The following is a 249,515-nucleotide window of genomic DNA, read 5'->3' as shown; positions in this document are numbered from 1 at the left end:
CTTGGCTTATTGTGCCTGAGAGGCAGCCTTCTTGTGTCAAGATGGCTTAAGGTCAGCTGCCTCAACAGGGGTCTGCTTGTCTTGTAAGAATGTGTATCCTTGCCCTCCCAGTGCTGAGGCTGTTTCTTAGGTGATTCATTGCAAGTCCCTCTTGACCATTTTGTTTTCACTCTGCTCAAATACTCCCAGATGGCACATCAGTCCATGGTATAAGTAGACATTCAGTAGAATAAAATGAGTTTCTTAATCTCTGTAATTGACTTTTTTCTGCAGATAACATTACTCGGATTAGGAGAGGTAGATTCAGTCCATAACATTCTCACCCATTACTCACTTCTCCCAGGTCAGTCATCTTCTGTGTATATATTTTGAAGGCTGTGGATGAGAGTTCTGCTACCAGCTTCTCAATGAGTCCTGCAGAGGTTCGCTAGGTGGGTTTGTAGAATATAGAGGCATTTAGTACCTGTTGTTTTCAGCATTGGGGCTATAGCCTCATTCTAGGGAAAATCTTCTTCTACCTCTGGTTTAGTATGAAGCGACTAAAGGAACCCACTAGTTATGCCACTTTTCTCTATATCCCAAAGACAAAATTATTTGTTGTGCTTGAACTAGATTTTAAACTTAAAAAAAAAAAAGCTTTCATCTATTAGTAAAATAGAGAGCTTCTGAGTATTTGGTCTAGGTGGTGGTCAATGCGGAAGAAAGCAGCTCTGGAGGAGCCCAGACTAACCTTGGTGATCTAGCCATCTCACCACCTCTAATCTCTATCTTCATTGCATTGGGCTTTGTGTAGCAAATACAGGAAGAGTGCATGATGATAGTAAATGTTTTACATTAAAAACTCAACTCTGCAATTTGTCAGTAGAATGTATAGCTCATTACCTTTCAGAGTTTTAAATTTTCTCAGTTTAAGCCAGAACAAACTAGTTACACTGTTGTCTACCTTTTGCTATGTAAAATGAAAGGGTAAATCTGACATGCTTTTCTTTGCCATCTACTCTGGGGGTCCTGGGAGACGAAATGTGGCTTAAGTTCTTTAGGGTATGTGGTGATTAGAGCTGCCATTTATTGAGCATTCAATGGTACTAGACATGTTCTAAGTTCTTTATCAGTATTCACTCACTGAGCCCCCTATAAATCCTTTACTGTGGGTTTGGTTGCTATTCTTATTTTACAGATGAGGTAACTGATGCACTAAGAGGTTAGGACACCTGTCTAAGGTCATATAACTTGGAAGGAGCAGATATAGGAATTGATCTTAGGCAGTCTGGCTCCAGAGCCTGAACTCTTAACCACTGTTACATTGCCATGGGAATATGTGAGCAGTAGTCTCTTGAACAGACATGTTTGTCATAACCTCTTTATGAAGAATTAAGTATTCCCTTAGCCTCTCAAGTTACTAAAAAGTAGAATAAAATTTAAAAAATTTAAATCTTCAAATTTTAAAACCTCCTAGCTTTTACTTTGTGAATGATTTATTTTTGTTATGAAGTAACTTTTGCTCCCCATCCAAACAGTGAAGAAAAACTAAGGCATCTACTGTAATCACGTTAGTGAGTAGGCTTTTATATTTCCTAGTCCATGGGTGAAGAAAGACAAATCAAAGAGATGGCATTCCACACAGGTAGCTAGTTGCAGAGCTTTACTAAGCTTTCAGAACTGTTTCCACTGTTGGCTGCTTAAGAGTGCCATTTCCATTTATTCAAAACGTTTTATTGTTTACTATGTGCTAGGCTCTATATTAGGAGCTTGGGACACAGACATATATTAGACTAAAGAAGTTCAGTCTAGTTGGGGCCATCTGTAGAATGAAGTAATTGCAAAAACTACATGGTAGTAAGCATTAGAATATTGGTGCCATGTGAGATGTAGATGACATGCTCAACTTGACACGTGGGATAAGACAGGAAATGCTTCACAGAGGAAATGACTGAGCTGGATTTTGAAGAATGAATAGTCCAGGCTGGAAAAAGGGAAAGGAATATTCAGAAGGGCTAGCAAGTACAAAACATGGAGCTCATTTGGGCAGTTGCCAGCTCAGCAGAAGTGAAGAGGGTCTGGAGTGGGAGATGAATAGAAAGAGGAATGCAGACAAGGAATCCCTACCATAGAAAGTCATCAGGAGTTTTACATTGGTGTAACACTGGATTTGAATTTCAGAAACTTCATTGTGTCTTGCACTAGAGCCATAGAGGTCAATTACAGGCTATTTAAAATTCTAGGGCAGTCAAAATTCAGACCCAAAAGAGGGTGGTGACAGTAAGGATGAAAAAGAAGCAAAAATAGGTAGTTAAGAATACTGCCCAGATTCCCTTGAAAAAAATCAAACAAAAGAGGGACATGAAAGAAAGCCATGCAAATTAAGTTTCCCTTAGTTTACTGCCTGATTATTATTTGATGTGGCAATTCCTGTTAGACACACCCTAATTTCTCTGGGCATCTTCATGGATATTAGCATCTCTGACCTCCAGCAAGTGATTTCTAATCCTATGGTTCCTAGGATCTGAGAGTGACTGGCATGGTCCTTCACCTTCAGACATCAGTATACCCTCCTTAGTCTCTTCTGTGTTCCGTAGGCCCTACTACTTCTCACCGTTGCCTAAATAAGTGTTTTATCATGTGTGCTGTTCCTGTTTGAAAAGCTTTATCTCCAGAGTTCTTTCTTAACAGCAAAAACCTTGATTCTCTTTCAGGCTGACAAAATGCTACTCAGCCTTATCATTTGTCTAGCTTACCAGAAGGAACGCATCATACCCTGCTTTACTTTCAGTCCTAGAAGAGGCATGTGGTTGTTGAAAGGATTAAATGCTTTATTTATTTTCTTTGTTTTGGTCTCTCTCCCTCCCACCCTCCCTATCCCACCCCTCTAGGTGGTCACAAAGCATTAAATGCTTTGATACTAAGTTCCCTGCATATGTTAAGGGCCCAGTATAGTTCTTCAGCACTTACCATAAGCACATAATGCCAGTACAATGTGATAACTTATGCACAGTATTTATTGTATTGGAATTACGTGCTTGTATCTTCCATTTAATTGTGTGTGCTTTGAAGCACTACTATGCATGAGATTTTGCATGTACCAATGATTTTTAAAACATTCTGCTATGGTTCCTGATATAAAAGCACTTATTAACATGGTTTATCGCAACTGTTCTCTCCCTAATATGTACTGGCCAGTAACAAATGATTAGAAAAATCAAGAACTTAAAGAATAAATTTTACTGTTGGTTAAGAATGAACAATTATATGGTATGTCATCAGAAGACTGTCAGCCTTTCCCAGATATGATATTTCTTACTCAGAACCTTAATATAACTTTGACTTTCAGTTCTAAGACATGGGAGTAGCTTATCTATGTGAAATATCTTTAAATGATATGGTTTTGGTATTTAATAACTAAATCATCTGGGATGGGTACTTTGTACCACTTTGGCCGGTTAGCCCTTAAGTCAAATGTCTTTTGCTTAACACGATGAAAAAGAATACAACATAGAAGTGCTGTGAAAGAAATGTTTGCATTCATTTGAAAAATAAAATACCAACTCTGCTTTTGTTAACATTCATTTTATAAAATACCTTAAAAGAACAGATAAAGTACTGGCGTTTACATAATAACCAGAATTGAAAAAGGATGAATAAAATATAAATTAATTGAACACATAACTATTTTGCCATATTAGACAAGTTTTAAAAAGGCATTAAAAAAATAAAATAGTAAATTGGGAAGAAAACCCTTCACTCAACTGCTGTCATTTTCTGGAAACTTTTCCTAGAAGCATTAAAATTCCAGGTCAACAGGCAGTACCTGTATTGTTGAAAACATACTGTAATTTGCTTCCAAATCTGTCAGCATAAGAGAAAAGATTAAATTTTAACCAGGTTAGATAATTCAGTGCAAATCAAAGCTTCAAGTTGAAGATCCAAGAGGAAAAATAATGTCCAAACCGTAGGAAATGCTTCTGGAACTGAAAGAGAAAAAATTCACATTACGAAGAAATCAATGCAAGTGTTCTTGTGTGTGAAATACTGAGTTAACCAATGGGCCCTTTGAAGTTGCAGTTAGGGCTCTATTACTATTTGCAATATAGGCAAGGGAATATGGATGGGGAGGGGCTAAAGGTCATCTTTGTGGAAGGAAGTTCAAGATCACCATAAGCACTGCTGATTCAATTCTAGAAAATTTCGCCAGGATAGATATTATAGACATCAAGGGGAAAAAGAGATTGTGGAGATTAATTTACTGGACTATCTTTGAGGATAAGTATTTCTACCCCCAGAATATGTTGGGAGACCGGGGAGAGCAGGTTAATGTTGGCCACAATCTGTTTTAATTATATGAATTATATGTCATACTGGCTTTAAAAATAATATTACCAAGTCTTGAGACATGGGAGGAATGTCAAACTTTTTGGATCACAGTGAAACCAAACCTGGTTCATTTCCAACCATTAATGGCTAGTCACTTTTATAATTCAAAAATGTATTTTGGTTTAATTATTTCCTAAAAAAAAAACTTATGAGTTTGATAAGTCATAGGTAATAGGTAGCAATAGGTTTTTCATGATAACGTTTGACAGAGAGTTTTGCTCTTTCCATTCCATACAAAATTTTGATTCGTTCTTTTTAATGATAAAAAACTAATTGTTGCTGTTGAGTGCTAGATACAGAGAGATTTTGGTGGAGGCTAGTAAGTTTTCTTTGCAAAATAGATTTTTAAAAATTCAGGCCTAAATTTTCTATATTGTCACCAGTCTTTTTCTAATCCTCACTGGAAATTTTCACATTTTTGAAAATTGTTTGAATGAGAATATACTATACTTCCTAACATTCATATTTTACATCCTTCCCTAATCTATTAAGAATGTTATAATAATGTTATCACAATGAAGTGGCAACTTTTGGCTTTTAGACTGTACCTAAGATCAGCAAGTCATTAAAAAAACCACAGTGCTATTCCAACGTGACATCAGAAACTAATAAATGAAAAATCATGATGACATAACATGGAGTTCATAAAGCAATGGAGAATTAGCCAATGCAGTTTTTAAAAGGGTAAAAAACTGCCCTCATATACCTACTTACAGGAAGAACATCTAAAGCAAATTAAAAATTCTCTTCCAGGGACATGAACCAGCTCAGAATCAGCTGAAGAAATTAAAATATGAGCACAAACTATCCAAGGCCTGTGACTCCTCATGTCAGGAGATCAAACTGTCAAGTAAGGGCACATGTCAGCTCACAAAGGAATGCATTAGTTCCCTCCCCAGGTCAACGCAATGACTACACAAGTCTTGACTGTTAATTTCCTTTGGCTCTGCCACGTTTGGTTACATGCTTTCAAATCCTGAAGAAAGGCTCACTATCAGATGCATCTTTTTACATCACACTGTGTGAAGTTAAAGGAGTGGCAGAAACGTGCACAAACCTGCAATCAGTCCATGTTTAGGAAACCTTCTGTGGGTTCAAGCATTTAACACAGACCTGGTTTTGTCTAATTTCTTCACTAACTTAATAAGAAAAAAAAAAAAAGCAGATTGCCTGAAAATTCTAAAGCACTGGTGGAACCCTTCCAGGCTTTGTCCAGCAGAGACACTTTCACCACCAAAAGTGCAGATAAAGGATAACAGAATATTACAATGGAATCAGTTTGTGACGGTTTGTGCTTTAAGAACACAGTGCCTGACAGCGTGGAGCACATCATAGATGCCCAATAAATATTTGTAGGTTTATTAAAAGTAATAACACGGTTTCTGAAGAACCAACCTCCATTTTGCAAAAAAGGCAAAACTATATAAATGTCTTATACCTGACTGGATGGAGCAAAGAGGAGCAATGAATGAGAGAATCAAAAAATTAAATACGAACTCTAATTTGATGGGAGAGAGAAAATTACTAAGAATTTTGCAAAAGAAAAATAAACATCGCCACAGTAGCATTAGCACTTAACAGTGCGTCAAAGATGTAACGTTTCCACTGCAATATGAACTGGTTCCTACACTTTTTAGGTACCAGAGTGTAATCACTCAAACAGGAAATGAACTCTATTCCACTTTGGAAAGGTATGGTCATAGTTTTATCTGAAAATCATTAATGTATTTCTGGGAGACGGTCCTCTTACTCAGCATGCCTCAAAGTAATGCGGCATAAATATCAGGGGGCCTCATTATATAACTTCAATACAGCATTGTCATGTGCAAGCGTATTCTCCCACCTCTGCGGTAGTTGCTTTCTAATATTTTAGGTTTTTTTTTTTTTTAGAGTCGTGACACCCCTGGGATGACAAAGATGAGAGTGTGGAAGATCACAAAACTTACACAAAAAGGGAAGCTCTTCTATATTATATGAAAACCCCTTATAAAAGGCATTCATTGACCAAAAAATGCTTTATACATTCAGATTTTCCCCATCTCTCAACAGTGATGGTTTCCAAAGAAAAGACTCAGTAGTGAAGGCCATACACTTTTTTTGCATTAATTTGATACGTTGAAAATCAGAACCTTTAAAGCATCTTGTAAATGGGAGAAATGGAACTGGACCTGGGTTTGGGGGGGTGGGATGGGAACGATCACAATGAATATGTGACCTAGCTGTTGACGCAGACAGCAAGGGAGTTGGTAGAAAATGTTACAGCAGACCTGACCACTGTACAGAGGGTCTATCAAGAACACAGTACAGGTATCAAAAAAGTCCCCAAACAAAACTAAAAAACAAACTGCAACTTTGCCAACTTGTAAACAAGGAAAAGCATTTCACAGATTCAAAGTTCAAGGGAAGTAAACGTCTTTAAATTATTTTTGTCAGTTCAACCCTGATTTAAAAGTATGGCTAGCAAAAATAAGGAAGCCGTGGCCGTTGGCATCCTGAGCAAGAAGCTGTCTTCTGAGAAGCAGCACTTCCGAGCCTTTCTCTTCTCAAGATGCCACGTGAGGAGGAGATGTTCTCTCTTGAATTCCATCTCACTTTTCTCCTTTCCACACATCTGGAATATTCAGCAATTGCTTTGTGTTCTGGTGTTTACAGTCCTGGCTGCTATAGATTTAGACGTGGGGAGACGGGAGGGGGGAAGGCAAATTCTCGGAGGATGCTACGGGCCACTTCGACATTATTCTGGGCTATCTCTAAGGCTCTCTTAACTTCTTCAAAGGCATAACCCTCTCCCATGAGTTTTGCAATTTTTGCATCGACATTTTCCAATGCTGCGTCAGGCCCGTGGGGTTTTCTGTGGTGAATTTCTGGTGCAGTCCTGCGGGGTCGTGGTTTAGGAGGTCTGGCTGGTGCTTGTGAACCATCTGCATAGATTTTTAAAGAGATATCATTTAAATAATGAGATAAAAATAGACATTATACATTAGTATGATCTCATTATTTTATATGAAAACAGGTTTTCATTGTTTCTACAAAAAATATTTTCCATTTTTATATACTACGGTTGGATAGGTTATATTGTCCTCATTTTGAACGTCAAGAAAACTAAGGTAGGGTGTGCTGGAAATTTATCTGAGAAATTAACACACATTTTTTCCCCAATTCTACATATTGTTCTTTAAACCATATGAAATAAAAGATACAGAAGGAAAAAAACAAAAATAACTGAAAAAGAAAAGCTTTCACTTTGGCAATACAGCTCACTCTTCTCTACTATGGTGGAGGCACTTGCTTGGGAAGTTTCTACTAGAGGAAACTGTTACAAGCTCGTGGATACTCCTGGCAGAACATCCCCACCAAGTCCTACACCCCACCCATGTCAGAGCAAAACTCCTGAGAAATATGCTTTGTAGCATATTTTTCAAGTTAATAATGCTGTAAAGTGATACCTTGCTGATGCTAGGGGGGAAATAATGAAATAGTAGATGCTTTGAGTCTGCTATTAGTCAATAGGTTGGACAGAAGTAAACTCAGTGCTTTGCTGAAATACTTTTTCCAGATTCCAATGTAGAACGCTTAGCCTGAGAAAAAGCAAAGCCAGCAGAAACATTAGTGGAGAACTCGGTTCCAGATCAGTCCCCTGATAATAGTTTCTCAAAGTTAAACCAAATGACATTGGTATCCATGAATGGAAAGTAATCTTATTAGGAGAAAAGAAAGTTAGTTAATAGACCACCATCCCATACAGATCACCAGGACATGGGCTAGTAACTTGAGGTGGCACTTTTATCATGGATTTCCATTTATCTGTATCTGGTACTTAATATCAAAAGCCTAGATTTTTTAAAAAGGTTAAAAAAAGTTGTCAAATTTATTCCATGAAACATTTATGGGTTTAAGATACAGGAGACACCAACAGTTATTTAATGTTTTTCTTCTTAGACCACTGACAGGTGCCAAATTCAAGGACACAAATAAATGAAGAAGTGAGGCTAGAACCCTCTTGACTCCTATCCTCATCCTGTCCCTCTTGGTCTCTGCTCCCTTGCCAACTTTCCTCATGGCCTATGGAAATACTATAAGGTGATACTTTCAATAATAATCAAATGTAAATCATAAAGAATTATCTGATACATTATTTCATATTTTTCTCATAAGTATGATATTTTTCTCTGAGAAGGTAACTTGTAAAAAAAAATATCATCCTGTTTGCAATTCTAGCAGTATCAATATAACATACACAAAACAAAAGCCTCCAGGATGAAAATATTTTAGTTCTACACAAAATTGGATGATAGTCTTATTTTTAATTGTTCCTTTCTTACAGAATGATATCCAGTTTGAAAAAAATATTATAGCTGTAGATAAAGCTTACTCTGGTCATAAATAAGAACACACATTAGTTTCTGGTTCTTGCTAAAGTCTATACTGTTTTGTATATCTGTAACTAAATATCTCAAACTATTATGGTCTAGTAAATTGCATTTCTTACTGTTTTGAGGTTTCATTTATTTTTCTATTAAGTATTTCCATTATGTCATGCAGAGAGGGATAATAAATTATGCTTTGCTTCTAATTACTTCCAAAAACTATTAGAGATTCTAGCAAGCTTTCCTTTAATCAGTTACCACAGAACTTATACATTGAAATATTGTCTGTTCTGACTTACTTTTAGGTGAGAAAAGGATCTAGAATTAAACACAAGTTTAAGTTCCTCGTATTCTACTGGTAATTTTTGAAGAATTTTTCTAATATTGTTATTTTGTTTCTGTCTAAATACTGAGAAGGGCAGATGAATATCAAGCATCTCTGAAAAGTACAGCTATGAATACTACTAAACTGGGAAAGATGCTATGGCAGCGAGAGACCCATCTAATAGTATAATTGGAAATTAAGTCTTAAGATTTAGAACTTCTAGATGTAGTAAACATGTGTCTTTGATCTTGGTAGATGGCACCTATCACCAGGAAAACCCCCCAAGAAATCTATCCACTCTGTGAGGCTGCTATAATTAATACTGGCCAAATGCAATGGAATTTGCAGATGATAAATTTTATTTGAGAAAGCTATTCTTTTCTTGAAAAAAAAATAAGTACTAAACATAATTCAGGAAGGCTAAGTTAGGTTAAACCAAATGTTAGGGAACACACACACACACACACACACAAAATGATTAAATCAAAACTATCTAGCTAGAGGAGTGAAGGTCTCTCTGATCTATTTGAAATACCAACTAGAGGAAATGATTCAAACCATCTCTGGAAGGAATCACAATAGATATAAAAGATATTTTCAGTAAAAAAAGAAAAAAACTTGCAAGCAAAGATTAATTTTTCCAAAAGACAGATTTTGTTTTCCTTTTAAATACAAAACTCATATATCCCAACTCATTTAATCCTAGTCCTCATTGCCCTAACTCAAAATCTGTTTCCCCAAAACAGTGCTGACATCTCTTTGGAATCTTACAAATGCCCAGAGTTGAACTGTATCATGTATTAGAGCCCACAAATGGAAGTAACGTGGAAGCTTTGTTGCAACTTTTTGCCACCTGTTATATACATTTCTATTTATTGCTGAATATTTATTCAATTTGGAATGTTTTAATTTTTTGTTTGTTTCAATTGGATAGTGTAGCTCTGCACCAGGTAACTGATGAGGATGTCGGTGAGGAGCACCGAGGTTGGTTAGATGCACCTCAGTTTGGCCACTAAGATTTTGAGTGACTTTGAGGTAAGCAGTTTACTTTCATAATTCTCACTCTCCAAATCTACTAAGTATCATTTGTAAAGATAACCACTACACTACAGTGCTATAGAACAGCAGTTACTGTGAATTAATAGGAATTCAAATGTGAAAGAGGACAAAAACCTGGAATTTGTAGTGAGTGCCTAGTTCTATATGAAACTTTTAAGCAAGATATTAACAAGAAAGATCTGTTACAACCTGAACTAATAGTAAAAGCCATTTAAAAAAAAAAAAAGACAAACAGGCAATTTTCATGCTGATGGTTACAGCAAAGCACTTCCCTCTTCCCTCAAAGCCAATCCCTCTTTCTAGACACCTATTCTTAAAACTCATGGACAGCCTTCACTGTCTCCACTTCTGCTTTCTCACAATGTCTAAAAGAGGAGATACCAGGTCCTTATTCACTTTGGAATGTGTAGATGATGCAAAGGAGCAATGAAACAGCAGATGAACCTCTCTCAGAGTTCTCCCAAAGCTGCTATGTTGTAGTTTTGGAGTACACTGGAATGACTATGAATTTTACCAGTGCTATGGGGATTTCTCCTGAATACATGTCATCCTTAGAAATGTGATTGGAAGGACATGTTTTATTCTGGTGCTGCTGTCTGTGCTCATGGTATTTTTGAACTCCTACGAGCAAGGGCAACAACATCCAAATAAGTGCAAGAAGGTGTGGAGCCATAGGCTATAAACAGTACATCTTCCTGGAGCGCTAATTTTACTCAAGGATATGAGAGAGTTAATATTTTTAAATATGAAAATAAATGCAGATATACCAAGTAAATGCAAAATTTCTATAAATTGTTGAAATAACACAGACTTTGAAGCAATTTCCTGCGTGTGATTGTCCACTTTTAGTTAAATCCCTAGTCCCCATTGTCATTTGGCGTTAGCTCTTTGGTGGGGAGAAAGATTTGAGAAGCAATAGTTTGACAGCATATAAAAATGGACTATCATACAATAATTTAAAGTGACGTTAAACAAAATTTAATGATGTGGTAAGAAACTTATGATACTATGTTGTACTGTGGAGTATGATCTCCACTGTGTGAACATGTGTATGGACAGATCATTAGAAAGAAGGACTCCAAAATGGCAATAATGTTCCTTACTGATGACAGGGTTCTAGGTGACTTTTTAAATTCTACTTACTTTATTCTCTAATGTGCATGTACCACTTTCATAATTAAAAAAAAAAGCCTCAGATCCCATCTGTTGGTTTTTACAGTTCTGAGCTGCTCAAGAATCTAAGACAGAGATTGATTTTGCTGGTATAAAAAGTACAGAAGGTACGTAGTGGGTTCCTAAAGTCATGTGAAAAATGATCACAATCCAGGCTTTGAAATCTCTACTACAATTTTAGAATTCTTAGTACCCTCTTCTATCACTACTATTCCTTTGCTACTGTCTTCATTTGATTTTATGATTGGCTATCTCCAAGCTCAGCTTAGCAATGTGTGAGTTAAGTTTTTAAACCTAATTTTTGGCCTGACTACTGGTGGGATAACAACATAAACTTGGCTAACAACAACATAAATGGGTGCACAGCCTACTGATTCAAATCCTATCAATCATTTACTAGCTGTGAGACCTTGGGTAAATTACTATCTATATTTAAAACTGTATGTAATATTTTTTAAAATCTGAGACAATCTCAAATTATTTAGTAATTCAATAATGATACTTGGGATGGACATCAAGACTCTTAGACTACAGATATTTTCAAGTATAACAATATCAGAATTAAAAGAAAAAATATTAGAAGAATCAATGTTGTCAAAATGACCATACTACCCAAGGCAATCTACAGATTCAATGCAATCCCTATCAAATTACCAACAGCATTTTTCACAGAACTAGAAGAAAAACATCTTAAAATTTGTATGGAGACACAAAAGACCCCAAATAGCCAAAGCAATCTTGGGAAAGAAGAACAGAGCTGGAGGAATCAGGCTCCCTGACTTCAGACTATACTACGAAGCTACAGTAATCAAGACTCTTCAATAAGCGGTGCTGGGAAAACTGGACAGCTACATGTAAAAGAATGAAATTAGAACACTCCCTAACACAAAAATCAACTCAAAATGGATTAGAGACCTAAATGTAAGGCTAGACACTATAAAACTCTTACAGTGTTCTGCCTATATTTTCCTCTATGACATAAATCACAGCAAGATCCTTTTTGACCCACCTCCTAGAGAAATGGAAATAAAAACAAAAATAAACAAATAGGACCTAATGAAACTTCAAAGCTTTTGCACAGCAAAGGAAAATATAAACAAAATGAAAAGACAACCCTCAGAATGGGAGAAAATACTTGCAAACAATGTGACTGACAAGGGATTAATCTCCAAAATTTACAAAGAGCTCATGCAGCTCAATATCCAAAAAACAACCCAATCAAAAAATGGGCAGAAGACCTAAATAGACATTTCTCCAAAGAAAACATACAGATGCCAAGAGGCATATGAAAAGATGCTTAACATCACTAATTATTAGAGAAATGCTAATCAAAACTACAATGAGATATCACCTCACACCCGTCAGAATGGCCATCATGAAAAAGTCTACAAACAATAAATGCTGGAGAGAGTGTGGAGAAAAGGGAACCCTCCTACACTGTTGGTGGGAACGTGAATGGTTACAGCCACTATGGAGAACAGTATGGAGGTTCCTTAAAAAGTTAAAAATAGGGCTACCATATGACCCTGCAATCCCACTCCTGGGCATATATCCAGAGAAAAACATGATCCAAAAAGATATATGCACCCCAGTGTTCCTTGCAGCACTGTTAACAATAGCCAGACATGGAAGCAACCTACATGTCCATCGAAAGGTGGTACATATATACAATGGAATATTACTCAGTCATAAAAAAAGAATGGAATAATGCCATTTGCAGCAACATGGATGGACCTGGAGATTATCATACTAACTGAAGTAAGTCAGACAAAGACAAATATCATATGATATCACTTATATGTGGAATCTAAAAAAAATGATACAAATGAACTTGTTTACAAAACAGAAACAGACTCAGAGAGAAAAAACTTATGGTTACCAGAGGGGAAGGGTTGGGGGAGAGGGATAGATTGGGAGTTTGGGATTGACATGTACACTCTGCTATATTTAAAATAGATAATCAACAAGGACCTACTGTATAGCACAGGGAACTCTGCTCAATACTCTGTAATAACCTAAATGGGAAAAGAATTTGAAAAAGAATAGATACATGTATATGTATAACTGAATCACTTCACTGTACACCTGAAACTAACACAACATTGTTAATCAATTATACTCCAATATAAAATAAAAAGTAAAAAAATTTTTTTACTAGACCTGTATCTTACAGTAAATTTACATTTAAACTACTCAAAACATTAATATACAATATAGAAACTATTATATAAAATATATTTTACATGTGCAACTATAAATATAATAATATATGTTATGTATTAAATTATCTGTTATCTGTATTTAAAATACTTAGCATAACATTTGTCCCGTCGTAAGTGCTTAACAAATTTTAAAAATGATTACTACATACAATCTGAGACATAATCTCTAAAATTATTTAGTAATTCATTGACCATACTTGGGATGGACATCAAGACTCTTAGACTACAGATTTTTTCAAGTATAACAATATCTGAGAATTAAAAGAAAAATACATAAATTAACTTATCAAGGCATAAAAGAAATCTCAAACACATCATCATTATGACTTTGTTACTCTCCTGTAAATTGGAACAATTATTTCTGGAACTCATTTATGTAAACCTGAATTGCTTCCACTACAGATATACTATTTAATTTTAGAAGGACATGTTTTAATACACAGCATTCACTAAATTACAAATAAAATATCTTCACATACACTAAGGTAGGTAATTATGATTGTAAGGGCCAAGGTTATAACATAACTTTTTTAATACATCCAGAAAATGGTTATAAAAGAACTACATTAGTATTAGATTTGTAAGAAAAATGACCCCATGTTCAGTGGTTTTAAAAGTGAAGCTGTATGTAAGGAAAAACATTTTAGGTAGTTGAACTATGGTAAAACTCTGCAATGCAGCAATTTCCTTTGTTGAAACACAAAACAAAACCTTAAAAAGACAGTTTATCTTAAAACATCACTTATAACAAGACACAATTCCCACTCTTATGTGAAATGAAGCAGTGATTTCCAAGTTGAGGTCTTAATATAAAATTCATTCAACATCTGGGCACTTTTCCTTTAAGCTAGTAAAGGAAAAGTAGTATTGCAATTAATTCCTTTTATGAGACCTCCTTTATTTTGTAGGTATACTTGGCAATAATATCTGTTACCAGTTACAAACACATTTAATACAAGTCATATTCTGAAATTCTAGTGCTATTTTTAAGTATTACCTTGAACGTCCTTTTAAATACTATTAAAAAAAATCTCAAGAGCGCAGCTGCACTTCACCAGCATGAGCACAAACACATCATCATTACGACTTTGTATTCTAATATAAGTTTGATTCCCTGGGTTTTTAAAGAATGGTATTCAAACTGTAGCACATTATATCTTACCACAAGAGAAAAGCAAACTTAAAAATGTCTAAAAACTCATGCATAGCTAGTACAGACATGAACCCTATGTGAAGAAATAAGCAGACTATTAGCAAAAACATTTGGCCCATATAAGGTATATGTAAGTTTAACACAAGCTGGTAAAATCCACTTATTCTGATTATCATTATGACATATTCATATCATTAAATACTGTTACATCTACAAACTTCAGAAAATTATAAACTTTTATGGGGGGAGGAATAAAACATTTGGAAGGCACTTTGTATATGTAGACATACATTTACATGCACACATACTTTTTAGAAAAAGGAAAATATTTTTAAATCAATTAAATTTTTTGGGTTAGAAATATTCTTTTCATAGAAAGCTTATATACATAAGTAAGTCACCATCAATTACTTACATCACCATAAAAAATAGGAGAAATGGAATTTATAAGATGCAGCAGTTATACCAGAATCCTCAACGATCATCTTAAAAAGGCCTTAATATCAATAAAAACGTTACTGCAAAATAAGCACTATTAGTATCCCAAAGGTACACTGCATAGTCTTAAGTTTCTGATGGAAAGATCTAATCCAGAAGGCAAGCTGAGTCCCTCTCCTGATGTGAAATAAACTAGTGGACAGCTTGGTAGCCCTGTGAAGCAGCATGTGAGCAAATATCTTGTTGGAAAAAAGTTATCTTATTTTCTGTGGTTTGACTGTGTTTGTAAAGAGAGTTCAGGGAGTAGGCTGAAATAGTTGATGTTACATGTAGCTGAGGCCCTCAGAGTAACAATCAGGACTATTTTATCACTCAGGTAAAGCCAGTTTAGGCTTCTGGTAAATGCCTATTTGGGGATGTTTCAACAGGGTTTGTGACTTAAAGTTCTTCCTTGAAATTTCTAGTGTAATGTTAACTGGAATTCCTACCAGTTGAAATCATATATGTGAATGATGTTCCTCTGGGCTCAACAATACCTGCATGTTATGGTGCAAATTGTAAAGAAGCTGTGAAAATAGAGCATTTAGGCCACAACTCTTCTCATAACTTGAGTATATGTTTCTGTTAATCCAGAGCTGGTGGTACTGAATGTTATTTTAAATCAGTCATGGCACTCTTCTCAAAGTTGTATTTTAACATTATTTCCTTAAGGGATTTGCTTCCTTCTCCTATATATATTTTCAGATACTGTCTCTCCTTCTTCTTGACTTTCACATTTTTTCATCATTCTGGAAATCTACCCTTTCAAGTGGAAATACAGTATTTCAGTGGGTACCTATGGATATATCTGAAATACTGGAATGATTAGAAGTAAATTGGTAAAAAACAGCACAGACCAAAATTTGAAATGGTTAATAAAATTTTCTGTTTTTCTGAGTTATAGTCAAGTGTAAAAACTTACAAAACTGCAGAGGGATTTTTGCATCTCCCATGCATGTCATCAAGTACAGAACTACTGTGCTGATAATTCTCAAAGCAGCTAAATAATTATCTTGATTCGGAAGTTACAGAATGGACAGCTCTCACTATTAACAAATCTGTGAACTGAGGTTTGAGCTTAAAAGCAAACCAAATCCAGCAATACATAAAAAGGATCATACACCATGATCAAGTGGGATTTATCCCAGGGTTGCAAGGATTTTTCAATATCCATAAATCAATCAATGTGATACACCATATTAAACTGAAGACTAAAAACCATACGATCATCTTAATAGATGAAAAAAAGCTTTTGATAAAATTCAACATCATTTATGATAAAAACTATCCAGAAAGTGGGCATATAGGGAACATAACCTAAACACAGTAAAGACCATATAGGGCAAACCCACAACTAACATCATACTCAATGATGAAAAGTTGAAAGCATTCTCTCTAAGATCAGGAACAAGACAAGGATGCCACTCTCACCACTGTTATTCCACATAGTTTTGGAAGTCCTAGCCATGGCAATCAGAGAAGAAAAAAATAAAAAGAATCCAGATTGGAAAGGAAGAAGTAAAACTGTCACTGTTTGCAGACCACTTGATACTATACACAGAAAATCCTAAAGATGCCACCAGCAAACTACTAGAGCTCATCAATGAATTCTGTAAAGTTGCAGGATACAAAATTAATATACAGAAATCTGTCTTATTTCTATACATTAACAATGAAATATCAGAGAAATTAAGGAAACAATCTCATTTATCATCACATCAAAAAGAATACAATACCTAGGAATAAACCTACCTAAGGAGGCAAAAGACCTGTACTCTGAAAATTACAAGACACTGATGAAGGAAACTGAAGATGACACTAACAAATGGAAACCATGTTCTTAGATTGGAAGAATCAATATTGTTAAAATGACCATACTACCCAAGGCAATCTACAGATTCAGTGCAACCCCTATCAAATTACCAATGGCATTTTTCACAGAACAAATAATTTTAAAATTTGTATTGAAACACAAAAGACCTTGAATAGTCGAAACAGAGAAAGAAGAACAGAGCTGGAGGAATCATGCTCCCTGACTTCAGACTGTACTACAAAGCTACAGTAATCAAAATAGTATGGTACTGGCACAAAAATAGAAACATACATCAATGAACAGAATAGAAAGCCCAGAAATATACCCACACACTTACGGTCAATTAATATATTGGGCTGGCCAAAAAGTTCGTTCCGATTTTTCTGTAAGATGTTATGGAAAAACCCTGAACAAACTTTCCAATATAACAAAGGAGGCAAGAATATACGATGGAGAAAAGACAGTCTCTTCAATAAGTGGCGCTGGGAAAACTGGACAGCTATATATAAAAGAATGAAATTAGAACATTCTCTAACACCATATACAAAAATAAACTCAAAATGGATTTAAAAACGTAAATGTTTTTAAATGTTTTATTTTAAAACATAAAAAATGTTTTAAAACGTAAATGTAAGATCAGATACTATAAAACTCCTAGAGGAAAACCTAGGCAGAACGCTCTTTGACATAAACCACAGCAATATTTTTTGGATCCATCTCCTAGAGTAATGGATATAAGAGCAAAAAACCAAATGGGACCTAATTCCTGTGGTTTGTTTTTTTTTTTGGCTGCACCACATGGCATGTGGAACTTCCCCAACCAGGGATCGAACCATGCCCCCTGCAGTGGAAGCACAGAATCTTAATCAGTGGACCACCAGGGAAGTCCAAATGGGGCCTAATTAAGCTTAAAAGATTCTGCACAGCACAGGAAATTATAAACAAAACAAAAAGACAACCTACAGAAGGGGAGAAAATCTTTGCAAATGATGTTACCAAAAAGGGATTAACTTCCAAAATATACAAACAACTCATACAGCTCAATATCAAAAATAAACCCAATCAAAAAATGGGCAGAAGACCTAAATAGACATTTCTCCAAAGATGACATACAGATGGCCAAGAGGCACATGGAAAGATGCTCAACACTGCTAATTATTAGAGAAATGCAAATGAAAACTACAATGTGGTATCACCTCACACCAGTCAGAATGGCCATCACCAAAATGTCTACAAATAATAAATGTTGGAGAGAGTGTGGAGAAAAGGGGACCCTCCTACACTGTTGGTGGGAATGTAAATTGGTGCAGTCATTATGGAGAACAGTATGAAGGTTCCTTAAAAAACTAAAAATTGAGTTACCATTATGATCCAGCAATCCCATTCCTGGGCATATATCTGGAAAAGACAAACTAATTCGAAAAGACAGATGTACCTCAGTGTTCATAGCAGCACTGTTTACAACAGCCAAGACGTGGAAGCAACCTAGGTGTTCATCGACAGAAGAATGGATAAAGAAGATGTGATATATATGCACAACGGAATATTACTCAGCCATAAAAGCAAATGAAATAATGCCATTTGCAGCAACATGGATGGACCTAGAGATTATCATACTAAGTGAAGTAAATCAAAGACAAGTATCATATGCTATCACTTATATGTGGACTCTAAAAAAATGATACAAAGTTATTTACAAAACAGAAACAGACTCACAGACATAGAAAACAAACTTATAGTTACCAAAGGGGAAAGGAGGAGGGAGGGATAAATTAGGAGGTTGGGATTAGCAGATACACACTACTATATATAAAATAGATAAACAACAAGGACCTACTGTATAGCACAGGGAACTATATTCAATATCTTGTAATAACCTATAATGGAAAAGAATCTGAAGACGAATATACATATATATTCAGTTATATATATACATATATATATATTCAGTTATATAACAATCACTTGGCTGTACCGCTGAAACTAAAACATCATTGTAAATCAACTATACTTCAAAAAAAGTCAAAATACAGTTAATGAAAAAAATACTGATATAGGACAAAAATCTACATAGGAAAAACTTCTGATGTTCATAATTATGAGACAAATATATTGTTTCAATTGCTCAAAATATGTGTATGTTCACCATAACACAGATATCGGCGACTCTTCCCTCCTCCCTTCTATCCATCCACTCATCCAAGAAATATGTGCTAGGCACTCTTCTGGTCACCTGGGGATAAAGCAGTGAACCAAACCACGTGTGTATATTCAAAGCAGTACTCTAGCAGATGAGATAAGCAAATAAATGAATGAAAGGTGCTATGAAGAAACATAAAGCAAAAGAAGGGGATAGAAAGTGACTGTGTAAAGTAGGGGGAGCTATTTTAGATATGGTGGTCGAGGAAGACCTCCCAAAGAAGCAAAGCAGCAACATTCCATTAATAATGGTTATGAGTATGACTTGTATTTACTAAAATGGTACAAGCTTCTACTTAATGACTGGCAGTAGAGCACTGCATGATAGCCCTAAATAAGCTATGAAAATGAATAGTTTGGTGCTAATACTAATTCTAAAGAGATTTCTTCCTTTAATGGAGAAATAAGAGAATGCAGCAGTTCAGTATATAAAGACCTCAATCCCATTTCTCATATCTGATAAAGCAAAACAAAAGTTAGAGAATGAATAGATTTTGAATCACAGAACATGCTTTACTGACATATCAAAGTTAATATTAAGGCTTAATGTTTTCTTTTCCGTGAGACAATTTTGTAGGCATTCTTCTCATAATACATGCTTTATAAGCAAATGCAAAGGTGATAAAAACACTCTCTTAGGCTGGCGGTGCTCAATTATACACTGAATAAAAAGGTGCTCCAAAAAGCACTGTACAAACATAAGGTATTATTATTACTATTATTAGCCAACTCACCTGAAGATGAAGGAAGCTGATCATAGTCCTGTGATGTTCTGTTGGATTTGACATTTTCACCTGGTAGTCTCCTAGCAGGAGGCAAAGGAACCTGGCCACTTGCTGGATCAAAGAAGGGATCTGAAAAATAAAGATAATTTTCAGATTAAACCTATTATCTCTGCTAACTGGCTAAAGAAAAAAATTAGAAATTCTCTATAAAGATCAATTTTTGAAAATAAAACATTTCATGATTGATAGTAACCATATTCTAATTTGCATATTTTCTAATTTATTCATCACTTGCTCAAATATGCTTTCCCATTTATTCCTAATTAATACATACTACTAACTTTGTAGTTTTCAGATCTCTTACTTGATGGTAAAATTGTTGATGGTAAAAACTGCTTCTAATTTTAATTTTCTGTCCCAGTCTGTCCTGTACAATGAATAGAAACTGTTGTAAAGTCAAAGAAAAAAATGGGTTTTGAATTTTGCCTGTAAGAATATTATATCAGTTAATCTGTCTAAGCATTAGGCAGACATAATCTGTAAAATGGACCTGACATTTGGGATTTGTGAGGATTAAATGAATTCATGTCTATGAAATCTCCTGTACATATAATGTGCCTTTTAAAATGCTACATTGGGCATCCTATGCAAAAAATTGTTAGTTGGCTCACTGAACAATAAATTCAATTATTAAAAATTATGCTGTTATTAACATTAAGGTTTGTATAAGTAGCAAAATGTGTTTTTTTTTTACCACCTTGACAGAGAGGGGGAATCTGAAATAGTGAAAAATATGAATTGCAGACAAATTAAAAATTATTATACTTCTTCTTAATTATATTTATTAAAAACAGAATAATGGCAGAAGCGAATGGCAGAGCTAATGGCAGAAAAAGATTGTATCAGTGCTACTATATTAAATCATTAGGACCATAAACCTACCTGGTTTAAAATTAGTAGTATATGAGTTTAAATCCATAGAACTGATTCATTTTCTGAGTAGATGAACATCACCTCTGCAACCTTTGGTTCACTAATAATTTATCATCTGCCACCATTGCCATCTCGGGCTCCTCTGTTTTCCTCTCTCATAACACTTTCTTTTATGTCTGCCAGTATCTCCAAAGGTACTCTAAGTTCTTTTCAGGGCAGGGACCTTATCTTACTCAATTGTGTTTGAATTATATCTCCTAATAGAAACACAGTACCAAGCATACGGCTTGGCAAATAGCCTGCACTTCACAAATATTTACCTTTAACTACCAAAATTAACTCAGATTTAGATTTTTCATAAATTCAAATTCTGTGAAATCTGCATTGCTAACATAAGGCTAAAATTATAACTATTAAAGAAGACCTGATAAATATTTCATTGTTTTAACTTCCATTTGAGTTTGATATTAAAAATATGTAATGATTTGATTATTTGAGAAGGAAATACATGCCTATTTATATTAATTTTGACTAGTTGAAGTCATTATTTCCTTCCCCCTATTTGCATACAATAATTATCTCCAGCTTTACTGGAGACTTTTTTTTTTTAACCTAAGCAAGGCTACTTAATTTGCTTTCATTAATTTTGAGATTAAAATAAGTCTTAGATTCTGAGTTTTCAATAATTGAAAAGTCAATGGTTCAGCCTCATTAATTTTGCTGAAACATTTTAGGAAGGAATAAGAAGATAAATCAAATTCCATGCAACAAATGTTAGTCTTTTGATTTGGAAGGCTAACCAAAGGTACCAAATGTGGTGATTTCTGCATAAATTTAGAAATTTCCCAAAGATTTACAGCTATTCAATAAAATTTACTTTCAATTCTTGTTCATTCTAAAACATCACTGATATAATATTAGGTCAGAGAAAAGACTGTCTTTTATAATTACACTTTTTTATTTCCTTGGGGTAAATTTATAGGTTTGTTAGATATACTTATGCTATTTCTAATCATCTATTTATTTAAGACTAAACCTTAGATTCTGGATACATTATTGAGTCATAAATAGAGTACAAAATATACAGTAGTATGATATTGCACCTAAAAGGTCACTACGTATGCTAAAAATACTACCAAAAATAGCATGAAATACTTAGTTCAGTTCTGAACCACTACAATGCTTCATGTTAAGTTTGGCTACTGGTCAGGTATAGGGTAAACTGGGCTTCTGTAGCAAGTTATAAAGTTGGAAGCATTCCTGCTTCGATGGGAAAAGATATATATAATACAATTACTACAGAGAGTACAATAATTACCAAATTTTAAAATCAATAAAGTTTTTAAAAGTAAATTCTTCAAAAATTCATTAAAGTAAAATTTTATATCCACACTTAGGATTAAAACATACAAATTGAAAATACCATAGCCAATGTACCATTTATATAGTAATACATGTTTGAGAAATGAATGAATGAATAACCTATCAAGTGGTTATCTCTGGGAGGAGGTATTATGGAATTTTTTTCTTAATTCTTTTTTTCCCCCCACTATCTGAAACACTTCCAATTTTTTACTCAAGCATAGGAAAAGAGGCAAGTAAAACTGAACAGTTAAAACAATGGCATCTTTCCTCTGGGGCTGTCCAAAAGCCATCTGAAAGATTTATCAGTTATTCTGAAAATTTTAAAAGAATATCAATGCTAGATCTAATTGATAGAAGAGGATTTGAAGACCTATTTAGGTGCAACAAAGCACCTCACTCTTTAACTCACATTCATAAAACCCCCAAATGTAGTGATCTGGCCACTGATCAAGTCCTCAAGTGTTAGAGAACTCACTACCCCTCTGAGATATAAGAAGTATTAATAATCCAGGAAGCTTCTTAACAGGAATGAAATTTCCACCCCTAATTCTTCTCACTGGTCAGTCCTTGTCTCAGGAGACATGGAAGAAATCTAATCATTCTTTTACAAATACTGTGGTTGAAAGCAACTTTAATACATACTCGAGATCTTCTCTTCTGTCGGTTAAACATCCTCAGTTCCTTTAATCTACCGTAGTTTACATGGTGTGATTTTACTTCCCTTTCCCATCCTGGCTGCAGTCCTCCAGATATAGCCTAACACTGGGTTTCTCCAACTTGAGCATGCATCAGAATCACCCCCAAAGGCTTATGAAAACACAGATTGCTGGGTCCTACTCCCAGAGTTTCTGATTTAGTAAGTCTTGGGTAGGTGTAAAGAATTGGCATTTTAAACAAATTTCTAGGTAGTGTTAATGCTGCTGGTCTCAAGACCACAATTTGAGAACCACGGCTCTACCCATCAATCCTTCAACACCTGCATACAGTAGTCTCCACACTGGCTGAGCCTGGGGGAGGACCCTGCCTCACTCGATCTCTGATTTGAACTCTGTGAGTGCAACCCTCAGAGGGCGTGAGAGTCCCTGGTAACTACGTCATGAGTGTGCTTCATAAAGGTCACAGTCAACCAAACCCCTAAAAACCCTTTCCAATAACTGTTGCTAATGATCCAAGTTTTCTTTGTATTTTACTTAGGCAATTGCATTTCTGGATCCTGTGAAAAACCTTCCTTCATCTCTAATAAAGTCAATTTGGCTAGCTTTTAGAGTTGAATTGTGACTTTAAGATTGGATAAGGACTTCAAAAGAGATTCCAGGTTAGAAATACAGTGAGGTAAATGTTCACTAAGGGCTGCCAAATACGTTGTGTATTTTGTGCACTGCACAAAGACATGCAGTAATGGGACTGAGCAGACTTAAATACAGCCTTGGCTTTGTTCCTGGAACACTGGCCCTGGCACAAAGCAGAAGGAGGGGTGCCTATTTCAACCCACCAACACAAAAGAAATGCCTTTTTGTAATTCGGACAAAAGCACATATATGCTAGCAGTAGCCCTGGGTTTGGAGACAGTAAAGTGTAAAGCTTTTTTTGAGGACTCCTCAGGTTTTGTTAAGATATGACTGGCCTGTCCAGAGTAGATGGCTCATGTACAGCAGTGGGCATTACTATTTTGCCAAAAGAAATCTTGCATGAAGGCCTAAAATAGAAAACAGATAAAAGCAGCATCAGAGCCCCTGCTTTGCTTCCCCCACTTGATCATACAGGAGTCCTAAGGCTCCTTTGCAGAAACACAGGACCCTGTAGTTTGAAAACCACTACTATAGAGCAGCCACTGGGCTATAAGGCTGGAAAGGTGGACCCGACTCAGGTGTGCAGGGCCCTGAATGCTGGAATAAAGAGGTAGGTTTGAGTAGGTATTTAATACAACATCATGGGGATATCCAACCTTTGTCTTTAATTAGGGATAATGATTTCCTCAAGGAAACCAAATCTTCATAATGCCAGAAAAGGCTTATCATTACACTGGACTAAAATTTTACAGATTAAACTACAGTGAAAATAATAGCAGTAAAGTGCTCATATTGTCCATTTAAATTTAGCAATCACCGTTGTTTACCTTGTATGGTTCTACAGCTATTAAGTTAAACTTTTGTTTAGCATTTATAGAGTATTCTTTCATGAAGTTCAGTTCAGCATGAAGAACTGCTTTTGTGAATTTTCTATTACACTTCTTTAGACAGCGTAATGTGTTGAATACTTTGCAAAATGATATAGTCAAGTGCTTATTTAAAGCTGAAAGAAACTTTCATGTTCTATGATATCATTATGTTAAGAAGAATTAAAATATTTCTTATGAAAAAGATGTGGTCTATAAATGTGGCTTAAAATTGAATAAAAACAGTTGACTCATTGGATCTCATAAAGGATCTGACAACAGACTAGAAATTTGTCCAGTTAATTATATGAGACTGGAAAGGGGGGAAAATGTTGCCATCTTTTTCTCAGAAGATGAGAAATTATCGAGGGATATCAACATTACTTGAATGGAATTAGAATACTTCCATGCATAAAAGGAGTTCAAGAGAGAGTCAACAGGTTCAAATGACCCTACTCTGGTCCCATGTTAGCCTCACACCACAGGTTAAGGATAACTGCTACTGAGACTACCTGGCAGCCAAGCAAAGCTATATATGAAATAAAACAGTTTATACAACTTTCATTCTAATAAAAGGGGGCCTTTTTATTTTGAAGTGATTTTTTTAGTAATCTTGAGAAAAAAAGTTTTGAAGATGTTTACAAAAGCAATATGAACAATGAAATTATGATAAAGAACTGAAATATTTTACAATTAATTCTTTTGCTAAAAACAGGTTAAAGTGTGTGTTTGTGTAAAAAAGTGTAAGAATTAAGTCAAGCCTGGAAAGCTTGACTTAATTTTAAAAGAAGGCACTACATTTAACTTTCATTTAATGGGGCTTAAATTACATATATAAAAGGTGATAGGTACCTTATAGGAATCTGGCTAGAAATTATCCAGAAGTTTGCCTTGGGAAAGGTTAAGTTTACTAAGATTTAGAGATATTCATTTTTTAAAAAAATGTTATTGGAGTATAGTTGCTTTACAATGTTGTGTTAGTTTCTGCTGTATATATTCATTTTTAAATGTTAAATTCCATGTATAAAACAAAGATTTGAATAAGTATAAGTGAAAAACATAGCAAAATGTTAGCGTGTATATGTAGCTATATGAATAAGAGCCTAATAGTTATCCATGCTTTCTGCTTGGATTAGAAGGGTTATGAACCTTGCTCTTTGATTGGTAGCATTCAGTGAACTAATCTGATCCATGAGGGCAGGGAGGCATCTCAGAGTGGGTGACACAGAGGACAATTCAATATTTACTGATGAAAAATTATTCCTTGAAAATAAACTACGTTTAGAAACTGAAGCTATATATTCCAAGTTATATGTCTATAATTTTGTGGGTCATATCTACAAACTGCCTCAAACTTCTAAATTATCAAACCAAATGGAAAAAAAAATGAGAAAAATGTTAAAGGTGAATGATAATGGTTAAGATTCCCAAGTTTTCAAAGAAGCATGTAGGTGGCCAAAGGACAAAGTGAGCACTCTTAGAAGGCTTTCATGATTTATCTCATACACAAATGTAAAGCAGTTGTTAAAAAAAGAAAATCTTTACCCTATGTTTAACCAAACCAATTCGAGGAGGCAGACATTTCAGAGTACAGATCACAGTATCACCAATAGGACTGATGGGAACAATTAGTATGAGCAGATTCAACATAACTGAATTTTTTTCCTGATAATTCTGACTAGTGGAGTGGATGGTTTATTAAGTCTTTTTATTTCTACTCCTCACTTGAGTTTTTTTTTTAAAAACTATGTATTAATTTTTCCTTGAAGACCAATAATTTTAGTAGATACATTGAGGCATTAAAAATAAAAACAGTAACAAAACAATAAAATGCAGATATTTCAGAAAAACATATCTATTAATGTTACAATATAATTTACCAAGATATTATGTTTTTGAATAAAATTATGACCCTAAAGCATATTTAGTAAAGATTTTTAAACACATTGTTTGAAAAAAAATATTGCACTCAGAATTAGGAGAAAGTCTAAATTTTGTCCCCATCACTTTTAGCCCAAACACAACGCACTTCTGGTTCTCACCTTTTGTAACATACAGGTGTTATTTGGACCTGATAATCTCTTCAGTGCCATTTCTGAATTCTATGATTCCTTGTTGCTTTTGCCATTTTTGTAATCCTTTTGGCATTAAACCAAACAATTGACAGACAAACCTATCCAACTGCTGTTTTCCCCACCCAGGGATTTTTCAGCTTGGGAGCTAGAAACCAATGAATCATTAATGCTTATTTGACAGTATCATCTTAGAAATATTTTTGCTTTCAGTGAAAAGGTTTGCTTGGTTTTTCCCTCCTACCTGAAGGAAGGAGGAAAAGGTCCTGTCCTGAGGATGGTCGGCTACTGGAGCCAGGAGGTTTTGAATGTTCGATGAGACTATGCCTTGCGGGAGGTGGGGGAGGTGGGAGGGACGGGGGGAGGGCATCAAAAGCATCTTCACCTGCATTGAAAGAAAGGTCAGTATCAACAGCAGAATTTCATTAATCAAAACACAGTATCAGGCAAAAACAATGATTTTGCTGTTTATAAACAACTTCACCTGTAGTGTTTACCCAGCAGTTCACTGACTTTGTTAATGGGAGCTGATTATTTTGTAGGAGGTGTTTGGAGAGAAACACACACAAACACACATGTGTGCATACAGACGTTTTCGATCTCTCAGCCCTTTCTATTAAAAAGCAGTATTTCAGGTTATGAAACAGCTTATTATTCACTTGTAACCTTTATAATATTAAGACACTGGAGATTTGAACTAAATATATTACAGATCACATCATCAAAACAGAATTTTTGTGTAACAATAAGAGTTCACAGCCTCTAATTAGAAAATCACACTATGCACAAAAATTTAATGTCACAGAATAGTTTAGATTATCTTTTAAAAGCTTGTTCTATGGCATTTTAATTCATTTAAACTAATGCTCCATATATTTGTCAAAATATACAGAAAATGCACCTGCAGTAGAGGAATATGATCTTTTTCTACTTATCAGGTATCTCTAGGGAGAAACAGTTAAATATATCAATAGAACTACCTCTTATGGTGGTCCCAAAGCTAGTTACTTATATTTGTATAGTTCCCAACTTTAGTAACTGTAGAATACTGCAGTATGCTTTTATGTCTACTTGTGTTTCCCCTGACACGTCTTACTAGCCTATTCATATTTTCCCTCATCTTGATTCTTTAAAAAATAAAATTGCAGTGTATGTATTTTTGTAAGCAATCACAAATACTTTGTGAATGAAACAGGGTATAAATACCTACACCTTCTAGTAATAAAAATTCTCATGGATTTAAATACATTGACTTAAATATAAAGGTATATTTAAATATAAACAGTTTCACCACTCATCCAGCTTGCCTTGCAAAAAGTATTCAAAATTTTTTCTCTAATGATCATATTTTTCTAATGTAAAATATATGAAGGTATAGGAGAGAGAAAGAAAGAGCTTTGTTATCATTCCAACCTTCAGCTATTTCCTACATTATCTCATTTATTCAAATCCTTTATCAGCCCCTAAATGTCAGGCACCCTGCTAGGCACACGGGTAATGTGAAGATCAAAATCATAAGTCCTCGACCCCGAGGAGCTTGGATTCCACAATGAGATCTAAGAAAAGTTCACAAAAGACTCACAGGTGAATAGGTCCCAGAGGGAGAGACAGATGCATTGTAAGAGGGAAGAGGAATGCAGAAAGTGGCACTCAGCAAGGTGTTACCAAGAACAGGAAGGCCTGGGATATCAGGGCCTCAAAAACATTTGTTCATCAAATACAGGGATGGTGTCTACTAGGCAGAGTGAATAGCATAAATAAAATATGAGATGTACATGAAGAGCCAAAGGAAGGATTAGTTAAAAAGGTTGGAACATTTATGTGCATTGTCCAATATGGTAGTAACTATCCACATATAGCTATTCAGTTTAAATTTAAATTAACTAAAATTCAGTTCTACAGTCACACATATAGATCTTTTATGTCACCACATAAAGTTCTATTGGACAGTGCTGATCTAGTCATAAAGACTTGGGTAATAGGTCAAAAACAGCATACAGGAAGAAGTGGAAGAGAAAAAGACTACAGGTAAAGAAGGAAGTTGGGAGGTGCTTGTAATCCACGTAGGTGAGAGTAAAGCACTGAGCTGCAGAAAAAACAGGAGCAAGACATTCAACTGTATAACTGGAAACACCAGTTGATGGCGTTTTTGAGAAAACAAATGGAGAGGTTCATTTCTAGTAGCCTAATGATTCAGATAAGCTTATAAATGAACCTTCATTATACATTATTTTATACTATGGTGACTCATTATTGTGAAGCCTTAACTTGTGAAGGTTCCTTAATTGTCCTCCTCTAAAAATAGGGTGAGAAGCTTCCTACCTAGAATTAATGAAATAAACAGACACCTGCACTGGCCAATTTTAACATAAATACACACCTGTGTGTACCTTCACACATGTACACACACACACATTAAGTGTACTTCATGGTAAAATTTGAAACAAAGAAATTGAGATTCTTTGGATGTGTTCTAGTTGCAGTGATTATAAGACAGAATTTATTTTCAGCTCTCTACAATAAAGTATATAATTTCCCATAATGTAATTAGCTAAGTGGAAGTGGGTCATTTTATATTGAAAGAAAAAGTAAGTATGCATTCATTAAGAATTATACTTAAAGAAAATCTCAGATGAATACTCCAAATCTACTAGAACACACGCACCTGGGGGAATGAACAATGCCCTCATAAGATTTTGTAGACTGCATTTAGTACATGAAGAGACAACTTGATAAAACCCTAACTGATGCCAGCTATTTACACCACTGCTTCAGTCATCTAAATGGAATAATGGTCACATGAACCGAGAGCCACTGTCACCTGGAGATTCCATTCTAATTCAGACAAATTCATAACCTAGTGAGTCTACATTGCACTGAACTAAGAATTCTGATAATTCAGGTATTAATTGAAAGAGGTGGCAGGGAGGCTTGCTTGAAATTGTTTTAAAGGTTTCAACCTAATGGAGGGATGAGAAGATCATAATCAGAGGGCGTCCTGTTGAGTGAAGAACCATGCTTTGGATTGTCCCGAGTTGGAGGCCTGGCAGGTGGTAATGGCACTGGATCAGAGGCTGAGTCAAAAACATCTCCTAGAGGATAACACAAAATCTTAATGTATTTTCAGTACAACAATGGCATGGAATTTTGCCTTTAAATTCTGACCATTAAGACATAGACTACAAAGAGAATATGTCTTATACATACCCTTTAAATATATGCCTAACTCAGGGATGTTTGATTTCTTCATCTCTGAAGACGTACCGTGTGTTCCATTCAATATACAGTGACCATTATCACAAGACCTAAAGCAGAAATCAAAGGACAAAAATCGTAAGGATAATTACTTTCCATTTAAAAGTCATTTGGGGGTGGGGAGATGATGGGAACTAGCAACGCTGCTCATGTAATAAACTTAGGATACAAATATAATTAATTTCCTTTTCTGGAGAAAGTAAAGTAATATTATCTAGATACTTGAATACTTTTACAAAGCAGAAGTAAATATTCCATGGAAGACAAAGGTTTTTTTTTTTTAAGTGAAACTAAGAATTATAAGGGCCACAAAATTGCTGATACCCTAAACACACCTGTGGAATTAACATATTTTGGAAGATTTCAATATTACCCTATCAAGGTTTTGAAGAAGAAAATGTAATATGCAGGCAAAAAATATGTAAAAGTCCCAATGACATCATTACTGGTTAACGGTACTTAACAGTATATTTTTATTTCTGTAAGTTAAGCTTTCTTTATTATAAACTAGAGGCTGTCAAGGAAGGAGAATTATTAAATATTCAGAAAGTCCATTAAAATTCAGATAGGCATATTCAAAGACCTAGAGTCTGGAGTATAATTTCACCACTGCCATGAACAAAACTGGCACTTCTGACAACTGTAGAAAAATGACTTTAGCAAAGGCCTTGGGTACACAACAAATATTTTAATCTGGGTGTCTGTAAAAGGATAATACTAAAAAAACTGTTGTTTTTTTTAGCGGTACACGGGCCTCTCACTGTGTGGCCTCTCCCGTTACAGAGCACAGGCTCCGGACGCGCAGGCTCAGCGGCCATGGCTCACGGGCCCAGCCGCTCCGCGGCATGTGGGATCTTCCTGGACCGGGGCACGAACCCATGTCCCCTGCATCAGCAGGCGGACTCTCAACCACTGCGCCACCAGGGAAGCCCTAAAATAAGTGTTTTTATTATTGGTATTAATGCTTTCGAATCATACTATGAATGCAATGCACAAATCCGGGGCATAGGAAGGTAGCAGCAGGAAGAGAAGGCACGGAGCGTATTTTGTCTTCAGAATATAGCTGTGTAGCAACTGACTATCTGCTCACCAAGTTACTGTGCTCACAAAGAGCTATAGAAGGCAGAGTTTATATTTTACTTTCCCCTGACTTACTCTGAATTCTTGGGGCAAAGTAAAAGTACATACATAATGGAGGAAATATTGGACATTTGAATAGTTATTGCAAAGTGCTTCATCTGAAATTCATTTCCATTCTCTCTGGTGGCCACATCTCTTTAAGGGGCCAGAGATGGTTCATTTAAAAATAGTTATCATGTATTGAATTTTCATAGTAATGATGGATTTTTACTGAAATGGAATTATTCATCTATGAATAATATGGTTTAACTTTTTCCGTATACTGACAATTTAGTTCTCCTGATGTTCCAAAGAGAGGAAAAACATAGAAGGAAAGGATGTGTCTAAGTTTAAAGAGTGCTTTGTACAGGACCTAAGAAGATACTTCATCCATTGACTTTCAAGAACAAATTAGACAGAAAATTCACTCCAATTAAGATTAGGGATTATCAACATTTATTACTTCTCTGTAATTGTAGAAAGATGGTAATGGTGGTCATAAATCAAATTTATTTTCAGGATTTGGGAGGCCTGCCACCAAAAATCTCATCCAGTATGATGTGACAATTAAAATTTTAAGTATTAAAATTATACCACTCACTTATCCAGTGATGAAAAATAATGAGATCCCAAGGAGACCAAAAAAGCTCATCTTACTTCAGTTTTTAAAAATTACTACACATTTGTAAGAGCCAAGGGAACTGAAAATTGTAAAAATTTATACTTGATGTAAAGGAATAACTTTTTTCTCTAATAAGAATAGTAGACATTTGGTTCTTCTAAGATAACAAATTATCTCTCAGTTATTTCTCTGTCTTCTCAATGTTACCAACAAATGTCCTAAAGACCAGCAATCAGCAAAGGAAGGTTTGGTTCTTGCTTTGAAATATGAAGCCCTGGACAGCAAAGTGTTAATAACCATGGTTAATAATTCTGCATAGTGTTGATAATTCTAACCTTGTAACTCACTAAGGCAGATCTCTGGTTTAAATGGAGTTTTGCTTCTCTTTTCCAAGTACTGCAATACAATACTTGAAGAAAGGCATTAAAACATTTTTTAGACTTTTCATCTGAAAAGAAAGGAACACTCCACTCATAAAATGCTTTCTGTTGATTGACTTGACCTCAAAAGGAAATGGCACACTAAGTAAAGATGACATAGATGACTGAAGTGTTAAACAGCTCTCCTATTCCTCAGTCAGTAAAGAGATACTGAAAGGCAAGAAAGCTGGGCCACCAGCAGTAGCTGAGCCCTCTTCTGTATGTGCCAAGCAGAGCTCCAGGGATGTAATTAGACAAAGAAAACTGGAGCTCAGAAAATCAGTTTGAAACTGAGATTTGACTTACTGAGTACTTCATATATGTCAATTAGATTTAAAAATCAGAAAAATAATATTAGATTATGATTTACTAATTCAATTATATAAACACAGAATTGTCCTTCTACTTAAAGACAAACTAATATTTCAATACACACCACCCGTTTTTAATAACTCCTATACCTCCATGGGGCTGCCACTTCAAAGACCAAGGATGTCTCCATAACAGTGAGAATAAACAAATGACGAGAAGAAAACAGAACACAATTCCTCACATTCTTGTTTGATCCAAGGAAAAGTAAAATAGTACCTGATAAAAATAGCTAAGGGAAATAATTTTTTTCAATTCTTCGAGATCTGAATATAAGTAGGTAGCACATCAAGAAAGAAAATCAATATAGATTATACTAGTCCTTCATAAAGAACAATTCTAAGGAAGGTTGGTATAACACCTTATTTTCTAAGCACTAATTTTTCTTCATGAGATATGTGCTTAGAACTGATAAAATGCATTGAAAATAGCTTATTGAAAATTTATGAGTTAAACACCACTATATGTAACCTACAGCAAAGTTTTACTACAGTACAATTTGTTTTTTGGGGAGAGGCAACAAATTATCCCATTAGACTTACTAGTCAACTAATTTAGTCAAAGGACTTCCTAGTTAAGAGAAATCTACATCTTTTCATTTTCTCTGAAAGGTCATGGAGAAAAATAGTATTATAGGTAGAGGAGGCTTTGAGCAAGAAATCAAGGGTTTTTATTAAACAGATGTGATTCAGTTGTTTAAAAACAAATGCCATAAATGATAATGCTTACTGCAGACATGAGGTGATGATAAATGGCCCATATTCTTACCTAGGAGGAGGTTTTACATTATGACAATGAGATGGTTGTGAATTCAGGGAAACAGGATGGGATGAAGGAATCTTGTATTCATCGTCATCTTCCTCTGCTGGGTCTCTTGTTTTCTCTGAAAGGGAATTTGCTAATGGACCAGTACACCTACCAGAGAGAAAAAAAATCCAGTCTAGTTTTAGCATAATAATTCAGGACAGGCAGGTCTGATGTGACATATTCAAATCAAAGAAACTACTTTTGTCACTTGTGTTCATTTTTCAATTACAGGGTAACATCAGAAGGTCTGTTCTTATACTAAATACAAATGAAAAGGATTTTTAAAACTCTTGATGAAATAAGAGTTTTCATACTTATAATTTGAAAATGGCACAATAAGAGAAACTAGTAACCTGTCAAATAAAATAAAAAGGTCCTGGAGTTGTAAGTGAGTGCATAAAATTATTTACACCAAAGCTATTAAAATATTAACATTTTGTTCCTATTTAACTTAAATTGGTAAATTAAGATGATATATATGCAAGGTTATTTTATATATTAATTAAGTATTTATAGAAAGTTCAACTGTCTCTTGTGAATATTACTTATAGTTGAAAAAATCCAGTTTAATTAAGTGAAACAATTCTTTCTCCTGTGAAGTTTCAATTCAGATAGTTGTTTTTGGGACAAAAATTAACAAAGATCTAAAAATGACTGGAATAATCAGAAGTAGATAGTAAGAGAACTTTATAAGTCTTTAAGGTAGAGGCCATTATTTTTATGGCTTAAATTCCCTGGCTAAGTAAAAAAGAATGCAAATATGTAAAACAATTACCTAATATCAAAAGAAATTCCCAAGCATTTTACTCATCCATTGAGTAAACAGACAAGGCCAATTAATAACAAAACAACAAAAACTTACTTTTTTTTTTTTAACAGTTGTTGCTAATGGAGTTTATCCTAAGCTGATGCCAGTGAGAAACACCAAAGTAGAAACACACAAACCTACCCTGACCAACTTTAGAACAACCTACCTGTTTGCAGGACACTGGAGGTACATATGGATCCAAACCTTTTCTTAAATCATGAACCTCAAGACAAATCTGTTTCGTTAAATTTTTTTTTTTAACCTTTGTGGCTGCAATTTTGAAGCACCTTCTGTAGAGGGAGCAAGAGGCCTTTGGTATATGAACCATCAAGACTGAAAAAACTTTTTCATTTTTATTTCTCCTAACTAGTTCAAATGAAAACAACTTTAAGGGCTTTTCTCTGTGCCCACTGCAAGAAGACATTTTGAAAAACCTAAAGGTTTTCAAATTTCAACTATATATCTGAGTCTCCAGGGAGTTCAGAGATGAAAGAAAAAATCTCTCCTAAGATTTTTCAAGAGTGTGTTTTTATCTGTCTTTGAGGACTTTTTCAATACCGATTTTTGAATTCTTGTTTGTTTGAGCGACCTTGGAATTCAAATGACAGTTTATGGTGAAATGAAAGCACAATGATACAGTGACAGGAAGTCCACTGTCACCACCCAGAGCACAAGCTAATAACCTTATTAATAACTTAAGGGTTACACCTACCATGGTGTAACCTTGGAAGATGTACATCCCAAATGAAGGCCAGTGAGTACATGGACTGCAAAATGGTGATTTGATGGGAATTAGAGCAGTGATTTCAAACATTACCTTTTCATAAATTCTTATAAACATGGATATAAATTTAGCTAACTCAAGGACCAGAGTGGGTTCTGTTAGCAAAAGAAATGAGAAAAATACACATCCTTTCTACGTCCTACTATATTGTCATGTACAAGGAATTTTTTTGCCTTTGCAATTTAAGCATATACTGTATAAAAGAAAAAGACTTACTGACCAAATATTTAACAACCACATCAATGTCAGGAATGTTCTATCTGCCTGTTGCAGCTTAGTTCCAAAGATTTAAGAGTTTTTAAAGAAGCACTGCACTATGACACAAGAATGGATGATTTTTGAAATCACATTTGTTCTGGCTGATTCTATATTTTATCTTCAATGATAAAGAATTTAATCAGGGTAATTTCTCCCTACTCTTTAGCTTTGCTGCAAATCAACAGATGGAGTATCCTGAAGAAAATGAAAAGCAAAGCTTATCTAATATTTTATGGAATTATAGGGGCTTACTGCTAAAACTTACTAGTCGCAGATAATTAGCTTACATGGATTTTAGTGAATTATAATAGAAGTGCAGAAAGTCTCCGAGTGGTGTTTGTTGCGTATCTAAATCTGAAAAAAAAATGCCTAGATATCTTATCACCATTTTAATAAAGTTCTAAAGAGTCATATTTTATCTTATTATATTTTTAATGCAAACTTTTTATATTAGTATAATATTCTAGTTAAAAATAAGCCAATTTATAAGAATATCATTCCAGTGTACTTTATTCAATATTATATAAATTTTTATACAAAATTGATCTTATTCAATTCTGAAGGGAAAAATAAAAGCAATTTCTATCATGTAAAAAAGGGAATGTAAACTATGAACTTTGGGTGGTTATGTATAAATGTAGGTTCATCGTTTTCAACAAATGTACCACTATGGTGGAGGATGGTGAAAATGAGGAAAGCTAGGCATGTGTGGGAGCTGGGGGTATATGGGAAATATCTGTACCTTCTCCTCAATATTGCTATGAATCTAAAATGGCTCTAAAAAAAAAGTCTTAATTAAAAGAAAATAAATGAGGAAGGTACAAACAGATGAAGAATTTGTATATAAAATACCAAAGGAGAAATCTCAATTTATGTAAATAATTACATTATTTGTTAATTACATGCGGGTTTTTTTTTTTTCCTTCACAAACTCATTCAAAAAGTAGGTTCAGTTTTACTTGCAACTAGATAAGTGGTAAAAATAAAGAATTTTCATTAGCAATCATGTAAGTTTACTTTTGGTAATGGAGAAAATATCTCACTGCACATAGGAAAATGTTCAGTCACTGATTTAGCTCATGGGAAATTTTTAGGATACCAGAGGAATAAAATAGATCAGTTTTATTTGGCTGGTTCCATGTTAAAACTGCCAAGTAAACCATCCCACCATTTACACCAGTACTTCATTCCCTTTATATTATCATCAGACATTCACAGAGTGTTCTGCACTGCGGCTGTCATTCCTGAATTAATACACTGGTAATGCACAAGGACACATAGTCTTAAAGATACACAGCCACCCTCCCCACAGCCTTCGCCTCTTGTTAAATTCAATGTGTGTTATTTAAACTTTAATGAGGAATACATCCACTGTCTGCATGTGCACACTTGAAACAAACCAAGAATATATTTTCTAATGCTCTTCTTAATTAGTGATTTTTGCATTTTGAAGCTGAAGGCTCACAGATACAATCCTCTACAGCCTTCTACATTCCTGGTGTGAGAGGCATATCGTCAGAGGGGTGATCTTCTGCATATCCCACTGGCTTTTCCTACATAACATACCTCAAACATCACCCTTACCAAGTACTTTTCTTTCCTTCATTTGAGCAGTTCCTGATACCTTGATTAGTTCAACTTTTCCAGAAATAAAGCAAAGTAGAAATATCCATCTTTACTGTCTACAGATGAACCTCCTGTGACATCCCACAAAACAGTAATTTTCTTTGAACTTTAATCTTTTATATGTATTTGGTAAGTGTTCATACATTGACATTGTGTTTTCTATATATTCATCTATGTCTTTCTTCTGTCTAATTGCAAAATGCTAAAGGGCAGACCCTGAGTCAACCAAGGCCTGGCATGGTGTGTGTACCACGAAGAACTCACAGCTTTTAGACAAAAAGAACAAGAGGCTATTAGAGAAATACGTGACCAAACTGTTACGGGAAAGAAAATCATTTTTAGGATACTTTCATAATGTAGAAAAATATTTAAAATATATTATTTTGCTTGCCTTCTACATGTAAAATCTTATTTAATAATCTCTGAAAGCAAGGCTTTGAAAAATATCTTTATTAAAACCGAATCTTCAGAGCCTGCCATATACATTAGTCCATATTTCTTGTACTAACTATCCTAACAGGCAAAACACCGAACTTCGAGAAATCATAGCCCAGAGATGTGGTAACACAAAATCTAGCTGTATTTGAAATGAGGATTGCCCATGTGCCACCTGTAAGCCATTTCCCCAGCACCTCAAGAGTGGGTTTTATGCATATACATACTAATTTTGAGGATTCTTTCATGACATCCAGAAGAATCAGTGTGCTTTATTATTAGGCTGAATATAAGCTTTAATTTTAAGTTTTCACTTATAGTTTAAGTATAGTTTATACTTTAAGTATAGTTTTCACTGACTTGTTTTTAAGCTGGAGAAATAAGTTTGAAGTTCATTTTTAAGTTAACTTATTCAAGGGCAATATTCATTTCTAACACTTTTAGGGGACTGCTTTAGAAATCAAAAAGATGTTGAGGAAATACATTTTTTTTTGAGAATCTAATTTTCCAATACATGTTGAACATTAAAGACTTCACGGTGATATTAAATGTGGCAGTACTTATAATCACCAATAACTGGACACAACCCAAATGTCCCTTAGTAGAGGGATGGGTAAACAAACCACAGTGTGTTTTACAATGGAATACATACTCAGAGCAATAAAAAAGGAACAAACTACTGATACTCTTGACAACCTGGATGAATCTCAAATTCATTGTGCTAATAGAAAGAACCCAAACTCAAAAGGCTCTATACTATATGATTCTATTTATATGACCTTTGGGAAAAAGCAAAATTATATAGACACAAATCAGATTGATAATTTCCAACGGTTTAGGGTAACGGGAGAAGTTGACACACGCCGGGGGGTGTTTTTGGAGTGAAGGAACTGTTCTGTATCTTGACAGTGGTAGTGAATACATGACTGTGTGTTTGCCAAAACTCACAAAACTGTACATTAATAAAGCAGGGTGAATTTTACTGTATGAAAATTATACTTTAACAACTGGAAAATTTTCATTTTAAGGTTAAAAATTCATTTTAACTCATTTAAGATACTGCAGATTAGCATCTTTCACAAACAAATATGCTTAATATCCCTAGTGGCCTTCAAATCACTTATCTGATTCTATGTGAGCCTACAGAGAAATGTGGACAGAAACAAGGAATCCTTGAGTATGGTGGAATATGTCAAGATGCTCTCACTTAATGTGAAAATAGAATCTCATTCTAACCCTACACATTTTCTATGAACAGATCAATATGTTCATGGAGAAGTGGAGAATATATGACAAATTATGCCTCTATGGGACAAAAAAGAGACAGTATAAGGAATATAATTTAGATTGCATATTTAAATAGAATCCAATGGCTCACAATTCTGTGTAAGGCTACCTAATTATTTGTGATCATAAATCAGTTGTATGATAAATTACAAGTAACAGATCTGTCAGACTACTGGGATTAGTGTTAATATCAGTATTCATCTTAGATTTTAGTCAGAGAAAATGAAAGATTAGTGGAATTAGTTGCATTCCTGCACCCAGATTATAGCCATCCGCCAAATGCCATTTTCCCACAAATGATGAGAGAGGGATTACAATTCTATCTGAATTTAGAAATTATAATACTAAAATAAAAAGGAGAAAAATAATACCCATAGTATTTATTTTGTACCCTTTCCACACACTATTTCTCTTTCTGTTGAGACTAGTTTAAAATGATATGCTTGCAGCCTTCAATTCTTGTCATCAGTGTGTCAACAAGCAGGTTCTAGGGATTTACCACAAAACATTAGAAAACCTACGTTAGGATGGTCAAGCTGCTTCACGGGAGATGTGAACAAAATTTATAAATCAATAAGAATATGCAGAAAAAATAAAGTCTGAGTTTCAAATACTGAGTCACATCAATAGGTCAAAACCAAATGCACAAACATTTCTACATGATACATGAGAGAAGAATGCCATAGTGATCATAATGAATAAATTGAAAAGATGGACCCATCCCACACTATCCCATATACATCATGTCAATTGTAACTTACAAAGGACTGCCATCTTCAATATTAGTTCACCTTTCTATCTACCCAAGGTAAAACAAACAAAACTAGTGCAACATCTTGACAAATCTTGAAAATATTTTCAGGTATTTGAGTGAAAGCTGGTTCAAAAATTAACAAAAGAGCAACACTGTTCATTCACTAGGGTTAAGAAAAGAGTAGCTCTTAATTACAGCTTGATCTTCCATTTAAAGTTCTCTACCATATTTTCTTTAAATCAATGAAATTAATTTCTTATCATTGAACATAAACAGGATTAATGTAAAACTGAAGTGTGTATTGTCTATACAAATCCTCAGGTGAACAATAAAAGAACATGTTTCCCTGATCTTTTGCCATTAAGCATAAACAATGAAGCCCGGTATGCACAGTATATAAGATGAAAAATTTCCATCAAGCTTCTTTCTCTTAAGTTTTTAAAAATTACAATGTGATGTTTGCTTTAATAGCTCCTGTGGCATAGTGCTTTTATCTCTTCTTTCTGTTTTTCACTCCCCAGTCAAAAACAAAGCAAAACAAAACAAAACTTCCCTTCTCCCATGAATTTGACCACCATTTCAGTCAAATTGGTCTAGCTTTGTCTTTTGCACTTTTCTATCTACAGACCATTTTGGCCACTATTTATTTAAAAACAACCACTCTCACATACACGCGGGCACAGATGCTGATGCTGTTTGGCGGTGTGGACCTCTTAGATCACTCACTGGAAGGTGGCTGTAGTTGAGGCTGCATTCACAAATCCACATTTCTACTTTGTTTTAGATTATGATAATAATAGATAACGTTTATTATAATTTTTACCACACAGAAATGTTCTAAATACGTTTTCTACAATATCAACATTTCAGGGGTAAATGATAATCATTTTTTAAGGTGATATTGTCATATGTAAGTTCCTATATTAGAAAAAAACTTCTAGGATTACATTTATATGTCTAAGAGTTTAACAAATCTAATTAAATTTGGGCACTGGTCATGTAGAAATGATTTTATCAGCTTTAGATAGTACCTACTGAAGTATTTACTTGAATATAATATAAAGGTGAAAGCTTAGATGGTATGTCCGACTGTCCCCTCAACATCACTATTTGGATGTGTGTGTAATCGGCACCGAAACTCAACAGATCCTTAAGTCTTAATTTTACCACCCCTGCCCCCTTTCCACACCTGCCCTTCTCCAATTTCCCTCCCTCTGGTAAATGGCACCAAGCCATTCACCCAGTTTCTTCAAGCAAAAACCTATATAAGAATCAATCATCCCTGATTTATTGTACCTCACAGACATCTGATTTATTAACAGGTACTGTTGGATCAAAATACAACCCAAAGTGGACTGTGTAACTCCATCGCCATCACCCCAAAGCCCTGACCATCTCTTACTGGTTCACCACATCAGACGACTACACTCTCCGTTGGTCTCACTTCAGTCGTCCTAAAGACAATTCACGTAGCAGCCAGTGACCCTCTTTAAAAACACAAACCAGCATCATGTCATCATGTTGATCAAAACCTTCGATGGCTCCTAAAACTAACCAAACCAAAGTTCTTATCACGGCCTTAAAGGCAATATATGATTTAGCTCCTATATACCTTATTCAACCCCAGCCCTACTGTCCCTCTTGCTGTTCTCCAGATATACCAAAGGGATTCACTTGCCTCACTGGCTAGCTTTTATGCTCTTCATCTAGGCAGTCTCATGGCTTGCTCCCTTCGTTCAGGTTTCTGTTCAATATTACCTTTCCTAATGACCTCATCTAAAGTATAAACCTCCCTATCACTGTTTATCCCTTTCCCTGCTTTATTTTTCCTTCTAGCACTTACCACTACCTGACAATATACTACGGTTATTTGTTTACTTGCTGTTCTTCTTAACTAGAGCACAAATTCCAATGAGGATGGGATTTTATCTTGTTCACTCTGACTCTCCAGTCAGTATGCAACTGAATGAAAACAGGATAGTTAGGCAAAACCTGGATAGTCTATTCACTGAGCTTAAACTATTAGCACCTTATCTGTTTAGAAAAAATCTATAACAACGATCAACACCACCACCTCCAACAACAAAACATCCTTTTTACAAAAATATTAATACTGATTGACATGTATTTGAAGGTTTAAGATTAATATGTCAAAAGTACAAAAGGTCCATTTCTAAAATACAAGGAACAAGAAAATATTCTTCTAAAAAATGACTTTCCTCAACATTCCAGAACATTATCTTACCTGAAGTAATTATTCCATTATTATAGTAATTCCTTTGCTTATTGGCCAACATCTTGTGTTAAGTAAAATAAATATTTTTAACTGTTTCAGGTTTCATTTAATTTTGAAAAATCAAATTATTTCAAGATAAATATAATTTAGTAAAAATTGACACTACAATAAAAATAATCCACATAGATTTTTTCATTCTTCCCCTAAAAAAATTATGATTACCCATATTTCAAGCTTCTAAGAATTTATATTTATAGCTAAGTGTCAATCATCTTAAGTAGAAACCATTTAGGAAAAAAAATAAGTAAACCTATATGCACTAGTACAGTTTCAGCTTACTTTTATGACAGAATATATTTTAAAAATAAATTCTATATTCTTCTAGGTCTCCAGATAAATTACACAATAAAAGTCATATAACTGCAGTCATACTGTTTTACAAGAAAGAAAACACTATCACAGAGTAGCCTCTTCCATCAATTTAATGGGAATCAGAGTAACATCAAATAATTTAACAATTACACTTCAGTAAATATTAATAACAACACAGTATAGCTTTAAAAGTAAATATTAGCTTTGACATTACTGAATTCAACACTGGGGGGCTCAACATTTGTGAGAACTATCAAAGTCTATGTTGGGTAGCAATCTGTTATTTTGCTTTGGCCTAATTTTGAAACATGTACTAAGACGCTGACACGGAAACGATACACTTGAACCTCCAACATCCCTATGTCCCTGAGTGAGATTTTGCTAAGACCTGTATTCTATGCCCCTCCAGAGCTGAAGGTCTATTCTCATTGTACTCTGGTTATACAGTCTAATGAAGCTGAAGTAGACAAAGCAAAAAAACAAAACAAACAAAAAACCCAGAGCAGTAATCCAAGTTATATTGGCTTCAAAAATGGGATGCAACCAACCAATTACAAATGAGCATTCAAGTTGCCAAGTATTCATATGTAATTAATACTACAGATGAGTACCCCTTAAAAAAAAGTTGCATGGAACCTAAAAGGTTGAAGCTCAAAAGGATTTTAGAGATCATTTAAGATAAACAGATCCCTTCATTTATCAGATGGAGAAAGTGAGGCCCAGAGAAGTTACCTTGTTCAAAGACAGACAAATATTAATATTGGAGTCACGTCTGGGACCAAGTCTGATTTTATTTTAATGGTCACTTCAGAATTCCATGCTGGTTCCATGATAAATATAGTACAGCATAAATGATTAAGAAAAATGCTTATTCAAATATTAAGTGACAAAGGAGAGCATGAAATTATCTCTACAATGTAATCTAAATCATGTAAAAACAAAAGTCTAAAAAGAAAAAAATGTCAGAATGTTAAAACTCTGGGGGAAAACTGGACAGCTACATGTAAAAGAATGGAATCAGAACACTCCCTAACACCATCCACAAAAATAAACTCAAAATGGATTAGAGACCTAAATGTAAGACCAGACACTATAAAACTCTTGGAGGAAAACATAGGAAGAACACTCTTTGACATAAATCACAGCAATATCTTTTTTGATCCACCTCCTAGAGTAATGGAAATAAAAACAAAAATAAACAAATGGGACCTAATGAAACTTAAAAGCTTTTCCACAGCAAAGGAAACCATAAACAAGACGAAAAGACAACCCTGAGAATGGGAGAAAATATTTGCAAACGAATCAACGGACAAAGGATTAATCTCCAAAATATATAAACAGCTCATGTGGCTCAATATTAAAAAAACAACCCAATCCAAAAATGGGCAGAAGATCTAAATAGACATTTCTCCAAAGAAGACATACAGATGGCCAAGAAGCATATGAAAAGCTGCTCAACCTCACTAATTATTAGAGAAATGTAAATCAAAACTACAGTGAGTTATCACCTTACACCTGTTAGAATGGACATCATCAGAAAATCTACAAACAAATGCTGGAGAGGGTGTGGAGAAAAGGGAACCCTCTTGCACTGTTGGTGGGAATGTAAATTGATACAGACACTACGGAGAACAGTATGGAGGTTCCTTAAAAAACTAAAAATTGAATTACCATATGACCCAGCAATTCCACTACTGGGCATATACCCAGAGAAAACCATAATTCAAAAAGATACATGCACCCCAATGTTCACTGCGGCACTATTTACAATAGCCAGGTCATGGAAGCAACCTAAATGCCTGTCGACAGACGGATGGATAAAGATGATGTTGTACATATATACAATGGGATATTACTCAGCCATAAAAAGGAACGAAATTGGGTCATTTGTAGAGACGTGGATGGATCTAGAGACTGTCATACAGAGTGAAGTAAGTCAGAAAGAGAAAAACAAATATCGTATATTAACTCATATATGTGGAACCTAGAATAATGGTATAGATGAACCGGTTTGAAAGGGCGGAAATAGAGACACAGATGTAGAGAACAAACATATGGACACCAAGGGGGGAAAGCCGTGGGGGGGTGGGGATGGTGGTGTGCTGAATTGGGCAATTGGGATTGACATGTATACACTGATGTGTGTAAAATGGATGACTAAGAAGAACCTGCTGTATAAAAAAATAAAATAAAATTCAAAAATTCAAGAAAAACAAAACAAAAAAACCCCTCTGGGCATTGATATTTGGGATATGTAAATGCTTATATTTATGTATTTGTTTAATTTTTTTCTTTTATATATTTTCCATATTTTCTACAATGAACAACTGCTACCTATATGTCAGAATAAAAAACAAAATGGAGAGAGAAACATGCCATTAAAAGCCAGCACTTGTAATTTTAACTATGGTTAATTTGCAGCATGCAAAATAGAAAACTAATTTGCTGTTAAGGACACATTGTTAAAGTATTTCTCTGGTTAAGTAAAGCAACTGCATTGTTTGAGGGAAAAAAATCAAGAGTAAATGGGGTGAAAGTATATCCAGGTACACATACAAACTGAAGTGTTAGAAAAATATCAATAAAAGGCATTTTACTATGAATTTGTTGTTCTTTATTTATAGAAAAACAAGCACTTAATACTAAATACAGATGAAGCAAATGGTAACCTCTGCCTTTTATCCCACTTGCCAATATGAATTTAATAAACAGAATGTAAAATTTTAATCTCTAATTAGCAAGATTTCATGTACTTCATTTTTTGATGTTCTCTGAATTAGAGGTAATTGAGCTTAGATGTTTTAATTACATATACAAATATCCAGAGTTCATTTGGTGCTACAATATCATATGTTATTACTGATGTACAACCTACTACACAGAATATATATATTTGCTTCTAACTTCTATGTCTGCTACATATCTGCCAGCTCCGAGAAAAGTGGCCACTAAAGAATGGTCCAATGCTTAGTTTCCCACTGCCCCCTAAATGATGTCAAATTTCACACTCATGCTTTTTCTCATGCACACCCCTTCCCAATTGTGCCCATCCTCCATGACTCAGGAAATTTCCATCCTCTCTATAAGACATCCTTGACTTACAAAGTCTATAACAGTCTATTCTCCAAGCTTATATAAAAACTAACAAGTTAGATGCATACAGTCTAGTGCAATCTTGTGATTTCATGTACGTTAACTTTATTTTAAAGTAGATGGTAAATTTCTTGGGAGCTGGTATCTAGCTTATCGTTCTTTTGCACCCAGTGACCAGCAGAGGAAGGAGCGAAGATGCTCTAAGACTTTCAGTTAGAAATGAGGATCTTAGCAGATGATAAAGTCAATCCACCAAGCAACCAAGTACTATCAGTATACTCATTAAACAGCAAACAGTAAGGTGTTAAGGGAGAAGGAGAGATTACGAGAAAAGGTTTTTGCCCTTAAAACCTTATAATCTTTTTAATGTGGAGAGGCGCTTTAGTATTAGAAAACAGTAGAGTAAAGTACATAATTAAATGTGTAGAAAATAAACTCTAGAAGGAGGAATGAGAATCAGTCTTGTTACCATCATTATGACTGAAGTCACAGAAGTTTTCATACAGAAATAGAGTCTGAGACATGGATCTTCAGAATAAAGATTCTGAAAACTTGGTGCACAGGAGGGAACAGCATGAAAGACTCATAAAACCAGGGGAAAAAATCAAGACAAGATTAGAGGGCAAGCATTAGAATTCCTGAAGGATATTTTAATTGGGTAAAATTCTGTGGATCTTACTGATAGCAGGAGAGCATAGAATTAATTTAGAAGGAAAGAAAGAACAATGTTGGGCTTTGAGTAGGAAAGTGATCTGGGGAAAGCAGAATTTAAATTAAATCAGCTACCTGAATAAAATATACTGGAGGAAAGACAGGCAGCCTGATTTAATATAGAGTAAGAAAATGGCCATCAGGAGACTTGGTTTTATCCAGGTTAGATTTGGATAGACACTATCCCTTAACTGTCTGATATGCTTCTTGTGTCCCCATTTTTTCAAATAAGACACCTAGTTTAACTCATTTTTCTAGCTTTAAAATCCATTGATATTCCATTCTGAGATCATATCATATGATCAGGTAGAAGGCTCTTTCAGTTGTCCCGTTATAAGCCAGAACTAGGGCGATGGGAAGATTAGCTGAATATGAAAAACTTTAAAAGAACAATCAACAGGACTTAGTGGCAGAATGGATTTGAAAAATGAGAAAACTGGAGGAACCAAAGATTATTTTATCATGTCAAACTGGGTAGTGGGATAAATGTGATACCTCTAAGGAAGAGACATGAATTGGAAAGGAGAGCTCATTGTGCTACTTGAGCCTCTTCTTGGATGCAGGGAAGACTTAGCTTTTTCTCTGTTGCTTTATGTGTAATCTCAGAGTGTAGGTAAGTCTCAAAAATGTTGTAGTTATCAGCAAAGAATCAGAAAGGATCTCAATTTCTGGTACTTTAGTTTAAAAATCCAGCTGGTTCATTTTTATTGATGCATATTCACCCCTGTACTTTCTGTACTAAGAACCTCAAAACCACTCTTTATAACAACTTTACGCATGGACAGTTGATCTCCAAATTCAGTAAAACTCACCTGATGCTGGGGAGAACGGTGGCAGCTGGAGGGGGAGGAGAAAGCCGGGGAGGAACATCATATTCTTCACTTCCCAGGTGACCATTGGAAAAGACCTGAAAGGAAATCAAAGGGTTAGTTTAGAATTTAACTTCTGGAGGACCTTAAAACAACAGCAGTTCTTAGACAATCTATAATTTTGAAGAGAATATATAATTTCAGTTTATTTGAACAAGTGAGATATCATATAATTTACTTAGGAGTTAGGAGCACCATAGTGATTATTTACCACCACCTGAAAGTAGCACCATTTTTTATGTGAAAAAATAAAATACAACCTGATTCTTAAACATATTGAAAGGAGATGCTATAATTTCTATAAATCATATAGATAGCTAGATAAATAGTAAAAGTCCCCAAACATGATCAGTTTTTACTGAAAAGTTAGCATTCTCTGTAAGGATTCAATAAAGAAAAAAGGAGCACTGGTGCAATTCTTATTTCAATTCCTCCCAAATAAAAGTGTTCTAAATTATATCTCTCTGGGGTTGACAGAACATTTCTAAACTTCTTGTTAAAACAATACATGAGGGCTTCCCTGGTGGCGCAGTGGTTCAGAGTCCGCCTGCCGATGCAGGGGACACAGGTTCGGGCCCCGGTCCGGGAAGATCCCACATGCCACGGAGTGGCTGGGCCCGTGAGCCATGGCTGCTGAGCCTGTGTGTCCGGAGCCTGTGCTCCGCAACGGGAGAGGCCACAACAGGGAGAGGCCCACGTACCGCAAAAAAAAAAAAAAAAAAAACAATACATGAGTATAATCAGAAATGCCTTTGTTCTTTCAAGGCTGAAGCTTTAGCACTACTGGTAACTAGAGACCTGGTCTGGCCTTCAGAGTGCAAGCAATTTTAAATATAATTTTTGGTGTGTGAACAACACAAACCAAAATTGTTACCTTGCTCCTAAGGTACCATAGAGAGCCAGTGTTTACTCAGAACTCGGAAATTCTGGTTTCCAGATTGCTCAGTTACATATGGGACCTGTCTGAACAACTGCTCTTAACTAATCCAACAACTTGAAATGAAAGCAACTTAAAAGAAAAAAAGAGTAACTTTGCAAGGACAGATTAAACATATTTTAAGACCTTTAATCATTAGGGTTTTATCATGAAGCTCTTTCCCAAACTCTTTACTAGTTCATATTTAAAAGGTGTTGGCTGATTTGTGGCAAAAAGAATGTGATGTAACTTGAATAGTTCTAGATAACCCAGCCAATGACCTACCAATTTCTCTTTTCGCCCCTCAGTTCTAAAATGGTGTTAAAGCTTTAGAGTGCAAAATGGAAAAGGCCATATCCTTCCCTACCAACTTAAGAAAAGGAACATGTTTAAAGAATCCATTTGAAATATATCAATGTTTGCAATTTAAAGCTACACAATATAAATTTTATAGCATTAAGGTATCACTCTAAAAATAAGTCCTGTGCTACAGCTTTGATTTGTCATTAGATTCAATACACTAGAGATACACTATGACAAAAATATCTCTTAGGGTTTCTGACTACGGACCAAATAACAGAACAAGGCAGAGTTTTTTCGATTTTGCTAGAGAAATGTCTCAATAGATATTATTGTACAGTTCAATGAAAACCTCTAATATAAAAAAATCCCTTTTAACCAACAAATACATGTGTCAAATCACAAGTGCTCATTGTATAATAGGCATATAAAGTCATCCTTAATTTGAGTCCTGTGCAATTGTTGCCAGAATGGATACAATGTATGATTTCTGCAATCAAATCTCCTTGACGCTTCTGTCATAAACACATTTAAAATTCATTCTGGGAAATGTAATATGGGTTTATATGCAATTATTTGTTTTAATAGGAGCAAGTATTTAATGTACTGTTGATACCTAGTAAAATTTCAGCAATTATAAAATAAAAGGGAGCTATGGGAATAAATTTCTGTTGTATTAGTTCTACACGAATCTTTTTCAGGACAAAGACTCTGATTTCCTCATTTTATAGGACATTCCTTCAATGCTTTACACACAGTAGGGCTCAAATGAACACTGACTGCTGACTGACTTACATTATACTATATATGTGCATACATACATGTTTGTAAAGGACCTAAAAATGCAGGTACTAAAATGATGTTCATGTTTCTGTTCATCTAAAGCGGCTGGATGACAAGATTTACGATTATTTCATTCTGAACTCCATGTTCCCACCTGCAACCGTTTCATTAGACAAAATCATTTTATCTAAAACTACTTTAGAGACTGCAGTAAGTCACAACTTTTTGAGCCAAAAATAAATATTTTACGTCCTCTGGAAATCTGCAAAGCCTTTTGCAAACAGGAGAAAACAGTAGTTCCTCAAATGTGTAGATGGATAGTATCAACTGAAGCAGTTCACACTGAAATCTCACTGATTCAGGCCTTCTTAAACTCTCAACTAAGGAAACATCTTTTTCTTCTGCCTTCCTAGTTCACTGTTGCAAATTTACCACAATCCCATTGGACATGCTACCAACTTAAATATTCTGATCCTATCATTCCTCTGCCAAAAAAGTTTTCAAAGCTCTTTTTGGTCTACCAAGTTAAAGATAACTTAGTATAGAATAGGAGACACTCCACTCCGTAACCGCTTTCAGTTTATATTGCCGTAATTTTACCTACCGTACTTACTCTCTCTGTATGCCCTAGAGTCTGTCCAAAATTGACTTCCTGCACTGGGCTTATCTTCCCACCTCCATGCTATTCCTTCCTGTCATGTCTACAACACCACCACCTACTGATCTTTTAATGTCTACAGATCCCTCTTGCATGAAGCTTTCTTTATTCCTTCTTTTACCCTGCATCTCAATTGGAATGTTTCTTCCCCTAGGGCATCCCGCATTATATATTCTGGATGCTTCTCCTATGCCTCATCCCTTAATTATATACCTGTCTCATCCTCACTAGACTGTGCTTGATTCATTTTGTATTCGCCACAGTGTCTTGAACATCCTACTCATTTAACTGAAAGAGGCTGAAGGAATAAGAATACATTAAGGGGAATTTATACTACCTGTGGAAGAAGTATAATCTGAGCTATCACAAAATTTATTATAAACTCTAGGTTACTCTAGGTTACCCTGTATTAATATTTTTCACATGCCTCAAGATAACATTTCATCCTAATTTTTAAGTTTGAAATATCTCCCTATGATTCAGATATTGTCTAAGAATTAATGTTAAAGCATTTGGGACCCTTGAGATGTAGGGAAAACAAACACAACTGTGATAATCTTAGCACAATTAAGAAAAACCTTTTTAATTACAAACCCCCAAACACAACCCCCTTCCCCCATCCCACACATGTAAGCCCACACATACACTACACCAAAAATATCACTATAATTTATCCTTCAGAAACATTAGATTAAAAATGAAACCTGTGTACACAGAGGACTTATTTTCTGAAAGACAACACCTGAGATTCATAGATAAGTTTAAGTTCATTCTTATAAACATGTGCCTCTCCACCAAAATAGCAAAAGCCACAATCTCAAAAAGAGGAATCATTCTATGTATTCATCTAGCAACATCTCAACAGATTATTGTACACAAGGTCATTTTAGAATAATGTCACTTGAAGTAACATAAGTCAGAGATCGTTTTTATCACATAAGAAACAGTAGCATTCTTAATCTTTTAAGAGGAACAAATAAAGATAGTTGAACACAGTGTTAGTATCTAGATATAAGGAGATACATTTCAAGTCTCCAATGATATTTTAAAACATTTTCGTGCAATAAAGTAATTAAAACAAACAAACCAACAACAATAAATAAATATCTAGCCAACAAAGTATTAATTAAGGAACAGGTTTATAACGTGGCTAGAATTTGAGGGAATGGAAACAGTCCTATAGGAAAGAAATCTCTTATCAATAAAATAAAATAAGGTAAATAAACCTAACAACTCTTAGCTTTCAGGTTCATGTTAAAAAGTAAAGTATTACCTTAGCTAACTTGATTATGCTAGGTGGGAGGGAGAAGAGAAATGGGAGTAAATGAAAGTCACAAAAAATTCTTACACTTCATTTTAATGATGAATTAGAGGGCTTTATTCCTTAGAGCTCTTTACAGTTAGCAAATAGAGTAATTAGAATTTAATTTATCCTTGCTTCCCTTACCATTTATCTAGGAAAGATGCAAATAAAAAGGGCAAATGGTTCTAACGGACGATGGGAACTGGCACACTGACAGAGGACACACAACAAAGGGGAGCAAGTCCTCACTCTACAGAATGTTTAGTTTCATGAATTCCCCTTATGGTATTACATATGTACACTTAATGTTAAACTTTTAGTACTCATCTAAGTTTTCTTATCTTTAAAATGGGCAGATGATATTTAATTTGAGATATTTCCTTGAATGAAAACAAGTCTGAACGATAGTTGTTACTATTTGACACAGCAATGTATTTACTTACACTTGGAGAGACTGACGGGTTATGTGAAGACAACACATCAGACTCCAAGTATCTAAATCCCTATACCCTTTATTCCCATGATAACATTAAAAAAAATTTTTTTTAGAGACTGCACACTAGGTATGGAGGGTGAGAATATATTGTAACACTTACCATTTTCATTAATATACAAGTCTTTTTAAATCAAAATCATTTCCCCTTTTTCTTCAACCCTTCTCCCTTGTTTCCCTCTTATTTTGAATACGTGATCGATCTATAGAAAATGACTACTTTTCTAAAAGAGTAAAAAATCCTATTTTAAACAAGAAAGTTACATTTTACCTTTGGCTGAAGGCGAGTGCTGGAAAAATACATTAAAAAAACTGTCTACGCTCCTAGTGTACCACACACATCTTCTTCCTCCAAGCCCTTTCCTGCCCTACCCCTGCCCACCTCCAACCCCAGCACGCATATCCTCTTTCCCCTCTGTCATCAACCTAACTGTAATAACTCAGCAACCCAGTTATTGAGTGTTTGCTGAGTATTCATTAGGCACTATGTTAAATAAAAGCAGAGGAAGGGGAGAAAGAGATAATGATTTTGGTTTTAAATTAAAAAAAATAAGGACAACTATTTTAAATGAAAATGAACTGTTACAACTTATACTAAGACTCCACATCTAGTTTGGTTTTATTCCATAACCAAGGGGTATGGGGGCTTAGATATTTGGAGGGTAACTATTCTCCTAGAAACTAGGTCCTATTATTATTTCATTTCATAAAGTAAGGGAAATAAGTGGAATTGGGGGCATAGATGTAGTAAGTTGCTTGCATCCACAAAGCCAGTGAATTCTAGAGCAGGAAGTAAAACTCAGGTCTGATTCCAGACTGGTGGATCTATGTTGATCAGATTTTTAGTTTTGTTAAAATGCAGCTATCAGGTTTGCCTTATCATTTTTACTTCTGCCTAAAGGAGTTAAACAGTTCCTCTTCTATAAAAACATTTTGTTAAATTTGAAAGGGGAGAGAACACTGGGATTCTGGTTATCCTGAACACTAGGAGAACACCTGTATGTAGGAAGTGCTTACAAATATGTAATTAAATCAATCTGGATTGAGGAACTACAGAGACGTTAAGTTAAGAAACAAACTCCAGGGCTTCCCTGGTGGCGCAGTGGTTGAGAGTCCGCCTGCCGATGCAGGGGACATGGGTTTGTGCCCCGGTCGGGGAGGATCCCACATGCCGCGGAGCGGCTGGGCCCGTGAGCCATGGCCGCTGAGCCTGCATGTCCGGAGCCTGTGCTCTGCAACGGGAGAGGCCACAATAGTGAGAGGCCCACGTACCGCAAAAAAAAAAAAAAAAAAGAAACAAACAAACTCCAACCCAGGATCATGCAGAGACTGAGAATTACAGGATCCTAGATGGACGCAGTCTTCCATCGGTTGAAGCTAGCCTCTAAGTCTCCCAACAGTGAAATAAGAAGAGGAATTGGGCTTTTTCTGCTTTATGTCAGTTGTGATATACCTTGTGGTCTACTGAAGTGGACCCATTTTTCCTTCAAAAGATAATAAAAGAGGAGAATAAGGGGAGACATGGTCTGTTTTATAGCATTTAACACATTATGTATAAATCCTTCTTTATAATCTGCCTTAAAAGTCAAACAACTATACTGAAATGAGAAATCTTAGATGTCTAATTTTGGTAAAAATGTTCATCTAGTTGTAACTTGAAAGTAACTTTGAGAATATAAGCATTGCAATGCTAATACATACAACATATGAGATTAGACCTTCATGAATTTTAATGAGCCTAATTTAGATAGAACTAAACAAATTCAGCTTTTAATAAGACAAATTTTGCACTTTACTCAATGTTCTCTGGGATATTAACATGTATCAATGATCAGGACATGAAAGTTCACATAGAAAACATGTAAAGGAATCTTTATAACTGAAATTACTACTAATACTTCATACCTATAGTTAATATAATAAAAATAAAATTTCATGCCTATAACCTAAGAAATTATAACCCCAATTTAAAACAACCACCATCCATACAAAAATTAATAGCCTGTATTCTAGGGCTTACAAGGGCAGGTTTATTTAGTGCTAAGACTGTATAACATATTATCTAAGAAGAACCCTGAAACCAGTGAATTGCCCAAGATAATTATTATATTTTAAGTATTTCTGAAGTCCATTCAGGAAGTAAATTGTAATATGTTGCTAAGATATAACCATTCATGTCGGAGCTCTTCTGAACACTCTCCTTAAGGCAAGTGTGATCATGTATGAATGAAAAGTAATAGAGACTAAAGGGAAGAAAAAAATCACTGGAAAAAAAAAAGACAGGTCCTTCTGATCAAGATTCTAGGTTGTAGAAACATACTTTTGAAGATAAGCTCTCCATTTTCAGAGAACATTATAAAAATGCTTTTATAAGTGCCTGCTCTTCCATTTACATCACCTTTGCATGACCTTGAAGAAAACCTTTACAGATTTTCATATTTATAATAGATGAAAGCCCGCAGGTACCAACAAGGCACTAACAAAGAGTTACGGCAAACCACCACCACTCTTCCCCTGTGTTTTGAGTGCCTGAGTAGACAATTTTGACTCTTGCTATCCTGGCTACCCTAGAATATCACTAATAATTAAATCTTATACAGAGTTTTCCTTCACACATGTGCATGTGCACGCATGTGTGTACACACATACAGGAATTTAGTACATGTCATTCTTCACACTTCTTTGTTTCTTGATTAACTCACTAACTACAAACTATTATTTTGAAGGAATAGTCTACTCCCCTAAAATAACAACTTAAGATCAAAAGAGATGGGAACACTTAAATATTACAGTCTTCAAAAGAGGCAAAGCCTCCTTCAGCTGAAGGAAGATGGTGACGATCTGACCTGAGTCAAAAATATCATGGACACAAATACCAGAAAACATTACAGGACAGCTCTGCCAGGGGCCCACTGAGGGTTCGAAACTCAATGATTTCTGCTGCTGCCTCTTCGGTTCCCTGAATGCTTAAATTCTTTTCTGTACATATAAATGACAGTGGTAATATCCTTTAATGTTAGAACTCAACATGTGTGACAGTCTTTCAGTTTTATAGAGAAAGACCTTGCTTTCCAACAATGAACTGGACCTGGTGTTTTTATGTATGTGAGAAGTTCATTCTACCTGGCTGCCTAAGGTGTGCTGTCCCAGGCAACAATAACTCCAATGACTGATTGATGATATGCTATAATCATACAACTTTTTTTTCAAGTTAGATAGAAGTAGGAGAGTTAAATAAAAAAGACTGCTGATTCTCCCACTGACAACATTAATAGGAAAAAATTTTGCAGATGAAATAAGGGAAGGTGAACTAAACCTCTGGCAAATTGTCTGGTGCCTTCATATGAAAATTAAATCATTATTTAGAACCTCCTTCCTGACTTCTGTTAGGTTCAAGTTTTAATGAGCTTCTGATTATTTATAATTTGCAGATAATTAAAGACCTGCAGGGAAGTGTCACACTAGGCGAAAAAAACACCACTCCACCTTTTATACTACCTCTTATCAGAAGACTATAAGCAGATTATTTAGCTTCAGCTTTGAGTATTTACCTTGGCTCCTTCTAAAGGCAAATCATGGCGTCTGTGTTTCCGCATAAGCACTGGGTCAGAGCCCATTCTACTGTGCCTTCCATTTACATTTGAACTCGCTGTGATTCCAGGCTTTGGAGAGGCATCCCCTAGGAGGCGACATCCCACTGACTGATTAGTCCCAAGCACATCCCGAGGGCACCAGGCTTCCAGAGGCATCGGCTGGTCTCTGGAAGGCACACTTTCCATGTGAAGGAAGTGACGACTCAGTCTATTGTCAGGGGGGATTGGGGGAGGTCTCTCAGGTGGAGGAGGAGGAGGGTCTCTTAAGGGAGGTGGTGGTGCTGGGAGTGGTTTGTCTTGTTTTCTCACCATGCAAGGAGAAGACTAAAGAAACACAAGAGGAAAAAGAAATTAAAAGAGGTTCCATGCACTGAAATGACTTCCAGACTAGTATACTATTGCTTTTGTTTTCTAAGCCATAGTAGGGCTTTATTAGATTCCTGTGCTATCTTTTAATGAGTTTCTTTTATCACCAAGTAATGAAAGTTTAAAAAATTAATGAAAAACTCAAATATATTTCATTAAGATTTCTTTGTAGAAAATGAATATGTAAACTCAAATGTTAGGATTATAAGGACTACCGGAAAACGTAGCAGAACATCAAAATTATATGGTGATTTTGAGTGGTTGACATTAAAATAATAATGTCATTAATTATTTTATTTGCATGTTTCTGTGATTTAGGAGAGACAGCAGAAACTATCAAAGTTGTTGTTGTTTTACTTTTTAAAAGAGAACCTTGGGCTTCCCTGGTGGCGCAGTGGTTGAGAGTCCGCCTGCCGATGCAGGGGACATGGATTCGTGCCCCGGTCCGGGAAGATCCCACATGCCGTGGAGCGGCTGGGCCCGTGAGCCATGGCCGCTGAGCCTGTGCATCCGGAGCCTGTGCTCCGCAATGGGAGAGGCCACAACAGTGAGAGGCCCGCGTACCACAAAAGAAAAAAAAAGAGCACCTTGATTTGTAATATCTTTGGAAGACTGCAAATGTTGGTTTTGTTATTTTTGTGTTCACCTCTATAATACAGAGTAAGTGACAAGGGGGAAATGTGCTCTGGTTCTTTAACAGTTATTACCAGAATAGTGAAAATTCACAAATAAAAGAGCAGCATTATTTACAGACCTTACTTGAGTTTTATGGATCTTAAAAAAAAAAAAATCAGTCTGATTCTTATGTGGAATATGAAGGTATAAGCTCCTGAATTGAATCTATATGACTTTCACAGTTTTTATTTTCATTTACATAGTTCATCTGATGAATGATTTGTGCTTTTATTGTTTGAAAATATTAGCGAAGAAATGTGTGTTTACATAATTCTAACTAAATAATATCCTAAAAAGTCTTAATATGATCTTAAAACCATGTTTATTATAATGTAGAAAAGTCCAATACTATTAAAATACTGTGCTGCCAAATAGTTTTAGACCATAACGCATATTACCGAATGGGATTAATATTTAAAGTCTTATATTTAATAAAGCAAAATATTCCCTTTTCAAATTTGGAAAAAAATCTGCACAGAACTAAAACTGTGGGCTTAGATGTACAGATAGAATTATGTCTTTAATATTAAACAGTAATGCAATTACTTTGCAAATACTGTAATTCTTTGTAATTAATTCCTTCAGGTATAAAAGGTACATATAATTCCCTCTTTGGAGTCACCCTGAAACATGGGTGATATCTATCACATCTTAAGCCCTATGCAAATATACTCCCATAACATTTTTCTTGTCAAGACACTATGAAAATGAGTGTAAAATATCATTTAATAAGAGCATGCAATTTATTTTAATACATGTAATGACCTTTTAAATCCATTTTACAGAATAACTATACTTACTCTGCTGTTTATTTTAGCAAATCAGGGGGCTGTTACAGACATGTGCCTTCTCTGAATAATTATGTAACTTTTATAGCAATAAAGCAAGGAATATGATAGTGGACTCACTATAAACAAAATGAGAGACCCATCAAAGTTGTTCACAAACAAGAGCATAAGAAATATGAGTAACGGAATTTTAAAAACCTGAGCAATCAATAATCATCACATAAAATTATTATCTATGTTTCTAATAAAATTGATTTACCTTTGGTGAACCAGTTGGGCTGCCACAGGGAGACCGAACTACGCCTTTCTGAATTAGATCCAGGCGAGGAGGCACTGGTGGCAGGCTTAAATGTGGGATCTGGAGAGGGTCTGGATGTGGCTTTCTTCGCTGTGCAAGGGGAGAGGATCCCGGTGATGTGACTGGGGAATTCTGCCTGTCAGTGCACTAGAATATAAAAAGAGAACGATGTTTATTTGATGTGTAAAGTACATACCTTTCAGTTCTTAAGACATCTGGTTTTGAGAATGTATCTGCCATTGCACATCTGTTAAAATAAACTCGCTTAGTTTACTCTGATTAATAGATGGAAGGAGCTCACATTGTCCCTCAAGAGCAGTATTATGTAAAGAATAAATGGATTAGTTTCTCCTACATATTGTAGAAAGGGCCTAGGAAAAAAACAGCAAAAGGGTAGTTTAAAAACAATCAAGGGCTTCCCTGGTGGCACAGTGGTTGACAGTCTGCCTGCCGATGCAGGGGACGCGGGTTTGTGCCCCGGTCCGGGAAGATCCCACATGCTGTGGAGTGGCTGGGCCCGTGAGCCATGGCCGCTGAGCCTGCGCATCCAGAGCCTGTGCTCCACAACGGGAGAGGCCACAGCAGTGAGAAGCCCGCAAAATCAAATGCAGGCATTCTACTAGAAACCTGTCTACATTTTATGAGAAACATGCAATGCAGTAATGCACATTGCTCTTGGTTATCTGTATTATAGAATTTTCTTAGGTCCTTGCGTTTTTAGTACATTCTAGAACTTAGAAATCATTTTGTTCCATATAAAATATGGAACCAGTGCATAATCTACTTTCCTACAAACCAATTAAATCAGACAAGGATTTTTAAAAATTTGTGTATTTAAAATAAACAGGTTTAAGACCAGGTATTTTCCCCCAAGCCTTCACATGGAAAATAAATCCTCAAGTTAAATGTTCTTCTTTAAAAACAATTAAATCTAGGAAAGTCTGTACTTCTAAAACTCTGATAGATTTCTATGCTATTACAGGGTTTCCATGTTATCTGGTAGATAAAAGAGCACCAAAAAGCCATCAACAAGTACTTTGATTTGTATGTATGTATGTAACCCTTATCTGTTTCAGAAGTGTGTGTGTGTGTGTGTGTGTGTGTGTGTGTGTTTGACATAACCTGATTCCTATTTGATACAAAAGCCATCCTAATTAACCAGATAGCCTCACTAGGATAACAATATTCTGTTCTGAAATATCAAGCAGTTTCCTTTTCAAGGCTAAGTTACTACCTACCTCTTTGGAGACCTAGGCTTAATTTTTATACCTACTACATTAATCTAGCATGCTTTGATATTCATCTGTTTCCTAGTGCTAGTATTTATAAGGAGTTTTAAGCTTGTTTCTAAGCCATTTCCCCCTAACATTACTTAACCTTTGTGAGAGTAATCAATGTCAACTGACAATTTAATTTCAATTCTAGCAATAGTGAGAAAGATTTAGCCATTCTGTCCTTAACTGAGATGTGATCATAAATTTGTGTTCATGTCCACACTTAGTTACATCATGGAAGGTCATTTTTTTCTAATTTACTAAAATTGTGGTTTGTCTGATGTTTTTCTCATGATTAGACTAGCATTATGTGTTTTTGGAAGGAAGGCCATGTTGGTAAAGTAACACTTTAACCACATCACATCAAGGGTCTACACTATCAATGTGATTCATCACTGTTGATGTTGACCTTGATTACCTGGCTGAGGTACTGACTGTCAAGGCTTCTACACTATAAAGCTACTTACTTTTTCTCCCATTTTCCTTACTGTACTCTTTGCCTGGAAGTTACCATGTGCAGCCCACACTGAAGGAGTGGGGACTTATGCTTCCCCTGGTAAAGGCTTTTTAAAAATAAATTTGAGTGTCTACGCAGAAGCTTCTAGACCATACTTCAGGGATACTTGAATATTGCCATGACATTGCTAGACTGTTGATTCTTTGTCTCTCTCAATAGATGCCAAATAACTTAAAATAGGTCAATAAATTCAGATGCATTTTCACATGTAAATTTTAAGACCCCTTTCTTATTAATTTCGTGATTCTTTTTTATATCTCTTACCTACTTAATTGAAGGAGAAAAAGCAGAAACTGTAGAGTCATAAGCTGATTTTCATGCAGCCAGTATTCTTAATTAAAAAAACATGACTTTTACCCCAAAAGTCATGGAGCCTCACGTGGTCATGAATTTGAACCTTACAGAGTAATACCAATCCAAAAATGATCACGGACAGAATAGAAAAAAACTCCTTGTGTCAAACTAAGTGCATCACAGTTCGTAGCAATCAGATCAGGAGATGTCACAGGACATCTAATTCTCCAAATTCCCATTAAGGGAAAAGTACATCCTCTGAGAACTAGAAAAAATATTACCTGATAAAAATCCATTATTGATCTGGTTATTATTCTTTACAAAAAAAAAGACTCAAGAAGCAAAGCTATCCACATGGTTCCTATCCTGTAAAGAAATAATTTTTACATAGATATACAGAGAATACATAGCACTTCATTGTTTCAGTTACTTGCAGAGAAATTTTTCACTGCTTGTTGCATTTACTGCAAAGACCTATGCTCCTCCAAGCACTTTTCTTCCACAACTACCTGCCTGCTTCCCTAATGACCTGGAACAGGAAGGAGAATCCTGACAGAGCCAGCAGCCCACCATCATCATTAGAACTTGACTTCTGGTTTAACTACTAATTTAATATTTAAGCAGTTACCATATTCCTAGTGTGTTTAAATAATGGGATGGACTTGATTTGAAGTGGGTGAACTGTTAAGATATTGAAAGGGTATATTGAAAATCTTTGGACAGACATCCAAACAACTGTGTGTGCTGCAGAAGTAACCCTGAACTTCTAGTTACCTCCAGACAAGCATACTCTCTACAGCTTTGTGAATGTAATCTGAAGCAGAACTTGCTTAAGAAAATTCATAATCCGCCTGCCAATGCAGGGGACACGGGTTCGAGCCCTGGTCCGGGAAGATCCCACATGCCACAGAGCTATAAGCCCATGCGCCACAACTACTGAGCCTGCGCTCTAGAGCCCGTGAGCCACAACTACTGAAGCCCGTGCGCCTAGAGCCCGTGCTCCGAAACAAGAGAAGCCACGGCAATGAGAAGCCTGCACACCACAACAGAGTAGCTCTGCTTGCCGCAACTAGAGAAAGCCCATGTGCAGCAACGAAGACCCAATGCAGCCAAAAATAAAATAAATAAAAATTAAAAATAAAAGAACAATTCATATTGTATTCTCAAGGTGATTTTATACTGCCCTCCCAAACGACTAATTCATTTTGAAGCATTACAGTAACTATAAGTTGGCTTAGTCAGAAGGATTTTATGGAGAATAGGTGAAGAGTATGTGAAAAAACAAAAAATATTTTATCTTTATTATGTGGTCTAAATTCACCATAGCTTATTCATTTTCCAGAGTTCTCCTAAATTATAGTAAAATCCCCATGTAAGAGTAGATAATTTAACAGTGCCCTTTAGATAATAATGCATTTTTCCTTGCTGAAGCCTTTTGCTGAACAATTCTGCAACTAGAATATTGAAACTTTGCATTAACTTTCATTGCTGGTAAAATTCAAATGCTAACTGTGAACATTTGTAAACATTTTTAGTAGATGGTCACATTAAAGGTCACTTTTAATTTATTTGAATAATCATCAATTATATTTTTCCCTTCCTATTTGAAAGTCTAAGGAGAAGAGAAGTCTCACACAATGCTTCACATGCCCACTCATGTTATGTTCTTTGTCCCATTATCTACCATATTCTTTTATTTACCCCTCATTGATTTGAAAGGGCTCTTTATATATTATGATAGTGAACCCCTATCTTTTTCAATTGTGGGGAATAATTTTTTCTCAGTTTGTCTTCACTACTGCTCTTCTGGTTTTAATCTTCTAGAGAATAAATACAATTAATTAGTATAGTAAAAAGGCATATTAATCAAGGGATTCTTAAAAGGATCATACCCTTTTTGCCACTGCATTACATGAAATCCTTTCTTTGTCACTCCTTCATCTCTGTCTGTCCACTCTATTAGATTAGGACAAGGAAATGGAAAGCTAAGAAAAGATTAACTAGGAAAGCATAGGAAGCAGAAACTAGGATGTGGACACAGAAGTAACTTTACAGAATTTATTGCACAATATAAAGAAAATCATTTATATAGAGGTAACTGCAAGAACTGGGAAGGATAGAATCATAGTTTCAAGTTATAGGATAGCTGACTTGAATAGTTCCTTTATCTTGATTTTAGGTAATTCTCACTTTTTTCTAGTATTACACTTGCTCTCAGAACCTCAGAATATATGATCTTTTTTCGTTTCCGCACCTTTCAAAATACAAAAGCTGGGTGCCTTTATTCCTGCCTGTATTATCATCACACCAGCTTATTTGTCTAACTAACAATTTCTCTTAAGTTTTTTAATGCTGGTTGTTGATAAGTAAGTTCAACAAGCTGAAATCCTGGTGCTCTAGAGATTTAAAGACCACATTTGATTCTTTTATATCTACATATTCACCAATTTTTCCAAACCCTTTGCTTCATGAAATGAATAAATGCTATTCTTTATTTTTTATGACAAAATTTACAGAATTCTTTAGCACTTAGAATAGGAGGCGAATGACTACCATAAGGAATAGAGAAATCTGAATTTGCAATTTTAACAGAAAATCCTGAGAGAAAAGGCCCAAGAAGTAAGTAGTCAAAAGCCCATCTCAGCATGCTCCGCAATTACCAATAATAATCAGGGACTCATTCTATTTTAGTCACTCTTCATTTTATCCATAGCTTTTAAAGAGCAATTTTATAACAGCCTTAATAGGATCCATTATTATGGAAATGGCAAAACATTTGGTAAGAAACTTCAAACCCTGCCATGCTATTATTAAAAATAGGACAAGAGAAAACCTCTCCAATTACTAATAAGATGAGAGTTCTGACAATCCCAGAGATAATCAAAGTCAATTTTATAATATTTCTAAGAAGATTTTTACTTTATGAATTTTCATATCTGAACAAGGTAGATACATGTATTATAAGGATGATGAAAAGGACGACATTTCTCTAAATGGGTGAAAATTAATGAAGGACATTGATAAAACTTTTATCACATAAAATATATTCTAAGTAAAACATTCTAATAAAATAGAATTAAAATAAAATATTCTAATATTTTCCTGCTACTAACTATCCTCTTGGTTCTTCTTCTGCTCATATTCATTTGTGAACATAACAAAATCAAAAGACTTTAAAATAATAGCCTATGCAGAATATTATTCAGAAGGTATCCATTACAGAACCATTTACATGTACACATATTCATGTGTAATTTGTAATATAAGTATAAATGACTTATGTTGTCTATTTTGGAGTACTGTACCATTGTTCCCTTTTAGATAACAAATGCTTATATGAGGAACATGGTGTAAGAGTAGTACAATCATTTCATACTTATCCACAGTCACACTTCAAAGTCTCAATATGTAGGAATTTAGGGAGAAACTTGGAGTGAAAAAGAAAAGTTCTCCCAACTTAATCTATAGATTGGATGCAATCCCAATTAAAATCCCAGCAAGTTATTTTTCAGATATGGTCAAACTGATTCTACAGTTTAGATGGAGACAAAAGACCCAGAATAGCCAACAGGATAGTTAAGGAGAAGAACAAAGTTGGAAGACGGACACTACTTGACTTCAAGACCTACTATAAAGCTACACTAATCAAGATTCTGTGCTTTTGGCAGAATAGACATATAATACATCAGTGGGACAGAAACAGTCAACTGATCTTTGACAAAGGAGCAAAGGTACACAATGTAGTAAAGACAGTCTTCTCAACAAATGGTGCTGAAGAACTGGACATCCACATGCAAAAAAAAAAATCTAGACATACACGTTATACCCTTCACAAAATTAACTCAAAATGGACCACAAACCTAAATGTAAAATGCAAAATTATAAAATGCCTAGAAGATAATATAGGAGAAATCTAAAAAGTGACCACCAAATACAAGATCATCTAGATACAACACCAAAGGTGCCATCCATAAAAGAAATAATGGGCAAGCTGGACATCATTAAAATGAGAAATTTCTGTTCTGTGAAAGAAACTATCAAGAGAATAACAAAAATACAAGCCACAGACTAGAAGAAAACCTTTGGAAAATACACATCTGAGAAAGGACTGTTCTCTAAAATATAAAAAGAACTCTTAAAATTCAACAATAAGAAAACTAACAATCAGATTTTAAAATGAGCCGAAGACCTTATCAGATACCTCACCAAAGATATACAGATGGAAAATCAATATGTGAAAAGATGCTGCATATCATATGTCATCAAGGAAATGTAAATTAAAACGAGATACCATTACACACCTTTTTGAATGGCCAAAATCCAGATCACTGACAACATCAAATGCTGATGAGAATGTGGAACAACAGAAACACTTATTCATTGCTGGTGGGAATTCAAAATGCTACTGCCACTTTGGAAGAGTTTGGTGGTTTCTTACAAAACTAAACATACTCTTAACATACAATACAGCAATCATGCTCTTTGGTGTTTACCTAAAGGAGCTGAAAACTTATGTTCACACAAAAAACTGCATACAGATGTTTATAACTGTTTTATTCATAACTGCCAAAACTTGTAAGCAACGAAGATGTCCTTCAGTAGGTGAATGGCTAATAAATAAACTGTGGCATATCCAGACAATGGAATATTATTAGTGCTAAAAAGAAATGAGCTATCAAGTCAAGAAAAGACATGGAGGAACCTGAATGCATATTCCTAAGTGAAATGAGCCAATCTTAGAAGGCTTCATACTGTATGATTCCAACTATAGGACATTCTGGAAAAGGCAAAACTATGGAGACAGTAAGAAGATCAATGGTTGCTGGGGGTTTTGGTGGGGGAGATGAATAGGTAGAACACAGAGGATGTTTAGGGCGGTGAAAATACTCTGCATGATACTATACATGTCACTATACATTTGTGCAAACCCACGAATGTACCACACCAAAAGTGAACCCTACTGTAAACGATGGACTTTAGACAATAATGATGTGTCAATGTAGGTTCATCAGTTATGACAAATGTATCAGTCTGGTGGGGGATGTTGATGATGGGGAGGCTACACATGTGTGGAGGCAGGGGGTGCATGAGAAATCTCTGTACATTCCCCTCAATTTTTTCTGTGAACCTAAAACTGCTCTAACAGTCTTAGAAAACAAAAACAAAAACCAACCAACCAAAAAGAAAAAAAGAAAAGTCACCTCAATGGAAAAACTCTGCTGTATTTCTCCCTCTAGGAACAGTAACAAGGAATAAGCACCTTGCTAGCTTACTAAGAATATGGATATTAAATTTGTGTGTAAACTGAGGTTCACTATTTTAAATTATTATTATTGTTGACATTCCACTAATAACTTTGGTAAAAATTTTAGATACGACAAGTTCGAAGCAATGAAGAGAAGGAAAATGGTTAGAAACTTACATACAGAGTAAGAGCTGACTGGAGTAAGAGCTCTCTTTGAGGTTTGACAGGGAGGTGGTCAATAAAACTGCAGTAGGGTCTACTTTAAAGAACTGCAAACAGCCTCGTAAGTGGAATAACCCCAAGGGCCCTCTCCATTAAAATGTTAAACGTTATTAGCTACACAGAGCTATACTGCCTTTCCCTGAAGTACCTTTTATAAGAGCGACATAATCTCCTAGCCTGTGACCAGCCTCTATAACCCTGAAATTTCTTTTGAAGTTTCATATTTTACTTTAAACATTTATATGAGTTTTGCATTCTAATCCAAATATATACGTGATTTTAATTCAAAGTTATGTTTCCCCTGTCTGCATGCAACCTCCCCTTAAATCTTGTAGCAAAACGTAAACCTGAAGAAGTATGTCATGTTGATTATAGTGGCTTCTTATGCCCTTTGGTTCATTCAGCCGCATAACCAATTTTGAAAAGTCAGGGAAGAGTGACATATAATTTAGAAATATTTCCATAAAAATGGCTGAGAAACAAGAACATCCTGGGAATTAAGGGAATTAACTTTAGCCACTGAAAAATGCCCTCATGTGAAAGCCCTGTTGCTGGCAAAATACCAGTTAACAGTTGCTTTGAACAATAAGCAATGGTTATTTAGTTACTTAAGTTCTTCACCCTACTTTAGAGAATATATACTTAATCATTTTTTTAAATTAATTTTTATTGGAGTATAGTTGATATACATATATCCACTCTGTTTTAGATTCTTCTCCCATATAGGTCATTTACAGAGTATTGATTAGAGTTCCCTGTACTTAATCATTTTAATTTACTTATGTAGAAAATAAGACTATTGTAAGCTTATCTAAATTACATAGTCCTTAAAATAATATGTCAGCAGACATGTTGGCAATGTTGCATTTTCTCTGAGTTTTAAATCTATAAGATAGCTGTACAGTAAATTTAATGTGGTCATGTAATATAATCATAATTATGTATACATTAATACAGTAAAGAAATACAACCAATTCTTGCCAAACCAATCCGGTTGTGGTGTCTATTTCTTCCTAAACAATGACAGGTAATAGTATCTAAAAGAAAAAATACTTCCATAGACATCTCAAAAATACTGATATTTAATTCTCAGAAGCACAGCAATATTGTAGGAGTCTTAAATAACACTATATAAAAAATAATGCTAATAACAACTAATACTTAACATTTACTATGTACCAGCACTGTTCCAATGGCTTTACATTTATTAACTCGTTTAACCTCAACTCTCAGAGGTAGGGTTTCACAGACAAGGTCACTGAGGCACAGGGAGTTAAATAACCAATGCAGGCACATAGATACTAAGTTGCAAAACTAGAACATGAACTCAGGCTGCTGGACTCCAGGGACCATAGCTCTCTGAAGAACAGTACAGTTAAGAACAGTGTCACCACTGATCATTCAATGAAAAAAAAGAAAAACAAAACTTTCTCAACTGCATATAACATAGGTCAGGCACTATGCAAGTCTCTGAGAATGAAAAGAAGAGCAAGGCACGGCCTCTGCCCACCATGACCTCACAGTCTACACCCCAGGAGGCCAACCCAAAACTAAGTACAAGAGTTCAAGTGCTAGCTTCTCCTAAACTACTACATATTCAAACTATTTTTGAGGAATATGTGACAGTGTCTTCAAGGTCCCCTATATCAGGGGTCCCCAACCCCTCGGCCGTGGACCGGTACCAGTCCGTGGCCTGTTAGGAACCGGACCCCACAGCAGGACGTGAGCAGTGGGCGAGCGAGTGAAGTTTCATCAGCCGCTCCCCATCGCTCGCATTACCAGCTTAACCATGACCGCCCCTGGCCCCGGTCCGTGGAAAAATTGTCTTCCACGAAACTGGTCCCTGGTGCCAAAAAGGTTGGGGACCACTACCCTATATCATCACATTGAACTTGGACAAGGTTAGTCTTTTTCTTTGATATTCACATACTAATATAGAAAATGCTACTATTCTGCATGGAGAACTTTAAGAAAATCAGTAAACAAAATGCAATTAAATGGCAAACAATGAACCTGTGACTTTGGATTGCTCACTGTCATCCATGACTCTGCCCGTGTTGCACAGCGGGAGAGGTGAGGACCATTGGCATGTGGTCTGAATAATTCTTCTTAGGTGGGACTGTCCCACGGTTGCAGGATGTTTTGCATCTCTGACCCCATCCATTAAATATCAGTGGTTCCCTCGACCTTTCAGTCATTGTGACAACAAAATATGTCCCCACATATTTCTGAATACCCTCAGGAGGTAGAACTGTCCATACTTGAGAACCATGTTCTACATTTCAAATGCCTTGTTATTTCTGAACTTCACTTTTGTTGTAGATTTTGTCCTTACTGCTCCAGCATGTACTTGAGCCCTGTGGTTGGAATCTAAGTCACATTAAAGAGGTAACAGTCGCCTAAGAACATTGCAAAAACACTGTGATCTATACACATGAATTCTTTCCTCAGGATCAGGAGTACTATGGATACTTTCTTCCCACATTATTAGGAAAAGCAAGAATTAGATGATATATTAAGTTATCAATTAGCAATATGTATTTTAATTGGTGATGGCAGCATTAGGAGAATGTATAAAAAAAGATAAAGGAAAGGGTTTCTATGGTGGCGCAGTGGTTGAGAGTCTGCCTGCCGATGCAGGGGACACGGGTTCGTGCCCCAGTCCGGGAAGATCCCACATGCCGCGGAGTGGCCAGGCCCATGAGCCATGGCCGCTGAGCCTGCACGTCCGGAGCCTGTGCTCCGCAACAGGAGAGGCCACGACAGTGAGAGGCACGCGTACCACAAAAAAAAAAAAAAAAAAAAAAATACAGAAAGAATAGTTCCTTTGACCTCTGGTCACACCTGTTTTTCCTCTTGTATGATCATTCATTAAAATTTTAAATATTGTTTTAAGAAAATATAATGTTTAAGAGGAAAGGAATTAATCTCAGTTCATACATTAGGTCAGCATGTCAACATATCTTGTACCAAATCTTCATTTGTTTGTAATTTATGTGTTTCATGAATAACATTTTCTATCAAAGAAATTGCTAAGGAACTGCTGAGATTCTGTACACCTTTGGCAAAATGAAACAAAATTCTGAATAGCAATAGAAATGTTTTCTTAGCTTTGATCTGACTGAAGTCAAAGAGAAGGATGTGATCTTATCAATCACACCCTGGACTTCCTCTAAGGGCTCACTCAGATCCAATTATCCTAGAAATTCTGACAGCTTGAGAACTCAGGCAATGGTACAATTTCAAGCAAAACCTGCAACATCTTCTAGTGAAACTCATAAAATAGCCTATATCTAGAAAGGCAACCAATACACTGTATTATAGATTTATAGGTTCTATTTGCTTCTGTACGATTAGCATTACTAAATAAACTTATAAAACAAACAATAAAACTACATTCTATACGTTCAGTATGCTACTATTTATAAACTCCAGCTGCAGGACATCACTATGGCAACAGGAATATACAAACAGCTCAGTTCTCTACACTATGATGGAAGCATTACTAATTTAAAGAATGCAATATGCTTAAGACAGACAGAAACAATTTCACAATATAGTCATCAACCTGCTCATAAAAGAGGAGAAAGATAGAGATGAGTATTTGAAATGGCAGATAAAAGAAAACTGATTCCTTTTGCTGGACCATGACTGACAGTCACTCGTGGAGTTGAGAGAATGAAATGTTTTTAAAATGAATGAATGAATGAGGCAACAGAATGACTGAAAAAAACAGAATGGAAGAAAATCAGGTAGAAGAGCTACTGTGTCAAAGTGATCTGTGATATTTGTTCATAGCCTCATCTATAAGACAGAACTGAATAGAATCTATAATTTGGTATTTTGTACAGATATACTCAGTCTTCAGATTGGAATGAAAAAGATGCACAAAATCAGGCCACTGCCCTCACAGACCATGTGAACATGCATGTGCATTTGTTATTTCACTTAATAAATGCTAGGTACCAAGAAACACAAAGATAAATAAGATATTGGCACTGGCCGTAAGAATTAATAGTCTAATGGAGAAGACAGTCCTCTAAATAAAACATAACAATTTAGTGTAACTCCTGAAGTAGAAGTACCTATAAAGTATTATGAGAGCATAATACCATAGCCATGTTTTTTCCAATTATTCAGAAAGAATTGATGCTTGTATCTACAGTAAAATTTAGGTTTTATTGAAAATTAAGTGGCAGTGATTTACGAAGTATTATAAAATTCACAATCTGTTTAAAATTGACTAGAGGCAGATCAGTGCACATAAATACATTTAATTGAAATATGATTCCTCAACTTAAACGATTACAGGTTCTTTAAATTTCTCCAATCTCTAACTGTCATAAGAAAGTATAGAAATGACACTGACTCGAGTGAAAGCTTTGTTAAATGACACTGCTGACTGCTGGGACAATAATGTCTGAGAGCAGCACCAGCCTTCTCTTTTTTGGGTAAACTAAAGAGAAGATCATTGTCAAAACCTCTCAGCTCCCTCAAAAAAAAGCTCACCAGTGTGCCAGAGGGAACACAACATGCATGGTTTGAGAGTGTGTGAAAGATCAGGGAAAACCACCAGTCACCTTTGAATGTCCTGTGCTCATTTTATGTTACCAGTGATTCCCTTCAATTGTCAGTGCTACTACTGAAGCAAAGCTCAAGCTTCAACTTAATTCAGTGGAAATCAGGCTGAAACTGCAACCTTTCCCAAACTCATACAGGGTAAACTCCATTTTCCCCAAAGCAGTAAGGTGTACCAAGTTCTTGAAAGAATTACTCTTAAGGCCCGGCTCCCCGTCCCCTGACAGCAATCACTGAAGGAAGAAAGCCCATTTAGTAAAGAAAATTGAAATGCCTTTTTCCTAGCTATAAAACACTACCACCTTATTCACTGGAACTACCTGAGCTGTTGTATGTTTCTCAGATACTTTTCTGTCATTCCCTATTATCCATGCATTCAATAAACATTCTTTAAATGCTTTAGGTGCCCTAGACCTGAGGACTGGAATGTTTTTCTTAAAGGGCCAGATAGTAAATATTTAAGGCTTTGCAAGCCAAGATGCAAAATCAAGGAAATTATGTAGGTACTTAAAAAATCATTTAAATATATAACCATTTAAAATGTAAAATTATCATTAGCTCACAGAAAAACAAAAACAGGGCACAGATTGGTGATTTTAGTGCTAGATCACAGTCAAATATTCAGACCAAGCTAAGACCATTAGGTTACTAAATTAAAAGAATAGGTCTTTTGCAACAAGACCTAGCTGCTTCTAATAAGAACCTGCAGGAATGATCTAATAAAGCTCTGTCCAATATAATTATCTACTGGATATTAGCTATTTCTATTAATATCTATCTATACTAGACATTTCAATACCTACAGAAAATGTTCCACATCTGTACAGTTCAACAGGGTAGCCACTAGACACAAGGGGCTGTTGAACCTTTCAACTATGTTGAATAGACTAAAGAACAAAATTTTAAAATTTTATTAAATCTTAATTATTTAAAATTTACATTTAAATAGCCACATACAGCTAGTATATGGAAAAACAGCTGTAATAGTTTTTTATATATCAATTAGCAGGGCCTAATTGAATTTGCTTGGGTTTTTGGTCACCAATTAGGGCATAAATATCTTTACAGGTTAATACCAACAGATCACAGTTCAAATTATTCTTAACTTCTGGTTAACATTTCATTGGGAGTTGGTAACTACTCGTGATGTACATTATATTATAGAACTGAAAAGACCTTCAGAGAGCAGAGACTTGTACTCTATGAAGTACAATGTGTGCAGCATGTTCCAAGGAGGGGAAAAGAGGTGTATTGCATGACGGCTCATAACTACAGTTTTGAAGTTAGGAAAAAAGCACCAGTTCTGCTTTGGAGTAGTACTGGGGTCTTAGGCAAGTTATTTTACCTCTTTCTTCTTCAATTTCCTCCATTGTAAAACAGGACAGTAACAGTAGCTTCTCTACTGGATTGGTGTCATGAGTAAATGAGATCAAGGATTTAAGAACACAGAACAGTGCCAGCTCATTGAAATCATAAATGTTACTACTTTATTAAAATAATGTTATATGACAAATATTTTAGGATACAGTCCACAATCTGACTTGGTAGAAACCATTTCATCACTCAGCATGTAAGGAAGCTACATATGGAGTGTTGGATATATCACTGTATTTTTATCCAGCAGACACAACTGAATTCTGGCTTTACAACCTCCTAATGTAGCCATGTCACATGACTAGTCTGAGCCTCATTTCCTTATCTGAAAATGAGAAGAATATTTACCTCTTCAAGTTGAGAGAATAAAATGTGAAAAAGTTTTGCTCATATACATATTAATGTTGGTTACTGATTGAGCTCATCTTAAAATCAAGTCTCAATTCCCTGTTTCAATCTGAGATTTTTTTTTCTTGTTCATCCTTTAGGGTGACTGAGGAATAACTACTTCCTTTCTTCCATCTCTTGGGCCAAAGGGATCACAAACTTCAAAAGCAAAAACTGAATGTAGCTGTCAGCATTAGAAGACAGAATCAAGAGTAGTTTCTCTTGAGAGAAACTACGACTATGAGAGTTAAATTATGACATTTATGAAAAACCAATGAGGTGAATAATAAAAATCACCCCAGACCAAAGTAGAATTTGAGAATAGCCATGTTGATGGTATTAATATATCTCCATATGCAGAAATTTGTTATTTAAAAATCCTAAGGATAAGTACCTGGTGAGCATGGAACACTGGAACACAGAAGATGCAAGAGGCCAAGAAGTAAATTTTGACACAGCCGTAAAGAACGGATAACCCCCAAAACACCTCATCTGTTTCCTGCACCAAGTGTTTCCCTACCACAGAGACGGATGCATATGGCAAATACAATCTGCTGCCATTATACTTTATCATCGTTCCACCTAGATGGCAAATAGGCTGCATGTTACCTGCCAAATCCTAATGAATTGCAGTGGAGGTTCTACAAGGCTGTGCAGGCCAAGTGTGAACTCAGCAGGAATGAGAACCATGATTGATTAGCCACGCCTGCCGTCAGAAGGAAGGGGGGCACCTTCATACTGTGTGTGCAGATGCTTTCATAACACTCGTTGCCATTTCTCTGATTTTAGGAGCAAAAAACTTCTGAGTGTAATCTGAATTTCATGTACCTTTTTGTACAGAGAATAGGCTGATAGCTCAGAGTCTAGCTCTCTTGATCATTATGTTTCTGGTTTGTTAATTACTCAATTGGCATTCTGGTTCATTGACTAGTCTCTTGTGGGCTTGGTTACATAAACTCCATGGCAGCAGCATCCATTCCCAGTGAGCTGACAAAGTTAATTTTTTGAGTCTGCAATATTGATAAGCAAACCCCAGAGTATGGTAAATTCATAAAGGTAAATCTTATGTGACCTCTTAATAGCCAAACAGAAGGCTGGCTTTCCTGATAAGAAAAGTAACTATCAGACACTTCTTTTAGACTTCAACAAAGACTATTTTTCATCAGTTTCATCACTTCTAATTTTAATAATTTTCTTTCTTAAATTTTTCTTCACAGATGTGCTATTGCCAGTCTCAGATGATGTTTTTCTCTATACAAAAGCTCTCACCATCTCTCATTTTGGAGTTTAAAACCAGCAAAAGCACTCTGGTTAGTCTAGTTCTTTCTCAGCCTATGATTCCATCAGCCTTTCAACATTACTTATATCTTCACCTTTCTTTTGATTCCAGAATCTTTCTTACCCAAACCCACACTCCGTCATACCCAACTGGCGACAGCATCATTTCTTTTTCATATCCACACAACAACTGAAAAAATCCTATGTTTTCTAGTTTTACCTTTCGAACATTTGCCAACCGATTCATCATCAAGGACTCCTCCCGGTCATCGTCGTCATCCAAGTCCAGCATCGGCATTCCGAAGGGGTCGATGATGCTACAGCACCTGGAACCTTCATCTCTTGGATCAAAGGGGTCCACGATTATGGGTTCCGTTCCTTTTATTTCGCAGCGACAGAAGGGGCAGCCCTGGCCATCTGACTCCTGAACAAACACAAAAATTGCGCTGATTGGTCTTTGTTCAAATAAAACATTACTGAGAGGGGCCAAAGTTTTACTATAAAAAGAAGTTGCAAAAAATAGGTTTTCAGGTAGGCAGTGGGGGTGGAGGAAGATCTACCTTGAAGGTGGTAGAGTAGAACAGGGAGCCAACAAAATATATGTTCAGTATTTAAAATTTCAAATTTTTGAAGAAAAATTTCACTACAAAAACCGTTGATTTAGGATAAATCAAAAAGTTAGGAACTTAACTTTATTTTACTGAATGTTCATTTACAATTTTAATGTATCAAAACTTTAGAGTCCTGCAGAAAACTGGAAATTGAATCATGTCCCTCTTTACCCAAAGGTACCAGTGCTAATTAAACATTCTATAAAAAGGACATTTTGATAAAAATTAATTATAAATAAAGTAGTAGTATCAATTAGGACCATCCATTTCAAAATCAATTCTGGAAAAGTTCCTGTGCACATAACTATGGCTCCATATTTCCATTTTAATTGCCTAGGTCTTTTAAAGCCTTGATTTATAAGCAATCAGTGGGAAAAAATAAGTTTATTTTCAGAAATCATCATCTGTCCTGAGAGCCTGTCATCCTGACACAGCTCATATGGAATGTAATACTATATGAGATATCAAGTTTTGCACCTCATCTTGCTTTCAAACTAGATACTGCAAAAAAGATTTGTGCAAATACTTTTGGGCCAGAAATTCACTTACTGGTAATTACTGAAGTTTTCTGAAAATCTCCCAATTCCCTTTCTCAAAAACTAACTACATTAAGAATTCACAGTTGGGAGGGAAACAGGACAAGACTGTTTTCTTGCCCTGCAGATAATGCTGACTTTTAGAGATAGATGGTATATGACATTCACCACCATATTTTTGTTTCCCCATTATACCCTGACTTTACTAGTATGTTATTTTAAAAAATTGTAAAACTTATAAGATCATTTTAAGGCAGAAATGGCATGAGAGCATCATTTTTAGAGATGAGACTATGAATGAAAAGAGCTAACATCTTTAAAGAAACCATTCAGTACTTAAGATTGTCCCATGCACTTGGTATCATGGGAACGTGGTGATCTACTTGCCCTCCAATGATACTCTGATCAGTGGTGGAGTAACACTCTCTCTCCTTTCACTGGACAATTACTTAGCATACACTCTGTGGCAGATTCTGTGGTACGTAGTTTATTCTTTCCCAAGCATCACTCTGATTAACAAACTGATCATCTCCTTTGCCAAACAAATTGTCAAAAAAAGAAAAACAAATGCTTTCTGGATTGGTTAACGAAAAGAAACTGCAACAATTTCTTATTCATCTACTGCTACATAATTTGGGAAAGAAACTTGGAATGGTAAAATAGTTGAACTAAGGTGGTATGAAGAGATACAGACAGGCTAATACAAAATCCTTTGATGTTTACTGCCACGTGTGCTCAAGTCTGGTGAGCCTCAAGGCAACTCAATTATTTGCTCCATCATTTTACAGATGATAAAACTGATACTTAATTCTCCCATCTTACACTGATATTTTCTAACACAGTAGCAAGTATTTAAGGAAAGCTAAACCTTTCTCCTATCTTTGATAACAAGAACATTAAATGTAAGTACATTTTCAATATAGGTTGTCATCCACGTAAAATCCCCTTATTATAAGTCAAAATAGACCCATACTGTGTGTCTGCAGTGAATTTTCCTACGGATCTACATAAGATAATTTCAAACAGATAGTTCTAATATATAAGAGCAAGATGAGAAAGAACCAATGTACGCTGCATCTTTAATGCATGAAGAATGGAAAGTGGTATTCGTGGCCCTAAGCCCAGCAATACAAAGCTATAGTAATTAAAACAGTATGGAACTGGCATAAAAAGAGACACATAGATCAATGGAACAGAATAGAGAGCCTAGAAATGAACCCAAGGATATATGGTCAATTAATTTACAACAAAGGAGCCAAGAATATACAATGGGGAAAGGACAGTCTCTTCAATAAATGGTGTTGGGAAAATTAGACAACCACATGGCAATAAATAAATAAATAAACTGGACCATTATCTTACACCATACACAAACATTAGCTTAAAATGGATTAAAGACTTGAAAGTAAGAACTGAAACCATAAAATTTCTAGAAGAAAATATAGGCGGTAAGCTCCTTGACATAGGTCTTGGCAAGATTTTTTGAACCTGACACCAAAATCAAAAGCAACAAAAGCAAAAATAAACAAGTGGTATTATATCAAACTAAAAAGTTTCTGCATAGCAAAGGAAACCATCAACAAAATGAAAAGACAACCTGCTGAAGGGGAGAAAATACTTCCAAATCATAGACATGATAACAGGCCAATATCCAAAATATATAAAGAACTCAGACAACTCAACAGCAAAAACAAAAACAAAATAACAATCTGATTTAAAAATGGACAGATCTGAATAGACATTTTTCCAAAGATATATATATGGCAAAGTTACATGAAAAGATGTTCAACATCACTAATTATCAGGGAAATGTGAATTAAAACCAAAGTGAAATATCACCTCATACCTATTAGAATGCCTATTATCAAAAAGACTAGAAATAACAAGTGTTGGTGAGGATGTGGACAAAGAAAACCCTTGTGTACTGTTGGTGGATATGTAAATTGGTGCAGGCAGTATGGAAAACAGTATGGAGGTTCCTCAAAAAATTAAAAAGAACTACCATACAATCCAGCAATTCCACTTCTGGATATTTACCTGAAGAAAATGAAAACACTAATTAGAAAAGATATATGCACACCCCATGTTCACTGAAGCATTGTTTCCAGTAGCCAAGAAACGGAAACAACCTAAGTGTCCATCAGTGGATAAATGGATAAAAAATTGTGGTACATATATACAATGGAATATTATTCAGCCATAAAAAAGAATGAAATCTTGTCATTTGCCACAACATGGATGGACCTCAAGGACATTATGTAAGTGAAATAAGGCAGAGAAAGACAGATACCATATGATCTCTCTTACATGTGCAATCTAAAAATTAATTAACTCAAAACAAAAATAAGTTCAGATACAGAGAACAGATTGGTGGTTGCCAGAGGTGGGGGAGTGGGTGGTGGGAGAAATGGGTGTACAGTTTTTTTCTTTAGTTTAAGTAAGTTGAATGCCACTAAGTAAAAAATTAAAATATAAAAGAGCTGATGTTCCCTGTGTCTTTAATGCATGAAGGATGGAAAGCTGTACTCTGGGCCCTAAGTAGACACTTCATGCATTTATACTTTTTTTTTTTAATTATTGCATAAATTTTCAAACATAAACAAAAGCAGAGAAAAAAGTGTAATGAATCTGCATGTACCTATCTCCCAACTTAAACAATTATCAATTCACACCCAATTTTTTTTAATTTTATTAATTTTTTTACACAGCAGGTTATTAGTTATCCATTTTATACATATTAGTGTATATATGTCAATCCCAATCTCCCAATTCATGACACTCCCCCCCCAATTCACGCCCAATCTTGTTTCAGCTATATGTTTACTTGTTCCCTCCACCCCTGGATAATTTTGAAGTACATCCTACACATTACATAAATTCATCTGTAAACGTTTTAGTATGTGTACCTAAAAACCAGAAAATCTTTTAAGACCTAAGTATAATACAGTTATCATAACTACAATTAATCTATTCAATCTAAATAATTAAAGTCATATTACTCTTCAGTACAGTGGCTAGAATGCATAAGCAACTGTATTCCCCTTCAAAGCCTTCCTTAGAACCTCCAGGGTCAGTTTGCATGTTGTTTGGTTAAGGATGACTTCTGGTTTATGTGATCTATTTCCTGATAAAGGGTAACTGAAAAGATTGTGTTTGGAAAGGGAAGGAGGTGAAAGGCAATAATAGCATCTTGATGGTACAAGAAAAAGACTGGGGACAGTTCATCTAAAACTGAATTTAGGTTTTTCGCCATCTCTCCTACCTTAAGGTTTAATGCTATACAAATTACTGATGTGAGAGTAGCTGCTTTATGAGTATATGTCACAAAATATATTTTCTGTTAAGCTTTATCTTTGTTGAGAGTTTACATTACTTACTAGGATCAAAATCCAGCTGCAATGTACTTCCATTTTGATTTGAAAACATAGATCACACAACATGCCTCCTCTAATATGACTTCACCCACCACTTTCTCTGTAAACTGACTACTGTCATATGCAAATTAAGTTTGACCATATTGTCAAATTTGGTACTCAGAATCTCAAATTTTGGTGCTGTTTGGTACTCCACCCTCATTTCTGTCAGATGGTTGATTAAACACATATGAAGAATGTCTTCGATAGATACCTAACTCTTCAGGATTGTGCCTCAATAATTAAAATAATGTTTCTGTCAATATACACTTAATGCAAACTCACAGAACATATGTTAATGAAGAAGAAGGACCAATACATAACTCCTTCTCTAGTCCCCAACATATTCACATTCTGAGAAAGAGGAAGTACTTGGACTCCATCCATTCTAATTCACCCAGTAGACTTCACTTCCTCAAATAAATCTTCCCAAACCAAATGAGACAGAAGTTATCAGTGAGTTCTACACCATCTGAAACTTAACTATGCAATATGTTCATGATAAAACCACTCAGACTCATTTGGCAACCATAAATACTGCAAGTTAATGATATTAAATATAACTTTAGGTAACCTGAGAACAAATTAACATTGACAGAGAAATAGAAAAAAAATTTAAGTTCCTCCCAAAATTCCCCTTCCCCAATAACACCCTATGTAAAAATCCAAATAAATATTGCCACTTTCATCTCATCATCATCATCATAATCATCATCATGTATCAGTCACCTTCCATAGTATTTCTGTTTAAATGTTGTCCAGATCAATATTATCTCTTAAATAAATACTTTCTTTTAATTTTTTAAAAGATAAACATCATATATAGTACAATTTCTTTTGCTCCCAAGAGGATTAATTACTTGAAGGCACACTTTAAGTTCAATCATTTCATGCCTTCCCACAAATACAATATAAATGGAGGGCCCAAGAGAATACATAGGACTTCATGAGTCTCATATACTCATTTCATGAGTATATTTTTACTATATGTGTGTTCCCATCGCAGTAACTTCTAATGTACATGACCTTGCTATACTTCACACAGATTTGAAGTTACCATAAATCTCTTTTTCTAAACATGAAACAATTATAGATAAATAACTAGATAGATATATATACACATACATATACTGAGAGTAGCTTGGGTCCATACTAAGCATTTTCAGAGCACAATATATCCCACAAAAACTTAGTAACTTCTTGCTATAAAGAATGAATGAGGATAGTTAATAGTGATCTTAAAATAAGTAACAGTGAGAGAGATCTTTGGTTTTGGTGGGCAAGGGAAGACACTGACAAATCTAGACTCTTCTAGTTTTAATTTGGAAGGACCATGAAAACAGTGAATCAGGAAAGAAGCATAAACATTCTGAATCTGGAAGCTTGGATTGGAATCCTATACCCACCAATTGCAGCTGTGTGACACTGGGTAAGCCATTTCATCTTCTTTGTAGGGTATAATGAGAGAATGCACATTTTAAGGGATATCTTAAAGATAAAGTGAGATAAATTAATTCAAAGCCTTCCAAAGTGCTACTTAAATTCCAGCTGGTATAATGACTACAAAAATAGTCTCAAGAACAAAGAAAAGAAGTAAGATAGCTGAGGAAACATACCATAGCCCTTACAGGACTCTCAAAGTGAAAGAGGAGCTCCAACACTTTAACACATTTATACAAAAAGACATAACATATAATCAAGGACAAATACTAATTTATAACATTCTTAAAGGCAAATATTTTTTTATTTGTAGTACTAAGGTTATGAAGCTTCACTGAGGCTAGAAATTTAAAGGCTGTTTGCTTTTGAAAACAGATATATTAAGATTACTTCTTAGTGCCTTGAATGTGATTCTTTGAGCTGACTTCTCACCTCTCTTAGACAGTTACACATTTCTTCCGCAGTCATGCTCTCTAAATATGGTACACCTATAAATCTCTTTAATCACATGTCATATTAAAATCAGAGCTTATTAATTTTCATCTGCTGACTTTTTTGCAAAGTATTTTGAATACTCCAATATCTTTCCTTTAAATTATTTTGAAAAAATATGCAGGAGGAATAATCAGAGGAAAATTAACTTTGCTTTTAATTGAATTAAAGTCCTTGGCAATAATTCAAACAAAGGCTGCATATCCAATTGGCATATGTATATCCATTTTTATTTTGGAAGGAAGATTTGAAGAACACAGTTTAGAGTCTGTATTCAGCAGATATTTTCTAGATTCCTGGAAAGAAAAATAGAACAAAAACAGTTCCTTACTTTACACCTTATGTGATCACCCTGCAATATCACTGATGCATAATATGTTATTACAGAAAAGAAGACATGGAGCAGTTCAAAGTAAAGAAGAACATGTTTTGTTAATATTTGTGGAATAGTGTGGAAGTGAAAGAAAACTCTCCAAGTTTCATTGCCAAGGATGGAACAGAAATGCCGAACCCAGGCTTCCCTGGTGGCTCACTGGTTAAGAATCCGCCTGCCAATGCAGGGGACATGGGTTCTAGCCCTGGTCCGGTAAGGTCCCACATGCCACGGAGGAACTAAGCCCATGCGCCACAACTACTGAGCCCGCGTGCCACAACTTCTGAAGTCCGTGCACCTAGAGCCCGTGCTCCACAACAAGAAAAGCTACCACAATGAGAAGCCCGTGCACCACAAGAAAGAGTAGCCCCCGCTTGCCGCAACTAAAGAAAGCCCACGTGCAGCAACAAAGACCCAATGCAGCCAAAAATAAATAAATTTATTTTTTTAAAAAAAGAAAGAAATGCCGAACCCAGAGTGATACTACTTCAAAGAATGCCTCTAGAGAGGTGATTACTCAGTTTACTTAGTATTCTGTGCAAACTCAGACTTGCCAGTTCAATTTATTAAATAACAGTTTCAGAAGGAGAAAAAAGTATCTGACACCTCTTCAGAGGCATGACTAATGGGCCATTATGACAGCAATTAAAGAGTAACCACTTGCAGCCCATAACAACTAACTGACACCTCTACTGTGCATTTCTTAGGGTTTCCGTTAATTACAAAGTTTAAGTCTCCAATGAATTTCAATTAAACAAAAGTAGGGCATCAAATGGAAGGAAAAGTTGGCGAAGAATTACTTGCTAAAAATACACAATGGTTGAACACATAATATTTTATGGTCAGGGTTTAATATTTCCTATTGGACCTGATTTATCAGAGCTTCTTGGCAGACATGCAGCCTTTAAAATCCTTTTCATATCAGCATGCCCAACCAAAGTAGTAGAAAGTAACAAAAATGTCTCACATCCATAATTAAATTTGAAAGATAACAGGATATTCATTTCAAGTGATTATTAGTACCATGCCCCTCGATAAAATTTTTAGATTTAATTTTAACTTCTTGAGGGTAGGGACTGTGTCTTTAGTACAGAACCTGGGAAACAGAAACTGCTTAAAGAATATTTGCTAAATAAATGAAAATGAATGGATTTGAGATCTTGGAGCCTGATGGATGAAATATTCTATGTCAGCTTCTACCAAGCCAGTTAAGGGAAACCAAATTATCCTTGTGCACAATTACATTTGAAAACTTAATTTTTTTCTCTGATAGAAAAAACAAGCAAGCATATAAACAAAAACACTGGCTTTAAAGTTAGAAAACAGACTCTAGCCTTTTACCATTTTGAATAAGGAAAAAGTTGGGGGAAAAAAGACACATATTACTACATGTACTCATATCCAGAGACTTACTACTCACATAACATTTCCAATTACATCTACAAGCTTAGATACAATGTTTGACAATACAGTGCAGAACTATGGAAATGTTCCATAATTTTGTTTCTTTTTGTCCTCATATTGACCATCAATTAGGTTAAGTCCAGTGAGCAGCTCATTGGGGCTACGATGTGAGGTTTTTAGTATAGCTAATGTTTGTTAACTGTATTTTAAATGGATTAATAACTTCATAAGACTTATTTTTATTAAATAACAGGGGCATTTTGCAATAATGTATTTAAATGACTGTCAAATACTGCTGTTCATACAAAAATATGAAAACTGCCAAAACTGATCTGTTGGTTGGCAGGAAGCAGCAGTGTGAAATCTATATGAAAATGTAGAAATATTCAGTTTATCCAAAAGTAGAAATGTTCAAAAGTTGAAGCTTCTTTAACCACTAAAATCCCATTGAGATGTAGAGACTATGGAACATCACTTAGAAATTCTCAAACACTGACCTAACAATTTTTTTCAGGGTAGAGAAAACTTGAATCAGGGATCACTGTGCATGTTTCTCGGGGTAAAAAAGCAATACATAGAAACTTGGTCTTCCTGCCTGTAGGTTAGTGCCAGTAATATTGCAAGGAATTTAAAAAAAAAAAGTGCAAAAAAACCAAAATGTGAAAAGTTGAAGGGAATCACCCAGCAGCTACTAAATGGAACAAATGGATCTGAGGTTTAAAATTCTTAGGAATCATTCTCGGATCTTAAACATGATAAAAGGTCTTTGAAAAGTCCACTGATACTTTGCAGAGGAGAAATGGACAGAACTGAGACATTACAAGGGCTTTTCACAATTGATCTATAATATCAGTGTCTTTTTATTTTTTGTACTCTTAGCCCTATTCTTCTCTTTCCTTTACATTATCTAGCACACGGTCTATAGATATTAACCGAGTAACTACCAACGTGGAGGTAGCATGCTAGGGGAGAGGAATTCTAAAACAGGTAAAGCAATCCACATCCTAGAGGAAAAACAGGTAAATATGTATTATAAATGCTTATAATACAAATACAAGGAGGTAAGAGCTTACAGGGACATATATAAGATGTATCAGAAAAATATTTACTGATCATGAACTGCCTTGTGTGAGAAGAATTTTAAAGATGCTGAAATAATGCCTTTGCATATTTTTCATTAACTTATATGCAAAATTCTATGATTACATTAGGATAATAACATTATTCACTAGTGACATGAGTGTGATTTATTTTGATTATTTCAACCTTCTAAGCACTTTTGAATTTGTCAGTTTTTTACTACTTAACTTAGTCAACTACTACTTTAGTACTACTTTTTCAGACAGCTTCTCCTAAAATTTTACTCAGAGACAGTTTTTAGCACTTGGCAATTTATGCACTTCCTCAATCTCTAAAAGTAAAACTAAGAAGTACTGTACTTCAGACTAAAAAAGAGAAAGAAAGAAATTGCAAATGTTAATTTACAAATATGACTGGATATATCTTAATAGAAGGCCATTAGATCAACATGAAAAATCATGAAGAGAATCAAGGAATTGTTTAGCTACAGGCAAGAGAACTGCACCATTTGGAGACTACAGAGTAATGTATATAGAAAACCTGTGGTGATGTAAAGGGCAAAGGGTTAATAACATAGCCATGACAACTGGGAAATACTCCTGTGTGTTTTGCACATAACATACCTATTGCAAATAGTTCACAGACTTATTACTAAATTAAATATATAGCACTGGCCCTAAAGTTTTAAAAGATAAATTTCATTGAAGAAGTATACAGAAAGTAAAATAAGTAAAACCTCCTTGCTCTACATTCAGCCCTACTCTTTTACTCACCCTGAGCCACAAGGTAAACAACTACTTTGTATGACACTATAAACAATAATCTTTACTAATCAAAGGTTCTGCCAACCAAATGGGAGCTTCCGACTTTTAACCCTCTTAACTTCCAAATGCTAGGTAAGTTTCAAGTTGAAGATGCTAAGTTCTGCAATATGTATGTATTTGTATGCTCCAAGCTGAGGGCCCCAGAGAAGGGGCTGAAATACACAGGCCATGTATGGAGGTAGAGTACTGGGAGTTTGTACCAGCCTAAAATTCTGGTTTTCTTTAGGGAGAAAAGCAAACTTTTAGTTTCTTCATACCTGTGAGAACCATACTACCACACTGAGGACATAAGTCAATCTAAAGGGGTGACATACACATTTGGCCCCTATCCGTTTAATACTTAACCCTGAAATAGTTAATGGGTTTCAGGTACAACAAATCATCCTAAAGTAGTCCCCTCCCGGTCAGCCAGGCACTGAGTCAATAACATCTCTATAATACTTTCTACTGATACATTTGAAACCCACTTGCAAACCGACAGTTTTGTCTTCTATCGGTGTAACTAAATTTATTGAAACTCATTTATAGAAAGACACTGCTATGTATGCAGTACTATTACTGCTAACGTAACTTAAATAGCAATCATGTGATTATGTTGAGAGTTTGCTGATGCCATATGTAGCATCCCTTTTCCTCCAACTTGTGTAGTACAACTCCCCATACTACACAAAATTCACAAGCATCAAGAAGGGATAAAGGGAAATTAGGGCAATGGTAACAAGGAAAACCTCAGGTAAAATATAAACCAAATGCATATTGAAAGAGAGAAGTGTAGGCATGTTGAGCAATTTTTACCGAGGTAGCAGAGATGTCTGGGAGTCCAGAAATGGCTTTGAAAATGTAAATCAATTGTAATTCATTTCCTAGTTCTTCCCCTTTTTCATCCATTTGTAAAATGTCCCCAAAGGAAAAAAGAGGCCCTCTTTATAAGACTGTGAAAATGTGAAAATCATTAATATTTTAATATCAAGTAATGAGCTCAACAAACATCAACGCTCCTATGAGTCTGCACTGCCCCTTCGTGATCCTCTGAAGCCATCCTTCCTCAGGCAATGCACAGGTTCTGGGTTGGAGGGAAGGTTCAGGAATATGGTAGGGATACCGATGATACACTCAACTGAACATTTTTTAAAAGGCTTGAAATTTTAATTATTTGTTTTCTAAACCCAATCAGCAATACTGACTTCAATACTGACTGTGTTAAACAGAGCAATTTAAAAATGACTTGAGCAAAATATTCTGTGAATCCTCTAAATACTCAAAACTAGAAATCTGTCCAAATATCTATTTTTAAATCTCCAAACTTTATTACAGATAAAGAAATATTTTAAAAAAAATAAGCCCTTGGGGAAACCAAATTATTCCCTAGGTCTTAATTTAAAACCTCAAATCAATTTATATTTATCGAATGCCTACTGAGTGGAAGGCAGCTCGCCTTAAATTCTGCTTCTGTAAATTGGAAAATTTAGTGGCTGTTTCTGTGGGAACTAAAGGTATTTGGGAAACTTTTTCTGTCTGATTCTATTTTAGCCTTACAGAGCAACTGTAGACATATGTGAGACAGGAGCCACACCTTCTCAGGAGAAGAGAGGTGTTGAAACATCAACATAAGATTTATCTACTAGGGTTTATTGCTTGAGAATCTGACCTACTGTAAATAGAATCTGACCTATGATAAATAATATAAATATGGTTAGTTGGTAACACTGATAAGTTACATTCTGAAATCAACAGTGTTACAGAAGTAGAACTACTTATGATTAATATAATAAAATTAAGTTATACATGCAAAGGAAACATAAAAACAAAAAGAAATCAAATCATATAAATGAAAGATTCAAACATGAGATTTTTTTCTAACAACCATTCAAACAAAGCACTTATCAGTATTACTTCCTGAATCGGTAAGGTGAAGAAAACTGAAAAGAGAAACATTCACAGGGAATATAAGGAAGACATCAACGTTGCTAATTAAATCTTGATTATACCTGCCAGGCTGTAAGGCAAGAGGTACACATCAAATGCCCACAAGGCTCAATCTTGACATCTTTGTCGTTCTCAGCACAAATTTTACAGAGCTGAAAAGTGGAACCCATTTCACAATATAATTCATATTGTTCCTGGAATTTGGGGGAGAAAAAAGGCAATGTTAATGTATTTTTAGTATGAAGTGATAATACTGAATTTTCTTCAATACAATGACTTACAGTAAATTCCTCACACTTGATCCTGTCAGATCATGTTGCCATTTAAGACATGTTTTAAATTGGTCATCACAATTTGGTCTACAAAATTAAACAGATTTTATCAGCAATTGCATAAGCTTTTTGAATACTTTGGATTATTTAACATTTTGTACTGTTCCTTTAGGAAGGTACCTGCATCAATAGAGTGATTTAAGAGACACAACTTATGGTTTTAAAAGGCAATAATAAATAACTATTTTCTTTGTAAATGCCACATACTCATCTAATTTTAATGTCAAATTGCAATATGGCTGACCATTAATTTTATTTCTTAGATAGCTATCTGCAGAAATTCCAGAATGGAAGTAAAGCAGCATTTGCCAAGGCCTTTCTGCATGATAGGTACTGTCGTCCACATTTATTATGTCATATAAACTCCAAAGTATAATAAAGATACACTGAATTTTAAAAAAACAAATAAAACTGAGCGTCAGTAAGTTTAAATTATTTTCTTCAAATTCTATAATAAATCTCTAATTCGCATATTTTTCCCAGTCTAACACCATCAAGAAATCTCATCATTTCGGCAACCAAAATTGTTTTATTCAACATCTATTCTCTTGATTTACTAGTTTAGAAGCTTTTCGCACAGTAAAACTCTGTGTTCAAATAATGAAAAGATCTATGTCACAAAGAAGATACAAACATATTGGTAAGAATTTAAAAAGTATGAAAAAATAATGTTATTTAACAGGGATACAAAGAAAAGGAAATATAGAAATAAAAATTTGTTTAAATAAGGCAATGTTTTAGTCTAGTAAGTACCTACTACATACACGGCCCTGGATAGGATGAATAAATGACAATATTTAATCCCTAACCTAATGAAAGATCTTACAATCTCGAGAAAAAAAAATATAAACACATACAAAGATACACATACACACATATACCCACACATTCACATATAAATTTTGTCTACCATGATATATGTATGTGTGACTATATAAATAATCTTAAAATAAATTAAGGAAAAAGACAAGAGAATGGATCAAGATGGAAAAGAAGTCTAAAGTAATCCAAAATAAATCATATATCACTGAAATCCCTAAAATAATAGACAAGTATCTATATTGGTTATGAAATCCAAAGGGCCAATTTATAATTATAAAAAAATTAAAATAGGCTAAAATCACAGCTGCAGAATTCAATACAACCTAAGATGTAAGCTAATCAAATATTTATGAGTAATTTAAGAGAATGATGCTACTCCTGAATATGAATTTTTAAACAATTAAAAAAAACAATTTTTAAACAATGGATTTATAATGAGGAATTGTCTCATGTCTTTTTACATATATTAGAAAACAGGGAATCACTAAATAATTTTTAAAATGGCTTTCATATATTAAATTTTAAAAACTGCCCACACACAGTACCCATGTCAGGAAGTGTGTTTCACATAATAATATCAAGACCACTGAGACTGAAATCTGGAGAATCAGAAATAAAATGAAAACTTATCTGTTGTCTTCCCCAAAATGTATAATTTCTTTTTATTACAGTCTTATTATTATACAAAGCACAAAATATCTAAATTATAAAAATTTTTAAACTTAACTACATGTAAAATAAAATATTCAAGTTCTCTCTCAGTTAAAGACTGTTGCCAGATTGGTGTTTTTCTATTTTTATTCTTTAAAAGCACATTCATATGTTCATATATGGTAATTTTTTATTATTTACAAAATTGAACTTAAGAAATATAATTTTACAAAATAAAATGTTACATAATTAAGCTTTACATAACTTTTTCACATAAGATGCAGAAGTTCCCATGTGAGTACGCAGAGCTACCTTCCTCCTGTTAAAGACTTTATGGTATATGCAGTATGAGTATACAATGGTATTTAACCTATGATTGAATATTTTGGTATTTTTTAATATTTCATTTTTATGAAAAATGCTAAAGTAAACGTCCTGGTGTATAGATCTTCATGTGTATGTTCAAGTGATATGTATATGGAATCTAGAGTCAAAGATTTTTAGATTTTGATAATTATTGAATATCACCCTCAAGAAAGGCTTTACCAAGTTATACTCCCACTCATAATCTATGAGGCTGCCAAAAATGGATTTATAAGAATATAATTATTGTCTACAATAGGCTTCAATTACTCATTTGACTCTAAAAACTAATGCATATAATTAACCTAATCTTCCTTGGAGTTTTCTAAAATTATAGCTCTCCCTTCATATCCATCTACCTACCTATGGATTTATTTATCTATCTCCCCACATAAATGCCAATATTATATTGGAAGAATATTAAAAGCAGAAACTTTTATCCAAAAAATGCAGAAAGTAATGTAATTTCTTTTCAAACACTCTTAAAATTCCTTAAATATCTTTTGCATTAAATACCTGCACATGATTTTACCTATAGTATAAGAATCTTATTTATGTCAAAGGCATCATAGGTACTTTTTTTTTTTTGGAGATACTTATTAATTATAAATATGTCTCCAGAAATTGTCCTTACCTGTGTAACTTTTATATGATCATGGGGTGTAGGTTCACATAATCCAGTTAAATCAGGATTATAACTCCTCCCATCAGGATAAAGATAGCTGGGTTATAAACAGAAATTTTATTAACATAAATATACAAGTCTTAATTGCATTTAAAGTTATTTAATCAGATTCTTCTACATTCAAACAGACATTTGGATGTTTCCTTTTTATGTAACTTACATCAAGAACTTATTCTATCACTGTTTCCATAATACTACAAGTTATTTTTAGGACATTTAAAATCTAGGAATCTTTTTCATAAAGGAAATATACAATGAATATGGACTCAGCCATTAAGCAATCATTTTCAATTAAATACCTTTACTATATGTATAGGTAAGTTAAAAACTTATTTTCCTGGTTACTCATATTCTATTCCAAAATTCTTTGACTATACACCTACTTGCAATTATTACGTCTTTCATCTGAAGCACAGTTAACATTAACTGTATCATTTTACACAATGCTTAGTACCACAAGGAAAGAAAAATAGAATTAAAGCCCACAATTGGGCTTCCCTGGTGGCGCAGTGGTTGAGAGTCCGCTTGCCGATGCAGGGAACACGGGTTCGTGCCCCGGTCCGGGAAGATCCCACATGCCGCGGAGCGACTGGGCCCGTGAGCCATGGCCGCTGAGCCTGCGCGTCCGGAGCCTGCGCGTCCGGAGCCTGTGCCCCGCAACAGGAGAGGCCACAACAGTGAGAGGCCCACATACCGCAAAAAAAAAAAAAAAGCCCACAATTTTCCCACAAAAGTTATTCAAACACTTCTGTGGTGTTTTCTTTCTCCAGTTTACCATCCTCTTTCTTTCTGTTTCACCTTCCACTTATCCTGACACATATACACATGTGCACACACACATACAAATTTACTGGAGAAATTTTAAAATGTTACAATTCCATGTTTCATTTACTTCAAATCAAGCTACAAACAGAATGGTTTATAAACATAAGGTTCCATTATTAGAGAGAATTAAAATAAGAACTAAAAGTTATAGTGCTGTCTTGCTGTACTAAACCAGCTTTTACTCATTCAGAAATTCATTAAAAAATGAAGTTTATTGTGTTGGTAGACATGTATTTTAGATTAAGAAAGGAGTAATATTACTGCTGGATTTCATCAATTCATTAAGTTACAGTTGATTTGTTTACTACCTTTCTGTTCTAGATTTTTGAATGAAAAATTAAGAACACAATACTACAGTGGTGAATATTTTAAAGGGCAAAACTATAATAAAACTATTCTGTGAAGTAACAAAAACTATTTATCCTTAAATAGTCTATAAGAATGTTAGTAAGTATTTTAAATTACCCAAGTAAACCAGGAAAAAATGAACCTAGAGGATAGATAATTCTCACATGGTAAGGAGCATATCAGTGAGTGTTGGTTTTTGTTTTTGTTTTGTTTTTAAGATTCAGGAAAAGGGGGGCTTCCCTGGTGGTGCAGTGGTTGAGAGTCTGCCTGCCAATGCAGGGGACAAGGGTTCGTGCCCTGGTCCGGGAAGATCCCACATGCCGCGGAGCGACTGGGCCCGTGAGCCACAACTACTGAGCCTGCGCGTCTGGAGCCTGTGCTCCGCAACAAGAGAGGCCGGGACAGTGAGAGGCCCGCGCACCACGAAGAAGAGTGGCCCCCGCTCGCCGCAACTAGAGAAAGCCCTCGGCACAGAAACGAAGACCAAACACAGCAAAAATAAATAAATTAATTAAAAAAAAAAAAGATTTAGGAAAAGGAGTTGACTACATCTGACTATGATACAAATTTAGAATGTCATAGGGTTGGGATACAATTCTACAAATATTAAATGAGTGATAAGTAAAAGTTGGTAACTCTCTTTTTTTATACCCTAAAATGGCCAGTTTTAAATATTATTATATATTTTGCTCATCGCACTTCAAAAACGTAGAATTCTAGGAACAATTCAGAAATGAAAGATTACAAAATGACAATAAGGTTGCTAGAGGAAAGGTTAAATGATTCTATTTAATGTATAAGGAGCATTTCAGTGATTACTGTCCCCAGTACACTGGGGTGCTACTGATGAGCCCTTTCCAATGGCAGTGAAGGAATAAGGAATCTTGGCTAGTAATCAAAGTAAACTTCTTTATCACCTATGTCCTACAATATCAGATTAACTATACGGAAAAGAGAGCTGACCCTGATAGTTGGACCAGATGATATCCTGTGTTTTTACTGATCTTAAGGGAAAAAAGCAAACAAACAAAAAACCTATCTAATTAAAATGCTAACATTTTAATCTAATCTAAAACCTAATCTGATCAGATTTTAATGTAATCAGTAAATTTCAAATTCAACCAGCTAAACCCCTCTGAAGATGTGTGTGTGTTGTGTGTGTGTGTGTGTGTGTGTAAATATTAACAGCTAATTTGCACAGGAGTTTGGAGGCTAGACTACTGATTATGATATTATAATCTGTTAATTTTTATTGACTTTTGAAAAATAGATGTAAAGCATTATAACAATATAAATAAGCTATATCACTAATCGTTAGAGAAATGCAAATCAAAACTACAATGAGGTATCACCTCACACCAGTCAGAATGGCCATCATCAAAAAATCTACAAACAATAAATGCTGGAGAGGGCGTGGAGAAAAGGGAACCCTCTTGCACTGTTGGTGGGAACGTAAATTGATACGGCCACTATGGAGAAAAGTATGGAGGTTCCTTAAAAAACTAAAAATAGAACTACCATACGACCCAGCAATCCCACTACTGGGCATATACCCTGAGAAAACTGTAATTCAAAAAGAGTCATGTACCACAATGTCCATTGCAGCACTATTTACAATAGCCAGGACATGGAAGCAACCTAGGTGTCCATCGACAGATGAATGGATAAAGAAGATGTGACACATATATACAATGGAATATTATTACTCAGCCATAAAAAGAAATGAAATTCAGTTATTTGTAGTGAGGTGGATGGACCTAGAGTCTGTCATACAGAGTGAAGTAAGTCATAAAGAGAAAAACAAACACCATATGCTAACATATATATATATGGAATCTAAAGAAAAAAAATGGTTCTAAAGAACCTAGGGGCAGGACAGGAATAAAGACGCAGATGTAGAGATGGACTTGAGGACATGGGGAGGGGGAAGGGTAAGCTGGGACGACGTAAGAGAGTGGCACTGACATATACACACTACCAAATGTAAAATAGATAGCTAGTGGGAAGCAGCCACATAGCACACAGAGAGATCACCTCGGTGGGTGCTTTGTGACCACTTAGACGGGTGGGATAGGGAGGGTGGGAGGGAGACACAAGAGGGAGGAGATATGGGGATACATGTATACATACAGCTGATTCACTTTGTTATACAGAAGAAACTAACACAACATTGTAAAGCAATTATACTCCAATAAAGATGTTTAAAAAAAAAAGCTATATCAAAATTACTCCATTTACAGATGTATCCACTCATAACCTCTTTTTTATAAATTAAAACTCTGAAGCACATTTTCTTCAAAACAAAAATCCTCTTATCATAGTGAACAGAAAGCTACACTTATGAATCTTTGATGCACCAGAGGTAAGGTATAAATGACAGAATAGCAAATGTATGATAATTAAAAAAAAGAGAGAGAAATAGACATTTGGTACCAGTTTGCCATACAATTCTTATGTAACTATTTCTTGAAAATTCACAACTTTTATCTCTTCACATAGATCTCACCACATTTTCTTCTTTCTGTTTTTGCAATTACTTTGGAAAAGTAAAACTTTTTGCTATTGGAAAACTTAAACTATTTGCTCTTTCTGGTGGACTTTCTCTTGCTAGGCTTCTATCACAGTCCATGACGCAGCAAGTAGGAGCACATATGTCTCTGGGTTACTCAGCAAGGCAAAGGACAAGAAAAGTCAGTGAGATGGAGGTGACACTGAAAATACCACAAAAGGGTGAAGGGAATGGCATATGACTAAAATGAATGAAAGACATATTTACTATGAAGGGACCCATCAGATTGTCTAAATTTTATGTACGGAGAAGAAAGGCAATCTTAACCTAAAAAACAAAGGAGCATTTATCTATTCCTAAATTTAAAAAAAAAACAGCTTAAGATCAACTGAACTTAGCTATTAACATACAATTCTGGAATATGGATTTATTATTGATGTGAGTAAAAGAAGGGAGACATGAAGAGAAGGGAAGGGAAGGGATGAGAAAAGGATAAGAAAAAGAAAAAGAAAATGTGGCATTACCAATGAAAATAAAAAGTAGAACTAGCAATTTAAGGGTTACATGAGGGAATAGGAGTCAATTATTTTAAAGAATTATCCCAATATATACCGTTTTACATCTAATTTTAAACTACCTTTAGTTAATAAGTTCTTTTCCTGTGAAAGATACAAAAACTCATTGTAATTTGATGTTGGAATTTATTTGCTACGTTATACACTTAAATTCAATGATAGCAACTACAGGTGGAATCTAAAAAATATAACAAACTAGTGAATGTAACAAAAAAGAAACAGACTCCCAATACAGAGAACAATCTAGTGGTTACCAATGGGGAGAGGGAAGGGGGGAGGTGCAATATAGGGGGAGGGGAGTGAGAGGTATAAAATAAGCTACAAGGATACATTGTACAGCACAGGTAATATAGCCAATATTTTATAGGAACTATAAATGGAGTATAACCTTTAAAAATTGTGAATCACCATACTGTACACCTGTAACTTATATAATATTGTACATCAACTATACTTCACTTTAAAAAGACAACAATAACACAAAAAAAAACAAAGAACAAAAAGGACGAAAGAGAGGGAGCAACAGAGGGAGGAAGGCGGAGAGAAGGAAGACACGTTTCAGAGACATATCAGCACGGTGCTCCCCATGGAAATGAAGCCCCAGGCCCATTTAATAACCAGTTGTATTTTTCTGAGAGAAGAGCTGATGGATGGCTCTTTGGGGGGTTGCTTTTGTGAGCTGTCTGCAGCAACCCCATAAACAGGGGAACCCTTTGCAACTTCACCAATGGCCCAAAAACAGAGCCTGTCAGAATCTGCTCATGATCCCAACAGGATTCAGAGGCCCTACACTGACTGGGGGTGCAATTTGGGAGCACAGGAGCAGAGCTAGGTAGGGAACAATCAAATAATCATTCCACTGAGTCCGTTCTCCAACTGTACATATACAACTGTATACTTCTAATATTTGTAAGACAATATTGAGACCCGAAGATTGTTTAGACCATGCTAGAAAAAAATATATCAAATAATTAGGTTACCTTAAAATGACTGTTTTAAGAGATGAACAATAAAAACTAAGGAACATCCATTTCTTAGTCTTGAAATAAAAACCAGCCTGAACATCAGCCTCACTATCCATTCCCTCCATCGCAAAGCGGTCTCTGTCTTCCACATCTGTGAATAATAAGCACCCCCAACTCCCATGTCTCATACTTACAATCCTTCCCTGCTGCCGTCGATCAGGGCTTGAAATAAGGGCTTGTTGTGTGGTATGGTCTGTAAGATATTTCCATCCCCTGTCACATAGCCGATGGCCCACTGTCCCAACCTAGTGCAGCTTAACCGGAAAATGTAGCTGTGAAACATAAGAAAATTACGTTTAATCACATTCAAAATGTAAGCTAACTACTACTAAACAATCTGTTAGATTTTTCTTAAGTGAAAGAATAAACAGAATCATTTAGAATTCCTATCTTCAAACTTATTTTTACACCATTTTCCTTCTCCATTTATTGATCTGTAAAAGAAGCAATGATAATAATTCCATTTAAGTGGTTTCATCTTTGAAGAAAACTGGGTTTTTAAAGAAAGGAAGAAGTTGTGATTTTTTAAAAATAAATTTAGTTATTTTATTTATTTTTGGCTGCTTTGGGTCTTTGTTGCTGCGTGTGGGATTTCTCTAGTTGAGATGAGCGGGGGGCTACTCTTTGTTGTGGTGCACAGGCTTCTCATTGCAGTGGCTTCTCTTGTTGCAGAGCACGGGCTCTAGGCACATGGGCTTCAGTAGTTGTGGCACATGGGCTCAGTAGTTGTGGCGCACGGGCTTAGTTGCTCTGAGGCATGTGGGATCTTCCCAGACCAGGGATCGAACCTGTGTCCCCTGCATTGGTGGGAGGATTCTTAACCACTGTGCCACCAGGGAAGACCCAGAAGTTATGATTTTTAAATATTAAGAACTTCATATTGGTTTTGGAAATTTTGGAAAGGACTTTTCAAGAAACTCTAAAAACATATTCTCCTAGAAAGCCAGAAAATAAATATCAACCTGTCCCTTATTAGGATCCTTAATCGTAATCACACAAAGTAATTCCACACAGACTTATTATGACTGTCAGCTGGATCCCAAATAAAGTACATCCTGAAGAACTCAAATGTCCTTGTAATAGACCCAACTATTTTCTTTACCATGAAGCCAAAGAGATGAACCACTTTCCAAGAAAAAGGACCACTTAAACACATATCCAGCAAATATTTGTCAAAATCATTTGATTTGTTCACTGAGTTTTCCTAAACACCCCATCACAGCTTACCTGTAACAGTTTACCACAGTCTAATCATTTCATCTTTAACTACCTAAAACTTAGAAGAAATCATTGTTACAGGGCAAGAAGGGAAAGAAAGGAAAACATCCTTTCAGAGGGTACTATCAAGAGAACTATTCCAATAGCAATGAGACCTGGCTTTTGCTTCCAACACTGTCGTTAATTATCTCCATGATCTTGAACAAGAGAACACAAAAAGGACTCAGTTACTTTATTAATTTAGAATTGGACAAGATAATTTCCCAAATGACTTCTGTGTTAAATTTGCATGATTCTGTGATTCCAACCATATTACACCTTTCAAATCATACTCCAGAAGCAAGAAGATACTTTGATGCCAGTCAAGGGTGTAAAAGTTATGGAAAAATATGGTTATGAGAGATCCCTGAATGAAACAAATGACTCACCTAAGCCACTGTCAATGTGCACAATATCTGGCCTGCTCATGTGGTCACAATGAGAACCAGCTCTCAGTCTAAACCAATGACTCCACAGGAGCCACACTGTTTTCTGTACCCATTACCTCCTTTTAATATACCATATACATTCTTAAAAATAAAAAAGGTGGAAATTTTTCATTATGGCAGAGAAGAAAGGAATCATCAATAATGGACTGTACTCGAAAAGACTTTGCTAAAGGACAAATGACATTTGCACTACAAATCAAATAAAACGATATTAGAAGAAAAAGGTAGATTTAAAAAACCACCAAATTCATTCCTAAAATGAAATGACCCCTATATGAAAGTCAGTGCACTCACAAACACTGGGATGGTGTCTCCTACTAAAACTTGAGAGTGAAGGAGGGCAGATCTCCACTGTCATTACCATTGCACCCAGCACACTGCCTGCCACAGCACGAATGTCTACTATGTGCCTGGTGCATTTCTAGACCGCATGTGGGGAAAATGCCTGCACCAGGAGACAGACAGACTTTCTCCCGCCCAGATTTGCCATTAATAAGGTGTGCTCTCTCAGTCAAAGCCAGAGGGGCTGATCACACAGCCAAGCTCTGAGTTTCACTCAATTTCAACATCAAGCATGAGGTCTTATGCAAGACGTTCTCAAGGACATGAAACTGGTTTGGATTGTTAACAATGGGCTTATATGTCTATGTACTTACATGTGTTTATCATGCATGTATATGTATACTTATATGTACTTACATGCATTAATATGTATTTATATGTAATTATCTGATTATCATAGAACCAAATTGAATGTCTTGAAAAAAATACCCTAAAATAATGAACATGCAACTGATTTATTTTGTCATTAGCACAATATTCAAGTATTTAAATATACACATCTAATTTTATACATAAACATGTGTCATGAAGACAGTTAATATGCTAATATCCTACTCCAATTTGAAACTCTGAGACTTACTCTCTAAATTCATCAAATTACATACTACCATATCCTCTTTCACTTTATGAACACTAAATTTCAGAACAAGCATAATGTACTGAATTAAGAAGCACTGTTTTGGTCTATTAGCATTTCCCTCCCCTCATCCCCATGGGCGTTACTGATTTACTTAGGAATGAACCACAGAGGACTTTTCATCTTTACATACATCACATAATATTACTGCGAAAAGTCTTACCTTCCGGGTTTAGTGCTGTATTTCTGTAGCCGTGCTTTTACTTCATCATACGTGAGAAATGCCATGTAACCCGGATGTGTTACAGCTAAGAAATTCCAATTCCGTAAAATAGAGCCCCAAGGCTAAAAATATAAATAAATTTAAAAATTACCTAGAGAATATCAACTATCAATTACACAACAACCCATCATTTAATACACATACTAAAATTTTCCTGGATATTTTTAAAGTGAATATGAGCTTTACGGGGTTTAGGCCAACTTCTATTACCTAACAGCAAACATGCAATTATGTATTTTCTTTTTGGAGAAATATGATTATGCAGAAAACAGATTTCTTAGGAATAAAATACAGAAAGCAAAAAGGAAAACCACATAATCTCTTCTCTACAAATTCTATTCCCACTACAGCAGTTGTGATCAGTTTGAAACATAAACCACATCACTCTTCTGTGCAAAACTCTCTAACTTTGAGTAAAAGCCAAAGTCCTTATAAATGGTCTAGAAAGACCTTTGCAGGGTTGAGCCCCAGTTCCCTTTCTGTCCCCATCTGCTGTGACTCCCCCACTTTCTGCCTTTCCTCTAGACACGCGGGCCTTGTTGCTGCTGGCCTGAACATAATTATATTCTCTCACCTCAGAGCCTTCGAACTTGCTGATCCCTATACCTGAATTCTTTCTCCAAATATCCATGGGACTGCTTCCTCTCCAAACGTCATTTCCTCAATGCGGCTTTCTCATACCACTCTATTTAAAACCACTCTCATCTCATGCCTCATCTCCCTGTGCATCTGTTTTGTTCACTACTCTGCATTTAGACATCTCACTTTGTAGAACAAAAAACTCTATCATGGAATGTAAGTGATTTGGCAAAATCTACACGTTGGCCATAAGCTACATTAGAACAGGGAACACACCTGTCTTGCTTCCCAAAGGGAGACCAAGCACTAATGCACAGTGTCAGAGCATAGTGATCAGGCTGGGGGAATAGCTGAAGAGGTCCTCTACTGAGTGACCTGTCTACAAGGCCTCACCTCCCATGGTAACAGACTACTGTACTCACATTTGGTTTATCAGTGTACAATCATAAACTCAGAAACGTTTATGGTTTAGAGGTGAGCTCTGTAAAAATCTTTTGCAGAAATAAACACAAACACACACGCACGCACACATACAGGGTTTGTATCGTTCTCTCTTTAATAGGATTAGTTGTCCCTCCAGTTACCATGGCAAGAGAAAAAAGGCAGCCAGTAATAGACAACTTTGCTTGAGGGTGTGAATGAATCATCTCTGCCATATCTTTAAGGCTGAAGCTACATTTATCCAAAGGAATTGGCAGCATACTCTACCTGATGTGCCAGATTATTAACTCAAATCTTCTACATAAAAGAAAAAAAAAAGGTATTTTGTGTTGCCAAGTGATAATTGTTGAAATAGTCATCCTAGACATGATCATTGGTGGAGGGCTCCTGCTTTTGTTTGTTTTGAGACTTCTTCCTTGTGATTGTTAAGCAAGTTTCAAACTTACAAGGTGCAATTCTTTAAGGATTGTATCCCTTAAGATGAGGATAACAAGGGAAAGAATGATTTAGTAATGAAGAGTTTAACCTTTTCCAAAATAACAAGAAAAACCTTTACAGTATTTCCCCATCACACTAAAATACCTAACTGGGGAAAAATGAGCTCTGGAGACACTTATTATGAGAGGTTCTGTCTATGTACTTGAAAAAAACAAACAAACAAACATGTTTTTAATTTTCTTCTTAAGGGATGACTAAAAATTACATAAACAATACTTGGAAGAATATTAGCATATGTTTAGAAAAACTGAAAAATTACTATTACAGTCACTGAGTTTTGTTTTGTTTTGTTCTGTTCTACTTCCTCATCTACAAAGGACAAGGATGAAAAAAATACAAAATATTTGGGTCACTTCCATTAAAATCCACACAAATTAATGAAAGAGTTGTTTTACAAAATGCTGAACTTTATAGAGAGCCAATGCACAGATCAAATACAAGCGAAAAAAAAAGAAACTGGAGTTTTGAGCCAAATGCTGCAGTATTTAGCAACCATTTCTTAGTAATAATCCAGAGGGCTAGATTCTAACTGCAACAATATTTATGTAATAGAAAGAGTCTGTGTACTATTTTTCTTGAGAATGCAACCCACAGTCAGAAACACGTGGTAGTTTTGTATTTTGTGTGTGTGTGTGTGTGTGTGTGTGTTTAAAGTATTTTGCCAACTAATGGCTTAAAGGAGGCAAAACAAAGTGATGGGAGAATGGTTATTTTCACAATTTGTTTTTAGGTTATAGGAAATCTTTTCTCACACACCAACACCAAGTTAATGGAGATTCTTAAATGACTACAGAAATTAATAAAGTGAATTAAGAAGACTAGTCCCTCCATTCTCCCAAAGGCCACTGTGTTCACCATTTACCGACTTACAACCTACATTGGAAGTAGGGCCTCAGCTGGTCTGCCCAGATACTCTTTTTTTTTTTTTTTGAGGTACGCGGGCCTCTCGCTGTCGTGGCCTCTCCCGTTGCGGAGCACAGCCTCTGGACGCGCAGGCTCAGCGGCCATGGCTCACGTGCCCAGCCGCTCCACAGCATGTGGGATCTTCCCGGACCAGGGCACGAACCCGTGTCCCCTGCATCAGCAGACAGACTCTCAACCACTGTGCCACCAGGGAAGCCCCCCAGATGCTCTCTTAATCCTCACTACAATAGATGAGTTCCTTATTCTTCTTTTTCTCCCTGTTCCACAATGTTATATATTCCACAGTCAATAGTACTCTGCCCCAAACCACTCATTCTTTATCCTGCACCTACTCATCCCACGTACTGCCCCATTTCTCAACAACCCAGTCTTCTCTTACAGTGGGGAAATGGAAGGAGAAGGGAGCAGCAGCCCCAGGGAGAGGGAAGAGGAAAGCAAAAGCCCTGTCTTTCCATTCCAGGACTTGAGCACTTGCCAATCCCAGCATCTCTGAACTACATGGAGGGGAGAAAGACAGGGTTAAAGGCAGACAGAGGAAGGTGGCCATTGCAAGATCTTTCCAATGACTCCCAGCACTTGTTCAAGTTCTGGCAAAATATGAGGATGAGGGAAGACAGGAAAAAGGGGAAACCAGAATCCACCAGCTTCTTGCTTCTTTCATTTCCTAGGCAAGTCTCAACTTCATCTCCTCACCTCCACCGACACCTTCTGCAAACCCTTATGCTAGTTTTCTATGTCAAACCTCAATCCTGATGGTGTACCTTGCCCTCTTTCAGATGCCGCTCTGTTAAATACCCTATTCCCAACAATTTAAAGCTAGGAGTCACTACCAGTTAACCACCAATATCACAGCTGCAGCAGAATATATGTTCGTGCAGTTACAGTAGCCACAAAACTTAACTCTTTCATATAGAATACACAACTATAACAAGAAAATATTATTCAATTGTTAAAGTTATGTAAAAATAAAAGATCAGTAAAAGTTAATACATGTACTTTCTGTGCACACAACCAATTTTATTGTATTTTAAAGCACATATATGATTACAGTCTAAGCATAATGAAATCAGGAGAGGTGAAGAATCTGAGAAACACACAGGGGCTAACAAAAGTTCTTTAGCTACTGCTGTAATTATGAGTTTTAAAAGACACTAGGCATTCTTTGGTTCGCTAGTAAGGTTTTGGTTTTGTTATCTAATACTTTTCATAGTAGCTCTACTTAAAAGATTCTTTTCCTCTCCCATCCCCATGAGCATAAATAAGATATATGTGCCTTAGAGTGCTGAGATTACTTGGGCTGTAAAGTGAAACAGCTTATAAGAAAATATGTACACATATTAAGTAGCTGTTTGGGTAAGTGCTTAACCAACATCAAGCTGCCCTCATACCTTTGATATATAACTCTGAGGCGTTCTAGTATTTAACATCCTCACTAAAAAGTCATCTAGGCTCCCCACAGAAAATACACTCTTCCTAGAATAAACAGCTAGGCTTAATGTATGAAAATAACTTTTGTTCTCTTCCTTCTCAAGGGGAAGAAGCAAAGCATCTACTATTAGAATGTCTTGGTATCATGTTAAATAAATGAAGTATTTGTAAAATTATCAGAAACTTTTAAAGAAAGGAGAGGTTCCATTATAAAATAATCAGTATCAGATAACACAACCTTTTGCTAAAATGTATCTTAAAGTCATTGGAAAACTATTAACTGACAATGTACATATACCAAGGGAATAATAATGAAACTACTGTAAACTGAAAATATCCAAAAGCATACTTCCTGCAGTCATTTATCTAATTTCCTATTCTATATGTCTAGGTAGAATTATGGTTATAAAGTTGTAATAAAGTAAAATGTATTCTATAAGTATTGCTGACAAGAGTTAATTTGCCCTGTTAATGAATTCTTTCATAAATTAAAAGTTAATCCCATGCAATCTTGTTTTCTTACATAATTCAGTTACCCGATCCTTGCAGGTGAGTACCAAGCAGGGTCATAAATCAGAGAAGCAAAATTCTTACAACATGAGAAACATGAAAACCAATATTATACTCTAACATTTGTTGAAAGCATGTTTCAAACAGAATAAGTTTTACTGCAGACTAAAATAATAAAAAAAAATGTGTCAGAATGTAAGCAAGCCTGGTTTTTGATCAATTAACATCACTTGCTATATAATTTATATTATTAGAATCATAAAGATTTTAGGTGGGGTTCTCACTTTGTGACTACTTGAAATGAATCTCATAGATGATATGCAATTTAGTGGCAGAGGCAAATTCAAAGCATATTTCAAGTCTCCATGTTTAGGGTAATTCTATCAACACATACAAAAGTACAAAATGATGGCACTCAGCTTTTATTATGTGACACCTGCTTCTGAATAGCTATGTGAAGACAATTATAAAAGAATGATTAAAAACCAAAAACAGGGCTTCCCTGGTGGCGCAGTGGTCGATAGTCCGCCTGCCGATGCAGAGGACATGGGTTCATGCCCCGGTCCGGGAAGATCCCACATGCCGCGGAGCGGCTGGGCCCGTGAGCCATGGCCGCTGAGCCTGCGCGTCCGGAGCCTGTGCTCCGCAACGGGAGAGGCCACAACAGTGAGACGCCCGCGTACCACAAAAAAAAAACCACACACACAAAAAACAATAAACAGGACAAGAAGGTTAATCTCAAAGTCATTTATATTAGGGGAAAAAAAAACAGGAAAACAAATCTAAATTTCCCAAATAAGAGACTTTCTAAATTAATGACAGACTATTTTGATGGAATATTCTGTGGCAACTGAAAATTGAAAATTATATTGATGAAAATACTTACTGACATGGAAAAATGTTTGTGATATACGGATGAAAGAGCAAAGCAAGCTGTAAAAACAGTACACATGGGCTTCCCTGGTGGCGCAGTGGGTGAGAATCTGCCTGCCGATGCGGGGGACGCGGGTTCGTGCCCCGGTCCGGGAGGATCCCGCATGCCGTGGAGCGGCTGGGCCCGTGAGCCATGGCCGCTGAGCCTGCGTGTCTAGAGCCTGTGCTCAGCAGCGGGAGAGGCCACAGCAGTGAGAGGCCCGCGTACCGCAAAAAAAAAAAAAAACAAAAACGTACACATCACAGTAATCTCCTATACAGAAAAGGATGAGTTTGCTATTTATTTTCAGGTTCACTATTTTCCCTTCTCACCTAATGAATGTGGGAGGCAAAGGGGAGAAGAAGTTGGGATACAACCTCAGCAAATGCCCACCTATAAAACCTGGAATCTATCAGTTACTGGGCTAAAATGAGCAACAAAGTAAAGTGAGAAACCACATAGGGACTTTAAAGTAAAGCTCCTTTACATCATTCTTCTCAAAGCTAATAAGCAACCTCCAGGCTCGGAACACCAGATCCTCCAAACTCAAACTCTAAACTTACAGCAATGACCAAAAAAACTTGCTTTAAAATTGTAGACTACCAAATATGAGACCATTTCCCATATATTTGTATGTATGCGTGTGTGTGTGAAAAAGAGACACATACACACACACAGAAGGGAGGGAAGTGGAAGAGAGGGCAGGATTAAGCAAATACAAAACTTACCTGAAATAGCCTGGTAAAAATATCAAATTCAAAAACTGAAATGTAATCATTACAAGTTAAATCAATTGTTGATTTTAGAGCCATTGCTTCCAGGCCAGAGCTAATTTGATGGACCTCATGAAGGCACTGTCTGAATACTTTCCATGGTACAATAGTTCTGTGCAAGAAAAAAAAAAAAAAAAAAGAATCAACTGTCATTTAAGACATACCTTCCATTGAAACAGCACAATTCAATCATACCATTAATATAACTGCATTTGTACTAAAAGACAAACAGTTGAGAATACTGTTCATAATTCAGAACATATGTAATGGGTTTTGCTAACCAGATTATTTTCCATTTGCTAAGAATGTGACAAAAATGTAAATCAATTTTTCTCTCCTTGCCTATCAAGATACTTCTAAAAGTACTTCAGAAGAAGGTATTAGATCAATGTCCTGTAGGTCTGACCTCTTCATTTGTGTATGCAAGATTATGTAACTTTGAATCAAGTTAAATTCTTCCCCTCCATTTATTTTCTTAAAATAATAACAAGATGATGGATTCATATAACAGTAAGAATTCTTTGTTCAGTGCATAAGAAAGTTCAGGTGGAAAGTCATTAAGACATTTCTGCCACCACCCCGATAATGTTCTACAGAGATGGAAAGCCCCTTTATCTAACCTTTCATATTAATGCAAAGGGAAATTTTAATAACTTTTAACCAACCCCACTGGCTATCATATGGAAACTTATTTATTCAACTTATTCATTAATTTAATCTTATTAAATACCCCATATCAGCATTTTACTATATAATGCACTTACATGGTTCAAATATTTAGAAGAGCATAGAGTGGTACCCAGGGGAAAGTCTTCCAACCCATCCGCTACCTGACCAGTTTTCAACATTCACCCACCTCTTCCCCACCATGAAAATGAGTAACATCCATTATTCGTTCCTTACTTTTCCTCCTTTTGGAATGTTAAATGCCTATTCCTGAACAAGAGCAAGAAAGCAATCATTCATATTTAAAAAATTTTAAGCTGCAGTTTTCATAATAAGACAGCATAAAAGTTATATACACCCTCTTCTAAGATTCCAAATATATAAATCTTAGGTTTTTCTTTACTTGTATCTCTTTGAGAAATAAAACTCAGGCCGAATGGACAAAATTGGCCCCATCTGATACTAATCCTCCCAGTGAAGCATCACTATAAATGTAAAACTTTCATATTCATTCAATAATTATCTGCTGCAGTGGCTGTCAAACTTGAGCATGCATCAGAATCACTGAAGGGCTTGTTAGCACAGAAATTTCTGATCCTCAACCCAAGATATCCTGATTCAGTATGACTGGGGTGGGGCCGTGGAACTTACAGTCCTAACAAGTTCCCAGGTGATGCTGATGTTGCTGGGCTGGGGGCAACTCATTGAGCGTCACCAGTCTATGTGATCTATTAATTGCTAAGGCAGGACACTGTGGAGAAATACAATTATGGAAATACGAGATACTATCTCTGCCCTTGAAGAAAACACTCTTTCAGGGTAGAAATGAGATCTGTAATGCTAAAGAATACAGAAAGGGTATCTAAGGAAGTGCTGGAGGAATTCCAGAGAAAGAGTGGTCTGGGGCAAGATGAATAAATGAATGGTGAAACAGGCTTACAATGCTATGCTGTATATATATGAAAGTTTGTGTTTGATATGCTATTAAAAGAAAAAGGTTATGAGGCTGAATACATCAAAAGGCTTTTCTCTATGTATGAAAAAAACAGGAAACCACAGAGAACTGAAGAGAGACACCACATCAGAAGCCATTTAGAAGAAACACGCATCAGGCTCTGATTAAGGTTAACAAGATGCTGCTGTTTTAAAATAACAATGAAAACTTTTGATAATATTAGAAGGCTATTGATTTATGGCAAAGTGTAGATAAGCAATTATGTCCAGCTTCATTATAGTTACCTTGGAATTAGTGCCTAAGAAGCAGTTTTCTTTTCCAAATTAAAATTTCAAATATTCAATAAACAAAAGAGACATGAACCATAGTACTCAAAGTAAAAAAAAAAAACCCAGTAAACAAAGAACTACTGATTTAGGAAGGGTATGTGTTTTCTCTTTTGTATAGAAATGTTTAGAGAATTTTGTCTTGTGTATAAATTATAAAAAGTAAACAGACTGGCCGAACAGACACCTTTTGATATCCATTACCATAAAAATTATCCTCATCCTAATATTTAAGGTGCATGCAGATCATAAGTCTTCTGAATAACCAGTGATTTCCCTGAGCAAATCATTAAAAAATGAACAAACTTCTAAAGTTGTAGTCTAATTTACCACTTTGGAACGACAGTTTACAAAGGGGCAAGCTACATTTGCATGGTCCTTGTGCAAATGAGACTTTCCCCCAGTTCCCTTGTGATAAACCTAACGTCCAAACAGGCATTCACCAGAACCTTAATTAAGGGTAGTAACAGGGGTTAAAAAGAAAGGGAATTATTTGGTTAACTTACTATATATAAAACTTTGTACAACAGATACCCTTCCCTTGATCAGCTGAGCCAAATACCCACCATGGGAAGAAGGTGGGAGCAATGGTGGGGCGGGCAGGCTCATGAGTGAAGAAGAGAAATAGAGTACAATGATTTCTGGAAAAAAAAAAAAAAAAGAAGTTCTAAAACTGTTGCACTAAGGATCTAACTTTTTAAAGAGGATTTCAAGTTGCTACCACATACTTTCCTGAGGTTTGTGGGTGGAGGAGGAAAGGCAGAGGATGACTGTTCACACCTTTAACTAACTGTAGCAATACCACAGAGTGGTAGTTTCTATAACCTCTTCCCCTAGACATGAACCTAGTGAGAGAAAACGTTAATGGCAAATTGTTTTACAAATATGTAGGAACTTCAGTGTGCTGGCAGAGATCTAGGAAAAGGAAAGAGGCAGAGAAAGAAAAGGAATAGAACATAAAAGGTCCAACTAAGCTTCAAGCTCGCACCAATCCAGAAGTATTTTAATTTGTCCTTTTGCCACTTACAATTATAAATCACTTTAATTACACGTTGAATTAACTTTAAAATCCAATGAAAAGCTCAAGTAGCCATCAATCCACAAAGAATTGAATAAAAGACCAATGGGTAGCCTGGCACCTATAATAATAATGTGAGTTCAGGATCTTTAGACTTCCAATAGGAAAAAAAAAATGAGAGCTGCCATTTATTGACGACTTACTATCTGCCAATCACCAAATTAAGTACTGAGTTTGTCATAATAACAGTGTGAGGTAGATAATATATTTATCCTCAAGACAGAGATGGGGAAACTGAGGCTTAATGAGGTTAAGTGATTCACCCAAGAAAGACCGTATATGTGCCAGGCATTGTACTAGTTTCAGAACAAAAATCTAAATAAAGCCACAGTCTAATAAGTGGAAAGATTTGTAAATAACTTACATTGTGTCATGTGCTCAGGTTATCACAGAAAAAGATTCATGTGCTATGGGAACCCAAGGGGATGGAGATCCTTGCAAACAGGGACAGTATCTTATTCATCTTTGCCTAAGACAAATTTGTATAATTAAACTGTGTCTAGGGAAGGCAAGGGAGTGTTTCACAGAGAAGGAACCTAGAAATTTGAGTGTACTACCACTCTCCTACTAAATAGAAATGGTTTGATGACTTAAAAAGAAAAGTGATAGTGTATTCACACAATGTCAGGAGAGATAACAACTTGCTAAATTTTAAAACCCTGCAGTTTTAACACAAAAGAATAAGGAATTGAAGACAAAAATGTAAGGCAATTGATACTCAAAAAAAGGGCAAAACATTTCCATGAAACCACAAGTTCTCATAAAAGGCTATATAGGTTTTATTTTTAACTCATATGCAAAAAGAAATCCATATAATAAAGGTGTGAATCTCAACAAAGGCTAGGATGTTTGGAAACAGGAACTTTTGTGTACTTCTGGTGTGAATGAAAATTTACACAACATTTCTAGAAGGCAATTTGGCAGCAAGTTTCAAAAACCTATACATTTTAACCCAGAAAGAGCCTACTTCTAGGGATTTCAACAAGGAAATTATGTCAAAAAAAAAAAAATACACAGCAATGCAAAGACTCATCCATGTCTCTTCAACAGTGTTGTTCATAATAGCAAAAAATTAAAACAAATATGTTCGATAGTAATAATAAGACATATATCTATAGATTAGAATATTTTACAGCAATTAACAATTGTATATGGAAAAAATATTTATTGTCATGGAAAAGTGTCCATGGTATTAAATGGAAACAGCATTTTTAAAATTGTATGTCCTTGGGAACTCCCTGGCTGTCCAGTGGTTAGGACTCCATGTTTTCACTGCCAAGGGCCCCGGGGACCCTGGTTCAATCCCTGGTTGGGGAACTATATCTCACAAGCCATGTAGTGTGGCTAAAAAAAAAAAAAAATTGTATGTCCTTTATGATCCAGTGCTGAAAACTATCTGGAATGTCTGGAGAGAGCAACACAAATTTTAATTGATGATATCTAGATCATGGTAGGATTACAAGCAATTTCTTTCAGAATATTTCTAATATGCTCTAGTGGCTTAAAGGAGTAAAAGACATACTAAAACTGTTTAAAGTATATTTTACAATCACAGAAATAACCAATTAAAAACAAAAATTAGAATAATATTTGCCTATGAAATGGTTTTCTATCTAGGAAATACAAAAAGATTTACAGATTAAACTATGAGAAGAAAAGAGAATTCAACATGGCTGCTAAATATAAAATATGCAAAAATCAGTTGTATTTCTATATATAAGGAATACATAATTAGAAAATAAAACTTAAAAATTTACAATAGCATCTGAAAATATCAAATAAATGGGAATAAAGCTAACAAAACACAAGCAAAAACACAACATAAACACACAGACATACTTGATCAGAGATGTAGAAGACAAAGGGATATAACGCTTTAATGGACTGGCAGACTCAATATGGTAAAGATGTCAATTCTCTCCAAATTGATTCTTAGATTATTACAACCCCAATCAAATATTCCAGGAGACATTTTCATAGTAGGAATTGATAGGCTGATTCTAAACTTCATAGGGAAATGCCAAGAGCCAAGAATAATCAAGCTGAACTTCAATAAGAAAAACACTGACAAAGTTATACTCTTCACATCAGTTAAGACAGCGTGGTATTGGCACAAGGATAGACAAATAGACAACAGAATAAAACAAATTTTGGAAACAAATGCAATCATATCTGGACACTGGTTATGTAACAACTACATATAAACAGCAGTAGGGAATGGATGATGTTTTGAATAAATACTGCTGGGTCAAATGAATATACATATGGAAGAAAATGAATCTTGACCCTGAACTAATACCATATGAAAATCAATTTTAGATGAACCTTAGACCTAAATATGAAAGATAAAGCAATAAAGTTTTTTGGAAGAAACAGAAGAGAATAACTGCATTACAGGCAAATAATTAAAACAGGACCTCAGATGTTCAAAGGATAAAGGAAAAAATAAATTAAAAACCTGTGTTCATGAAACAATGCTATTAACAAAGTAAAAACGAAAGCCACATATTGGGAGAAACCATTCACATAAATATAATCAACAAAAAATTCACATCTATAATATATAAAAACTTCTAAATATAATTACTACTCAAAAATTGGGCAAATAATTTTCACACTCACACAAAAAATCAAAATATTCAATAAACACACAAATATACACTCAACTTCATTGTCATCATGGAAATGTAACTTAAGAACAAAATGAGATTCCACTCATCCCCACCAGAGTGGCTTAATAAAAAGTTTTAAAATGACAAATGATACATAAAATGTTGGGAAGGATATGGAAAACAGGAACCTTCAGGCACTCCTCATAGGTGATTAAATTGCCAAACCACTTTGGAAAACTCTTTGGTGGTTTACTAAAAGCTGCTAAAGCTAAAACCATGCATAAACTAGGAGCCAGCAATACCACTCCTAGATATACATACAACAGAAATGTATACATGTTTTTTAAAATGTACAAAAAGTGTTCATAGCAGCACCACTGATAAAATCCAAAGGAGGAAGAATCCAATGTCCATCACCAATGGAATGAATACGTAAATTGTGGTATAGCCATACAATGGGGCAAGGAGAATGAACAAACTATTGTTATATGCAAGAACATGGATGGATTTCATAAACATAATAGTGAAAAAAGCCAGATTTTTTTCAGAGTATAATTGAATGATTTCAATTATGTATGATTTCATGATACTAGAAGTTAGGATACTGTGGGCAGGCAGTGATTGCATGGGACTTGCTGAGGGGTTGGGAGGAAGGGGGATTCTGAACCATACATAATATACTATTACCTTATTTGGGTGGCATTTACACTGATGTGTTCATTTTATGAAAATTCCTCGTCTTACATTTATGATTTGTGCACTTTTCTGTATGCATATTAAGCTTTAATTATATACTAAACTTAAAAAATTTGTATGTTACAATTCTAAGATTAAAAGAGAGTGAGAAATGTGGGAACAGACAAAGCATCTGCCATCGTATAAACAAGGAAATTAATATGTTTGTTGGTTGGTTTTCGGTACTGTTGCTGTAGTACTGGTGGTGGTTGTTTAAAATCTATTCTAATTTAGGGATATAAAATGTCATCTTGACTTTAAACAAAATGAAAACCTGTTCTATCTATATTAACTCATTCCTATTTTCAATTTCATCTGAATTTTGTTCAGAAAATTCACCTTGATCAACAAAGATATGTTCAGTGGCAGTACCTTTAAGTTGCTTTTGTTCATAAGATAATAAAACGTTCATAAGCTATTTGATATGTTTTGATTTTTATTACGGATGCAAATATTAGTACTGTGATTCCTAAGTCTGTATACAGTTTGTATATAGTTATTCCTTAAATCCAATCTTTTTTTGGTAATGACTATTTGTTAATGGATATGAAAATAGATTCTTAACAAGCTATTACAGCTGTTGCTCTTCCATAAGAGAAAAATAATTGTTTTCCAGCAACCCACAGAAAGAACATATCAAAACCACTCTGGTCACATAGCTGCCTTACAACTCATCATAGATAGGATGGTAACCACGGTTAGCAAGGATATTCATGATTAGATCTAACCATTCTTTCTCATAAGTGAAAATTCCTTACTCTCATACAGCAAGACGCTGGATATTTGTGATAGATTTTTTTTTCTTTGTCAAAAAAGTTTATAACATTTTGTCTATAGAGTAGACAAGCATTACTTCCCTGTATAAGCAACAAGTATTCTCATTTTCACATTCTGAAACTTAAATTTAGAATCAAACATTTTTTACAAGATTCAGAAACAAGGAAATAGATTCTTTAGTATCATCCTTGATTTTTTTCAGTAAACTCACTCATGATAGATTTGATGCTTTCTAACTTCTGGTCTCACAACCTAACTTTTGAACATAATAAAGAGCAAACTTGCTCTAACCAGGAAATTACTTTATACTTTGTAATTACTTTAGTAATTAATGGATATTTGCTCTTTCCTTTCTAATGACAACTGTTCTTCAGGAGATTTGCTCTGCAGGTTCAGTGATGCTTGGTAGGTTCATAATACACACAAGATACCATAGCAAGATGCCTCGGATCTGCTGAGGTCAGATTAAACAAAATTAGTAAATTATATACCCTAAAATTAGAAGGTTCTGCCACACATCCCCCTTTTAGCATTAAGAGCCCAGCCTGTCCTACAAACAATTTAAAAAGTCTGTAATAAAAGAAAATTCCCCAGAAATTTCTCTACATAGGTCAATTACATTAACAAGCAATGGGTGAAGTCTGCTAGATATGTAAGTTAAATTAAGGCAAAAAAATATACGATTTCCAATAACTAAAGCCTCACAGGAGAAACTATATACATACTATTGTGCATAAGTAGATCCCCCAAAATTCCTTTTTATTAAGAGAAACTACTGATGACTGCAGATAAACAAGGCAAAAACGAAGCTACAAAGAAAAACAATTTCATTTCCTACTGATAATCAACATTCAGAATAAGGAAAACAGGAAGATGAAGCATTAGCAGTCTATTAATGAAAAATAAATCCTAAATATTAATTGTATGAAGTTTTATTTACTTTGCTTTTAAGTCACAAACCATTTCTCCGCCAGCAGAACGTGTTTCTAAAGAACTGTGAAAATCTGAGATTCTACCCTATTTGCAAGCTAACAAGTTAGCCTATCACAGTTGTGTGGATGCTGGCAGAAGATAAGAGTCTTTGTGGGTCAGGGCATCAAAGTCAAAGGACTTGTTACTCACAGGAAGCAGTGGTCAGAGTATCACCATTTTCTTGAACTTGTTCCCTGAGCTCTAATTCCCACAGGATGATTCAAAGAGAGTCAGGTGACACCTACACACACAGTGACTTTTGTAACTGGAGAGGAATGTAGGGCTTAGGGAACCCAAATATTTTATAATGGTTAGTAAGTATGCTTGTCCCTGGATATGCAGAGAAATACTATCTTTACATTACAGGGTTGTAAACAAGCATAGTCTTTGCTTCAGAAGGAGGCAAAGACTCTCTTCACCTACCAAGGTAGAAACATCCCACAGAGAAAGGAACACACATGCTAAGGGACTAAGAACCAGGACATTTTTTATTTCAGGGGCACATTATTAAATACATAATAAGAAAATAATTATTTCTCTGAGTACAATATAAGAACTTCTGAGAATGGGAATATAAATGGCTTAAAAACTGTTTTAATTAATTAAATCAAACTGATCAGCTGACTAGAACTAAGAGATGGAGAAATGTGAAGTCTGCTTTTTAAAAAAAACAGGGCTCTGCACAGGAGAACTTTGTAAATGATATTTTAGAAACGCAATTTCTGGAAGTTTTAGTGATTGGCTTAATATTCCAAATTATTTAAAAAACATTAATGGTCTCAGGAAGTGGCATGAAAGTATTTTCCTCATTTGGCAGAGCAGTTAAAACAAAACAAAACAAAACAAAAACCAATTACTTCTCAAGATGGGGAAGTAAAATAAGTAGCCAAAATCTGGATACAAACAGGTTAAACTTTAGAGGACAAGGTTAGAATTTTATCTTATCATTAGGGAGCTTAGAAACTTCAAAATAAGAAAAGATATTCTCAGACTACCACCTAGATGGCTGGTTATAATGCACCACAAGTCTTGGTGGAAGGCCAGACACCTTAATCTACCTACTCAGTGTACAGCAAAATCCAATGCACCTATTCAGGGTACACCAAAAACTCAACACATCTATTCAGTACAACATGTGGAGCCTATTAAGACTGGTTATATAGGAGACTTTCAGAATGTTAAAGAGAAAATACACTAAGTTATGAAAGCCTGTTGTACCACATCTGATGAAATCTTTTAAGTCTTTATCTAATTGATCTGTCAATACTATATTCTGATTCATCTCCCTCTTTCTTTAAATCCTATCTTCCTTTAGCAACTATAATACCACACTCCCCAGGTTTTATGCCTACTTCCCTGGTGATGCCTCCATTCCTTAAACTTCCTCTGTGCATACATCATTCATCAGAATTCTTTAAGGATCTGTCCTCTTTGTTCTCCCTGCACATTCTCCATGGTCTACATCAATCAGTCCAATGGCTTCACACAGCTTTTAGAGATTACAAACTCAGATACCTGGAGACCAGGCAGATAATGTATATGAGTAAAGAGGCCCAGGTAAGGACTGCAATCAATTGGAGGGGACACATCTAAACTGGGCAGCTGGCACCCAGGTCTAGCCAACTGTCGCCACGTCAGAGTTCATATCCAGTGCTGCCATCACTTCCAATTTCTCAATGAAATTCAATACAATATTTTTGTGTAAAAATCAATAATTTTAAAAGTTACCAACTAATTTTTTTTTTTTTTTTTGCGGTACGCGGGCCTCTCACTGTTGTGGCCTCTCCCGTTGCGGAGCACAGGCTCTGGACGCGCAGGCTCAGCGGCCATGGCTCACGGGCCCAGCCGCTCCGCGGCATGTGGGATCTTCCCAGACCGGGGCACGAACCCGTGTCCCCTGCATCGGCAGGCGGACTCTCAACCACTGTGCCACCAGGGAAGCCCCACCAACTAATTTTTTAATGTAGATACTGTCTGAGGCCAAGGAAAACATTCTACAGGCTGTCAATCTGCAAACTCATAGATGTACTGTCAATCCTAAAATCTCTGTCTTTAATTCTATATTCTTTTCCTCAAGGTTGTGTATCTAATCTACTAATAAATATCACCACATGGATTTGTCTGGACTCACAAAACTGAACATATGCCAAACTGAATTCATCTGACTGCCAAATCTCTTCTTCCTACTTTTCCTATCTCAGTAAATGGTACCCAGTTGTTCAAATCGCAGATTGAGGCATCACATTTGGCTCATTTTTTGTACCTCATATACCTTAATAATCAAGTACAGTTAATTTTATCTTCATATAATTCTCAAATTCATGCACTTCTATTTATTTATTTGTTTATTTAATTTATTATTATCTTCACCTAGTTTTCTACAACAGCCTCCTATCTCTCTATTTCTCTCCTAATTTATCAGTTTCTAAAGTGGGAAGTGGAATGGCGGTGGGGGGCAGGGCAGTCATAGACCCCAGGGGTATACAAGATGACCCTATTTAGGATGAGAAGAAAGGACTGAAATTCTACTTGCATTTTTAATTCATTTTTAAAATTTATATTATAATGTGTCCTTTATATTATATATGAGAATATACATTTTTGTATAGTAACATGTATTTTATACATATGTGGGTATGTAGATGATATACATAGATGATGTATGCTCAAAAAGTAGTTAGTAATAAGGTAGTAATAAGGAATATGATTGAATGGGTTTAGAAACCACTGCTCAAGTTCATTATCCATACTTCAGCAAGAGTAGCCCGCCTATAATCCAAGTGTGACCACTTCCCTACTTAAAACCCATCATGGGCTCCCATTGTTCTCAGGGCTCCAAAGAACAGAGTTTTAAAAGTACAACTTTGCATATGGAAAAAGCAAGTCCAAATGGCCAAAAATGGACAGAGCTTTCAAAGCACAGTCCAAGAGAGAGAATAACAATTTTAAGTACTTTGGTCCTTGAGGCAGGGGAATTCCTATAGTGGGTCATAAACCACCACCCCGTATTTAGATTCCATGTTCACTAAGGAATGTTCTGGATATGATACAGCTCCACATATAATTTACCTAACAGTGATGAGAGCATTCCCATCTGCTTGACAGTAGCGTTAATCATTGTAAATTAATAAAACCACTATTCTGGATTATAGATCAGTTTGTGAGCTCAGTAAAGTATACTCAGTCTCTAAACATATGGATCTAATGAAATCAGGTTTCAAGGCTGAGAACCAGGGCCTAATTCACAGTGATTTCACTGAAGTAAATGTCACTTACTGAGGAGTTTAACGTGAAGAAAAGAAGGAAAAAGAGAACAAGAACAAAAAAAAAAAAAAATGCCATTTATGGAACCTTGAAGTTACTCTGCATCTTTCTTTGGAAAGACAGCAGACACCATGAGAATTCCATCCCTGTCACAGTATTCTCCCCTGTGTACTTATTAACACATGTGCAACCCATACAAAATACCAATTCCTCCATGCAGCCTGAGTGTTCCTCTGATGGCTTTAGTAAATAATTCACTTACTGTTTGTGACATTCCTTAAGCACTTCTGTAATGGGACAGAACTGATTTTAAATATTTATCATCTTTGTATATACTGCCCTCCCCAAATTGAATACATACTGCTTAGAGGTAGAAAATTATAATTTCACATCTTATTTGCTTTTTCTGTCTTGGATCTTGTTGCAGAGAGTTGAACAAAATAGCCCTGTCATTTTATTTTCCTTATGAAATAAAGATACTTTGCTTTTTCGAAACAGGCAGTAGTAAGAGTTGACTAAATAACAGAAATATTAAATGGCAATTTTTTTAGTTCTATTTCAGTTCTTTTTTTTTCTTTCTCTCTAGATCTCCTGCTGCACATTTTTCTTATAAAAGTTCTTCATTTCTATTGTGCATCCTTTAATTCAATATGACTAAGTTGCCTTTTCTTTGATTAGAGGGAAAACTGATCTAGCTAATATGCTAAAAAAAAACGTATCTTACTCACTGCAAAGGTAAAGAAAGCATTGTCCTTTGTTTCTTATTAAAAGTGAAAAGAGGGCTTCCTTGGTGGTGCAGTGGTTGGGAGTCCGCCTGCCGATGCGGGGGACGCGGGTTCGTGCCCCGGTCCGGGAGGATCCCACATGCCGTGGAGCGGCTGGACCTGTGAGCCATGGCTGCTGGGCCTGCGCGTCCGGAGCCTGTGCTCCGCGACGGGAAGGGCCACAGCAGTGAGAGGCCCGCGTACAGCAAAAAAAAAAAAAAAAAAAAAAAAAAAAGTGAAAAGAAAACACAGGAAACCAAAAAAGGTCCCTACCACTTCCCCAGGAAATCAAAGGTAGATGTAATGAACTGAATTTTAAACAGATCATTTTTTTTCCCCCCATGGTCAGCAGGACAGTTTCTTATATTCTACCTCACTTTTACATAGGGATATACACAATTTTAGAAAACTTTTATTAACTTTTTCTGGATTTTGCTTTTAGATTTCTAGGGACCATGGAACCTCTATCATGCAAAGTTGAATATTAATGATATTATTTGTAGAATTAATAATAAATATATTCATGGGGCTTTGAGCAAGATTAAAGGTTTAAACTGGTTAATTATTCCACAACACAGAGTGCATACAAAGTGCCAGACACTGTCTTACCTGCCTGAAATGTAGATTTTAGCTCTTTTAACCTTTGCAACAACCCTACACAGTAGGTATTCTTATTACCATCCACATTTTACAGATGAAGAAACTGATGCATGAAGAAAGCATGGAGCTTGCCCAATGTCACAAAGCTAGTAAATGTTGCAGTCAGAACCTGAACACAGATGACCCGCCTGCGAGCCTGCACTAAGCATGCTGCCCCCAGAACAAGCAAGCAAGCAAACGCTGTACACGTCCCACGTGCGCACACTCATACACATGCCTCTGCTGCTCAACTCATTTGAATTAAATGAGCAACAGCTCCTGAAAGTCTCCAAATGAGACACTGTGCTGATCCACCTTGGGAAACACAAAGATTGATTAAATCAGCCTGATTTCATGGGGCTTCTAGTCTAATGGAAAGATAACTAGACAAATAACTATAAAAATCAATGAAAACTAATAAATATGGAGGGCGAGCAAGAGCTTATAGGAGTTTAAGAACTAAAAGATCCAGTATAATAATAAGGGCCAGAATCAAGAGCAAGATGAACTTTGAGGGATTAGTGAGAACTTTTATACCAGAGATAAAAATCTTCAAGTGGAAGGAACAATGTGGGCAAAGACATAGAAACCTGTAGCTGCTAAGGTGTCAGGAAAGAGCCAAATAATGCCACTTGCCTGAAGAACAGGACATAAGTAAAAGAAAAGAGGACTAAAATGGTAGAAAAATACATCATGAACTCAACCAATAATTACTGAGTGTCTGTTATGTATACAGTAGCCAAAGGACTCATCTGATAGCCATTTAAAGAATAATGTTTAAACTTTGTACTGAAAATGGAGCTAATCTACGTGAAAGCATTTGACAGAGTTTGACATATAATAACTCTAATAAATGTACCTGTTTTTACTAATTCTTGGATAAAAAGTCAACAGGAGTTTTATTTTTGAGCAGGAAAGACCCATGTAATAAATACATTTGATAATATAAATATATTTAAAATACAACATAAACACAAAACATGGGGTAAAGTTGAACATGTGGGAGGGTATATATTAGAACCTAGAAAAGGAGACTTCTGAACTAGACTTAAAGGAAGGGTGCCAAGATTCTGGGACTGTAGAAAAGAAAGAGGAGGGAAGAGGGGCATGCCAGGGAGAACTGTAGGAACTGATGATAAAAGAAAAATCAATTTGTAGATAATAAGTTATTGAAAATTTTGAGCAGACAATAGACATCATCCATCCACTCACCCATCCATCCAATTATTCATCCAGTCTGTTAACACTTATTAGAGCTCACATATTCCAAGAAACACGCCAGGCTCTGAGAAATAAAAATCAAGGAAGCTTTCTAGTCTACTGGGAAATGCAAGCATGTCAGCAGTTCACTGCAGTCTAGTGTGCGAGATGTGAGCTCAGGTACTTGGAAGAATAGAGCAGGCATGCCCACCTTAGGTTAGGGTTACTGAGGAACTCCTCCAAAGTGGCGACACTGGGTAGGGTGTGACACTGGGTAGGGTGTGGGTAACTGGTTTCCCAAGAGGAGGGTGCAGTTTAGGGAAACAAAGACAATGAGGTGTGGAAATAAAAAGCATACTAGGAAATAAGTACAGAGTATGAGGAGGTTGTTTCTTTGAGGATGAATTGAATAGAGAGATGAAGCTAGAAAAAAAAGTTCCTAAAGCTTGTCATATTAATGGGTTATAGACTTTAACCCAGATTCAGTAATGATGCATAGAATGCATAGCGTTTCAGGCAAAAAAAAAAAAAAAAAAATTAGAATGAAGAGTTCTGCTTTTTAGAGCTCACTGGCCTCATCAAGAAAATCAATGTGGGACTTCGCTGGTGGCGCAGTGATTGAGAGTCCGCCTACCGATGCAGGGGACGCGGGTTCGTGCCCCGGTCCGGGAAGATCCCACATGCCGCGGAGCGGCTGGGCCCGTGAGCCATGGTGGCTGAGTCTGCGCGTCCAGAGCCTGTGCTCCGCAACGGGAGAGGTCACAACAGTGAGAGGCCCGCGTACCGCAAAAAAAAAAAAAAAAAAAAGGTAGGGAGACCAGACAGAAAGCTGTTGCAGTAGTCCAGGGAAGAATTTGAACTTGAACATGAAACTGAAGAACAGAACTTGAAGTAAAGTAAGGATGGGGAGAAGGTGCATACAAAGATTCAGGAGTTAGAATGGTTCTTGCTGAATTATAATTTGGTTGGAAACACGTCTAAATCTCCTCAACATCAAGAAATGCTTAGTACAAGGAGCCTAGAAACTGCTACCTGACTTGCTTATTAGAAAAATGTCACCCAGAGTCTCATCACATTAATGGGTCTTTTTTTAACAGTTAGTAATACATTTTTTGAGCCTCATGCTTAAAGTTTCTGGATTATAAACTCTAACCCAGAGTTTGGTTTTGGTCTCATCTGGCAGAATTTACTTAGACACATTCACTCAAAAATGCCACTCCTCTTTTTCATATATTTCTACTATCTCCTGGTCAACAGACTAAGAAAGCAAAAGCAGAACCCAACTATTAAAACATTTCAATAACTTCTCATAAAAATGTACCAACTACAGGACTTCCTCAAATCTAACAACTACAGAACTTCCCAACCAGTTTACCCTGGCACATGATATGTTATTGATCCCCTAAGGCTCCAGAGAGGCAGAGCCTCTTGGCAGCTGGGCTTGGATCTTGAGCAGAGGTTGGCCCTGCCATGACTTCAAAAAGGTTGAGAAGCACAGAAAGGAAGCATGACACCTAAAGATTTTTGTCTGCTGCCTGTTCTTTAGGTCTGAATCCTAAAATTGCCTTTAGGAGTTTTATAAAGTCCTTTGAACGATAACTATTTCCCAATTTTAACTCAATACTAATACTTTTTTCTTACTGACAGTTCTTTTGGGGAAAAATATCACAATAATACTCCTTATGTTAAAAACCTGCTTTATAAAAATCATAATCTGTTTGGCTGTTTTTAGAACTAACAGCTCAATGGTTCTGTTTTCGGAAACAATAATGCATTCAAGTTTAAAGGCACCGGTTAGGTCAGATGAAAGCATTCTCGTATGCCCTCACTATGTAGATAAATAACAGGAATACTTCTGTATGAGAACTCAGTTATGCAAAAATGCAAACTAGTATTAGAGTATAAGGAAGAGAAAAGAATTCAACCTTTTAAAAGGCTACATCATTCATTCGTCCATTCATTCAATAAAATACTGTGGAACTATAAGGTGAAAACCCACAGAGAATATAAAGATGGTTTCTCCAATGATCTAATAAAAGAAGCATTAATTTTGATGACTACAGAAATATGTCTGAGTTCCAGAAGGAGCTTTACCTTTGGCTCTCATCCCCAAAATAAAAATCTTAAAGACAAATTAAGAAGCCTTCTCAAGTAAGCAAAGACAGAAGACAAAGGTACAAGGGTTTAGGAGGTAGGGAGAGCGTTTAATCAGCATTTCAAGAATCCCCCATTTGATTCAGTAGTGATTTCACACACGTAGCAGTTGGACAGAAATTTCAGCCCCTTAATGTCTATGGTTATAAATACAGGGAAGTAACGATGTCTCAAATGCATAATTCTTTGTGGTTTGAGGTGCCGGCAAAATAAACTCCTCTCTTGAAAAACATGTGAGCAATCTTTTGTCAAAAGGTCCATTTTTTACTGACCTTTTGACAAGCAGGCAATTTTTAACTCACCAGAATTTTCAGTTTTCAAAAAGAAATACCACAAGCAACTTGTCTCTGATAGATTTTCTTAAAATTTTAAGATAGTTTATTTTGAAGGTTACCAACTCTTTGCATTAGGCTCAGAGTGTTAATATATGAGCTGTAGCTTCAAGACATCCTCAGCTGTTACTCCCGGAATGCTGAGGTCCCTTTCTGCTTTCTACTATTCACAAATATTTAATCCGTACACTCCTGGCTGTTAGTCTAATTCAGATAAGGATGAACCTTTTCTTTTTTTAAGTCCTCATTTGTGAATGGATATAGGAGCATTACAAAGAGCTAGATTTCTGGAACACAGAATATCTTGAGTTAAAGGCAATAATAGTATTTCTTCCTGTAGTGCCTAAAAATAATTAAGAATACATTTTATTTAAGAAGTGGGAAAAAGACTTTAACATTTTTGAAGTAAAAAAATTATGCATCTAATCAAATGTGCATTGCTCTGTGTATGTCCTAATCATGTGGTAGCTATAGATAAACACAGCACGTCATACAGAAAAAAAAAAAAAAAAGGGAAACCCAGCATTACAGTTAATTCACCAGTGTCACAGGACTCAGATCACTGAAAGTGTATGCCAACATTTTACATCGTATTTCATCAGCTAATGTATAAATATAGAATTTAACTACAGGATGAAAACAATAATCTGTGTGTAAGCAATCACTCCTCCTTAATTCTTAGCTACAGTTTTGCCTACATTCAAGGACATTCTGAGGGTGTTCTCTCATCAAAGGGGACCCTTAAAAGAAACTGAAGAAACCATCTGCCACCTGATGCTCAGTTCTTAAGCATCTTACTAAGAGATTCCTGATAAAAGTTTTGCACGTTTTATTTAAGTTATGCAGACTTCAGATATTTAATTCTTATTATTTACCAAGCTCACCTGGGTTTGTGTCTGGATAGGAAATACCTAAGGAAAACATCTTTAGCTATTTTTGTGAGATGATGCAACTTTGTGATAACATTATCCTCATTTCTGTATCTTGTTTACACGTGCATACTTTCTGTGCAATGACACAGAGAAAACCTGAATGCCAGTGCTGAGGCCTTTTCCCACTTCAATTTCAGATCTTTGTCAAGCTTATACTCTACCTCCTAGTATAGAAAGCAGTCTCCAATGCCTGCAGTCCTGAAGTAAGTGTTCCCCCTCTGGATTGGATTGTCAGAACAATTTATTTAGGCCAATTTTTAAAGTGTCTTTCCCTTTCTGCCTTTTATTTTCTATATGTGTTTTATGTGTACACTAAGTTATAAAAAGTTATGAGCATCTCATGTATACTCTGTCTTACATACATCTGCTTCTTAGAGCTAACTATTTAACTCAATGAATGCTCACCAAATAAATAAATGTCATATAATATTTACTTGGTAACAACAAAATTATTCCGTTACTGAGGTATACTTTTGGTGGCTAAACAGAAAAAATAGCAATCAAAACACTTATCAAAAACACTGCAGTATATTCTCAAAATACTCAGGTAAAATCTACACCCTATGGAACTGGAGGCAGGTCTAAGTCATTCTTCAAACATGGATCCAAATTTGTACTTACTTGTCTCCAAAAAACTTTCTCCAGAATTCAGCAGCATCTGCTTTCGTGATACGAAAGTTATCTCCCTGGAATTGCCCATTGGGAAAGATTGCTTTGATTTCTGCCAACATGTGACTGAAGATAAGGGATAGTTTTGTAAGATTTCGTCTGTAGATACAAACAGGGAAAAATGAAGGAAAAAGTAAATATATAGGCATGTAAGATTTAATGGGAATATATTATGAAAAATGAAATTATCAACCTAGGTCAACTCAATAAAGCCCTTAAAAACAATGTTCATAAAAACTGTACATTTAAATTCCTAACAGGGATTCTATCAGTCATCCATGTATTCATTTAATATAAACATGAACAAGATGAATTACATGAGGTTTAATGGAAGAGACGGACACCTAAAAAACTCATAATCAAATATAAGTGTTAAACAAAAAAGACAGAGTGATTATTTCTACACGGGGAATAAGGAAAGATGTGTCATTTAAGGTGAATCTAGAAAGATAAGCAGTTGTTCAACAGATGAAAGACTGAGAGTGGAGACGAGGAGAAGAAGGAGAGGTTAGGAATAGAACTATTTGGATAATATCTAGATTTAGCATGGCTAGAGAAGAGCAGAAAGAGAGTGGAGGAAACGGCTTGAGACGAGAAAGTTTGGTTGGGACATGACAAAAAGAGGCATCTGAACCAATGAACAAAGTTTTTGTCAAATGCACTTGCCACTTCTATCTAAAAATCAGAGTTTCTGATAAGTCTCAGATATGTGCATATTTTAGAAGCTCCCTGGGTAATTCTAATGTAGTCCATAAAAAGCTACTGCGATAAGAAATGGGAAGCCAAAATGGACTAAAAAGATTAAGGAAATGATCAAATCTCTGTTTTATAAAGAAAGTTATGGCAGTATGAAAACAATGGTTTGGAAGGGAGGGAAATGTAAGTGTTGTCTCTATTCTAATTTCCATGTTAACTTCTGGGAATTCTGACATGATTTAGAACAGGCTTCAAACCGTGACTAATACTTTCACAGTATCATCTACATTCCTTCTTAGCTTTTCATAAGTTTACAACATTAATTATGTTAATCAGCCCAAAACTGTTAGTGCTAGATAGTAAGGAAGCAATTGAAAGATAAAATACTACAGAACTTTTCAGTTTTGAGCTGACCTTGCCTTTTTATACTCCTGCTTACTCAGAATCACCAGAACACAGCAGGCACAATCTACTATCGTTCCATTTTGAAGCTTTAACTGCTTCGTGTGTGTGTTGAGGGGTCAGGGCTAGGGCTGGGGCTGGGGAGGAGGCACTTGCATTAGCACTCAAAGTAAATACAGAGGAAAACTAAACAAAGCCATCAAATCTGCAATGCATATAACACCATACAATGTTTCAGCAGGACTTTGACACTGAAAGTTGTTTTTATTTGCCTTTTTTTTTTACTCATGTATCTGTGTTTAATGACTCTCAAATAACAAGCAAAAAAACATATTAGGTACCAAAAAGATCATAAAACATGCACCTCTCCGTAAAGTCACTGAAAGGAAACATGTAACTTCCTATATTATATGAATACGTAATAAATAAGGAACTTGTGATAAAAAGTGGGAAAAATAGGAATGAACAGAAAGCAATAAAGTATAAAGTAATTGACATCTCAAAAAATTTATCTCTACTGGAAAACCAAAAAGTCCCAATTTCCATAACCTTTATTATCCATGAGAAGATTTATGGGAAAGAAGGGTCAGAACTTAGGCCTTATTTTAGTGCTTGATTGGCAACAACAAACAATCTGCAAAATCATTATGGTTAGGTTATGCAAAATGTTTCATCATTTTCTTAGATTCAGCCACACTTCTGCACAACTCAGCCTACTTCCAAGGTAAAACTTCTTTAATTAGTTGAATCTTTGATCTTCTCATTTATGTCAACACATCCTCATTTAGGTGATGGTAGATTTAAGAAATCCAGTCTTAGGAAATGAAAAGTAAACTGATGAACTAACTATATCCAAGGAAAGGATTGCGGCCAATACAAACTGCAACTGACATTTGAAATTTGAGTTTAAGGAAAAACATAAAGTCACTTTTGAAAATCTGCAACGAATTTATTTCTATAATTAGGCAAACGAGTTAATTTTCTACCAAACTTCCAATTGATACACACAGAAGAAAAAAGAAAACAAGATGGCTGTAATTAGGGAAAACCAACTGTTCCTTATTTTCTGAATTGGTTGCTCTCCATCCCCTTGTTTCTCTGTTCTTTAATCATATCCAAATGTTTTTCATTTTTATTTGTTAGATCTAAAGCCTGAAGCACAATACCAGTGATTACCCATCTTGGATTTTTGATCCACTGGCTATGTAGGCACTAAACTTTAAAACAGAAATAGTAACATTTTATCTTTATAATTTACAGTCTAGAAGCTCTAATAATCACTATATAACTAATCACTGTTAAATTATAAACTGTGTGTATAGTCCAATTTTCTTGTTCCTACAAACAGATCACCACATTTTTATTCGCCTTTTTGCATAAAGTAAGGCAATGAAAAGATCTATTTTGCCTTTAGTCTTTAAAGAAACACAAATTCAAGTTGTTAAAAACATGTGAATGCAACAGTTTTGTGTTACTTTATTTTTCACACATACCAGAACGCATATTTATATTTATTTTATATCTAATTTTTAAAAACACACACCATACATATGTAAATGATTATTTTGGAAACCCTTTACCTGAAATATCGATTTACAGAGGTTGCAATCCACACCAAGAAATGAAAAGAACTTATAGCTAATTCTATTATCTGATGTCATTTAAATTTACTGTCATAGCAAATAGGTTTGTTTTTTATATGACTGTGTGGGAGTTTTTTGTTTACTATATTTTGCTTTACATTAAGCTTTAGTTCCCCACCCCACTATGCACTCTTAGATACCCATTTTAAAAATAAATAACCTCCAATTTTGAAAATAAAATCCAAGGATACAGTCATCTCTAATCATCTAGACACAGAGGGAAGAAAGGCAACAACTCCACATCTTCTTTGTAGATGAATTTTTTTCCTAGCATGATATTTTTCCATACTTTGCCAATTTTCCCTAAGTCCACCTGATTGCCGCTCATCATAAGACGAAAAATGATGACTGCTTAATAAAGGATTTGAAGCATCCTAATTAAGATATGTATCTATTACTAAATGCCCCTATCCCAGAACTAAGGAAATAAAACTTATCTACAAAGACTCAATAACCTTAAACATAACTTTAATTTACAAGAAATTTCACAATACTTTCACTTTCAATAAAGGGATACTTTATTTTGACTAATTACTACCACATTATCTCCCATTAACCATCAAAAGCTAAGCCATTTTAAAATTTTGTTTTGTGTGAGATTTTGTTTATAAGAAATAATTTTGGAGTAAAAGTATTCTGATACACCAGGTAAGCAAAAAGTAGCTTCTAGATGTCAATACTAGGTAAACCAGTAAAGATGTTAATATATAAAGGAGCCTTGAGAAGGGGGAGGCAGAGAGGAGCAAAGAAAAAGGAGAGGGAGAAGATGAGAAGGAAAACTATCTGCATTTTTTTAAAAAAAAGTGTAATTAATGCATCAGCAATGTCAAGAATATCACCTAAGAAGCAAGGTGCCTCTTTTATCCTGAAGTTGATCACCTAAAACTGTCCTTCTTTAAAACAGTATGAATCAATTTCTCCAAAATTCAAGCTACATTACTGCACAGAATGTGAGGTTGGAATGATGGAGCATCACTCTTTACGAGTAAGTCTTAGTAGCTTAAGTGGCTATAGGCAACATCATCAGGAGGCTGAAGGTACACAAGATTTGATGTAGGATGACACAATCCTACCCTCAATACATTTATCACATAGTAGGGGAGAAAAAGACATGACTACATTATTATCATACAATATAGTGGGGGCAATGCACCAACGATAGCCATCTTGAGATGAGGAATTTGAAAAATGAATAAAAAATATATCAAGACTTGATTAGTAGCCTTCACTAAATGTAGGAGACACAAAGAGAATAATCTAATTAGATTGTATGGAGTCCTTGACTTTTCTCAATTCAAGAAATAGCTGTGTCATAAATCAAGGAGGAAATAAAAAGCTTTAAGTGCTGAATTAGTGAAAAACTTTAAATGACACTTCATATCAGTGAGTTCCAAAGTTTCTGCGAAGGTACTCCTTCTGGTAGAAGAAATGGGAGCCCATTTTTTATCCAAAAACTATTAATAATTCAATTTTTACATTTAAAAGCTAGAACATGTGCTTCTTAATCTTTACAAGGTGGAACAAATTCAACATAAAGAGAAAGGCAGGACACCAAGAATATAAACAGTGGCACTGAAAATGAGACTCACGTCCAGTTAAAGAGCAATTACCGTTCACTCTGTTTCTGATGTAGTGCCTTCCAAGATGGGTTTAGGGCGTTACTTCACACTGTTTTTGACCTTGGGAATGTTTTGATTCCTAAGAAAGTGAGGATACTAGGCTGATGCAAGCCTTGCCTTTCATTTCCCCCTCTTGGGAATTGAGACTGTTATTAAGATGACTCCTGGGAGTCTCAAATAAAACTGATCTTATCCATTCTCTTGCCTAAGTGCTTTAAAGTTTTCCATACATCTAAGGGGAATACGAGGCAGATATTTTTTTCAACTGAAGTATAGTTGATTTACAATATTGTGTTAGTTTCTGGTGTACAGCAAAGTGATTCAGTTATACATATATATATACACATTCTTATTCATACTCTTTTCCATTATGGTTTATGACAGGACATTGAATCTAGTTCCCTGTGCTATATATACAGTAGGACCTTGTTGTTCATCTATTTTATATATAGTAGCTTGTATATGCTAATCCCAAACTCTAGTTTATCCCTCCCCAACCCCCTTTCCCTTTTGGTAACCGTAAGTTTGTTTTCTATGTCTGTGAGTCTGTTTCCGTTTTGTAAATAAGTTCATTTGTGCCATATTTTAGATTCCACATATAAGTGATATCATACGGTATTTGTCTTTCTCTGACTTACTTCACTTAGTATGATAATTTGTAGGTCCATCCATGCTGCTGCAAATAGCATTGTTTCATTCTTTTTTATGGCTGAGTAGTATTCCATTGTGTATGTATACCAGATCTTCTTTATCCCTTCATCTGTTGATGGACATTCAGGTTGCTTCCATGTCTTGGCTATTGTAAATAGTGTTGCAATGAACACTGGGGTGCATGTATCTTTTCGAATTATGGTTTTCTCGGGATATATGCCCAGGAGTGGGATTGCTGGGTCATATGGCAACTCTATTTTTAGTTTTTTAAGGAACCTCCATACTATTTTCCATAGTGACTGCACCAATTTACAAGGAATACGAAACAGATCTTAAAAGTCCAAATCCCAGTGAAGACTCAGAGTCTACCCCAAGTCATAAGAGAAGTAAAGTGTGAACAGAAACGTTCTAACCTGAGACACAGGCAGCAGGACAATTTTTTAAGCTGCTCCATGTTACTCCATTGAACTGCTCACTTTAAAAGAATTTAGCAAACTATGTCAGTCCAAAAGCTGCACTGAAATAGGTAACCAAGGAAGCTCTTTTTCCTTCCTTAAAGGACAAATCATCCACCACTAACAAGGCTAGGGAGACCAAGTGCAAAATTGTGGCTGGGAAAGATGAACCCTGGGCATCCTTTGATTTCTGCAGTATACTCTCAAACATGTTGCCCACAACGGTCTATTAAGAGCAACAGGCCATCTTACAATTACAAAATAAGAATGATGCACTCAGGGTAGATAAATTTGCTTTCTAAAATAAACAGTTTTGAATGGACAATTTACAAATGCCTTACCTAAACACAACTAAAACATGAAATATTCCTATCACATTCAAATGTAATATCCTTTGACAAGTTCCCAGAAGATATTCAAAAGATACTCTGCCTAATTCTTCAACTGTTGTGTATTAAAGAGATTGGCCCTGAAATTTGATAGTACATATTGGGTTCATATCCTTACTCTGCTGGTAGTCTTGAACAAGTTACTAAACCTCTCTCTCTGAATCAGTTTTCTCATCTCTAAAAGTTTTAAATAGAAATGCCTGTCTCACTAAGTTGTTGTGAGGAGTAAATAAGATATGAAGGTAAGAGCCTAACACAACTAATTTTGAAAACTCTCAATAAATATGAGTTATTATTAACTGTACCTGCCACCTCTGTTTAAAAGTATAAATATCCTAGTAGTCTTTCTTCGTTTCCCCATATAATACTATTGTTACTTAAACGGATGGCCATCTTAAGGCCATCATTCTCACCTTATTATCATCAACTGTCATGGTGGCCTCTTATAATTCCACAGCAAACAATGGGCGAATATTTGATTAATCCATTCATTTATTCTGCATATCTTGACTGAGTGTCTACTAGACTATGTCTAGGTAGGCACTGATGATACAAAGGTGAAGATGACACAATCCTACTCTTGATGAATTTAAGGGGCTTAGGGATTGCCAAAGGTATAGAACAACATAGTGGGAATAAAACTGAGATAGAAGCAGAACAAAGGTGGTAATCAGTGAGAGAGACAGAGGAGTCTACAATTTGGGGGGTGATGGATGCAGTTCTGACCAGAATATGGCCCTGCAATGGGTAGGAACAGTACAGTGAAGATGAATTAGGCGAGGAATTAGAAAACTCCAAGGGTGAATGGGGTCCTTCATGTGGATTTTGAAATTTCCTATGATTATGACAGCAGTTTGGATGAAGAAAAGGACTACAATAAGCCTTATCTCAGTACACTCAATAAAACTTCCCAAATAATCTTTTTAAATGTTAGCTATTTAAACTTTGCAGCAATGCAGAGTAGGATTATCCCTTTGATGATTTCAACAAATAATTTTATATGAAAAATTTATTATGAGAAACTACGACAGTATGATATGATCACTCGTACTTTCATCTGGTTTAAAAGTTTAACAATATCTACTTCAATAAAGAAAACACTTTTGTCTTTAGTGTTGGACTTCTTTTGATTTTTAAACCTAATCTGTAACAAGTATCCTTTTATAAAATAAACCTTAAAAATGTAGACCAGTCTATTACTTGAGAGAGAAAAGAAAAAACGATTCCTGCATTCCTATTTATGATAAATTATCAATACAATAAAAATTCTGTGAACCATGTGGAAAGTTGCCATTGCAATGATTCAAATAGAAGCAGTCAGAAGTAATCATAGTAGAACTTTGTTTTCTTTGAATTTCTTTGATAGGTTCTTTTTCAAAAGAAAAAGAAACACTGGAAGTTTAAACTATACTTTTATGACCTTGGGGTACTTTGATAAAAGAGTCTCATCATCAAATAGACAAACTTGACCTAGATTCATTTTTGTTCTTTGCAATTCCCAGTAGATCGCCATAAGAAAAATTACAGTGAAGTAGCGATCTGAGTTATGTCAATTAAGTCAGTACTTATTGCTTCTAATGAAAATTCTTAATTATTTTTACTTGCTACATTCCCTAGTCCACTATTTTTATTTTTTGTCACATTTACACTTCAGAGATAGCTTTTACTTCTACTCGTTAGAATGTAGCTCAAATTTTTCCTACAATATTTCCTTCGAGGATTTCTCCTGTCCATGGGACCAAGCTACCTTGCACCATTTCTCACACAAATTCTCTGTTCTCTCCTCGAGCATTTGAATGGCCTCTTCCTGACCTCTCCTGCTCTTAACCTCGGGTTAAGCCATATCTTCCTCCTTACTGGTTCAAAGTTCCAATGGCTCAGCCTGTTGAACTTTCACCTGCACCAGTTTTATGTCAAAGTACAGCCACGGTATCTTTTCCATCCCCCTTCCTGGATGTCATCTATCAGGCTACTAAATGCCACCACTTCACATTACCTGCCGCGGCAGGAAGTTCTCTCTGAAGAGTACCACAGTTATTGTATAAACATATTGCACTTCACCTCAATCAGAGCAAAAGTCTTTGTTGGGGAAGAAAAAGTCTTATTATACCTGTAACAGCTTCTTACACATAATAGATACCCAATAAATGTTAATGTCAATGACCATGAAAATATTTAAAGAATAAACACATAAGAATTTCCTGACCCGAACAGTGCTAATGAACAGATCGATAGGAGCAGCACATAAAAACAGTTTACAGAAACACTACATAGTGAGGCATCAAGTTTCCAAACTTTGATGAAAAGGAATTTTACCAAAAGCTGCTTTAACAGAGAAGTAAAAATCTAGTGTTTGACTCTAAGAAAAAACAAAAATCTTTGCTCTGTGAGTTGTAGTATCTTTTCTCTCCCTATCTATTTTTTCTTTGTTAACTGCAAAATATAACAACAGCAATGAAAGGAAATTAATGCTGTATGCCCCATGTGAAATTTCCAGAATCTCAGTAAACTGAACACATTTGTCATACTTTCTGAGGAAGCATAAACATAGTTTCCATCACATTACCTGTTCCCTGACAGTTACTTCCTCCTTTTGACTCTGGAAATTTTCCTCATTGATACCTTTGTCCCACTTCAACCCTGCTCCCCAGGAATGGAACAAGTGAAAAACAAATGAACCACAGAGCAAAGAGATAGCTCATCTCTCTGGTGCTCATGTTCTGTATTACTGACAAGAAAACTAAAATCATGACATTTATTCCACCTCTTCCCTGGGGTTAAAATTACTTTATTCAAACGGTTGAAGCAAATATAAAAATAAACATAATTTGGCCAAGCAATTCTCATTTATTTTTGGTATAATTGACATGGGTACCACATTATAACATAGAGTGTGTGTGTGTGTATGCATGCACACACACAAACGTGCTCAATAAAAGTGTGAAGTGAACAAGGCAAGACGATAAATAGTATGCCCAGGACTGTCTTAGTTCTATTAAAAAGCTAAATGTCACACTACAGACAAATAGAAAACAAATATAGGATATACACAAAAAGACATAAGCAGTAGTAATCTCTGGATAGTTTATAAATGGTTTTTCTATTTTTTTCTTTAAATATTCCTATTTTCAAAAATATTATTGACAAGCCATCAAACTGACCTTCTCAGGCAAACCTGCAATGTGACTGAAGGAGAGAAAGTGACTATATTTCCACACCCACTGCAACAGTCCATCCTCTGACAGGCCCCAGTGGCACCCAGGTTCCCAAGCTTGGCTTTCAAGTCCAGAAGGCATTTCTGGTGCAGTCACCCCAAATCTTTTACTTGACCACTGAGTCCCAATTTTCTACAAAGTATTAGCCCTTCCACCATAGAACATTCACCGATGGCACATAGTATAATTTCACTTTTTTAGGATATAAAGCAGGGAATACAAAGGTCAAAGAGTCCAGTAACTGATAAACTGAATGAGGAATCATCTTGTTCTGTGTACACCTCATTATCCTTAAAGCTAGTTGGTGACATTATCTCCTACCATTACAATAATCTCCTAAAAAAAAAAAACCACACAATTCAATTGAATTATTTTTAGGAACAAGAGAGTCCCTGATCGTTATTATAGATAAATTAGCACATCACATATATTCTTTGTCATACAACAGCATAAAAGAAATGTGTAGTGACACATGACCAGAGTAACCCACATTTTCCCTTCAGCATACCAGATACAGATATGACATATGATAATGGTTCAAGATAAGTGGGCTAATTTAGATGTCTGCAGCCTCAGAAAGAAATGCTAGGTTTTTTTAAGCAGTAAAGACTGACTTACTTTTCTTTCAAAATTGGGATTTTTTTTTCTTTCAAAATGAAAAAAAGGTAAAATAATCATAAGAAAACATGGCTGTAATAGTTGTTAGCAGCACAGTTTCCCTGGACCACTAGAAACTTCTTAAACTTTCTGAATGTAGCAACAACAGGTATATTTTTTAAATTTGAAAAAAGGTCTAAGATTTTCTTAAACTGGCTAAAGTTAAACTGGATGTAGCTTATTCTGTAGCCAAGTGGTGGCGGCAGGACCTTGTAGACAATTGGTTTCTACATTTCCCAAATCAAGCCTCATGAAGGAAGTACTGGGATATGGTGGAGGAAAGCATGGCACTGGGAGCACAGGGGTCTAGACACAGCTCTGCCTGTCTCATTACTCCATGATAAGAAAAGAGCCGAAAGCTTCTCTTATCCAAAGTCTTGTCCTTTATAAAATGAGGAGACTGTGGGTACATAATTTGAGGTCCCATAACATTCCATGAGGCTGTCATCACTTTTATTTCTGGCTGGTAGGAGGTGACTAGACAGCTCAGGCACTAAAAAGCCCATATGCTTTAGGGAAAAATTATGAATCCATTTCACAACCTAAAAATCAATACGAAGTACAAGGTGCTATAAAATAATTTCAGTGTACAGACTTTCCTCAATATACCTCAATCTGAGACTGCAGAAATCCTAAAGTCAGGATAGAAAAATCTAACATTGAAAATTGAAATTATAGTAAGTATAAACATTCATTAGTATATTTGGAAGCCTTAATTTTTATTTTGTTTATTACCATATAGGCATCTCTGACTTTTTCTTTCCTTTTCAACAAAGGAAAATCCCTGAATAACACTATCTTTCAAATCAAAACCACAAAGCAGCAGAAATAACAAAACAATAATAAAAGGCAACTTAAAAACTCTGTTTTTCATGTTAATGAAAAGTAAACACCAGAACATATGAAAAACGTAGACTACTAAAGCAAAGTATGCTCAGTGGGAAATTTATGGTTTAAAAAGTTGATTTTATTCATTTGTCCTTGGTAAGGAAATGTGCTAACAGTAAGCATAGGACATTATCACGTCTAAGAATTTTAACTCTCATCTCAACTGAGAGTTTAGAAATATCTTAATTTAGGGAGACTGTAATGTTTACCACATGATGGCTGATCAATAACATGAATCAAATCCCTTTACTATTTTAGTCTGATTGCAAATGAAATAAGCCGCACATCAATAAAACCACCCTTAGACACTGGCTTTGGAGTAGAAAGACAAACATATCTAATCTGCCCACACCCTGAAGGCCAAATATTTCAAGTTAAAACTCCAGCTCTAGAGTCAAATTAATCTAAACTTGAGCTTAAACCACTTAGTAACTGAATGACTTTGGGTACTAAGTTACCCTCTAAGCCGTAGTTCCCTCATCACCAAAACATGAATTACTACAGTACTTAAAGAATTCGTGGAGGATTACAGATGGCCAAAAATTCTTTGCCACTCTTCCCATCATGCAGTGGAGTCTATTCCCCCTCGCCTTGTACCTGGGCTAGGCTGTGCATTGCTTTGACCAGTAGAATGTGGTAGAAATTATACCCTGTAAATTCTGAGGCTAAGCCCTAAGAGATCTGTGCTTTCTGCCTTTGCATCTTGGAAAATGATCTTGGAATTTAGTGGTCATGCTGTGAGGAAGCCCAAGCAGCCAAGCAGAAAGGCCCTAGTGAGTCCCCAGCTGCAAGGAAGCAACAAGCGCTAGGCATGCGAGGGAGGCCCAACACCCCAGCCAACACAACATAAAATAGAAGCCAACCCACAAAATCATAATAAATAATAGCTGTTGGTAAATTAAGCCTCTAAGTTTTATGTGGTTTGATACACAGCAGTAAATAACTGGCTTAGGAAATTGACACACAGCAAGCATTTGATAAATTTTTATCATTATTACTAGTATTATTAGTGCTACTAGCTTACTATTATTATCATTATTGTCATCAATAGTAGCAGTTGAAAGGCTAGGGCCCTCTTCTCTCTGTCAATATGAATAAGTAAATAACTTATGGATAAAGGATCAAACAGTATTTAAAACTAGTCTTCCTACTTAAGGCATTTTTACACTGGAAATTATAAAATTTACATCTTCTGTATTTTCTCTGATACTAAAACAAACTAACCAAAAGAGGTTTTTAGAAGAAATGTGGACTATACTAACTGGAAAGTAGTCTAACTCAGATTTGCATCAGAAGGAATTTAATTTCCAAAACATACTTATTTAGATAAGCATACAATGAACTGAACTGTGAAAATACCATTAGGTTAATCCACTGAGAAATGCAAATCAAAACTACAATGAGATATCACCCCACACCAGTCAGAATGGCCATCATCAAAATATCTACAAACAATAAATGCTGGAGAGGGTGTGGAGAAAAGGGAACCCTCTTGCACTGTTGGTGGGAATGTAAATTGATACAGCCACTATGGAGAAGAGTATGGAGGTTCCTTAAAAAACTAAAAATAGAACTACCATATGACCCAGCAATCCCACTACTGAGCATATACCCTGAGAAAACCATAATTCAAAAAAAGTCATATACCACAATGTTCATCGCGGCACTATTTACAATAACCAAGACATGGAAGCAACCTAAGTGTCCATCAACAGATGACCGGATAAAGAAGATGTGGCACATATTACAATGGAATATTACTCAGCCATAAAAAGAAATGAAGTTGATTATTTGCAGTGAGGTGGATGGACCTAGAGTCTGTCATACAGAGTGAAGTAAGTCAGAAAGAGAAAAATACCGTATGCTAACACATTTATATGGAACCTAAAAAAAAAAAAAAAAAAAAGGCTCTGAAGAACCTAGGGGCAGGACAGGAATAAAGATGCAGATGTAGGGAATGGACTTGAGGACACGGGGACAGGGAAGTGTAAGCTGGGACGAAGTGAGAGAGTAGCATTGACATATATACACTACAAAATGTAAAATAGCTAGTGCGAAGCAGCTGCATACCACAGGGAGATCAGCTTGGTGCTTTGTGTCCCCCTAGAGGGGTGGGATAGGAAGGGTGGGAGGGACACACAAGAGGGAGGGGATATGGGGATATATGTATATGTATAGCTGATTCACTTTGTTATACAGCAGAAACTAACACACCATTGTAAAGCAAATAAAGATGTTTTTAAAAGATATTAAAAAAAATCCACTGATTTATACCGACAACAGACTTAATTTCTACAAGTCTTAAATGCTCAAAGGTAGAGAATACCCTTAATATTATATGTACATAAAATGTAAGCAAAGACCTGAAATGTTTATAGACTGTATAGCAGTCTTTTAATTGAGCTGCCATTTATATCACATTTTCTAAATACGACTTAACATAACTAGATTTGAAATATGTCTAGATAAGAAATCATCCTGGATTTTGGCTTGTCTAGTTCTATTCACTGAGGACTCTGTTTAAAAGTCAATTGCTTTGGGTAGTATAGTCATTTTCAAAATACTAATTCTTTCAATCCAAGAACATGGTATATTTCTCCATGTGTTTATGTCATCTTTGATTTCTTTCATCAGTGTTTTATAGTTTTCTAAGTACAAGTCTTTTGCCTCCTTAGGCAGGTTTATTCCTAGGCATTTTATGCTTTTTGTTGTAATGGTAAATGGGAGTGTTTCCTTAATTTTTTTTCTGATTTTTCATTGTTGGTGTCTAGGATGCCAGATTTAGATGCATTAATTTTGTATCCTGCAACCTTACCAAATTCGCTGATTAGTTCTAGTAGTTTTCTGGTTGCATCTTTAGGATTTTCTATATATAGTATCATGTCATCTGCAAACAGTGACAGTTTTACTTCTTTTCCAATTTGTATTCCTTTTCTTTCTTTTTCTTCTCTGCCACATTAACAAATTGAAGGAATAAAAACCAAATGATCATCTCAATAGATGCAGAAAAAGCCTTTGACAAAATTCAACACCCATTTATGATAAAACCTCTCCAGAAAATGGGCATAGAGGGAACCTACCTCAACATAATAAAGGCCTTACATGACAAACCCACAGCAAGCATCATACTCAGTGGTGAAAAACTGAAAGCATTTCCACTAAGATCAGGAACAAGACAAGGATGTCTGTCCACTCTCGCCCTTCTTATTCTGCATAGTTTTGGAAGTCTTAGCCACAGAGAAGATGGACCTAGAGTCTGTCATACAGAGTGAACTAAGTCAGAAAGAGAAAAACAAATACCATATGCTAATGCATATATATGGAATCTTAAAAAAAAAAAAGGTACTGATGAACCTAGTTGCAGGGCAGGAATAAAGATGTAGACATAGAGAATAGACTTGAGGACACAGGGTGGGAGGGGGAAGCTGGGGAGAAGTGAGAGTAGCATCGACATATATACACTACCGAATGTAAAACAGATAGCTAGTGGGAAGCATCAGCATTGCACAGGGAGATCAACTCAGTGCTTTGTGATGACCTAGAGGGGTGGGATAGGGAGGATGGGAGGGAGGCTCAAGAGGGAGGGGATATGGGGACATATGTATGCATATGGCTGATTCACCTTGGTGTACAACAGAAACTAACACAGTATTGTGAAGCAATTTACTCCATTAAAGAACTATTAAAAGAAAAAAAAGTCAAGCACTATTAATAATCCCTTATCAACACTGAACTGTACACACTGATTTTTTTTAAGCATAATTCTTTTGGCTTCCAGCTGTACCTATACCATCACTATAATAATCTTGAGAAGACATTTAAAGGTACTGTTGAACAGATTATTGTACCTGTCTATCCATGTAAATAAAATTTTTGAAATGGTTATTCAACAGATATATTGCTATACCCAAGACTTGTAAGATTCAATTTATACACTTAGCATGAGAATCAATCATTATTCCTCTCCTGGTAATACCTATCATTTAAAGCTTAATAGAAATAAGAAAACCCAAATATTTAAAAAGAAACCATTTTTAATATTTCAGTTAAATTTTAGAATGATGAACGAAGGATCCTGTATTAACTTATGAAAATTTTATTTCCTGCTTAATTATTTCCTGCTAATGAAGTATTTCTTAAGGAATCAAATACTAAGAGAGAAAGAAAAGCTACAAATAATCCACAAAAATCAGACTTTAAAAGCAGCATCAATTAATCTTTTCATTTTCTGGCATATCTTGCTTATGATGGAGCTCACTGCTTTTCTATAAGTCTAGCTTACTTGCACAAAAGTCAGCTCTCCCTGTTCTTCGGAATAATTTTATATGCATAGAAATTGTGATCTGCATATATGAAGTTCCAGTGACTTTAAAATAAAGTTTATTCACTCAGTAAATATTTTTTGAGGTTCTGTTATGATCTGCCACTACACTAGGCAATGGGGATAATGAGATGAAAACCAGCTACGTCCCTGCCCTCTAGGTGTTTATAATCTAAGTGGGTAATCAGATATAAAAACACACAGCTACAGTGCAGTGTAACTGTACAAATGAAGTACATTCAAGGTGCTTCAGCAACACAGGAGCCCAGGGGAGAGTGTATTCAACTCCGGGCCTCTTAAAAGGGGTTCAGAGAAGCAGGGTAAAGGGAAAAGAGCATGCCAGATAAAAGCAACAAGGCTGGTAGACAAAGGTATGTGGGTGTAGATCAGCCTGGCCATATGACAGACTGCAGGGTCCGAAGTGATCTGTATTCACAGAAGAGACTGAAAGGGCAGCAAGACCACACTGCAGACACTAAATCACCTCGCTCTGCAGGCCTGCCCATTATACCAGCACAGTCCCACCACCTACTCAGGCTGCTCAAGGATGCAGAAGCTTACATACCCAACCATGACTCCACAAGGGAGCACTATCTCCAGGGGGAGATTGAAAAAGAAAACCACTTTCAATAAAATGCATCACAAGCTATAGCTGAATAACTAGGAGTTCTTAGATCTTCATCCAAATTTAAAAGCTTTTTTTTTTTTTTTGTGGTACGCAGGCCTCTCACTGTTGTGGCCTCCCCGTTGCGGAGCACAGGCTCCAGACGCGCAGGCTCAGTGGCCATGGCTCACGAGCCCAGCCGCTCCGCGGCATGTGGGATCCTCCCGGACCGGGGCACGAACCCCTGTCCCCTGCATCGGCAGGTGGACTCTCAACCACTGCGCCACCAGGGAAGCCCTAAAAGCTTTCATTGAAGACTTCTCTGTTGTAAGACAGTAATTGAATTTTGAGGGTTTCTTCCCTGTGTCCTTAATAGAATATAATCTAGATTTAACAAATTGAGAAAACAAGCAAAAGAAGGGCTCTCAGAGAGGAATGCTCTAGAAGCCTATGTCTTAGAAGCAGATGTTCTCCTTTGGCAAGCTCTCTGCCCCTGGTGTATTACCATTTGAAACCGATTCAGAGATCACATTGCGAATGCACATCTGAAAAGATGTGCTTCCATTTCAAAATACCACGGTAATTCCCTCACTTCCAGAAATGATTCAGCAGATAAGTATTTAGTGTAGTAAAGAAATATATCCTTTTTCCATGATCTAAAGTAGAACACTGAGCTGACCAACTCCAACCCCAAACACAACATTATCAATAACCCATCAAGTACCATCACCAGGTGACATTCTCAGAGTGAATTCTCTGGGTAGGGAGACTGCCAAGGCTCTCAAGTATAAGACCCATTTGATTCCACTGAAAGCACTGCAATCCGTTCTTTAAAAATGGACTGTAAAAAAAAAAAAAAAAAAAGGACTGCAGTTAAGCAATACATTTTTCCATTAAGTTTTATGGAGCCTGACGCGTTTCCTGTGTCAAAATCTGTCACAAAAATCTGTTTCTCAGACATCTGTTTGGTACAGCACACATGTGAATATGGTACTGCATGGAGATGTCTGCAAATAGCAATGCATAGCCTAGCATTTGGTTTCTGATCAGAAAGAATTTCCAGTAGGTTGGTTGGTGGATTTAATTTGGATCCTATTAATATCTATTATTAATCACTGTTCTTCCCATAATACACATACTATACATACCACCGGGAATAATAAAGTATTATCTTCTTCACTGTGAACAGCATTTTCATAGTCAAGTGTAAAGGAAGACTAAACTTGAAGAAGAATGAATGATAACAGTGAGCCTTAGATTTCAGTTCCGCAGTCAAGACCCAGGGCAAGAACAAAAATAAATATTGCTATCTAACAATTATACTCAAAATCCAGTCCTTGGACCAGCAGCTTAAACGTCACCCCACAGCTTGTCAAAAATGCGGACCCTCAGGCCCCACCCCAGAACTGCTGATTCAGAATCTGCACTTTGATAAGCTCCCCAGGTGATTCATGTGCATGTTTAATATCTGAAAAGCACAGGGTTAGCAGGAAACTCAAGAGGTACTTTATTTTTCATTGTTCTGCCTCTAGGTAAAACTGCATCTAAGGCAGCCTCAAGATCTAAATACGTTTTGAAAGTGGAATCTGCAACAGAGATTCCACGCTGTTGTCCCACACCACATACTATCCATCAGTCCCTCTCCTGATGCTGCCAACACGCTAGGAGTCACAGTCATTACTGGGCTGGAACATCATTGTTTTAGAGTGATTTAGCTTCTCTTCCAGGACAGATGTCAAGGTTAATTGCTGATGGGACTTTCATTTCTCATCCCTCTTGCTCAATAACCCTAAAGAACTCACCCCTCAGTCCTTGATGGCCCCAACCTGGGACAGCCTGTCCTTTTCACATTTGTAAATATCAATATCAGACTGACAATAACCTCATCACCACACCCCAGCTCACCTCCCTCATCTCTACCCTGGGAGAAGAATTCAGTTCTTCTGATTGGTTAACACATTGTCAGAGGTCAGGGAGCGGGCTTGCTTCCTCCTACTACAGGAAATAGAAGACGACCACACACATCACTGGTTCAGCCTAAGTGTGGCTCACCTATGCCTACTCTGAGAAAAAGCAGTTCTCCCTTCAATAATCTCCCTCTATCACCATTAACCTTTGAGATCCCTAAATGCAAGGAATTCATCTGCTATGCTTGGTTCCACCTCCTTAAGAACAGCAAGGGGGGGATAAAAAAGTAAGACCCACCAGCTGAGAAATAAAAAATATCTTCTCCAAATGCCACTAAGGTGCTATTTCCTCCTAGAACTGAGTTTTCCCACTGCTATATATCTCCTTGTAACTTAATAATTAAAGAGCAATCAGGGCCTGCCTGCCTACCCACCAGCATAAATATCCCTGGAAAACGTCAATCAAGCCTAGCTAACTAATTTTATCATGAGAACCTCTAATCAGGGAGAGAAATATCTTGGCACAGCCTATGGTGGAGTGATGAACGCAGCACCAGAGGCTGGAACAAGGCCAGGAGTGTCGGAATTTGAAAGGAGCAGCTGCGGAAGCCTAAGGGTGATGCTGCTCCATTCTGGCACCTGAGAAAAGGAAAGTGAAAGGCAGAGAGAGACTCTCCGTAGAGCACGTTAGCGTGCCCAGCACTCTCCAGAGGAGTAATAAATCAAGGATAAAGTTAACGAAGGGGCTCTGAAAAACTGATACAGAGAAGCTGGCCTTCTCAATATAAAAGGGTTGATGGAGGAAGGTGTTCTATAAATGGCTGGTTCCTAGATGCTTTTATTTAAAAGAATACATTTTCTTGAAATGTTTAAACTGAAATGTTGAACAACGCTCAACAACCAAAAATAGGCGAAACTAACCTCGGATTCCTATTTCTTTCACCAAAAGGGCATTAACACCAAACCTATCACCTTTTTGACATTAAAAAATATTTTAATAAAAAATATTTTAATAAATTAATATTTTAATAAAAATATTTCTTGTGGTTCTTGGAACCACAAGAACAAGAGGGGCATAATTTCAGAACAAAAAGGGTATTCCTTTAAACTGGATAAATGTAACTTCCTGAAAGACTCACTAAATTGCCTGCTATACCTTCCAGTTCCACAGGTAAGTCTGAGGAACACTGTCAGGAGCGGTCCAATCATGAAGAGTGTAAAGGTTGCACCCCATTGTACCTCCACACGCCTCTAGTCACAGCTGAAGAACTGAGCTGGGGACACACTACAAGCTTTGAAAAAAAAATGACACAAAAAGTGAAAAAGAAGCTTCTCATAAAAATGAATATGGACTGCTAATAAGTAGTTATTATTCACCTATGAAACATTAGCTGATTTTTTTTCCAACTCTGGAAATGACTTGGAAATACAGATTACACATGGGAAAAGGCCATGAGGACAATGAATGGACTATTAAAATATACAAAGCCAACCCTAAAAGTAAGACTGAAGACAACCATTCCCATTTAATTCATTTGATCTGAATGAAAGTTTACCATAAAATACAAAGATTCTATGGACATGAAATTCCAGGTTATCAAATTATTTGGAGTAAAATTTAGTGCTGTAAGTTAATTTCAAGTATTCTGTTAAGCTTCGTGATAACTGTTACCATGTTAAACTAATGATTTTTCTTCCTTTACATGGGTCTTATGTGAATCAGACAGGCGTCCCCAACCCCCGGGCCATGGACTGGTACCAGTCTGTGGCCTCTTAGGACCCAGGCCGCACAGCAAGTGGTGAGTGGTGGGCAAGCGAGCAAAGCTGCATCTGTATTTACAGCCGCTCCCCGTCATTCGCATTACCACCTGAGCTCTGCCTCCTGTCAGCATTATGGTGAGCTGTATAATTATTTTATTATATATTACAATGTAATGATAATAGAAATAAAGTGCACAATAAATGTAATGCACCTGAATCATCCCGAAGCCATCTCCCCCACCCTGGCCCATGGAGAAACTGTCTTCCACAAAACCGGTCCCTGATCCAAAAAGGCTGGGGACTGCTGAATTAGACTATTAGTAAAAGTCATCCCTGCTTACTAAAAAACCCAAATAGATTTCTGCATATCCCAATACGACTTAATTGTTGTGAAAATGATATAATCAGACATTAACCTTGCTGGGTGGTTTGTTTTCTTCTGCCTGAGTTAGCAGCTATCACAAAAGCATACCTATAGAACAGTCTTTTAGGACATTTCAAAATAATCACAGATATGTAGAGATGAAGGTAACTTAGAAATCATATAATTATTTCTACCTTCTCATTTATAGAAATGGAATTGCAACTTGAAAAGTCTGTGACAGGCCCAATGTCACAGGCCAATTAGGGGCTAGAACTGAATCTTCAAACTCCTAGCTAAATGAAAACACACATACATTTTCCCCCAATATAAATAGGCAATACTTTCTTGTGAACTAACCAATTAATCAGCCATAACTCATTTTTAAATGACCAAAAAAGTTAATAACAGATACCACATAAATATATTAAAATGTTAAAAATATACACATATATTCTACTAAGACAGAATCCATGCATACCCTATGACTCTGCAATTTCACTCTTTGGTATGTGTACCCATCAGAAATACATGCATATGGTACACCAAAAGACATGTTCTAGAACCTTCACAGCACTACACTAAAGCCAAAACTACTCAAATGACCATTTATAGCAGAATGGATAAAGGGTGAAACAGTCGTAAATTGGAACACTAAACAGTAATGAAAATGAACAAACTGCAGCGACGTGTAGTAATAAGGATGACTCTCACTCATAATGTTGAGCCAAAGCAACCAGACTCAAAAGTATCTACCATAAGGTTTCACTTCTTAATATTTACTTATTTAGATTATATAGGGATATATTACCAACTAAGGGATACAGCTATCCATAAATATGTGAATAGATATGTGTTGTGTATGTAAAAAATATATATCTATATATTTCCCCCCCATTCTCTGGGTAAAGGAGAAAGAGACTTTTGCTCTTTTCTTTACATTCACTCCCTGAAATGTAAGTTTATAACCTCCCCACTGGCTATTTTCCAGTCCAAGCTTACCCCCTGTTAAAAACAAGACAACAGACCCAAAGTGGAGTCACTTATGCTAAATTCCAGGTCATCAAACTGAGACAATTACAGGTTTTGGCTCTCCCAGGAATGGAATATTAAACCAGTCAATCAGGAATCACCTGATCAGCATTAGTTAGGTCATCTGCCTGGTAGACCCCTGCCATCCCTTAAAGGAAAGTAACCTTGCAATAACCCACCCACTTTTTTGCCTAGTATAACTTCCTTGTTCCTGCTCCCATCTGCCTGTAGAAGTCCTTCCTTCTGAACAGCTCCTTGGAGCTCCTTTCTTTCTGCTAGATTGGATGCTGCCAGATTCAGATTGATTTTGCTGAAATCAACTCTCAAAAATTTTAGTATGCCTCAGGTTATCTTTCAACACCCCTAAAGCTAAATGTGAAACTGCCAGAGTCCATAAATTGAGGCTAATATCAGAAAGAAAGCTGTCTCACCATTTTTTCAACCTGCCATTGTGGGTATCATAATACTTTTGTCTATTTGTTTATGACAAATCTTCCTTCCATTGGAAAACCCAACCACCAGCTTCACATAATAAACTCAAGATTTCAATAAAAGTTCAGTTTTCCCATAAAATGCTTTTTTTTTTTTTTTTTTTTTGCTGTACGCAGGCCTCTCACTGTTGTGGCCTCTCACGTTGCAGAACACAGGCTCCCGACGCGCAGGCTCAGCGGCCATGGCTCACGGGCCCAGCCGCTCCGCGGCATGTGGGATCTTCCCGGACCGGGGCACGAACCCATGTCCCCTGCATCGGCAGGCGGACTCTCAACCACTGTGCCACCAGGGAAGCCCCCATAAAATGCTTCTGAATTTCTAATATAAATAGGCAAAACACTATAGGTAAACTTAGGCCTAATTTAAGTTTCTAATTTATAAATTCAGATATCAGGACAACTGGATTTTCTTGGTATGAATCCTTCCTCAGGTATCCCCTAACGCTGCACATTGAAGCCGAAAAAAATAATGCAAAGTGGAAGCCTTTTCCTTTTAATCAAGCTATTGAAGCTCGAGCAAGACAGTTCCCCGGTTGTACCCACTGCAATGGGAAAGGTGCAGCAAGGGCTAATTGTGGAGCTGTGCTCAGGTGCCGGCTGAAAAGTAGATCCAGACCACCTCATTTTGGTCATTCCAAATTTTAAGGTGACACCATTATCAGAAGCAGGCACACATTTAGTTTTTGTAAGATACAAGCTAACCTCCAGAGTAATCTCAGGAAATTATAAAACATTTCCTTTTCAAAAATGCGAATTTAAACTAGTTATATTAAACAAAGAGATGTAAAGTGCTAGCTAAAATTTTTTTTAAAGTGGAGTTTTAAAAATACAGATATTCCATAGCACTGTTTGAAATCTATTCATGTGAATGTATTACCTATTCAAAAGTTAAAATACATTAAAAAATAAAAATAAAATGCCTTCAGATGAATTAAACATGTCTGGTTTTTGTTGTCTCTAAAACAAGACAGAAACACATGGAATTCAACAATAATTTCTTTCCTTCAAAGTTTCACTAAAGGCTGATTAAATTTAACCCTATCCAGAGATCTGAAATGTTGGCATGTTACATTATAAACACTCAGAGAAATAAGGTGTTAGGCAAAACCTTCAGATCTCCCGTTACAAGTCATTAACCAAAACATCTGACCCTACAGATCACAATAAAAATAGAAATGTTATCACAAATCAAACCGCTTGGGGGTTAAGAGCAGGCTGAATGGGGATTTAAGTCTCTTTTTTTTCCCCCATCTGTAGTCAGAACCAAATGTTAGAGATTGAGATTAGGGATAAGGAAGGAAACTTCCCCTTTTAACCCAAGAACTACCCTTCCCCCATCCCCCCCCCACCCTGTACTGCTTATTTTGAGTGACATGAGTTTATGCAAACATACAAGGTTTCAAATGAAAAGTTGCAGCCTAGATGTCAAAACCTCCTAACTGTTAGTGAATGTGTGTAGGGAGGTCAGGAATTTAAGGAGGCATTTATGGTTCGGTTTCGTTTTGTTTGGGGGATGGTAGGGCATCACAAGAAAGCCAAAAATTGATTAAGTTGGACTCCTCAGAAGAGTACCACATAGTGGTAGGGCTAAGCAGCAAGGAAGCACCCACTTCCTTTAAAAAAAAAAAATATATATATATAGATAGATAGATAGATAGATGAAAGATTTATATATATATATATATAGAGAGAGAGAGAGAGAGAGAGAGAGAGAGAGAGTAAAAGATAAAATGAGAACTCCAGGGTGATTATTTGTTGCTAATTTGTCAAGGTCTAATAAACAACATGACTAGATGGAAAAATGAAGTGTATAAAAATGACCAGAGTAATAAAGATGGAAAAGCAGGAAAGAAGAATAGCAGTGGGAGAAAGAACACATGACAATGAGCAAGAACAAAGAAAGAAAACAGTCCCTGCAACTGAGACATTGGGAAAAAAAAGGAAAAACACCAAAAAGTAATTGACAAAATAAACATTTTAAACACAATAAAGGGTAGGGAAAAACAAACAAGGATTTAATGTAGGAGTTATAAAAGAGAACATTTAAGCATGAAAAAGCTAACTCTTGACCGTCTTTCCATTTTTATTAGCTACGTAAAATTGGCATATTGGTACACATTTGTTAAATAAATGAGGCAATAGTTGCATCATGAAGCTTTAGTATCTTATACAGACTAGTCCCATCCACAATTAAAACACTTGAATAATCAAAAAAATAAAAGGCATTTCAGCGTTTGATCACAAATAATATTTGCATTCTGTTATCTCTGGGTGTTAAGATTACATACATGTGATTTTGTTTTGTTTTGTTTATACTCACATTACCAAATTTTCTATAATGAGTATGTATTCACCCTATAATCCAAACAAGAATCAAATGTACTTTCAAACGTTCAGTTTTGAGGTCTGAGGTGGCACCACATGAAAAAACGTTCTCCTAGCAACTGAGATTTTACTACATACCTTAAATTGGTGTCTACACCAATCACCCCTCCCCTCAACCAACTTGGAATCAGGTGCATCTAGTCTTAAGGCTATTGTTCTAACTGATAAACCTACTCCAAGGAAGATCCTCACCAAGACTCCAAAATGCACATCCATATAATCATATTTTTAAAAGAAAAGAAGTATGCTATATTGAAATATTTCAAATTTGAACCTGTCATTTATTGTACCCATTGTTCTTATAGATCCACAGTTTTTTAAAATAATGTCCACAAAGACCTTAATTCTATAGAAGGCAGGAATATAACCGTTCTCCATTATAAAAAGAGCAAGATGCTAACAAATAATCACAAAGGTAATTCTTTTAAAACGTCCTTTTTGTTTTCAAAGTATATCTATCTTGTACCTTTAGACCATTAATAATCCATTAAGATTAATAAGACCATTAATATTAATAATAAAAATCAACAAATACTTATTGAATTACAAAGCAGCTACAAATTCCTCATTCTTATATGCATGTACCTTTGTGATGTGACCACTCCTTCCACAAGAGGGGAAATCTTTTCCTCCACCCTTTTTTTTTTTTTTTTCTTTTTTGCGGTACGCGGGCCTCTCACTGTTGTGGTCTCTCCCATTGTGGAGCACAGGCTCCGGATGCGCAGGCTCAGCGGCCGTGGCTCACGGGCCCAGCTGCTCCGCGGCATGTGGGATCTTCCCGGACCGGGGCACAAACCCGCGTCCCCTGCATCGGCAGGCGTTCTCTCAACCACTGCGCTACCAGGGAAGCCCCCTCCACCCTTTTAATCAAGGCTTGGTCATGTGACTTGCTTAGGCCAATGAGCCATTAATTAGTAAATGCAACAGGGCTGTAAGCTCCTGTGAATTGGTGGGTCCCTTCTGTTGATGCTGGGAACCATTATGCAATCATGTGATCATGCCCAGGCTAGCCTCCCTGAGGATGAAAGACACATGAAAAGAAGCTCCAGCCATCCAGCTGAGGCCCCAGACACACAAAAGGAGGCCATCCTAGGCCATCTAGCCTCAGCCGAGTAGCCCAGACCACAGGAATCATCCAGCCAAGCCTAAGAGTCATGAGAAATAATAATCATTCTCTTAAGCCACTAGGTTATCTATGCAGCAAAAAGCAAACTGATAGAGATACTAAGTACTGAACACCCTAATAATATCTATAAAGCATCTAACATAGTACCTGGCATCTATGATTGCTTTATAAATGCTACCATCTTATTCTTTATTCTAGGTACTTCAAAGAACACAAAAAGGTTTGGTAATCCTCACCACATAACAGGGAACTTCAGAAAATCTGGAGGCTTCTTAAATCACTGATGACTGAACTCCACTTCCAGAGTCTCTGATTCAGTAACTCTGTGGTAGAGACTGAAAATCTGCCTTTCCAGCAGGTTCCCCAAGAGCTGCTGCTAATTCTGCATGTCTGCAGATCACATTTTGCAAAACACCACCCTAAGAATTTACAGTCTCCAACATTCATTCAACAAACACTTCTTAAACACACCCTATAATCATGGAGGTGCTAGGCTACAGACTACAGAAAGACAAGTGTAATAAGTAAAGGAAGGTACAGGTGTTATGGGGGCTACAGGTGCACCCAGTGAAAGGCTTGTTTGTGTGTTTGGCAGGTAACTAGATGTGGGCCAAAGAGTAACAGCCACCTTAACACCCTCCCTCTGCCCTAAGAGTACCAAATACACATTTGTTTCTCAAATATATGAGACTATATAGTTAGCCTATATTTTGTCAATATTTTTTTCCCTTCTGTGATGCTCTGAAAATTATATTTCTAAACCACTGCTCTAATCTTTACCTTTGCTATTAACATTACTAATGAAGTACACTTCGTAATGTATATTATAGTTGTAACTCCAACCATATAGGCCTGCACAACCTTCTCTTAAAGAATGACTCATGTTATAAACACAATTATCTATACCTCCTGCTACAGCAATAATGACATGGGGTTAACCTGGCCTAAAGCATTTTCAGTTGGATTATCTCTTTGCCTAATTTCCTTCCAGATAATGTGCACAAGTTCTAGAATACATGAATGTGTCTAATTCTTAGCTCTTAATTTCTCTTATGGCATAATTGAGGTAATGACTGAATCTTGGCTATGAACTTCCACATTTCCAGTGTTAAAAGAGAGAAAATATTTGTCATTTTCTGGACTAAGTAGCCAAGGAACATAATTTTGTGGCTACTTCTGACATACCAAAAACTACACTTCCATAAAAATATGGGATGTCCTGGTAAAAATATTTGACTCCAAGTCCAAAGATCAGAATTCTGGTTCTGTCCTGTGGATCTTGGACAAGTTACTTAATCGCTTTGGTATGAGCCTCAGATTCCTCATTTGAAAAAAACAAAAAAAAGGAGTTGGTGACCAGCGGTTCTCAATGTGCCTTTGTGTTACGATCACCTGGCTGTTTTATAAAAGCCCATGCCCCAGGCAATATACTAGGACAATTAAATCAAAACTTCAGGGGGTGGGACCCGTATATCAGAGTTGCTTAGGGCTCCCCAAGTGACATCGGTGTGCAGCCAAGGTTGAAAACCACTGAGTAGGAGGCTCTCGAGGTGCCTTCTAACACTCAGTGGTTCCCAAGGTGAGTTGCACATCAGAATCACCTGAGAAGCTCGTAAAGCCTGCCTCTGCCAGGGCCCACGCCAGGCCAAGCCAATCAGAGCCTCAGAGCATATCAGGCACTGGTGCCCTTTTAAAGCTCTGAGATGATTCTGATGGATCACAGTGGTTGGGATTCACTGTCAAGACTCACACTTTTAATTTACAGAAAAATTAACGCTAGAATTCTTTAAATGGCAAGCTCTTATCTGATGATAACATGTAGGTTGATAAAAACCTCCAATTACATAAAACTTCTAGGCAAAGAAAATATACATAAAACCACTAACCCCAATCCAAAACTATGAGCCAAGTAATATCCTTTGGGCAGAAAGAAATCCCTGATATGATCTGACTTACTGGGAAATTACAATTATAGCATATTGGCCTAGAAACAAAAAGAGCAAGTGTAAAGACATAATTTGGGCTTTAGAAAACTACTGCACAAATCAAATTTAGTAAATATATACAAAAACAACTTGTGAAAGACAGTCAAATGCATACTTTATGAGAAAATAACGTTGACCCATTTGGCTTATTCAAGTACCTAGAGAGAGAGAGAGAGAATGTTACCTCAACATGTTAAAAAAAATCCTGGGAAGAGATTTAAAACATTTAGACTTCCTGAATGTGTGACTAATGAGTTTTCATGAAAAAAAAATTTTTTTTAATCACTCATGACTTGAGCAGGTTAAAAGCTAAATTTTAGAGAGGATTACCCTCTCTTTGGCACTGAAATATTGGGTTATTAATAAAAGTAATCTTTAAAACACCCAGGAAAATAACATAAGAAGAAGCAGCAGCCAGTATTAACGCATAAAGTCTGTAACTTTAATAGCTTGCAAAGCCCAGGTATAGGAGACTAAATGATACTTAATCACTGTATTAGATACCATACTTATAAAAGGGGAAAAAGTTATTTTTAATGAGAAAGCATATCATATTTTTAATACTTCAGTGTATTACAGACTATTTAAAATATGTTTAGCTACTTAAAGGATAATGAACTCAAAGGTTAAAAATGAGTAATCCTTTAACAAATGGCTAGTCAAATTAGTCATTTAGCCTTTTAAGTACTTATTAAACATTAAGACAGGTCTGAACAATTCTAATTTTCATCTTATAAAGAACTTTGTTGTGCTTAACCACATCACTTAATTCATTTACATGAAATGGTCTTCTTCCTCTACCCCATGTAGTACGGTGAACAGCCAGGGGACTTCCTAAAACAGGCTGGGCCTGGCCCACTGCTCGTCTTGAAGGTGCCTTTGCAGTGTGTTGTTGTTTGGGAATAGCCAGACACAGCTCTAAGCTAACGTAGTGCTAACGACAACAACAACTTGTTAAAACTCCTAAAGGTAAGAATTAAAAATAGCATTTACTCAAAACTATGTTTCAGAATGACGACAAGCTCAGGACTCCACCTCTGTCAGCAAGACACCTTAAAGCTGTAACCGAGAACAGAATCCTGAAAGATGCCAGGGATGTTTGGAATAAGATGTGGAGGTTGCCTGGGTTGGAAGAGGGAATAGAAACAGTTTTCTTCAAATATATAAAGGGAAGCATACATATCTGAATCAGAGATGATAAAAAAAAGCAATTTGCCAAAAATAACTAGCTGAATCATATTAAGAATTTTCAAGATAATCCTGTAAGCAAGCTACTAATGTGATACAACACCTCAAGGAGAAACTCCCACACCCACAGACGCCCACATCAGACTGGATGTCAGATTCCTGCTTGTCACTGTTTGGCCCCTGACTCTAGCCTCATTCTTCACCACAACCTACACACATACATACACACACACACACACACACACGATTTGCAGTCACCTAAATGGTTCTGTTTCCTTCTCACATCCAGTGCTCTCCAGCTGAAACAGTTCCCAGTTTGCTTCTTAGTCTCACTAATTCCTCCTTGGCCTTATGCACAATTGTTCATGAGCTTATAACCAGCTTTTTGGGGAAAAAAAAAAAAAGAATCCACAGGTCTCTACTAGAGTTTTAAAGGTGTCTGTGAGCCAAAAGAGGTTAGGAACCAGTGCTCTTCAGAGCTGTCAACTAAAAAGTTAACTGAAAATTTTATTATGTTCAGGTGCCAAAATACCAAATTAAAGTCCCAGATTTTAATGCCTGTCACCAGTGTAGGTCCCGCAGAGTTTCCAAGAGGCTCACAGCCAGGACTAAAAGATGAAAAAAGTGTTCAAATCCCAACAGTCTACCAATAGAAATCATTCCCCTGTCCTCCTGTTTCGGGAGGGAAGGTCAGAAAGAGGTAAGAGGGAGATGGTTAGCTGTCTCCATCTAGACATACCTTCAATCACACTCCAGGATGCAGCTGGCCCAGCTGAAGTAGCTCAGACATTTTATAGTATCAGTGGATTTTACTATTAAATTACTTGCTTCTTAAAACATTTAGAAGACACTAAAATTTGCATTTAATAATGGAAAAAAATTAATGAAGGTAGCAAGTATTAACAGATGAATGAAGAAGTTAATAGTTTCTTGGAATTTATAAATGTATATGCATATATTTTAATATAGTATTTGATGTCACCAATTTAACTGCTTTATTCTAAAAACAGGACAATTCATTTGCTTAGATACTCAGGCAGGTTACATTTAAACCTGTAGTGTTGATGAAAACTAAACTAGAGAAATCAGCAAAGTCTTCACATCAGCCAATGCTAGCAAGCCCTCCATTATAAATAGCACTCATGCATAGTCATTTGATGTACAAATTTTGGTTACTGAAGATATTCACTGAGCAAGCAATTCCAGGTAATTTGCTAGTTGTGATTACTGTAATGTGTAATTTTTATTTGTGATAATTACCCAAGAGATTTAGAATACACAATTTGTAGAATAATTATGGAACCTCTATTTATTCCTTTAGGCTCAGCATTTGAGGAGAGAAAATTTGAGGCTTGAGATTTATTTTTCAAGCCCCCACTGAGATACCTCTGTATGGCAGTATGTATGTCTCTGATTCCACCCCCCGCCAACTGCTATTTGTTGTTAAATACAGCTACTTTCAAAGTTCCAAGGTACCATAAAGACATTCAGAGTTTATTTTCATGCAGTGAACCACCTCCTCAAGCTTCTCAAAGCTCGGAATAAAGAAGCCCACCTCAAAGCACTCTGTTCACACCTTCTATCTTTCTGGAGTGGAAGGTCAAGTGGCCCACAGTGGACTTGTGGCTCAGCTCTGCCCTCCTCAGCTGAGTCCTAGAATTCTTTCAAGTGCTACTTTTTATTATTTGTTCTCTTATTCCAATGGGTTGGGGGTGGGGAGCAGTGGATTCTCGGTGGAAAATAAAATTAAAATAATCCGGAAGTTGATTTATACGACAAAGTTAATATTAAGTTGGGTATATATTCTTAAAGATAATGGAATAAACTTAAATATATGATGTTATACCCCTCGAAGTGGCCACTTATTTTCCCATTACACTTTTTATTAAAGTTACATTTTCCCCTCAAAAACATATTGCTGATCCCACTACTGGGCATATACCCTGAGAAAACCATAATTCAAAAAGAGTCATGTACCACAATGTTCATTGCAGCTCTATTTACAATAGCCAGGACATGGAAGCAACCTAAGTGTCCATCGACAGATGAATGGATAAAGAAGATGTGGCACATATATACAATGGAATATTACTCAGCCATAAAAAGAAATGAAATTGAGTTATTTGTCGTGAGGTGGATGGACCTAGAGTCTGTCATACAGAGTGAAGTAAGTCAGAAAGAGAAAAACAAATACCGTATGCTAACACATATATATGGAATCTAAAAAAAGAAAAAAAAGGTTCTGAAGAACCTAGGGGCCGGAGAGGAATAAAGACGCAGACCTACTAGAGAACGGACTTGAGGACACGGGGAGGGGGAAGGGTAAGCTGGGATGAAGTGAGAGAGTGGCATGGACATATATACACTACCAAACGTAAAATAAATAGCTAGTGGGAAGCAGCCACATAGCACAGGGAGATCAGCTCGGTGCTCTGTGACCACCTAGGTGGGTGGGATAGGGAGGGTGGGAGGGAGACGCAAGAGGGAGGAGATATGGTGACATATGTATATGTATAGCTGATTCACTTTGTTATACAGCAGAAACTAACACACCATTGTAAAGCAATTATACTCCAATAAAGATGTTAGGAAAAAAAAAAGCAAAAACTGGAAACAACCCCCCCAAAGAAAATGCATTGCTGGCTTTAAAATATTTGAATAGTTACTGGAACTAGCAAGATATTCAATTACAGGCGTACTTTTTTAGGTTAATGCTGGAAGTTTCTTCCCTTCATCCAAGAACCTCTGTTTTTTCTCTTAAGTTAAACTTTACTCCATTATATTAATCATTAATTAGAAACGAGCAGTTCTCACATAGCACTCTGGTCGCACACTTTAAGTCCCTGCCTCCAATACTGTTAATATGTATAAATTGCAGATGACTTTAAAAAAAAAAGGGCTTCCTAAACTTTCTCTATCCTATGAGGACAGTCAACTAGGCACACACGCTATTCAGCACTTCAGGTGTGGTTAGTCTAAATTGGGATCTGCTGTAAGTGCAAATATGTACACACTGGATTTCCAAGAATTAGTATGAAAAAAAGAATGTAAAATATTAAGAATCTGTCATATTGATTACATGTTGAAATGATAATAGTTTAGGTTAAGCCAACTGTATTTTTAAAATTAACTTTAGCTTCCTTTTACTTTTTTAAATAGAGCTACTAGATAACTTAAAATTACACATGCCTTGCATTATATTTCTATTGGACAGTGCTGTCCTTTGAACTCATCTGCTCCCACCTTTTGTTATATCTATTGCTTTGTTTCCATTTTTCTTTAGTTTTCATCTAAGAGTCTTTGAATCCACTTAGATATTCCTCTACTATAGAACAGCTGTTCCTCTATCCTCACTCCATAGTGAGAGAGCATTTCATCTCGAATACCCTTTCACTTCCAATACCTAAAAACATCACCACCACTATACTCGTCAGCTGGTCGTCCTCACCACACAGTAACTTCCATATCCACCACCACAATGGTTCTTCAGGGGTCAGACATCTCATCATCTCTCATCCAAATGACAGCCATGTACCCACTGGTTCCCCTGCCTCCAATCTATCCCCTCTGGTACATCTGCATACTTTCCCCTGGTACATTTGCATATTTTCCCCATGATTATCTTTCTAAAGCACAGGTCAGATCACTTCATTCACCTCCTGGAATAAATGTCAACCTTATGTTTTTTTTTTTTTTTGCGGTACGCGGGCCTCTCACTGTTGTGGCCTCTCCCATTGCGGAGCACAGGCTCCAGACGCACAGGCTCAGCGGCCATGGCTCACGGACCCAGCCGCTCCGCGGCATGTGGGATCTTCCCAGACCAGGGCACGAACCCATGTCCCCTGCATCGGCAGGCGGACTCTCAACCACTGTGCCACCAGGGAAGCCCCAACCTTATGATTTTTATAAAGTCCACATTTCTGAGCATGGCATTCATTCTCTCTAGCCTGAACGGACAATCCTAGCCACACTTTTCATTACATCTCTTCTTAAAATATTTGATTGAACTTTTAATATTATTACTTAGAATTCCCTGGAGTACCAGGTACATTCAGAACCCCTTATCTTTACATACACTTCAGTCTGAAAGACCCTTCCCTCACAAGGGTGCTGAAAAATCCCACTCATCCCTTAGTGAAGCTATCTCCAGTGCCCAAAGCTGCACTTAAGCACTCTACACTCTAAAGCCCCATACCCCTTTGCTAGTATAAACAGTACAGCATTTATAATTTTTCTTCCCTTGAATTATATTCACATATCTGTCTCCTCTGCTGTGAGTCTTTAAAAAAAAAAAGAAGAAGAAAAGAATAAAACAGAGGGAGGGAAGGAGGGAGGGAGAGGGGAAAAAAAGAAACAGAAAAAAAAGATTATGAAGGATAGGAAGCAGGTCATGTCAACCACTATGTTCCTATAGTACCTATTGCCATGATCTGCACATAGCAGGGACTCAATAGGATAAATGTTTGCTAAATAAAGAACAATATGAATGAAATTTCTGGTTTTAAAAACTTAGAAATTCAAAGAGATTTTAAATTTTAACGTGGCATTCTCTATAGCATGTGTTGAGCCAATGAATAAATAAATTAGCTTCTCTATATGCTCAGGTAGACAGACACCTTGTACCTGGAAAGGTTTCAACAAACATAACCATGTTTACTGCACAAATGAAATCTTAGGACAATGAACGCAGTCCTCCAAGGGAAGCTACCTATATTCTCAAACATCCACCAACTCCACTTCAAAGCAAAAGTAGAACTTGATACTTTATTCATATGGTCTAATGAACTGACTCATTAAAACATCTCACAGAAGGCAGAGATAGAAAGTCTGAGATCCCTATCTGTTATCAGCAAGCGGATATTCTTTTTAAAGGTCATAAAGATATGATGAGCCTTAAACCCCTCCCTAAGTTTTGCCAAATAGCTGGCTAAAAAGCAACTCAAAAAAAAAAAAAAAAAAAAAAAAAAAGATATGCCACAGGAAATAGCACACGTTATACCAGGGTGTTTTAAAAATTAATGGGTAGAAATGTCCAAAAAAGAGATGCAGCAAAAAAAAACTCTCAAAACTGTTAAAATATAAATCAATAATACAGAATTGTTTAGAAAGTACATCTTAATTTACCAGAAGTAAAGAAACTAAATATGGATTTGTGTAAAACATTCAGTCATCTTCCCCAAAAAATTTTTAAAACCCTATTTTGAAGCAACTCATGTTCATTACAAACCTACAAGTGGAACCATATGAATTACTAAGCTACTTTTTGAGCGACTCAGAGACACAAATCTATATTCTTTTAAGCTTACTCACTAACTACAACGACGAATTACTTTGGTTAAAACAAATACCGAACTAAACATTTAAGTCAATCAATACTTAGAACAGTCCATCATACATGTATCTAATAGAATACCATTATACAAAGAGAAGCTTTACCTTTTCTAAGTAAATTTCTATTGATACATCTAAATTTCACTGAAATAAATTTCACCAGATCAAATTTTACAGAAAGATTAGTCACTTTTTGTCCTAAAGAGTCTACTTTTCATTAAAAAATTATGAAGGGTAAAATATTTTCCATTATCAGTAATTCAATTATTGTGCTAACTTGCAACATAATCTTATAAAGAATCCTGAGGATTTGGCGTATGTTCAGTAAGCATTTTTAATAGTTCAATATATAGTTTTATTTATGAAATAACAATGTTCAGAGAAACACATAAAATTAAGGGAAAACAGAGTAAAGATAGATAAATAGATTGCACAAAGCATAATAAAATTTACAACAAAGACAAAAACTCTTATTTGTTTAAAATAAATTCGCAGGATTTTTTTTCTCAGGATTATGCTGTTAATTCAAAGATTATTCAGAATAACTGCTTCTGAGGTAGACTCTAATAAATCAATATCGAGCTGGAAAGGATTTTGGAGATCATGTGGTACAACTCCATGAATTTACAGATAAGTAAAAGTGCCCAGGACACTTGCCTGACATCACACAACTAGTTGAACTGGAATGCAAATCTCAAAACGTCTCAGTCAGTACTTGTTCATTATACTATCACTGTGGATATAATAAATATGCCACTGCTTTATGTGGTAAAATCAGAAAACAAGTCCCCAGGAAGGAATCTCTGTTTATAAAACTTTTCCCAAAAGAGATTATTGATCCTTTGGTCTGTTTGACCAGTTTGGCTATTTAGGTTTCTGTACTAACATCTTTCTTCTACTGAGTCTTATAAAACCAATAGGAAAAGGATTTTTCATACAAATTTAAAAAGAAAAAATTTAATTTTCCATCCCTTCTACAAAAATTATTAAAATTTTCATCTAAAATGGTGTTTTTGTTAAATTCTTAATAATCCTAAAAAAGAAAATTTATTTTAAACTACCTTACCTTAACATGAAAACTATAAAAGACTAAGCTAAATTACTAATTTTATTCTCCCCACCTCAGCTTTATGTCTTGCCCAATCTCTGTCTCATACGCCTTAGAAACACTTGTTTCTCTAAGGATGAGTATGTGCATTTGTCTTGCAGTTTATTTTGGTGGTAAATTGTTCAAGTAATCATTCATTCACCAGAGATCCCATTAGGGAAACTTTGTGTTTTCATAATATAAACTTTACATCAGTTTCACATTGTACCCTATCCAACTATACTCTGAAGTTTCATGAAGGAGTCATAATCTCCATTTCTTTTGTTTTGCCCCACATGCTTTGTACCGGGCAAATGTGCACTAACTGTTCTTAGTTAAAAGTAACAGTCTATGACTTAAGATTGTACTCTTTGGGCCACCAACAATAACCCATTAGTTTAAAGTACTTTAAAGGTAAGAACAGCATTAGTAGACATTATTCACTGCCAATATTTCCAAATATTAAATTATTATTATTTGTGGTTGTTATTTATTTCGTTGGTTTTATTTTCTTTAAAGAAGTTAGTAACTATTGATGCAAATGCTTTCATGTAACAATTTAAAAAAATCATTTTAGGACAAATCCAAGACTAAACTATACTCCAATACTAGGCTCACTGAAAATAGACTAAGAAAAATTCCTAAAACTAAGTAACGTATTAGGTAATGTAACTGTAGCTTTTAGATTATAAGATCAGAATCAATCCTATCTGCCAGCAGATAAATGAAAACATAAAATAACCCACCATTTAAGTAGATTCTTTGACTCATTCACTCATCAAATATTTACTGAGTTTGGCCATCTGCCAAGCACACTTCTGGGCAATAGTGATATAGCAGTGAAAGTACATAAGATAATTGGATAAATGAATGAATGGAGAGTCAGATGAAAACAGACAGACAAATAAAAAATAACTTTGGTTTTATTATACTGCTACAACAAAATCAGAGGTTAAAAAAAAGAAATATATAAGCAACACATATCCATCTACAAAGAGCTCAGGACACAAATATATACAAAACATGAATTCACTTATAGGAGATTATTAATATAGCCCAACTGGATGACATGAACAGAGTACTGTTACTTGAAAACTATTACTTGTGTCAATAGTCATTTGACTTCTCTGTGAAAGCGTAAAGGCTGACAGCGTTAGCAGGAGACCATACAACCAGCTCAGTACCACGTTTCTGTTGCATAGCCATTTGTAAGCCTATGTACAGCGCCTTCTGACTTTTTCTTATTTTTAAGCATACACGTAGTCTGTCGAGAATAACAAGCCAAAAAATCACCTATGGCAAAACTATGGAAACAGTAAAAAGATCAGTGGTTGCTAGGGATCTAGGGGTTGGCGGCCCAGGAGTGACGGTGGAAGAGGGGATGAGTAGGCAGAGCACAGATTTTTAGGGCAGTGAAAATATCCTGTATGGTATCATCAAAATGGATACATGTCATTATACATTTGTCCAAACCCAGAGAATGTACACACCAAGAGTGAACTATAGAATATAAACTATGAACTTTGGCTGATTATGACATGTCAGTGTAGGTTCATCAGTTATAAAAATTGTGCCACTCTGGTGGGAGATGTTGATAATGGGGGAGGCTGTGCATCTGATAGGCAGGGGATACAGGGGAAATTTCTGTAACTTCCCCTCATTTTTGCTGTGAACCTACAAAAGTACAGTCAATCAAAAAAATAATAATAACCTCACCACTGTCTTGTATATTTTTTAATTCCAACACATCTAATTAAAAGGTCTGTTTTATGCTCACTGTTGTTTACAGTTATTAGAGTCATAAAATCAAGGACTGGGAGATGGGAATGTGTACAAATCCCAGGAGATAGGAATGTGTACAAATCCCAGGCAGACCCAGCAAACTGCCAAACACTGTTCTTATTGTTTTCTTTGCAAATCCTGGTTGGTTAACTGCTTTCTCAAACAGATGAGGGGTCAGGTGGGGCAAAGGCCACATACACTGTTTAACGGTCTGTAGCAAAACAATAAAGCAATGGTAAACTACACATGTGATTTTAATGCCTCATTGTTATGCACCTGAAATGAAGAGATTCAGTAAAAAATGAAGACGGGACATTTAGAGACGGAACCAACAGTCCCTAATAACAAAGCATAAGCTAGCTTATCAAAAATAGCAAGTCTAAAATTCCTAAAGAAACATGTTTGTAGATATTTGAAGAAAAAAGAAACTTTTAAAACTCGCACTAGCTTCGAGAAGAAGACATATGAGCTAATGCTACACCAAGTACAGAAAGCATACACCCAGAAACATACGTTAAGTCTTGCTGGGAGCTCTACAAATTAAGTGACACTGGTTTTACTATAGATTTACACCCATTTAAAATCAATGATTGCCTGGAAATGGTGTCAATCCAAAGACATTTTCTTTTGGGAAATGTTTTTCCCTCATTTTTATTCAATGAAATTAATGATATAGTATATATTTCTAATTATATTCATTATAGTATTCTCTATTTTATTACTAAAATAAAAGTTTCTTAGCCCAAAATCTTTAAAATGTTTTTCTTATAAAAAAGTAAAACATTCAGTTAAAACACCCAGAATTATTTTTTTGTGAATCAATTTAAAGCAGTTTAATATTTTTATTTTAAATTCATAAGAATCACACATTTAAAAAGACGAGCTGTATTCTATAGTCCACGAAGAAACCTATCCTAGTGAAATTACAAAAACAAATTAGAAGCTATTGTACAGGTGTAACTTGAACTTAGGGGAGAAATAACCAAACCTGGTAAAACTTTATTTCTAAACCTCAAAATTGAAAATCAGGGGAAGCTTAAACATTGTGTCTATCATACTAAATGGTTGAAAACTTAACTACCCTAATCAAAGATATTCCAGTTTGACAAAATAATTCATAGTTATAAGTCGTTTTTTTTTCTATAATCATAAAATGTAGAAAGGATTAAATAGAATTGCTTGCAACACAGGAAGAAATTTGATTTTATATCATATTCCAACACCAAATCAAACTTATATTCATTTCTTTATACTTCCTGTTAGGATTAAAGGCCTGCTACTTCCAGGAAATGCTGAGGTTGCCCACTGATCAATTTTAAACATTAAGCACTTCACAGGTATAAGTTTAAAACACTGCTTAATGCATTAAATATGTATTTTCTATAAAATATATAGTTCAGAAACCACATGTTTAAAATCCATTAAGCCTCCACTTTGACTACTACTTTATATTATCAAAGCAATTAGTTACCAGAAGAAAAGCTTTAGCAGATACGTATGTGATTAAAAACATTTCTTTTTTATTCTAATCCAAATGATTAAAAAGTAGTTTGAGGAAACCTTCATTAGGCCTTTCCCTAAATATTAGAGGATTCCTGCTGGGCAAAAATAAGAGTAGGACTTTAATTCCAATTTTTGACATAGACCCAAGTTGATAAAACGAAATGTTCTGAGTCTGTGTGAATATAGTTGACTAAGAGGCATAGTTAATATCTTTCAATATAGGAAGATTAGTCCAATGCTGGCACTAATGCTAATGAACAATCCTGATACTTGCAGAATTCTATGACAGAACTCATAGCCTGGTGGAAGGATAGCAACATGGAGTTTAAGAATTATTTTCTCTCCTGGCTTGGTGACCTTGAGCAAGTCACTGAAACAAGTCTATAAACTCCTATTTTCTCATGTTAAAAATGACATGCCTATGCATGTGCATGCATACACATGCACAGACACGCACACACACACTCAAATGAGTGTGTGCATAAGTGAAGAAATTTGAATGAGCTCCATGGATGATGCCAATTTCCTGCTATTTATATTGTGCTGCAGTTATGCAAAATATTAACACTGGATGAAGATTCAAAATAAAAATTCGGAAAAAAAAATTTGCCTAGATAAATTCCAATATTCTACTTAGCTCTGAAATTCTGTAACCTTGCAAAAATTACTTCCTTTTTTTTCTACTTGGTTTCCCTCCCTTTCTTCCATTCCCCTTTCTTACACTTGTTTGTTTGCTGTTTTAACTTAAGCCTACCAGTAATATCTATACTACTACTTTGCTGCTAGTGGCACCCAGAGTAAAACAGGACAGTAGGTAAAAGCAGAAACCGACAAAGATGACTGGTTGATGATAAATGTTAAAAGACTGTGGTGGATATAATTTCATAAACCCATCCACTCATCCAACAAATACTTACTGAGCACCCTTTATGTCTCAATGTCTGTGCTAGTCAATGCAGTGTACAAGAGTGAATAAAAACAGACCTAGACATATCACAGTCTTCAAAGAACTAACAGATCAGTATAAGAAAGGCAGGAGTCAAACTATCAGGCAAATGAAACTAACACTGCAACCATACCAAGGACTATTCAAAGGAATTCGACCTAGTGAAGTCTGAAACATCTTTCCTGAGAAAGATCAGATCTGAGGAAAAAATTGGAGTTACTGATACTGAAAGGAAAAAATGACTGCTCCAGGGAGACGTGAAAGCTCTGTGGTAAAAGGGAACAGAGCAATTCCAAGGGACTAGACAAAAGGGTCGGTGTGGATGCAGCAAAGAAACAAGGGGAAAGTTGGTGCGAGATGAAGCTAGAGGGGTAACAAGGGATAGACTTGGGAGGCCCTTACAGGTTATGTTTAAGATTTGAGACCTATCAAAGCCCTTGAGATTCTTCCTCTTTGTTCTTCCTATTCCTATAAAAATTTTATGTAGGAGACTGCTAAGCTTCCCCTCGACAACTGGTTTAAATAAAATCTATATCTTAATTTCAGAGTCCTAATCTCAACTTAGTCATCTTACGCAGGTCACTTAAACAGTCTATCAATTTTCCTAACTATAAAATGTAAATAAAGTCACCAAGCCCATTTATGTCTCAGAGATATTGAGAGAATTAAATGGAAAATTGCACTTTAAAGGATGAAGCAAAGAATAAAGTAGTGTATGAATTCAAAAATATTTCAAATACTATTAAAACTAACCTACCAGGCTTCCCTGGTGACGCACTGGTTGAGAGTCCGCCTGCCGATGCAGGGGACATGGGTTCGTGCCCTGGTCCGGGAAGATCCCACATGCCGCGGAACGGCTGGGCCCGTGAGCCACGGCCGCTGAGGCTGTGCGTCTGGAGGCTGTGTTCCGCAATGGGAGAGGCCACAACAGTGAGAGGCCTGCGTACCGCAAAAAAAACCAAAAAAACAAAAAACTAACCCACCAAAACAATATTTTTAAATGGGTAAAACTCAGCTAACTCAGCAAATTCAAGAAGGAAACAATGGTAGGTCATTTTCTATGGAAGGAAGAAGGATGATAAAATGTTAAGAAAAAAATCTAGAGAATATTTCACTATATAATAACATTCTTTCTGAGTAACAGATATAAACATAAAACAGGAAAAAGTCAAATTAATTAGATCAAACAAAATCCCCAACATGGATATCTTGGGGCTTATCTCTGTTGGCTTGTTTCATGGGGGAAAATACTTAAAAATATTGGTAATGACAGTTATGGGAACAAAGGAAAACTTGCAGACGATACCTATTGATTTTTCTGAGTTTTTACTAAATACAAGGTAAGTTCTCCTTAACCGCTTTATTACATTTACAACATAATTTTTATGCAGAGATTTTCTGAGTAAAATTATAAAAAGCCATCATTTCTCCTCCTCCCAAACATTAGCATTTTGACTATGAAAATATTAGTCCAAAAAACAATTACAAACTTGTCTTTCAAGGTCTGTAAGGTTATGTCCCCAAGGGCCAAAAACAATATTGCATTTATAGTTTATCATAGAAATATTAGAGAATACATAACTTTGTGAAGAAAGACTCACATCTGAGGCACAAGTAAGCAGCTATACATACAGAACCAATTACTGGAGGATAATTAGTAAGCCTATATCAAAAAAATTCAATAACGAGGACTCTAAGTTGGGTATTACTCAAACTACTTTTAGAAAACTGTAACTGTTTGCTTGTCTTCCCCACTCCTGGGAAATATGCTTTTTTCCTCCTTCTCATCAATGGCAGCATTTCAGTAAAGAAAATCTGCCTTATATGCTGCCTGCAAAGCCTATTAGACTCTCCCATGAAGAAAGATCCTAGAATAGAAAAGGCTGATTGATGGCATACTGAAACTTAAATGCAGTTCAAAGAAGCACTTTTGATTTTTTTTTTAATTCTCTCTAATGAAAATGAAAAGAAAGATCATCTGGATTTAAACTCAAATAGTCATGCCCCAGAATTTGAAAAATAAAGGAGTGAGACTCAAAATCAGAATAGGATTTTGGACAGGATTAAATTCTCTCAACCAAAGCTTTTATGTGCTTTATGTTTATATGTTCATAAAAGGTAATAAGAAAAATATAATTTGATAAAAAACAAAACATTAGATAGAACACAGATATGAGGACTTGTCAATATATCTAAATTAATTAACAAGCATCATGGAGGTTAAGTAAACTGTTGGTTTCATTTAGTTTCGTTTTATGCAAAGTAGCATATTTAACTTGATTTAAATTTTTTTAACAAATCTGATCTAAGTTACTTTTCATGAGACTAATCAGACTTTGATGCTATTAGTATAATCTTTTAATCAATGAATTATCTTCCACCACTGACCGCATTTGAGGAGAAGAGTATAAATGTATAATATGTGCTGAAAGCCTAAATACTTTCATGGAAGCGTAAAGGGATGTGGCACCAAATTTCACTGATTTGTCTGAATTCACTCTTGTGCCCATTCCTTCTTTACCAAATATTCTCATTGCCACTATCGTAAATTTAGGCTTCAATTATGTCTTATTTGTACTACCACCAACACTGTCTATAAATGTGCCGATTACCAATTTCATCAACTCAATGTATTCTGCACAATGGTGTCAAATCTTCATAAACACACCTCTGGTAATGTCACTGCTCTTCAATTATTCCTCACGTCCTAATGAATATGAGACATATTTCTTAGTCTAAGATTCAGGTACCTCCAAGATTTGGTATCAGCCACCTGCAGAGCCAAATTTCCTACCCCTCCCCACAGTACCACCACAAACCTTGTTTCTGCTGCACTTGTGCCTTGCACAGTTCAGTCCCTCCATCTCCCATTCTCTACCCACTAATATCCCATCTGTTTCTGAAGACGAAATCAAATGCTCTCCACAAAATTCTCCACCATCAGGCCAGCCTAGCACAAGAAATCCGTCCTTCTTCAGGAGTTCTTTATTTATATTTCTTTCAAATCAATCTCCAGCACCCTTCTCCACAAAATCATAATACCTCTTGTATACCGACATTATTTCCCTGATTTGATAACTCCTTCAGGGCAGTCTGAGCTTTAAATTTAGGGAGAATGCCTCACACACCCATGGGCACCTATGTCTTTATTGAATGATTGATAAAAATATCTTTTTTCCCTTTGAGTGTAGTAGTGAAAAGAGAGATAAATAAAAGCATCCATCTCATTCAAAGGATGACAAGAAATACCACAGGAAGAAAGGCTATTAATGGACTTATATTAAAATGGAATATCAATGATAACTTTTATCAGTTCCACTGAAACATACAAAGGTTGCATGGTGTCATCTGACTTAGTCTTGGTTTCCACTTTGCTAAACTATAAAATTAAAAAGAGCAAGCTGACTGTCTCAAAGCTACTTGAAGCAAACCTGTCAATTAATTTCATCTAAACCGTTTAGACAACTACTAAGTAGGTTTGCCAGATCTTCATATTTAGCACTTAAGCTTTTCTTCCTTCAAAATTTAATTTTGCTATGTTAAGCTCCTTAGTACACCTAAGGTTCCAAGTACATTAATGGAACTCTTACAAATACTATTCATTATTCCCTATGCTAAAAAATACATTAAAAAATATAAAAGCACTCCAGAAAGTGGTCTTCAAAAAAAGGAGAAGAAAAAAGTATCCTTTAGAAGTACAGAAGTAAATTGTGCATAAATTGAATTCTACTTTATGTGTTTGTGCACATGGGCTGTTACCCAATGTCAAGCTAAGTGCTTTTGAGAAGGAAAGTCTGTATTTGAATGTTGAATAATCACTTCCGTAATCAATTCAATCAACCATCAAGTTTACTGAGTACCAAAATATGGACCCAGTACTACTAAGGGGATACCAAAAATAAATGATCTTCTCCAAAGGGGTCCAAATTTCAGTTGAAGTGACAAGTCTACCACAACTGCAAGCAATGTAAAACAAGGTATACTTTGGCAAACATCAGTATCCAGCTTTTAAGAGCTAAAACTGTTTCAGAAAAAGGAGAAATCAGAAAGGTCTAAAGACTCAAGGAAGAGGTGGAACAGGAACTGGGTGGGTATGATGAAGAGATTCCAGATGGGTGGGAAGGGAAATCATGACCAAAGGGATGGAGGCAAAAATTAGCATGACATGTTTCTAGGATCATGAGCAAATGAAAAAGAGATGGAGACAAGTCTGAAGTAGTGAGAGATGAGATAGGATATGTAAAGTAAACCAGCTTACAAAGAAGATGTTTAATCTTCTGCAACAAAGGCAAATGACTCCAATGGGGAATGAGGTGTTAAAAAAGACTTCTTTAGCTTTAGCACAATGGAGGAACAAGATATTGGAAGGCCAGCCATCAACAGTGATCTAGCCATGAGTGAAGGAAGGCTGAAATAGCTGCAAGAATAGGGAACAAGAAGCAGCAGCAAAGAGTATTTTTAAAAGAGAAGATTCAATAGAACTCGGGACTACATGAAGAGGGGAAATAGATGAAAAGGATTAGTAGTCATAGATGACGTGAAGCTTGATGACACTAACAGAAGCAAGGATGTCAGGGTGTAAGAGGAGGAGTTCAGGCCCATTAATTTGAGATAATGTTATGATTTCCAAGCATACATGTTCATAGGCAATATGGAACTAGAGCTAAGTTGAACAGAAAGAGTGAGAGACAAAAGAACCATAAGCATGACAAAGGTGGTTGAGAGTTAAATGAAATCACCAAGAAAAGGGTAGATTCGAGTCAAAGACTGAGCCTTGGGGAGTACCAGCATTTAGGAACCCAACAAAAGGAATGCAGATGGAATAGTTTAGAGTTAAGAAAGGAATTGAGACAGATAAACATTACTGAAAACCAGAGATGTGAATATTTCAAAAAGCAGTAGGAGGTGCTGCAGAGGCCAAGCCACTGAGTTGAACCATAAGGTCAAAGGAAATCTTAGAACAAGTTCTGAAAACGGGAATATACCAAAGCCCAAATTCAAGAAATAACAGAAGGCATTGTTTAGGAAAAATTAAAGAGTTGTGTGCACCACTAGTTTGGCAGTAAAGGCAGGCAGAAAAGTGACTAATGTAAGTTTTCAGGTTGATGTGAGAAAGAAACTGGTATTTAATAAGCATTGTGGATGTCTGAGGTACTATATAAATATACATAAAGCAAGGAACACAGTCACAGCCAATAAAAATCTAATTTGCCTTCTTAAAGTTTTATGTCTATCAGTTTATCATTTTAAGTTATTATGCTGAAACTTGTTTCCAGGAATAAAAATACACTTGTGAAAATAAACAATTATTATTTCAAAAGGTTTAATTAAATTATCTCTTGTTTAAATATTCTGGTTTCCAGAAATCCATGTGCTTTCATTTAAATATGTCACAATACTACTAAAGTGGCTTTTTAAAAAATACCACAAACTTCGTCAGAATTAGTGAAAGCTTGTTCTGAAGAAACTTCAGACAATAATTATTCCAAAGAATGGAAACTAATAAATTGGTAATAATAAAAATGTATTTACAGGTATAATCTTGTAAAATCAGACCCTAGACTTAAACAAACACTTAATTCCATAATAATTCAATATAGAAAATAAGCCATTAATTTTAACAGTTCACCATCATCAACAATCAACATTTATTAAGATTATATTCCTATACTGACAAAAGTATGGCTGAGACATAAAATCTCCAGGTATTTACAATGTAGTTAGAGAAATTGGAAAAACATTAAAAAGGTAATGGAATGCGTTCGTGATAATAGTATTCCTTATTGAAAGAAAGCAATTTAAAAATAAAGCACAATGATTACACAGTTTTTGTACATCATAAAAATGCTGAGAAACAGCACTGACATTTTTGAAATTAAGGCAATAAATTAAAAGTCAGATTTAAATTAAAAGCAAAAAAAATTATGTATGATTTTGATTACTGTTGATCATAAATATACCACAAATTCAACTGTGCATTACCACTGAATTTAATGCAAATACTGTTTAAATAATTCTAAACACAACAGAAACTAAGAATTCTTTAACTAATAAATTAAAATACGAAAAGCCTATAGAAGTTTAGAAAAATGGATAATTGTGAAGGTTAGTTTTATTTAAACAATTATAAACAATAAAGTATACAGCTATTTTAAGCTCCTCTATCACTTTAAGAGCTTTAGTAATTCATGAAGTATAGGGTAAGGTACAGAAAAATTAAAGACTAGAGATTTAGATTTAGAAAAGTGAGGATAAGCCCTGTGCTACTGACTTGTAAAAAAAAATTCTCAGAGAAACCTGTTATGTTCGTGAGCAAAAGGAAAATGAAAAAGTTTGTTTCAACTTAGCTCTGACTTAACCTCATAACTGCACCTGTCAATCTGCAAAACAGGAATCCTTCTACTTACATGTAACCAGTAACTCCATTATGCTTTCAACATACTGGGCAAGATGTTAGATATAACTTGACTAAGTCTAGACTCATATATCAGCTAAATACAGTCAACCATTATGAAAACCACTTGAAAAGTATACATTTAAATATTTAAAGTCGAGGCATGAAGTTTCTCAGAAAGTCAAATTAATAGACTCAAGAATACATAATGGGGTGAAAGTAGGTAATACTGCTTGGTTTCTACACTCCTGAAGGGTTTTACAACTCAACTTCAGAACTAATCAACAGTATAGTTTTTTGTTGTTGTGTTTCTTGTGTCTTTGTTTCCTTGCTCCTGAAAAGTTTCAACTTTCATTTCTAGAAATACAAGGTCATTTTCACTAAATGGCTATACTGCAAAATTCTTTAAATGGATACCACGTTACCTTTCAGTTTTACTCACCCTACCTATAGAATAGCAAACAATTCCAAAATTCTGTTGATACACTATTTTCCTATTATTACATAGAAAAAATATTCCTAAAATGAAAATGTTATCTTTATACATGAAATCCACTGATGCTAAAACTATATTAGGGTTCAGAAAGAAGCAGGCAGCAGAAAAAGTTTAAAGTAGTAGAAGCAAGATTGGTGAGGGGGGGTGGGAGAAATGACATATAATTTGACTCTAAGAAAAAAAACTGTCATATATAAATGCATGCTTAAGATATCAAAGTTCATCCTCATCAATCAGCAGTTAGCCCTCTCCCCGCCGCCCCGACTCACCCCCTTCTTTGGTCTTGCAGTAATGCAGGAAAACAACCTGCTCCAGCTTATAGAGAAAACATCAACACATTTGTTCTAAACCCATCATCATAACTAAGCTATTTGACTCTCACACATACACAAAATTTAAAAATGTGAAACCTCAACAAGTACAGAAAGAAATTCTTTAGGATAATTTTAAAGAATTTTGTACCATAAAAATCAAGAAAATACATACAGAAAAACCAGACTTCGCCCCACTAAGAAACTCAACAGAACTAATAAGATGAATATTCATATGGCTTAAAAAGTTCCAGAAAGTTTGTTTTCCATCCCTGCTACTCCCCATTCTATTTTGTTCTTTAACAGAGGAAGAGAAATTTTAACTTCAGAAAACCAATAATCCAACTATTTTAATAGAGGTTCATAAGATCCAGGTTAAAGTTTACCTATCCCTTAAAGGTAGGACATGAAGTGATCACCAGCATTTAAATTTTTATACAAATGCCAAATAAGAACTAAATATTCCATTGTTTCTATTTTCTTAATTTTATGGGATTCAGAAAATTGATCTGGGTAGTCATTCTGTCCCTTACATACAAACACAAAATAATTTAGGTGCCTCGTTAACATTATTCAAAATCCTAGTCCCCTAAAGATCAGTGACACATAACCTACTATTCAAATACTAGATATCTGCCTAAGAGATCCATCAATATTTCAGAGCCAAACAGTTCAAAGGTTTACACATTCACCTTCCTAAAAGCCAAATGCCAGAGAAAATGACTAACCAATAAGCCCTTTCTAGTTCTACCAATAGGCAGTATCCTATCCCAAAGAACAATCTATAGACAGGATGATGCAATTTCACAGAGTACAGATTCATATAAATGTTACTGCAAAGAAAGAAAAGAAAATTTCTGCAAGGCAGGTAGAAAAAGAAACTGATTTACGAAGGTCAGTAGCACTTCAGCATGCTAGTATGTGTTTGTACTCTCCTCCGTGAACATATGAGAAGGTGCTGCAATCATCTCACCGATGACACTGCTTTCTCTAGATTCCCAGGAATTAAAATGTGCATTAAAAAAAATATATATATATATATATATATACACACACACACACACAGGATTTGTACTAACTTCCCTTCTTTTATTCCTCAACTAGTTTTTCAGTATTTCAGTATTTCTCTGTATCTTTACTCGACTTCTTCTTCCCTCCTAACTCAGAGGAAGAAACAGAGCTTCTCATTTCCAAGGTCATGACTCCATCCCTTCTCACCTCTTTTCATGGTCCAAATATAAAGAAGCATAGATGTGAACCTGTCTGTCTGTATACATATTCCTGTTCACATCATGTCACCATACTAAACACATTTGTCTGCATCTTGTTTCATTTTCTTTTTCTTTTTGTAAAACCTTTAAAAATTGTTCTATACCAGCAAATATAGATACAACTCTATTTTTACAAACATAAATTTCCATCGTATTGACGGATAATTTCTTTAACTGATTCTTTGTCATTTGCTATAAATTACAATTACAACTTTTATTTATAATTATTTTTATTCACGTGCATTTACATATGAATAGTGTGTGTGCACACGCACGTAGGTCACCGGTGTTTGACCTGTTTAACAACAAATTACACTTTTGAATGGGATAACGTAAAATATTTCTAAACGCAAGAGGCACGGGAAAACTGCTCAAGAAAAGCTGGTAAATACGAAAGAAACAAAATGCCTTAAGAGTTCTCAGGCCGACTAATTCTTTAACAACTCCAATAGCTCAGGTCTGATGCTCAGGATGAGCATGTGACCAGGCAAAGACACTAAGTCTTTCCATGGTTAATTTTGGAATGAACTGGGACTCTCAATTTTGGGTACCCTGAATATCTCCTCCCCTTGAGAGTGAACTAAAATAATGTTCTCACTCAGTTACATTTGCTGGGGGGTGGTATCTCTTCAAGGCACACTCAGAGCCAAAGTAAACAAACAAATTAAATCTAAAATAGAGTGAGAGGATAAGAGTAGGACCCTTTCAGAGAAGGATGGAAAAATAAACCTCCCATGTGATAGGATTTAAAATTTTCTTCAGAGTCTCCTCTGCTATTCTTAGTACCCAAACAATTCTATCCATTTTGTTTTGCCTCTCCATCTTGTGGTTTCTTTAAAAAGCAACATGTGTTTAATCAACCTATAATATTATTCATATATCATCACCCCCGTAGCACTGTCTGGAGACCTGACTAATGGTGGTTAGGTACATCAGCATTTTCTGATTTATAACTTCACTGCTCCTTAAATCAAAGACAACAGAGCTGCTTCCCCAGATTGGAGCAAGGAAAGCTCTCCTGCCTTGTCCCTCTCATCACATCCCCTGTCTTGCTGACATGCTCTATTTGTGCTGCTTGTGTTCCTGTTTATGGCTCAGAAATGTACTTGTTTATAGAACCCGTTCAATGCCCTATTCATCTCCAGAAGCTAAGTGTGTTGAAATTAAAAGGCTGTGCTTGAATTTGATAAGTGAAATGATAGAGGATGGAAGGTCTAAACAGCTTTATCTTAGGCCCTTATAAAAGGCCCTAAAATTCAAACATCGCCTCTGACATTCTTCCTGCTCCTACCAAAAATAGATGGCAAGTTTGAACTTCACTGAAACAGCTGTTTCTGGCTATGATCAGTGTCTCTGACAAATAAAACCACACAGAACAGAAGGCTCCCTGGCCTGATCGCATCTCTGCTTCTCTTGGAGACCTTCCATTCACACCACAAAGGGAAAGGGCGAGAAGCACGGTTTCCCCTCCCGACAGAACCACTAGGGTTTGCATTTCTCTTGCTACCCCAGGCCCCCTTCCGGGCCACAGGAGTTCAATACAGACATTTTCAGATCCACAAACTACTTTTACCTTACAAGAAAACCTTGAGTTCAAAGTAATCAGAGTAAGAAACACATGGAAGGTTTCATGTTACGTGATTAGCTTGTATCCTACTTCCAAATCAATCAGTCTGTTCCAAATCCTCCCCCGCCCATTCAGCTGCCTGCACACTTTGATAAACAGGTTATTACTGCCTTTCCTACTGGGTTACTCTTTCACTGCCCAACATGGAGTGAGCCATGAACCTCAGTGATCTTGACCTTTGAAAGGAGGATGCTTTTCTGTCTTGGTCACAATTACCCTCTTTGTTTCAAGTTGCAACTAATCTCCTCCTGTGCTGAGCTCCATAACTTGCCAAGGTCTCCTGAACTCTGAGTCCAGAACTTCTCCCCAGCTCAGGGTAAAAAGCACCCTGCAGGGTGCCCTTGAACTTCCACGCTCATCATTTCTCCATTATTCACCTTCTTCAGTGCCTCCCCCACCCCAACTCTGGCCCTACTACTAATTCTAAATAGCTGGCTCTCCATCTCCCCACCAGGCTTCACTTTCTTCTTTAAAAAGAACCAAGTAAGCTTCTTTCTCGCCATTTCTCCCCGTATGGTCTCTGTCCCTACTTTACCTTTTGAACTCAGAGGTTCCCTGAAACTCCCCCTCTTTCATAACTCTCCTCCCCATCACCAGTCTTCAGAGGAGTATGCAATTAATTGGGAATCTGAAAACTTAAGCCTACAGGTGTTTTCTTCCTGTGTTCCCCAAACTCCAGATTTGCGGGTTGTCAAATCCACTGGAACTCCCTCTACAGTCCTGCTCACTCTCCAGGGATGAATGTGAAGTAGCTCCAATCTTCTCTCTTTAAAAGGCAAGTTTATGTGTAAGGGGCCTTGCAAAGGGTACAATTTGTGGAGGCTGTAACCACAGCCTTGAATTCAAATGTCAAAACACCTCCCTGCTTATGCACGTACAATGGACAACAGGCTGGTGTTCTGCTGTCCAAGCTACTGTAGTTAACAAACATGTATCTAGAACCTGAACCATGCGGTACAGCAGGGACTGGCACAATATTGTAAATCAACTATTCTTCAATAAATAAATAAATAGAAACTAAACCAACTGCCACATATTTCTGTCACCTTAAGAGGGTTTAATAGCACAAACACAGCCTTGGCTCAGGGCAACCGTGAAGTAGACTCAGGCTGTCTTTAGTGAATTCCACCCTCCACTCTCTGGGCCCCTTTCTTCTTTGTACCCTTCCCTGGTGCCCATCACCTAGCCCATTCTTACTCACAACTGGCTTAAGGTAATAACAACTTAAAAGAGGATTTTTATACCACTGTGGACGTCCAGGTGGTGGAAATGGAGAAGCCGACAGCTCAGCCTGATACAGTGACCCTGATGGCATAGCAAGGGCACTGAAAGCAGGGGCAGCCTCCAACGTCCTTGCACTACACACCACCCCTGAGAGGGAGACTTCACTCTTCTACCTTCTCCCTCTCAGACTCACAAGAAGAGGACCTATCCCCACACTTGGGAAAATGTTAGGAAATGACAGAGCCATGCCCACAATCCTAGAGTATAACCATCTAGCCCCTTATCCTAGAGATTACTCTTCTTCACAGAACGTACCCCTGAGATTCTAGCATGTTCTGTGTGTTGATTTCGTGGTCTGCCTCCCCCACTAGAATGTCTACTCCACGAGGATGGGAGCCACAGTCGGTTTGTTCACCAGTGAATCCTCGTGCCTGGAATAACTGGTGCCCTGAGAGCCCTCACCAGACAAGAGCTGGATGAAGGGACCAGTCTAGTCATGGTCATCTCTTCCTTTCAGTTTTGCAGATAATGGCTTATCAGACACGATGCCGAGATTCAAACTCCTGGCGGGAAAATAGTTTACTTAAATCAATCTTCCACTCCAAGTTCCCATTTCCTCATCTCCTTGAACCCTGAGATGGGGAAGAAGGGAGGAACTGAGATGGAAAGGAGAAGGAGAGGAAGAGGGCAAAGGGAAGAAGGAAGAGGAGAAGAAAAAAACATTCAAAGCAAAATGCAGATACTGTTTAGTTTTCCAGGTATTTTCTGTCTACTGTCTAAATCATATGGAAGAGGAATCAGGCTCAACAATTCATAATTATCCTGTGTAACTAAAACAGGGCCAGGACAGAGAAGGTGCTCAACAAATGACATTGAAGGAACCAATGAGTAAATAAATGAATTCATAAAAGTTTGAGAGTAAGGTAAATTAACAACAGCAGATTTTACTGCCATGTATCAACTCAGTTTTCAAATTAAAAACAACTCCTTAGTAAAGTGTTTTAAAGGTACGAAGTACTTGCCATTAGTTAAAATTCTTATCTGTTTCTCACTGACTGTTCCTGATGAAAATGTGTGAAGACAACAGTATAAGAAGGTATGATGTCACTAATCCTAGGCTGATGATAAGCATTCACTCTCCAGTATAATAAACAATGTACCACATCATCAAGTGAACCCCAATCTTTCCACTCATATTTCATTTCAAATCTGAATGGCACCATTGAGAGTATTTTGGTAACATATAAATTCATAAAAATTAGACAATATCAATTTAATAAGACTGAAATTCCTGAGGAGGCTGCTTTGATTTAGCACCTAAACAACAAATCTAAATGCTTTGGAAATTTAAAGCCAAGCACTTTGGGCTTTTAAATGGCTCCAGCATGACCTGTCCCCAGTTTTATTTATGGAGGCTCAAGTTCATTGTACAACTCAATTAGGGCAACAAGATAGTACATACTTCAAAAGAAATCCATTATCTCCTTGACTACAGAAATAAACTCACATTTACTACATATGTAAAATGTTCTCTGCTAAGTCATTCATAAAGAAGTAATAAAGCCATGTGGTACAAAATGTAACAATACAGTATAAAACATGATCTAAATTTTAAAAAGGTAAAGTATGAAACAAGATACACTAACCTGGAAACATCACAGCTCCAGTACACAATCCAACAAATTTCCTACTCTGTTCTCTAGTCTTTATCACAATCACACAAACTGTTCTGGAGTAACCTTTCACATGAATTTTAAATGGTGCCACTTCACTGCTGAAGAACCTACAATAGTTCTCCACAGCGTTTGTAAAATCAAATCTATATTCCTTAACTCTCCATTATTTTGTCCCCAACTTCATTCACCTTTTCATCAGCTTTTATCATTCCCTCAAATAATATTAAAGATAAAAGCAGCCCACATTGATAACAACTAATGGCCTTGAACTATATTAGGCAATTAACCAACATTTTTCTATACACTATACTTTCAACCACTCCACAAGATGGATATTATAATATCCTTCTTACAAGTAAGAATATTGAGACACAGATAAGTTAGGTAAATTATGTAAGTTACACAGTTAGTCACTTGGAGAGCTAGAGTTTGAACTCATATCTGTCTGGCTAATGATTAGTGGAATCCAAAATGGGTACGGAAATGAATGAAGCCTGAAGACAATCGAGAGACCAGAGAAAGCCATAGGAATAACGGAGAACACCAATGAAATTTAAGAGCAGATTTCATGGGTACAAGGAAATAAGAAAGGTAGAAGGACTCGGGGTGTGCTTGCAGAATGAGATTTTGGGATTAAGGATTCCTGAGGGTAGCATGACTTGGCCAGGGGTACACATGGCTGAGTGGAATAATGATAAGAGCTCCTGAGAATGAAGTCAACCAGGTGAGAATTACAGCTGCCTAGAATGAAGGTAACATCTGAAGTGCAAACAAGATTGTGGGGCGAAGTTCCGTTTAAACAGTGTGGAGTACGCTATGAAGACGGATATTGACGTCTCCAAGGCTGTGCCTTCAATGGGAGTTGGAAGACTGTGGAAGCCTTGACAGGAAAACTGTTTGCAAGTAAAAAGAGCAATGGTCCGTAAGTGGCTCCAGAGAAACAAGAGGTTTTCAATATTGCTCCAAGGATCAGGATATAGACTATAGTGCGTGAAGGTTTTTACAGACTGATATGGAAGGAAATGTTCCTTCTTTTCCATTCATATATAAAATGAATTCCAAAATGTGAATGAATCATAGGCAGGTAAGATTACATGTGGCCATTCCCTGGTTTTCTTTAAAATGCAAGATGCCTGGTATTTGCGTGCAGTTATAGATACGCATACAGAATGCGATGGAATCTGGCACGGCCATAAATTTAGAGACTGGAAAGAACATTGGCAGAAGCACGTGGGTCGTTCTTGTCATATAACACTGCCCTCCTTTCAGCTTTCCCCACCTAGAGCTTCACACGTAATTTTCGATGATTCTGCAAGGACAGAGTATTTTAACATAATGAAACATAACTAAATTGCTTGAGACTGAACCAGATCATTCAGTGAAGCTATATCACGTCCCCAGTAAGAGGATGTAAGTTGCCTTTTGGACTGAACATGACAAACCAAACAATGCTTTCTGAAAATTTCTCACTCATCATTTTGAAACTTTTTTTTCCTACTACTCATCTCCCACACAGAAGGTGGTTCCTATAACATTCACAATTTCTTGTAAGTGGTATTATTTAGTCTAAAAGGTTGTAAAGCACAGGGCACTTTTCCATCCATTATAGTATAAGCCTGCAAACCCCCCAAGCAAGTAACTGAATTTCACCAGTGTGTGTGTGTTCAGAAATAGGGCCAGGCACCTGGTCTCTATTAAGATCCTAGAGCCCTAGTGAACTTGGCCAGGCAGAGCCGCACCAGAGCCTCCCCGGACACCGGCCAAATGGAGAAGGGGAAGAGAAAGACTTGGGGACACAGATAAAGGAAGGAAGGTATAGTAAAGCAGACACAAAGACAGAAACACAGGAAATCTGGACCATCGATAGACAATATCCTGTTTAACCCTCCATGCGTCATAAAACCCAACACAGGGATGGTCATAAATTCGTTTAACATACAATAGAGTAAGTGTATAATATAAATCACAACAATATAATATTAAAGAGTCTTATTAGCATGAATCCAGCGCTTGCTTTTAACTAAGCAAAGCACAGTTAATAAAGCTTTATTTCAAATGGCCATGACTTCACTTATTACTATTAAACAAATGTGGAACTTAAATCTCAAAGTAATGCGGCAGAAACAGTGAACACTTTCAGCACGGAGGTGACTTTTAGCATACAGTTTTGGCTGGGTGTGAAAGAGATACAGAATAGTAGCAGCTTCCACTGATGTTCCTCTCCCTCTCACCTAAAAGTATAGCAGCTCTAGTCTACGAGGTGGTGAATGACTGAGGCTCCTTTTTTCTTGGGGTTTGGCCATTCCTATGCCATAGCTCTCCTCCCCGTGGCCCAAGATGACTCAAAACCACTGTAGTCAGCAGGGAGCAGGAAAAGGGGGGAGAGGAGGGCATGTGGCCTCCCTTTAAGGACATGATCTAGAAGCCTCACTTCTATTCACATCCAATAAGTCAGAACTTACTCACAAGGCCGCATCAGGTCCACGCGAGCCCAGGAAATACTCTTTACTATGGGTGGATAAAAATGGGGGAACATACAATGAAAGAAAGGAGCAAAATGAATTTTCAGAACACTTAACAGTCTTAAATAGAGATGACAATGGAAACTACAAAATAATTTTCACTAGATATTAATTGAAGTTTCACTGAGTGAATTAAGCCAAATTAGAACACTTTTCCTTAAAGGAAAAAACATATTAAGAGAGAAGCCAAACTACATTAAAGGTAGGATTGTATGAAATACTAAACATCTTTTAAAACTACCACCAAAATGGATATTTTCCCATTTTAGTTTCAAGCTCTTTTTAGCATAGAATAGAAAACACACAAATATGCATCAATAAGCTTAAATAACATTACTCTTGACCCCGGGGCGAAATACCCTCTACCTTTCTTTCCGTGATAAATTTAGAAGCAAAAGATGATTATACATAAAACATAAATTGAAGTTTCTTAAATAAACTTTCTCATCTGAACACAACCTACGTGGATCTTTAAAAATAAGCAGCAGGTCTAAGGTATCTTAGCCCTGAGTCCAGAAAAGGTCAAAGGAAGTTTTACACCACTTTCTCCAGGCACATTTCAAGATCTCACCTACATCAGCAGTAATGAGGTAGTTCAAAAAGGTGAGAAAACATTTCAACCACAATGGAACAGAAGCTTCTAGGGAACTTCTATGCCAAATTTCTAGACCAGAAAATTTAACATGAACAACGTGCTGCAATTCTTTTTAAGTTATAGTCTTCCTGCAAACAAAGAACAATTTAAGTAACAATCAGTTTTTTTCTCCTATCCCCCTATATAGTAACTGCTAAAGAGACACTGTAATATCCCCTAATGTAATGATAAAATAATGTTTTAAAATATCATTTTTATAAAGCTCATGAAATATGTCTACTTCAGGAAATAGAGGTAACTTTTTCAATCTGGTTTTGGACCTTATGACAAACTTTAGCATCAAATACTCAGGTGAAACAGATATAATGAATACTGTTTGTCTATACGATTGTTTTCTCATAGTGAAGGCAGAAGATCAACTCCTACACACAAAACTGAAGCTGTCTTCATGATATGGAAGATCTCCTTCTAAAATCAAAATTCTCTATCTCTTTCTTCTCCATTTCTATGGGAATAAGACTCAATATCAGTAGTAATTCCTAACCCTGTGTCACTTCACAATTCTCCCAAACTATCTTTAGGGTGAAACTAAATTCTAAAAAGAAAATCCTTTCAAAGTTAGTTAGCATTTACTTTCGTTTAAAATTTCCTGTCACTTAGTCTAGCATAGTACATAAAAATTTTTAAGATACATTATTATGATTCTGGAAATATTTCTTCACATTTATTGATCATCCCCCTGTAGGAGAAATTCCTGCTGTTGAAAGCCATTACAAGAAGGGCAAATTATTTATTACTGCTGAAAATTTAAATCAATGCAGCCCTAATAACAGTACTTGAAATGCTATCTTCAAATACTGACAGTTTTGACTTAAAGGGATATCTCGTTTCATATGTAATTATGTAGTTAGCACACCTGTAAACCCAAGAACCCTAACAATCAAATGTAGTTGACTTGCCGCCATTTTCACTGGAACACTTACTCAGGAATTCTACTGCTTTAGATGTTAAGAAACAAGTAAGAGAGCAACAATTTACAGTTATAATCTGTACTTTCTACGCCTCCACCATAATGCATTGTTGTCAACATCAAAACAACTTTTAAGACTGTCTGTGGGGCGGCCGAGGTCCCCACGCACCGGTGTCCTCACGCTCGACCGCGCGCTCCATGCGGCCGCCCACCATGTCTGGACACTTTCTGCTCGTGCCCATCCCCGAGTCCTCCTCCGACTACCTCCTGCCCAAGGACATCAAACTGGCCGTGCTGGGCGCCGGCCGCGTGGGCAAGAGCGCAATGATTGTGCGCTTCCTGACCAAGAGATTCATTGGCGATTATGAGCCGAACACAGGCAAGTTGTACTCGCGGCTCGTGTGCGTGGAGGGAGACCAGCTCTCCCTGCAGATCCAGGACACTCCCGGGGGCATCCAGGTCCAAGACAGCCTCAGCCCGGCAGTCGACTCCCTGTCCAAGTGCGTGCAGTGGGCAGAGGGCTTCCTGCTGGTCTATTCCATCACGGACTATGACAGCTACCTGTCTATCCGCCCCCTGTACCAGCACATCCGGAAGGTCCACCCCGACTCTAAAGCCCCCGTCATCATCGTGGGCAACAAGGGGGACCTTCTGCACGCCCGACAGGTGCACACCCGTGACGGCATCCAACTGGCCAACGAGCTGGGCAGCCTGTTCCTGGAAATTTCCACCAGTGAAAACTACGAAGATGTCTGTGATGTGTTTCAGCATCTCTGCAAAGAAGTGAGCAAGCTGCACAGCCTCGGTGGGGAGAGGAGAAGAGCCTCCATCATCCCCCGGCCACGTTCTCCCAACATGCAGGACCTGAAGAGGCGCTTCAAGCAGGCTCTCTCCTCCAAAGCCAAGGCCCCCTCCACCCTGGGGTAGACCCGTCTCCACTGGATGGACTCGTCCCCTTTTTATCATGCATTCATGCAGCTGAGAAGACTGGGGGTCACCCTTTTTAATCACACATTCAGAGTTTATTTTTATACAAACTATTGGTTTTCAAGTGTATGTGTATTTCTGAAAATGCAAATGGTGATTGCCTAGAAGTTGGGTAGAGTTTTTTTTTTTTTAATAAAAGATTTTTTTTAAACTGTAAAAAAAAAAAAAGACTGTCTGTGGTATGATCACTGTATAATTCGTCAAAAATCATGACGGGAAGAGCCTTCTAATAAAGCCATTGAGGGCTTCCCTGGTGGTGCAGTGGTTAAGAATCCACCTGCCAATGCAGGGGACATGGGTTCGAGCCCTGGTCCAGGAAGATCCCACATGCTGCAGAGCAACTAAGCCCGTGCGCCACAGCTACTGAGCCTGCGCTCTAGAGCCCATGAGCCACAACTACTGAGCCCGCGTGCCACAGCTACTGAAGCCCACGCACCTAGAGCCCGTGCTCCGCAACAAGAGAAGCCACCACAGTGAGAAGCCCGTGCAGCACAATGAAGAGTAGCCCCCGCTCGCCACAACTAGAAAAAGCCCACGCGCAGCAAAAACACCCACCACAGCCATAAATAAATAAATAAATTTATTTATTTATTTAAAATAAATAAATAAAGCCATTGAATACGTGTCCAAAATTGCCTAATAAGGTTGGCCCTTGTCTATACGACAGATGTTTAGATCCTTGTACTTCATTTCCTAGAGGAAGCAACATTTCCTATCAAAGGCTTTTCCTCTGTATGTAATACCTCCCCTGAATCAGCAATACAAGGATCTGAATGTTTTTCTTCTGAGAGGGAATGTGATGGTAACCTTGATACAGGGTCAATCATATGAAGCATCACATAATAACAAGAAAGATCAATCAGATCTTGATGAGAGAGAGAGGACACAGATAAGAACTACATTTTTTTTCTTTTAAGGAACCATCTCTGTCTCTCAAAGTTTGTTTCAAAACAAACAAGCAAACAACCCTGCAGTCTAAGATTATATTTTAAAGTTGAAGTTATAAGACAGTAAAATATCCGATTATATCATTTCAGAGACAAAACCATTTTAGGGTAGCAAAGTAAGACACACACCTGCATATAATCAAACACTTATCTCAGGAGGAGCCTAATGGGAAGTGCAACGTCTACTGGACATTCAATCAGGGCACAATGAAGAAAACTCACCAAACTTAAAAGTCAAACTCTGTTCTCAAAATCTGGGTCGATTCTTTTAGGTGTTCATTGAGTGCCCAGTGTGCATATGGCATGTGATCTAGTACAAAGCTGAAACAAGTGAAGCACCAAACGTACTAATCAGTAACACCAAACTTCAAAATGAACAAATAACAGTGAATACCCAAAATGCAAAACTTAGTCATTTAAATATGAAATTGTATGGTACACTATTAATTTCCATTCTTTCTTTTCTTATTGATGTATACTCTCCCCTCTACCCCTCATCAGAAACATAACCATGCTCGTGGTTGAAAAATCAGAAGAGAAAAAGAAAAGTATAAAAAGGTAACCAAAATCACCAGATTCCCACCCTGCTGAGATACATAATACCTGGGAACCCCAACACAATATGCTTTCTCACACTCTCAGCTAGGTGTGACCTCCCACTCCTTTAAAATGTCTTCCATGACACTCTCGCCCTGCCTGTATCTAACTGCTACTCCTACATAACTCTCCACCCAAGTCTTCCCTGACCCCCAAGTCAGCTCAGGTGCCCTCCTGTGAGTCTGGAGGACCCTAAATGTCCCTCAACTAGATACAGTACATTGAAGAACCAAGATAGAACTCTGCTTCTACATTACCAACTACCATGTTCTGACAAATAGTAAAAGCTTTTTCAAAAAACTCAAATTCTAGCACTCAATTATTCAGAAAATGCTTCAGGATTAAGAACTTCAATTATACCTTGAAAGATAGGTAACACACTTGGGAAAAGAAAGAAACCATCAGCAAACATTCAAAATACTAATTGGGTGGGAAAACCTATTTTAGATTGGGTGGGCAAATAAGACCCATCTAAGGAGGTGATACTTACACTTGGATCTTTGCCCCTCCTCTAAAAATGTGAAGACTCAGGGGAAGAGCTCTTCAGGAAGTGGAAGCAACCTGAAGAGGCAACAAGGTAGGAAGATCTTGGCACAATCCAGGAATTGAAATCAGACAGTAAGCCTGAAGTTTAAATGTTATTCAAGAGTAAGCAAGAGAGAGCTTCCCTGATGGCGCAGTGGTTGAGAGTCCGCCTGCTGATGCAGAGGACACGGGTTCGTGCCCCGGTCCGGGAAAATCCCACATGCCGCGGAGCGGCTGGGCCCGTGAGCCATGGCCGCTGAGCCTGCGTGTCCGGAGCCTGTGCTCCGCAACGGGAGAGACCACAGCAGTGAGAGGCCCGCGTACGGCAAAAAAAAAAAAAAAAAAAAGTAAGCAAGAGAGTAACATGATTTTCTTTTTAAACTGTTTCAAATTAAGAGTACCAAATAAACAAAGCTATAAAGAGGGAATACTGTATGAGATACTGAGTAATGGTTAGAGGTACAGAATATGGTTCAGAAAAGTAGGAGGAAACCAAAAAGCTAGTCAAAGTGTTTCAGGTTGATATACCTGGAAACAAGGAACCAGTAAAATAAAAAATTATTTAAAAAATAATCTGGCATGATATAATTATTTTCTTAAAAGATGGCAATTCTTTCAAAAAGATATAAAGTAACACTTGAATACTATCCACCTGTTTCATGAAGAGAGGTGTGTGCCAAAGACCCCTGTATATATTCATAATATTATGTTCATTAACTTCAGAGTTATAACCAAGAAATTACCCCATAGTGCTTTTGTCACAGAGATTTTGAAATTTTATTTAATTTGCATTAAGAAGAAACATAACATGGATGCATCAGGTTCCAGTTTCATGCTTCTCAGCAAAACTTTTAAATATGCTAATTTTAAGCAGTAAAGTACAATAAATAATTAAATATGTGGAAAGTGGTTTCACTTGTAAATCTGAGGTTTTTGTGCTATTTGGTTCTATGTTAAAACAGATTCTGGACCCTGGTTCTAATTATGGATCAACAGGCAAAAAGAGTGATGCATGTGGCTCCAAGGCCCTTTTCATCATTTCTAGAATGTCACATGAAAATATAATCCTCAACTGATTAAAAGAAGTATCTCTGGACCATAACAAGATTAACAAGCCCAATTTAATTCAATTTCTCCAGCTTAATAACTATTAAATTTCTCCTTCCATTACCAGAAAGAAAATAAAACTAGATAGAATAACAACAATAAAAACCAATGTCAGGAGCTTCCCTGGTGGCGCAGTGGCTAAGAATCTTCCTGCCAATGCAAGGGATATGGGTTCGAGCCCTGGCCTGGGAAGAAGTCACATGCCACGGAGCAACTAAGCCCGTGCGCCACAACTACTGAGCCTGCGCTCTAGAGCCTGCAAGCCACAAATACTGAGCCCACGTGCCACAACTACTGAAGCCTGCGCGCCTAGAGCCCATGCTCTACAACAAGAGAAGCCATGACAATGAGAAGCCCGCGCACAGCAACAAAGAGTAGCCCAAGCTCACCGCAACTAGAGAAAGCCCACACGCAGCAACGAAGACCCAACACAGCCATAAATAAATAAATAAATAAATGTATTAAAAAAAAAAATATATCAGTGACAGCTCCTGTCTGGGTAGAGGTTTAATGATGCCTACAATTTCATGATGCTGCTTAAATAGCATATAGGTTGAGATTAGTGTATATTCACCCCTCATTCCTTTAATACACAGGTATTGAGTACCTACTATGTGTAGGAACCGGAGTAGGCACCGGGGAGAGAGCAGTGAAGAAAAGAAAGAACATTATACATGGTTTATGATAGGATCTGGAAAGAAGAGAATAGAGGACCACGACAGAAAATAATGTACAGAACAATTTAGAGTGATCGGTCAAGGAAGGCCTCTCTGAGGAACTGACATTTAAGTTACAATCTAAAGGATGAGCAAGAGTTAGACAGATAGTGGAAAACATTTCAGGCAGATGAAGCTGTGGATGTGGAGCTTCTACAGGCCTGAAACACTGAAAAATGGTAAATGGCTAGAGCAAAAAGACCTGAGGGAGACTGATTTGAGATGGGGCTAGAAAAGCAAAGGATGAAGAAATATAAAAGATAAACCACTCATATGAGTAAATAGTGCTTTGCATAGTGTTATTACTCAAGGTTATAGCCATCAGTTTCCATTCATTTCCACCAGATACTCTTGTATAATGAGAATAGATTTTGAGGCCAGCTAATAAAAATGACAACTCACTCAGCATGATGGTTCTGGAGAACGTTCCAGACTCTTGCTTCAAGAAGAATAGTGAAAGACCAAACACCTTTCTCTGGGACAAATAGGCTTATAACTTCCATGACCAGTTAAAACTAAAGACAAAATTGGAAACTTTAATGCAAGATAAAAATTAGTGATTTTTACTCCTTTTACAACTCATTTGGCTTTCAAACACTTAGTAGGATATTTTCTTTCTGCTTTTAACCAATATCGTTTTCTAAATAAGAAATGCTGTTAAGATCTGTTTTCGGTATTGTAAGTATATATGTTTGAGTTTAATTCTGATTTTAAAAAAAAGTAAGACACATTCTTAAGCATTTTCCTTACAATTCAAATAATTTTATTACTCATCAAAATTTCAAAAATCTGATATGCTTCTCTTTTAAATCTACTGACATCAGTAATGAACAACTCAGAGATAAGTTTTCTCTTTAAATCTTGGAGCAACATAAATTTTAAAATGAAAATTCTATGCTTTATATAAGTTTCCTCTGAAATAGTTAAACAATCACTAAAGACCAGTATTCCAAAAGAATCAGAACTTGATAATTAAGTGAAACCTTTAATTAAAAAAAAAACTGAAAAGTTACTATTTTTCTAGATCTTAAGATTACCAGGTCCAGAATAAACTGGCTTCCTCAAATTATCCATTAAAATAGTCTTTCTGGTTTACTACTGATTTTTTCTCTTTTTTACCACAAAAGAGATCTTTAACTCTACTTCATCATAAACTATATCAACCAAAACACCCTCATTGTACATTAAAATGAGCTCAAAAATTTGAAAACAAAACGTTAAGGACTGGGTTAACCTCTAATAATAAAAGAACAGACTACATAGGGAACATCAAGCCTAGAATGTCAGGACTCCGCACTTCTTTTACTGTATTGACTTCATCTGGAGAAATAGTTCTTCAAACTCCTTAATATGCAATGGTACAGCAGACTTTCTGATGGTAATTTTCCAAGGCTTTCACTCAGAATCCAAGACACTATTTCCTACATAGTCGTACACAGTAGGTGGTACTATTCAGATAAGCAATGTTAAGTGCTACTTAAATCGACAAAAGAGCTGAAGGAAGCATAAATATATTCCTAGCAATTGAAGAGAAACCAGGAGGTTAATATAACTAAATGGGAGGGGGGTGCTACATAATATTGATATCATGCTGTATTTACAACAAACTTTAGCACAAAATTCTCTATATAAATTAATTACAAACCCAAAATGAGAAGGAAACAAAAAGGACTCAATCATGTTAAAAAACAAAACGAAACATATAATGTATGCAGTCTTTTTCAAAATTCTTATGTTTTCTCTAAGTGTATACCAATTAAAGAAAGTCAATTTTCAATTTTAACTTTACTACTACTACCATATCAAGAGAGGCTCTACATTCTTCAGAAATGCTGTCCTCTTGAGGGGAAGTCATCTACTGGACCTTTCATTGGAAGCTTTTCTTACTCACCAAACTGTGAATACATGCTATCCCCAGAGCTGGTGAGTTGTACACTTTGTAACATTTTGCAACTGAAGGACAGTCTGCCTTCTGCATATCACTTGTTAACCTCTATGAACTATCAGCACCAGCTCTTTATTTTTATTTTAATGGTGAGAAGCAAATGTTTATCCAAGATCTTCATATTATTCATACAGATGAAAAGAAATAGGTAATTCTACAAAGAATAACCTAAAAAGGCATCATATATGAATTTATTTTCCTATACCATGAATAGCTCTAAAAACTAGCTTCAGGGGCTTCCCTGGTGGTGCAGTGGTTGGGAGTCCACCTGCCGGTGCGGGGGACACAGGTTCGTGCCCCGGTCTGGGGGGGGTCCCGCGTGCCGTGGAGCGGCTGGGCCCGTGAGCCATGGCCACTGAGCCTGCGCTCCGCAATGGGAGATGCCACGGCAGTGAGAGGCCCGCGTACCACAAAAAAAAAATAAAAAAAATAAAAATAAAAACTAGCTTCAATCTAAAAAAAAAACTCAAGTCATATTTCACAGAAATTCTTTGTGAAAACTGAAGAACTGAATTTTGAATTATCTGTAACAACTACTATCTCACAGTGAAGAAAATCTCCAGTAGAGCTATGGGAAATTAAAAATAATCACCATGGGGACCTCCCTGGTGGTCCAGTGGTTAAGACTTCGCCTTCCAATGCAGGAGGTGTGGGTTTGATCCCTGGTCAGGGAGCTAAGATCCCACATGCCTCAGGGCCAAAACACCAAAACTTAAAACAGAAGCAATATTGTAACAAATTCAATAAAGACTTTAAAAATGGTCCACATAAATAAATAAATAAAACAACCCTGTTTTAAAAAATAATAATCATCATCATGAAGAAAAATGAACATGAGCTTACTAAAAAAGGAGAGATAAGGTATCAGTAGGAATTTTAAAATGTTTAAACCAACTTAATTCTGAACTCCAACTAGGAATTTTAAATAATATTATTTAAAATTACATAGAAAAATAGTTTTATTCTAAGGCACACTGGGACCCAGAAAACTTTTCACACTCTTAAAAATATAACCTACTAGTTCCCCATGAAGTCTCAACTACATGCAGTAGATCCTGCTTCTGTCAAAGCTTCAATGACCTGTAGTGAATTGGAAACTTCCTAAAATAACATATAATTAAAATTCTTTACAGTAGTCTGAGATTGTAACACAGTAAATAAAGTCCCGTTCTCACCTTGTTTACTTGCCATCTGTCTCTTTCTTAAATGTCAAGTACTGAAAATACGAAAGAATTCTAGTTATTTTACTCCCACATAAATGACAATTTACAATAAATGCATACTAAGAAGACATTAACTTGCTGTGGGAACGATGCCACACGTATAGCAGAGGAAGTAAATAAAGAGCAGTTACATAACGGAAAGTTGTCAGGGACAAAAGACATCCACACTGATCTTTAAATGTAATGGGTACTTTGGGTGACTAGAGGAAAATATTGTTTGCCTTTTGTGTCTCATCTACAAAACTTTTCCTTCCAACCATAAAGTCCTGCCAAAGATGTACTAGGACCACCATGTTGCACAACTTCCTGGAGTGCCATTTCTCTAAGGAAACAGTAAAAGGGTCAAGACAGATCTGCCTAGGCCACCTTCCCTCTGTCAATGGTTTCTGAAATCAGAAGACCCATTCAGATGCTACCAAAGACTTCCTCATCCCCGATCAAAAAGATCTACTGTGGTTATCTGTGTCTAAAACCACCACCCTGGAAATGAAATGTGGATTTGGGAGCGTCCCCAATCTTGCCAAAATAAATAACATTAAATTGTATTATGTAAGAAGAACTATTAAGATAAATGGAAAAGAACAACTCAAGGAGGGAGGTTCCCAAATTAGTTTGGGGAGATACCGTGAAGACATCACAGAGGCAACACGAAACAAAACAGAGGATATAATCTTAAGGACCGGGTTTTGACCTCCAGAGTTATAGGAAGAGGAAAATTATTTGGCAAAGATTTCCGGGCAGGTTTCAGCATTAAAATATGGCCTGAGAAATGGATGGATCATGGCCAATCAAAATGGTAAAGTTGAGATTACTGACATCCCACACTAGTTAACTTACAAAAACACACAAAACCACCCCCACCTTGGTATAGTGAGTCAAAACAAACTGCTGACAAATCCTCACAGCTATGTGAGGGGGCCGTAACAATGATACACAGTGAGAACACACATGTCTCTGTTTTCCTTTAAAGTCTGTTTCTAAGTCTGCATGGTTGATGTAAGAGAACAGCAATTCCTTTCTGTAAAAGCTCTGTCTACATATTCAAAATGTCTCAGATGTCCCTCAGAGCTGGTATGCTCGTGACCCACCCCCCCAAAAAAAGTTTAAAAAGCTTTCAGCTTTACAGCAAGAATACCAGATCTAACTGTCCAACCCTGTCTTTTAAAAGGGAAGAAAAAAAGATGGCGGTTAAGGAAATACATAAATACCAAAAAAAAAAAAATCTTAGCTAAAAATTGAAAACGAATTTTCAAGTTTCAAAATCCTTATCTGTAACAGGGAACTCCATCAGTAACAACACAAGATGATCACCATAATAAGACTTTTTTTCATTTGTGCACATGTATTTATACACTCCCTGAAGAGTCGTGAAATGATATAATGACGATCTGCTGCACAGCAAGTAATGAAGAGGATGAAGCACTTCTGTCAATAATATACACCAAACGAAACTGGACTATTCATGTCGAAAGCATAGAGTTTGGGAGGATTCCCCAGTTGCTGAAAAGTTCTGTGCATTCAGGGTCATAAATACAACACAGCATAAAAACAAAAGCAGTCTTTGAAGAAATGTTAAAATAAGAGGAAGTGAAAACATTCGTAAGAGCTCAGATGGAAAGCTAGTATGTCAATAGGAAAGCTGTAAAATATGTTCACTGCCATGTGTAGTTTGTAGGAACAGGCAGCATGGTGGCACTATGAGTTTTTCAGGGGTTTATTTCATAGGTACTAAGGGTAGCCATAAGGACACTCCATTAAAGTGATTCCAAATCGTAGTAATTTCATCAACTTTATCCAAAAGTGTCACTACATTAAGGATATTTTGCATACACAAAGAATTAAAAATTGGGAATTCCCTGGTGGTCCAGTGGTTAGGACTCCACGCTTCCACTGCAAGGTGCACGCATTCAATCCCTGGTCGGGGAACTAAGATCCCACAGGCCAGCCAAAAAAAAAAAAAAATTAAGAATTCCTGTAAAATATAACCATTCTACGATAAATAACAGTGGTATTACTGTGCTTATGGACATTTTCTTCCTTCTAAAATCAATGGCACTTATTGCCAAATCTGAAAAAGTTGATATTCAGAGTTTATCTACAAATTCTAAAAGCTAATAAGCCTTTGGACACTTCACCAGACAGTTTCCCATGTAACACTTTCATTTTCTCGTGTTTCTAGGCCCTAGTAGCTCATAAACAAGGAATAAATCAGAATTTTCAAATAATCCTACAGTAATTCTAGAGAAACAATCCTATATTTTCGTGAGTGTTGGCCACCTCTGAAGCACTGTTCTTGATACTGTGGGAGATACAAAGGAGAAGTGATTTTTGCCTTTAAACAACGTATAATGAGACATTTAAAATGACCTGTCTTATCAGCATTTTAAGATGGCAATATCTGACAATATACGGTTGGTTAAGGGTCACAAGAAAGGTCTTGATAAATGTCAGAGGGAAAAGAGATATTTTGGCTGGAGTGATCAGAAACTGCTGAGATAACATATGAATAGGGCAGAGTGGGAGCTTCAGCTATACCAATAATAAGAAAGAGGGTCTGCTAAATGGGGGGTGGGGGGACATAGGAAGATGAAGGGAAAATGGCAGGCTAAAAGGCTGGCATGCAAAGGTAAATTCCAAGGACAGTGATTAGGCCAATCTGAAAAGAATATTAAAAAGAATTTCAATCCTTTTTGTCCAACAAAACTCTTCCAAAAGCCTTTCAGAAACTTACCTGTCTTGGGATCCCTTAAAATGACTTACCATGCCGACACATATATATGGAATTTAAGAAAAAAAAATGTCATGAAGAACATAGGGGTAAGACAGGAATAAAGACACAGACCTACTAGAGAATGGACTTGAGGATATGGGGAGGGGGAAGGGTAAGCTGGGACAAAGTGAGAGAGTGGCTTGGACATATATACAGTACCAAACGTAAGGTAGATAGCTAGTGGGAAGCAGCCGCATAGCACAGGGAGATCAGCTCGGTGCTTTGTGACCGCCTGGAGGGGTGGGGTAGGGAGGGTGGGAGGGAGACGCAAAAGGGAGGGGATATGGGAACATATGTATATGTATAACTGATTAAATTTGTTATAAAGCAAAAAAAAAAAAAAAAAAAAAGACTTACCACTGGGAGTGGTCACCTACCTACAGTGGTGATAAAGGAAGCTTAGAAAAGTGAAAAGAGTTCTGAACAGATCTGGGCTTCTAGCCTCACCTGTGCCATTTCAATGATCCGAGGTGACTGTATACATAAAATGAGATGATTTGACTTGGGGATTTTAAGAGCAGGCAGGATAGCAGAAATAGCTAGGGTACTTTTAAAAACATGGAAACTCACATCCCAACTGGTAAAGGCAGAGGTATTGTAGGAAGTCAGGGACCTATACTTAACCATTCTAGAGGGTTAGAATGCATCATTTGGTCCATGGGCTATGTACAGAAGCCCTTAGATTAGATGATTGTCAAAGACATTAATGACATATTTTGTGTACCTTGTGTTTAAAACAAACAAACAAAAAAAACCCTACAAAAAAAGTTTAAATTTATCACACTTTAAAATTATATACAAATTAAACACATCATACTGCCACAAGATAGAAAATAGGGGTCTAATAAAGATTTAGCTCTCAATCATTGACTCCCTACCATTAACATTTTATTGTCCTCAGAAGGTCACAATGATCAGTAATTCATAAAGCATCACTAGCAGAACAGAACAGAAAATCAAGAGGAAGAAAATGTTTATGTTAAAAATGCCAAGTTTCTAAGACTGCCATAGAAGATTATATCAATAATGCAGGGGTCAGTAAACTTTTTCAATAAAGGCTCACATAGTAAATATTTTCAGCTTTGTGGGCCATATAGTCTCTGTGGCGACTACTGACGTCTGTCACTGTAGCCACAGAAAGACATGTCCAAGTACCACTGAAATTTTATTTACAGAAAGAAGCACAGGCTGGATCTGGCTTACAGGCTGTAGTTTACCAAATACTGGTAAAGTGGGTGAAAGATTGTGATAAATTACCAACTTTACGACTTCAGTTGCTTTATAAAAACAAAATTTTTACATATCCAACTCTGTGGAGAATAAACTAAAATTAGAATTATACAGGGGAAAAAAATCACAAAAAATTTGGTAAGGAGAATTCTCTGTTTCTTAGGACGTGAATCCGTACAAACCTACTTTAATCGGATAAATGAGACCTGTTTGACAAGAATAGAGATCTTTAGTCAAATTAAATTTTTCTCGAAAAGAATAAACTTGACAGCTCCACATGCTGTTACAACCATAGAAAATCAATATACCCCATAAAAAAACCTTTAGAACAAAAACTGAAATGTTTGCAGTACCTGCAAGATGAGTTAAATTTTATTTTCATTAATATATCTCAGCAAGGAAATACTTAGGTAACCTTTCCCATTTCCTCAAAGGAAAAGACTTCGCTCATCTGGAGAAACTAAAGTTTTAAAAGTCACAGGCAACATTTCTCTCTCTCTCTCAAACACACATGTAAATACAACAAAAAAACATGTTTCAGATAAACAGTCCTGAACCTAACTACTATAAGCTGTCTTGCAAAAAAAACAAACGTTCCTTTTACTGACCATCTGACATACGATATCAATAGTGGTTTAATGAAGATGAGAAAACACCTCATTTTCACAAGTATAAAATATGCTAATTGCTCAAATGAGTCTTCCTGAGACAATACCCTTCAGCTGCCAACAGCCGCAGGCTCACACATGCCGACTGGTAATAAGACATCATTTAGAAATACATCACACGTGAATATATAAAATTCCTGTAAAGTCATGTAACCTCCAATTTAGCTTCTCCAGACAGAAAATGGAACTGGAATACCTACCACACATTTCTGAGGTACGTTTGATTACAAAGATAATAATACAAGGCTTATAAAACATAATTTCAATCTTTCTTACCTATTGAAACTAATTATTTGCTTTCAATTACTTGGGTCTGAACATAAGTTTCCAGTCATCAAGGTTTAAAAGAGAATGAGGTATTATTCAATGAAAAAAGGAAACAGAATTGTTTTCTCTTTTAAAAGATAATGAGTTCAAGATGAAACTGTCTTAGTAAATTTGTTCCTTCTTTTAATTTTAAATATTTTTCTCTAGAAAGCCAACAAGAATAGAAAAAAATTTTATCTAAATGTTTTCACTATTGCTCTGGATATCACATTTTTCAGGCCTAAAAAGACCTAAGAGAATCTGCTGGAGGAACAAGTTGGTAGAAAGGTTCCTGGACAGCTTTTTGATCAATAATATAAAGAGAACAGGCATACATACCATTGCCCTTCTCTCCTCAGTCTTGTAGCCTTAAAAAAATATGGAGCTGCAGCAGGAATTCTACAGACATTAGGTGACTAGAATGAGGACAAACCCAACACCCTAAGGAAGGACATTACAAAGTCAGAAAGAGCTTAGTCTCTGACAGCACTGCTGAGAATTACATATCCCTATATATGTAAACTACTGTTGCTCAGGTACTATTACTTTTATCCAAACACATTCCTAGTTTATGCAATTTATATACTCAGCCCATGTTGATAAAACACTTTTAAAATTGTACTGTCCAAAATTTAGATTCTTTAAGGCAACAGTTGGCAAACCACAGCCCCCAGGCCAAATTTAGTCTACCACAATGTTTTTCTAAATAAAGTTTTATTAGAACACAGCCATTCCAATTTATTTAAATACTGTCTATGTCTGCTTTCCTACTATAAAGGCAGAGCTGACTAGTGACCAGGGACCTCGCAAAGTCTAAAATATTTACTGTCTAGCTCTGTACAGTCTGCTGACCCCTGGTTTAAGCCACTCAACATGCCATGTTCAGGAATAATTTACTCTTGTTTCCTAAAATCCTTGAGTTGATTCTCTAAAATCTTAATTTGAAATCATACTTACAATACTTTATATCTTAATAGTAAAGACACAAAGTGAACGTGAAGTGTAGTCTCCTCTATGCCACCAACATGGAAAATACCTCCCACATTTTTTTTTTAATTTGCAATACAGAAAACTTTGTAAACGCAGATTTAATGATGATGATGTAAGTCGTAATTAACTATTTTAATTAATCATCCAGAGCTTATCACAAAAATAAAAGAATAAAACAGGGATTCTTAATCAAGGGGTAATCAGGGCTACTATTAATATTGTAAATTAATTAAATATACATATTCATAGTACTAATAATTTCTAAAGAGATGGCATTTTATACATTGAAATCAATAAGAATGTTATAACAAGATACTTATAAGTTCACTTATTTCAATTTATATAAAAATTTTATTATTGATGAAAGTCAATTTCACCATGCTTTTCAATATATGCATAAAAATTAATCAATAAATTAATTCACTGAGCTTTTTATTATAAATCTGAAAAAAACACCTACAAAATTATTTGAGCTACAGACCCTTCAAAAAATAATTTTAAGTAATTTGTTTAGCATTATCTTCTACCGAGCAAAGTTTTTCACACTTTCATGACATATACTCTATTGAGTTTCAATTTTCTTTCCCTTCCATAGTATAAATTGTGCTGTATTCGGTCACTGTTATGGGTGAACTGTGCCCCCTAAAAAGATATGTTGAAATCCTTACCTCAACCCTACCTAGGAATGTAACCTTATTTAGAAATAGGGTCTCTGTAGATGTCATAAAGGTAAGATAGGGTCATTAGGCTAGGCCCTGAGTCATTATGACTGGTGCTCTCCTAAGAGGTAAATTTGGACACACACACAGAGGAGAACACCAGGTGATGACAGAGGCAGAGTTTGAAGTTATGCTGCCACAAGCCAAGGAGTGCCTGGAGCTATCTATCAGAAGCTACAAAGAGTCCTGAAAGCATCCTGCCCTAGAGAGCTGGAGGGAGCATGGCCCTGCTGACATCTTGATTTCAGACTTCTAGGCTCCAGAAGTGTGAGAGAATCAACTTAAGACAACATAAACTTCAGGTTTGCGGTAATTTGTTTCAGCAGCCCTAGGAAACTCAGTCACACATCTATGATTACATGTGATTACATCACATGATCAGATGTTCAAAGTAACACATTTCAAAAATAAATCTAAGTTGTCTCTGAGTTTAATCTGTTCCTCAGTGATTCTACCAAATAAGACAGGCAGCCTCGATCTCTCTTTATGATTTAAATCTATAAATGGGTACTTTCTGTAATGACCTATGTGTATCCTGCTATAATTAACACATCTAGAAACAACTCATGTATAAATGCAAACTCCAACAAGAACTCATGCTCTGACAATAATGAGCTTAAGGAGACAAAGATTAATATTAAAATGGGTTTAGAAAACTGAATATTCCTGAAGCACTTTATTTCAAAACTGTGAGATATGAGTACTATTTTATGACCTACCCAATTAGTGCTGGATGCTAATCTGTTTGGATTCCCGGAAACTCCACTTCTATATTAAATCACCGGGAAAAAAAGATGCTTCTTGGACTAGATTTCCAAGCATTCCTCAGGCTATAGAATTATCACTGCAGCTTGTCTGTTTTATAAACAAACTTCAATTTAGATTCGTAAAAATCTGCCAAAGGAGCTCTCTTTAACTAAATAACAAATCTGCCACTTGAAAGACATCATTCATCAACCTTCTTTGTGGGAGTATTGTTATTATGAAACTGAAAACAGGCATTCTTTCTTGAGTGCTTCAGGATTTTAATTATCAAATTTGAATGTCACCAGATATTTACTGAAAGGAAAACATCAATTTTAATAAACTGCCTTAAGACTGAAAAACATAAAAGGTATTCAACCATAAAGTGCACTTGAGTCTTGTGAGTTGGCTTACTGTCTTACGATACAATGGTTATCACTCAGCAATTTATGAACCTTTAATCAACTCTAAACTGCAAGGAAAAAAATTCTCCAATTTTAAAATCAAAATATCACGTGTATATAATATATATTTTGACCTGGAAGGAATTTAAATGAATTGCAATAAAAATTTTAATACTTAATAAACCAGGTGTTAGAGACTGAATGGTATTAACACGGGGCTGGGGAAAAGAAGTAAATAAACAGCAAATAAATGGATTAATTGTAAACACTTTATTTAAAACTTTCAAACAGTGGACAGTGGATTTAGTCTTAAATTTGAATATCTGAATAGCAGAATAATTTGTGTTCTTTCATATTTTGAAAATATATGCCAAAGAGGAAACTGCTAGAGAAACCCTTCACGTTTGACTTACATGAAAATCAACACATAAATTACTTTGTATCCAGTTAGCAAAGCAGCATGGGTGTAGTTGGCCATAAAGTCCTTAAGAGTCAAAGATACTGCAAGCTCTCACCTGCCCACTCTGACAGACTCCCTTTGTTTAACTTTGAAAACATTTGTCTAGAAAACTTTCTTGTGGCCTCTACTCTCACGGTGTGTTAAAGAAATAAGTCCCTTCATTTCCAAACTTTAGAAAAGTATATTCACATCTCTCAGATGCTTTAAATATGAATGAAAGCGTTCTTATCAAGACTAAATAAACTTTCTATTCATTCATGATAAATTAATCTCAGGAAGATATTCACTTTTTCTAGAGAAAATTCCATTTCCTACTTGGCAGAAATATTTCTACTTAAAAGGATTGATTACTATTTTCCTCTGAATCCAAATTATGTATTATCATTTTAAAATGTCACAAATTAATCTTCTACTTCCTCTGTTCTTCCACTGAAAAGAAAAACAATGCCTAGAATGCAGATACATATAGAAAAAATTAAATAGCAACTGAGTATGTTTATATTAAAATACTTATATTCAAACCTATCAGTAACCTGTTTTGACTTACTTAGAAATCATATTTTTCTACTTGCAACTTGTCCCTTGTCCTCATGAAATGCAAAAGCACTGCAATTTTCACCATTAGTAAATAAAAAGAGAAATAGAAAGATTAGGTTAATATTTAAAATATAAAATTGTTTTTTAAAGGGGTATAAACCATTCCCTCTCTTGCATCATTAAACAATAGATACTTCATAGAATAAATGGAATGCATTCAATACTGTACAAATTATTTATAGATAACATAACTTCCCTAAGATTAATTCTCCTGTAAATGGTTACTGTAATAAAAAAAAAAAAACAGTATTTTTACTAGAAACTACTATTGGATTTGCAAAACTATTTAACAGACTGATGGAGCAACAGTAACATTTAGTCTGAAACAAACGACATCTTCACTTGTTGATGCTGAAATGTCTTAGCCAACAAATATTGTGAATATCCAGAAAATAATTTAAAGACTGAAAAAACACTACTGGAGTCAGGAAACCAACCAAGGTTACAAAGAACCCTTGGAGGAGAAATGGCATCACACCACCAGATTCCTGCACTCTTTCCTCATGTCCTTCTCACAATGTACAGGGCTGCCCAGGAGAAAATGTGGAACTTGATGTGGGATTATAAACAAGGCCATTAACCTGTGAGATCCCATAATAATTAAAACTATTCCACAGAACCCAAACTGTGTACACAGGTCAATCTCTTCCTATGGTTAAACTGAAAACCCACAAGGAATTTCAAAACTGCTTCCATGACCATGTATCAACAAGTACTCATGTTTATACCAATTTAAACATTTCAGTTAATGCATCATTCTTTGGCCAAAGCAATGTTGTCATACAGAGGTATGAGGAATGCAAGCAGGTTGGTTTGCAGCTTTGTGTTTTGTTGTTGCCCTTACTGTTATTATTGTTGTAGCTGATGTTGTTTTGTTTCAACTTTTAACTTAACCATTTCTCTTTAGTATATCAGTTTCAAAATGTTCTTGGTACACTATCTCATGAATTGTAATAAACAGCAAGTAGAGTGATTTGTAGTTCTTTAGAGGGAAAGGCACTTTATTAATGTAGCAGGCTATACATTTTTCTTTGTTCAGCCAAATGGTCAATAGAGAAAAAGATTTTGCCTGATGCTCCTGAAGGATTTTAAATAAAGGCTAGCATCTTCTAGAACTAATTTTTTAATGTCAAAATACTTTTTAAAAAAATATGTCATTTAGAATGAGTATTATTATACAAGCTATGCACACTATGATTTGTTTTCTAAAACACATGTGCATAAAGAATGGTCCAGGGGCTTTCAAATGATATTAATAATAAGACAGCATCTGTGTATTACTCTTTGGCATGAATTGTTTAAAAGCCTTTATTTTTTTCACAGATAGATTATCAAACTCAGAGCTATTTTTCCACCTCAGTTGACTTCTGGTTTTGTTCCAGTGGTTGCAAACCGGAGTGTGGGAGGGGAAAATGGGTTGTAGCACTCTGGTTCACTGAAGCAGTTCTAAAATATGGAAAATCTGATTATCGTTATGCCATCACCTCTGGGTGTTCTAAAAAAACACAGTGTCCAACACCAGGGCTTGAAGAACAGGAGATTAATACATAACTTTTTATATGAAAGAGTAAATATTTTTCTATTAAAATGGTCAACTGACGAAACTGCCAGCCACATCACTGAAGAAAGGCATCTCCTGTCAATTTCATATTTGTCACCTGCAACTACCTTCACACCCACTTTGACTTTTGCCACTAAAACTTTAAGCAATATGTTATAAAGTTTCTCCTCTTCCCTGTGCTTGAAATTATAAATTGTCCCTTCTCTACATGATTCCTGAAGCCCACTCCACACATACACTTGAAAACGTTATGTGTGCCAGAAATCACTGAATTACTCTTCCCAGAAATACCAGCTCAGAATGGTTTAGACACAGCTGGAGAAGCACCAACTCAGTGTGAGGTTCAGCTGTTTGGCGGGGAGGGGGAACTGGGGAAAAAGTGATACTGGAGAAGGAAGAGGTTTACTATAAACATCAAGCGAGGCATGCAGGCTGCCTCTACCAGAAATCATTATTCCACCCATTCTCAAAGCAAGAGGCTTGCATTACGCACTCTTAATATCTATTTCCACAGCAAATAAACTTACCTAACTATAATTTCTACCTTTCACCCGCTACACAGGGAATACACTGCATGCCATTTGCTATATCTATTTATTTTTCTATTTATTATATTTATCACATTTGTGTGAAATTGCCTTAAAAATTCGGGCTACTCATATTTTAGCAATCAATCAAAGCACAGCTAGTTCAAAACTGATGCCTGATTTTTTTTCCCACTTGCCCTTACGTTTAAAACAAATCCACAAAGAAGTTTATTTTTGATACAACAGGAACATTAAAATAAACATTTTGATTCATGTACTCATAAAGTACAGAATCTCTCAGGGAAATGCTGGTTTAGTCAATGAACTCCAAATTACTATTTCTAGTATTACTGTCCTTCATTTTTAGCTTAAAAATACTAATGTCCCTAGTGACATTATTTACAGAACAACAAAAAAAAAGATTGTTCAGAGAATTTATAAGATTCCCAATTAGCAGTGTGTAATACATGTTAGATAAGAGTCATACTACTAAAAAGAATTTTCAATTGCCTTCCAACCCTGAGAACATTCTAAGAAGTTTCTTTTATATTCTATAGAGCAAAACATCCAGAGTTCCATGTACAGTGGCACGTTTTAGCCTCAGTTACATTTGGAAATCTAAGGGAACACAGAAGTGAATGTTTAAAAATATATTCCTACTAAAAGAAATATAAAGCAGAAACATAAATCAAAAATTTATGTCTTGCTACAGTGTACCAAGAATAGTACATTATTATGAATTATGATCATTTATCAAATGTAAGTTTTGCATAAACACAGTGGCCACTGAACATTATCAGAAAATTGAACATGGATGAAAGAAAAATCCAATTAGAAATATGCTATACCAGCACAGAAGCTAATAAACTTTATTTTAGAATTGAATTTAAGATAGTGACAAAATTTACTTGGACACTTAAAACACAGAATTTACACAGTTGCCTCATTGTGATCAGTTAACATTATGTAATCTGTCATCATCTATGGAAATCTACACACAATCAACCAAAATTTATAAAGATTCCACAATGATATGCTCCCACATAAAAAGCCAAAAAAATCTAAATTTATTTATGAAATGGTAGTTATAAGACATTTCCTGAGTTAGGAATGTTTCAAGTTTCTAAAAAAGATGTAAAAGTGAGATACAAGTTTACCCCATCATATATTACTACATCCAAAGAAAACACTTCCACCACTCAAATTCCTAGTCCTAGAAGTTACACACCTTCTCACTGATCTAATAACCTAAAAAGTAAAATTTCATGGATTACATTGCTAGATCAAGAAGAATCTCAGGGCTACCAAATGTGAGAAAGAAGTATAAAGATGTTACTAAAACAAGTTAGTTTTATTAGATCTACGTTAAAACTACAAGGCGAAAATACAGTTTTAAACATACATCTGGCTTCCCATAACCTTGGCCATTCTTGGGAAGTCTATAAGAAGAAGCAATCACTATGACATTTCTACTCCTTACTTCTGGAAACTTGTGGCAATTCAAAATGCCCATTAACAGTCCTGGAGAGAGTCTTAGAGCTTGAAGCTAAAAGGCAGCTAACTGGAAGGATCACCACCCTCAAGATGTATAAACTGTGGTCCAAGAATATTAAGTGATGAGCCCATAGTTACACAATTGGTTAGACTCCTATGATTATGTTAGGATTCATCACTAATTTAGAAAGCAAATTATAAATAAGTAAACATTTATGCCATTTTACCTTTGGCAGAGGGTTTTACTATGCTTGAATTTGACGGTTTTACTCACTCTGGGTATTTGTTTGGCTGCTATTTACAGACAACTTCAGAGTTTATATACCTAGATAACTGAATTTTCTGTTACACAATCCTATGTTTCATTAGACTATATGAGACTACTGTTTCTGACCTGAAACATTAGAGATTTCTTAGAGGTTTTTCCCATATCTAAGAAAACTAAAACCCAGAGACGTTAAGAGTCTTAAACTAAAATTCACCTCAACTACGTTAAGACATTATATATTTTAATTAATATTTATTTTCCAGTCTGGAAATCTAAATAGACTATCACTATCGGTGAATATTCTAGATAGAACTTAAATGTCCCAGAAGTGGAAAACTCTATTATTTACTCTATTTAGTTTAAGATAGATCATGAAATTTAACGTTGAAATAGCCAAACAACAAACTTCAATGAAGAGTCTCTAAGTCAAAAATCCTGGCTATAAGATGAGGATTCAGTTGATGTCACTTCAGTCATCACTGCCCCTGCTTCTCACTTACTAGTCAAAGTATAGGAACTGAAGTTACATCTTCCACCCACATCTTGCACACCTACACCTCCAATCAAGACTACATCCTGAAGACACTGTCCAACACCAAATGCTGGTGGAATGGAGCAACAGGAACTCTTACTGCTGGTGGGAATGCAAACAGTACAGCCACTTTGGAAAACAGTTTGGGAGTTTCTTATAAAACCAAACATAGGCTTATCATAATATCAAGAAATCGTGCTCCTAAATATTTGCTCAAATGAGCTGAAATCTTATGTCCACACAAAATCCTACACACCAATATTTATAGCAGTGTTGTACATAACTGCCAAAAATTGGAAGCAACCAAGATGTCCTTCAATAGGTGAGTGGATAAACAAACTGTGCTACATCCATGTAATGGAGTATCACTCGGTAATAAAAAAAAAATCAACTATCAAGCTATGAAAAGACATGGGATAACCTTAAAGGCATATTGTTAAGTAAAAGAAGCCAGTCTGAAAATGTTACATATTATATGATTTCAACTATAAGACATTCTGAAGAAAGCAAAAACTATAGAGACATTAAAAAGATGAGTGGTTGCCAGGGCTTCAAGAGGTGTATGGTGGAGGCAGTGGGGGAGGGAAGCAATGAATAGGTGGGACACAGGGCATTTTTAGTACAGTGAAACTATTCTACATGATACCATAATGGTAGATATATGATATTATTATACATTTGTGGAAACTCTGAGAACCGTGCAATACAAAGAGTGAACCCTACTACAGACTATGAACTTTAGTTAATAAAACTGTATCAATACTGGTTCATCACTGTAACAAAAGTACCACCTTTTGCAAGCTTTTAATAATCGACGAAAGGGCAAATGGCGGGAGGGAGTATACAGGAGCTCTACTTTCTGAGTCATTTTTGTGCAACCCTAAAACTGCTCTAAAAAATAAAGCTATTAAAACAAAATAAGAACACTGTCTCAGGAACTAGCTATTGACACAGAGAAATTTGTGTAAACCTTGTGTAAAACTACAAGGTTTAAATAATATGAAAAGCGAATACACAAATGCAATGATATTTCCCCCAAAACAAACACATGGTAACATTCATCCTAACTGTGAAACAAAAAGCAACATAAATGACCTTAACCCTGAGAAAAATAAAATCTGAAATATTCTTACCTGTCCTGCGACTGCTCTTCGTACATCCTCTCCTTGCCTTCTTTAAAGAGTCTTATTGCTCTTTTTGACTTTTTCATTAGACTATCAATGTAGATTTTAAAATATTCATTCTCACTGAGTTGGGCAAGTTTCTGGTTGTCATCATATTTACTCAATATAAGTCTCAAATGCTGATATGTATCAGGTAAAATATCAAGTATATATGGTGGGCTATTCTTCAACTGAAGTTTGGGATTTTGGCACAGTCTGACCTAAAAGAAACAAAGACAGAAATAAAATATTTTCATATGAACTGTAACACTTTCTTTCACAGAAGAGCTGAGAAAATTATCAAACTATGTACTATTTCTTTGCCTTCCATAATATACATTTTGATTTTAAAATTATCATCAGCAATCTACAAAGAACCTATATTCCCATCTGTTTTCATACAATTAAATACTATTTTCTTCTCTTCTCAGTTTTTCTATGTCAGACCTTAACTTTCAACCCCTAAAGTTTTCATTCTCTCTTCAACATCCCATTGTTCACGGCTTAACAGAACACCTATGTGCTAATTATTATATACCACTAACAGTCTCTTTTTTAAACAAAAATGAGGGAATGGGCCTCATCTGCTGGCCCATTTTAACATCTCACATTCAGAGATTATTTTCCCAGCTAAAGCTCTTTGATAGATTTTTTTTTTTTTTTTTTTTTTTTGCGGTACGCGGGCCTCTCACTGTTGTGGCCTCTCCCGTTGTGGAGCACAGGCTCCGGACACCCAGGCTCAGCGGCCATGGCTCACGGGCCCAGCCGCTCCGCGGCATGTGGGATCCTCCTAGACCGGGGCACGAACCCGTGTCCCCTGCATCGGCAGGCAGACTCTCAACCACTGAGCCACCAGGGAAGCCCTCTTTGATAGATTTTAATTTATGTTTTGGTGTATTGTTTCCAAACCCTGAGAAGACTAAAAACAGATGCCCTTTTAATAACTGAATTATTAAGTAGTAAATGGGTGTCAGGTCAGAACAAGTCTTTTCCACCTCTTCTCATTACATCCCAGGCCTAGAAACACATGTTACATAACGGTTCAGTCTTCCATCAGATGCCACCCAACGACTGGGGCGTTCAGGGCTGCCTGCAGAACCATACCTTCTGCTAGCACGAAAAGGTAGTAACTCTACTACTACATTCACTTCTTTCTACATGTTCATGTGATTTAGTCATAAGTAATTTTACCCATCTCTCATTCTTATTCCTCCAATCACAGCATAAAGAACCATCCAATTAAACGACTGTTTAAATAAACTCATTGGGAATTGCACAAGTGCGTACATAGTGTAAAGGCGCACACTCTTACAAAAGGCAAAATGTACACATCAAAGCAGAGTTACTGAGAAGCTCATGAAGCATAAGCTTGAGGGTCCCTCAGACACTTGGCCCTCTTCTAAAGGTCTTGTCATACATTTTTTTGTAAAGTTTTCAAGAACAAGATATTTTACACACAATTAGTTTAGATTTCTGTCTTTTTCCCAGTGCAACATCCCTTCTGTCAAACTTAACCTTCTGCTGGGTGGCACTGAAGGAGCTGGGGGCATTTCTGGAGTCTGGCTAATGGGAATTTGAGTTGAAATACACTTAGTTTGGCTTTAGTGGAAGGTACATGTAAGGAACGCAGTCACTTCTGGAACTAGTTAAATCACTGTCAGCAGTTGTGATACAAGAATGGCTTCGGGAATATTTCAAGTGTTCATGGTGCTGACCAGCCCAGCACAGGAGCAGGAAGGTCACGTTTAAATTTCGTAATTTGAATGTGTCAAATGGTACCCAGAATTGGAGGCATACATGGGCAATGGAAGAGAATCAAAGCATAAAGTGTACAGAGGGCTTCCAGTGGTTAAGAATCTGCCTGCCAATGAAGGGGACACAGTTTCGAGCCCTGGTGCAGGAAGATCCCACATGCCGCGGAGCAACTAAGCCCGTGCGTCACAACTACTGAGCCTGCGCTCTAGAGCCCGAGAACCACAACTACTGAAGCCCGCGCGCCTAGAGCCTGTGCTCCACAACAAAGAGTAGCCCCCACTCACGGCAACTAGAGAAAGCCCACGGGCAGCAACGAAGACCCAGTGAAGCCAAAAATAAATAAATAAAATAAATAAATTTTTTTAAAAATAAGTAAAGTATACAGAGTCTAGATTATTTCTCTGATGTCTGTGGACTTAACCATTTCTTTTAATGGTCTTTCTTTTCATACCCAATTTTGTATTTGTACTTTTTTCTTTAAAAGGACCACTCTAAATTTCTGGTTCCACAAAACACAGATCCAAATGAAAAAGAGTTGAACATTAATAATTTCAAGAACCACAAACACAATAAATCAAGGAAATGACAAATGAAAAAGTACTCTTAAACTTACTTTCTCACTTGTTTCCTTTGAGAAATGACCATATCTTTTGTAGGGGAAAAAAGTCTGGCTCAAACTATCAAGCATCAGCCCCTAATTTAAGACAACCATTTCTCACATTAACTAAGGGCGTTCTATCTCCCTCCTCTTTGTACACAGTGCCTAAAGCAGAACTGTCTAGCATACAGTACAGAACTAATAAATGGATGTATAGATGGCTGGTTGATTGATTCTGAAATTCTTTATATGTATTTTTACACACAGATGTTATTATATTACTTCCTTATTTTCATGACTGAACTATATAATAGTATTTTCTCCCCTAAAGACAGATGAAGTCCCAAATATATCAATGATTTAACAAATCTTGCTTGAAACAAGATGGTTTTTCAGTTCTTAAAACTAAAAGATAATATCACGAGTACACACAAATTTCAAAAATATCACCACCAACATCCTACAGCAGGCAGTTTAATTTCAGCAACATAAAACTGGGTACAACATGTCGCAGACTGATAAATTATTAACTTGTAGTTAGGGGGCTAGGCAGTTTTAAATTCATTTCCTCCAACTGGTGAATTTTTTAACTGATAAATAAAAAATTTTTCAGACATTCCAAATCACTGTTCTTTAATAGATTCTTTTAAATGTTACAGATTTTTAATTTACTATATACTACCTGGTCTTGTTCTCATTTGTTTTATTTAAATTATAATTCTATCTGAGTATTGATTTATTCAGTAAAATTGTTTGAATAACTACTATATACCAGGTACTGAGCTCAGTGCCAGGAAATTATAGATGACTAGAGCATACTTCATGCCTCAAGGACTCTGGCAGAAGAGACCTAGTTCTCTATAATTAACTTAGGAGCAATGTAATTCTTGCTCTAAGGGATCTTAGTAAAGATCCTGTCCAATCCATTCATTTTTCAGAAAAAGAAACTAAGAACTACAAAGATTAGGCGACTATTGAAAAATCATTAATCCAACACAAGAGTCTGCATTTTATGAATCTCAGGCTGATCTTCTTTCTAACTATATCACAATTTAATTAGAATTAGGCATATAACTAATGATCCCTGGCTAAACTCATTTACATTTTTATTTTACTCCATTTGCAAATTTACAGGAACTTGAGGACCCATTTGTTAATTCTACAAACGTTTATATGTCAGGCATTGTTTCGGGCCCTATGGAGTACAGCAATGAATAAATCACACACCTGTCCTCAAGGAGTGTTCTAGTGAAAAAGACTTGTGGCTTAGAAAAGAATGACAGGAGAATCAGAGTGCTATAATGGAGGAGACTACAAAGTGCTGGAGGAGGAATGAAGCAGACACATCTACATGGCAGGGCCATGAAAGGCATACCTAAATTTGCAAAAGGAATATTCCAGGCAAAGGGATGTGCAGAGGCTTGAGAGGCCCCAGAGAGTAGGGTGTGTGAAGAGCAGTCAGTGCAGTCATTCTAAAAGGTGGGGGCATAGGAGCCCCTGGGTGAGTGGGATGAGGAGATCTTCAATAGGCTAGAGCCAGTTCATCAAGGCCTTTGTAGGCCACACAGTTTTCTAAATCTGCACTCGGGCAAGTGCAACATAAAATGCTGAACTACTTACTACTGCATGCCACTGACTGTGCAGTTCATCAGTTGGATTAGTGTTAAACTGTGATTTATGACAACTTTTGCCAAAAATTGCTGAAAATGAATAACCCTATGCCAGGACTATGACTTCCTAGCAGGTCAAATTCAATTCAATTCAATAAATATTTATTGAGTGCCTGCTATGTGCAAGGAACTGCGAAAGCCAGGGCGAGAAAAATTGCTTTTCTAAAACCAGTATTTTAAGGAGAAAAATCAAGCTCACCATTTAAGGTTCAAGTTCAGATTCGAATGACTCAGACTTCTAGAAATATCGAAGTCACTCCCTAGAATGAAAGCGGGTCCCAACACAGGAGAGCTTTCACAAAGAACACATCTACAGTCACATTATACACTGATGGACTTTTTAGGGCACCAACTGGTACATTAAAGGATTGGTTCATTAATCTTTGCTTTTGAACTAATTGGGTTGAACTAATTGGAATTGGGCTAAAAATTCCATTATAGTCATTGGCTCAAAGGATTTTAGTGTTAAAGAGGACCTTGGAGGTCACCAAGACCAACTCCTTCCTTGTTACATAACAATACTTAAACACGGAAATGGAACCTAGTTAAGTTTACTGCTCAGAACCCTGCTGTCTGGACTTACAAGTCAGGCACTCTCTCCATAACAGTAGACAACTGCCTGATGTATTTCTTGAAAAGGTATTTAAAGATTTTTAAGTAGACCTCTCTGTATATGTCTATATACGCATCGTCTCACATACATAAAAATATATATTTTATATTTAATATGGCACTACATGTGTATTTCAGTAAATACATGAATATGTATTCACATACATAAAATATATATTCAACCATATCAAAGCAAAGGCACAAATATAAACACAGGATTTACTAGGGCTACAAGAATCTTCAAAGCCATTGATTATTCTGGAACACTCTTGCATTTAAACAGTTTCCTGACTGTGCTTTAATTAAAATTTCCAGCCAAAAGGTAACAAAGAAGTATTAGGTCAGCTAACATATTTTCTGCAAACAAGGTTCAAACCAGCCCCTGAAACCTATGAAAGAAATTCTACTGAAGCAAGTGGAAACTTCAACAGTAAGGAATTGTGCGCATACCATAAAAGACTTTCATTATAAAACACACCTCACCTCATGGAGCATTCAGTTATATTAAATCATGTATTGTATCTGCAAAATGAAATATCCCATTTTTTAAAGACAGTAAGGGAAGCCTGAAAGAATCCCTTGTTTGTGCTCCTCAGGTAACTGCTGTACGAGATTCCTTACTGCAGTTACTTAAAAGTATGTCACTATGACAAAAAAAGTGTATCTGTGAGTTCTTTGGGTTCTTTACAGTTTAGTTCAGCAAATCACACCACTAAGTACATAAAAGCATAAAAACTTATACAGCATAAAATTTTAAAAATATAAAAATAAAACAGAACTCTTTCTACATAGAATATTAATTGGGCAAAACAAGAAGGTTAGCATATAACTGGTTATGAGTCTAGAAATTAATCATAGTAGGATTTGGGGGAAACTACCAATTCTTTTATGGCTTTCAAAGAAGGTTTCTTTAGAAAGACACCTTTAACCTTTAAAACCTTTTATAACCTTTATAACCTCTTTATAACCTTTTTTATTGTTATAAGAAGCACCATTAAATAACTGACTAGTTGTAATTAAGATGTCAATTGTGTATTCATTTGTTCACATATCTGTCTTACTGGTCTATCTCCATCACCCAATGTAGGATCTTGCATACAGTAGATGTGCAATAAATATTTGATGGAGGAAAGGAGGAAAGGAACAAGTTAAGGAGGAAACCTCTCAGAAGTAAAGTAATATTACAAACAGGATAGCCATACCTATATTGAATAAACCTGTCGACAAATGAATACAAAGCTTGGAAAAGAACTTGATCATTTCAAATATAGGGGGTAAAGATCCTTCTGATTTACTTCTCTTGGAAAGAGGAAGATTCAAGCAGCGTGCTTGGGGCTTCCCTGGTGGCGCAGCGGTTGAGAGTCCGCCTGCCGATGTGGGGGACGCGGGTTCGTGCCCCAGTCGGGGAAGATCCCACATGCCGCGGAGCAGCTGGGCCCGTGAGCCATGGCCGCTGAGCCTGGGCGTCCGGAGCCTGTGCTCCACAACGGGAGAGGCCACAACAGTGAGAGGCCCGCATACCGCAAAAAAAAAAAAAAAAAAAAAGCAGCGTGTTTGAATCTTCATACTATAAACATAGGCATCAGAATCAATCAAACCTGGGATCTAGCCCTGCCAGTTACTAGCTTTACAGCCTTGGGCCAGTTTCTTCTCCTGGAAACCATGAAAACTTCTAAAGATGTTACAAATTCTCAGAAGAGGAAATGTAAAGTGTTCTGCACAATACCTGACACATACTGGGCACTGGCAACTTTTTAGGATTTCTTCACCTTCCATATTATACCACAACATGGCAAAATCCCTGCAAGTTTTGCAAAGATGTAAGAATTAGACCAAGGGCACTGGCCACCTTGTTGGGGATCATTTAAGAGTTCTTTTATTTAGTTCCTAAAGTTTGTTATACTACCTGAAATCCTTAAAAAGTCTCCTGTTCTGTACAGAATAGGAGCAAATAAGGCTAATAAGCCCAGGTCACTTCTCCTGATTCGGAATCAGTGCCTAGGTATTCAGCTGATCTGGAATCATTTGAAAGGTAGAATACTTAAGAACTATTTTTTGTAATTCCTATTAGAAAACAGTGTGAGCTTAACAATTATTTAAATGTTAATATGTTAAAAAGCTAAAAATTTAGTCGGATATTTTCAAAATGCTTCTTTAATTACTAGGAGAAAATCAGCACTTACAAATACATTTTAAAATATCTTAAATATATGCCCAATCAGAGTAGATAAAAACAGCATTGTGGCATCATTTAAGTCACAGCATGTTTTTGGGGGTTTTTTTTGCTGTACGCAGGCTTCTCACTGCCGCGGCCCCTCTGGCTGCGGAGCACAGGCCCTGGACGCGCAGGCCCAGCTGCCATGGCTCACGGGCCCAGCCGCTTCGTGGCATGTGGGATCCTCCCGGACCGGGGCACGAACCCGTGTCCCCTGCATTGGCAGGCGGACTCTCAACCACTGCGCCACCAGGGAAGCCCCACAGCATGTTTTTAAGGTGATCTTAATATAAAGGCTCAGGACTGATTTCCATTTCAATTTTTTACTTATTTATGCACTTAATTGCTATAAAACTAGTTTAAATATATATTGTTTATTCTATAATATACAATTTTAAAACATGATTTAGACATTACAAATGTTACAAGTTAAATCCCTTCTTGACAACCCAACATAAAATTTAAAAATTCTCCAAAACTTCTCTGTATATTTCCTTACTTCCCTCTTATCTAAGCGGAAGTTACAGTTACCTACCAAGGATTACCTTTCTACTTGTTCTTAGCCTCTCCTTCTCACATTGTAATCCAGGATGCCACTTCATCAATTATTTCTTCTTCCCTTACATCTTAAATCACTCCCTACCTACATTCCTTCCCCTAAATCCATGAACTTCTCCAATAGCACCTACACACAAAGTTATGCTCTGCTCAAACCCTCAAGCTATCTATCAGAACTTTCTTTCTTTACACTAGTCCCAGTTGTAGAACAATTTTTTTTTTTTTTTTTTTTTTTTTTTTTTTTTTTTTTTTTTTTTTTTTTTTCAGTACGTGGGCCTCTCACTGCTGTGGCCTCTCCCGTTGCGGAGCACAGGCTCCGGACGCGCAGGCTCAGCGGCCATGGCTCACGGGCCCAGCCGCTCCGCGGCATGTGGGATCTTCCCAGACCGGGGCACGAACCCGTGTCCCCTGCATCGGCAGGCGGACTTTCAACCACTGCGCCACCGGGAAGCCCTAGAACAATTTTTAAATAATCCACATACTCGTTTTCATCTAGCTGTCACATAAGCAAAAGTACACTGAAAGATCAACAATGGACTCGACTCAAGAAATTCAGTGACTTCTTGAACTTTCATTCGGCTTGGTTTTCTCCATTTGAACTTGGTTTCTCAGACTTTGAAACTATATCCTCATTAAAGCTATCTCTACTCAGGAAATCAGTATGCTCTCATTCTTTTCCTATCTGTCTCATCACTGTTCTTTGCAGGATTCCCTTTCCTTCACTGCCATCTAATTATAGATACGTGCCTGATACAGCCAAGAATTCCAATCTAACTTTTTCTCCACCTCTCACCTTCTATTCTGCCCTCCAACTCTCTTGTTGTTCTATAGCTTGAAATGCTGCCTCTATGGGCATATCTACCAAACATATGTCTCTAGTTTCAACTTCTCTCTTTAACTGCATATTCAATTTTCTGACTTCAAAATGGATTTCACTCTGGCAAGTCAAACTCAACATGGCCAAAAACAAACTTACCATGCACCAGCCCCCAAGCTTCCTCTTTTTCTTCCTATGTTCTTTATCTCATCAAAGGCATCACTGCCTTTAGAGTCAACTAAGCTGAAAACCTCAAGAGTCACTTTCACTTCAACTTCTTGTTCATCCTCTATCTCTGAAGGGTCACCAGGACCTTAGATTTTACTCCAAAATGCCTCCCACGTTTGAACCAACACTTGCTATCTATCTACTGTCAATTCTCTAGCTCAGCCCTTCATTATTTCTTGCCCAGTCTGTTTTAATTCCTCTCGATCATTATTTCTACTTTTAAGGGTTTCTTTTTTTCTCTTAATTCTACTTTCTAGAGTCAAGACAGTAATTTATCACAGCATAGCCTTGACTTTCTCTCACTCTGCTCAAACATCTCAGTGTTTCTCTGCCTACCAAATAAAGTCCAAATTCCTTGACAAAACAGTCAAAGCCTCTTCATCTTTCTCTAACTAACCTTCTTTCACTCAGCAATCTCCCTTTACTCATCATTCCTTCTGCCTGATGTGCCCTCACTTCACTGGAATCCAAAGCATCCTCTAAAAAATAGCTGGATAATACCTCCACTATGCTGCATTCTACACCAACTTTTCACCCCAGCAAGCAACACTCACATCTACCAGATGCTGTGTTACAGCACTTTATTTACACTGTATTACAGCACTTAACTACACCCTACAGGATAACATGGTTATCTATGATTCTCTATCTTTCCATACTTAGGATATGATAAATGAATGATGAAATAAATAGACAGCACAGAAAGCAACTCTGAAAGAAAGAAGTTGATTCAAAATCTGAATGGTTAAAATTCTACAGGAGTTAAAAGATAATAACTGATTAAGGCTTCTGGTAAATGTATGCTCCATATCACACGGATAAAAACCCAGGGAACTCTTGGGAGGATTCCTTTAAATCTTTTACTTTATCCAAAAGCTTTACCTAGAAGTGACAAGAGGCAAACTTTGGGATCACTTCATTTATCTAAGCACAAATCAGAATCTAACTCAGTAGTAAACAAAATAACCCAGACACGTAATGTGTTACCATATCAAAGTCTACTAGGGCCCATGATTCTGCTAATATAGAACAACCTCACTAAGGAAAAAGAAATATGTGAAGAATAATTCAAATAATGATATTCCCTGTTCCAAGGGCCCAAGGACAGTGATATTCTCAAACCGAACAAACATAAACAATAGGCATCCAAAACCTAAATTTTATTCCACATGCAATATTTTTCAGAGGTATGAGTAATTCAACTTAGAAGAGAATACTTACTCTTATTTTTTAATAGCTGCATATAATGTAACCATTTTTGATTGACAAACTTTAAAATATATTATGGGGCTTCCCTGGTGGCGCAGTGGTTGAGCGTCCGCCTGCCGATGCAGGGGAAACGGGTTCGTGCCCCGGTCTGGGAAGATCCCACATGCCGCGGAGCGGCTAGGCCCGTGAGCCATGGCCGCTGAGCCTGCGCGTCCGGAGCCTGTGCTCCGCAACGGGAGAGGCCACAACAGTGAGAGGCCCACGTACCGCAAAAAAAAAAAAAAAAAAAAAAAAAAAATATATATATATATATATATATATATATATATATTATGGTTGAAGCGAAATTATAAAGGTAGAGAATAAATTATATTCCAAGCTTGGCAAATGTACTAAATGTACTAAATGTACTGAGGGTAAAAAGCAGGAAAAGGCTGTTTGGTATCATCACTTTTTAAATGTTTTTAAAACTCTTTCAGTAATGTAATTTCAAATGAATGACAAGGACAGCAAGACAAAAACGTCGGCAGGTACTCAACTTGCTTTGCTCTTTGGCATCAATTAATTACTCTTTAATTTCCTGAACATCCATTTACGCTCAGTACATTTAGTATCTATTAGATGGAAAATTGTTTCTTCCACTTTCCATCACCTGGCTAAGATGCTTGTGAAAACCATGCTCAGGAACCTCACATTAATAAATCATCATTCCTACCATACTGATTAGCAATCATTTCCTTACCCTCACCACAGCATTTCCAACAAGAGTACAATAACGCTATTCCTAAAGGCAGTGGCCAGCAGAATCCAGACAGACAACAGTCTGAGCAGTGGCCAGAAAAACAAGACAGATGTTCTCGACTGCTCCCACTGTACGTTGTATAGGTCTGTATTACAGCCCCTTCCATACTACATGGCAATTATCCACTTACATGCCTGGCTCTGATGCTGGTCTCTGAGTTCCATGACAGGTCAAGCGCAGAGTTATATCTTGTATAGCTTTGCATCCCCAGGTAATCAGCACTTCATAGAAACACAGTAGGTCCTCAAGAAATGTTTTCGTGTTTAAGAACCTCCATCTCTGTAAGACCTTTGGAACAGACTCCACATTTCAGGTGTATTTGAACCTTGCTGTGTATTCATGAGTAATAGTTCTGTCACTATATCAAACAGGCATCTACTGACCTGAAGAGTGTGGGGTCAGCTATTGACTTACACTGACACGTAGAACTAAAACCAGAAAATATGTCTAAATGAGATGCTTTGGGATATGCTACTATTCTTTTTCTCAGTAAATGTACTCTGCTAAGTCTGTGCCACTGATGTTTTCTTACAAAACACTTTACATCTTAACAAGGAACACAGCTGAGCAATCACTCCCTCCCACTCTCAGTGACCTTGTATAGAAAGCCTGCCCTCTGAAAACATAACAATTAGTTGGAACTGGAATTTCAGTTGACTGTTTTAAATTCTAGAGGCCAGGGAATGGTGTAACTACACATTTACTAGATATTTCCCCTACAGTCTAAGACTGTTTCACTGCCTTGTGAGATGTTATTTTACTTTATAAGTGGTTGAGACGACATACTGTACTTGGAGCTTGTTTACAATTTTACACTTCTAAGATGTGACCTTGTTGCAGAGGCTTCATGAAGAAAAAATGCCAAATGCTTAACCTTGCCTTTTACATAACTACCAGTTAGATTTGAACGTTACTATTTTCCGTTATTCAGAAGCTAAACTCCTACTATTGCAGTTATTTTACAAAACAGGTAATGTGTCAAGGGATTAACTTTTGGACTAATAATAAAGTTCCTGATGTAATCACCAGGACAGTGTTGATATTATGAACTACTTCCTTCACCACTGACAAGGAAGGAAAGACAAACACATGTGGGTGATTCTTCTGCATTACACAATTAAATAAAATAGACTTTCCAAATAGTAATTATCAATGCTTTTTTGTTACTGTGAGATAGAGTAGCAATAAACATACTGGACTCTTTTAAAATGATGTATATGGTTTCCCTCCACAAAGCCCACGAATGCATTCATAAATGAGCACAACAATTTTCAGCCTTGACAAATAATGAAGACAAATAGGGAAAGCCACACAATGCGCCTCTGGCTAACACCCATACCCGCATTTCACTAAGTAGAGACTTTAGGTAGTAGATTTCCTTGAGTCAAGTTTCTCAATTGGAGAGGCTAAACACAAACCCACAAAAGGGTTAACAAAACAAACAATGGCAGAAGCTTAACTATCAAATAACCATCTATTTTACCATAACCCATGGTGAAATAATTAAAAGAGAATAAAACTCAAGTTAACAATTGGTTACAGACCAAAATTACACACACATTTTTTAATGTGTCAAAAATAATGACTCTATATTACCTACAGTTTACCACTTCTTATATAAATCTTTTTCATTTGATGTTCTAACATTTACTCACAACTGTACAAATTCTGACCACTCAAAGAAGGGGTGGGGAGAGAGAAGCAGCTCCCTGGTAGAATCTGACCCATTTCTGCCCACTCATATAACAGATAAGTTAAAGAAAAACCTTGAATCTCCTTCTCTTATGCCCAACTAATGGTTCAGGCATGAGAGTGACCTTAAATTGCTTACTCCTTAGAAAAGCAAAGACAGCTAGTATTGTGCCTGTCAAATATATACAATTTTTCCAACTGCATGCCCCTCATTCTTAAGTATCCAATGTTAAAATCAAAACCTGACCTCAAGCAGCAAGTTGCAATGTTCTGACACTATGACATCATTCTGTCTGGAGCACTTTAATATCACAATTTGAATAAACTGGCAGAGGCTTAAATAGGTCACACTGAATCCTAAAACTAAGGATATTTATCTAACAAAAATATTCTGGCTCTGCCTTTAGTATCACCAGCCATATAATGCCAGGTCTATTGTTCATCTACCCATCTGTGCTTCTCATAAGGAGAAATGAAAATAAAGTAAATCTTATCCCCTTCCTGTATTGCTAATACCACTGACAGTGGCTTTTTGAAGCAAATATTTGAACACCGTTACAAACCAAAGTAAAGTTGACTGCTACCATATGACTTTGTGAAGGCTTTAGCACACACCTACAAAGAAATATTTTTTAAACCTCCATTTCTGTAGTTATAAAGACATCAAGAGCCCTGCATCAACTAACTTTATAATTAGCCCCAAATCTCTATGAAATAAAACCATAAGGCGCTACATTTACCAATATATAGGGTTCAGTACTACTGCTTCAAGAGCAAAACTATTAATTTTGCACAGCAGCAAGCTACATCTTAATTATATTTATTTCATAATCCTACTTAGTAAAATAGGACACAGTTACAGTTTTCTCCATAGACCCCTGTGAAGTATTCAGGTTGCCTGGACTTCTCTGGGCACTGACAGCCAGCATTATTTCTTCTTGTAACATTGTAGTTCATCTGAAAGCAACATGCAGAAACCACAGAAGTTTCTGATACTCTCAGTCCCACCACCTCCATCAGAAATTTTCCTTTCACAATAAACAATGTGCAATCAAAAAGGTTTCCTGTTTCAAAATGGAATAGATGAAAGAAACTGTAACTCTATCATTAACAACAGCAAAAAAGTTCCTTAATGAAGATGAATTCTCAAAGACGAAAATGGAAACTCTCAAACACTGCTTCCTCACTTAAGGACTAATCTGGTTCTTTCCCCAGTTATCATTCTCAGCATCATACATTGTGGTTGTCATGAGTGGTCCGTCAGAGACTTTTCTTAAATTACTTGTATACACTCTTTTGTTATCTAACAGCAAGACAACCTTACATAAGATGTAACAAACACATCCAAACTATTCTATGCCATGCACCAACAAAGAGCAGCCAACAGTAAAAACTTTGCATATCTGAGTCATGTAGAGGAACTTTGAAGCTTGAAGAGCAGGACAGAAGATAAAAAAAAACAAGTCTTAGCTCTGAACCCAACTTTTCTAAACACCCAGAGCAGATATAAGAAAGATGGTCAATCCAAAGCAAAAGATTGTTGCTACAACAATTATTATTATTAAGTAACAGTACAAATAAAACTGGAGAAACCAGCCACATCCAGGGTCAACCCTGCTGTGTACAGACACGGTCAGATAGAACTTACCACTTTGTCCATGAGTTTCCAAGTTTTCTCCACAGTCCTGCGATCTGCTGCTGCTTGCTTAGGGGGTCCAACTGCATCTTGAATAGCATCAATAATACCCAAAATTCGTCCTTTTCGGGGGTTTCCTCCTCGACCACCAGGGTTTCTGCCATTCATAGAATTTGCCATCTGGAATCTTAGTTCTCTGAAAGGGAAATTAAAAAAAAAAAAAAAAAAAGTTAGTTGGTCATGAAAATATTTACCCAACAGAAAACAGGTTAACTTGTACCCACTACACCCTCCTCCATCAGTGAGAACAAAATCCAGGGCCCCAGATTCAACTTTTCAATAGCGTGTGAATTTACACTCTCAATCTTTACACACAACAAACAGGTTTAGTAGCAATAACCTTAGATTTGTTTTTGGAACATTAAGAGTTAAAGATGCAAGTAATGAAGGCTTAATACCAAACTCATAACAATAAAAACTTATATAGATTTCCTCCAACTAGATAAGGACACACTATTCTGTTTTTCCCCTCCCTGCCTTAATCCCAATTCAAAAGACTAGAACTGAAGCCCCCAGAAAACATTTTGGGAGCCTCCCTCAAAAACCGCACTTTCACTCTGTTAGATTTCGTCAAGTTATATAAACGTAAAGATAATTCTACAGCAGCGTAAGGGGCACGTCTGCTGTCAACAAAGGCTTAGGACTTGGATTTTACCCGCTAAAACCACCAACTACGGACTCATGAACATGGACACACGAACACACAGTTCTTCAAACAACGCGGTTGAGGAGTTGCGCCCAAGTTAAGAGCCAAATAAACCAACACACAAATAACCCATTTTAAAAGAGAGTGAGAAACTGACAAGAGCGGGCACAGAAAGCAGGAGAGAGTTCACTTCTTTCGCTCCTCGCCTCTTGTCTCATCCAAGTGGGGTGGGGGTAAGGGGTCCAAAGCTTTGTTTCGGGACATCTGTGCCTCCTCCCGGCTCAGGCCCCTCCCCTGCCACTCTCGGATCACAGCTGGGGGAGGAAGGTGGACAGAGAAAGGACAAAGTATCGCCTCGCGCCTCCAGCGCCTGCAGCCCGGTCCGTCTCGGGCGCTCTGCGCTCGGCTCCCCGGGTTGCCTGCAATCCCAGCCGCCGGTCTCCCTTTACTCCTTCTTCCTCCCTCCCTGGCCCTTCCCAGGTCCGGGCTTTAAATACCCCTCTTCAAACTGTGACGGCGGCGGCGACAGCAGCTGGAAGCCGGGGCTCTCCCCTCTTCCTCTGTGGCCCGCGCCTGGCTGCCCCAGGGCCCCCAGGGCGGAAAGCAGCGTCGAGCCTCCCCCGCGCCCCCTTCCCTCCCGGCCTCTCGGCGCAGTAGCTGCCCAGAGACACGCGTGTGCGTGGGTCTGACTCTACGCGCAGGAGCCCAGGGTGCGTGGGCAGCCCGGGCAGGGAGTGTGTAATTGCCGTGAAAACCCCGCTCCAGAGGAAGGAGTGACCCAGAGCACCGGCCATCGAGACAGGGAAACGCAACAATTACCGTCAAGACCAGTCCACGCCCGCTTTCCCCTCCCGCCCGACTCTCGGGGAGGCCGCGGGACGCTGCAGCCGGAGGAAGAGACCACTCGCTGGCCACCCCACCCCTGTAGGATACACACACAGAGAGCCAGGCGTGGGGCGGGGCCGGGGGCGGGGCCGCGCGCGACGGGGCCAATCCCGAGCACCCGTGACCTGCCCGACAGCGGGCGGTGCCAATGGGCGAGAGGCGCCCGTCCTCCTCGCACTACCACCCGGTCCACGTCTCCCACAGTACACAATGGCCCCAGAGGAAGGCCGGCTCGCCGCACGTCCCAAATGGAAAGGGATTCGGAGGGAAATGGCGGGACTGGACTCACCCGAGAATGAAAGTGGAAAAGGGAAAGGAAATGGAAGAAAGGATGCAAGGCACTAGGGAATTGACCAATAAGGAGTGGGCGGGTGGGCGTGAGCGTTGGGAACCGGAGCCAAAGCGGACTCCGGCTAAAAGGCGGGACTTCCTGCTTCGCTCACTTTCCTAGTCTTTTGTTTCATAGCAACAGAGTAGTGGTTGAGAGGGTGTTGCTTCTTTACTCTGGGCGGATCCGAGGCTGAAGAATTCATCTCCCTAGGGCTGCCAAACTCTTCTACCCAGGACAGTGGCCAAACAGGTCTAAGGCATGGCTGGCTTCTTGCTGACTGTCAAAAAAAGAGCAAACAGTCACTCAGCTTCTAAGATGAAGTATAAGCCTTTCATAGAATAGACTAGACTAGGGTTGACACCTGATTGCCAATCAAAACTTCCTAAATTTCTGAGTGTGTTTCCCTTTTACTGTTAGTTTTAAAGAATTGCTGATCAAACATCAGGTTGATGAAAAAGTAAATAGTTGACACCGCTGGCCAAATTGTCTCTACTGATCGTGCCAGGGCAGTGAAAAAACCAGACTATGTGGGTTGCTAATGTATACAATATACCTTTTTATTTAGTGCAAGTTGTGTATAAATGACTGAAGAGGAAACAGCTTTTGTATTTTGTCAGTCACCTTTACTCTGTGTCTGCCATTCTCTCCCAGCATTTGTAATCTCTCTGTGGCTCCATCCTTATGTCTTTAGAAACGTCCACATCTGGCTAATCTTAAAAGGAAAAAGCTACTGTGCTGGGATCCTTCTTTCAGCAAGATCATATATTAAACAAATGCCTTCTATTTCTTTCTATTTAACTTCAGCCCCACCACAGGTGCTACTAACAATTGCTCTAGACTGTCATGCTTTGGAATTTTCTTTCCACCTCAGTTGGTAGAGTTGAATACACTTTACACCTTGGGCTTCTCAGGTGTTGTAATCTTTTGTATTCAAAAAATATATTTTTTAATTCTTTCTCTAACCAGTTAACCCGATAAAATGTTTCTTAATGGTTCTAACCACTTTCTACCTAAATAACCATTTTAGTACTGTGGTAATTACTGTCAAGGATCATGAGTTGTTATAAACATTCTTTACAGCCCTAAATTCAGGTGGTTAAGATTTTCATTTGATTAAAACAGGCAAAACGTGCTCTTTGCAACTAGTCAGGTGATAAAATGTAGTTCAGGAAGTAATTTTGTTTCTTTACCATTTTTTCTATGCCAATAATTAAAGACTAGTTCCTTGTTTTCACACTGCGTTTATCTACATAAGTACTGGCCTCTCCATATCTCCTCCACCCATGCCTATCTCTTTTACTCATAGTAACAGTAGCTAAATTTACTAAACGGAGACTGCAAAAAGAAAAAACTTATTGGGTCACCTTTTAAATAAATCCAAAAAGAATATATGTATAGAAGGTTTTTCAGCATGTAGGAAAAGAGTAGCTTAAGGAAACTTTACAACTAAGTACATTACTCATATTCATATCTAGATAAATGCAGAATAAGTAAAATACATGTTATAGCATGTGGCATTCCTTTGATGTTAGTTTTGCAACTGAAAGAGATGACAATGAGAAAATAGCACTGCCTATGGTATCAAGCATATCATATTGAAACAAATTACAAGTTTTGTGGGATATAGTTTTATATATATGTGTGTATATATACATACATATATATATTAAACACATACACACACAACACACATACGTATATATATAATACCAAGAATTTACAGCTTCATTCTCCACTAGCTATTTTATCAAAGCCATCTTGAATCCAAGTCAAGTTCTGGTGTAGTAGAGTTCTCATTTGAACCCTACTAGGATTCAGGATTTGCTTATGTCTGATGAACTGAGGTAGTAGTAGCCCTCCCTGCAAACTATTAGCATGAGTTGATGTGTGTGGGAGGATAAATACCTGTTGGGAGGAACCTTCATATCCCAGATGCTTCCAATGAAGACACAAGAGATAAAACATAATAAAGGACTGCATGCTGAGGACTATAGATAAAAGCACAAAGAAGTGTTTTCATAGTAGACTTTGTGATACTCAGAGCATAAGTAGTAGTACTTCAAGGTGATAGAGTTGGCTAGAGAAATACTCTCCTCATTTCTGCATAGAACAAGTCAATCTCCAACATGGTGCAGTTTAAGGTGAATGCAGTATCCTTCAGCAGCATGGTGATTTGTAACCTAGAGGGAACTTGGGTACAACACTTTTATAGGAGAGGAGTGTTCTCCTGGAAGATCCTGGCATGAGGGAGAATGGTGAGACTCCTAACAAAGCGCTTTCCTAGCACCATAACAGCCAGTAAGTGAATAATATAAACAAACTGATTATAAGTTTATGTGAGACCCTTCCCTTAGGACTCCCAGAAAAAACTGGGAGACATTGTGGCAGGGGTACTGAGAAATTCTGTAATGGCAGATATGAACGCTTGTCATCTGAGCATTAATATTAGACATTAATATATGTAGTCACAGGCTGGTGCCATTTGAGAAAATGCAGATTAGAGTCCTGTCTTTAAACAAAGGAAAAGTTTTTTAAAAAGAAGATACCTATTTGGGCAAATATTTATACTTTTTTCATTCAGTTCAATTTTTCTTCTTTTCTTTTTTCTACTTTCTCCAAATTCACAGGTGACCCATGTGATATTAGACTAGTTGACTAAATAACAAAGCCTTCCTGTAACTTATTTGGTCTATAAATAGCCACTCAAAAAATATTTGTTGAATGAATGAATTGACCGTTTGAGGATATTTTATAGGAAGTATAAAGTTGTCCCTGTTTCTGTGCAATGGAGTGTCCACTTTATTCACAATTTCTAGCAAGATGTTACTTTTCCTACCAGGTAGATTTACAATGCCCCTCCAACTCAAAATCAGAATGACATAACACAAAACACTAATCTCCCAGGGAGATTGTGGACACAAATTCACAGGTTAGAGATAAATAAGTGGATTATTACCTAGTCATATTGGGGTCTAACAAGTCATCCCTTATTAAGGGTAATAGATTTCCATCTTTCCTTAACAACACATACCAATAGCTAGCAGTGAGGTATGTTGATCTATGGATTCACCAGATAGAACCAGAATCTAAGTACTAGTTTGGGATCAACTGGAATTCTTGCTTAACAACAAAAGCAACAATAAATAACAATGCCTTAAACAAGACAGAATCTTATTTCTCTCACAAGTAGAAAAAATCTGAAAGTAGAAATTACAGGTAAGAATGGTGGCTCCACAATTTTTTCAACTCCTTTTTCAAGGACTTTTTTCAAAGAGTTCCTACCTTTCCTCTGCATCATCCCAGCACCTTTTTTCTCACCCTCAGATCACCTTATGTTCCAAGATAGCTATTGGTGCTGCAGCTATCATCCCTTATTTTCAGGTTAAAAGCTAAGAGGAAAGGTAGAAGGGTATTACAAACTTCTCCCTGAATCAATTTCCTTTAAGTAATTTTAAGAGAACTCCCACAAATATTTCTCTTTAATAGCTCAAGGCCAGGACTCAGTCCCATGGTCAAACTTAGCTGCTAAAATATCTGGAAAGCAATGTGCTTTTTATTATAGGAAGCAATATAACCAGCTAAAAATTTGAGTTTTGTTTCTAAAGAGAAAGAGGTGAATAGATGTTTGGCAAGAAACCAGCCAATACTATCACAAAGGTCTTGTTCAAGAATTAAACTTATGATATAAATCAGTCCTTGAAACAAAAACTAGAGATTGCAGGTGGTATGAGATAACAAAAATTTGAAATACCAGATACCAGATAACATATATATGTTTTAATTTATTTATTTATGTATGAGATATTTATATATGAGTTACACATATGTATGTGTGTGTGTGTGTGTATATACACACACACACACACACACACACACACACACACACCCCTATATATATATATATATTCCTTAGAAGAAACTAGCATCTGCTATTTGCTATTACTGGACACAAATATCATTAAAGTTTACTATATGTAAATAAACATAGTAAATTCTCATTACAACATGTGAGTCCAGTAATCCTGAACAATTTCAATATCACAGGATGCAGAATGAGCAAAATTAAGTAAGCAGCTTCCTCAATACATTTCTATCCTAAAGTTTATATCAGATTAAATAGTTGCATATTTGGAAAAAAATAACATCTGCAAAATCACTTCCTTGTGATTTTCTTTCCCAGGCTATTGATTCTCAGATTAATTATTTTCCAGACTGTGATTTATTTGGCAGTTATTCTTTGTAATAAAATGGGTTTATACCAAAGTGTTAAATATAGCTACTTTAAAACTTGGAATAAACCTACTACTTTGTCTCAGTTCTGTATTCTTTTGTACCCCCGTTGCATTCTTTTTATTTCACAGTACATTTTCCATGTTCCCTAACATGCTTTGATTCAGAAATACATTGATAATTTTCTTTTCCCTCAAGAATTGTGTGAAGAATGTAAAATGTGATAGAATTTGTCACAATAATTTATCTATAGTCCCTACACATTTTGATTTATGCCATATTAATACAACATTGAATTTTTATTTTTCAATTAAACAAAATGTAAATTCAGAATTTCAAGGCTGAAAGGCATCTCATTACTGATCACATCACTCAGTTTGGCAGATCTGGAAACTGACAAATTTTTCAAGGTGACTGGACCCTAAAAAAATACAGACAATAAACTCAAATTCACAGGAGATTAATGTGTAGTATAAAAACCATGTAATTATGTGAGAAATATAACTGCTAATCAGACCAGCATTAATATAGACCAGTTATATGTTCATTTTTCTTCTCAAGAAGCCAAATTAAGACCAGAAAGTTCCAAAGTGAATGTATAAATCAGAAGCAAATTTCCTGCAGGAGTAAGTCTAATAATGTCAATAAAGGTCTAATATATTCTAGACCTACAGAAGGTCTTCTCTACTGGTTTCACAGTTTCCCATTCTCAAGGTACAGTAATTACCCTTTTCTATTTTAAATCTCTTGATTGTTTCAGGACACAACATTTATTAGTATCCATTTTTATTTTATCAGCCATGACTTCTAACTGCTCATTCACTCATTTATTCAACAAACCTTTTCTGAGCATCTAATATATCCCAAGCATTATGCTAGACACCAGAGAGTACAAAGATGACCAAGCACCAGTCATTGTTTCCAAAGAGAGAGCAGGCATATAAAAGATCATTATAAACTTAAGTGGTAAAAACAGTAATTTCTTTAGGCAGAAATCATTATGAGAAACTGAGGAAAGGCACTTAACCCAGCTTGGAAAAAGTGATTACAAAGCCGAGACTTATGAAATGAATAGGATTAACAGTTAAAAAAGAAAGGGTCATTCTAGTCAGAGGTGACCTCATGAGCAGGGGCACAAAAGAAAGAAAACAAATATGTATGTACAGGGATTAAGTGGGTCCATTTTGTGGGAAGCAGAGAAAGGTAAATAAAAGGCAAAAAGTGGCAAGTGATGAGTAAATTAAAATAAGGCCTCAGGTGCCCAAATGAAGAACTTGGATGTGATCCTTTTTTTGATGAGAAGCCATTAAAGTGTTTGAAACCAGGGGAGAGTGTTCTGGATTAGAAAAGTAAGGGAGATGACACTGTAACATTTATATTTCCAAATGATCACCCTGATGGTCAGATTGATAATAGATTGCAGAGGGATGAGACTGAGGCAGGGTGGCCTGTTAGGACATATGCAATAAGTAATGATGAGGACCTAAAATGAGGCAGTGGTACTGGAGATAAAAAACAAGTGATATATTTGAGAAATATTGAGAAAAGTAGTTCCCATCTGCCCAAATTTCCGGGCCCCACTATCAGAGATTCTGCTCTGATTGAGCTAGTATAGCACTGAAACTTCCCAGGTGATCCTAATTAGCCACTGAGGCAGATTAGTTAATTAACCAGATAAGTTATCTTTGTAGTAACTGATAATTACAGAAATATGAAAAGTGCAGAAAATGGAGGAGTCAGGAATGATCGTCAAAATTCTAGCTTTAATGACTTGGTAAAAGATAGACTCAACGACTAGCATAAATAATACCAAGGGACAGTCTATTTAGGGAAAAGGGCGAATTAATTTGCTTTTTAAAATTCGAAAATGTAAGGCATCCACAGAGTAAGCAGAAGGATATTTTCGTTAGATAATGGGACATATGTGATCATAGGTTTGGCAACACTGACAAGTGAGAAATACCTGAGAGTTACGAAGTCATAAAGAGAGATTATATGGAATAAGAAGAGTTGAGAGTTGAACCCTGAGGATCAACATTCAGAGAAAAGCAGAGAAAAAAAAATTACAAAAAAACAGAGGATCACAAAGGAAACTAGTTGAGTGTGGTATGCTGGAACCCAGGGGAGTACAGTATTTCCCTGGAGCAAACAACAATGCAGGAGAGAGGTCCAATTAAAAAAAAAAAAAAAGATTACAAAACATCCATTGGAGTTAGCAGTTGAGAGATCATTTGGGACCTTGGTGAGAATGACGTCAATTAAAGAATGGACGGACAGGAATGGGAGATGAGGAACTGAAAAGTAGAGATTAGTCTATTAAGAAATCTGTACAAGGATGGAGAAGAGAAATGAGAGAAATTTCAGCATGAGTGAATATGCTGAGAGATAAATTAGAAAGAAAGACATTAAAGGACACCTTATCCTATGAGAATGAACAAAAAAAAGACCTCTGAGAACAAAAAAGGTGGAGATAGGGAAATATATGAATAATAGTATCTATAAAACTATATACACATAGTTTTATTATGAATACATTTCTAGAGATGATTAGAGGTTGAGGTCGATCATGTTTGATGGCTTCCAACTCTTCTGGATGAAACAGTAGACAAAATTGTCATCTCAAATTGAAGGGAACTTGAGGAGAATGATTTTGAGTTGAAGAAAAGGAAATGGACAAGAAAAAGAAAGACTGAGAATCTATTCTGAATACATAGTGGAGTTTGGAGACGATGCACTGGGTAGTGGTGCCAACCTGGCAGGATCTGTAAGTTTCTCTAGCAGGGCACTGGGGTAGTAAGGTTGTCACTTCAAAACACGTTTGTGTTTTGATTGAGCAGGTGCTGCAGAAATACAATGAAAGAAGTCAAGGCTTTTGGTGAAAGAATAGTTCAGATGATCAACTCTGGGACTCAAGATGGGTCAGGAAGGAAGCAACAGCACATAGAAAAGAAAAGAAAAGAAAGTTATCTTTTTAATATGGTGCATTAACATGCCTCAGCCTACCAGGAAAGCCATGTCATAATAAGCCAATCCCAAAAGAAATTATTCCACTTGTCATGCATGTGTGCATGTGCTTGTGTAACATTTTTACATAGCTATGTATGGCATTTTATATTATTTGATATACTTTTATGTATAGTTAGATGTATCTAATACTACATTTCTTTTATAGAAAATTTTATTTTCCAGTAATCAAAGTGAAACAGGAAATAAGATACTTTCTCACATTAATAAAATATTGATTTTAAATGTCTGAAGTAATATATTTTTCACAAAATAATGAAACATTAAAAAACAAAACTATTAAATTCATTTTACTATTTGTAAATGTATGGGTTGCCCCAGATTACAAAAGAAATTTTAAAAACCCAGGAGGGTTATTCACTTTTTAGCCATTTGTATATTCTAGCCGTTACCTAACTTTGTATGTGCCCTTTCACGCTATGTGAAACAGTAGTCATCTAAAAAAGAAAGTGGCTTCAGAAGATGACATACAGAAGCAGAGGACACACCAAGGACAACTTTCTCGACTACTGCATGCCCTACAACATGACATTTTAATTTCTTGACCAGTGAGTAAAGGGTTTATATTCATTAGCAGGATCCATTTCCATTAACTGGGTGCTGCGTGTTGAAGAATCAGAAGGGGTACTAATCAAGCCCCAGCTTTCTCAAACCATTATCTAAAAACATCAACAGTATTAAGTCCATCATCAAAACTCTTTTTTCCATCAGCTGTCTGCATTTCTCAGCAGGCATGTTATCAGACTATATCAGACTACCCCACTTATGAACTAGATTTCCAGTGTTTTCAATCAGAACTGGAACTCAGTATGACGGAAATCATCTGATCCTTTTCAATGGTTTCCCACTGAGCACGTCATCCTAACTTCATAGTGTTACCCCCTTCACATTTGCCTGCATCACACATAAACACACACACACACACACACACACACACACACACACACACACGGGAACATATCTTTAGGTGGCCCAGCTGAACGAGCCTGCTTTACTTAACCAATCTCAAGTTTCTATGACTCAGCCATCTGTGCCCTTTAACGTCAGTTTACCTCCATTGTACACATTGTATTCAGATTGTGTTCAGTTTTTTTTTCAGGGAAGCTCCATTTCTCTCTCTCTCTCTCTCTTTTTCCTTCTCTCTCTCTTCCCCCTTCTACGCCCTACTTGCCTGGTGAAAAACTACGAGAAATTTTCTCACATAGTAGCGCAATGTGTTATCTTTTTCCAAATAATTACATTTATTTCAGGATAATAGGATGTCTTCATTGGGTAGTGCTTTATTAAGTGTCAGGATTGGGTAGGGTTGATGATTTTGGTTATATGTGTCTCACCACCACCACATCAGACACCTCCCTAGCAGAGAGTCACTTAGACCACTTACACACACTCTTTTTTTTCCCTGTCACATCTTGTTTTGGTTTTGCCTGTGACTAGAAGAAAGCGTCTATTTCTGATATTAAAAGGGAAGATCATGAAGCCTTCACATTGCTATTTAATCTTCGTTGTTAATGAAAAGCTAGACATATTTTTAAAATATGGTTTCATGACCAGCAAGCAAGGACGAGAGGCAGAGACTTCAGCCAGGAGATATGTGCAACTTATATTTTCTATACTAATGAAAAGGAATAGTCACATGAATAATACTTACCTATGAAATATAGATCAAAAGCTCTCTTACCAGTTGCAGTTGCATCTAAATAATGAGGAAAAATGAATTCAAAAATAAAAGGCACAATTTTGGAAGGCATCCTCTGGGAAGGGACTAAGGTAATGAATACAATTGATTTCCTACTTTTCTTCCCCCTGTGCCTGCTCTCCCAACGACCTCTTTCCAATTTTCCATCTTACTCTCACAGGTCACCAGAAGATTGCTAAGAGGGCAATCAAAATTGTGAACGTTGATTTTTTAAATGTACATAAAAGGATAAATGATAGGATTGTTTGAATTGAATGTCAACAGCAGAGAGAGAGAGAGAGAGAGAGAGAGAGAGAGAGAGAAGTCGTAACTACCACCTGCCAAAGTTAGTCTATTTCCTAAAGGAGCATTAGAAAAAAATGTTTATAAAAATTCTTAGGGAAAATAACCACTTCATTTCTTCTCAGCGGCTAAATATTGACCGTCTTTTTTGCAGTTACAAAAAAAGAGAGAGAGAGAGGAATGAAGAAAAGCAAAGCTGTAAGTCTCTTTTCTTTTTCTCATGTTCTTCCTTACTTGGTTTTTAAAGCATTAAACAATTCTACTGTTGCATCAGTGTATGTAAAAAATAGCTAGAGAGTCTTTGCTCTGGGTCAGGTGCAAGGTAATTCTTGCATGAAATGAGCTGTTCCTTGGCAGATTTAAAAATAACAAATTAAGATGGCTCATTCAGCTTTCAAGCAAGTTTCTTATCTAAATTCTGATGTAGATAGCTTATCCTGTGCCTCTTAGCCATAATGCATCTGATGGAAACATTTTCTCCTACCTATGGATATTAACAGAGAATTATCACATATATCTTTGGTCTAATGTTATAGGAAATAAATGTTATTGTGGAATTCAGATTACAATATGCACAATTAAGCCATTTTATTGGTAGAAAATGAACAGGACTGTATTATGTATCTGGAGTTTCCCTCATACACACTATATATTGGCTGCTACTAGTTTGATCAACAAGTGCTTTATATAAATATATGACTACAGTGCCTACTACAAAAGTAAGAAAAAATGGGTGTTTAACTTGGGTAAGAAAGGGAAGGGAATGCCTTGTGGAGAAAGTAAGCTAGATCTTCCTTTGAAGGTCATGTTATTGAAGGAAGAACATACAAGTTGGGAGGTAAAGATTAAAGGTTGGGAAATGGAGCATACACAGGAAGCATAACAATAATCAGATTTCTGTGTCCAAGGGAAAGAAAAGTATCAGCCCCTATGCCAGAAAGTTCACATCAAAAATGACAAAATTCAACAGATATCAAAAACTAAATTATGGAAGTTTAAATGATACAATTGGCAGTTTGTACTAATTCTGTAGTTGAAGGTAATTTGAAAGGTTACTGAAGGAGGTAAAGAGAAAATAAAATCAGTATCTGACATTATTGTGAAATGAGGAGACTAGTAGCAAGGCTCTTGTTAGGAGGCTGTTGACCTGGTTTGGATGTGTCCAGTTTAGAATCTGGTATGGTGTGGTAGCTCTAGCAAAAGGAAGAAATTAGGAGGAAGAAGGTTAGACATAATTTAAAGAAGAAGGATCATGACCTTTGACTCTAATTGAATATGATTTTAAAGGGAAGTTAAAATAACATATCTGCACATACATGTATTTGATAAAAATAGAGAAGTCAGGAAAGGGAACAGACTTGGGATTAGAATGAGTCCATTTTTATACATCTAGGCTTGAGGCTATATTAGGTGATAAAAGAGGTCTTTTTCATACATGCACCCCTATGTTCATAGCATCACTATTCACAATAGCCAAGTCATGGAAACAACCTAAATGTCCATCGACAGATGAATGAATAAAGAAGATGTGGTACATATATACAATGGAATACTACTCAGCCATAAAGAAGAATGAAATAATGCCATTTGCAGCAACATGGATGCAACTAGAGATTATCATACTAAGTAAAATAAGTCAGAAAGAGGAAGACAAATACAATATGATATGACTTATATGTGGAATCTAAAATATGGCACAAATGAACCTATCCACAAAACATAAACAGACTCACAGACATAGAGAACAGATTTGTGGTTTCCAAGGGGGAGGGGGGTGGGGGAGGGAAGGACTGGGAATGTGGAACTAGCAGATGTAAACTATTATATATAGGATGAATAAACAATAAGGTCCTACTCTATAGCACAGGAAACTATATTCAATATCCTGTGATAAACCATAATGGATAAGAATATTAAAAAAAAGAATGTCTATATGTGTATAGCTGAGTCACTTTGCTGTACAACAGAGATTGACACAACATTGTAAATCAACTATATTTCAATTTAAAAATTTAAAAATTAAAAAAAAATTTTTTTAATTTTAAGAAGAGTCTTTTTCATAGAGGTTCACTGTCTTCTTCTATTGATAAATCATAATAGCTACCAATATCTGCCTAAATAGTCACCAGTTTGATAGATGGGGAAACATCTTATGACAGAAGAAATCTCTGGATTAAGAAGATACAATGCACTTTGTTATAAGGCAGAAACTAATGCATCATTGTGAAGCAATTATACTCCAATAAAGTTGTAATAAAAAAAAAGAAGATACAATACTTCAACTCCATATACACAACCCCACTTAGTGATATAATAAATAGCCTTTAGTTAAACATACTAAGGCAGAATTCCATTCCCATGCAGACACTTCTGAATGTGAAGAAGAAAGCTTTTCCTTACACAGGGCCAAAATCTGCGTACCCTGAGATACCTCAGTGACCTCAGTCCTGCAATTTGGGACCATAGAGAAAAACGCAAGTTTCCTTTTGGTTGAAAGCTCATCGCAGTATATTAATTTGACAACATAGAGTCCCCTGAACTTTCTATTCTTTAGGATAAATGACCTTAAACTGGTCCTCAAGTTATCTGATTTTTATCCTTTCACCTTTTGGTGTTTCTTCTCAGGCCATCCTCCACTTTATTTTTTATCTCTTAAAATAATAAATATATGTAAATAGGTAAAATATCGTGGTAAACTATGGACTTTGGGTGATTATGGTGTGTCAATGTAGGTTCATCAATTGCAAAAAATTTACCACTCTGGTAGGGCATGTTGATAATGGGGGAAGCTATCCATGTGTGGGGCAAGGTGGCCATATGGAAAATATCTGTACCTTCTTCTCAATCTTGTTATGAACTTAAAGCTGCTCTAAGGAAATAAAATCTGAAAAAATGATGTTCAGACATGAATACTGTTGCAACTACGGTCCCATTACAAAGGATAGTTGGACTTAGCCATTTTACAGACTATGAGCTTATTAAGGCAGCTTCTATGCCATTACTGTGGTCTGTCATATATAACTTCATATATAACACATAAAGAGGTGTGCTGAATCAGGATTTGAGAAGAATATTCTTATTCTGTATGTGTTTTTTAGGTTTCTGTTTTTTCATACATAGCGGCTTCTAATATGTAATACTTAACTAGTTAGGGAAGCCTATCACTGTGGAAACAAAAACGTTTACTTGAAATCTGAAATGGAATGGATGGATTCATTCCAAAGAGGCCTCAATGATGTTCGTATCATAAAATCCATGTTAAAAATAGAAAAGGAGTTAAGCACAGCTATTAAAGCACAATGTGTGAAAATAAGTATTTAATACATGCTAGCTTTTCCAAATAGTGAAAAAATTGGGGAGGGGTGTTGAGATTGAAGGAAACTTCTTTATATCAGTGTAATTTTAATTAATAACCTAACATGTTAAAAGACAAAACTGAATCAGGTTAGGCCAGAAAAAGTGTGAATGAGCTTGGATTAATGACTTTTGATGGAACCAAAAAAAGACAAAGCTGTGGAGGATTGAGCTATGTAGTGACTAAAGTTAATTGTAGGGACTTCCCTGGTGGCACAGTGGCTAAGAATCTGCCTGCCAATGCAGGGGACACAGGTTCGAGCCCTGGTCCGGGAAGATCCCACATACCACGGAGCAACTAAGCCAGTGTGCCACAACTACTGAGCCTGCACTCTAGAGCCCGTGAGCCACAACTACTGAGCCCGTATGCCACAACTACTGAAGCCTACACACCTAGAGCCTGTGCTCCGCCACAAAAGAAGCCACTGCAATGAGAAGCCAGTGCACTGCAACAAAGAGTAGCCCCCACTTGCTGCAACTAGAGAAAGCCCATGTGCAGCAACAAAGACCCAGTGCAGCCAAAAATAAATAAATAAATAAAAATAAATAAAGTTAATTGTAGAGGTTGGTGGTTCTTGGACTTCAATGTAATCCACCCTGTTCATAGGCAGAAACCAGATTCATTTATAGTTTCTGATGTAAAGACATTAGAAGTATAGATGCTGTGGTGGGCAGAATAAGAATATTGATAACAGGCCCTGGAGATGGGCACTTACAAGTAATGATTCCATAGGGTGCTAAAATTTCATTACCTTTGTCCTAAAAGTAGTCCCAGAAGATAGTGGATTACTTTCCCCCTGTTAGTAAAAAAGAAAGTGTCTATAATTTCAGAAGGGAAAAAAACAATGGCACCAAAACAATGGCCACCATATTTACCCTAGGATACAGAAGTCAGATTTTTCTTTCTGATCCCAATGAAATGATGAATAATTAAAAATCCTGTTCCATTCCCCAAACAGTTGAGGACCTGCACCTCTAAGTATCTTCACTCATGAAATATATCGTTACAGGCTTACAGAAGCAGAATTTTCAGGTGACAACTGGGTATAATAATAATGCAAGCGCTGACTATGTCAATAGTCATAATAACATTAACTTATTTTTTATATGTTTTGAAGTTTATTTGCAATTTAGGGAGACAAAAAGCATTATACCTAACACTTATGGTGAGGACCAATTTATCAAGTTGGACCTCAAGGGGCAGCAAGGGTAAGAAAGAGGGTTAATTTGACAGTAAACTGTTAAAGACTAGATAGAAAGGCAAATGAAACCATCAGGAAGAACGTTGCCCCAAAATATTTGTCTATCCATCAAACTATAAAATCAAAGTGGAGGAGAAAAAAAGAGTGTGGTCTTAAGTTAAAAAAAAAAACAAAACTAAAGTATTCCTTTCTCAAAGTGTTGATATTTTTAATAGACCAACAATTTTGGTTGAAGCTATTTTTCTCCCATAACAGAATGTCTTTGAGTAGTAATGGGAAAAAGAGTTTTTAAAATTCTTTAATTTGTCTATGTTAAATAGCTGAATTGATTGCTTAATTTTATTTATTTATTTTAACATTAGAATACTTTTTTTTTTGCATTACGCGGGCCTCTCACTGCTGTGGCCTCTCCCGTTGTGGAGCACAGGCTCCAGATGCGCAGGCTCCGGACGCGCAGGCTCAGCGGCCATGGCTCGCGGGCCCAGCCGCTCTGCGGCATGTGGGATCTTCCCGGACCGGGGCACGAACCCGTGTCCCCTGCATCGGCAGGCGGACTCTCAACCACTGCGCCACCAGGGAAGCCCCTAGAATACACTTTGCATTTACATAATAAAATATAGAAGACAATAAAAATAAGTGAGCATTACTACAAGCAACAACAGAAATGGCAGACATGAAATGATATACATTGTATGGTTTCTTTTTAAGAAATTCAAAACTGGGCAAAAAAAATTTATGGTGAAGATAATGGTTACTTTGGGGGCGGAAAGCAGGGGTCATGACCAGGAAATGGTATAAGGAAGGCTTCCGAGGTGCTGGGAAAGTTCTGTTTCTTGATCTGAGTACTGGTTATACTAGTGGGAGTTCAGATAACTCACAGAAGTCATTAAGTTTATAATTAAACTTAATGACTTATGCACTTTTCTCTGTGTTATAAGTTATTAAGAAAACTAAGACAAAAGCCTTATTTAGTTCATTAAGATCAACAGTTGGCAAAGAATTATTGAATATTATTTTAGACACCTACAAAGTTCAAGGAACTGTCTTAGGTGATCAAAGATTCCAAGTCCATTCTACTATCAAATGATTGCTTAATTTTAAATCAAAATGTTATCATTAAACATTGACATTTCAATTTTATTTGATGAATATTTATTGAACATCTTTTATGTACAAATGGTGGTATGCTGGTATACAAAGGAAACAAGAAAAAGTATTGTATTCAAAATTTTTTGGTGTCAAGTAGTAAAAATCCAATTCAAATCAGTTTAAGTAAAATTAGGAGGGAAGTGGGTACAGGGAATGGTGCTTTTGACTCAGGCCTAACTGGTTTCCAGGAGCTCAAACATCCATTGTGTTGGTCCTGTTTGTAAGCAAGCTCTCCCCAGGTGGTAGCAAGTTAGCCACTGGCAGTTCTAACCTTTCCTCATTCTCACAGCTTATTATCCCTGTGAAAAGAGTCTCCTTTGCCCAGTTAGTTTGAGGAAGCTCCCAGAGAAGGCTCTGATTAGGTTGGCTTTTATCAATAATCCATCTCCGAAACAGTTCCTGCAACCAGGAAGTAGAAGGGCTAAATAGGGGGCCTCACTCCAGCAGCATGGAGTGGGAATGCAGTGGGGAGGCCTAGATGCTAACTAGACAAAAACTAAGTGTTCCCTCAGACATCTCGTGGTTCCAAGAAGTCTATATGTAAGATGAATAAGATCTCATTTTAGCCCTCATTCTACTGACCACTGCTTTCTTCTACTTGCCCAGCTACTCCTTGTCTTCTGCTGTCTCCTCCTCTTGAGGTGATTTCTAATGTGGAACTAACTAGTGTTCTACCCTTTATTCACCTCCTGCCCTTTCCCACCCACAACATCTCTTTAAATGACCTCACCTATTCTCATGGACTTAAATACCATCCATATATCCTTTCTAAATACCTATCTCCAACTCTGACCTCTCCCTGCAACATCAGACTCATATATCCAAATATGTGTTTAATATTTCCACATGAATGTTTAATAAACCTGAAACAGAACTTTTGATAATCACTGACTCTCAAAACCACTTCTGTTAACAAACGCAAGTTCGTGTGCCGATACACAGTGAGGCCAAACAAACTGATACGTCGGAGTTTGAAGCAGAGAAAGGTTTATTGCAGGGTCAAACAAGGAGAACCAGTGGCTGGTGCTCAAAAAACCCTGAACTCCCCAAGGGTTTCAGTAAAGCATTTTTAAAGGCACCGTGAGGGAGGGGTGTCCCAGAGTGTGTGATCAGCTCCTGCACAATTCTCTGATTGGTTGGTGGTGATCAATCCTTAGGTGCCAGAAGCTCTGGAGGATATGTGCTCATGATCATCAAGTAGTTAATTTCTGTCATTTGGTGGTGGTTTTAGCATCTGAAAAACTCAGGAAATATGTGTCAGATGCTATTATCTAGGTACTTCAGAGAGGAGCTAAAGCAGAGGATATGGGGGAGGGGTCTGCCCCTGGAAGGCCCCATAGGGTCCTGCTTGGTTACATTTCCTCCCTTGAGTCCCCCATCCCCGCCATTAATCAACAGCACTGCAACTCATGCAAATACTTAAGACAAAAATCTAGAAATTATTCTTGACACTGTTTCTTTCTTCATCCTTCAAATCCACATTATTGGTAAGTCATGTAAAATCTTTCAAAACTTATTCCAAATTCATCCTCTCTTTCCATCTCTGCTATTAATAGCTCAGCCCAAGAAACTATTGTCTTTTCGCTCCACTATGAGCATCCTAATTGATCTTCTTTGCTTTCCTATATCTTGTTCTCAGGAGAACAGCCAGAGGATCTTGTAAAAATGTAACTTAGTTTACATCACACAAAACTCTCATATCTCATTCAACTTCCCTTCTCACTTGGAGTAAAAGCCCTCACCTCTAGTATTACCTACAAGGCCTACTTAATTGGGCCCCCATTATTTCAGATTTCATCTTAGGCCATTCCTATCCCTCACCCACACTAGCTCATTCTTGCCTTAGGGGTTTCATTCCAGTTTCTCCTTTTGCCTCTTCTTTCCCTTCATCTTCTCAGAACTGATCCCTTCTAGTCAGCTATCAGTTTAAATGTCATCTGTGCAAAATGTTGTTGTCTAGGAAAAACGTATCTGTTATTTCTCTACTATTCACTCAATACTTCTGTACTCTAAGTGTGTGGGAGTTTTTCCACATCAGGCAATTCTCCAACTGTGATGGACACCAATTGGCTGTCCTACAATTCAGTTCTGACACCATATACCTGGAGATAGCATCAGATCCCACAGGTTAGAGGCTCAGTCCTGTGAGACTGCCCCACCTCTCCCCCACCTCAGATGCTGATCATAAATCTAGGTTGATACCTGTACTCCTGACTGGCTAGGTATCAGATGTTCCCATGACCTCCCCTCCTCAGGTTTGATTAATTTGCTTGAGCAGCTCACAAAACTCAAGAAAACTGTTTACTGATTAGATTTCCCATTTATTATTACAAAGGATAGTAAAGGATAGGAATGAACATTCAGATGAAGAAATACACAGGGTGAGGTCCAGAAGGGTCCAGAGCACAGGAGCTTCTGTCCCTGTGGAGTTTTAGGTGCACCAAACTTGTCCACCAACCCAGAGCCCTATGAAACTTCATCCCTTTTGTGTTTTTAATGGAGGCTTCATTAAGTAGGCATGGTTGATTAAATCATTGGCCACTGGTGATTAAGTTACTCTCTATCCCCTCTCCCCATCTTGGAGGTGAGAAGGGGTGTGGGGTGAAGCTGATCTAATCACTTCTAATCACCTCCAATCACTTGGTTTGTTCCCCTGGCAATCAGCCCCCATCCTTCCGGACTTTCCAAAACTCTCCTCAGTAGCATAAATACGGTGTGGTTGAAAGGGGCTTGTTCTGAATAACAAAAGACACCTTTACAGCTCTAATCACTTAAGAAAATTCCAAGACTTTCAGGAGCTGTTTGCCAAGACAGGGCAAAGACCAAATATGTATTTATTATAAATCTCAATATCACAGCTGTTCTCCAATTATTTAATCAAAAATGGCCACCCAATCTCTCACTACTACAGGAGTCTGCAATTTTTTTTTTCCTGTAAAGGACCAGATAGCAAATATTTTAGGCTTTGCTGGCCATATGTTCTCAGTTACAACTAATTGACTGGTGTTGCAGCAGGAAAGCAGCCATAGATAATATGTAAATAAATGCGTGTGGCTCTGTTCCCATAAAACTTTATCTGCAAAAAGAGGTCAACATAGTTTACCAATGCCTGCTCAATTACATCAAACTGTTTTGATTCTCTGCTTTTTATCTGTGCACTGTGCTTTCCCTCGTTCAAATTTAAACTCTGAGAACAGCAGCACCATCATTTATCTCACTCCTTGGTACTTTAACACCTAACAACTGGAGCAGAGAGGGAGCTTGAAAATACTTATCGAATGAATGAATGAAACTGGTATGTTAAATTTAAAACACTACAGAAAAACCAAATACCACCTCAGAGTGTTTACCTAATTGTTCGTTAGGACAGGAAAGATTAGGAAATTATTACTATCAATAGATGATTTTACTATTTAAAAGTTTCTATTTATCCTTTAGGTACTATTATACCTCGTAATGACAGAAAGACAAAGGGAAGTTTAAATTATGTTTCCACAATACGTATCTTACAGATTCTATTTTTTTTTTTTTTTACTTTACATTAAGGCAGTTCTCTTAGGCCAATGGTTCTCAACCTAAGATGATTCTGTACCTCCCCACCCCCCTCCAGGGACCTATGACAATGTCTGGAGATGTTTTTGGTTATCACAACTTGGGGGTACCACTAACATCTAGATGACAGTAACCAGGGATGTTGCTAATTATGCTACAATGCACAGGACAAACACCCACAGCAAAGAATGATATGGTCCAAAATGCAACAGTGCTGAGATTAAGAAACCTTGCCTTAGGTTTATTTCCCATGGAAATAGGTCTTTGTTTTTAGGGAAATTTTTATGGAATTTAAGAATGCTACCTAAATCTGTAGATGAGTTTTGAAAATTTGTGAGAAGGCAGGTTGTATTTCTTTAAAGCCATAACTTTTGTATGAGATGGAAAGCAGTTCTGAAGGGTACATTTCACTTGGGGAAAAAAAAAAAAGACAAACCTCACTGTCACATCTGTATTCCAAGAACATTCAGCCAACCTGATAACCTCCTTAGAGGGTTCAGACTTCACACTGCCTGCTCATGGACTCACACAAGGTTAAGTGCCTACTACATTTCATGATATTCATTGACCAAATGACAACAATAACAGTAAATTTGAGCTGACATCCTATGGCAGCAACAAAACAGGAAAGGAAGGAAGGAGCATTCCAAGGGCACGAACAATACAGCAAGTATCCTTTTATAGTTTCCATGTGAGCCGGTGACGTTGTTGTTATGCGCTGATACCGTCCATTGTTGAGTTAAGCTGGCCCTACGCCACAATATCTCAAGTTAAGCTCAGACAAACAATAGCTATAGTCTCTGGATACTTAATGCTAGAGGTAATTTTTAACTATCTTCTAATTTTTTTAGATCTCAATAGAACATAGTAAGAATCTGTTGGTCTGAATACAGACCTATTATTGAGGAATATAACCCTATTTCATAACCATTGACTCACAGTTACCTAACAGCAGGGGAGTGTGTGAGTGAGTGTGTGAGAGAGAGAGAGAGAGAGAGAGAGAGAGAGAGAGAGAGAGAGAGAGAGAGAGAGTGTGTGTGTGTGTGTGTGTGTGTGTGTGTGTGTGTGTGTGTAGTGGTGGGGAAAGGGTGGCTAGAAGACAAGCCAAGGCAATGTTTGTACATTTTGATGCTGTTCATATCATTAAATAAATAACAGGGATTACACACGAACACTGTGGGTAATTATGTCTTCATGAAACTAGATGGTTTTTCATTATTCAGGCTATTCCTACCTCTGTGATTTTTCCTCCCCTGCCACCTTCTCGGGGATGTCTTCCTTCTGTTTCCTCATGTAGATATTTCCTAAAGTTCTGTCTTTGGTCTCCCTAATCTCATTCTGTAATCTATTTTAGGATTTTATTTATTCTAGTGGCTTCCACTATCACTTCACTGTCAGTGACTTTCCAGTCTTTACCTGAATTTTTCACCTACTTCAGGAACATCTATTGTTTAATTTTTTATTTTTTTTATTTTTTTTTTTTGCGGTACGCGGGCCTCTCACTGTTGTGACCTCTCCCATTGCGGAGCACAGGCTCCGGACGCGCAGGCTCAGCGGCCATGGCTCACAGGCCCAGCCGCTCCACGGCATGTGGGATCTTCCCAGACTGGGGCACGAACCCGCGTGCCCTGAATCGGCAGGCGGACTCCCAACCACTGCGCCACCAGGGAAGCCCTATTTTTTCATTTTAATAGCTACAAATACACCTATTTGGAAATCCTCTTGGTGCCTTAAACTGCATATTTACAAAATGCAGCTCATAGTTTCTTCCTCTTATGTGGTCTTTTCCACTGATCCCCATCTCATCCATCCTGTTGGGTGATACAAAAATATAGAACTCGCCCCGACCCTGCCTTCTTCCTAATGCTCAATTTGCAAACCATCATAAAATTCTACTTTTTACCTCTGAAATATTTCTTAAACTTGCTCACTTCTCCCCTGTCTCCTACCCCAGCTGTAGTCTGTGTTACCACCTCATCCTCTGATTATGATACTTTCATGCTTAAACATTTTCAATGTCATCCTATTGCTTTTAGGGTCAGAGACCCTTTAACACAAACCACAAGGATCCGCATGGATAAGCTCTTTCTTGCCCCTCTTGTCCAAGATCATGCCCCCCTTCTCTCACTGTCTCCACTTCAGCGACATGGCCATCTTCCTATTTCTCACACATGCCATCCTCCTGCTCTCCACAAGGTGCTGTAGCAGTGATGGTAGTTGTTTTTACCACACACACACACACACACAGCTTTAGAAGGCCCTTTGCTGCCCTCTTTTTCTATTTGGTTCCTATCACCTAGTCTTCAGATTTCAGACTGAGGGTCATTCTAGTGGGAGAAGCACTCCCCTAGAAACACTGAAATCACTCCCTTTACTGTAGCCTCAAACATAACTAGGTATCTCCCCTTCACAGTGCTTGTCACATTTGTTACACTTTTAAATTTATATTTGTTTGTATTATCAAATAGCCCAGCAGCCTTCCTCAATAGAGTATAATCTATCTGTTCCAGTTCAGTATTTTATCCCCAGCACTTAGCTTGGTTTCTGGCACATAATAGGATATCAAATATTTGTTAAAAGTATGAATAAAAATTAAGCTCATCTTTTCAACACATCAGTTCACCCCAAAACACTTAACATTTCTAAATTCTCTCATTCTGTTGGTGTTCCCATCATCTCCTAAACCCAAGGCCCAGATTTTCAGACTCCTTTGGCTTCTCTCTTTCTCTCTTGCTACCCACATCTAATTGTTTGCCAGGTATCATTGATTCTACCTCCAGAGCACATTTCCCACAAAGCTTCTCAATGCCATTACCACTACTTCCTGGTGTAGGTCCACCCCATCCTATCTCTGGGCTATTGCAAAATCACCCTATTGGGTTTCAGATCTAATCTCTTCTTACCTCAATTTTTCTTCCAGCCTTCCAAAAACACTGTTCATGTTGCTCCTGTGATCAAAATGACTTTAGGATTCTTAACTTTCTGTTCAATACAGCAACCAGCATGCAGGTTCTCTATGATCTTGACTCAATGAACTTGAAACATTAACTTGAAACATTCTCTTTCTAACATCTTATATTCCAATCAGACTGAAATATTTTGTGTACCCAGCACATCCCTCACGTTTACCACTTCAGGGACTTTATTTCTTATACTTTCGTATTACTTCTTGTCCTTCAAGTACAAATTCTACTTTCCTTTTCTAGACTACCTTTTTATATCCAGGGACTCTTTCTTATTTATCATTGCATAGACTACAGTGATTAACATCAGGGCTTTGGACAAATAATGTTCAATAGATATATTTAATGAATTATTTCATTCCTTTCTCTTTTTTCTATGCAGCTTTAGTCTATAAAGGGGAAATATTTTCTTATGTATTTTATATTGTTCTTTCAGAGATTTTTCCATGCCTTTTTTTTTTTGAAAAGGCAGCCCCAAAATAAGATTTTATGAAGTCTTTCTCCCTTGCCTTTTAAGAATGCTTCATTTAAAAAAAAACTGAGAAAGTAATAAGAGCAGGATTTTAAAATTATGATCTAGGAACAATGAGCACAAACACTTGCTAAAGATTTGTGCTTTTCTCTACTCAAAGATGACATGCAATTCATAAACTGGTCAAAGACTGAATAGGGATGAAGTTTATCTAACTTAACAATATATACTGTCAGTAGTAAAATAGTAGCCCTAGAAAACTTTACATTGGCTTTTACTGCAATATTAATCTTTCATTTCAGGAAATACCTTAACTGTTTTTGAGGACGTTAAACACGAGTGTTCTAGACACTTTAAGCTAAGACAGCTTACCACAGTATTGACTGTATTTATTTCTGTGGTAGTCAGCCTAGAAACTATGATTCTGAATTGTTAACACCATAGATTTTTTTTCTTTTCTGGAAAACAACTGAAGTTTTCAAAATAGTGTTTTTAATAATTATACTCTACCAAATGTTTTGCCCATATTTTCTAGTAAGACCGTTTTACATTTTAAAGGAGCTTTTGTCTTCCATTTAAATATTCTTTCTAAATAAACCATATAAGTATATATTACAATTTTTACTAAGCAGATATTCACTTCTTTACCTTAAATTTCTTATATAGTTTATTGCTCCAAGCCATAGGCACACCCGCACAGTATGTATAGTATAAAAGATTTATAGATTAAAAGAAGAATATAAACGTACATAGTATGAAGTTTAAATGCCATTTTTAAAGCACCGTCACATATAAAAATCATGGTGGTAAAACCACAAACTAACCAATGCATGGAAATCTTTCTTTTTAAGTTTCAAGCCTTTTCCAAACAGAATTTAAAGCCACTGAAGACCTTTCTGTGGAGTAAACTTAATGTGCATGTGTGGAAGTATCTAAAAATAAAATAATCCCATTTTTGCACCATTTCAAATTTAACCCTTGTGGTCATGAAACCTACAGTGCAAAATTGAGATGTGGTATGGAAACTGTCCATTATCCGTTAAGAGGCCTTAGTATATGGCAAGAGGAAAGTTTATTTACTTAAAAGTGAAACTACAGCAAAGAAATCCTACATTGTTGAGTTTATTTTAACATCAATTTAATGGTTATTTATTAATTTCTTCTCACTTAGGTAAAGGTAATTTATGAAATAAAAAACATTATTTAAAACATTGATGGTCAGGAAAATGTTGAGGAAAAGATCTTATTTTTGTAACAGCTGAATTGAATTAATAGAATATCTCACTCAATAACAGCAGTGACAACTATTATTATTACTTATGCACTTGGCAGCATTTTATAGTTTTTATATTTTAGTTTATGGAATTTATGGAAGTTTTTTGTAGCATACAGATTTGCCTTGGGTATAAGTAACTAACATCTTGACACTTATTAGCTTGCATTCTTGAATATTTACCATGTACTATGCAAAGTATTGTGCTTATATTTTCTCAGATAATCCCCTAATTCTTACAACACCCCTGTGAAGTAGGTGCTATGAACCCACTTTAAAGAAACTGATGTTTAGAAATTAAGTAGTTTGCCCAAATCACACAGCTAGAAAGTAGCAAAACTTGGATTCAAACTCAGGCTCTTTGGAGTCCAGAGCCCATGCTTCAAACTCTCTTACAATATTGCCTCCCTAAACTAGGCTTTCCTGACCTAAGACACAACATTTAATCCTAACAACAATGACAAGAAGCAGAAAATATTATTTCTATATTAAAAATTGAAATTGTGCCCCAAATAAATCCGCTTCCAACTAAGTGTTGAAGATACAAATCAAGTTTTGTCTAAATTTAGAACCATGCTGTTTTCACTATACTAGTCCAACTGGACTTTCAGCTAGCATGGAAATGGTCTCCTTTGGTTGTCCAATAAAGTAGTCACAAGCACATGTGGCTGGTGAACACTTAAAAGTTGGCTAATGCTAGTGAAAAACTACACTTAAAATTTTATTTATTTTTTTGACTCCCATTGCCCATTTCTCCCACTCCCCAACCCCTTGCCTCTGGCAACCAACAATCTGTTCTGTATCTTTGATTTGAGCTTGTTTTTGTTTTTTAAGATTCCACATATAAAAGAGATCACTTTATATATAAAACAGATAACAATAAGGATAACAATATAGCACAGGGAACTATATTCAGTATCTTGTAAGAATCTATAATGGAAAAGAAGCTGAAAAAGAATATAAAACTGAATCACTTTCCGGTACACCTAAAACTAACACAACATTGTAAATCAACTATACTTCAATCAAAAAACAATAACAACAGAAAAAGGGATCATACAGTATTTGCCTGTCTTTGTCTGACTTACTTTTTTTTAAAGGTTGGGCATGCCAAGATTTATTTATTTGGCCACAACGAGCAGCTTGCAGGATCTCAGTTCCCTGACCAGGGATTGAACCTGGGGCCACGGCAGTGAAAGCCCAGAATCCTAACCACTAGGCCACCAGGGAACTCCCATGACTTATTTCATTTAGCATAATGCCCCCAGGGTCCATTCATGTTGTCGCAAATGGCAAGGTGCCATTCTTTATAGGCTGTATAATAGTCCGTTGTATATATATATATATCACATCTTTTTTATTCATTCACCCATCAGTGGACACTTAGACTGCTTCCATGTCTTGGCTGCTGTAAACAATGCTGCAGTGAACATGGGAGTGCAGATATCTTTTCAAGTTAGTGTTTTTATTTAGTTTGGATAAATACTCAAAAGTGGAATTTCTGGATCATATGATATTTCTATCTGCACCAATTTACATTCCCACCAACAGTGCACGAGGGTTCCATTTTTTCCACATCCTTACCAACACTTGTTATTTCTTGTCTTTTTAATGATATCTATTCCGACAGGTGTGAGGTGATAGCTCATTGTGGTACTGATTTGCATTTCCCCTGATGATTAATGATGTTGAGCATATTTTCATTACATTTTCAAATTAATTACATTAAAATTCAAACAAATGCCCTATGTGGCTAATGGCTACTTTATTGCACAGCACAATCATGACTACACTCAATTATACTCACCTCCTAAGCAATATATAGACACTTATAGAAAAAAGTTAAATGAACTTAATTTTTAAATAAACTCAAATTTAAATAAATTCAGTTATTTCTCACTAGTTAATTCTTTAACTCAACATAAACTGGTATTTCCAAGTAAAGTAACCCAGCCATATCCAATGTAGAACTCAAAAATTTTTTCTTCTCAGTTCTTGCTCTAAGGTGCCTTTTTTCCCCTAGTTGCTTTACTTTAACTTCCTTTACTTCAAGTTCTATTTACTTTAACTTCCTTTCAAATTACTTAAAAGTAAAAAAATTATATATATGCAAACTTTAAATCACGTTGAAAAATATTTTTTTACTATGCATCTTTGCTAGTCTCCCCCTTTATTTTTCAACACCTAGAAAATGTGAAATCAGTCTCCAATCTTTCTGTAGTAAATCTGTTTCATATTTCATGCTGTGACAGTCACAGATCAGCAAATCCCAATTTAGAAGAACAGAAGTCAGAGATAAGGCATTTCAGTCAAAAGGGGACTGAATTTAATGTCCTGGCTCCTAGTCTGGGCAAACAACCCAAGGAATGAAGCTTCCAGTTTTCCACTCTTTCAGTAACATGAGAAAAGAATCCAAACATCTACAAAATTAAATGTTTCCCCAGGGTAAGGTCTACAACAAAAGTTATTGGTGGGCTTCCCTGGTGGCGCAGTGGTTGAGAGTCCACCTGCCGATGCAGGGAACACGGGTTCGTGCCCCGGTCCGGGAAGATCTCACATGCCGCGGAGCGGCTGGGCTCCGTGAGCCACGGCCGCTGAGCCTGCGCGTCCGGAGCCTGTGCTCTGCAACGGGAGAGACCACAACAGTGAGAGGCCCGTGTACCAGAAAAAAAGAAAAAAAAAAAAAGACTTGCTACTTGTCTAGTTGCTATGGGAACTGCATTCTTTTGTTCACTAAATTAACCTACGCAAGAAAAGAAACTTCGTAAATGGTTAAGGCAATATATATTTATTAAATAAAATTTGGAAAATACTAAATAGTATTTTAAAAATGCCACCCATAATTATTTCACCAAACATACTCTGTTACTATTTTGAGATGCTTCTCTTTTATTTCACTGCACACATTTTTTGTTGTGGTAGTGGTATTTGAATCATTTGTACATTTTTGCATCACTGTTTTCCAGTTAACATTATAGCATACTTTTTTCACTAAAGTTATATTTCAAAAAGAGACACACACACAAATCACATAAGATTATATGTTCTTTAAATATCATTTTGCCGTCTTGCATGTTAATGCCTTTAAAACAATCTGTGATAAAGTGCATTTATATTCCTTCTCCAACTGTTCTTTATAACACATTTGGTCTCAAAAATTAGCCCATTCTGTAGTTCAGAGTCCATTTTACTTCATCATCACTTACCATATTGCCGTATATGGGCAGGCTTTTTACAAGGTTTACTCATGGTTATGTGTCAGACTAACTTCTAACACAAACGTACTTTTGGAGAAATTATCTGTGGTGATTATGCCACAGCTCTATTCCTCTCTGTTCATATATCCCTCTCTATGATCGTTCTTTCTCCTTTGGCTCCAACTTTCATTCACTTACTCATTTGGTGAATTTATTTATGGAGCATTTAACAAGCCAGGCGTTGTGCTAGACACTGGGCTATAATGGTGAGTAAGGCACAGTTTTGACAATCAATTACTATATAATGTGATAAGTGCTGACTGGCAGAAATAGAAGGTATTTTGGCAGAAGTAGTAAAGGTCTGTCTTAGAGGATCAAGAATAGCTTTCTTATACAGGAGCCGGAGGAAGATGGCGGAAGAGTAAGACGCGGAGATCACCTTCCTCCCCACAGATACATCAGAAATTCATCTACACGTGGAACAACTCCAACAGAACACCTACTGAACGCTGACAGAAGACCTCAGACCCCCCAAAAGGCAAGAAACTCCCCACATACCTGGGTAGGTCAAAAGAAAAAAAGAATAAACAGAGACAATAGGATATGGACGGGACCTGCAACAGTGGGAGGGAGCCGTGAAGGAGGGAAGGTTTCTACACACTACAAGCCCCTTCGAGGGCGGAGACTGCAGGTGGCGGAGGGGGAAAGCTTCGGAGTAGCGGAGGAGAGCACAGCAACAGGGGTGTGGAGGGCAAAGCAGAGAGATTTTGGCACAGAGGATCGGTGCCCTCAGGCACACACCAGCCCGAGAGACTTGTCTGCTCGGCCGCCAGGGCGGGCGGGGCTGGGAGCTGAGGCTCGAGTATCGGCTTTCAGTCGGAGCGCAGGGAGAGGTCTGGGGCTGGCGGCAGGAAGAGACCCTGAAGGGGTTAGTGCTAGCCCGGAGGGAGTCCGGGGAAAGGGTCTGGAGCTACCGGAGAGGCAAGAGACTTTTTTCCCTTTTGTTGCCTGGTGCGCGAGGAGAGGGCATTCCCCTCCCTCCCCTCTGCCTGAGTGAGCCAGAGCCCCCGAATCAGCGGCTCCTTTAAACCCGTCCTGTCTGAGCGAAGAACGGACGCCCTCCGGCGACCTACGCGCAGAGGCGGGGCCAGGTCCAAGGCTGAGACCCGGGAGCTGTGAGAGCAGAGACAGGGAAATCTCTCTGTGCAGCCTCCGAGGCAGCGGATTAAAGCTCCACGGTCCATTTGATGTGCCCTGCGTCTGTGGAGTGCATGAATGGACAGCGAATCATCCCAAATTGAGGAAGTGGACCTTGAGGACAAGATTTAAGACTTTCCCCCCCTTTTTTTTCCTCTTTTTACAACGAATTATCTCAAATTAAGGAGGTGGACTTAGCAAGATTTCAGACTTTTCGCCCTTTTCCTCTTTTTACAACGAATTATCCCAAATCGAGGAGGTGGACTTGGAGAGCAAGATTTTTGATTTTTCCCCCTGCTCTCTTTTTGTGAATGTGTATGTGTAATCTTCTGTGTAAGATTCTCTCTGTATAGCTTTGCTTCCACCATATGTCCCAGGGTTCTTTCGGTCCGTGTTTTTTTTCAATAATTACTTTTTAATTTTAATAACGCTACTATATTTCATACTTTATTCTATTTTACTTTACCTGCTCTTTCTTTTTTTCCTCCCTTCCCTTCCTCCCTCCCTCCCTCTGCTCCTCCTTTCCTTCTTTCTTTTTCTTTCCTCCATCCCTCCCTCCCTCCCACCCTTCTTCTTTCCACTTTCTTTTTCTTTCCTTCCTCCCTCCCTCGCTCCTGTCTTTCTTTCTTTCTTTCCTTCCTCCCTCCCTCCCTCTCTTCTTCCATTCACTCTTCCTTTTGCTTTCATTCCTCCCTCCCTCCCTCCTTTCTTTCCTTTCTTTCCATCCTTCCTCCCTCCCTCCTTTCTTTCTTTCTTCCTTCCTTCCTTCCTTACTTCCCTTCTTCCTTTCTTTCAATCTCTCTTTCTTTCTTCTACTAATTATTTCTTTCTACTTTTTCTCACTGTTATTCTGAGCCGGGTGGATGAAAGGCTCTTGGTGCTGCAGCCAGGAGTTAGTGCTGTGCCTCTGAAGTGGGAGAGCCAACTTCAGGACACGGGTCCACAAGAGACCTCCCAGCTCCACATAATATCAAGCAGCGAAAATCTCCCAGGGATCTCCATCTCAACACCAGCACCCAGCTTCAGTCAACGACCAGCAAGCTACAGTGCTGGTCACCCTATGCCAAGCAACTAGCAAGGCAGGAACACAACCCCACCCATTAGCAGAGAGGATACCTAAAAACATAATAAGGCCACAGGCACCCCAAAACACACCACCAGACGTGGACCTGTCCACCAGAAAGACAAGATCGAGCTTCAACCACCAGAACACAGGCATTAGTCCCCCCCACCAGGAAGCCTACACAACCTACTGAAACAACCTTAGCCACGGGGGACAGACACCAAAAACAACGGGAACTACGAATCTGCAGCCTGCAAAAAGGAGACCCCAAACACAGTAACATAAGCAAAATGAGAAAGCAGAAAAACACACAGGTGAAGGAGCAAGATAAAAACCTACCAGACCTAACAAATGAAGAGGTAATAGGCAGTCTACCTGAAAAAGAATTCAGAATAATGATAGTAAAGCTGATCCAAGATTCTATTTCCCAGATCCAAAATCTTGGAAATAGAATAGACAATATGCAAGAAACAGTTAACAAGGACCTAGAAGAACTAAAGATGAATCAAGCATCGATTAAAAACACAATAAATGAAATGAAAAATACTCTAGATGGGATCAATAGCAGAATAACTGAGGCAGAAGAACGGATAAGTGAGGTGGAAGATAAAATAGTGGAAATAACTGATGCAGAGAAAAATAAAGAAAAAAGAATGAAAAGAACAGAGGACAGTCTCAGAGACCTCTGGGACAACATTAAACGCACCAACATTCGAATTATAGGGGTTCCAGAAGAAGAAGAGAAAAAGAAAGGGACTGAGAAAATATTTGAAGAGATTATAGTTGAAAACTTCCCTAATATGGGAAAGGAAATAGTTAATCAAGTCCAGGAGGCACAGAGAGTCCCATACAGAATAAATCCAAGAAGAAATACGCCAAGACACATATTAATCAAACTGTCAACAATTAAACACAAAGAAATCATATTAAAAGCAGCAAGGGAAAAACAACAAATAACACACAAGGGAATCCCCATCAGGTTAACAGCTGATCTCTCAGCAGAAACTCTACAAGCCAGAAGGGAGTGGCAGGACATAATTAAAGTGATGAAGGAGAGAAACCTGCAACCAAGATTACTCTACCCAGCAAGGATCTCATTCAGATTTGATGGAGAAATTAAAACCTTTACAGACAAGCAAAAGCTGAGAGAGTTCAGCACCACCAAACCAGCTTTATAACAAATGCTAAAGGAACTTCTCTAGGCAAGAAACACAACAGAAGGACTATACCTACAATAACGAACCCAAAGCCATTAAGGAAATGGGAATAGGAACATACATATCAATAATTACCTTAAATGTAAATGGACTAAATGCTCCCACCAAAAGACACAGAGTGGCTGAATGGATACAAAAACAAGACCCATATATATGCTGTCTACAAGAGACCCACTTCAGACCTAGAGACACATACAGATTGAAAGTAAGGGGATGGAAAAAGATATTCCATGCAAATGGAAATCAAAAGAAAGCTGGAGTAGCAATTCTTATATCAGACAAAATAGACTTTAAAATAAAGACTATTAGAAGAGACAAAGAAGGACACTACATAACGATAAAGGGATCGATCCAAGAAGAAGATATAACAATTGTAAATATTTATGCACCCAACATAGGAGCACCTCAATACATAAGACAAATACTAACAGCCATAAAAGGAGAAATCGACAGTAACACATTCGTAGTAGGGGACTTTAACACCCCACTTTCACCAATGGACAGATCATCCAAAATGAAAATAAATAAGGAAACACAAGCTTTAAATGATACATTAAACAAGATGGACTTAATTGATATTTATAGGACATTCCACCCAAAAACAACAGAATACACATTTTTCTCAAGTGCTCATGGAACATTCGCCAGGATAGATCATATCTTGGGTCACAAATCAAGCCTTGGTAAATTTAAGAAAATTGAAATTGTATCAAGTATCTTTTCCGACCACAATGCTATGAGACTAGACATCAATTACAGGAAAAGATCTGTAAAAAATACAAACACATGGAGGCTAAACAATACACTACTCAATAACGAAGTGATCACTGAAGAAATCAAAGAGGAAATTAAGAAATACTTAGAAACAAATGACAATGGAGACACGACGACCCAAAACCTATGGGACGCAGCAAAAGCAGTTCTAAGGGGGAAGTTTATAGCAATACAATCCCACCTTAAGAAACAGGAAATATTTCGAGTAAACAACCTGACCCTGCACCTAAAGCAATTAGAGAAAGAAGAACAAAAAACCCCCAAAGTTAGCAGAAGGAAAGAAATCATAAAGATCAGATCAGAAATAAATGAAAAAGAAATGAAGGAAACGATAGCAAAGATCAACCAAACTAAAAGCTGGTTCTTTGAGAAGATAAACAAAATTGACAAACCATTAGCCAGACTCATCAAGAAAAGAAGGGAGAAGACTCAAATCAGTAGAATTAGAAATGAAAAAGGAGAAGTAACAACTGACACTGCAGAAATACAAAAGATCATGAGAGATTACTATAAGCAACTCTATTCCAATAAAATGGACAACCTGGAAGAAATGGACAAATTCTTAGAAATGCACAACCTACCAAGACTGACTCAGGAAGAAATAGAAAATATGAATAGACCAATCACAAGCACTGAAATTGAAACTGTGATTAAAAATCTTCCATCAAACAAAAGCCCAGGACCAGATGGCTTCACAGGCGAATTCTATCAAACATTTACAGAAGAGCTAACACCCATCCTTCTCAAACTCTTCCAAACAATATCAGAGGAAGGAACACTCCCAAACTCATTCTACGAGGCCACCATCACCTTGATACCAAAACCAGGCAAGGATGTCACAAAGAAAGAAAACTACAGGCCAATATCACTGATGAACATAGATGCAAAAATCCTCAACAAAATACTAGCAAACAGAATCCAACAGCACATTAAAACGATCATACACCATGATCAAGTGGGGTTTATTCCAGGAATGCAAGGATTCTTCAATATACGCAAATCAATCAATGTGATACACCATATTAACAAGTTGAAGGCGAAAAACCATATGATCATCTCAATAGATGCAGAGAAAGCTTTCGACAAAATTCAACACCCATTTATGATAAAAACCCTGCAGAAAGTAGGCATAGAGGGAACTTTCCTCAACATAATAAAGGCCATATATGACAAACCCACAGCCAACATTGTCCTCAATGGTGAAAAACTGAAACCATTTCCACTAAGATCAGGAACAAGACAAGGCTGCCCACTCTCACCACTCTTATTCAACATAGTTTTGGAAGTTTTAGCCACAGAAATCAGAGAAGAAAAGGAAATAAAAGGAATCCAAATTGGAAAAGAAGAAGTAAAGCTGTCACTGTTTGCAGATGACATGATACTATACATAGAGAATCCTAAAGATGCTACCGAAAAACTACTAGAGCTAATCAATGAATTTGGTAAAGTAGCAGGATACAAAATTAATGCACAGAAATCTCTGGCATTCCTGTACACTAATGATGAAAAATCTGAAAATGAAATCAAGAAAACACTCCCATTTACCATTGCAACAAAAAGAATAAAATATCTAGGAATAAACCTACCTAAGGAGACAAAAGACCTGTATGCAGAAAATTATAAGACACTGATGAAAGAAATTAAAGATGATACAAATAGATGGAGAGATATACCATGCTCCTGGATTGGAAGAATCAATATTGTGAAAATGACTCTACTACCCAAAGCAATCTACAGATTCAATGCAATCCCTATCAAACTACCACTGGCATTTTTCACAGAAGTAGAACAAAAAATTTCAAAATTTGTTTGGAAAAACAAAAGACCCCGAATAGCCAAAGCAATCTTGAGAACGAAAAACGGAGCTGGAGGAATCAGGCTCCCTGACTTCAGACTATACTACAAAGCTACAGTAATTAAGACAGTGTGGTACTGGCATAAAAACAGAAAGATAGATCAGTGGATCAGGATAGAAAGCCCAGAGATAAACCCACGCACATATGGCCAACTTATCTTTGATAAAGGAGGCAGGAATGTACAGTGGAGAAAGGACAGCCTCTTCAATAAGTGGTGCTGGGAAAACTGGACAGGGACATGTAAAAGTATGAGATTAGATCATTCCCTAACACCATACACAAAAATAAGCTCAAAATGGATTAAAGACCTAAATGGAAGGCCAGAAACTATCAAACTCTTAGAGGAAAACATAGGCAGAACACTCTATGACATAAATCACAGCAAGATCCTTTTGGACCCACCTCCTAGAGAAATGGAAATAAAAACAAAGATAAACAAATGGGACCTAATGAAACTTCAAAGCTTTTGCACAGCAAAGGAAACCATAAACAAGACCAAAAGACAACCCTCAGAATGGGAGAAAATATTTGCAAATGAAGCAACTGACAAAGGATTAATCTCCAAAATTTATAAACAGCTCATGCAGCTCAATAGCAAAAAAACAAACAACCTAATCCAAAAATGGGCAGAAGACTTAAATAGGCATTTCTCCAAAGAAGATATACAGACTGCCAACAAACACATGAAAGAATGCTCAACATCATTAATCATTAGAGAAATGCAAATCAAAACTACAATGAGATATCATCTCACACCAGTCAGAATGGCCATCATCAAGAAATCTAGAAACAATAAATGCTGGAGAGGGTGTGGAGAAAAGGGAACACTCTTGCACTGCTGGTGGGAATGTGAATTGGTACAGCCACTATGGAGAACAGTATGGAGGTTCCTTAAAAAACTAAAAATAGAACTACCATATGACCCAGCAATCCCACTACTAGGCATATACCCTGAGAAAACCATAATTCAAAAAGAGACATGTACCAAAATATTCATTGCAGCTCTATTCACAATAGCCCGGAGCTGGAAACAACCTAAGTGTCCATCATCGGATGAATGGATAAAGAAGATGTGGCACATATATACAATGGAATATTACTCAGCCATAAAAAGAAACGAAACTGAGCTATTTGTAATGAGGTGGATAGACCTAGAGTCTGTCATACAGAGTGAAGTAAGTCAGAAAGAGAAAGACAAATACCGTATGCTAACACATATATATGGAATTTAAAAAAAAAAATGTCATGAAGAACCTAGGGGTAAAACGGGAATAAAGACACAGACCTACTTGAGAATGGACTTGAGGATATGGGGAAGGGGAAGGGTAAGCTGTGACAAAGGGAAAGAGAGGCATGGACATATATACAGTACCAAACGTAAGGTAGATAGATAGTGGGAAGCAGCCGCAGAGCACAGGGAGATCAGCTCGGTGCTTTGTGACCGCCTGGAGGGGTGGGATGGGGAGGGTGGGAGGGAGGGAGATGCATGAGGGAGGGGATGTGGGAACAGATGTATATGTATGACTGATTCACTTTGTTATAAAGCAGAAACTAATAAAAAAAATAAAAAATAAATAAAAAAAATAAAAAAAACCATATATATGTATGTATAACTGAATCACTTTGCTGTACATCAGAAACTAACACAACATTGTATATAAAAAAAAAAAAAAAAAAAAAAGAATAGCTTTCTTGAGAACGTGGCTTTATCAAATGGAATACTGCCAGCTTAGGATATGACTGATGGCCAGAAAAGGAAGATCTAGTTATTATAAAGAACTTCCTCAAGTATAAATTTGGTAACTCAGGTAAATTCAGGAATTTACATTCTACACCTGGGATAATGCATGGTGTTAAGAAAAGGGTAACGAATATTCAGTCAAAGATTAAGGCAGGGAAGGAGCTGGGCAAATTCATTTAGCCACAGATACTGCCTCAGAAAACTGCCCCAGGCATAGGCTGCCCAATGTGTAGTGCCTGATGGACATAGCAAGCTCCCACCAACATATGTGTTCATTGATATCAGGTGGTTTAGCCTAGTGGCTACAGTAAGGCAGCAGAATTCTGGATAAATGCTGGACATTAGGAGAACTTTCTATACATAGGAGAACAGCAGACAGGAAGTATGGAGACGGGACATAGACCGGGGAAGGGTCCACATCTCTCAGCTTTGAATTCAGTAGGCTTCACTGCCAGATAGAAAAACATTGGTGTCTAGAAGAATTAATATATAACTGAATCTTAGGGGAGGAAACCCAGGCTGAATTCTAATAGCCTGGCTCAACATGAAGCATATGGAAGGCTATATTATCCAGAACGGGACACATTTCAAGCATGAGCTATACTGAATTGGTGATGTAGTTAGGAATATTCTTTCCTTCCCAAATAAAGTATGCTTGCAGACACACTAAGTTCTTTTTCTCCATCTATAATCCTTCAAAATAGAGTCCCACACTATCAAGTTTTAGTATCAATATTATTTTCAGTAAAATGCTGTTAAATATTAATTCTCTGACAGTAAAGAGGAAAACTTAAGTTAAAAAAGTATTGTCAGAGAGACAGACTATCCCACAAGATTCCCAGTTTTATTAAATTAGAGGAGCCGGACTCTTTGGAAGGCAGCTTGTGGGGCTTCTGAGAAGTGTCTGGGGAAGAGCAGGTCTCTATACTGCTATTTACACTGGTCTGTAAGCTCTGATAGTAGGTGTTGATTTTGTGGATTCATGACATACAAGCTTAGGAACCGAGTAAACTTTTGAGAACAATTCTCTCCCTAAGTTCCATTATGGTAAATCATTTTTGCTGATGGTCTTCAAAAAAGAATCTGAGAAGGACATGAGAAATTCCCACAGATTATTTATCTCAGGAATTCACTTCCTGACTCAAGAATCCCAGTCTATTAAGCAATAGGCAGAAGCTGACGAACGGTATCTACGACTCTTGTGAGCAGTCACATGCACGAACTTCCTCTGATCAAGAATTTCCCCTGACCTTGCAATCCTCTTAAAGTTCTTTATTTTATTATTGTTTATAAAAATGAGTTGCCTAATTAATATATGTTCAATATAAAACATTTTGAAGGTTCAGATTAAACGCAAAGAGGGAGGAAATATCTAACCGTAACTACATTGACTTTTTCAATTTAACATGTCAGGGACCTAAGTTTTTTGAGAGTCAGTATTTGTAAGATTAAAACTGCCCAAGGCAGAGCAGAGTATCTGAGACTCCTATATTTTGGGGGGAAGGGGCGGGGGGTGGGGGCTCTTCTTTTACCTGTAAAATTATTCAGAGAAGTGAAATAGAATTGCTACTGACCTGAACAGCAAGTGGATTTTCTACTCTTGAGCTTCCAAGGGCCAGTATAGTTTCTCATCAAACCTATATAATGATTAGGAAAAGGCTATTTCTAATATTATGGCTCATTCACACAACGGATCATCATGCTTGCATTATGATAAAAATAAAGTAGTTCTTTATTCACTAATATGAAACAATATTAAAGATGTATTAATTAAAAACAGAATTAAACTTCATAATAGGTTACGATGTGTTTATATTTGTGTTAGAAAGGTAGGTCTTTTTTCCAGTAGAATATACAAAAAAACTAATAGCTGATGACAGTAGTTCCTTAAGGGTGGGTTGGGAGAGAGGAAGGCTGAAGAGGTTGCAGAACATGGGTACTGGTGGCTGGGGAGGGAGGAAGACTTAATTCTTATTTCACTGCCTTTCTTCTGTTGGATATTTTTACTATATAAATATATTGCTATTTTTATTAAAAACTAGTTAAATAAACATATCACTCCATATGCCTTAGCGAATGGTATAGATTTTAACCTAAAACTTACTCTTTAGCATATGATTGTTATATCATATCCAAATAATTATTTAACATTGAACCTATAAATTAAGGCTGTGTTATTTGCCCATTTCCAATATACTACATATTTATAGAAATTGGATCTGTAGAAGACTGTACTGCAGACTTAGGGAATAACATAGTAAATTTATCTGTTTTTTCAGGGTAAAGGTTTCTATTGTTTTAAAAATCATTATTTAGGAATTTAAAACCTTCCTATAATTCTATACTGTGCAGCCATCCTCTGTTTATTTTCCATTTTTTAGACTACTGGGCATTTAGATAAACTTCAAGTCATCCCTCACTTGTTCTGCCAAAGAGAGGTTTCCTGGGAATATCATCCATTGCCCAATCTGAAAAAGCTGTAAGACACAATTTTATTCCTTTTGGAAATGCAATATTTATTGGGTGTGAATAGCTTCTCTACAGCAGTTGATGACCTTGACTATGTGAATCAAGAGAGATGTAGAGCACATTCATTTGCTTATTTTTAATCCCCTGAAGAAAAATATAGCATTTTAAGACATCATCATTATTCATATAGATAATTGTAATTTAATGTTCTGAGTAATTCTCCGATAATTCTTGATGATAG

The 249,515-nt window shown here is 36.5% G+C and overlaps 2 protein-coding genes across 7 annotated transcripts; one reads left to right on the top strand and one right to left on the bottom strand.

Annotated features, from left to right (window-relative positions):
* Window positions 1–7,029: 7,029 nt before the first annotated feature.
* Window positions 7,030–210,912, bottom strand: CBLB (Cbl proto-oncogene B; the record flags this gene model as incomplete). 6 transcript variants are annotated; one of them, XM_079705372.1, is made up of 18 exons in its annotated part: window positions 210,651–210,912; window positions 196,817–197,067; window positions 118,808–118,954; window positions 100,736–100,892; window positions 94,655–94,776; window positions 91,941–92,078; window positions 86,474–86,561; window positions 83,734–83,865; window positions 71,793–71,996; window positions 56,365–56,550; window positions 54,235–54,600; window positions 46,174–46,268; window positions 32,959–33,105; window positions 29,614–29,711; window positions 29,367–29,498; window positions 26,651–26,791; window positions 19,891–20,010; window positions 7,030–7,289 (listed from the first exon to the last, which is right to left on the bottom strand). In XM_079705372.1, exons 1-18 carry the CDS (start codon window positions 210,816–210,818, stop codon window positions 7,030–7,032), a joined length of 2,952 nt encoding a protein of 983 aa, XP_079561498.1. In that variant the 5' UTR covers window positions 210,819–210,912. The 6 variants fall into 6 exon arrangements, with proteins under 6 accessions (XP_079561498.1, XP_079561499.1, XP_079561500.1 ...); XM_079705373.1 differs by lacking the exon at window positions 29,367–29,498; XM_079705374.1 differs by lacking the exon at window positions 32,959–33,105.
* On the top strand, window positions 174,520–175,293 carry LOC307053913 (ras-like protein family member 11A; the record flags this gene model as incomplete). The annotated part of the gene is made up of 1 exon (XM_079705379.1): window positions 174,520–175,293. Exon 1 carries the CDS (start codon window positions 174,565–174,567, stop codon window positions 175,291–175,293), a length of 729 nt encoding a protein of 242 aa, XP_079561505.1. The 5' UTR covers window positions 174,520–174,564.
* Window positions 210,913–249,515: the final 38,603 nt, after the last annotated feature.

This window comes from Hyperoodon ampullatus (genome assembly GCF_949752795.1).
Source record: "Hyperoodon ampullatus genome assembly, chromosome: 5".
NCBI lineage: Eukaryota > Metazoa > Chordata > Mammalia > Artiodactyla > Ziphiidae > Hyperoodon > Hyperoodon ampullatus.
Note: the sequence above shows the minus strand (reverse complement) of the source record. Positions and strands in the feature narration are given on the sequence as shown.